At 32.7% G+C, this 216,808-nt stretch overlaps 4 protein-coding genes and 5 non-coding genes across 20 annotated transcripts; 3 read left to right on the top strand and 6 right to left on the bottom strand.

The window, feature by feature from the left end:
• Positions 1-1,372: 1,372 nt before the first annotated feature.
• LOC126755166 (uncharacterized) lies at positions 1,373-25,020 on the top strand. Of its 3 annotated transcripts, none has more exons than XM_050467548.1 (11): positions 1,373-1,827; positions 14,216-14,730; positions 16,392-17,750; positions 17,817-18,321; positions 19,518-20,254; positions 20,322-20,696; positions 20,771-20,886; positions 20,946-21,222; positions 21,279-21,427; positions 21,552-21,703; positions 23,502-25,020. In XM_050467548.1, the coding sequence occupies exons 2-11, from the start codon at positions 14,281-14,283 to the stop codon at positions 23,741-23,743; spliced, it is 4,362 nt and encodes a 1,453-aa protein (XP_050323505.1). In that variant the 5' UTR covers positions 1,373-1,827; positions 14,216-14,280; the 3' UTR covers positions 23,744-25,020. The 3 variants fall into 3 exon arrangements, with proteins under 3 accessions (XP_050323505.1, XP_050323506.1, XP_050323507.1); XM_050467549.1 differs by having other exon boundaries at positions 1,373-1,831; XM_050467550.1 differs by lacking the exon at positions 1,373-1,827 and adding an exon at positions 1,907-1,946.
• A 2,017-nt stretch (positions 25,021-27,037) lies between these two features.
• LOC126755291 (SHC-transforming protein 1) lies at positions 27,038-55,551 on the top strand. 2 transcript variants are annotated; one of them, XM_050467753.1, is made up of 7 exons: positions 27,038-27,893; positions 47,109-47,341; positions 48,307-48,377; positions 51,078-51,309; positions 51,449-51,600; positions 51,664-52,055; positions 52,136-55,551. In XM_050467753.1, the coding sequence occupies exons 2-7, from the start codon at positions 47,240-47,242 to the stop codon at positions 52,588-52,590; spliced, it is 1,404 nt and encodes a 467-aa protein (XP_050323710.1). In that variant the 5' UTR covers positions 27,038-27,893; positions 47,109-47,239; the 3' UTR covers positions 52,591-55,551. The 2 variants fall into 2 exon arrangements, with proteins under 2 accessions (XP_050323710.1, XP_050323711.1); XM_050467754.1 differs by having other exon boundaries at positions 27,038-27,897.
• A 4,736-nt stretch (positions 55,552-60,287) lies between these two features.
• On the bottom strand, positions 60,288-62,102 carry LOC126755526 (uncharacterized). The gene is made up of 2 exons (XM_050468162.1): positions 61,527-62,102; positions 60,288-61,021 (listed from the first exon to the last, which is right to left on the bottom strand). The coding sequence occupies exons 1-2, from the start codon at positions 62,056-62,058 to the stop codon at positions 60,339-60,341; spliced, it is 1,215 nt and encodes a 404-aa protein (XP_050324119.1). The 5' UTR covers positions 62,059-62,102; the 3' UTR covers positions 60,288-60,338.
• Positions 62,103-64,585: 2,483 nt separating this feature from the next.
• LOC126755135 (probable phospholipid-transporting ATPase IA) lies at positions 64,586-198,397 on the top strand. 9 transcript variants are annotated; one of them, XM_050467488.1, is made up of 16 exons: positions 81,921-82,075; positions 88,829-90,224; positions 157,614-157,734; positions 158,615-158,798; positions 158,879-159,039; positions 160,045-160,242; positions 160,330-160,607; positions 162,014-162,126; positions 162,301-162,522; positions 162,596-163,357; positions 163,422-163,619; positions 163,694-164,299; positions 164,450-164,703; positions 164,774-164,872; positions 184,034-184,065; positions 194,643-198,397. In XM_050467488.1, the coding sequence occupies exons 2-16, from the start codon at positions 89,312-89,314 to the stop codon at positions 194,738-194,740; spliced, it is 4,239 nt and encodes a 1,412-aa protein (XP_050323445.1). In that variant the 5' UTR covers positions 81,921-82,075; positions 88,829-89,311; the 3' UTR covers positions 194,741-198,397. The 9 variants fall into 9 exon arrangements, with proteins under 9 accessions (XP_050323448.1, XP_050323449.1, XP_050323442.1 ...); XM_050467486.1 differs by lacking the exon at positions 184,034-184,065 and adding an exon at positions 190,397-190,479 and having other exon boundaries at positions 81,922-82,075; XM_050467491.1 differs by lacking the exons at positions 81,921-82,075; positions 88,829-90,224; positions 184,034-184,065; positions 194,643-198,397 and adding exons at positions 64,586-65,327; positions 117,445-117,480; positions 172,217-173,546.
• Trnai-aau (transfer RNA isoleucine (anticodon AAU)) lies at positions 68,557-68,630 on the bottom strand. The gene has a single exon. It is a non-coding gene; the product is annotated as a tRNA-Ile (tRNA).
• Trnak-cuu (transfer RNA lysine (anticodon CUU)) lies at positions 69,072-69,144 on the bottom strand. The gene has a single exon. It is a non-coding gene; the product is annotated as a tRNA-Lys (tRNA).
• Trnak-cuu (transfer RNA lysine (anticodon CUU)) lies at positions 70,442-70,514 on the bottom strand. The gene has a single exon. It is a non-coding gene; the product is annotated as a tRNA-Lys (tRNA).
• On the bottom strand, positions 71,067-71,140 carry Trnan-guu (transfer RNA asparagine (anticodon GUU)). The gene has a single exon. It is a non-coding gene; the product is annotated as a tRNA-Asn (tRNA).
• On the bottom strand, positions 73,173-73,246 carry Trnai-aau (transfer RNA isoleucine (anticodon AAU)). Its single transcript has one exon. It is a non-coding gene; the product is annotated as a tRNA-Ile (tRNA).
• Positions 198,398-216,808: the final 18,411 nt, after the last annotated feature.

Raw genomic sequence — 216,808 nt, 5'->3', positions numbered from 1 at the left:
CAATAAGATCTAGGACTGTGAATTGTAGATTCTCAAGCACCAAGTCCTTTATTTTATTGACGTGTTTATCAACACTTGATGTTGATGGTCGTCCTGGACGTGGTTCGTCGTCAACGTCTTCTCGACTTCTTTTGAATAATTTGTACCAATCAAAAGTCAAAAACTTTCTCCCGACAAGCAATCATCACCGAAGGCCTGATCCATTATATTGAACGTTTCGGCACCAGAAATTCGATTCGGCACACAAAATTTAATAGAAATTCTTTGTTGAATATTTTCGTTCATCGTAAAAATCGCCGAATGCACTTTATGTACTTCAAAAAGACAAGCGTATACTAAACACTAAAGATTATTTTAGTGTCACATTTGGCACAAATCTCATTGACAGTCGTACCAACTTTACAAAAAAAAATTCCAGCGAATGGATTTTCGCGCGAAATTTAAATTAAAAAGTCTTACTATTTTTGCCCACGTATGTATGTATGTACACATTGTCACAGAGTTGTCTGAATTAATTTCACATGAACACGCTTGCTTTGTTGACTGGGTATATAATCAACATTGCTTGCACTGAACATACGCCTATTGTGACACTTTATTGGTGTGAGAAATTTCGCTACTTCCGCACTAATGCAATTCGTCAGTGGTGGTGTATACTTCCGCATAAGCAGTAGTAGTTGGTTTTGCTGCCTGTAATAACTTAAAAGCTTAGCAACTAAAGAACGCTGGATACATAAAAAGATAAAGTGCAACTGGAAAATTGCATGTAGATGCAATATTACTTTATTACATTGCAGTAAACAAGTGTTTAAACAGCGGTGAATGCGCTGCAGCATTGTTTAGTAGTGAAAATAAAAAACATTGCCTACTTTTTGGAGCTACTAAAATTTTTTTCTGAACTTGAATCGCTGCTACATCATATGTGTACTCATTCTAGCGCATATATATAAGTTGAGATTTGTACAGCTAGTGCACGCAGTCATGTACACGGCAACAGGCGCCGCGCTGGCGGTATGTATTTATTTCTTTTCTTCGCTTGTGTGGCCAACCAAACGCCATTCGTTCAGAAACAGTGTTGCATGTGAAAGAATTTGTTAACTATTTTTCGCAATGAAATTTTCTTTTATTTTTAAATGCTGTAAAGCGTAGCTTAAATACATTTGAAATAAAATTTGTATAAAATCTGCTGTTAAATAATTAATTTATGCGCAGAAAATTAATCAAAAAATACACGAACCATATTTACAACCCTGAACTTTTTTTATTTCTGCTTTCTGCACCGTTGGCATTTGATCAGGTGGCAGACGTCGACTGCGCTGTCACCAGCAGGCGTTCCAATTGGAACATACCGCAGACATTTGTGTTGACGCTTTCAGTTGTTTGCTTTTCGCCTTCGTTTCGTTCGCTTGAATTCGCTCGCCAGTGCGCGTCCGTATGTTATTATCGCAATTTACTTACATTTTAATATCATAATTGAACACGACAAAAAAAGCGGAATATATTAAAAATACGTGGTTTTAATGGTTTACTGTGGGTGAAGTTGCTGTTAAAGGTCGCAATCGGAAGTATAACTTCTTTGCCCCTCCCTATAAATGCGAACGCGTGTATGCATGTGCGAAAAATCAGGTTACGGGACTTCCTCCGCTTCCACTGAATTTGCGTTGCGTTGAATTTTTGTTGCTATATTTGTTTTATTGACGTTTATGTGCTCGTGCGATCGCTAAAAGTGCATTTACATATATTTTTTCAATCGTGGAGAAAGTGATAACGTCAGTGTAAAACCGAAAACATAAAGAAAATTCTGCTGAAATCCGCTTTAGCCATACAGTAAGTGAGTGTAAAAATATAACAGACAATCCATACTTAATTTTCGAATACAAGTTGGCACATTATAAAAATTTCTTGGAAAGTATGCCGAAAAAGCGCGCACATTAATTAAAAAATAAGTGAGCGACTTGCCTGATATATTGCTGAATATTTGTGAATATCGAAAAAGCAACAATTGGTTGCGTGTTTAATTGTGACAATGCATAAAGCAACGAAATGCAGATTTTAAGTTTTTTGCAATATGTATATAAATACATGAATACATGAATTGTTATATTACTATCATAATTATGTCACTGATAATGAAACTGGAGAGTGAGGTTTTTAAGTTCAGCGCTTATTTGTTGTTGTTTCGGATAAATTCCTGTACTCATGCATAGATTCTAAGCGAAGATTCAAAATTTTGAGTTAAGGCACTTACTGCATATGAATTATTCATAATAAAGTCGTTTCAATAGCATTATAATAATGCTTGGTGCTGCAAGAAAAGCAATTAAGAAACACACAAATTAGCAACGCCATTAATCGCCAACATTGTGGGTAAAGTTTACCCAGCTGCCATCAGATTTCATCTCGCTTGCAACGTCATCAATAGTGGGTTGTATACCCACTGTTTTCAATACGTTTTCAAACCAGCAATCTTCAAAGAGCCATCTGTAAATTGCATGATCAACGGTTTTTAGAGGTCTCTTTGTTTTTAGTGGCTATTATTTTGATTTTTTTGCTTTCCAGAGATCACTGAACGCTTCATTGCCTGTGTTTCCTTTGTTAATAACGTAGACAGTCAGTGCGCTGGCTATATTGTTGGTAGCCTAATGATTTGCGCAAGGTAAATGCATAAAAGCCTTTCTCTTTTGCGTGAAATTTCCCTTTAAGCGACAATAAAATAAACTTTAAATATAGCAGTGCGCTACAAAAATGTGTGCTTTCATATAAACGTGCATTATTTTCATTATTTTTTTGTAAGACTTGATTTTTGCCGCACGTGGAAAGCAGCAGAGTTTGAATTCGTTATAAAGTCGCGCAAATTCGTAAACCGGTATAACAGTGTTAATGATGTGCCAGATACGAAGCAGTGCCAAAGCATCAACAACTACTTGTTGCTTCACCGCTGCCAAGTTTGGTTATTTTTTGATGTTGGTGCTTGTTTGGCTTTGTTGTGTAATTTTTAATTAATTTTCACGGTTTTGTTGATAAATGTGTGAAATTTAGAAAGGGCCATTTTTCTTTCGGGTTTTAGTTTTAAGTGATTTAAGCTTGATTAAATTTATTATTTGAAGATTAAAAAAAACATATATTTACCGTATATTATGAGTTCCAACCGCGAGATTGTTGACTCATTTAACCCCTTCAACCATTATATCGAGTATAAAGTATGAATATTATTAACGCTGTTGGCATTTTTACAATTTTATTTATTTTTTTTATTTTTTGGAAAATAATACATATACTACTCACACGGTGTGAAAATATGTATGTATATTCAATTTCATATAATAAATTGTAATTATTTTTTTAAATTTTTATTTTTAACAAATTTAGTTAATAAATATATTGTTTTCTTATATTTTTTCTAAAGAAATGGATTTTTAATTCCATTGGGGGAATATTTTCTGGAAAAAAATATTTCTACATGCTAAGTCACTCTTAAAACTACTACTGTTAGTGTATAGTATTTATGATTTCTTGGAAGCAGCTCTTCACAATTTATTTTCATACCAAGTCTTCATTATTAATCAAATAAATGTTTACACATTGATCATACATACACACAGATATCCACTTTCATTTTTTCCATTAACTAACAGCATAAACCCAGACGACTGCATTCGTTGTTTGCTGACTTAAGCCCCAACATTCGAGTTCGTTATCGTGCAGCAAGTGAAAATAATTGCAGTCAAAGCAAAATTCACTTTTCCAAAGTTTCTAAAATTTATTTATCTTAGTTTTTTTTTCATTTTTGCTTTACTACAATTACCGTTACTGCGCTCGACTGCCTTTTTTTATGACGCACGGCTTCGTGTTGCACGTAAATAAATGCCCCTGCTGCTTTACGGCAATAATTTTTTAAAGGCAACACAAGGCTTCAGGTTGCATGTAAACAAATGCTGCATTGCATTTTAATGGGCGAATATTCATAATTATTTATTTTCTGAAATATACTTACATATGTACATATATTGTATTTTGAGTTTATTTCTCTAAGTGGTCTGCGTGAAATTTTTTTTGTAGTTGTCTGGTTAGTGAAAACTGAAAGTTCTTTAATGCATGGTAATAGAGAGCACAAATTGAGAATTAAATTTTTTTGAATTATTTTTTAAAAAAATGAATCTAAATACAATATTTAACTTACTTCTTTTCTAATCAATTAATCTTTATAAAAATTCTGATTTGTCTCTTAGATGTTCTTATTTGTCTGCTTTGTCCTTTTGTGACTTGGCTTCATTCGCTCATTCGTTTCAAATTGTGCTGATTGACGTGTCTTTACCATATTGTGGTTATAATAGATTTAAGTCACTTGATTAGATATAAATTGAAATTGATCATACTTCATTTGATTTGATTGGATTTCATCACAAAGAGATATCACATCACAGTCTATATGTCTGTATTTTTGTATTCTACGATTAATCTTAGCAGGAAATATGATTTAAAATCGTTAAATATGAGGAATAATAAGTGATATACTAAAATATATACATATGTATGTATGTATCATAATAATATTCACTGTAAAAATTTAAAATATTGAATTCAGCATTTGGCTTAATAGAATTCACATTCGCATAATAGTATACGATTTTTCTATCGACTTGTAATCGTTTATGTGCTTTTCATCTTCACATTTCGCTTTTGATCGATTGCATTTGGTTACGCTTCAGTTATTTATTTCATAAGCAAAATCAATTATAGCACAATATTCAATTTGTTGATGCTGCCAACAAAACTAGGTGCTTTATAAATACATACATATAGTATATTACATCCATACATATGTACATACAACTATGTGTAATAAAAGAATTGCTCTCATTTGCTCACCAGCCAATGAAACCTACTTACGATTTCTAATTGCCACTGGAACAAATGCGATCATTGTTGATTATTTTTGCGCCAGTTTGTTTTGTTTTCCCGTTTTCAAATTTCATTATTTTTCACCACTAACTAATTACTGCTTCGACAGTAATTGTTCTCTGGCTTTCATTCTTATTACGATCGCCGTTAATCGTGAGCAAAAGCCAGTAAGTGCCGACTGTGTAAACATAATACGTTTTGTTGTTGTTGTTTGACCCAGAAACTCTGGAATTTCATAGTCCGCACGAGTTCGTTCGGTTGATTGACTGATTTCCAACGACTGACTCACTAACGACAAATATAATTTGACTCATAACACGAGTCGTTAGTGTGTATTACCTTACTGATTTCTTGATTGGGTGGGCAGCTGGTTGATTTATGCATGAAAGCTTCATGTATTTATTGTTATTGTTTCCATGCGTATTTATTTTGGACTTTCAAATTTTATCAATTGACTTTTAATCTAGACTACATTCTTTGCTAATCTATGTACATAATGTACATATGTATGCAAATGAGTACATATAACGGGGTTTTCAATAGGGACGCTACAAAGGTAAACCTATAGGGACAACAAACGACACCATATTTTTCCCGCTCTTTTGACATTTCTTTTCAGTTAGGTTTGCCATTTCATCATGGAAAGATATACGATCCAACTACGAGTTGAAATTATTAAAATTTACTACCGAAATTCAGAGCGGTACCTTTAATTTATGGTCGTCATAATCGTCCTGTCAGATCAACAATTGATCGACTAGTGGAAAAATTTGAATCCACAGGCACAGTACAAAATATTCCCGTGCCAGTGAGACAAAGAAGTGCCCGTAGTGTTGAGAATATTGCTGCCGCTAGCGCATCAATTGAGAAAGACCCAAATCAGTCTCCCACAAGTCGTTCTTAAGCGTTGGGCATCTCTGTGACGTCGTTGTGCGAATTTTGCGAAAAAGATCTTAGTCTACATTCTTACAAGATCAAATTTACGCAAGAACTGAAGCCGCTTGACCACCAGAATTGTCGTATGTTCATGAATTGGACTGAACAACAACTTGAAAATGATCCGGAATTTCATCGAAAAATCATCTGCAGCGATGAGGCTCATTTCTGGCTAAATGGCTTCGTCAAGAAGTAAAATATACGCTATTGGTCAGGCTGCAATCCACACGTACTCCATGAGTTTTCTGCCCGAATTGAACGATATAGACTTGGACAATATGTGGTGCCATCAAGACAGCGCCACAAGCCACACAGCGAGTGTCATTTACTAAAATTATCTAAGGCTCATAAGGCTTATAAAAAATATCAAGTTTTTATTGTGTCGGCGACTGCTCAAATGCTTGTTATAATATTAAAAATATCACAAATGTGCGCATGGATTGTCGATCACTTTGGATTGATCGCAAATCAGAGCTAGGAAATGAAATGAGAATACAAATTAGTGACCCCCATTTGGAGCACGCGCTTGCCATAGATATGCGATTTTACACATTTTTCACACACATATACAGAAATCACGCTCACGTATTATAAAAGATAAATGCATGAATTATAAATAATGTAAACAAAATGAGAAAGGCGAAAGGCAAAGGCAATTTCAAAACGCAAATTGCATTCGGTTTGCGGTGTGTCTTTGTTGCCGCCATATTTATACGTGGAAATATTTCTTTGCATTTTCTCTTTTTTTTTTTGCTTTTGGCTTTAGTGTGAATATTGTGCAATTCACTCATTATTCGTTTGTATGCATTTTCACAATTTTGTTGTTGGTAAAATTCATGTTTCTTTGAATGCAATTAGCTTATGCTTTGCCAGCAGTTAATTGGATTTTATCTGCTGGGCTATGCACCTAAGGTTAAAAATAGACAATTATTTTGAGAAAACCTTCGACTATAAAAATTAAAAAAATAAAAATAATAATGAATGAAAAGACTGGAGTTGAACTAACATTCACTTTAATCAAATGGAAGTTAGTATTCTGACTTTTTGTCAAGGCAACAGACGCTTATTAACCGTTTAATACCAGGAAATTGTAGACTAACAAATTGTCCGCAATTCGCAGCACCTTTTGAGAAAGTAAACAAATAATTGAGCATCAAAACCGTTTGTAAACATTAGAAAAATACATACATACTATATACGTATGCTTGTGTATTTGCCCCACATACTTTTTCAATGATACAATGAAGCACATATCTGCTAAAAAATATATCTCTTGACCTTGAAAATAACGCGTTGCAAAAAATATGTAGGTATGTGTGTATGTATGTATATGTAGAGCAAAGAAAACAAACAACAACAAAAAAGTGAAAATGCAAAAGCGGCATTAATTAAAGCATGAGTTCATTCGCTGCATGAATAGAACAGCAAGGCAGACCTCAAAACTAAATATTTTCTCCTACCACTCTCAAGCATGGAAGTCGAAAGTATTCTTTTATTGAAAATAAACAAACTTTGAAGCATATATGCAATTAGAGAATGAAAAAATATACATACATATATTAATAAAATGTAATATACTTATATTAATAAAAGTGAATGGCATGCACTTATTATGTACACTCAAGATCAAATTTGACCCGGACAGACTTCATATAAACTGCGCGCGCAAACCGAAGCAACAATTTTTTTCTAGATTGGTACAACCTTTTTTTAAGTTCTTGTGAAGTTTGGTTTCCATAAGTCAATAAGTGCGTGTTTGGCTACTTTTTGTTTACGACGCCAAAAGTTTGGTGTTTTTTAAAATGACAAAAAAAAATAAAAACAATCAGTTTACTTAAATGTTTTTTGTTTCCAATGGAATCATTAACCTCTGTTAATAACATAAAAGTTAAACAAACAGTTCCTGAAAATCATCGTTTTAGCATCAGAGAGATAGCAGAGAATCCCAACATCTCTTATGGTTAGTTTTAACACATTTTGGTTAAAGTTTTGTGTATAAAGCGTGTCAATGCTAGTCTCAAAAGCCCTGAATCCTTTACAAAAGCGACGTCGAGTAGATGTCGAAAAAAGAGATGCTTGACAACCTAGCTGGTTCAACATACATATGTACATACATCAAAAGCAACTTTACTGGTATGACTACGAATCTGGCGAATAATACTACAAATATGAGCCCAAACCGAAAAATCCAAAACTCGCTGAAGACACTGCAGGCCTTCCCAGCTGAAGTTTATAACAATGTTATGGAAATTTGGAGTTAGCGTTGGCATGTGTGTATTGGTTAAGGAGCCTGTTTTGTAGATTAGTTTAGATTTTTTACTAAAACGCGTGACAATGTTGTTTTATTTTTGTCCATCCGAGTCAAATTTGATCGTTATGGCATAAACTAAAATAATCGAAGTAACAGATCAATTAAAAAGCCGGACTTGACACATAGATGGCGCTAATAGAATTACATCCCTATGATTTTTAGTCAGCCCTTATCTTCAAAAGGCGTGTGTAGAAATATGACAGCTGTTGGATCAGTAGTTTATGAATTATATTGAGTGAAGCAACTTTGTTATTGTGAAAAATTGGATAAAAAGGTATTTCGCGTGTTGATCAAATATTGCTTTCTGAAATGGAAAAATACAGTTGAAGCAAAAACTTGGCTTGATGAATAGTTTCCGAACACTGTCTCAGGAATCAAGGATTGGTATGCTAAGTTAGACGTGATGTATTTGGGTATGCGCATGGAATAATTTTTATTGACTACATTGAAACAGCCATTATTATAAAGCCTTATTAGACGGTTTGAAAGACGAAATCGTAGAAAAACGGCCACATTTGTAGAAAAAGAAAGTGCTGTTTCACCAAGAAAATGCACCGTGAGACAAGTCAGTGAAAACGATGGCAGAAATTCATGAATTGGGCTTCGAATTGCTGCCGCATTCACTATATTCTCCACATTCGGACCCCAGCGACTATTTTCTGTTCTCAAATCTCAAAAGAACGCTCGCTGGGAAGAAATTTTCGTCGAATGAAGAGGTGAGGATGGAGTCATGTGTAGAAGTTCACGCAAGTGCGGAAAGTTCTCTTATCGCCATTCACTTGGAGTGACCAGAAACGATTCTTTTACATATGGCTCAAGCAGCTCACGACTTCCGGTCTTTGACGAAGTATTCTCTGGGTAGCCTACGAACAGCCGTTTGGAGGCGAGCTAAAGTGAGAAGGCGAAACATCGCCTCCACAGCGTTCTGCGCTGGGTTTGGGACCCGCCACGTAAAAAACGGTACCAATGAAAGCTAAAGAAGAAGAGGTGTTCGCCGAAACTGAGGCCTATTTTGAAACAAGTTGTAGGATCGCTATGCTCAGTGTATCACCCTTAAAGGAACTATGTTGAATAAAAAAAAAGGAATTTTACCAAAAAAAATGTGGTTTACTATACCAGGCCGGGGACTTTCCTATTGACCTGTTAGCCGAACTTTCTAATATTTTAATTTATAGAAAAGTGTCGTATTTTCAATGAAAATCTGCGCCACATGTTTCAGCAGCTTCCGTGACCTTTCGCATGCAGAGCATTTTTTTAAAAGCTCCGATAACATTCACTTTGTAAGGGTGTGTTATCCAAAACTTGTTATCTGCCAGCGGCGATCTTGTGCATATACAATGTACTATCTTCATCCGCTTTGCCATTTATTTCCTCTCAACTGCATGCATTTTATTTGCATATATTTTCTTCTGTACGCCTTATTTGCGTTTGCTTCACTTCATTTTGCCCGATTCTCAAATAAGCGTGTATTTTTATGTGTGTATAAGGGTATATATAGCGTACTTTTGCTTTGTACGATCATGCTGCCACGATCATTGTGCCAATTTTTCGCTCTTCTGTTTTTCAAATTTTCCCTCCCATCTGTCTTTGCATTGTCATTCGGCCGCTTATTGCTTGCTACCGTTTGCGAATTTCGTGGGTTTCTATGTATGTATGTATGTACGTGTGTACGTGTGTATGTATGTGTGCAGGTACTTAAGCAATCGGATTTTATGGCAAACGCTTTTGCAAATTATTTGCAATCTCCTACATTCCATTTGCATTGGCGCATATTTACCAACCATATAAAGCGATAGCAGCGACAGCAAAAAAGAAAATAATAATTATAAATAAAAATAACAAAACAAAAATATTGCACTACCTTCATTTAATCGGGCACGTAACGCCTTCATGCGACTATCTTGTCGATTGTGCAAAGCAGAAAACGTGGAGTGGAGGAGGGGCGCGCAAGGTGCTGCGAATATTCACGCGTTCGGCACGATTTGCGTAAGCGCGACAAGTGCGGTTCATGGCTCTATAACACATCAGCTAATTATTTTATATTTACACCGTGCATAATTCCAACTTACACTTGTGCGGCCCAGCGCTCGTCGGCGTTTTTGGTCTCATTAACGTCACCTTAGCCACGTCATGCATTAGCGGTTTATTTGAAAAATTGAAATATAAATAAAAAAACGCATTAACGCACTTTCCATTGTGAGAATGACATGACTAAGCGCTGCGACTAAATAAGGGCCAAGCCCATTGCGCATATGTACTTACGCCCTGTTTCAGCAGCGTCAATAATTGGGCGGTGGCACTGCTGTTGTGGTTTTTGCTCATTTCACAAGAAATTTAATTATGAGTTTTGTTCTTTATACTATTTTTTCAGGCGCTGTCAGCGCAAAATTTCCTTTCCTATATGTATTCTCATCCTTCCAAACAGCCTTAGATTGCGAAAGTACCGCCTCTTGGCGCCAATTCCGTTACCGTAAATCCAGCTGTCGTGTGAATTGCTCATATCTTATCCGTATTGCTCCTGACCAGCGGTTGTTATGCCACTTTTCCGCCTTCAAATTCAAATCAATTTTATAATATTTTGTTTCTGTTTTTTTCTCTCATCCCTTTTCTTCGCATATTTGTAGCCATTAAGTGGCATTACTCGTTTTGCGAATTTGGCTATTTCTAATCGTCAAGGCTGTTGAAAAGTGACGTATGCTCGTACTATTATGGACATTTGTGCCTATGTATGTATGTACATATGTATATACTATTCACACACACACACACACTTATCAATGTGTAAACACTTTTTATAATCAATACCGCTTATCTCATGTGATTGGTGTAGGATTCACCTTACTCTTCACTCTATCTGGTATTCAATTATAATATATTTATATGAGCATAGTATAACTGTTTTCTTTGATTATATGCTTTTTACAATCTTTAATCACCTTTTAATCTAAACATTGCAACTGTATAATGCATTTCCGGACATTTAGACGGACATTGTTAAGCAGATAAAATTCATTCCAGCTTTGTGCATCCATATGTACGTTTGTATGTCTTTTTGTTTTGTAAGTAATTTTTTATTATTTATAAAGTGTGATTCCTTGCGAGGTTCCCAACTTTTTTAAAGAAAAAACACTTAAACTTCAAATTGCATGAGGAATGTTTATTATCATCCGAAAGAACATTCTTTCGTATTTATTTTTTGAAGATTATCTCTTTCAAATGTTGGCCGCAGCTACGTCTCAGATGGTCCATCCGTTGAGTCCAATTTTCGATGACTCGTTCGATTATTTCGACTGGTAACTGGCGAATGACATACTACAAACTCCTGAATCGAAGCGGCATTGTCCGCATAGACTTATACATATCTCCACAGGAAAAAGTCTAACGGTGTGATATAACACGATCTTGATGGCCAATCGATCGGCCCAAAACGTGAAATTTTCTGCTCACCGATGTGTTGTCTTAATAAGTCCATTGATTGATGCGATGTGTGGGAACTGGCGCCGTCTTGTTGAAACTAAATGTCGCCGAGCTCATGACCTTCAATTTCAGGCATCAAATAGTCGGTGATCATGACGCGATAACGGTCGCCACTGACGGTTACTTTCTCACCGGTATCATTTTTGAATTTCTCAAGGTTGCCCTTCGTGTCAAATGCGGATATTTTGCTTGTTTACATACCCATTGAGCCAAAAATAGGCCTCATCGCGGAACAGAATTTGACTCGAAAACTTCGGGTCTTCTTGGAACTTTTCAAGTGCCGATGGAGCGAAACGATGTGGCTTGGGAAGATCGAGCGGCCTCAACTCTTGCAAAAGCTGTATTTTGTAGGCTTTCAATTTAAGATCTTGACGTAAAATGCGTCTGCGAACGGCGCCGAATCGACTCTCCACGGTTACTGCTATATTTTCTTCACTGCCTGCTAGACGTAGTCTATTCGGTCGAGTATTATCCAATAATGAATGATGGGGTTCAATATGGGTGATTATGTGCACCATAAGTTGAGCGAAGCATTCTTTACAGACTGTGAATTTTCGTAATAAAGTTTAACGATAATTTACTTTCATAATCGTCGATTCATTTTGAAAAGTTTTGGATTTCTTGATCCGTAGCCGATCTCTAGCAAGACCTCCGAAAAACGGGATCTAGCCGTGAACCAGATTTTTCTGCTTAAAATTAATCGAATTCAAAAACCAAAAAAAAAAAAAATATTGTAGATGAATACATAATCGCGGCATCCCAAGAAAACTCGTTTTATGCGAAAAAATTACACTTCAGAGAGTGACTTGAAAAGTCAAAATTATTTTCAAAAACTTTATTCCTCCAATACAATAAAAAGTTTAAAAAATATGCTCACCTCCTAAACTATTTGCTTCTTATATTCGGAGATTATTATCACACATTCCATAAGGGTTTTATGACCTAGTATACCATATTGGAGCTTTTTATATACAACAACGGACCGGCGTTCTAAGTTGTCCAAGTGAAATCCCACTTAGGATCACCTCACGCATTCGATATACATATATGAAAATAATAATATCGATTTTATGACATTCACAAGTAATTATACCGACTTATGTAGGTCTAACTAACTATTAGTCTAATCTGCTTCAATTAAATTCCATTTTTCAATATTTTTTATGTAAAAAACACGTCGATATACTTTTTGTTTAATGAGGCGAGTTTGGAGTCATAATTCTACTATTTACCTTACCTACCTTATAGATACCCGAGCATGGCGTCCGTTTTTGTAGAATAGTCCCAAGACATCTTTCTCCTCTACATTTCCAAAAATAACTTGGAAATACCATAATTGCGTTTGCATGTGTATTGATTTTTAATTTAAAAGGTTAAAATAAGAAAATCGATACATACGCGTGGAGACAACCAAACCGTTACTAATTACATCGATTATTTGAGCATTGCATTTTTTTCTTTAAATTTATGACTGCAAACTAATCGAAATTGTCCGATTGTTAAAAGATAACACTTCTTGCATATACATATTATTGGATTGCAATGTGTCAGGTGGAACACAGCTTTTCCACATTGGTGGGGGTTCGAGGTCGACCTAAAGCCTCTGCTGTGCAGTGGGTCCGGCACACGGCCGCAGTGCGATTCCACACAGAACTGAATTTTCAATTTTGCCTTTAGATTTAAACCGCAACCACCACGAATCTCCCTAAAGGCCAAACCTAATAAGCAGATTGAAGCGAACACCAAGGGCTTACTGCTCTCTTTGGTACCAGATTGAAGTCTCCGGTCAGACCGTGTAGTTTTTGCTACTACCAGTTGAGCACCCATCAAACTGGTGACATTTGTCGCTTGAACTTAAAATTTCTTTTTATTGGTAGGAATCTCATTCAAAGTCTATAATATCAATGCAAACTGAGTATTATAGCACTAAGGATCACTTGGATCATGGAGTCGCCAAACCGAACTCTGATGGCTCCTTCTCTGTCCACATACCAGCGAGGAAGTTGTGAATAAGAAGAAACCATTGGTGGAGAGGGGTTGTGAGCTTCTTTACAGATGGGTTAAAGCTTGTGGGGAAGGTTTATGGCGGAGTTTACTGTCAGGAGCTCTCTATCAACTCCAACTTCAGACTTCCTCACTATTTCAGTGTTTTTCAAGCAGAGGTTGTTGCCATTGAGGTAGCGGTAATTTTACTGCTCCGGAGTGCAACTTTCCAAACACAACACACTAATGATGCCGCAGCCACCGTATTCCCCAGATCTGGCCCCCTGTGACTTTTTCTTGTTCCCTAAACTGAAGAGGCCCATGAAAGGACGACGGTACGCTTCTCTTGGCGAGATAAAGACGGCATCGAAGGAGGAGCTGAAGAATATTAAAAAAATGATCTTTTGAAGTGCTTCGAAGATTGGAAAAACCGTTGGCACAAGTGTATAATATCTCATGGGGATTACTTTGAAGGGGACAAAATAGATATTCATGAATAAATAAATAATTTTTGAAAAAAACACAAAATTCGCGATATTTTTTGAACACACCTTAAAAGCATGCTTTCGCATTCATTAAGAAAATATTATTTTTTATTCTTTTCAGCATATCTCGGCAGCGTCCACCAGCGATTTTGAACTTATTGTGACTGAAAAACAAGAAACTCCAATATGTCCGCAGCAGTCGCGTCGGCACCGACAACAGCAACAACGACAACAGCAACCAAATCTGTAAACAAGGCAACAACGTCAAAAACCAATAATAATAACAACAACAATAATAATAATAATACAATTAAAACAACAACAAAAGTTGCAAGTTCTAGCGGCGATACGACGAGCAAAGCAAACAAAAACGTTGCAGCAAACAAAAGCAACACAACAAACGCCAACAATGATGACAACAATAACAATGGCAAGCAACAACGCCTAAAATACATAGCGAATGTAGTGCGCGCCTTAGTGACATCACGCAAACCGCCGTGCAAACTACGCGAGGTACTCAACGAGTATCCAGAAATCGAAGGTGAACCATTGAATTTTCGCAAACTTGGCTATACATCAGCTAAAGATCTGCTGAAGGCGACAGGCGAATTTAGTTTTATGCAATATGGTGAAGAGGTGAGTGCGAGAAAACATAAAGTGCATAAATATACATACATACATATATGAGTGCGTATTCGGGTGTGGAAAACTTTTTTATTTGACAAGTTATCTTCACGAAATTTGACACGAATTGTTCTGCAAGGCAGTGGCACAATCTCCGAAGAAATTGTTCAGATCGGACTAGTTTAACGTATAGCTGTTATACAAATTGACTGAAAAAATGAAGTCCTTGTATGGAAAACTTTTTTATTTTACAAGTTATCTTCACGAAAATTGCCTAGAACAATTCTTCAAGGAAGTGGCACAAACTCCGAGGAAATTGTTCAGATCGATCTATTATAGCATATAGCTGTCATACAAACTGAACGCTCAAACTCAAATTCTTGTATGGAAAACTTGTGTATTTAGCAAGATAGCTTTACGAAATTTGACAAGGACTATTCTCCAAGGTAGTAGCACATTCTCCGAAGAAATTGTTCAGATCGGACTACTATAGCATATAGTTGCCATACAAATTGACTGATAAAAATGAAGTCCTTATATGGAAAACCTTTTTATATGACAAGTTATCTTCACGAAATTTGACACGAACTGTTCTCTAAGGAAGTGGCACATTCTCCGAAGAAATTGTTCAGATAGGACTACTATAGCATATAGTTGCCATACAAATTGACTGATAAAAATGAAGTCCTTGTATGGAAAACTTTTTTATTTTACAAGTTATCTTCACGAAATTTGACACGAACTGTTCTCTAAGAAAGTGGTACAAACTCCGAAGAAATTGTTCAGATCGAACCACTATAGCATATAGCTGTCATACAAACTGAAGGCTCAAACACAAGTTCTTGTATGTAAACTTTTTTATTTGTGATTTGTATTATAGCTTCGGTGCAGCCGAAATTAGTTTTTAGTTTTTATTTTTAATTTTTATTGCTTACCATTTAACTATGCACATGCTTTATCACCCTGTATTATGTGCATTGTTCTCATTCAAGTAGCCGAAATTTAGGACTCATTTGTCTCATTCACTTTTTTTGTATCGTGCTTGTCTGAATTTGGCCTCACACTTTGTGACAGTGCATGTCGAAGACGTAGCCAGTGTGTCTGCGTCGGTTTCTTCGAAAGTTTTCTAAAAATATACAGTTCTAGTGCAACGAACTTTAACCCCCAAAAAATACAGCAAACTTGTGAGTTTTTGCTTTTTAAATTGAAAATTGAAGGGCTTACAGGTCTAAAGCGGAACTATCATAAAAATATACAATTCACAGCCCATCTGCAAAACTATATGCTGCGCTTTCGATAAACAAAAGTGTTGAAAAGTGAGGCTAGAATAAAAAATATCACATGCAAATCAAAGCATCTGCGTGTGTGCATCAATACATGTGTATATACAAGTTTGTAAAGTTCAAAATCGTTGTAAATTATTCATTGAATTGAATCAAGAGCGCGTTATTACTTAACTTGTAGCAAATGTAGCGCTCTTTGCTCACCAGCATCTACTCTGGCGCTGCTCTCGATCACTTTCGATGATCACATTTGCGCAGCGCTCTGAGTAGTATCTCTGAGTTTCCACAAAAATAGTTTCACCTCACCCTTATATGTTCACTTATTCTAATTGCACACATGCTTATTTGTATCTGACGTGCTCACTTATGCTCTCTCCCTCATTGCCGCAGACATACATAGATGCCGTGCCTAGCCAGAAGTCGGCGCACATCTCGTCTATGGTGAGACAGCAAAAGTCTAGCAAATCGACACGCATCACAGCCGCACCACAAGTGAGACAACCGAAACGCTCCGATCAGAGTTGGAACAAGAGCAGCTATTCGTCAAACGTCTTCCAGCGTTTGCCGGCGACGGGTCAGCATCAGCAGCAGCAACAACAGCAGCGTTGGCGTAGTAATGTGAACACCAACGCAGCAGGGGCTGGTGATCGCAACAACAACAATAGTCAACAGCAAAACAATAACAATCGCACAAGCAGTGCGAGTGGGCAGCAACAACAACAACATAAAGATAAATCGCAACAACAAAAACCAACACAGCCACAAGCAAAGACACAGACGCAACAGCAAAAGGCAACAAAACCACCACAACAACAACAACAAGCACAGAAATCTCAACAGCAACAAGCGCCTTTGCAGCGTCAAAAGTCGCTCGGCGCAACGACGACGAGTAAGAGCGCAGGCGTTGGCGAGAAGAAAGATCTACGCGAAATGTTGAACGCAAAGGCCGCGCAACAGCAGCAATCGAATGGTGGTGGTGGTGGTGGGGCCGCCAACAATGGCAACAAGGCGGCTGGCGAGACTGATTTACGCGAACGTTTGAATGCCAAGCGCCAACAACAGCAACAACAGCAACAGCAGCAACAACAACAAAAACAGCAGCCAGCTGCTGAACAGCAAAAATCAACGCCGCGTCCCATTCTAGGGCAGAACAACAATTCGGCAATCGCAATTGCTTCGACATTGATATTGGCGCAGCGTGAGCAAAAAATGCAGGAGCAGCATCAGCAACAGCGCGCCCAGCTGTTGGCCGCGCAACACTTACGACAGCAGCAGCAGCAGCAGCAACAACAACAACAACAGCAGCTGATACAGCAAAATCTGCTGCAGCAACAACAATTGCAGAAGCAGGCACAGCAACAGCTGCAGGCTCAACAACAGCTGCAAGCGCAACAACAGCAAACGCAGACGCGTCAAGTAATGGCTGCCGGCGTTGCCAAACCGGGCGTTGGCATCGGTTCGGTGCAGGATCGCTTACGTATACGCATCAGTAATAATAATAATCAGAACGGTAACGGTTTTGGCGCGTCCACAAATGGCAGCAGCACACCTGAAACGTCACCGGCGCTATCCTCCACAGGTTCTGACAAACTGGTGACGGCGACGAACTCATTTGTCGCCTCGGCGGCTATGCAGCAGCTGCAGCTGCAACAGCAGCCACAATTCCATAAACAGCGCTACATCGTCAAACAGCAGCAGATGCAACAACAACAACAACAGCAGCAGCAGTTTGGCGAGGCCAACGGTCAGGTAAGTGTCAGCACACGCTTAAATACAATTACAACGTGGTCACGCTCACGCTCACTCTCTTTTCAGCACGTCATACCGCCACGCGTTTTCCAATTCAACCCCAAACTCGACCCGATCACATCGCTAACGCAATACTGTGTGGTGCGTCGTTATGCGCCGCCAGCATTCAGCGCTATACGCTCGAAATTTACACGTCTCTATCAGTGTCGTGTCAATGTGAATGGCACCATCTTCTCCACATACCCCAACGAATATTTACACGAGCATGTCGCTCAAATCTCATGCGCCCAAAAGGCTATTGAACAATTGAAGCTGCAAGAGTCGCGACGTCCGTTACCCCTATTCTCGGATGGCGATACCGATCTTATTGACAAACTCTACAATGAATTGCAACAACATCCACATGGTATATTCGCCAAAAACATACCGGAGATATTCGAGGAAGCGTACAAACAGTCATTGCCGGAACACTGGTGGACGTTGGTGCAGACGTCACCGAAATTCACCACCGAATCGGCGACCAATAATGCTGTGATTGTCTTTGCCAACGAGGAGGCGGATAAGGAAAAGGGTAAGAAATTAAGTGCATAGCAACTGTTTCGATACCAGAAAATATGGCTACATTTAAAAGAAAAAGTCGAGTTTGTGATTTCACTCACTTGACAGCTGTGTTCAAACTTGGCACTGTGCTAAATTGTTTGTAAAATTGTTATTTCGCGATTTGCCACGAAATTTGTAATATCTAGAAGGAAACGTCGGATACCCTATAAAGTATTTATGTAAGGAGAGTTGATTTAGCCAAACCGTCCGTATACATTCTAACTATACTCTCAGTATTTGAGTTATCGATCTGAAATATTGCACATGTCATTTTACCACCTAAGGTGGTGCTGTTCTATTATCGGATTCGATATCGGACCACTATATCACATAGCAGCCATACAAACTCAACGTTCGGAATCAAGTGCTTGTATGGAAAACTTTTTCATTTTGCGAGCTATCTTCACGAAATTCGGCATGCATTATTGTCTAAAGCAACGCTACAATCTACACATATATTGCTTAGATCGGAGCACTATAGCATATACCTGACATACAAACTGGCCGTTTAAAATGTAGTCTTTGTAGGAAAAACTTTTTTATTTAACGAGATTTTTACATGAAATTTGGCAAGGAGTATTGTTTGTGGCAATGTTACAATCTCCGAACAATTTGTTCAGATCGGATCACTATAGCATATAGCTGTCATACAAACTGAACGTTCGGAATCAAGTGCTTGTATGGAAAACTTTTCCATTTTACAAGCTATCTTCACGAAATTCGGCATGTATTAATATCTAAGGTAACGCTACAATCTCCGCATATATTGCTTAGATCGGATCATTATAGCATATATCTGCCATACAAACTGACCGTTTAAAATTAAATCTTTGTATGAAAAACTTTTGTATTTTATAAGAAATCTTCACGAAATTCTGCATGTATTATTGTCTAAAGCAACGCTACAATCTACGCATATATTGCTTAGATCGGATCACTATAGCATATAACTGCCATTTAAACTAACCGATCAAAATCGAGAGAAATGTCTTTTATACCCAATTATATTATTACAAATGTAGCTGTGTAGGGTATTATAGCTGCGGTGCAGCCGAAGTTACCGGTTTTCCTTTTTATCGTTCTTTTTTCGTATTTTTTTCGATTTTTTTTCTCACCACTAACCTAATTAAACACTTATTTACATATTTTTGTTATCTACTTATGTAGCTGGCAGCAGCGGTGCGATCATACAAATGGATGGCATTGCTCTACCGTGGAAACAAAAATATTGGCAGTTGTACATCACATATTGCGCCTCAACAATTGATGTGTGGGCACGCCTCTTCGGCAAGGAGTACAGCGAACGCTTTGATAGCGTTATGAGCGAAATCGATACGCATATGTCAACGCAAAAGACGCGTCCATTATCGCTGGCATGCAAAAATATCTATTTGGTGTGCATCAATGACTGCTGGCATCGTGTGCGCGTCGAAGAGCTGGACAAACCGAATGCAACGGCGCGTTGCTTCTTCATCGACTACGGCGATAGTGATTGGGTGGCTGTGAGTGAATTATATATATGTGAGGCACAATTCTTGCGTTTGCCCGCGCAAGCTGTGCCCTTGTCGCTGTTCGGTTTGGAGGATTTCGCTGGCAATCCGAATGCGCGACGGCACTTGGATGCGATGCTGTCAAGCAAATCAGTAGTGAGTGAGATTTTGACAAAGGAGAGCGACTTCTACAATACGGAATCGAGCGCTTGTGGTAAAATACAAGTGGTATTGTATGATACCTCAACCGAAGAGGATGTGAATCTGAATCCATTGCTGTTGAGCAAGATTTGTGATGATACACCGCCGCCGGAAATAAAACACAAAGGCGCCACCAATGTGCTGGTCTCACATATAAGCGATGAGGGTGATCTATATTTGCAGATACTCAACACTGACTTCAAATATGTACAGGTGTGTATTTAAGCAAACAGTTAACCGCTATCGTGTGCATATGCTTACATATTTGATTTGTTTTCAGAAACTAATTCAACAACTCATCGAATCGAAATTCAAACGCGATCAACACAAGATCACTGCTACCGATCTGAAACGTTCCAATCTCTTCTTAATATGTGACGACAGCAATGACGGCGAGACACAGTGGTATCGTGGCGCACTCGCCGACATGCCGAGCTATCGCGTCGAGGATGAAGAATTCGATATATTATATGTTGACTATGGCATAACACGTCGCACGCACATTTCGAACATTTTCCGTTTGGAGTCGCTGAGTACAGCGTTGAGCAAATTCCCAAGACAAGCGATACGCGCACGTCTGCACAACATACCGCCAATCAACAAGAGCATTGTTGGGCGCATGCGCGCATTACTGCCAGCCAATTGCGCCGCTTTTGTGAGTATAATTTCATTTTGCGATTTTTTCCCAAATTCCTTCGCACAAATTAAGTTGATTTTTGCATCATTTAGGTGAAAATGAATAAACCCGGCAAATTGCCATATGTCACCATCTATCGTCGTCATGAAAGCTCTGATATGCTGTGCAATATAAACGAGGATATACGCATGGAAGCCGAATTGGAATGGTGCGTATGCTAAAATGTTTTGCAAAAACTATTTAATACATTTTTCTGTTACATTTCAGTTCTACGGCTTCGAATGGCGAGGACGACGATGCGCCCATCAATGGCAAACACTTTGGTCTGGCTAAAAATGGCAGTGCTGGTAGCTTAAATTCGCCAACGACACAACAAACATTTGTGGAAATGACGCGTGGTCTAACACTCACTTCTTCAGTGCCAAATTCACCACAAAAAGTGGCTGAGCTGCCAAAACTACAAAATTACACTGCTATTCCAAGTGATCCAAATGATTTTCTGGAAGTGCGTGTCACTATGTCAGCGAATCCTTCCAATTTTACGGTGCGTTCGGTGGCTCAGAATTAGTGAAAAAATATTAATTTTTCAACTTGCTTTAGATTCAACCCTACAAAGACTATCCCCGCCTTCGTGATCTCATGAAGGAGCTGCAGGAGTACTGTGAAAATAATGATGAATTCATACCGGCTGATATGGTGGAAATAGGACAGGCCTATGCGGCCAAAAATCCGGATGGTTTCTATCATCGGTAAGCAACCATATTTCAGTTAGCGCGCAATTTGAAACAAATCACTGAAATTTTTCGAAAAAAAAATATATTTTGATGTGTGAGTTTGTCTTTAATACATTATTCTCTTTCCTTTACAATACAGTGTTGTTGTAGTGAATACCTATAATGGTGATATGATACACGTTTGTTTCTGTGATTTCGGTGATATCGCAATTTTGCGCAGCGACCAATTGAAAATATTACCGGCGAAGTACCGTCAATTACCGAAAATGTCGATACAAGCTAAATTGCATGGTGAGTTGGACATTTTTTAATTTTTACTAAATTGTTTTTAAATATTTTTTATTAACATTTCATTTTAAATATTTTTTTAACAATAATATAGTTTAATAATTTTTCTTTTCTTTTTATAATTATTTTTTTTAAATATTTTTTAAAATGTTTTTTGTTAACATTTCATTTTAAATATTTTTCACTTTTTTTTATTGAAACAATAATACTTTAATATTAAACATTTTTATTTAATTTTTTTTGTAATAATTATCGTTTTTATTATTATTTTTTCAATAATTAATTTTTAATAATTTCTTTCACAGCAATTAATTTTCAATGAGTTTTTTTTATATATTAATTCTAAATTTTCAATATTTTTTTTATATTATTTTAAAATATTTTTTTGGAACAATTAATCTTAATTATTTTTTTCAACAATTAATCCTTAATAATTTTTTTCAACTTTTTGTGTTTTTAGTTTTTCTTATAATAATATTCTATATTTTTTTTTATAATAATATTTTAATTTTTTTGTTGAACTTTTTGTTTTTTTTTAATAATTGTACTTTTTTAATTTTTTTTCCACAATTAATCTTCAATAATTTTTTTTTAATAATAACACTTTAAAATTTTTTTTAAATTTGAAATTTTTTTATATCTTTTTACAACAAAACATTTTTTTTCATATTTTTTAATTGTTTTTAATTTTTTTAATAATAATACTTTAATATTTTTTTAAATTTTGTTATATTTTTTTACAATAAAATATGCATAGTTTTTAAATTTTTTTATAATAATTCTTTAATTTTTTTTATTTTTTTATGTTTTCTAATAATTATACTTTTTTAATATTTTTCAACAATTAATCTTTAATAATTTTTTTAATAATAACACTTTTGTATTTTTTTAACTTTTTTTATAATAACACTTTAATATTTTTTTAATTTTTTTTATTTATATACTTCTTTTTAATTTTTTTCCCAACAATTAATATTCAATAAGTTTTTTTTTAATATTAATCCTTAATATTTAATAATTTTTAACAATTAATCTTCAATAATTTTTTCCAACAATTTTTTTAATATGTTTTTAAATTTTTATATATTTTTCAATAATTATAGCGTTTTTAATTTGTTTTCCAATTATTATTTTTTATTAATTTAATCTTTTTGAAATAATAATATGTTTTATTAAATTTTTTTTTCTTTATTTTATTTTTTTAATTATTAGTCTTTTTTTTAAGTATTTTTTAATATTTGTTATTTAATTTTTTTTTTTGTAATAGGTTTTTTTGAAATATTTTTTTAAATAATTTGTTTGTAATATTTTTAATAACTTTTTGTTTTAAATAACTTCTATTTTTTTAAATAATTTCTTTTTCTTTAAATATTTTTTTTTTAATTTTTTTAAATACTTCTTTTTAATAATTTTTTTTTACAAATTTTCTTCAATATTTTTTAATATTTTATTTTTTTAATACTTTTTTATTTTTTTTTAATATTTTGTTTTTTTAATACTTTTTTATTTTTTTTTATATTTTTATATTTTTATTTTTTTTATATTTTTATTTTTTTTAGTTTTTGTTTTATATTTTTAAAAAATTTTTTATAATGTTTTGTTTTTAATATTTTTTTTATTATTTTTTTTATTATTTTTTATTATTATTTTTTTTTTATTTTTTTTTTTATTATTTTTTTTTTATTTTTTTATTATTTTTTTTTTATTTTTAGTATTTTTTTATTAATATTTATTTTTAATTATTTTTTTAAATTATTTTTTTTTTTTAAATAATTTCTATTAAACCTGTTTTTTATCATAGGCATAACGGCCACGCATGGCGACTGGAGTCTGGAAGATTGTCTACGCTTCCGTCAGCTAACAGTCGGCCAAAAGTTCGTAGCATCCATAAAACGTATTACATATGATAAGTTGGGCGCACCTGACACACCAATACTCGACTTGGAATTGATTGATGTGACCACAGATGAAGACGTCTATATACATGAAATTTTGTTGCAGGAGCAACGTGCTATTGCCAACGACAAAGCAGCGTCTAACTAAACATGTCACTGGACACTCAAATCAACTCAAGAGAAAAACGAAAAGAGAGAGTTCATATTTCTTAAATATAACGTAGTTTTTAGTGTAGGTTAGTGCAGAGTTTCTTTTCTTTTGAAGGCAAGCGTTGAAGCAATTTATTTAGGCTTTTTGTACTATCATAAATGTTTGAAACATTTTCTCCAAATTATCTTATTATGCAAAAATTACGTTAATTTGTTACTAAAACGAAGTAGTGGCAGTCGTTAAAATGAAGGCAGGATACGTGATTAGTGGAAAAAATATTATTGGCGTTGCTAATAATTCAAACTAACGTATAATCATATGCATGATGCGCTTCGTTTCATGTGTCTTTATTTTTTGACCATTTTCCATTGCGTTGCAGCATTTCTTTTTCTTCTTTTAATCGTTAAATTTGATCACTTGAACTCATTTGAAAAAGCATCAAATTCACGTTTATATTCATTAGAGCGCAAGAATCACATTCCGTGCATTATTTTTCACTCACGATTCTCACAACGCGTTGACATTTTCGCAAAGCTTAGCGTTTTAGTCGTTTGCACTTCTCAAGCATTGTATGAAAGTTACTAACAGAATTATATATTTTGTTATTTTATAAATTGAATTGATATTATTACTAAACGACAGGTTAACTCTTCGGCATATATGCGTGATTTTTGTAAGCATATGAAGATGGATCACTTGGTAAAAATACTTATTATATAACATTATTATTTTCCTTTTTATTTTAAATGTTTAAAACGAAATGTAGTTATATAAGTTATTTATGCTATTTTGTGTAATATTCGTATTACTGCAAGTTGAAAAATGAAATGGTTAAAATGTGTAAAAAACGAGTAATTTATAAAAAAGTTTTTAACATTTTAGAAATGAGAGCGTAGTTGGCGCAAAAAAAAAGAGTTGTTTATACCAACTTCCCTTCCCCTACTATTGCCAAAATAATACTATGAAATTGCGATTTAGTAAATACTGTTAATTGATTTTTTATTGTTTCAAGCAGACGAAACAGAAAATTTATGACAAAAGCTACGATTTAGCTATAAACAGAGATAAGCAAATCTTGAACGAAAAATAAGCAAAACTTGATGTTGAAAAAAAATACGAAAAGCTAATAAAGTGAAATGGAAGTACCATTGAAAAAAAATCATAATTCCTAAAAATGTAAAAAAAAACATGAAATAACTTTATGCAAAAAGAAATATCCAAATAATTATACCATATATTAATTAGACTGTTAATTTCTCGTTGACAGCGGCGAAGTTGAACAAAATGTTTTATTTTTTATTATATTTTTTTCTTAAATGTTTATAATTTTTTTTTTAATTTTCGTTAAATATTTTTCATATTATTTTTTACATTTTTTTTTTTGATATTTTGTATATAAAAAATTTTGTTTAATTTTTAATATATTTTTTTTAATTATTAAAAATAATTTTTTTACTTTTAATATTTTTCTTATTTTTAGTTTTTTTTTTAATTTTTAAGTTTTTTTTTATTTTTTTTTATTTTTTTTATTAACTTTTTTTTTTTTGATAATTTTTTTTTATTCAAAAAGAAATATCCAAATAATTATACCATATATTAATTAGACTGTTAATTTCTCGTTGACAGCGGCGAAGTTGAACAAAATGTTTAGTTTTTATTATATTTTTTTCCAAATTTTTTTATTATAATTTTTTTTTTATTTAATATTATTGAATTTTCTATAATATTTTATTTTATATAAATTTTTGTTTAATTTTTAATATTTTTTTTATTTTTGTTTAGTATTTTGTAATTTTTTTATTTTACATTTTTATTCTGAAATAAATATCCAAATAATTATTATTTCTCGTTGACAACAGCGAAATTTAACAAAATATTTTATTTTTTATAACAATGTTTTTTATTAATTTTTTTTTAATAATTTTTTCTATGTAATTTTTTTTTATATTTTGTATTATATACATTTTCTTTCATATTTTTTATTTAGTATTCTATAATTTGTTATTATATTTTATATATTTTTTATTACCGTTTATTTTTTTTTTTAATTTTAGTTTTTAACTTTTTTATATTTTCTCATATATTTTGCTCGTCTATTATTTTATTCATTTTCTTTTATTTTTTTTTTATAATGTTTTTTTATACTTTTTATATTTCTTAAAATATTTTTCTTTATTTTTATTTGTATTACTTTTTTAAATTTTTTAACCTTTTTATTTGTCTTACTTTTTTTCTATTTTTTTTTTTTTTTTTGTATTTTTTTGTATTACTGTTTTTTGTTTTTTCTTTTACTTTTTTGTTTATCCTTTTTTTTTTTATTTCGCAGAAATGAATATTATGTTACAAAAATAAGATTGCACTGCAGTTATGCACACCTTCAAGCGCTATTATATTTAAACTTTCTGTTCAACTTCGCTCTCTCAATGCAAAACAAATATTTAAATATGCAAAATATCCACATATTTGCTTAGTGTATAAGCTACGAAATCAATATACTTACAACAACCAAATTATTAACAGCAAAACTATAGATATATAACCAGATTAACATACGTACATATGTATGTGCATATAAATATCTATGTACTCTGAAACACACACATACATACATACATATTCTATATATGCAATAAATTGGATCAATGTGTAAAATGCAAATTCAGAAATGGAAGCTGCGTTAGTCTTCTTACTACTTTTTCAAGCTAAAAATAATTTTTTAGGTAACTGCCGGATTCTTATTTTAGGTTTTTGCGGAAAATGTGAAAAAAGAAGTCGAAGACAGCTTCCCGCGAGATTACATTATGACTGTTAAATCACATCACATCGCGGTGCGAGCGTGGGTATGAAGATAAAAGCGATTGCACGCCTAAAAAAATGTACAGCAGATATTGGCTTCTAACTCATGCTGCCGTTATTAAATTTTCATAGCATCTTTTAGGCGCCAGGAACATCAAATGTAAGTATATTTTTATTAAATTTTTCTGATTAAATGTATGTAAGTATATTTTTTATTAAAAGCGCAGAAACATTAAAAAATAACGTGAATAATTTCGAGAATTGTTGGTGAATTCAAAAATAATCAAAATTTCTATATCTACCTATATGTATATTTTCTTCAAGCGCTTGGGATATAGTAAACTGCTTTAGCTGCCATTACATTACTCACTTCAACGAGTATGAACCACTAAATGAAGAGCTAACGAGTAACATTACTGAAATGCTAACCAATACTAGTACTCGCTGTTGTTGTGCAAGCGGTGATAACTGCTTTCGTATAATATAAATAAAACTAGATATAAATAAAAAAGTTAACGTGTTTCTGCTACCGAAATTATAGTAGCGTACAAAAACTGAAAAGTAACGATTGCAGTTACAACTCAACGTAATTTGTTAAATTCACAATGTTGTGCGTTTCAAATTTTGGTCGCTACTAAACAGATCAACCACTAAATGTACTCGTACTCGTCGGCATACCATCACTGACAGATGTTTAACGAGCAACCTGCCGTATGTTTTTGACTTTTCCTGTCAGTTGATTGAAGTAACGCGATAATAACACACCACTAAATTCTAGTAGTGCATTGCTTGTGAGGACATTTCTTTTTGTTGTAAAGCAATTTGTATTGAGACATAATATTTAAACGGCGTAAGACTAACACAAAAAAAAAATTACTAATTGGTTAAAATACTTGCGTTGTGTAGAGTAAATGTTACTAAATCAAAGTTGTACAAGTGTTTACCAATAATAACAATAACAAGCCAAACTAATTTGTTGTACGCGCAACACAGCGCTATTAGCCAGTACATACTTATAGGAAGCAGGTACCGACACACTCGTTCGCTTGTTATGGCGTCCAGTGGCAAATAATGGCAGCGAATTATTAAAAAATGTGATATTAATGTGCAAGAAATTGGCAAAAAAAGAAAGGATTGGGCTAAGTGCTTGTGAAAATTTAAAAAAATCGTGTATATGAAAAATTATTGCGACTTGTGTGTTGAGTTATTAATTTTTCGCTTTGCTTTGTGTAAGTGAATTGTGAAGGAATTTGGCGTCGCTGCCGATTGTGCGGATTCTTGTGGTAAAGCAGGCTTAGCAGGCAACAGATATTTGGAAAACACCAACACTGACCGCTGACCAATTGCAAGTGTAAGTAAGTTATGAAAGATATTTAATGCTTGTGCAAATAGAATTACAATTATTCGTTGGAATGTGGTTACTTCGAAGGTGTATATAAACAGCAAACCATTAGAAAGATAAATACAAATTTGCATGTAAGTACATACATACATATGTACATATATACATATATTTACATGTGTGTATTCATATGTATGTGTTGTGCGATATATAAAATGGCAATAGTTACTAATATTTCTGTGAATTTTGAACAAAAATACAGTGCTTACTAAATTTTTAAAGTAATTTACTAAGCCATAAATTTGTTTACCTTGATTTTGCACTCACATTTTATTTGTTGTACGTGTATTTACTTACATTCCGACAAATACATTACCTTCCTATAATTACAAGAGCAGCAAAAACAGCTCGCCCAGCAGCCGTAAACAACATTACTTTTGCTCAGATCATTTGTTATTGCTCAGTCTGCTGGCTCTCTGTGCGTTATTGCACTGTATAAATATAACAAAAACATGTATATACAACTACACATACTTATATACATACACATATCATAAAATGAGTATAACTTATTTGCATCTTCATTTGTACATATTTATATTTGTATTTTGCTATCTTTGCGTTCTTTCTGCTTTAATATTGTGCTCCATCATTATTTCGTGTGCTCAGCTCCAAGCTCAGTTAAAGTTTTTAAATATTTGTTTATAATAAAGGTACACAAATTATTCTTAATATTAGATTACAAAAAGTAATCTGAAGTGGAACTTTTATTAAATTATAAAATCAAAGCATCAAGAGCATGTCAAGCTGAGTCGATTTAGCCACCTCCGCCTGTTGGTACTCTGTATATACGCGAATTAGTTCATTAATTTTTGAGTTATCTAACTGAAATTAAGCACATGTTTTTCTATCGCTAAGATGCTGCTCATTTGCTGGAATCGCCGATATCGGACCACTATAGCATATAGCTACCATATGAACTGACCGTTCAAATTAAAGTTTTTGTATGGAAAACTTTTTTATTTAACAAGTTGTCTGTCCGAAATTTGGCACAGCTTATGTTCTAATGTAACGCTATTATCTCTGAATATTTTTTTTCAAATCGGACCACTATAGCATATAGCTGTCATACAAACTGGCCGATCAAATTAAAATTCTTGTATGGAAAACTTTTTTATTTAACAAGTTGTCTGTCCGAAATTTGGCACAGCTTATGTTCTCATGTAACGCTGTTATCTCCAAATAAATGATTCAAATCGGAACACTATAGCATATAGCTGCCATAAAACCGATTGATCAAATTAAAGTTCTTGTATGGAAAACTTTTTTTATTTAACAAGTTATTTACACAAAATTTGGCATAGTTGTTTCACCACGATAGTTCTACAATCTACGAACATTTTGTGCAAATCGGTTCACCATAACACATAGCTCCCATACAATTTGATTGTTAACATTTTTTCTTGTTTTTTGGCAGTGTGTAAAAAATAACAGTACATAACCTAACTTTAGTTTACCAGAAACATAATTTGAGTCCGTATACTAGATATCTGAAAGATAGTTAGAGTAGAAATTTGTGACTAACTGTGATAAATCCACAAGAGCGCCTGAAATAGATTAGTGTGTGTAAAAAGCTACTTAACCTCAAAATTTTTATATCATTATAAAATTGTTATAGAACTGCTATTGTTTTTTATTAATAGTATATATTAATAGAATCATTAATTCTATTAATATTTTTTTTACGTATTTTATTTTGTATTATTTATTAATTGAATTATTGTAATACCAACGTTTCTCTCACTCTCTCCCACCAAGATTAAACTTTTTAAAAGATTTCCTTGTATTAAATAATAAAAATTGAAAAAATTATACGAACTGCTGTGCGTGCTGGCATTTATCAAGAATCCGCAACAACAATTGACTTAATACAGATTCAATAAAGTCTTCAAAATAATTTGCTTACAAAAAACAACAATTCATCTTAATATTTATGGGATGTCTTGCAGATTCGCTCTTCGCAAAATATACAATTTATATTTCAAATTAAAGTTTTTGTATGGAAAACTTTTTTGTTTTACAAGTTATCTGCATGAAATTTGGCACAGTTTATTCTCTAAGGCAACGCTACAATCTCCTCCGTACAAATTTTTCAAATCGGACCACTATAGCATATTGCTGCCATACAAACTGATCAATAAAACTTCTAGAATGGAAATATTTTTTGTTTACAAGTTATCTGCATACCTTGTAATACCAACTCCAAATAAATTGTTCCAATCGGATAACTATAGCATTTAGCTGCCATACAAACTGACAGATCAAATTAAAATTCTTGTATGGAAAACTTTTTTGTTTTACAAGTTATCTGAATGATTACACATGTTTTTCCAAAAATCCAGAATATATTTTGTAAATCCTATTCATAATACATATGTGTGTATGTAGCTGCTAGAAATATAACTTTCTATGTCCTTTAATGCTATAAGAAATGCGCTTGTAAAAGATATTATAGCTTCTTTGTAGCCGAAGTTAACATTTTTTCTTGTTTTTTGGCAGTGTGTAAAAAATAACAGTACATAACCTTCTCTTTTGTTTACCAGAAAATATTTTATTTATATTATCTGGATGTTCATTTAGAAATTTGTGACTAACATCGACCACAAGAGCGCCTGAAATAGATTAGTGTGTGTAAAAAGCTACTTAACCTTAAAATTTTTATATCATTATACAATTGTTATAGAACTGCTATTGTTTTTTATTAATAGTATATATTAATAGAATCATTAATTCTATTAATATTTTTTTTTTAATTTTAATTTTATTTTCTATTATTTATTAATTGAATTATCGTAACACCAACGTTTCTCTCACTCTCTTACACCAAGATTTAACATTTTCAAAAATTTCCTTGTATTAAATAATAAAAATTGAAAAAATTATACGAACTGCTGTGAGTGCTGGCATTTATCAAGAATCCGCAACAACAATTGACTTAATACAGATTCAATAAACTCTTCAAAATAATTTGCTTACAAAAAACAACAATTCATCTTAATATTTATGGGATGTCTTGCAGATTCGCTCTTCGCAAAATATACAATTTATATTTCTTCTGTTCTTTTATAACTTTTAACATGCTGACTTTGGGCCGCAACATTTTATCACGATTTATTTATTTACGTACCCATACATACATACATAAGAACTTAGATACATACATCTCTGCATACCTTGTACATATAAAGTGATTTTCTACCGCTAACACAAGTATTTTTGTTGCTGTGCGCTGATTAACATGCAAGTTGAATATATTTATAATTCTACACACATACATACATACTATGTACATGTGTGTATAGGTAGATTTGTGTACGAAAACATACACTACATGAGACTACATACATATGTAGATATGTAAAATCTTCTCCTTTTGTTTTATAATATTTTATTTATATTTTTTTCTTGGATGTTCATTTAGAGTATCCGACTTCAGCTCTCGAACGGATATTGGCCATTGCGCGATAGTAATCGCCAAATAAACACATTTACATAAGTACATATATGCTATGATTGTTTGTTTATATGTATGTTTGTATATATGTATGTGTCTGATTCCATGTAAATTAATGTTTTTAAGCCAGATGTCAACGAACGCCGTGGCTTGTCGATTGACCGGCTCAACTTCGGCTTTTGCTTAGTGCAAACTTTCTAAGAATTCGCTTCGATTTCCTTTGGTGTTCAAAGCACTTTTTTGTTTTTATGTTGTCCGTCTTCAACTTAATTTGCATTGACAAATAGCTTTGCCACTTTTTTTTTTTTGCAAATTTTTGTGCGATTTCTCATTTCCGACGATTGCTATGAGTCGAATGTTAGCAATAAGCGCCTAAAAAAGTAAGAGTTATATAAGTTTTCTATTGAGCAACCAAATAAAGCATTAATTTTCAATATATTGTCGAAATTTTTGAATATTATCTAACTAGATGCATACATATGTACATATATTTCAACGTAATTCCAAGCTTCGAATTCTAAGGTATTGGCGAAAACAAAATATTGCGTCGAGTCTCAATTGAGTGGATCAGAGTACTCTAAATGCCACAGATATATGTATGTATGTATGTATATATGTACATATATGTATATATTCATTAGATCTTATGTATGTACTATGTCCGCATTTAAAGCATATTTAATTTCTATGTTTATTAATAATTTCCCGCCAAAAGAATTCTTAATGAATCGTTAATTGAATTAATTCAATAATAAATGCCCAGAAAATTGCCACTAATTGCTTTCAAATGCATTCGGCGCTGCCAATGCTCTCAACGATAGTAGTTGAGCGAGGCGTCAAAATTTAATTGAAGGCATTGGAAACCAAATAAATTGGATATTTATAGCAATACTATAAACAGGAAGCATTTTCAATTGCTTTCTCAACGCAACTAATAAATTCACCATTGATTAGAGAGATCAAAACCTCTAAGAAGAATTCTAGCTAACCTTAAAAATTAGGTTTATCAGTCTTCAGGCAGTTTCGGATAATAAGCTGATTGGTCAGATGTCAACAAACTGATTGGACCTTATCAGTGTGGCTTCAGGCCTGAAAAATCAACCCGAAAAAGGAGTTGCCTCTTTGCTACTATGCCTGCATTTGGTATCTCAAATACCAAAAGCTCTGTCAGGATCGGGAAGGACCTCTCAGTGACGTTCGATGCCAAACAAGGTTTCAGACAAGGCAACTCCCTACCATGTGACTTCTTCAATCTACTGCGCAAGAAAATCATTCTAGCTGTAGAGCTACTGGCGTACGCCGATGACATCGATATCAGTGGCCATAACAACTGCGTTGTTAGTTCTGATTTGCTCAGGTAGGACAAAGAAGCGAAGCAAATCGGTTTGGTAGTGAATGAGGATAAGACGAAATATATCCTGTCATCAAACAAGGAGTCGTTGCATTCGAGACTTGGCTCACTCGTCACTGTTAACAGTCATAAATTCGAAGTCGTATATAACTTCTTCTATCTTGGAACCAGCATTAACACCAACAACACATCAGCGTCGAAATCCAACGCACAATAACTCTTGCCAACAGGTGCTATTTCAGACTGAGTAGGCAATTGAGAAGTAAAGTCCTCTCTTGACGTAAAAAGACAAAACTCTACAAGTCAGTCGTCATCCCGTCCTGCTATGTGGTGCAGAGGCTTGGACGATAACAACAACTGATGAGTCGACGTTACGACTTTTCAAGAGAAAGGTGCTGCGGAAGATGTATGGTCCTCTGCGCATTAGCAACGGCAAATACCGCAGTCGCTGGTACGATGAGCTGTACGAGATATACGACTTCGTCATATCCAAAAAAACCCAAAACATATTTTCTAATTTAATAAAATTAAAATTTTGTAGAAAACAAACTCACTTCAAGTGCCCCAGGGTCTCTTGGAACATTTAGCTCTGCTCATAAAATATTCCGTTCCTCTGCGCAATTCGTCCGCTCCAAACGTCAAATGCCAAACGTCACTCACTCATTTAAGTAATTGCTACTGCGCGTGAGCTGCTGATTGATCGTCGGTGTGCGTACATTTTCAATATACAAACATATGCTTTGTTTGTATGTATGTATGTATATATTTATGCGCGAGTGATGGGCGGATGTGGTTCAGGGACGCTACAGCAACGCAAATCGATGACGATAATCAAACGACTGTTTACGTTTACCTTTACCATTCTAAAAAAGCTTTTCCGCTGCGCGCAGTTTCGTTGATAAATTTTTGTTTCTGTTTTTGTTGTTTGATCATTGTTCATAATATTAAAAAGTTTCGCACTTGCGTTGTGAACGCTAGTAATTTTGCAGAGTTTTTTGTTTTAGGTAACAAGTAGAAAAAGTTTAAATACATGGGGTTCAATTGCTATTAATATTGATGAAAAAAAATATTTTGAGTAAAATATACATACATATGTATATTATATACTAAAATATGTTTGTTTTTAAAGTTCTTTATTTTAATTTTTTATACATCTTTTTATTTTTTAATTTTTTTTATTAAGATAATTTAAATTTTAATAATTTTTTTCAATAATTATACTTTTTATTTTCAATTTTTATAGTTTTTTTCATTATAATTTTCATTTTATTTTTTTACATTTTTATTTTATTATTTTTTCCCTTTGTTTCAGTATTTTATTTTATAATATAGATTAAAATATGTTTGTTTTTAATTGTTTTTATAATTTAATACTTTTAAATTTTTAAATTTGTTTTTTTATTTGTTTTTTAATATTTATTTATAAAAATAATTTTATTTTTATAATTAATTTTTTAATATTTATATTTTTTTAAATTTTAATTTTTTAGATTTTAATTTTTATGTTTTTAAAATAATTATAATCTTTATTTTAATTTTTATTTTGATTTTTTCTTTTTTTTCTTTTTTTTTTTTTTTTTTTTTTTTTTTTTTTTTTTTTTTTTTTTTTTTTTTTTCTTTTTTTTTTTTTTTTTTTTTTTTCTTTTTGCTTTTGTATTTTTTCTATATATTCTGTATTTTTTTTATATTTTGTGCAACGATGTTTTTCTGCAATATTTTAAAAGTAGCGCACTTGCGTTGTAAAGAAAAGTGATTTTTTTAGATTTTTTGATTTAACTGATTTAATATTATATATTAAAATATTTTTTTTAATTAATTTTAAAATTTTTTAAATTTTTTTCAAATTATTTTTATATACATACATATGTACATACAATATTTTGTTGATTTTTTAGTTTTTTTATTTATAAAAGTTATTTGTTCTTTTTTCATATTTAATTTATTTTAATAATTATAATTTTTATATTTTTTATATTAATTTTTATTTTTATTTTTCGCTGTTTCTTTCTATTGTCGTATATTTTAAAATTTTTACATTTATTTTATATTTTTTGTCTATTTTTTAATATTTTGTTTATTTAAAAAAACATTATTTTTCATTAATTGTTTTTTAATAATCATATTTTTTTAGTGTCTATTTTCATTTTATTTTTTATATTTTTATTTATTTTTTTTTTAATTTTTGTATTATTTTATATTTTTTTATACATACATACATATGTATGTATGTAGTCGAATATTTTTTTAATTTTTGTTTATTTTTCATTTATTTTTTTTTTAATAACCATAATTTTTATTTTTTTTTAGTTCTTATTTTCATTTTATTTTTTATATTTTTATTTAATTTTTGGTTAACTTTTTTATATAGTCGCATATTTTTAAATGTTTTATATTTTTTTGTTTATTAATACAAATATATTAGATATTTTTAAGAATTATATTTTTTTCAATTTATATTTTCATTTAAGTTTTTAACTTTTTTTATTCTATTGATTTTTTTTTTTTGTCGCGTTTGTTTCTACGTACTATGTACATATATCTTCAAACCTTACACACCCCATACAAATTGCGCACTACTAACCTCACCACCCATAAAAAGTTAATTAATGCAACTACTTAAAGCTTGCTTATCCTCAATACAAAGTATTTTTCAGCATTGCAGCTGTCAATTTTGTTTCGTGTCATATTATTCCGTAATTCGTGCCAATATCCAAGTGGCATATATTTTCGCGACAAATTGACACTGATAAGCTCGCGCGTTCAATATGGTTGTTTTCAACATGCGAGACAGCTCTTCACTATAGCTATCTATCTATATATTATAGACATATGTACATAAATAAGTATATACACATGCACATATGTGTGTGTGTTTACGTAATTCTGCACACCAAAGCCCATGACTCAGTTCGCAGGAAGCACATATACATATGTATATGTTCAGAAAATCGTAAACTTTGATCACTTCCTTCCGCTGTTGAGGCTTCAATGGCGAGATGTGCCATAAGAATATTTGCAAAATAGTATTTTTCTATTTTATGTCCAATAATATTAGGTGGCTATCAAAAGTCATAAAAGATAATTTAATGATCGCATTTGAATGTGACGCTGTCAGCAACGGAAGCCAGCTATGCATTTTTGTAGTAATTTGCATATGTATGTGTGCGTGTATGTACAAGTATATGTAAATATAAAGTCGTTGGCGGTAAACAATCGCATATTCATTGATAATTTAAATTCTCTGTGCTCCTTTCAACACTATTTATTATCAATACCTTTTATGGATTGCATGAAAATGTGGCGCTTACGCTAGACAGATGTGTCTTCATATTGAGAAAGGTGTAATTTTCAACTCAGACAGAATTATAAACTATATTGACAGTCAACTCGCTTCCGTTTGTAATATACGATTATAAATCGATCTCATTTTTATACACTGAATATGCGCTATTAAGTGTGCCACGAGGCTTGCAACACCCAGAAGGAGACGTCGGAAAAACTAAAATTTGCGAGATATCGATTTGAAATTTTGCACATATCCTTTTTCTCACAAGAAGCTGCTCATTTGTTGGAATCACCTGTATCGGATCACTATAGCATATAGCTGCTATACAAAGAGATCGTTCAAAATCATGTTCTTGTATGGAAAACATTTTTATTTGACAAGATATCTGCATGAAACTCGACAAAGATTATTTTCTAAGGCAACGCTACAATCTCCAGGAAAAATGTTCAGATCGGACTACTATAGCATATAGCTGCCATACAAAGTGATCGTTCAAAATCAAGTTCTTGTATGGAAAACATTTTTATTTGACAAGATATCTGCATGAAACTCGACAAAGATTATTTTCTAAGGCAACGCTACAATCTCCAGGAAAATTGTTCAGATCGGACCACTATAGCATATAGCTGCCATATAAAGTGATCGTTCAAAATCAAGTTCTTGTATGGAAAACATTTTTATTTGACAAGATATCTGCATGAAACTCGACAAAGATTATTTTCTAAGGCAACGCTACAATCTCCAGGAAAATTGTTCAGATCGGACCACTATAGCTGCCATATAAAGTGATCTTTCCAAATGAAGTTAAATGTATTTTTATACCCTTTCAAATATAAGAAATGCACCTGTGAAGGGTATTATAGTTTCGGTGCGACCGTAGTTAACGTTTTTTTCTGTTAATTTTTACTAACTCATATTGAGACACGCCAAAATATAACAGAAACCCTCAACCTGCTAGGCAGTTAATTATATAAGGAAATTTTGCAAAAATTTGTTCCTATGGCTTACAACAACATTCCACACTCTTTTGCGATAATTTTTTATTGCATTTGTGTTTTGCACATTTTTACTCTCTTTTTTTCACGTCGCTGATAGCTTACTTTCCTATTATTTATTTGGTGTCATTAAACTGACAAGACCTCCAGTACAAACAGCACCAATACAATTAAACTTGCATGCTTATAGTATACTAACATTGTGCTGTTGGGTAAAATTTTCTGTCCAGTTTGGTAGAGAGTACGGGCTCTCATTGTATATAACAGAAGTTTCTAGGAGGAACCGGAGTTCTTTAAGTAGAGAACCGAGAGTAATGTCGATCGGTAATTCGTTTGTTGTTTTTGAAAGCTAAACCACGCAGTGAAATCAAACAGATTTTCTTTCGCTTGTTCATCGGGTTACAACTTGCACATCGATTTTAGATGAGCCATAAACAGCTCCTCTGGCTACTGCAGAGGATAACGGGACTAAAGTTCACGATCCCACATTGCCAAACTGCCTAGATCGCAAGGCAGTCCTCACTGGTATACGCCAGAGACCAAGAAATATGTAGTCGAAACCGTGGACTTCTTCGGACGAACTAGCTTGAAAGAAGGCGAAGACTCTTCTATGGCTGAAAATGTGATAGGCCTTGGTTTTCTTGGATCCATAAGGTGATAAAGACGATCAGTGATGCTTCTTTAATTTAATATAATATATGTAGTTATACAGCAACAAAGATATATGTATACATATATCATATATGCATAGCTTTCAACACGAGAGAGTAGACTCCAAACTACTCCAATCTTGATGTTTTTAAAATTGTTAATATGGTTCTGAAAACGTTCGGTGTTTCTGGGAGCCACCATGAAGCTAAAAAGTGCAACCTAAGCCCCTGTACAATACTGTCTTCAGTTAGCTGTAAGAGGTTTGGTTAGGTTAATTTGGGTGGTCAATGAACCACACGTAGAGCTTTGCGATACCAGATAGAGTTCAGTTACTAGCTCCATGAGTTGTAGTCATCCTTGCCAGCGCTTGACGCGAATTTTAACACTATCGATATCTCCTCCAGTGTATCATACCGTGGGAACCTTAGATACTTACTTCCGATCTACCGTTTTGCACATGACTTTTGCAGTTTTGCACCCAAGTAGCTCGTTCCGTCGGGTTTTGATTTTCTTTACCATGCTTCTGACCAGTTCATCGTATAGACATTGCATGGGTTTCCTAATGTTGGATCAATTTTTCGTGTGTTAGCCTTTTTGGCAATCTCGTCCACTATTTCATTGCCCGCGATGCCTTTGTGGCCTAGCACCCAGTAGATGTGAAGTTGCTTACTTCTGGCAACACTTTCTACACTTTTTTTTAACAAAATTAGCATTTTTTTATAAAAATGTCTACCAAAAGTACTGCTCTCAGTGTGGAGGCACCTTTTTACCGAGTGACTACCGGAAACGACGTCGTAATGGCCGAGTTTTGAATATTTTCGTTTGATATTTGCACAATATCTTTGTAGAATATGCATCTTTGGAATATTAAATGGTTTGAATGAAATATTAAATTTTTTATACGAAAAATAAAGACTGAAAATAGGTCGTTTTTTGCTCGAGGAAACCCCTATAACTCCTTAAAATAAAGCTATTTCTTCCCTGCAGCACACATTGTAGAGAGAGAAAGTGCCATGACAGCCTTCTTTTCGAAGGCGACCTTCATTTTCTCAACATTAATTGTCGCTGTGACAATACAATTGGTGCTCCTACGGACAACTGCCAGCTGGGTAGAAGCAAGCACACGCATACATACAAATGTGTGTGTAATTGGTGCTTCTAACTGCAATGTTCTTGGTATTGGCGTGATAAAGCGATTGTTTGTTGCTGCTTTGTCACCACTGATATATGATTTCGCATGACTCATACCCTCGACATATCATAATACAACATAGCGTATGTTGCTGGCAGTGAAGCGCCGCAAAAGTTCACAACATGAAGACGATACAAGTACAAGCCATGTATGCATTATGAGAAAGTGTGCAGCAGCATAAGATTGTCTTTGGGCGATGACCGCTGCCGGCTGGGTGTGTGAGAATATCAGCCCCGACACGCCGGCTATTTATGATATTAATAAATGACTGTCAGCTACAAGCAGTGCCTTGCGGTGTACTAAATGCCTCCTCCATCGTTTAGGTATGATATGCTATGTTTAGGCGAAATTGCGTGGGCGTTAAAGCGAGTGACTGAATGCTTTGGTTATGAAATAATATTATACTTGGAAAAAGATTATTGATTTTCTCTTTCCAAGTAATTTTTGTTGCTCACATGACATTTGCACCTCACTTTTTGTTGTTATATTTTTGCGGTGAATTTATTTATTGCCTAATTTATAATTTTTTATTGCCACAGAGTTATGCGAAAATTTAATTGTAAAGCAATTATTGGCCAATTCAATTGTTTTTGTGCTCAGTTTTAGAATGAAAATTGCAGTGGGAAGTAATTATAAGTTCATGACTGCTGAACTTCCTGAGGATTTATTTATATAATTTGCGACAGCATGATTAATATTAATATTTTTATCATATTGATAGTTTTTTTTTTGGTCTTTGGGTTTTGTTTTATAGAGTCAGCTATATTTCTTTCTATTTTTATCCCTTATAACTACATATCGTCACATTAAATGCAAAACAACGTATCAGCAACAGCTTCCGCCAATATAACCAATTTTATAGCTATATGATAACCAATATGTAACCATTTTATAACCTTATGGTAACCAATATATAACCATTTTATAACCTTATGGTAACCAATATATAACCACTTTATAACCAAAACTCAAATTTTGTTTCAATGTGAGTGGTTTCTATTATATCGTTTTCCTTCGCCTGTAAACTTATGAAAAGCGATGTTATGTTATTTTGCACTTTTGATGACGATATTTAACAACAGAAATATTTTTACTCATTGCCATGTTGGTCGAGGGAGAGAAAAAGTTCATATGATCTTTTAAATTTCATAATAATTTCAAAGGTTATCTCGAGTTGCTTAATGCTCTAGTGCTTTAATCCGTTTTATTCCGGTTCGGTCCGGTTAACAGCTCAGAAAAATATTTGAAATTAAACGAAATCAGTGTTTCATCACCATCCTCTCCGTGGTAGCAATTCATTGGATCGCATAACACAATAACGTGTGATCCAAGTAGAGTTACTTTTTTCAAATAGAAAATCGATAAAATAAAGCATTAGCTGCCAAACTGACAAAAGCGCTTGTTTTAATACATTTCACACATCAACTCTTCTCGGAGTAATAAACAGAAGAGGAGAGAGAATTAGTGAACACATATTTATTGTCTAATACTCGCCATCATACTTGCGAGGTAGATGTGGGTAGAAAGAAGACATTTGGAGTAGAGGGGCTGTGAGCTTCTTCACGGATGGTTCAAGGATTGAAAGTTGATGGAGGTCTCCGAAACTATCCATCAATACCAGCTTGAGACTTCCTGATTATTGTGGCATTTGTTCCCGTCATTAAAGTAACAGCTGATGCACTGATTTAGAGCGAACTTTCTTTGAGGAAGTGACTTTCCACTCCTATAGTAGTGCGGCAATACTAGCCTTGAACTCAATGGCTGAGTGATCGAGACAAGTTAACCCTGGACGGAATCGACTAACAAACCACGTCCAGGATTAAGCAATGCTCAATCAACAGTATTGGATTACTTCTCAATCCGACTTGTTTGGGTATCGCTCACAACGGAACCGCAAAGCTGATGAGTAAAAAAGGAAGGACAGCTCAGCCTCACTGTCGTTGGAGTAGGAATTAGTCGGAGCTGCGCTGGCCTCTTGCGGATCACTATTGGACAGCTGGGCCTGACGAAAGCTTGGTAAGCGCTGAGCAACTCTTATACCTTTGCGAATGGAAGACGCTTCTGGCGCAAAGTAAATCGCAAGAGCACCGGGAGTCCACAGCAAGGTTAAACTTTGTTGAATTGTTGGGGTTATAACGTTAAGCTTTCCTTAATTAAAAAGGTTATAACACGTAGGTGTCCACACGGTAATATTCAAAATCTTCCGAGATACCAGTTTTTATTGTTGTTGTTGGAGCGGTACAAAAAATTACTAAAGTAATTTGAAGGAATAGAAAAAACGATTCAGTTCTGCTTACGACCGAGAATCGTTCTGATCTTGTAGGACGAAATGGTAGAGACAACTTAATACTTTCTTTTTGATTGTACCGCATTTGTGAGGTCAAGTCTAAAGTGGCTAGAATCCCACACCGTTAGGCATCCGGCTGAGTGCCGAGAATAGAAATTAAGAGCCTCGGCTGACTTATGATGGGTTCAAAAGGATTTGTTGACATTTATTATTGAAGTCATATATCTGGCTTCACAAAGGACTGATCGGTCTAAGTGCGATCCTCTCTTACGATCAGCCATATAACTTATCCTCTCCTAATATAACATTGTATGTTAGATTTGACAGAATTATGACAATGTTAAACCAGTTGAGACATGAATCGATCGCCTTGAAAATTGTCATTTGCGGGTTTTGCACCCATTTTAATTAGCGCAACAGATTTTGCTTCTCACTTACATATTATACATATACTATATACTATATGTAACGAATTTAAGCGCGTCAGTTGTAATGAGTTTTGCAGAAACGTGATGAGAGAATCGTGCATTGACTCACAAAAGGCCGACAAGCCGATATTTTTAAAAAATTTTGCAGTTGGACTGCTATGCAAAGGCGATCGGATGAATAATGACTTTTTTATTTGCTTAATATGATTAAGCGCGACGTTCAATGTATCAAAAGGTATATACTTGTATGTACGTATGTACATATGTATGTATACATATGTATATGCATGCATTATAGAAAGTGCTGAGGGAAGCCCTTACCAATTCGTCATTTCAATTCCGATTAATTAGTGACACAATAGTGCGCAGTAAATTATTCCTTATGAGCTTAATGCGGTGACACCTGCTTAAAGTATTTATTTTTAACCTAAATTTACAGCATGAAAGTATTTCCGGTCAAGGTTAGCATTTCGAACATGTATTTATATGTATTGCGGACACAAAAAACTTCTTTGTATTGGAACTACCAACATTTTAATGGTATATCACCTGAGTGGTCACTCAATACTGGCTATTTTTATTTACAGAATATATTTTATACTTCCAAAATAACTTTGGTCGCGCATAAACTTTCGTAAGTCCAAATTTTCGTTGCTGATATTGTTTTTCTACGATCCACTGCCGCACTTATCAAATTGACCTCGTACTTTGGTACCAACAACACACCACTTAATTGAGGGCGATTACGCAGCGCTTCACACACAAAGAACGATGCATCATTCTATCGGCACTTTGTTGTTGCAATGGCATAAAAGTTGCTATAAAAAATAAAAATAGTAATAAATAGCACACATACTCTTATATGTAAATATGTATGTATGTATGTACATAAATATTGTATATATGTAAATGTAAATAGATGGCTGAGTGATGACACCGCATTGTGCCCCCACCCAAAAAAAATACAAAATTTTTATTATTGTTGTTGTTTTTTTTTGATCATATATGAGTGCTGCTCAATGAAATGACCGCGCCGCCGGCAAAAATGATAACAAAAACAATACTGTTGACTTCAATTAAAGTTGAAAATATGAAAATAAGGGAATAGTATGTATGTATGTATGTATGTATATATGTATGTGTAAGCGTGAGTATCATATGTTCCCAGTTTTATTTTTTGTTTTAAATTATTATTTTATGGCTACATACATATGTATGTACATATGTATGTATGTATGTGAACTGTTACTTGATTACTTTTAAGTTTAAGTTTGAGGCATATTGTATAGTAGTGGTTTATTTATAGTAGTTTCGTTTTCGTAGTACTAACAATTTTGTTCACTTTACAAAGCTTTTAACTACATATACGAGTTTACGATTTGGAAAAATATCCCTAAAGTAAATTTTTTGGGAAATTTAAAGTTTTGCAAGAATTCGTGTCTTATTTCTTAAACAGTTCAAAATTTAATGAAAAAATTATTTTTTTACATGGTATTTACATATGTAGGAAATTTTGTTCTCGTCTGCTTTCGTAATGCTAATAATTTTTTCACTTTACATAGCTTTTAACTCAACGAATTTTTGATTTGGAAAAATATCCCTAAGGGAAATTTTTTGGGAATTTAAAGTTTCACAAGAATTCGTGTTTTATTTCTTAAGCAGTTCAATATTTATGGAAAAAATATATTTTTTACGTGTTATTTTTGTGGGAAATTTTGTTCTCGTCTGTTTTCGCAGTAATAACAATTATTTTCACTTTACAAAGCTTTCAACTATATGATTTTTCAATTTGGAAAAATATCCCTAAGGTACATTTTTTGGGAAATTCAAAGTTTTACAACATATATAATTATTTTATCGTACACGTTTCAAATTATGAAGAAAACAGTATTTTACGTTTTTTTTTTTTATAGGAAAAACTTTGAATGCTCACCGACACCTTTGAAAATTAAGTAAAAAATACTACCTTACTGCATATCAACTCACATATACATATGTACATACATATACAATATATATATAAAGTCTTCAGGCCTTGCACTTCCGAATTGCTTTTACATGGATGAATATAAATGCACATACATACATACATATATACTATGCATTTACATATTTATATAGTATATTATATGTATATCCATATATCTTTTCAAGGAAATTCCAATGAGCACTAGCACAACTCACAGCATTTCAACACCACTGACTCGATGATGAGTAATTGCCGGCGGCACTGTGGAAAATTAAAAATTTAAATCCTCAACCTTAGGGCTGGTGCTGTAATTAACGCGAAAGTCCTGCATTTTTTCTTTACTTTTGCTTTTAAACGCTGTTTTTGCATTGTTTGTGCGCGCTGTCCAGAGTTGAGGGCGAGCATTCTCTGACGCCTAGTCAGCGCATTTAGCTATTGTACAGCTGGGGTCTTTTGTTGTCTACATTGCTTTCATTCATTTCTGTGTTTGTTTTTCCGGCCTACAAATGGAGGCACCATTCACCAACTTCATCCATTGTTGACCGCTTTTGTAATGCCAAATATATATACATACATACATACACATATAGTACATATAAGTATATTTGGTAATATGGTACTATATACTCGTCGTTTATTTATATTTAATTACTTAATTATGCAGTAATTAATGTTAAAATGGTTAGCCAACTCTGTTTGTTGTTTATCTTTCTAATCCTTTACCTTTGGCTGGATTTGGTTACATTTGTTGACGCACATCAACCTCCCGATTGTCTGTGCATGTTTGTTGTTTGCCAATGTCGGCTTGAGTTTCCAACTGACGGTCGGCTGGCCAACCATAACAACCATTATAGTAATCAGTTGCCCTCAGCCGTGCGCTGACAGCTCTCACTTTACATTACATTTGTCCACGCTCTTTAAACCCACCAAAACACACCCATTCGCTGGAACACACCAACTGTGGCAATAATTATAAATTAATTTATTATTCCGCGCGGATATTATTTTCCGAGTATTATACAGAATTAACTATCATTGATGCCATCTGAATTCTGCATTAGTAATTAGAATAATGGAAATTGTAGAAAAAATACTGGAAAATTCTAATGCTAATTCTAATGCGTATTTAAAGCGGAAAATTGTTGTCAATAAACATACGGTGCTTTATTTTTATATATTCAATATAAACACTTTTGGTGATCGCTTTCAGCTCCTTCTTATCTCTTCGATGGACTAAAAACGGGCTCAACGGGGCGCCAATTTCAGTTTGAGGAACAAGAAAAACTCACCTGAGCCAAATCTAGTAAACACGGTGATTGATCGATGGTATTCATTGCACTTTTGGCTTTCAATTCGGTCACAATCTTGGTTCGATGCGATGTTGTATTATCGACGTTTAAAATCCATGAATTGTTTTCCACAATTCGGGTCGTTTTCGACGGATGTTCTCAATCAAAAGCCTCAATACGGCTAAATAGAAGTACTTAATGACTATCTGTCCCTCCTGAACAAATTTATGATGCAACAAACCACAAATATCGAAAAAAACCATAAACATCACCTCGATTTTTGAGCGGCTTTGGCATGATTTTTTGGTTTCGGCTCGTTTTTTCCCTCCATTCCGATGTTTGTTGACTTTTTTGCATGCCAAACTCACAAGCTCATATCTCATCGGTAACTATAATGCTCTCCATGAATGTGAGATCGGAATTCGCTCGATCAAGCGTGTCCAAAGGGAACTGTTTACGGTACTCTTTTTGAAAAAAATTCGAGTCGAGCAAGAACGCGTTTCATAGCCAAAATATCCAGCAAAATCATTCGAACCGACACATGAGAGATGTCGAGCTCTCTTGCCATCTCTCTAACACTTGCCTGACGATTTTCAAACACCACATTCTTCACTTTTTTAATATTTTCATCAATTGAAGAGATCGACGGTCATTCAGAATGAAGCATGTCTTGAACGATCTCTCGACCGCTTTTAAAGGCATTGTACCACTCGTAGGCTGGTGTTTTTGATAAAATAACCTAGATGTATATAAATAAAGGCATTTAATATCTGTCTAGGTAGCCGTGAATATATGTATTATTTGTATATCTATTATAAAGAATTGCAGCTTCTTTTCTTATACGAGACTTTTTCATCGAAGTTTATACCTTAACGGTAGCAAAGCAGTAGCAAACTCTGGCGACTTCGCACCATATGAAGTGTAATAAGAACTTCATCTACTGTAAAATCCAAAGTTCGCTTTGGAAGTCGAAGTTTTTTTTAGTTTAGGAGAAGAGAGTAAATTTTTGTATGTTAGTATTGTCAAATTACCCAAAAGTTATATCCTTGGCCTTTATATCTTACATGTCAGACGCTGATGGACCTCATCAGCTTTTTTTCTTTATCATGTGCAAATTGCACGAATTAAGTTTAGGTTGGAAATAATTGAAAGGGGAAGGTCTTTCTGCAAAAATACGGTATATTCCGCAAAGAAGCTTCCATTTTCCAAATCCATAACTAGTGATTTAAGACATCTTACAACCTATGCTAATTAACATGAGTTGCCTGGACTCTGTTTTCAAAGGAGAATATAAAGGTCTGTTGAGCCAGAGCCCCATGAAACGGTAAGGTCAACGTTAGTTCCCAGAGCATCCCGGAATTGGAAAGACTCCGTTCGAATATAGCTGAATTAATCTGCTGACTGCAATTCATACAACGAGCAGAGTAGTCGCATAACACCTCGGATTAGGAGACAACAGTTTTTGGTCGTCGCAAACATGCAGCCTTTAGCAAACGGAACGGACCCGGATTTTTATCTGACCAAAGGCTATCAGCTTGGCAACATTGGTCGAAATTACTTCAGAAAATTCATCTTCATTAACTAATTGGACTCTTCTTTCAAAGGAGAATATAAAGGCCGGTCGCGCCAGAGCTCCGTGATACGGTACGGCCAGAGCAACACATTATTGCGAAGACTCCGTTCGAATAAAGTCGAATTAACCCCCTGGCTGTAAATCGTACAATGAGCAGAGTAGTTGCATAACACCTTGAATTAGGAGATGATAGTTTTTGGTCTTCGCCAGCATGCAGCCTTTAGCAACACGCATGAGGAGTACTATACACGTTCCCACGACAGTCGGATCTAAGTAGCCGTAACAGCTCCGAATTTTTATCCGACCAAAGGCTGTCAATTCGGCATCATTCCTCGCAATTACTTCAGAAAAATTTTCTGTCGCAACAATCACAACAGCAATGCTATACAGTACCACTCACCCCGGTGTGGAGCAACCGAAATGCAATGCGACTTAAGCCTCTCCACCACGTCATACTGTCTGTTATTCGCAGAGGTCTATTATATGTATCTGAACTGCTTTACGCACCGCATTGTTCTACCAACAAACTTTCAGCTTTCACCGTTAAGCCACAAAGAGTTCTTTGGAGCGTTTTTCGCTTCAGCATTGTGATAAAAGCAAATATGTATCAATATACATCCATCCATTTCTTTAATTAATTAATTAAATGTTAATTGGCAACGTTTTCACAGCTTTTTTTTCTCTTGCAGATTCCAGCGACGATTCGACTACAATAACGAAAAGCGAATGCGCAAAATAAATGTGAATTTCTGCCGTAAAATCAACTGAATATTATAAATTCACGAAGGAGGCGGAATTTTCCACTTTAAAGGACGGCAAAATGCCACGCAATGGCTGTGAGGCCAATGGAGGCGTTGCCAACGAAGGTTGCGCTTATCCCGATGAGCTGATCATGGAGCAGGGTGTCTCCTTCAATGTGCGGGTGAGTATCAAAGTACACGATGTGCGGCATTGTATATTTGAGCTGTTGGCATAGCGCGCCGCTGCGTCTTCCTGTCGCCATTGAGCCGAGCGCATAATCACAACAGCCAACGGCATCCTGTCGACAAGCAACCTTTGGTTGGTTTGGTTGGTTCTGTTTGGTAGCAGAACATGAATTGCAGCGCATTGCGGCATTTGCTTTATGCATTTCCTGCTTCCTCCTTGGCGACGCTGCGTGTACTATTATGCGAGCGTTTTGTATTGTTTACCCAGAGTTCAATGCACGTTGGTCGCCAGGCATATGCTGAAGGATGCTGTTGTTGGCGTACACTCGTACTTCTCGGCTACAAGCATACTTTTCATATTTTCAAGAGTCACTTCCTTCTTTCGCAGCACCGCATTTGCTGCCTTACTTCCGCTGCTTCCGTTGGCTGCTTAACTCACACGCTACTGGTTTACAGCTGTTCTGAAGCACTCCACTATGCTTTTTGTTTTTTTTCCCCTTTTTTTGCTATTGGCATCTACCAGCGCCACCAGCGCCAATGCCAATGTCGTCGTCGTTCATTTCCTACGCTCGCCGCTCTCTGCTGCCCTTTCTGTGCACATTCATTCAGCTTTGCGCTGAAGCACTTACCCACCTTTCTACACCGTCGTCGGTGGTTACTTTTTTCTTTTTATTTAATTTCGTTTTATGCGCGTAGTAAAATGTCTTTTGTTTTCCTTGCGTTGCATTTTGACGCGTACTTGTTGCCCACCTGCTTCTCAAGCTCCAATTCATTCCGACAGACATATGTTCTACAGCGCGTGAATGCGTTCGCTGCACCACCTCACTGCCTTGCCACCTGCTTGTATCTTCTTTTTCTGTTTGACTGACTCGGTAGTATTTGCAGTCGGCGTTCTAACCGCAATCCACCAGCAGAAGCACTCACTTTTTCACTATTTTCGTTTTCTTGTTTCTCCTTTCAGTACACCGGCTGCGTGGAGGTGAAAACTTCAATGAAATTGCTGAACTTCGAAACGAGAACCAAAGTTGCGCGGTGAGTACACACTTAGATACTTATTCCTATTTGGAAATATAGTATATGTAAATAGTAGCTCGACGGGCAGCCATACAAATTTGTGGTTAGCGTGGATCTTGTGTGTTTGCTTTAAAGTATAAGCGGGATTTAGTGGGTAAGGATTTGTATTTTATGGTCGCTGCACTTGACGACCTAAGCTAGTGTGGCGCTGGTGCAAGTTTCGCGGCAGGGAGGTAAGGTAAAACGATATGGCAAGGCGCATATTTCCGACGAAAGCGGATATTACATGAAAGAAAAGGGAAATTAAGTCGGATAAGAAGATTTTCCGACTACATTGAACTTGCCATAAGCTTGAATAGAGTCACAACGGTTATTTATACCAAAGTATAGTTATAAAAATAAAAAACAAGTAAGAAAGAGCTAAGTATAACCAAGCATTTCATGCTCTTGCAAGGATTAAAACCAGAGAAGTACCTTCAGGTGCATAAGGCCGTTAGTTATACGGAATCTAGGACCAGCTTTCACCCGACTTTATTCATTCTAAGCACCGTTATTAGAAAAACACAATTGTATTAAAATAACACACACATTTGCCGATATAACCGGTATAAAGTCAACTGGAAGATCGAAAATCTTTATATTAGGTATATGGAGGCGAGGCCTTTTTTAGATATCCTTGGCGGGTATAAGTCTCAATCAATTTTAGGACTACAAAGAACTAATCCGGGGTTTCCGAGGAGTCAAACACCGGATGGAGACCCGCTGGAGCTACCGAAAGTGACCGATCTAACTAAATCTTAGTAAATGTATAACTCATTGATTAGATTAAGAGTATCTATGGTACATAGCATAAAACTGAACTCGAGAATATGACGTCGATTTCTACCCATCTCTGCTGTACGGTGCTCGGTTTGCGTTCTTTGGGCAAAGTTCCCGTCGCTTCATTCTGTGAGCCATTTCATTTCTGGGAACCTGACTGCCTGCGAGTTTCGACATGAGGCTCTGATTGTTTCCTTTTCAGGAAACTTTCATATTCTTTCTCTGCTTTTGGCGTTTTATGTCTTCTTCGTCAACTAAGGTGCCCGCAGCCTGATCCTTGGCAAATCTGCGTTAATCTTGTGACCTTTAGAACTTTAAGACTGTATTTGATTCCAATCTTGCGTTAATTTTGGGACACTCTTTATAAAGACTACCTTCTGGTACCGCCATTCGTTCACTTGATTCAAGGATTTCTTCCTTTTTTATGCGGATTTTCCAGTGTACTTTTGTTGGTACTTAAGAATACTTTGGTGGTGGATGATCCCACATTTGTGTTTAGGGTACTTTGTTTGGTACCGCTGCGTTACATTCGGTCTGTAGACGAGGAGGATGTCTTGTTGTTGTAACGGCTGAAAACATTCCTGAAGTAATTTCGAGGAATGGCACCGAGATGACAATCCTTGGCCGATTAAAAATTCGAGTTCGTTTCGGTTATTTAGACCTGAATGTCATGGGAACGGAGTAGAGTATCTTCGTCGGACTCGGTTGTGGGGTCTACAGTCTTGTACTTTGACGTTATATGTACCTGTCAAAGCGTTGGTCATCAAGGTGTTTGTGTTTGTCCTCGTCGGACTTGGTGAGGGGAGTCTTGTACTCTGACGTTATCCCTGTCAATCATCATCATCTGGTCATCAAGGTGTATGTAATTGTTATTGTTTATGTTTTTGTATTTGTTAGTTGTGTTTATTGAAATTCTCACGAGTCATCCGGAAGGGGTTGGTCACTCGTCCGCAGAGCGTTGAGCAGGCATTTAATACCTACGACCTTGTCCGAGGGGATCTTTCGCGATCAGTTGCCGCACACTGACCATTCAGCCATCAGCACGGGAACTTAGACTTAGATCATCGAGATCATCCAACGTTAGAGCAACGTGCTGCATCGAAAGGGACGTACCATAGGAAGAGGGGTGACATATGAGTACGTTTAACTGGACGGTCAAAGAGGTAGTTCGAGTCATGCGGGGACTTGTTGCATGCTGGAAATATATTTGGTATTTCGGGGCCGATTCTGGATAAGTAGGAATTTAACCAGAACGAAGCTGCGCAAGGGTCACTCTAGGTTCTCGCCCAACTCGTGTTCGTCGTCTGCAATTGGTGGTGGTTGGACCCCAAGTACGCCACTCACTGAGAGGGAGTCGGGGACAGTGTTTATGGCTGCACTGTGAATGGAGGTCAGAGCATGTATGAAGTCAGTTGAATCCGAAGTCTGGTTGATGTATTATTTTATGTCGTCGACGTAGCTGAGGAAGGTCTTCTTTATACTCCTAGAAGGCGGTTCCGCTTCAAACAGATGACTGTTGGGATGGTTTGTACGAAAACACCCCCGCAGAAACTGCTTGGAGAGGAGTTCATTATGCTTCTTAACTGGGAGCATACAGGCCTCACTGTTTAGATGTTCGATAGGAGACATGAAGAGGCATCCGGTTATAGTCCGGAGTACAGTGTTCTGGTATGTCTGAAGCTTCCATAAGTATCTGGGAAAATTCGCTTCCCTTGTTTTATAGATCCCGTTTGGACAATGAATAGCTTCTCATATATTGAGTTCCTAGGATATCTTCATCAATAAAAAACAAAGCACCGCTCTAATTATTAGAATTTTTTAGGCCATCTTCACATTATTTTTAATAAAGCCTTAATAAACGAAAGAAATTCAAATAAATTTCCATTCCAAACAACACAGAGAATGCATCAATCGTGTCTGTGCAGCGGCTGGCCTCAAATCGGCCGGCAAGCGGCGTGTGGACAAGAAGATACTGCACTACATCTCGGATCGGCCGCACATGCAGAATGCCGGCACAAACGTCATCATCAACGTGTCAAGTCGTGCGCTGGATTTGGTGAACGCCGAGACGGGCCAACGCATAGCCAGTCACAATATGCCACACATATCCTTTGCATCCGGCGGCGATTCGGTAAGCAACCGTTCACATACCATACACTTATTTGCACTTAATTTGAATGCTTGCAACGAGCACATGCTGTGATGGGTATGCGTGCCGGCGCTGATTATTGCTTTTGTTGTTAGATACTATTTGTGTTTGCTATTCACAGGACACTTTGGACTTTCTGGCGTACATCGCCAAGAATGAGGACGAGTGGCGCGCCTGCTACGTGCTCGAGTGCATCGGCGGACAGAGCGAAGACTTAATATTGACAATCGGCAAAGCGTTCATGTTGCGCTTTAATGCAATCAAGCACTTGAAGTGAGTAGAAAGTAGATTTAAGCATAGCCTGTTCCATTTCATAAATTCTGGCATTACTCACAGAAGCCAAGCTGTTTTGAACCTCAACACGCCGGCGGAGAATATCAAGGACTACTACAATGACTTGCCGGACAAATTACCGCCGGACTTGCTGAGCGAGAACGATCTGCCGCCGGAATTACAAAAGCAATTGCTGCTGCAACATCAACAGCAGCAGCAACAACAGCAACTACAACAGCAGCAGCAACAACAAACACAATTACCTCAACACCAAGTGGGCCAGCTGAATTTGAAGAAACCACGCGATCGTCTCAGCAGCAATCTCATCGACCTAAATAGTCCACCGCCGGATCAGACCACGACCAAAATGAATCTCAGCAACTTCGACCCAATGGCCGATACAGAGGGCGCTTGTGCGCAACCGCAAGCACCCGTGCGTGACGTCTTCGATATGCGTGAGTAAACCACAACAAGTCCCCAACACACAAACCAAACTGAACACTAGACCACTAATGTATACTTCTTCTTCACATAGAACCCTTTTCGCTGTCCGCCGAAGTGCAGCGCTCACAACTCAACACCGAACTGTGGTTCCATGCGGGCATCAGTCGTCAAATTGCTGAGGGTATGCTCGAAAACGATGGTGATTTTCTCGTACGCGAGTCACAGGGTAAACATGGTCAATACGTGCTTACCGGTTTGGAGGTGAAAACACCCAAACATCTGTTGCTAATCGACCCGGAAGGCGTGGTGCGCACAAAGGATCGCATTTTCGACAGTATTAGCCATTTGATAAACTATCATTGGGCTAATGCTTTGCCGATCATTTCCGAAGATTCCGAATTGGTATTACGCAATCCCGTGTTACGGCAAACGGCCGTGCAGCAACAACAAGCACAAACAGCAATTGCAGCGCATCATCATCATCACACACAGCAACAACAACAACAGCCACATGCACACCATGCGCGTTCAGTTGTGAATTCTTGATGAACCCCCACGTGAGCCTGTAGAAAATGTTGAGATTCTTATTGATTAAGTACGAGTACATACATAGTAGTTAGTAAGTAGTTAGTTTTAAGTTGCACGCAACGTGGACAAAACGTGAAAAAGTGTCTGTATCAGAATGTATTTTGCATGTGTAGTGTTATGCGCATAGTTTTCGTAAATTTTGAAAATATTTTTTTTATGTTTTTACTAAATGCTTTCAGTTGTATTTTTGGTTGTTATTTTTATCATTTTACTTTTCATATATTAAACGCACATTTGTTGGTATTTTATTATAAAAAAAATAAATTCTATTTTTTCTTTCAATTTATTTATTTTTATTTATATAAACTTTTCATTGACTCGCTTAAGCCATGGTCGTTGCTATATGTGACCTGGTCTACGAAAAGGGAGCTAACGTGCGAAAACTAGTTTTCTGGGAAACAGCTGTTAAAAATAAACAACATAAACTCGTTATCTCATTTTTTATGTCATTTTTTGACACCTAAGCCCCCTTTCCGTAGACCAGGTCACATATATAGTTTTTGGGATATCGATCTGAAATTTTGCACACGTTCTTTTCTCTCTAATAAGCTGCTCATTTGCTGGAATTGTCGATATCGGATCACTATAGCATATAGCTGTCATACAAACTGAACGATCCGAATGAAGTTCTTGTATGGAAAACTTTTTTATTTTACAAGTTATCTGCACGAAATTTGTCATAAATTGTTTTCTAAGGCAGCGCTACCATCTCCGCGCAAATTTTTCAAATCGCACCATTATAGCATATAGCTGTCATATAAACTGACCGACCCAAATAAAGTTTTTGTATAGAAAACTTTTTTATTTGGCAAGATATCTTCACGTAATTTGGTATAGATTATTTTTTAAAACAAGGCTACAATCTCCGAACAAATTGTTCAGATCGGCTCACTATAGCATGTAGATGTCATACAAAATCAGAAAAAAATAATTTATGTACTCTTTATCTGTGAGGAAAGCACATGTGAAGGGTACTAAACCTTCGTTGCAGCCGAAGTTAAATTATTTTTCGTTTTTTTTATATGTTTCTAAACATATTTTTTTTTATATCTTTTTTAACATTTTTATTTTTTTTTTCTAAATTTTTTTTATTTTTTGTTTTTTTTTTTAATATATTCTTTTATTATATTTTTTGATTTGCTTTGACTAGCATTATTTTTTGATTAGCTATGCTGTATGTATGTACATATTTTTTTCTTCTAAAAACTGTATGTGTTTGTCATTTATTTTTGAAACGTATACATATCTACATATGTATGTAAATATTTTGTACACCATATTTGCTAGCTTTTTCGATTAATACATACATATCCCGCTTCAAAGCTCAAACAAACCGGAACTGACACAATCTTGAGCATAAAAATATATACTTAGTTATATACATATATAAGTACATACATGTATGTATTTATATATAGTATTTTTTAAGCTTAGCTGTACGTAGACTAACATGTGAGTATTAATACAAACATATTTACATAAAACTTTATATTCAAACATAATGCAAAGCACATTTTCCTTTTTATCAAAATGCATTGCGAAGGCTACAGGAATTCATAGTTTATAACTTCTATACATAGAGACCATAGTATATCACTACAACAGTCTTAATAACAATTTTATACAAAATAAATATATACATATTTATAGGAGTATGGTCATATATGTATGTACATACAAGTATGTATGTAAGTATGTATATTTATGAAGCATAGCATATTAAAGGAAATTTAAGGTTATGCCCATATCAAATGCTTAAGATAAAATAATTACATATATATAAAAATATTTATAATTATAAATATATGTATATAAATACGGATTTGCACACATTTAATAATAAAATTGTACATACTATTTTGGAATAAGAAAATTAAAGCAAAAAAAATAACAATAATTCTGCTGAAAAGCATAGTCATATACAAATTGTAGGTTATATACAAACATATAAACATTTGAGACGGCATATTACCCAAAAAAAATAAAAGTAAATAAAATTTCAATTATTTCAAAAAGCTCATTAGAGTTGCTCGATTTTTTTTTTTTTTTTTTTTATAAAATCGCGTATGTGGAAAAAGGCTTATTCTGACCAATTTTGCCTAAGAGCCCGCTCTAATGTACATAACATATGCATATGTGTATAGTATATCTGCCAATTAGATTATTTTTTTTAAATCATTGATGACAATTATCTATCAAACTCGCGCATTACATTTTTTTTAAATAATTTTGAAATTTTTTAAAAGCATTTTTTTTTTTTTTAAATTATGTATGCATACATATATTAAAAAATCAAGTTTTCAAAGCAATTCCGAGCATTATACCATACATAATTCATTTGTCAATTGAATAGTTGCGTCATCTTCTTATACATATGCGTTTTTTGTGGTTATATAACAATCTCTCCAAATTGCCTTTTTTACCCGCTAAATATGTTGATACCTCAAAAATGAATAGTTTTATGAATCTACTTTAAATACGGTTTTCTCAAAGTCTGATTAGCAGCCTTCTATCAGTTAGGTTCTGGTTAAAAAAAAAATTCCTTGCCCAAAGCAGGAGTCTTGATTGAGTTAACCAGAACTTAACTGTTAGCTGGCTGGTAATCAGACATTGAGAAAACGGCCCTAAGAAACTAAATTAAGCACATATTATGCAACTATATACACATATACACACATTTAATAAGCTTTGTAGTTGTATACATATGTACATAAGTATGTATGTACATATTATTATAATTATATATATTATATATTATAATTAAAATACTATACATTATATATAACACATATAAGTATGCCAGTAAATACAGAAATGCATACATATGTATGTACATAAAAATGTTTGTAGATTAAGAGGAAAGTAGAAAATAAAGAAATATTTTCAATTAAAGAATTAACCTCAAAAAATCGTACACGAGTTCATTGCTTTCTTAACTTAGCCTCAACATCTTAATAAAGAGAGGGGTGCGGACTTTCTTTACTGTTCAACGTTTGATATTATAATATAAAAAATTTCATAAACACAGCGAATTGTGCTTAAATTTTCAAAGAGCATTATTATTATTATTATTTTATTATCATTATTATTATTATATTTTTTTTATTATTATTTTTATTATCATTATTATTTTACAATTAATTTTTACCTATTTTAATTCAATTTTTTTCTGTCTTTAAGATTTATTTTTTATTAATTTAAAAAAAAAAAATTTATTTTATTTATTATACAACTTATTATTTATTTAGTGCAATTCAATTATTTTACCTTTATTTTTTAGATATATTTATTTTTATTTTTTTATTGTTGTTATTATTGTTTTTTTATTATATTTATTTTTTTAGTATTTTTATTTGCTTACTTTAATTCAATTATTATTTTTTATTTTTAAGATTTGGTTTTTTACTGTTATTTTAATTTTTTGATTATTATTATTTTTATTTATTATATTTAAAGATTTATGCTTTTTATTATTATTTCTTTATTTTTTTATTATATTTATTTTATAATTTATTATTTACTTATTTTATTACAATTATTTATTATATTTTTAAGATTTAGTTTTTTAAATTTTTTCATAATAATTTTTTTATATATTTTTTTATTATTTTATAATTTTTTATTTGCTTACTTTAACTATTTTTTTTTTGCTATTAAAGTTTCCTTTTTTATTCTTTTTTTTATTTTTTTCATAATTATTACTTTTACTTATAATATTTTTTATTTTATATTTGTATTTATTAACTTTTAAATAATAATAATATTATTATTTTTTAATATATTCATTTAATAATTTATGATTTACTTATTTTAAATCGATTATTTTTTTTATTTTTAAGATTTGTTTTTTAAAATTTTTATTTATTATTTTTTTATATATTTTGTTTTTTTATTATTATATTTAGTTTACAATTTTTTATTTGCTTACTTTAATTATTATTTTTAAGGTTTCGTTTGTTATTACTATTATTTTAATATTTTTATTTTTTCATTATTATTACTTCTTTTTATTATAATTTTTATTCGCTAATTTTTAAAGTATATTATTATTATAATTAATTTTTAATTTATTTAGTTTGTAATTTATTATTTACTTATGTTTATGTATTTCTCTTCTTGGTTCTTGAGAAAGCTATCAAAAAAGTTCATAACTCAAGTGTCGGTCCTTTGCAACATTTAAAAATTACCTGAAATCCATGCATCTAGACCAGAACACCCCCTTAAACCATTTTTACTTATTTACGAACTAGATAAATACAAAAAATATTATTATATAACGTGTATATAAGAGCCATTTTGAATTCAGTTATTCATGTCAGCAATGCTAATGGCAGTCACCGTTGCTAGGGACGCGCCGCGGCGTTATGCAGTTAAGCAGTGTGTCGTTAAAGCATATTCATTTCGCAGTATGTATGGTGAAAATTGTAGTATAGCGGAATATTAGTAAATAAATATGTATGTTTCTGTTCTGCACAATTTATTTTACAGTTGCAATAAATTTTCATATACTTTTTTTTTTTTTATAGCTATTTCGTTATTCGATTTATGTCGCGTACAAACCTCATCCACTATATGAGTATATTATTAGATTAGTTGGTGAGGACTTATTTTATAGATCGGTTTTTTCAATATCTGGTTAAACTAAGTTCTGCTTTAATAAACTCTTTATATAAAGAAGGAGTCTTGATTAAGTTAACCAGAACTTAACTGACAAATATGGCTGCTAACCAGACATTGAGAAAACTGCCATTAGTGTTTTTTTCAGCCCTTTATTCTGCTATAATTTCCTTAGGCTTAATAAGCTAAAAGGCACAGCATCTGAATAGTTTCACTGCATACTGCATTTTACACTATTTAGTAGTTTTCAGCAGAAAAATGTAGTTTTTCTACTACGTTTGAAATGCAAACCGGCACTAGTGGCCTTTGAAAAAAATCGAAGCAGGCTGGGGAAACAGTTTTTTTATACGTAAATTGAAAACTTTTGATTTTTTTATGAAATTTATATGCCATGGAAAAATGGTATATAAGGAGGCATGTTTGGAAAGCAAGTTCACTGCCACTTTGGTTCACGTTGAATCAACATCCTTTTTCTGTAGTGCTATTCTTTGCCATCCTTTCTTATTTTGGTGAGAATATATATATATGTATATACATATGTATGTATATTTTTTTTTCTAATACTAAATTCCTTTCCTAATTGCAAAATTTTTGTATTTTCCCCCAACGTTTTCAAAATGGCTCCGCTTAATCCCCAATCCTTTTCCCTTATTTTTATATTTGTGTTCGTACTGGGCAAAGCTGCCGTGAAACTTTTGAAATATTTCTAAATCCATCCTCAATCCCTTTAATTTTATTTCTCTTTTTGCTGTGGTTAACGCTTAAGTTTCTGTCGAAAATTATTACATATAACCCTTGTCATGTCGCCTTACGTTCTTCCTATTTTTATATGAAATGAAATATGTATGTATGTATGTGATTTTGTCACTGCTACTACGAAGTCACAGTCACAAGTAGCAGTGATCCTTAAAAGTCACAACATCGCCCATCACTAGTCCTTTATACTTTCTATTCAAATTTAAATTATACTTACATATCTACATATGTATGTATATATATACTACTGTGCCCAAAAAATAAGGTGACCTTGTATTTATTTTGAAAATTCTTTATTTATTCTTCCAAATCAATTTCATCCCCTTCAAAGTAATCCCCTCCCGATGCAATGCCCTTATGCCAACAGATTTTCCAATCTTCGAAACACTGGTTGTAGTCATGTATGTAGTACATCTAATATATAAAAATAAGTAGGGTTTTCCTTCCTGACGCTATAACTCCAGAACGCACGAACCAATTTCCACGGTTTTGCATTCGTTGGAAAGGTCTCGGGCTCCATGAGATTTATAGCAAAGAAAATTAAGAAAAAATTTCAAGTGAAAAGCGGGAAAATCTTTTTTTAAGTAGATGGCGCCGGTGCGTGACACATTGTTTGACAGCTACTCATTGTTCTCTGCTCAGTTAATTTCATTTAACAAACCGTTATTGTGTTCACTGTGAAATTGTGAAAAATATATGTATATATGTATATCTCTAAGCGCATAACTCAACAACGCCTGATCCAATTTTGCCAATTCTTTTTCTTCAAAATGTTCGTTGAGGTTCAAGGATGGTTTTTACGACAAGAAAAATTCGAATAATTGCCGGAAAACCCCTAAAAACAGCCCTTTTCTTTTTCCCATACAAACAAAATTTTTTTTTTATTTTTTAACGCTTCGGTTCAGTATTTACTTTGGATTCACTTTCATTTACTTAGAGAAGTTCAACTAAATAACACTTAATTTTTGTAATCGAAATGTATTCATTACTGTTGTGAAATGAAATATAATTTTTCCTTTTCAAATATAAAACAAAAAAAATCTTTATCTTTTAATCACCAAATGAAATGTTACATAAAACGAAGCAATTTGGGTTTTCTAGTATGTACATATGTACATACATATGTATATAAAAATGAAAGTATGTCTGTGTTGTTCCGGGTAGGCTCCGAAACGGCCGATTAAGTTTGGAAAAATTACACAGTTTTGCGGCTAAAATATTTGGAGACAATAATTGGTCCCGCAATATTATTAATCAAGTAATTAGTGAGTATTGAAATATAAATAAATATTGGTGCCTTATTTTGCTCAATATTTTATATCCACATTTGTGTAACCACGTTAAAAATAATTAAAATTATATAAATAAATTATAATTCACAAGAAATTTCTATAAAAGGCATTAGAAATGCGTAAAACTTTTGTGAAAAGAAACTTAACCTCACTTATTTTTTATACGATAGTATACTTTTAAGTTTCTGTCGTAAATTGTTACAAATACATAAATACACATAAATAAATCCTTTCCTTATCCAATCTTTTAAAGCGTTTCAAAATATTTAAATGCTTAAATGCTACATCCTTCTTCTTCACACTGTCCAAAAAGCTTCTTGGATACTTTCTCTCACTCAAAAATGTTTTTTTTTAACCTATTGTGTCTGCTATTGACTTTGGTGATACTTTTTTTTTTAAAGCCTAATGATTTAGGTTTGAGTTTAATGCTCAATCCTTATAAGAAATCCTTATACTACTTAATTTATTCTTCAAAATCTACATATGTCGTCCTGAGTTAAGTACAACGTTTTTTCCAATCCTCGAAACAGTTGTTAAAGTCAATTTTCGGAATAGCTTTCGAAGCGCTATTTTTCAAAAAAAATTTAGTGTTTTTTTATTTGGAACCAATTGTAATTTTTTCCTAGGCCCAATTGATCTAACAAAATGGTTTTCTCTGATCCTTCCCATTTTCCAACGTTGCCGGTAAGAACTCTGACTGTTAATATACGCTTCTCATGCAACAATTCCTTTACTTTATTGACGTGTTGATGATCAGTGGTTCGTCGTTCGCCGTCAAGGCGTTCTCGACGCTCTTTGAATAATTTGTACCAATCAAAGATGTTTGCTCGCATACTAGGCAAAGCTCCTCTCTAAGCTCGAAATATTTTTTTTTTTTAATTCATTGTTGCGTTAGTCAACTTTTAAGTTTCTATCGTAAATTATTACCATTATTTACAAATTATGTAGAACTTTTTGTTGAACTAAGTATATTCGAAAAACAAAATAATATCTTGTTTTCTAATTTATTTATTTAGTAATCGTTTCCATAGCTTTCAATATTTAAAAAGGACTATCCTTTTCTGTTATGGCGGGGACTTCCGTCACCACTTTCCTAAATTCTGGCACACTACAGCAGATAAGTCCACCATTTTTCAATGCATCCGAAAGCCAAGTGATCTCACCACATTTGCTCTCACAAATTGGCGCATGCGATGTGGCCGAGACAACTCTTTGCAACGACTTCGGATTTGCATCGTTGTACACACCAAAAGCCGTTGATTTATCTTCCTCCTTCACAACGATCCACAAGAGTTCTGGCACGGGGAATTTCCCATATTCTCCCGATTCTGGATGTAGGTAGAGCTTCATTTGTTCACCATTAGGGCCATTTAACACCTGCGTGCCATGACTGCCAACATAAATGTCCAGATCAGCTTTGCTGGTATTTCGATGTGCTAATATGTTCCGCTTGAGTTCGGTCCATGCATCAAGGTCATCATGTGCAACAAAATAATTCCAACTCAATTTCTTCACTGCTTGGAATTGCGCATTGCTTATGAAGAAATCGTCCACGAAGTTGGCTTTATGTAAGAAAGGAGCAGACTTCGTGTGTAATGTTTGACGTATACGCTCGTAGATTTCATCGAAATATAGACCACGGAAAAGTTGACTTTTATAACGTCCATCGGGATGGTGGAATTTTGTGAGAAAGTCTTTCGGTAGCCGTTGCAGGTATGGGTTATCTATATTTAAAACAAAATTGCATTTAAAAATATTTAAATTTAAGGAATAATACATTAGAGCGGGTTTATTTACAGGGAGTGAAAAAAACGGAAAAATCGCGTAGGCGGGTAATGTTCTATAGATCATTCTGAACAACTTTGCCTAAGAGACTATGGGCTTCGAGATAACGATCTTTAAGGCGAAGTTTCTTAGGGATCATAAAAAATTGTTCATCAGTGTTCAGTCAGATAATATCCGCATATGATTAAATAGGTATGTGGATTTTTATATTCTATTGATCTTTTAGCGAAATCGGTCAGATCGGAAAACTATATCATAAGTATATCTCCCATACATGACATTTATTCAGGGTTTTTAAACTTGACCTTAAAAACCGCTGGCTTGAAACCGGTTTGAGACCCATAGTCCTTTAGGCAAAGTTGCTCAGAATGATCCGTAGAACATTTTCAACGTTTCTTATTTTATAGAAAAAAATTGGCTCGCTCTATTTGTTTAAGTACATACCGCTCAGCTTGATATGCGCGAATATGGTACGTCCTTCGTTCTCATCATAACACGCCTCGCCGATTATATGTGTAAGATGATCGAATGGATTCACATATCCGTATGCAACCGGCGTCCAAGCCTGAGTATTGCAGTCATTTACCGTACTTAGCACCTCTTCGACGACACGCAAATCACAGGCAAAATAACTGACTGCTTTCGCGTCGTTTTCGATGTCAGCATCGCCACTCAATGATATCAACTTGCCGTCACTTTCACATTTTACACTTAACGTCTCTGCACGATGAAAATTTTTCAGGTAATTTGGTCCACATGAGAGCAAAACCTCTTCGCCGACAGGTAAGTGTACACTGGCCGTCTGTTGCTCCGCGTCCAATTGTGCTGGGTACAACTCGCCGTTGGATTTATAAATCAAAGGCCATTGTATGTAAAGGTGGTGCTTTGAAGCGATCGGTATAACGCACCCGTTCTGAGCTTCAGCTAAAGCTAGCGTTAGCGTTGCAAGCAAAATTCCGTATTTGACTAAACTCATCTCGAGCACAGAAGACTTTGACTGCGATGTTAAGTGCAACTTGTAATTATATGCAAGGGACACATTAAATTTACTACGAAGCATTGCCTTATCAGTTTTTGTGATACCCCTGATGCTCCTGTGTAGAATAATTTTGTATTCGTCTGCACTCTTTTGGTTATATTATCTTTTTTTTATTTTAAATAAATTATGACAAAAAAGGGCCCGGAAATTAAGTCGGGACTTCTCAGAATTGCGTTCCGATTTTACAATATAAAAATATCGCATAAATAATTGGTCTCAAATTTTGTATTTCTAACCAAATTTCGCATGCGGAATCGTTGCGAATGTTGGAAAAGGCTTATGAGATTACGACTGGTACTAAGCTTTCAAAGACGGTCGAGAGATCGTTGAAGACATGACTCGTTCTGGACGACTTTCGACCTGAAGGATGTGGTGCTTGAAAATCGTCAGCAAGCATAAGAGGGATGGCGAGAGAGCTCGATATCTCTCGCGAGGCCGTTCGAATGATTTTGGTGGACATCGTCCCGATAAAGCTGAATATTTTTCAAAAAGAGTACGATTGTGACCGAATTTAAAGCTAAAAACCCAAAGAATACCATCCATCAACCACTGTATTCACCAGGTTTGGCTCCGTGAGATTTTTTCTTGTTCCCCAAACTGAAATTGCTGCTCCGTGGAAACCGTTTTCAGTCGATCGAAGAGATAAAACAAAATTCGCTGAAGGAGCTGAAGACCATCCCAAAAAGTGTTTCGATGACTGGAGAAATCGTTGCCATAAGAGTATTACAGCTGATGGTGATTAGTTTGAAGGCGACAAAATAAATGTTTATGAATAATTAAATATTTTGCGTTTTATTTACAATTTCCGGGTACTTCTTTGTCACAATATATATTGACATTCAAACTGATAATATAAAGGTCATTAAAAATATAATTATGCATATACATAAGTATTGTATACGGAAATTCCAAGAGTTTGTTTACAATACTAAATTCCAGGAATGATTATAAGATAGACTGAAAGCGAAAGTAACCACAAAACAAATAGAAAAATACTAATAATCGACAAAATTTGTTTTAATTTGCTAAAAAAGATGAATTTGGCATAAGTACAACACATAAAAACAAAACAGCGTCTACCAATAGGGATGACGTGAGTTTGACAGCTTATGGTGGTCATGTTTATTTACGGATTTGTGTTAAATTTCGTCAGTGTATTCAGTAAGGTTTGCCAATCATCATGTCACGTTTCACTTTGGTTCGAGATTATTACAGAAATTCCCCTACTTCGATGGCCAATGTAATTTTTTTTTTCATCGAAAGATCATTTTCTCAGATGAAGTCCATTTCTGGCTTAATGACTTTGCCAACAAACAAAATTGTCGCTTTTGGGGTGAGTACAGAACCATAGGAAAGTCAAATTCTCTGTGGTTCATCCCCAATTCCATCCCCAAAATGGCAGTCAAGATCAGGCGATTTAACGCCTTTAGATTATTTTCTTTGGTGTATGTAAAATAAAAAAAATTCGAGGGCATTTTAGACGTAGCGGGTCCCAAACCTAGCTCACAACCCTGCGGAGGAATGGTTTACCTTATAACTTTGGTTCGCCTTCAAACGGATGTTCTTTGGCTACACAGAGGATACTTGGTCCAAGACCGAAAGTCCTGAGCTGCTTGAGCCAAATCGTTTCTGGTGGCGCTCAGAGAACTTTCCTCACTTGCGTGAACTTCTACACATTACTCCATCCTTCAAAAAAATGTTAAATCAGAGGTTTACGCCAATCAACCAGCCACTCTCGGGGTGCACGAGGACAAGCTTCAGCGCACTATAGCCGAAATTTCAAGCGAATTTCTTTACCGAGTCATTGAAAATTGGCGTAAAAGTGAGGAGATATGCAAACGGAGTAGGGTGGCGTCGCTCTTGTTCATAAACACTATATATTTGTATGTAAAAAAAACTTCTCACAAAACGCTTTTTCTTTGTATAAAAGTTCTGTAAGTCCCCATAAAACACTATCATCCTTCAAGAAGGCGCTCGCAAGCTAAGTTCATAGAAAGAAGATCACGTTTATTACATCGAAAATGGTCACAATAGACCTAAGGTCGCCGTGCAATCCTCATCGATTTATCTTTTCATCGAATATGTTGCTTTTTTAATTTTTCTCACAATTGTTGTTTTTAAAGTAACTGAGCACTGCTGAAACTTTCAAAATAACCGACGACAAGCGTGTCCTCTATGGTTTCTATGCGCTCATTATGCAAAAAACCGAATTTGCAAATGTTCAGCACTTGAACAGCTGATCTGCAGGTGTGGCCACCTTTTCACAAGCACGTTTTTCTTATCATCTGTGTGGTTTTCGTTTATATCAGTGCTCTCTCTCTCTCTCACGCTCTCATGCCCAATTGTAGATATGTAGCGTTCAGTTATCAATATTTCTATTGTTTTCCCTTTGCGCTGTTGTTTCTTTACTCTGCTCTTTATGCTCTATTGCACTTTTGCACTTTTGCTTTGGTCAGCTGAAAATAATTGCAGTTTGTTATTGTTCGGTGCATTAGATTTATTGTAACGGCACAATGTACGCAGCAATAATATTGAAATAATGTGGAAGATAATTGTGCTAAAATCTGTGCTTAATCGGCAATTAGAGTGTAATGAAAAGTAAATAGTTTTGTGCTTAAGTAATCAAGAAGATTACAGAGGGCTTTGTGCTCGCATCTTTATCAGCGATAAGATAATAGAGACAGTCATTTGTGGCAATGCGTAAATAGCGAAACTTATGACCAGCGCGTCACTTGTGGCTGCAGTAATAATAATAATAAATACATACAAACATATGCGTTAATTAATTTTGAAGCGCAAGTGTTTTTTCGGTGCGAGGTAATAATTCGGTATTTAAAGTAAAAAAGTAAAGTGTCAGTGTATATTAGTTTGTGCAACACGTTTGGAAAAATTTGTATCATCTCCGCCTTCGGTGCAACGTTCGCGTTCGCTTGTTGCTGGCGAAGCCCCAGTAGTGCGCGCTTTAGTACGCCCCTTCTTTGTGGCGTTCATTTTGTGTGATTGCTAAATGTTCGTACAATTTTATATCATATTTCTAAATAATTTATCTCAACTATTCGCTGACGGAGTTTAATATCAGTTCGTGGTTATGCCTTTTTCATCCATACGTTCGCGTCTCTCCTCCTATCGCCGGCAGAATGATGATGCGGAAGTTGCTGTTGTTGGGCAACATCGTCGGCGGGAGTATGAGGGCATCAGAGGCAGAGGTGAGTAAGATGTTTGGTATGCTGTTTAAGATTGTCTATACATACATATGAACATACATATATTTAAATTTTAATTCTCAATAAGTGCACTTAATTAGTAGTAGAATAATGGATTCGCTATAATACACAAGTACTTAAAGGGTTACATGGGTTTTCTCGGGTAAAAAACAAGTTTTTTTCAACGATTTTGTTCTCATAAAAATATGAAATATTTTAATAGAATTCTTTATTGTTACAAACATGCACTATTAACAAAGAAATTCTGAAATTTTTGTAAAAAAATATTTTATGGTAAACTCGGCCATTTCGACAGGATCATCTAAATCATTCATAACATTTACAGGATGATCTAAAGTGGAAAAGTACGTGTTTTAAAACCTTAGAATTTGGGCGAAGAACAAATAAAAACTGAAAATTGAATTTTTGGTAGACATTTTTACAAAAAAATTAAAATTAGTCTTTAACAAGTCTTTAAGAATTGTATTCATGAATTTCATGAATTTTACTCACTCCAATAGCGAAAATTTTGTTTGTTGACGAAACTATTAAGACAGAAAGGAGCCTTATTTTGTTTTGCGCGAAGAGCTCTTAGAGTATCCACTGGAGAACGTGTTAGGTTTGGTTAGGTTAGACGGCTGATCTAGAGAGATCGCACGTGACTGCTAAATCTAGTTCTTTGTGAAGCCATAAAAAAAGAACTCTTGTGTTCGAACTTATAAATTAGAAAACGCATACTACAACTAGGAAGATGCTAGCCTTAATGAGAGCAAAGATACCAATAGATCTCTTGTGATCGATCTTGGGTTAAAAGACTTTGCGACAGCGCTTATACCGATGGTTGCCCAACGTTGGCTTCTAGGGTGCCTTTTCTTGATAGTTCATTAGCTTTCCGTTGTGGTCTGGCACCCATAACCATTATCACAAAGACACTCGATCCTATTGATTAGGCACTTCTTGACCAACCCAGAACGCACTGTTCATGAGGTCAAGGCTAGTATCGCCGCTCTGCTATCTGAGTGGATGGTCACTTCTCTGAAGGAGGCTGCACTCCGGTGCACTAAGTCTACTGCTACCTTAATGGCTTCAACCCTGGCTTGAAGGGCACTGAAATAATCAGGAAGCCTGAAGCTGGAGTTGCTAGAAAGATCCTGACAGTAAAACCCTCTACCAATCTTCCCCCCAAGCTTTGACCCAACCGTAAAGGAGCTCACTGCTCCTCTCCTACAAGCGCTTCTTTCCATCCACAACTCCCTTGGCGGTATATGGGCAGAAAAGGAGTCGCCAGAGTTCGGCTTAGCGATTCCATGATCCAAGTGATCCGGTATGAAGTCAAAGTGTGTGAGGATTTCCGAGTGTTCAGGCACGGAGAACGTGAATTTTCCTAAAAATTTCGAACAATTTCCAAGCGTTGAACTAAAGTGAAACCTGACAGGATGAAATGTCAAAGCTTATTGAACACACTAACAAAATTTGGATCAAATCTGTAAAAAAATGGCCGCCAAGAGCTGTCAAAATAACGTCATCGATATTTAAAGATCTTTCAAGTTTACTTCCACTACTATTTCCATTAATTTTTGTAACTTTCTGTAAGCTTTTGAAACTCATTCTTCGTCGAAATATGTAATGTACCGCTATTAAGGGCGAACTCAAGCGTATGTGAGCGTAACTAGTGGACACATGAACGCGCACAGCGCCTATTTATATACTATATATATTTTTATTAACGCATTCAACGTAAGCCCACGCGTTAATGCGACGAATGACCTTATCAACGACCAAAAAGTCGCCAGTAAAGCTTGTACTAAAAGCAATAGCTATTAGCTAAATACAATTTAAGCAGTAATATGTCTTACACATAAGAACCATGACGCTCATAAAAGGTTTGAAGAGAGCAGGCATGCATACGCGCCTGAAACTATACCAACATTGCCATTAAAACATACACATGACTTATAAAAAAAATAATAAGCCAAAAACAGTGATTTGTGTTGGCACACCTCAGTGACAGTCGTCAAATGCAGACCTTGCTACATCTAGATTTAGTTTCCAGCTCTTATTTTGCTCACCTTGATACTTAGTACGCTTCGCCAATACAACTACCTACTAAAGACTTTACTTCTCGTGATTTCTGTGACCTGCATGTGACACTCCTTTGCTGTCGGTTTGCTGTGAATTTGTTATTTTTCAACGCCTAACGAACAGAAAGGCATGCGAAGAAAGCAGATAATCTGCCGGTCGGCTTAAAAAAAATAGCTGGGCGCTGTAAATCTAATCGAAAAAAATTGAAACTGCCTACATAAAATTTTATCTTTTTTGCGAGTATTTTTCATCTTCTCGGCGCTAAGTTCCTCATATGGATGGATATACTACATAGGCTCTTATATAACGTAACTTTATGTGCCTTTTCATATTTAATTACTTTCAGTCACGAAATGTTCAAGTGCAGAAGACAATTGTAGACGAAATTACTTTCGTGAAAATTAAAGTGAAACTACACACATTCTCATTAAATAGACACATAAAGGGTGATCCATTTCGAGAGATTTCGATCGATTTAAAGAAAAACACAGACGCAAATTTAATGAGGAATGTTCTCCCCGGCATAATTTCTGAAGAAATACGGACCGATGATTCCACCGAACCAGAAACTACACCAAACCGTTGTTTTTTTGGATGAAATGGCAGCTCTGAAATCTCTTCAAGTTGCTCTTCGTCCCAAATGCGTTTGTATACATACTAATTGAGCCAGAAATGGGCCTCATTGCTCAACTAAATTTGGCTCGAAAACGTCAGATCTTCTTGGAATAAGCACAAGCTGTTTTTTTTGTACGCTTTCAATTTAAGATCTCGACGTAAAATCCGCCAAGTCGTTTCATACGCCAGTCCGAATTGCTGCGAGCGGCGCCGAATCGACTCTCCACGGTCTTCGTGTACACTCTCAGCTATAACGTGTTCAGGCGTAAGTCTTTCCATGATGAAATGCCAAACAACACTGAAGGCTTTTGGAAAAAGTATCTCCACTTGGATCACCTGTTATATGTATATATATTCGCTTAATTACTAGCAAGTGGGATGATTGTCTCTAACCAAGTAAATTTCTCTCTATAGTGCACACCTAATTTGCTGCGAGTCCTGTCTTGTCGTCACTTAACCTTTATCACACACGAAGATCTCCACACTTCATGCATGCAAAATTTAAAATTAAAAGCAAAAACAAAAAAATTTAAGTTGGCCCATGAGGGGATCGAACCCGCGACCTTCGCGTTATTAGCACGACGCTCTAACCAACTGAGCTAATGGGCCAGTTATGCTTTGGTAGTCAAATGCTTCATATAAAACCGGAGAAAAAGAATTCAGTGATAGTTTTGAGAATAAATAATTCTAGGTACCGTTTACAACAATATTGAGTAGTACTGCAATTACTCATAAGTACGAATAGATTGTGCTTTATAAGCTCTCAAGCATCACTGATTTCATATTGTGGTATTATTATTATTTTTAATTAATTAACTATTATAAATTATTATTATTATTTAATTAATAATTATATATAATATATTCAATAACCTAAATTAATTTTTTCTACAAGCATAATTTCTTCAAAATAATTTAGCTAAAATATCAAAAAAATTTTATTAGAAGCTTAAATTATCTCTTACAAACTACAAAGCACTAATTTTTCCTAATTTCTTGATAAAATAATACTGCATACAATTTGAGAGAAAGCAGAAAAAAAATTAACTGCGCCCAACGTGGGGCTCGAACCCACGACCCTGAGATTAAGAGTCTCATGCTCTACCGACTGAGCTAGCCGGGCATGTCGACGTGGCGGTTAAATAACTGTTAAATGCAACAGTAAAACGTTAGCATTTAAGAAAAATATGTGTAAATATGTATGTATGTATACCCGCTTAGTTCTCACTTAGAATAAGCGAAGGATGAGAAGAAATACGAGTATAACAGAAATTTAAGTATGGCTCTAACCAAATGCATTTCTTAAAGTGGTTTCATCGGATTTGATTCGGGTTTGATAATGTCTTAAAAAACTTAGTGAACGAGTTTTCTTCCAAATAATGTTGGTTAACACAACGGGATGCTTCGATGAATTTTGCTAATATACATTCCTTCTAAAAATATTACTTTTTTGAATGTAAAGGTTCCCTACTTGTTTAAAGAAAAAAACACAGAAACTTCAAATTTATTGGAGAATATTTATTATCAACATTCTTTATTTATTTTTTAAAGATTATTTCTTTCAAATGTTGGCCACGGCTACGTTTCAGATCCATTGAGTCCAATTTTCGATGACTCGTTCGAGCATTTCGACTGGTAACTGGCGAATGACAAGCGTGATGTTTTGCTCCAAGGCCTGAATCGAAGCGGTATTGTCCGCATAGACTTTAGACTTTACATATCCCCACAATAAAAAGTCTAACAGTGTGATATCACACGATCTTGGTGCCCAAACGACTTGCCCAAAACGTGAAATTATCTACTCACCGAAGTGTTTTCTTATTAAATCCATAGATTGATGCCATGTGTGGGAAGTGGCAGCATCTTGTTGAAGGCAAATGTCGCCGAGATCACAAGCTTCAATTTCCGGCATCAAATAGTCGGTTATCATTACGCAATAACGGTCGCCATTGACGATTAGATTCTCACCGGCATCATTTTTGAAGAAGTATGGACCCCTGATTCCACCGGCCCACAAACCACACCAAACCGTCGTTTTTTCTGAATGAAATGACAGCTATTGAATATCTTCAGTTCCAAATGTGGCATGTTTATATACCCATTGAGTCAGAAATTGGCCTCATCGCTGAACAAAATTTGACTCAAAAGCGTCGACGATGTCGCTTGGTAAGGTCGCGCGGCTACAGATTTAAGATTGTGACGTAAGGGTTATTAAAAAAAGTATCCCTTTTACCTTCTATACAATTACTACTTGCTTCAATACTACATATTTTGTAAAAAGCAGCTCAAAAACTTTATTATTGGTTGGACGCATTTTGCAACTTTTTTGAGTTCACAAGTTCACTGCCAGTCGACTCGTCTGGTAATCTATCTTTCTGTTTTGGTATACATATAAATGAAAAAGAAGAAAAAAACAATTGCGCCCAACGTGGGGCTCGAACCCACGACCCTGAGATTAAGAGTCTCATGCTCTACCGACTGAGCTAGCCGGGCAGTTATGAAACTTGTGCAAAATAGCACACCTAAATGCATGCAAAAACTTTGAAAGAATGGAGACGCATAATATTCTCTTCAAGCAATGAGTTGCTATTCAACGCACGGATATCTGCTTTCAAAAGAATCACCACCACTTTGCATGAACTGTAATGATACCCTGACCATGCAACATTGGACTACGAATATTTAAGAAAACATCTACCTCCAATGCTATTAAAATTAATTTAAAGTTGAAATGTTCATATACATAAGTAAATTAATATGTATCCATGCAAAATGGAACGAAGGCCTAAGCAGCCAGTTCTTTTTTTCTAGTATGTCTGTAAATTTATTTACAGGTCATATTAAAATAAATAAATAGTTAATTCATGTGCTTTCTTTGTAACAAAATGAAGGAACGATTAATAAACATTGCTCAGTTTTTCAGTTCGTGGATGTATTATACATATATACATATGTATGTACATAGGTGTAGTACAACGAAAATTCTACTTCCTATGCATTTACTCTGCCTAAGAAGTATTTAAAAAATTCTCACAAAAATATATGCGCCCCCGGGTGGGCTCGAACCACCAACCTTTCGGTTAACAGCCGAACGCGCTAGCCAATTGCGCCACGGAGGCAGTTATCAATTTATTGTCCAAATTACATGTTCAATACTAGTTCTAAATGCGATGCTTTAAGAATCTTAGTAAACCATTAGTAGCAGATTAAGTTTTTAAGAGTCTTATACCATGTTCAGACCGACTATTAATCACTCGATTTCGGCTGTTGAGTGGTTTATCCCACTAATCTTATAAATTTATCAAGATTTCGCCATACAAAAAGACAGTTCAAAATCACTTCATCGGAGTGATTTGAAACTGATCCACGCTAAATCTCTCTGTGCGACTCTGATTTTGCGGCATCTACTTGGCAGCATTGGAAATCTATTACATTATCACAGCTGATTTAGACACTACAAAAAGGAAAAAAATGTAAACAAACTAATTTTTATTAGAGCAATGAATCTAATTTCTGCTGAAAATCGACTTCCCAAATGAAAAAATTCGTCCATGATTTCCCTTATATGGAAAATATTTAAAAGAATACGGCTTTTATTACAAAATACTATATGACAATGTTTTCTTTTGATAAATATTGAGCGATGTAAATTCTTGAATGGCAAAAACAGCTGTTTTTAATCGTTTCAACGGCAGTAAGAACACTGTTGGGTTATGAAATGCTTAAATGTAATCTAATCTTTTAAATTTTCGGTCTAAACATGGTATTAGTGAACCGTTAGTGACAGTTTAATTTTTAAAGACTGGTGTAAAATATGCTACAAATAATTCTTATAAAAATTCAAAATTCTCAAATATAAAAGGCAGCGATAACCAGCAAATTAATTTGATCGTTTTAAAGCTTTGATTCGCAAAATATTTTGTACTGAAGCTAGAATGTGTTTTTAGAAATTTGAAAAATAATATTAGAGGCTTCATAATGAGTTGGTAAAACTATGATACTCTTAAGACGTTATAGATAAAATTCATGCCTGATAAGTCTGTGGGAGGCTTGAAAATGATGTGGTAAAGCTATGAAAGTCTCAAAAGATTATAAATAACTATAGTTTTCATTTCTCAAAACGAAACTTAATAACTCCTGACTTTGCTAACTTTCATTTAAAAATTTATAGAATCTTCATGTTTCAAATATGTAGATGGAAATATAACCACGAAGTTCATATTTTTAAAAGCCAGGTCCTTTTCCTTCTGATCTCTCCCACGGAGTGGAGTTTTTCCTCTTCCTCTGTTTCCCCCGGTTGATTACTCTCAGAACTGGAGTGTTTTCATCCATACGGACGTAGCCGCGGTCTCTTAACATAATTCGCCGAAATATGTCAATGTCGTCGTATAAATCGTAAAGCTCATCCTTCCATCGAATGCGATATTATCCGTTGCCAATGCGGAAAGGACCATAAATCTTCCACAGAACCTTTCTCTCGAAAACTCGCAACGTCGACTCATCATATGTTCTCACCGTCAATGCCCCTGCACTATTTAGCAGGACGGGATTTCCCGTCTAAAGCCAACCTGATAAGGTCCAATCAGTATGTTGACGGTGGGCTTTAATCTTTCACACAGTACGCTCAATAAAACTTTATATGCGATGTTGAGGCTTATCCCACGGTTGTTGGCACAGTCAGGCAAGCTTTCGTCCGACCATATTCTACAAAGAAGCTGCTGCATGCCTCTTATCATTTCTTCACCATCGTACATCATATGTACATACATATAAAAACTATAATTCCGAAATGTATTGAATTTTGGCATCTTTTGCACAATTTTTAGAAGACTGTATAAAGTTTTTGACTCTATTTCACGAATATCTTACCTCAACATCCTGAATCTTTAGTTGTCTGTTCGCAGAACATAGATTTTTTACGCAGACCAACAAGAAAAAATTTAAAACTCAGCTCTGATTAAGGGAACAGACAATGTCGAGTCAATTGATAATGCGTTTAACGAAGCTAATGCTACTTAGAACGATTGTGGTGATTACTCCTATAGTAGAATTCATCCAGTTTTACACTTTTTGCTCAAAAATATCAAACTGTCAAAATACAGGCTTTAGAGCTGGTTTCGAATTTTCGAAAAAAAAAAAAAAAATTAAAATTGGCCCATGAGGGGATCGAACCCGCGACCTTCGCGTTATTAGCACGACGCTCTAACCAACTGAGCTAATGGGCCACATATTTACCAATGGACAAAGTGCCGTGTTAAGAGCAAACCAACTCTCTACTAGCGCTCTACTAACTAAATGTGGACATTAGATAATACCTCAGAGATAAAAGTAGAACAAAAGTTAATGAAGGTCTGATTGACTGCTTAACAGAGTAATAATCTTACGATGTTTAAGAGATAAGCATATTATAACGTTTCTTTTCAATGACTTTTGGACGCTGACAAATGAAAGCAATCGCATAAAATAGCAGCTCAACTTAAGCGTATAACAAATAACAGCAACAAAAATATACTACCTACTCATGCCAACAACAAGTTAAAAAATACCAAAGAGACAACGCAGAGCACTCATAAAAATAAACGATACCGCTATAAATTCTCAAAACATTGCTATTGGACAATGACGACCGCAACGCTCTTTTGGACCCAAGAGAATTGTATATATTGGATACACACGTGTGTGTAGAGAAAGAAATATGTAAAGCAGCGCTAATTAAAAAGTAAAATAAAATCACGAACGAACTGAGTCACAAAATGACATATATTTATATGAACGTATGTATGTATGTGGACAATAGCAACAGGAAAAAGTGTGCACACATGGTGAGTGAGAACACCAATAAAGCGAGCGCCTGACATAGAACAAGAAATAAAGAGCCCCACACACACTGGCCAACAATAAGAAATTGAAACAACAACAAACCTTTCCACAATGCCTTTTTGTGGGCAACCGACGCCGCCGCCGGCAAAGCGAACGAGTGCGCGCCAAATCGCATGTCAGACAAACAAGAGCACACGACTCACAGCCATGTGCTGGTAGTGCTGCTGCTGCCAGCTGCTCGCCTGGTATTTTCGCTTAAACATTTCTTGCTCTTTTTTGTCAGCCAGCGCCGACATGAAAGCGTAGCAGCCACCAAAGTAGCAGGAAACGGGAGTTTAAGGGATACTTTTTCGCTTTGGGCATGTCAATAGAGCACATTTGCATGCAGCTCTGTTGGCTCTGTTGGCTCTGCTGGAAATAGTACCATAAAAGAGTAGTGGCGCTGATTACGTGTGACCGTTTCGAAAATTAGTACGAAATATTTGGTGTAAAAGCACTCTTCCGGTCAACCCAGACCGCATGTTACATTTTTCACAAAGAGTCCTACAATTTCGCTGACTACTATTGTGCGCCGGCGAACCGAACCCTCTTTGAAAAAGTAGTTACTCGCGTTTTCAAACTCGCTTTTGTAGCAGCCTTTCATGAAGTGTAGAAAGTTGGCTTGAAGCTTCCCTTAAACAGCTGGCTCACTCACATACAACAACACCACAATTGCTGTGGAAAAATATTAAGTTTGCTGAAAGCACTCTTCTTTCATGTGCTTTAAATAGCAAATGCGCTTTTTTTTATTGCTTTCATACTTTTGTGGAAGAGCAGCAAACCCGAAGAAAGTGCTTTATTATTATTGTCGGGGTCAAGCGGGCAAATAAGAGATTCTGTGCTTGAAATAGCTGCTGCTGCTCTTAGGCATTTATAGATATTTAAGTAATACAATTGTTTTGTTTGTTATTGTTCATAAATTTTTGAGTACTTATTCATAAAAATCAGCCTAATTTTATTCCTAATTTTTAAAGTTTTAACAAATTTCCTCCATTCTATTGGAAAAATATTTTCTTTTCCAATTAAATTACTTAATTTTTTATTTTATGCATTTTGCTAAAAAAATTTTCGATGTGGAGTTCAAAATTGAATATTTTTAAGATCTTTTTCAAAACTGAAGAATTAAAACTTTTTTTTATAAAAAAGTATTTTTTTCTAAAAAGGTACTTTATTATTTTTTTATAAAAAATTACTTTTTCAACCCAAATAAATTTTGTTTATAAAAAATTGATTTTCAGTTTTCAAAAAAAAAATTATAAAATAATTTTTACAGCTAAAAAAAATTAATTTTTCTGTTTCACAAAATTTGTTTTTTTTTTATAAAATAATGAAGTCATTGTTAATAGTTGTTTTTACTCTTAATCATTATTTTATCTTAAAAAATAATTTCAAGGTATCTTTGGGATCGAGGGAGCGTAGAAATTGACTTGCAATAGGTCCTTCTTGAAAATCTTGCTTTGAAGTATTGTGAAAGTGTTAACGCGGTAAGAGAAAAATCCCAGGTAGAGGGGGCATTCTCGTAGAATGACGATCCCTATATGGTGCGAAGGCATTAATTTGGATTAAGACGAGACATAAAGTTAAATTCTATATTGTACATACATATGTACATATGTACATATGTATATATAATTGTAATCTTTTCAGACTATTATTACACTAGTTTACCGTTATAATGCGACTGTAATTACTTAAATTTCAAATATGTTGTAAATTAATTTTTTTATTAATTAAATTAAACTAAATTTTAAACTAATTAGTTTTTTTAATTAATTTTTATTTTTTAATTCAACTTTAATTATAAATTTATTTTTAATTAACTAGTTTAATAACCTTTTTTAATTTAATGAAGTAAAATTAATTTTAATTTTAATTTTACTTTTAATCTTTTTTTTTCTTAATTTTTTTTTTAATTTTTCTTATGTTTAAGGTTTCAATTTTTTAAAATTTTTTTCATAAATTAATTTTTTAAGATTAAAAAAAAATAATATCAACTTGAATTTATTACTACCAAATTTTTTAATATAATCAAATTAAATTTTTTTTTTTTTATTAATTAATTTAATTTTAAATTTAATTTAATTTGATTTAGTTTAATTTTAATTTTAGTTTTAATTTTTATTTAAATTAATTTTCAATTCGTCATTTTTTTCCATTTCTTACCAATTTTAGTATTTAATATATATATCATGGCCGAGATATTTCTACAATTCCGCTTTTAAGAGAAAATCTTTTCTAAGCACATTTTTCTATACTTTTTAACAGAAAAATTGTATTAAGTAGATAACATCTACTCATTGCCTACGCTTAAGAGCATTCGCCATGTTTCTTCGTGTCAAAATATTTGCTCTGTGTGTGTTTTACATACTTTAATTCCCTTAAGTAGCTGCCAGCACAAAGTACCGACTTAATTTGTTTTTATTATTATTGCCGGTGAAATCTCAATCGGATCTCTTTGATTTGCATGCAACTCTGCGTTTAATGCTTCATTTGCGGGTTGATTTGTTGATGGCTGAACCTCTTCGTTTCAAATGTACTATCTCTTAATTAACAACGCTCCTATTTTGTGCGCATTCACACAATTGAATGAAGTCTTTATTGACTTCTCTATTGCATGTAAACTCTTATTTTCAATTTCTATAAATTTTTGTCATATTTTTACTATAATTTCTATATGTCAAAAATAGTTCCGTTTATTTTATTGCTCTTAAAAATGACTGATTTCTTATCAAACATTTGCCAATCAGGTAGGGTTCTTTTGCTAAGAGCATTCACATCATCCCATTAAAATAGAAAACCGTTTGTAATGCTGAAAGTAAGAGTCCGTGACTGTTTTGATTGTTTGCGTGTTTTGCGTTCGCTTAACTTGCTGACAAACAAAATTTAAGCATTTTTACCAGGGCAACAGCAATTTTAATAAGAGTTTTATTGTGCCTCTTAGATGCAAATTTTAATGTTAGACTCGAATGCAGGTACACACGGTTACAAACATATTTTAGTATATTGTGTAACTTGATTCATAGACCCTAATAGGGTTGCACTAAATTTTTTATTTATTATTTAAACAATTTTCAACAATTTTTTTTTGCCTAAAAATAATTTTTTAATATTTGCTTTTAGTGTTTTTATTTTACATTATATATGTATGTATATATTTTTTTAATTTATTTAGTATTTTATTTTATTTTTTTAATATTTTTATAATGTTTAATATTTTTTTATATGTGCTTATATTATCCAGAATTAATTTCTGGACCTAGGGTTGCACTAAATTTTTGTTCTTCAAATTTTAATTTTTTTTTTTTTTTTAAAATTTTTTTTATTAAATTATTTTTTTTTTTTTAGTCAATTGTTTTTAGTGCTTTTGTTTTTTAAATATTTTTTTTATTTATTTGTATTTAGCATTTTGTTCTTTTTGAAATATTTTTATAATTTTTAATATTTTTTTTAAGTGCATTGTATATTTATATTGTTGCAACTTCATTTGCCAGAGCTCAGGGCTGCAGTAAATTTTTGATCATAATATTTTTTATTTATTATTAAAAAAATTTTCAAATATTTTTTGTATTGCCTTTAATGAAATTGTTCTTTATTTTTTAATTTTTTATTGTTTTAAATTTTTTTATTATAAATTTTTTGTTTTTTTTTTATTAAAATTTTTTGCATTTTTGGAATAAGAGTTTATTATCCTCTTAGATGCAATTATTTTTAAAAGTTAATATTTTTATCAAACATAGTTTTTTTTTGTTTTTTGTTGCAATTTTTCTAGACCTAGGGATGTACTAAATTTTCTTTTAATCTTTGTTTTTATATTTTGTTTATATTTTTAATTTTTTGAATTTATTTTTGGTTTTTATACTTTTGTAAATTTTTGTATTTTTTTATTTTAAAATTTTTTAGTAAGTTTTTTATTTAAATTTTTTTGTTTTTTTTTTTAATTTTTGAATATTTAATATTCTGTAATTTTTCTTTTAAGTTGTTACTTTTCTATTTAAGTTTTTTTGTTTTTGATTGCATATTTCCTAGAACTAGGCATGCACTAAATTTTCTTTTAATCTTTGTTCTTATGTTATATTTATATTTTTATTTTTTTTTAATTTAATTTCTGTTTTTATAATTTTTTTTTTTGTTATTTTAAATGTTTTCAGTAATTTTTTTAATTTAATTTTTTTTTTATTTTTCCATTTTTGAAATATTTTATATTTTGTAATTTTTTTAACTTAATATTTTTTTAATTTTAGTATTTTTTTAGTACGGTTTCAACATTATTTCTGTACGAAATCAATTCTCTAGTATAAATACAGCATATTTTTCTATTGGACATTTTTTTTATAAAATTTTCCATATTGGATTTTCTTTTTTAAAAAAGAATACAAAACCATTATTTTCAGTAAAATGTATTTATTTGTGTTATTTGTTTTTATCCAGAAATTATTCAAATTTCAAAAAATTTAATCAATTAAAAAAACTTAAGTAATTAAATTAAATTTTAAATTAATTAGTTTTATTTATTTAATAAAAATATTTTAATTTAAAATTTATTTAATTAATTAATATTTTTTATTTAATTTTTTTTTTAATTTAATTAAATAAAATTAATATTAAATAAAAATAAAATTATAATTAAATGTAAAAAATAGTTAATTAAATAAATTAATTAAATTAAAATTAAATAAAAAATAAATTATTAAATTAAAATTAAATTAAAAAAAATTAAAATTAAAATTAAATAAAAATATAGCCAAAGTCATTATTTAACTGCAAATTAATGCCGTTTCTAAATTTTTTCTTAAGTTAAAATTCAAAATATCATACCGTATAACAACCAAATATGTACACACCCTAATACGTAGTCTTCACTACCGAACCGCTGTGCAAAAAGGTTCATAGAAAAGCAAATAACCGTTCAATTATAATTTTTCATTTAATAGTGTTTGTGTGTGCTCACCGAATAAGTTGTTAACATTAATATTTGCCTATTTCACCAATTAATTATACGATTCTATATACAAATTAGGTAATTAGTGATTTTTTTAGCGTGTGTAACGCTCATCGTAATCAACAAGGTTAAATAACTTCTATATGTTAAACTTTTTTCAAGATACATAAGTACATATGTGAGAGCAATTGTGTTTTCCAACGTCGCCATAGCTTTTAGCGCTCGCTTCGTATGTGTGTGTGTTTTTATTATTGTTGTTATCTTAGCATATTCACATTCAAAGCTTTTCACCAGTCAATATGATTTGTTGTGGGTGTCTGTCTGGCTGACATTTTGACTTGTTCTCGTTTGAACTTTGACAAGGCCACATCCAAGCAGGCAATATCGGCAGGCGAGCAATGTACAAGCCCCTTAATGGGTTTCTGCCAAAGAAATGCCTTACATAGACAAGCTACATGGATGCGCTGCAAAGTTTGTACGTCAATACAGGGTGGTTGATGATTGTAATGCTTTTTTTTATCAAAAATACAACAAATATTTTAAATAAGATGTATGAAAGTTTGGAAAAGTAGAAAAAACCTTACTAGGAAGGTGCTTCAGTCTCAAAAACTGTGGAATGCGAACGGGTAGAAGTTCGGCTGGCTTCTCGTGTCAGTGTTAGTCAACTACCAGCAGCTGTGCAGTCGGAAGCTCCATCTGGTCCATGGTAAATTGGAAGTTCTTCACTCTCAGCAAACTCCATCCTTCAATGGTTGTTGGAGTTTCAACTGGACAATGTCTGATCGGGATCCAGCAGTCTGAAAGAAGTGGAGTTAGAATCATCTCAACATTTTCTTACTTTTACCAGATCAAGACATATTAATACCACCCTGTATATAACTGCCACCAACTACTCACCCACATGGCAACAACTTCGTGTCTACTTCATTTTTACCCGCACCGCGCTCAACTCTTTTCGCGCATCCGACTCGTTTGTTGTGTGGCGTGTCGCAGAGTACTTAACGTGCTGTTTTTCAATTTTTTAATTTTTGTGTAAAAAAATCTGGCTGAAGTGTGAAAAGGCAGTAGCGTTGGGTAAGAGATGTTAAGAAATTAAAAACGGTGCAGCAGTTAACACTTCTGGCACTCTCAACGCTCACATGGCAGGTTGGTCTTAGAAGCAGACGTTGGAAATTTTGGCGTTCGCAATTTGTTTTAAGTATGTGTTGCAAATGGCGTTGTTAACAAGCAGAACATTTAAGGCAAATGACGGAATCGAGTCTCCAGCTGTGCGTTCAAATTAAGAAAATAAAATAAAATTTGAGGAATGAATGTGAATGTGTAAATACATTTGGTTTCTTATTCATTTTTTATTTCAACTTTTTTTAACATTTTATTATTATTTTTTTTTTTTTTTTTTTTTTATTTTTTATATATATTTATATATACATATATTTTTTCTATTTTATATAAAATTTTTAAATTTATTTTTATTTTATTATTTATTTTATTGTAGTTATTTTTTTAAATATTTATGCTATTTTTTAATTTTATTTTTCTTTATTTATTTTTTATATTTAAAATTAACAAAAATTATTTTTGTGTATGGTTTTTTATATATTTTTTATTAATATTTTTTATATAATTGTGTGTATATTTTTTTATTTTAGTTATTATTAATTTTTTTAATGTACATACATAAGCATATATTTTTTTTTTATTAATTTATTTGTTCTTATATTCCATTTTTAAATTTTATTTATATTTAATTATTTCTTTTTTTTTAATTGTTTTTGTATATTTTTTTTATACATTTTTTATTTCATTTTGTTTTAATATTTTATTCATATTTTCTATATTATATGTTTTTATACTTTTTTATTTTATTTATTATAATTTTTATTTGTATATACATTACATATTATATATTTTTTTTTTTTAATTTTGTAATTTTTTAAATTTTATTTTATTTTGTTTATATATTAGTTTTATTTATTATAATTTTTTAAATAAATTAATTTTATTTTTTTTTTTCTATTTTTATATATATTTTATTTCATATTTTTTTAATATTTTTTTAATTATTATAGTTTAAAATTTATTTTTTATTTTTATATATACATAGATATAAGTTTTAGATCTTTTTAATGTGTGTATATTATCTTTATATAATTGTTTTTTTTAAATATTTTTTTTTGTTTTATTAAATTTTAAAATTTTATTTTTATTTAATTTTTTATATATATTTTTTACTTATTTTTTTATTTATTTCTTAGTTTTTTTGTATGGTTTTTTTTATATATTTTGTTTAAATATTTGTTTGTAATTTTTATTTTATCTATTCAAAGTATAATTTTTATGTATATATATTTTATAATTTAATTAATTTATTTTTTTTTAATTTTATTCCATTTTTAAATTTTAATTTTATGTTTTTTTTTTTAATTTTTTTAATTATCTTTTTTTATACATATATACTTTTTTATTGTTTTTTTTTTATATTTGCACTAAGAGTATCACAAGTGACAGTCCGAATTAAAATGCCACCAATAAGAGTTGATTATTTATATCTCTATTAAGCACACAACAGCACATATTCCAGCCATGAATTGCTAATCATATTTCATGCCACACGCGTAGCGCCTCTCATAGCAAGCATGAGTTGCTTCAAGCTTGCTCTGCCGTACGCATTTTAATAAGCGTAAATATTGCCAATGCACAGGAAAAACATAAAAGCGCTTTTGCCTTTTCGGTGACAACTCATCAGCCGAAAGTCAACGCCATGCTCTCCACAAAAAAATCAAAAAAAAAAAAGTCATATTAATAACAATAATATCAATACAAAAAAAGTAGCAAATACTGCGCGCCACCGTTCCGCGCGTACCGTTAGCCACGCTTTGCGTTTGGCAAATCCGTTCGAACTTCGCAGGCTCGAACGTCGGTTGCTTGCCTGGTTCGTTGTCGTCTGCAATCGGTGTGATTCCTTGCTGCGTTCAAGTACCATTAGCTGTTGCTTGCTTGTTTGGCGGTTTGTTTGGCTTTTGGTTCGCTTCAAATCCGCTGGCACCGGTCGTTGTGCTCGCTGGCGTTGCTAGTCTGCTTTCAGGCGCGTAACAGTTACTTTTCGGCTTTCGTGCGGTGCAGACGACTGTGTGAGAATGGCGCCAAAAATCAAACACTTTTCAAAAATCATGTAACGGTCGCTGTCAACGCATACTTTCGGAGATTTTATGTGAAAATTTGTTGTAACTGTAGTGGAAGTTTTTTATATAAAAATGTAATAATTGCGCGTGTTAAATTCATATTAAATTACACTAGCTGGCCACACATATAATTAAAATAAAGTGTTATTTCCGTTAAATGAATGTTTTGTGCTTAAAAAAAAAGAAATTAAAAATATTTTCTCCATTTTTTAGTATTGTACGCCGATCGCGTGCTTTAAAATTGTTTGCCTCCGCTTTGTTTTAAATTTAGCACCTCAGCTGCGCTCCGTGCCATATTTATGCCCGCCTTCCACGCTGCAACATTGGCTTACGTGTCGTATACATTACATTTTATTGCTCGGATTTTTGTGGTGCGGCGAGATTTTGTTTATGAATTCTTCTGAAGCGCATAACAATTTTGCGTTGTGTGCGAATTTGTACAAATCGTTGCCTCTTTTTTTCCAACTCCACAAAAATATTAAATATGCCGTTATAAGAATGTTATTGTTGTAGCTGCTGCTTTCTGTGGCAATTGTTGTTGTAAGTGTTCACACAGACTACCAAATTCAGTATTTCACCAGCTCTACTGCGCCCGTTGGCTTCAGGTGATTTGCTGCATGATTTATGTACTTTGTGGAGTTGTGTAAGGCTGTAAGAGAATTATAGCATACATTTAAGCGCCGCTGCTTTAAACTGTTTTAAAAATCATAAGGAGCTAAAGTACTTAAAATTGTTACCAAAAGTACAGGATATATATTTTTGAGTGGTTTTTTCGAAGTGATAATATCAGTAAATACTGTAGAGACCTTATAGGTAGAAATATGTATTATCCGCTTTATCCGCCATAATAGTTTAATCATTCGAATTATTGTTTTTGCTCAGCTTTATGAGACTTGTTTGAGTACGGAAATTTCTGGTATTTCCAATAAACCTTACAGACTTGTAAGTACACAAAAAGACCCTAGGTGTTTATTCTAAACTTTACCTTATCAAATAATATTTTTTTTTACAAAAGTTTAATTAATTTTTTTCTTTTTCTTTCAAAAAAATTGTGAACTTTATACATGGTTAATAGTTTTAAAGTACTTTTTAAAGCTCATATGTATTTATCCGTGTTATCCGCGCTTACCCGATGTTATTTATAACGCATTTTTAGCAGTCTAAGCAGTCAAAAAGTCTTATCCGAACTGTCAGAATTCAAATTTTTTTGTTTAAATGCATTACTAAGCTTGTTTTGAATGTTATTAAAGTTTAACTTATTTTCTTTAAAATAATTATGACCTACATTTATATCGCATATGTATTCATCCGTGTTATCCATGCTTACCCGATGTTATTTCTATCGCATTTTTAGCAGCCAAGGTAGTCAAAAGTCTTATCCGAACTATTAGAATTAAATTTTTTTGTTTAAATTCATTATCTAAGCTAAATTTTAATGTTAGTTAAGTTTAATTTATTTTCTTCAAAATAATTGTGTCCTACTCGATTACCCAATGTTTTTTCTAACGCATTTTTATCATTCAAAGAATTCAAAAGCCTTATCCGAACTGTTTGAATAAAATTTTTTTCTTTAAAAAAGCTGTGAGCCACTTAAGTGGTTTATAATTTTAAAACACTAGTTTTAAAGCTGTTCTATATTTATCGATGCCTATCAAATGTTATTTATATTGCACTTTTAACATTAAAAGTACTCAGAAGTCTTATCCGAAATGTTGCAATTCAATAAATTTTTGTTTAAAAGCATTCTTCCAGTTTAATTTGGAGATCTAAATATTTATCCGTGCTTATCCACTGTTGTCCATATCGTATTTTTAGCATTTAAAGTGCTCAGAAGTCTTATCTGAACTGTTGTAGTTAACAAAATTTTTGTTAAACGCATTATCCCAGCTTAACTTGCGTGTTATTGAATTTTATTTATATAAAAATCTATTAAGGTTTACTATTTTATGCAATTCATATTATCCGAGTGTTATTAAACGCATTGCAGTCTACATTAAACCTTTTTTCTAAGCGTACTTGCAAAATATAATTTGAAAATTTATTATCCGGATTATCCAGTATAGTTTTTTATAAGCTTACTTTCAAAACCACATGTGAAATTTGTTATGAGTGTTATCCAGTGCTGACAAAAGTGAAAAACTTAACAAAATCTAAAGTTTTTTTATCCAATCAACTCGGATAAACTGCTTTTGAGTTGTTGAAAGAATCCACCAAACTTTTCATCCAATGATAAAAATCTGACTAAAATGAAAAATTTTACAAAATCTACAATCTTATTTATCCAATCAATTCGGATAAACTGTTTTTGTGTTTTTACCAAATTTTTATCCAATGAACGCGGATAAACTGATAGTGCTTATTATTTGAAAAGTCTAGCTTTTGGAATATTTCAGTAATTTTTTCTATGAAACTTTTGCAATGTAAACATTATTTCCAATCACTTACCTATCCATTTGTCCACAAAAGTTCTACATTCCATTTCTTAACGCCAATATTTCACTTATCAAGAGAGCACGTTCTTTCCATGAAATCATGCGAACATTGCTTTCCTCTTCCAGTAGTTAGGCCTACTGCTTTTGTATATTTGAATGAACTGCAACAGTTTGTACTGCGTTCTTAATTCCATACATACTTAGATGACGCTTTCAAAATACTTTGCATACTTGGCGGCTGTCGCCCTAGCCCCATACAGCTTTGGCGTTTTCGTGTGGAATTCATTTGTACAACTTCAAAGTGGTGCCGTAGGGGGTGATGCATTAATTAACTGCACTGCGGTAAATGATAAATTTTAAAATAGCACTTCAGTGGCGAATAATAGCAGTTCATTTACCGCTGATGGCTAACATGCCCATACAAGCATGTGCGCCTAAATGTATGTTAAAAAATTCTTAAATTTGCGGTAGCATTGCGAAACACGCATTTTAATGCAAATTGGGTACTTGGTGGTGATACAATATGTGGGTAAAATGAAAAAAATTTGCATATTTATGAAAAAGGTTAATTGTGGTTCAACAAGTTTACCAGAAAAACCTGTAAGCATGAGTGTTACTTGCTCGTGTTCGAATATTTTGCAAATACTTTGCAGCTAAAAATTACACATTACACGCTTGAGTTAAATCACCATTAGGCCACAACCTTGCCTCACCTTCGAGTAGCTGCTTTGTGCGCGTTGACCTTTCACATTGCGTAATTTATCTACGCGTCGATTTAACACTCCGCTAAACGTGTTAATTGCCGAGCATTCGCCGTGTTTTCGTTGTTGTAAAATCCCTTTAAAGCAGCGCCCCTTCAACCTAAACCGCCTCATACCACTATCTCTGCTGAATACCAGCTCTGCCGCCTAAAAGTATGCACTATGACTAACTGCTGAGGTTCAAGTTGAGCTTTATGCTTTTCACTCGCTTTGCTCTATTCACTTCGTTGCTTTTGCGCATACAGCGACGACGACGACGACGACAAATTAATTAAAATTCATTTCAATTTCCTTTCAACGACTTTTTACTATGCTTACTACGTGAGTCCTTTTTGTGTGCTGCGCTAGTTGGGGGCAAAAGTTTCACGTACGCTGGCGCACTCACTCAATGTTGCGGCACTAACGGTACTATATATACATGCCCTCACATATGCAAATAGCAACGTGTTCAAATATATGTGACACATGTTTAGTTCCGCTATATGCCCCAGCTGAAATTCCCTTTCATGACCTCTCAATTGTCAGCTGTTTGAATTCTCATAATTTCGAACGCTCAGCGTGAATTTTATGTGCACTTCAAATGAATAAACTTTTTAAACATTTTACGAAGTACTTCAATACTCGTCTAACTGTTACAGAAATACATGTACATATATACATATACTATACATATGTATACATAATACACGCCTTGATGTTCTATTTTTGATTTGCCTAGGTATGGCGCTGGTTAATAGAAAGCCAAAGAACTTGAGAAAAATCTTACTCTCACTCGGTATTAACGCTTTTTGTTCAATGCAGTTCAAGGTTAGTCGACTACCGCGCCATAAAATAAAGTTAAATACTAAATTAATAATTCGTGTTGTCAGTGCATTGCTTGCGTAAAGGATACGAAATTTATTGATGGTGCAAGATTTATGACCACTATTTGTTGCTTCCTGTTGTCACTTATGTAAATACGAACACTATACAAAAGGCGGTATAATAAGACGGCATATACTAAAAATTATTTTTAATTTTGCAATAGGATTCATATTTTTAAAAATTGTGGCAAAGAAATTAGTGAAATGTTTATCCGAAGGATATTATAATAATTTTTGGTTGATATTTCTATCTCAAAAGTATAGGGACTTAAAAATTAATGGAAAAAGCTTTTATCCAACTTATCCGGAAACCTCGGATAAATTTGTTCTGCATTTTTTTAATGATTTCAAGAAACTAAAAATTTGAATATATAATTATGAATTTGGGTTTCTAAAATCAAAGCTAGGATAGGAATTTTTTTGTTAGCAAACGATTTATATTTAAAAAAAATGTGCCATATAAATTAGTAAAACGTTTATCCGAAGAAAATTCGAAAAAAAATTAGTTAATATTTCTATCCCTGAGTTGTTAGAGGTAGATGTTTTAAATTATTGGAAAAAATGTTTATCCGGATTGTCCAAATAACTCGGATATAATTCTTTCTGTAGTTTTTTAATATAATTTGAAAAAAGGAAAAATTTTAAATTTAAGATCTGGTTTCATGCAAAAAGTGTTTTTTCTGTTTATCCGAATAACTCGGATACAATTCTTTCTGTAATATTTTAAAAATAATTACAAAAAAGTAGAGATTTCGAAAGCAATGGAAAAGTGTTTATTGCTTTTATCCGAATATCCCATATAGAATTTTTCTGTAATATTTTAATAATAAACAATTAGTAAATTGAACTCAAATTGTAAAAGGAATATCCAGAAATAGTAAGTTATGAAGTAAATTTACATACATAAAGTATACGTGCATATGCCCTTACACATTGGCTGTTACTAAGACTACACTCGTATGTATTTTAGAAAAATTCGGAACATATTTTTATGTTCGGATAACAGCGGATAATACATATTTGAAATTTAGTATTATTATTTGTCATATATGATAGAAAAATTGTCCATTGTATTATCGCGAATAATTTCGGATAGTACTAAAAGACAATTTTTTGATAACCTTGGTAAAAGGTTAAAAATTTTTATTTTTTCAAACTTTAAATTGGCTTTATACATACATATGTATGTATGTATGTATATGGAATATACAAATGATATATTATAATCATGCGAATAACTATTTTTATATTCCCTTGCAAGATACCAACGTTTCTTGATGCACGGATAACATCGGATAATAAGTTTTCCATCATATATTCAAATTATTGATATTATTTCGAATTTCGGAGTGACGAATCAAAAATTTGTATGCACTCGCATAATGTTGGATAACATATAATTGAAATTTATTCATTTGTTTTCACTGTCGGATAACGTTGAAAAATATCTAAGTGAAATTTTATAATTTTTTGTAGTGTCACTCGCATTCTAATGTACGGATAAAGCAGGATAATAAGTTTTAAACATTTATTGAAATTAGTAATATTACTTTTCAAATGGCATAGATAAATAATATAATATATTTACGTGGATGATTCCGGATAATATATAATTGCAGTTTTTTCATTTGTTTCCACTGTCGAATAACACTAAATAATATCTAACTGGAATTTTTTCATTTGTTTACGCGCTAAAATCAGTTTTTTTTCACGGATAATACCGGATAATACGTTTTTATTTGTTTTTTATTTGCCTAGTATTATTTCGTCTGTATGATAGATAAGTGCTAAATTTTATGTACACGGACAATTTCGGCTAATAGTTATGGATAGTTTTTTCATTTGCGTTAGCCAGTAAATCATGTGGGAACGCGAAAGTCTTACTCAATACAATCGTTCAAGTATAAACGTGCTTACATATTTGTAGCAGAGTTATTGATTGGCCACTTGGAAGTACAATTGCTACTAACCTACATATTAGTATACTCATATACGTATTTATACATTCTCATTTCCAATACTGATTGAACTTTTGTATAAACGTATTGGAAAAAGTTAAATCAACTGTTGTAGAGCAAGGAATAAAAGGTTATAAGTGCTACACAAAGCAATTTCATTTCAGTTCATTCGTATCACATGTAAATAAAAATATGTAACTCGAAAGATACTATAATGAGAGTGAGCGCGCCATGGGGTCAAAGGGCAGCAAATTATATAAAGACGGCTTCGTATTTCTCTTATTTCGCTTATTCTGTTCGGCAGCGAGCCAAAAAACTATACTCCTTTTAAAGCAACTGACCTCAAGTCGACAAAGTGAACATTATGGAGAGGGATAAAGAGTGTGACGGCTCGCTGAGATTCTGCGAAAAGTGTGCGCAACTTGAGCTGACAAGTCACTGCACTCAATCGAACGTTGAAATTGTCGTTTGTCCAAATTTCGTCGATTAAGTGACAACAAGCCATAATAAAGCAGCCGTAGCAGCAGCAACAACAATAACACAACAAAAGTCGTCAGGCCCAAAAGTATGCTTCGACTTTCGTACTGCACTGTAGCAAAAGTTGCATATTTTTAGAACGCCTTGCCAGAGCTTCAAGCTTACACCCGCGCAGCGTTCTTCCAATATATTTGGTATATATGTACGATGATATATATGTATGAAACCTTAAGTATATATGTATGAAGCCTTAAATGGTAGTAGGAAATCGTAAATCGTGCAATGTTAGCCAAAAATATATGTGTGTATGTTAAACTGTTTTATGCTTTTTGGCAGTAGGATTTACGAGCCAACAACAACGCGACAAATGAAGTAAAGTGGAAAGTGCCGAGAACACACTGACAATGTGAAGAAAATTGCGCGCTGATTTTTATTGCCTAACTTGTGCCAGAAAATATATTAGTATAAAGATTAAAAAACAAAAACAAAAAAAAAACATTATATTTGACTTAAAATGTGCCTTCACTTGCTTTGCTGATATTAACACAAAACCATAAAAGTATTAAAGGATAAAAAATAAGTAAAAAATCGAGAAAAAGTTTGCGAAAAAACCACAAAAAGTGCCTTTATGAAGTAACAATGCGTAGTGAGAGTGAGTGAGATAGAAAGCGAAAAAATATTTCTCAAAAAGAAGTACGAAATATTTCCTAAAAAAACCAAGTTCGAAAATTATTTAAAACTGCAAAAAGGCAGCCAATCCAACCGTTAATTTAAATTGGAATCGTCACTGCTGAAATCCCGCTAGGCCCTCATTTCGACATGTCGCGCGAGGTTAGCTTCAGTCGTCAATCCTTGGAGCTACGCAGTCAGGAATCCTCATTACTACCCGCCATCAGCGCTAATGCCGGCGGTGATGTGAGTGTCAGCAACACAGACACATTGGCCACGGCGGCCAGCACCACCTCCGCCGCCTCGGCTGCAGCGTCAGCCAATAATAATGCCGGTTTGGGCGTCTCACAGCGTCGCCGCCAGCGCAAAGGCATCACACAGCGACAGGATTCATGGTTTCGGCATTCAATGCCACCAGCCTTGACGCGCGATTTCGAGTCCATCGAGAATTTGGCGCAGAACACCACAAATGGTTTGGACGAACAGTTGGCCGCCTCGCTATCGGGCCGTTTTGGCGCATCCACGTCAGCGTCTTTGGCCGCTTCGGCGGCGCACAGTGGCGGTAGCGGCAGTTTGACAGTGTGCGGCTTTGGCATCGGCGGTCTCGGTGGTTTCGCTGGCAGCGGACAGAGTGGTGGTGGCGGTGGTGCTGGTGGTGGTGGTGTGGGCGGCAATCGTTTCAGCGGCGGCATCAATCTCAATAGTGCCAATAGTAATTTGGGTTTCATCGATTCGGATGAATCGAACTTGCATACACCGATTACACCGCTCGCCTCGCATTCGGCGTCCATTTATGGTGGTTTGCAGCAGCAGGGCTCGGTGTCGGCTGCCTCGGTGGCGGGTACGCTGTCATCGTCGAATGCAATGGGTAATGGTGGTAGCGGTGGTGGTGGCGGTGGTGTGTGCCGTCGGCATAGATCGAAGCGACGTAAGGATTCGCGTGCGTCGGTGTTGTCAAAGCAAAGCGGTAACAGCGTGCGAAGTCGCGCCTCAGCGTTGGCCGCACGTGCTGGCCTACACATGACGGCGTCTTTCTTGCGCAAGAAACGAAAGGAATATGAAGGTGAGTGGGTTGTGAAAGTGGTTTGACTTCGAGGCTATAATATTTTTGGAAATCTGTCATCACTTTCTTGAACTTTTATCTTTTGTATTAAATAATTATTATTACTAAATAAAAATGAATTTTTGTACTCTTCAACCCAAACATCAAATTACAATTTCCAATAAACGGTAAATATTTAGAAAATCCCCTTTAACCCACTTTAAGCGCATAAAATATTGAAAACTAAGCGGAAACTTTTCATTGGCGCCAGTTTGGCTACAAAGTAGGAAGGAAAGACAAGAAAAGCAAAATAAGCACAAAACAAAATATTAAAAAATACAAAACGCCAACAATGGCGTCAAAATCATAAAATCTAGCTGGCCAGACCAAAAAGCTTGGCGGAAGCGCTGTTGAATGGGGCGGAAATGCATAATGACAAATAAAAAGAAAAGTTAAAAATTCATATAAACACAAAACTAACAGAGTCTAGAATAAACAAACAAACTTGAGGGAAAACGAAAATGGCTGAGGATTGAATGGAACTATAAGCGGTTGCCTGATGAAAGCGACTGGCACAAAATTCGTGAAAGCCATTTTTGTTTAAAGCCAAAAAATGGAAGAAAAAATATCTGATTTCGCCAAAGCGACAAAGATTAAGTTTAATATAAGAAAAATTTAACTTCGGCTCCACGGAAGCTATAATACCCTTCAAAGGTCCATTTTTTATAGTATAAATGAGTATAAGAGGAGCTTAAGCTTGATTTTGATCGGTCAGTTTATATGGCAGCTATATGCTATAGTGGTCCGATCTAAACAATTTCTTTGGAGCTTGTGGCTATGCATTAAAAAAGGTCTGTAATTTCGTGAAGAAACTCATCAAATAAAAAAGGATTATCTTGTCAAATAAAAATGTTTTCCATACAAGAACTTGATTTTGAACGATCGTTTTGTATAGCAGCTATATGCTATAGTGGTCCGATCTGAACGATTTCTTCAGAGATCGAAGCTTTGTATTGAATAATGATCTGTGCGAAATTTTGTGAAGATAGCTTGTCAAATAAAAAAGTATTCCGTACAAGAACTTGGTTTTGATCGGTCAGTTTGTATGGCAGCTATATGCTATAGTGGTCCGATCTGAACGAGTTCTTCATTGAAGCTTTGTATTGAATAATGATCTGTGTGGAATTTCATCAAGATATCTTTCCAAATAACAAAAGTATTCTATAAATATACACACAAATAAACGCCTAAATGTATGCTATAGATATAAAAAATTAGCTTATCGGCACACTAAAATGTAGTAAAAATGCTTGTAATTAAAAAAAAAAAGTTTTCGGCACCTACTCCACATACATTTATGCATAAATTTTTCCACAAAACTCCCTAAAATCAAGCCTTTTTTATGTTTTGCATATTTATAGGTGCCAGCACTTACCACACAACTTTCCCAAAATTTTACCATTAAACTCAAAGACCATTATTGTAGTAAGCGAAAGGGTTTTACACATCTTAATGCATCTTCAAACACTTGAGTCAAGTTGACGCATCCTCTATAGCACTGAAGGACTGTTGCTTCACCGCCTTTTTTTTCTTGTTCAACACACTTTTCTAGCATAGTTTTCAGCGCATATTTCCACTTTGTTTGCGCTTACGAGCAGCTAAAAGTGCCGCGTCGTAAAGTGTGACCGCGCTATGTGCAAAAAAAGCGTTGGCTGACAAATGGAGATATTTTTATATGCGCGACCACGCCGGACAGTGGCGCCAGAATGTATGCTGTGCAAAAGCAAAAAAACGCATCAGCTTGTTATGGCATACTTCTTACGTACTTGGAAAAGTGTTGGGAAAGAGCGAGCATGTTGAAGTTGCTGGTAATGGCAAAATATATGTTAAAAGTAAATTTTGTGGAATGTTTTATATAACAGGCATAAAAAGTAGTTTTGGTCGTCAAATTATTACCAGTAATTTTTTCAATATTTTCACGTTTGAGCGTGAATAGAATTTTTCTCTTAATTTAATAAAAAACAAACTTTTGACCTCTGCAGCAACGGGTTGCAAGAGTATAAAAATTGAGCTTTCGTAGTTGAAAAGCTGACGAAGTTTGATAATCGAAGTTTAAAGTTTTTTGATTTTGTTATCAAGCTTCAAAGTAATCAATTTTATTTTGTCTAATTCTTTAGAAACTTTTTAGCAATTGAAATTGCCTTAAGTATTTAAAAAATGAAAGCTTTCAAAACTGAAAAATTTGTGAAGTTCGGTAATCGAAGTTTCAAATATTAATATTATTTTAATTTTTATATTAATAAATTTATTTATTAACAAGTAAGGAAGGGCTAAGTTCGGGTGTCACCGAACATTTTATACTCTCGCATGATAAAGTGATAATCGAGATTTCATTATCCGCCATTTACATATTTTTCAAATACCGTATTTTTTTAAAGTTTTATTCCGCTATCATCATTGGTTCCTAATGTATATACTCGTATTATACAGAAAAGGCATCAGATGGAATTCAAAATAGCGTTATATTGGAAGAAGGCATGGTTGTGAACCGATTTCACCCATATTTCGTACATGTCATCAGGGTGTTAAGAAAATATTATATACCGAAAATCATTGAAATCGGTCGAGTAACTCCTGAGATATGGTTTTTGGTCCATAAGTGGGCGACGCCACGCCCATTTTCAATTTAAAAAAAAAACCTGGGTGCAGCATCCTTCTGCCATTTCTTCCGTAAAATTTAGTGTTTCTGACGTTTCTTGTTAGTCGGTAAACGCACTTTTAGTGATTTTCAACATAACCTTTGTATGGGAGGTGGGCGTGGTTATTATCCGATTTCTTCCATTTCTGAACTGCATATGGAAATGCCTGAAAAACGACTCTATAAGTTTGGTTGACATAGCTATAGTAGTTTCCGAGATATGTACAAAACACTTACGTCCAAATATGCCCCTCTCTAATGCGATCCCTTGTGCCAAATTTCACTTTAATATCTTTATTTATGGCTTAGTTATGACACTTTATTTTTCGGTTTCCGCCATTTTGTGGGCGTGGCAGTGGGCCGATTTTTCCCATCTTCGAAAACCTTTTATGGAAAAAATACGTTTTTCATCATGATATCTCAATTTTTACTCAAGTTACAGCTTGCACGGACGGACGGAATCACAGACGGACGGACGGACAGACAGACATCCTATATAACCCTATATCTGACTCTTTTAAACTTACAAACAACCGTTATTGAACAAAACTTTATACTAACTGAAATTCTTTTAAATATTTAAAAAAAAAGCTTTCGGAATCGAAAAGTTTGCGAAGTTCGATAACCGAAGATTCAAATAATAGAACTATTTTTATTTCAATATAATCAAATTTAATTTATTGAACAATGCATTGCTGATTGAAATTCTTTAAAAGTTTTAAAAACTTAAGTTTTTGATATTTATTTATAATTCAGAAAATTATTTTTTAGCTTTTTTAATGGGAAATCATTGGAAAAAAATACTTCATGCTTAAAATATTATTCCTTTTTCCTATAAATCTACATTCTGTAATAAAAGTTTCGAGAACGAGCTTTGGCTGAGCTTTTAAAGCTTCTCTAACTCAGAATAGAAAATCAGAAATTAGAAATTTACACACCACGTTTAATAATCGAAGTTTAGGAATTTTTAATAATATGCTTTAAAAGTTTAAAAAACTTATGTTTTCAAAATTTATTTTCAATTCAGAAAACTTTTTTTGAACTTTTTTTTATTGCAAACCATTGGAAAAAGACACTTTCTGCTTAAAATATGATTATATTTTCTTATAAATCTGCTTTCTGGTATAAATCGAGAACGAGCTTTGGCTGAGCTTTAAAGCTTCTCTAATTCAGACTAAAAAGTAGAAATGTCTTAAATTAATTTCATGATTTTTTTTTACTTTTCACACAATTCTTCCACACTTTTCCACTCTATTTCCTTAAAAAATGAATGACTTATTGTTTACATAACGCTGAAGTCATGTCCTCCGACATCAATACAAACACAAACGCAGCTTGCACAAGAAAAAAATAACGAGTAACTCATTAAAATGGTGATGACATGTAAATGGCATTTCGCACTGTTGCAACATGTTGCAAATAATGCATTAGCATATAAAAAACTCATTAGAGATTTGCAACAAAATTTAACGCGTCGACGGTAAGGGCCGCGGGAGTAAAGATAAACACACCAGGCATGTCCATGATGACACGGGAGAAATAGGTTAAAATACTCATTCGAATGCACTGCATTATTTGTAATGCGAAAGTGGGGAAAGAAATACAGAAAAAGACACGCGTTGAAGGAAAGTGCAGAAATGACGTAGAGTCTTTAGTATACAAAAACAATGTAACATGAGCCGGGGTTGAATTAATGTATTATCATCAGCTGTTGTGGTTTAGTAGATAACTTGCAGGCATGGAAATAATGCTGAGTAGTGATTCAAAATAGAAGAAAAATAAGAAAAGCAGCAATTTAGTTCTAATCTTTATAACTCTCTGGGCATCTGTAATAAGTACCAAATGTTTCTCTATTTTGAATTTAAAACCAGATTTTTCCAACCAAACCAGCTTTTCAAATATCAGTTATAACAGGTCAAAGGAAATGTCTCCGTGCTGATACATAGATGGCGCTACTAGAATTAAACCCGTATGATTTTCAGTTAGCCCTAACCTTCAGGCAGAGTCTGTTAAAATTCGCGTCAAGCGCAGGCATCCTTAAGAATGACTACTTCTTTTGGACTTAGTAACTGAACTCCATCTGGTATCGCAAAGGACAAAACTGGTCTGTGCGTGGCTTATTGGCCTATCAGATTAACCTAACCTAACCTCACCTAACCTTAAACTTGTTGCATGTATAAATTTGTCAGCTGTCGGATCATTAGTTTGTGAATTATATCATTTTGACTGAATCAACCATTATTCGGAAAGAAATGGGTAAAAAGGAAAAGAAATGCAGTTGAGGCAAAAACTTGGCTTGATGACTAGTTTCCAGACATTGCCCCAAGAAAATCAACCATCCAGGAGGGGTATGCTAGGTTTAGACGTGGTGAAATGAGCAACGAAGACGATAAACGCAGTAGACGCCCAAAAGAGGTTGTTATCGACGAAAACAACAAAAAGGACCACAAAATAATTTTGCACAGCCGTATAGCGAAGTTGTTTGAGATAACTCGAGACTCGAAAGATGTCTAAGGAACGTATTGGATGTATTGTGAACGAATATTTGGGTATGAAAAAGCTCTGTGCAAAGTGGGTGGCGTGCGAGCTCACTTTTGATAAAAAAAACGACGATTTGATAATTCGAAGCAGTGTATGGATATGTTCAAGCGCAATATACCCGAGTTTTTGCTTCGATATGTGGCAATGGATGAAATATGGCTCCATTATTTCACGCCAAAATCCAATCGAAAGTCATAAGAGTGGACTGTGTACGATGGATTCACTGCAAAGCGTGGAAAAACGCAACAATCGGCTGCCAAGTTTATTTGGTCTGTAGTTTGGGATGCGCAGAGAATAATCTTTATTGGATAGTTCGAAAAAGGAAAGACTATCAACAGCGACTATTACATAATGTTACTGGATCATCAGAAGGACGAAATCGCCGAAAAATGGCCGCATTTGAAGGAAAAGAAGGAACTGTTACACCAAAACAATGCACCGCGTGACAAGTCAATGAAAATGATGGCAAAAATCCATGAATTGAGCTTCGCATAGCTTTCGGTTCCAACATATTCTCCAGATCTGGCCTACCGCGACTGTTTCCCGTTCTCAAATCTCAAAAGAATGCTCGTTGAGAAGATATTTTCGTCGAATGAAGAGATGATCGCTGAAACTGAGACCTATTTTGAAACAAAATAAAAATCGTACTACAAAAATTGTATCGAAAAGTTGGATCAGTGTTTCAACCTTGAAGGGTACTGAGTTGAATAAAAAAAAACGAATTTTGCAAAAAAATTTTGTTTTACTATGGCAGGCCGTGGACTTTTTAATTGACCCGTCAGTCGCTCAGTTTTAGAGATATCGTTCTGAAATTTTACATCCGTTCTTTTCTCATCAAGGAGCTGCTCATTTGTTGGGACCGCTGATATCGGACCACTATAGCATATAGCTGCCATACAAATTGAACGATCGGAACAAAGTGCTTGTATGGAAAACTTCTTCATTTGATGAGATATCTTGATGAAATTTGTTGGAGGTTAGTGCCTAAGGTATGAGCGCAATCTCACAAAAAATTGTCCAGATTGAGTTACTATAGCATATAGCTGCCATACAAACTGTACGATCAAAGTGCTTGTAAGGAAGCATTTGTATTTGTGAGGGGTATTACAGCTACGGTTCAGCCGAAGTTTACATTATTTTTTGTTTTAGTCTAAGAACGTCATAATTCGAAAAACTCAAATATTTACTAAAAAGTTTCCCTAAGAGCACGCACAATTACTCTTGAGTACAGACCAAGACTTTCGGCCAGTGTCCTTGGATATACCAGAATTTATGCTAGAAAAAGCAGAAACCGTAGTCTAGTATCAATATGTTGAGTAATAAAACTAACAGTTACTATAACAACAATAAGCAAGGCTAAGGCATTCATAAAAACCACATGCCATTAAAAAAATTGTCTCATAAAAAGCTATTTGACTTTTAAAGTGTAATAAAAACCATATCTTAAACCGCATATCCTTTTGCTAACTCATTAAAAACCTAAAAGGGCACACACACACACAGATATAAGTTGAAAATTTTAATATATGACAATTGTGGTTGCAGCGTACATTTTAAGCAATAAGCGTAATTTCTCATGCCTCTCCTGCCGCTGCTGCCGCCACAACGGCTTCATGCTCGCTGATTTCTGTCTCATTTAAGCCTTGACATGTTGACAATTTGCAGTTGGTTGACAAGCACACACACTACTTTCATATATACGGAAATATATAGTATATATGTATGTGTATATACATATTTATATACACGTATGTACATATATAAATGCTGGATGTGGCATTGTTTGCTCTGTAATGAGCGACTCCTCGTGCGCTGGCTGCACTGGTGACCCCAGTTTTTAATAGTTTCCGTTTGTTTCCGGTAATGACAGCCTGCAAAGGGAGCGCGTCCTTGCTCGAGGGTGCTGTGTTTCGCATCTTTGTTGTATTAGTGTGTCGATATTGACTTATGTGCTGCAGCAGTTGACATGTCAGCGCTGCAATAAAAGCTCTAGAAAAAATTCATAAAAATAATGGTACCGTTAGAAAGTGCTGCGCACATAATTACGGGCTCTAGCATGACCTCGTTATGCTCCAGTCCAAAAAAATACATTTCCACTTAACATTTTTCGCTCAGTGCAGCCCGCTCGCCACACACTACACGCTCGCATACGCACACGTGCCGGATAAAATTGAAATTCCATGCGAAGCATTGATCCTTTTAAACTTTCATCAGCCTCCCAAAGGCATTTTGTCAACTGTGTGCTGCGATTGTTGTTGTTGTTGGCTCATATTGTTATGCTGCTCAACTTTCTTGCGGTGATAAAAGTTCTTGTTTTTGTTGTTTTCCCATGCTTCAACGCATGTTATTGCCATTGTTGTGCAGTGTTGTTGTTGTTGTAATATTTATCGACATTTTTGCTCACGCATAGATGCACGTGCAGCAGCAGCAGCAGCAGCAATTGTTGTGCCCTTTTGTTGTCCTTAATCGCATTTGTAAGCAGCACTTTGTGGCGGCGGCGGCGCAGCTGTTTGGAATGCCGCTGGTTAACCCTGAATTGTTGCATACTTCGAGGCGTGTATGCGTGAAATTTGATAAAGTGAAGACATATTTTGTTATAAGCAATTAAATTCAGTGTATGTTCGTACACTTACATGATCAGAATTTAGTACAGAGTATGACAGTCAAGAGGAGAACACCGGTGGTTCGAAATTTTTGAAAAGTGGGCATGGCTACGCTCTCACAAATATTTAATACAATGTGTATATTGCACAAAAACTACCAAAACAATATCAACTAGACTTAATGGCAATAATCTTACCAACATTCCTTGAACTATGGAAAGTGGTTGAAATCGCATAATAGCCACGCCCACTCTCCATATAAAGGTTAGGTTTAAGAAAACTAAAAAATAACTATCTGAGGATCAATGACAGCTCATAAAATTTTAGCATAAATATTATAAGCTAGGTCCACATCGGTATAAAAATTGAACAACGAACGTCGTACCATCCACTTTTGGTAGAATTTTCACACCCCAGTAACCTCAGTAACTCCTCGACCGATTTCAACCAAATTTGGTGCATAACATTATCTTGACAATCTAATCTTATAGCTTGAAAATGGGCGAAATCGGTCTAAAACCACGCCTTTTTAACGTATTAGCTAGTCGAAAAAGTCTTTTCGTATTTTGTCAATAGATGTCGTTGCAGACGTATATCTCCAGTGCTACCAATCATATTGTATCACACCATATGTATAGTATTGATGAGACTTTAAGCTTCATTTAACCAAAATTTAACAAAAAATTAAATTCGGGGAAGTTGAAAAAAAGTTACAGCTGTTCAAAAATGAGTGAAAATAATGAAGAAATTCGCTATATTTTGAAATTTTTGTATAAAAAAGGGAAGAATGCCGCGCAAGCCACCAATGAAATTTGTCAAGTTTACGTAGACGATGCTGTATCAGTTCGTGTAGCACAACTATGGTTCGCTCACCTTCGTTTTGGAAATTTCGATGTGAAAAATGCACCTCGCTCTGGTCGACCTATCGTTGAAAAAGTCGATGAAATTATGGAAAAGATTGACCAGGACCGTCACATAAGCAGCCATGACATCGCTAAGGAACTTAACATTCATCATCAAATGGTTTTGAACCATTTAAAAAAGGCTGACTACAAAAAGAAGCTCGACGTTTGGGTACCACACGAATTGTCTATGAAAAATTGAATGGACCGAATTAACATCTGCGATTCTCTGCTATAATGAAATATGTAAAATCGAACTATTTCTGAAGCGAATGGTAACAGGAGATGAAAAGTGGATCAAATACGACAATAATGTGCGAAAAAGATCATAGTCCAAGCGTGGTGAAGCTCAACAAAAGGTCGCATAGCCAGGACTTACGCCTCGAAAGGTTATGCTGAGTGTTTGGTGTGATTGGAAAGGAATCATCCATTATGAGCTGCTCCAACCTGGTCGAACGATTGATTGTACATTTTACTGCAAACAACTAATGAGATTGAAGCAAATGGCCAGACTGAAAGGGCTCTTCTATCAGAACAACGCTAGACCACAAACATCTTTGATGACTCGGCAAAAACTGTGAGAGCTTGGCTGAGAAGTTTTCGTGCATCACCATATAGCCCTGACCTGGAGTAATGCAGAACTCCCTTAATGGATTAAAGTTGGCTTCAAGCGAAACCTGTGAAAATTACTTGTCGCAGGTTTTCGCCGAGAAACCAGAAAAGTTTTACACTGATGGAATAATGTCTCGAGCGGAAAAATGGCAAAAAGTGGTCGACCAAAATGCTACATATTTGGTTCATTAAAGCTCATTATACCATAAATATAAAAAAATAATTTGAAGTTTGATTAGAAATACGAATAGACTTCTTCGACTACCCAATAAATAAATTCAGAAAATATTTCCAGAACTGTTTTCTCTATTTGAAAATATTTCCATGCCTGTTTTTTGTTCCTTAACCAGTATAAATTAACTTTGCCGCGAAGTTTGTAACATCCAGAAGGAAACGTCGGAGACCTTAAATGATCAGTGTGACGAGCTGAGTAGATTAAGCTGTGCCCGTCACTCCGTCCGTTGAGTTATCGCTCTGAAATTGTGCACACCTCCACTCATCCCTCAAGAAGCTATTCATTTATCGGAACCGTCGATATCGGACCACTATAATATATAGCTGTCATACAAAATGAACGATCGGACTCAAGTGCTTGAATGAAAAACTTTTTCATTTGAGTAGATTTCTTCACGAAATTTGGCATAGAGTATTATCCGAGCCGGCGCTATAATCTGTGAAGAATTTGTTTAGATAGAACTACTATTGGAGATAGTTGCCATACAAACTGAAATATCACAATCAAGTCCTTGTGTGGAAAACTTTTTTATTTGACAAGATATTCTCACGAAATTCGGCTTGAAGTATTATCTAAGACAGCGCTATAATCTCTGAAAAACTTGTTTAGATTGGACTACTATAGGAGATAGTTGCCATATAAAATGAACGATCGGAATGAAGTGCTTGTATGAAAAACTTTTTTATTTGACGAGATATCTTCACGAAATTTGGCAAGACTAATTGTCTAAGTCAATAATACAATCGCCGAAGAAATTGTTCAGATCGGACTACTCTACCATATAGCTGCCATACAAACAGATTGACAAAACTCAAGTCCTTGTATGAAAAAGTTTTGTATTTCACAAGATATCTTCACAAAATTCGGCATAGATTATTGCCCGATGTAGCGCTACAATCTCTGATTATATTGTTGAAATCGAACTACTATAACATATAGCTGCCATACAAACTTTTTTTATTTGACAAGATATCATATATTTTTTTATTGAAAAATATGTAGAAAATTTAATCTGAAAGTTTAAAGTTTTTAATTTAATTTTATATTAAAAATTCCGCACTAATTTTCAAAGTGCGCAATCCTATATAATTTTCTCAGCAATCATTTTACCTGTATCCAATAGCCGTAGATACTAATTAAAATCAACCTTGCGGCGCAGCGCAGTCATCAAAGTGTCATTAAGTCGCAGCTACTCCCAGCGGTAAGGAAAATAGATCACAACGCTATTGAGCCAAACTGATTAAATTCAAAGCAAATTACTAACGACTGGCGCTTAAGGGATTTAACGCAGTATAAAGTCTAGCTATGAGCACAGTATGAGTGTCACTGCTAATTTATTTAGAAAAAAGTGAAATTTAATTAAAAACATTGAAACATGACGCAAGCAAATATGCAGCTGATTGCTACCAGTCACTTCAAGTAAAATTAGCAAACAGTTGCTATGCTATTCTACTACTTTTATGCTAATTGAGGCATACTTTAAGGCGTAGGCGCCTTACAATACTTTCTCTAACCTGCGCTGGTTTGTGCAATCACTACCACCGATTACAGCCAATTTTACGGCACAATCGTTGGCATGCTGCCATCCGGCCGTGCGTGGCGATTTGCCTGCCGCAAACTCGAATATTATTGCGCGCGCCATTGCTATTGCCGCTGTTTTTCCTTCCTATTGTTTTTGGTATTGTTTTTGCAATTGTTTCGCTATCATTTTGTTATGTCTGACTGACTGCAAACAAATTAATTCAATTTCGTGTTTCGCCGCTACGCACGCAACGCAAGGCAGCCAGCTAACTGGGGGTTGCTGGCTGAAAGTTAGCGCTGCGCTGGTAGAGTTGCGCTGTCCGGAAATCAGTCATTCTGTCAGTCAGATAAGCGAAGCGCCAAATCAATGCTTTCAATCACGACAATTTGACGTTATCAGCATACGAAATGCCAAATCGCTGGATTTCAATTAATCAATACGGAATGGTATTACGTTTATTTGCAGTAAATATTATCTCTCTCTGTGCGTGTGTGTGTGTGTTTGGTTGATTGTAAACATTGCGCACTTTCAATTCGACTTTGATTGAGCGAAATTTAATTGCAAATAATAAAATTGATTTAATTATTGTTGCTAATTGCTTGCGCGCTGAGGCGGTGCGCTGTGGTTGCGTGGGTGGGGGCGTATACGCAACGCGTACTTCAAATACTACAACTTCATACATTCTAATGACTATTGTCAGCTTATATTTATGCTAATTTCATTAAAGTGCTCACTTGTATGTCGCTGTGATAATTGTGACTTCAGCTTACATAACGGCAAATAATATTTTGTTTATCCCGCACCAAATTCTTTCTTTTCATCTCTTGAATTTTAGCATTTTGCCAACGTTTGCCTTAAGCCTTTTGGAAGCAGTGTAGCGCACGTGCTTGGCCTACAAAATGTTATGAATTCTGTGGCCATTTTGCATTTGTAATTTAATTTTGCTAATTTGATGGGCAAATTGTCAACCAGCGTTGCTTTTGGAAAAGGAAAATGGCAATAGAAATTCAATTTGCCAATGAAAACTTATTTTACATGTGTATTCGGTTTGGCTCAGCTCGTTGAATGTATTTGGATATGATTCTCTTGTTGCAGTTATGTGTGAAAAATATGAATTTCGGCGTCGAAATGAAATTAAGATAGAGCTTTACGAGGACGTTGCGATAAGTACTGCGCCTCACTGCCACAGAGCGCCACTATTTATAATTCCCACGACATTCGGGTCTGAGTAACCGGACGGGCCCGGTTTTTATTCGGTCAAGGACTGTCCACTCGGCAGAATTCTCTGGCTGCAACAACAACAACATGATTGTCATTAGCGCATTCTCGTGGGCGGCTATTGTCGAATGTTCCGGCGAATCGGACACACATTTTTTTAGACTGCCTATGGGATCGGGTGTATCCGTGGATTTAAGAAAATTGGAAAGCCATATTCTTCGGTGCTTGAATTGTCTTTGAAAGATAAATCGGGAAGTAAAATTAAGGAACGCTTTGCTGTTGCAAACGGTGAATCTTCTATGTTGTTGCTTGCCTTCGAAACTCAGTCTAATGAGTTTCATCGATTTTTAGTGAGCCACCACCAGATTCCATCAAAAAAAGCTACCAAAAGAAGTAATGTGACAAACGTCCATAATCTCGTTGGAAGACTGCTTGCTAACTGGGGGAGTAAGAATCCGAAAAGACTGCGTATCCTGCTGTTCTTGCGTCTGCCCGATCTTTGTGAGCTGAACGGATGAGGATTTTGTACCGATAAAGGCAAGTCAATTCGGCAGCAGTCCTTAAAGATATTTGCGGAAAGCCATTTGCCGTTACAAAAAGTACCCTGCTTGAAATGTTGGGCATGAAAAAACACGCGGTGCCAAGGTTGCCACGAAAGCTTATTCCGGACAACAAGCGCGACCGCAGGACCACTTTGCAGCTGTGTTTGGCAAATTTTAAGAAGCTTCGTTACACTCGACGAAACATGGATCCATTTGTACAAATCAGAGATCAAGGCGCATTCGTAACTGTGGACTTCATGAAACGAATCGGGGATTTTAGGGTACCATAAGGTGTGATCTGTTGTTTTTTTAAGCGCAAAACGAAGGAGTTTCATATGAGATCGTTGATGAAGCGTGGAGCAAGGAACAATCTAAGCAGAGGACTTCGCCCGACAAACTTGTTCCAAAGAAATCGAAGACTATAGTATCGGTCGGAAAGGAGAATATAACTGTTTCAGGCATTCATAAGGTGTGATCTGTTCTTTTTTAAGCGCAAATCTGTGTTCTGACGAGAACTTTGACAAACCGTGGACCAAGAAACAATCAAAACGGAGGGCTTCGCCCGACAAACTTGCTCCAAAGAGGTCGAAAACTGTACTATCGATCAGAAATGTGAAGCATTTCAGGGACTCATAAGTTGTGACCTGGTGTTCTTTAAGCACAAATCGAAGGGGTTTGCTCTCACGAGATCTTCGATGAAACGTGGACAAAAGAACAATCGAAACAGAGGACTTTGCCCAACAAACTTGCTCCAAAGAAATCGAAGACTGTATTATCGGCTGGAAAGGTGAAAGGTTTCAGGTGTCTTTTAAGTGCAAACCGAAGGAGTCTCTAAGTATGGTCTTACGAGATCTTTGACGAAGCGTGGACCAAGGAACAATCGAAACAGAGGACTTCGCCCGACAAACTTACTCCAAAGAAGTTGAAGGCTGTACTATCGGTTGGAAAGGTGAATCTAACCGTAAGGTGTGATCTGGTATAATTTATAAGCAAATCGAAGGAGTTTCTATGCTCTTACGAGATCTTTGACGAAGCGGGACCAAGGAACATTCGAAAAAAAGGACTTTGCCCCACAAACTTGTTCTAAAGAAATCGAAGACTGTAGTATCGGTCGGAAAGGAGAATATAACTGTTTCAGGCATTCATAAGGTGTCATCTACGTCGAATTCTGGCCTACTTTGCAGGGGTCAAGTGTGTACTAAAAGCAGACTATATCTATCCGAGAATGGTAGTGGGAGATTCATCACGACCGAAGCCTGCGCTCGAGGCAATAACATTCTTGTAGTTAAGCGTAGTAAAAACAATTTAAAGAGGCCTTGGTTAATGCCTTATATTAGATGATAGCATTCTAAAGATTCAGTGAAGCTTCATAACCTAACACCTCCACCTATGCATGAGGCACACAATTTAATTTTCATGCCAAAGTAAATGCGCTCAAAGTTATGCCAATGAAAATAAATAAGCTCTATCTTGTTAACTCCACAAACTAAACTGATTATCTGGCGGCAAGAAAGAAGAAATATGCCGCTGAAATTGAAAGAGAATGCAATAAAAGCTGCCTCGCATCGCAATTTCCGCCACAATCTAATTGGCTAACAGGCTGACACACACACACACACCAATAACACATATGAAGAATGAGGCAAAGGTAGAGCAGCTGCCTGCTATGGAACTTTATTACCTTGAGTGGAAGCCTGCTGGTCTACGGTGTCTTGTGGTTGCGTCATAGCGCTGGCGGCGCTGCAACATAACTGTGTGTTTGTACGTATGGTCAATAAATTTGTTTTCACTACTTTTCACCTGCTGTCATGTGGCACTACTTTAGACTGCTAATGATGCTGATGTCAGACGTTGATGGCTCGTTGTGTGGATGATGTTTGGTTGAAAGGGCGTGACAATTTTCGGCTTGTGGCTAGTGGTGTAATGTAATGGTGGTAGAGAGTATGAATAAGGAGCACGTTTTAAAGCAGCTAAATGAAGTCATCATTCGTGGACGAAATGGGTACTTCGAATGTTGCCAAACATTTTTATTTCCCTTTCTGGCTAAATAATAGTTAATACTAGCTGTAAGGCTTGAAAGTGGTTCAACTAAGTTTGAAGGAAGTCAACAAGTGGGGAAACTATATTCCTTGAAATTTTTAAGTAAAAAAAAGAAATGATAAAGAAACACTATACATTGATTATTGGAGCTAAAAGAAAGCCTGCAGAAAAAAATTTAAAATTTTTGTGGATGGTTGCCACCTGCTTAAAATTTTTATTACAATCGTCAAACTAAAGAATATTAAAAACACAACTTAAAAAAAAAAGATTGGAAAAAGCCTGCAGTTAAAAAATTTTAGAGGAGAGTTGCCACCTATTTATAATTGTCAATTCAATAGTTTGGTTAAACAATTAAACAATATTAAAATTTTTTCCAATCCAACTATTAAAAAAGAGGTGGCCACACTAGATTTTTTTTTATTTTTTCTTCAATTTAATAAAATAAAATTTATTAAAAAGGTACTGATTTAGGAAATAATAAATATTTGATAAAACGGAATAACATAATATGGGTATAAAACAATGAGGGTTAGAAAAATGTTTGAGTAGAGTTGCCACCTGTTTATAATTTTTAATTAAATAAATTTGTTAAACAACTCAAAAACTATTAAAAATGTTTTCAATCCAACTATTAAAAGGAGGTTGCCACACTTCAATTTTTATTTTATATATTTTTTTTTTCAATTTAATAAAATTAATTTTATTAAAAATGTACAGATTTAGGAAATACTAAATATTTGATGAAACGGAATAACATAACATGGATATAAAACCATGAAGGTTGGGAAACGCCTGTAGTTGATAATTTTTGAGGGGTTTTGCCACTTATTTAGTTGGAGTTGAAAATATTTGAGGAGGGTTGCCACCTACTTAAAAATTTCAATTCAATGATTTTGCTGAACAACTAAAATAATATTAAAAATGTTTTCAATCAAACTATTGAAACAGAGGTTGCCACACTTTCATTTTTTATATTAATAAAAATGTTCAGATTTAGGAAAAACTAAATATTTGATAAAACGGAACCATAACATGGATATAAAACAATTAGGATTAGAAAAAGAAAAAATTATGAAGTGTGTTGCCACGTATTTAAAAATTTTCAATTAAATAGTTTCGTTAAAATAAAATAATGTTTACAAGCAAAGCAAAACTAAACAATATACAAATTTTTTCCAATCCACCTATATAAAGGTTGCCACCAATTTTTTTTTATTAAAATTTTTTTTTTTTTTTAATATACAGATTTAGTAAATAATAAATATTTGATAATGAAACACCAAAATATTGTTATCAAACTCGAACAAAAATTTTGCGAAGGGTTGCCATCTGTTTAAAACTTTCAATAGTAATGTAGATTAATTTTTGCAACCAGTTACAACTTATGTTATCTATTTATTTGTAATATAGGAGAATCCAATGACAAGGAGTGTGTCTTTGCTATAAGTATCAAAGATCCACAGCTATATTCACACAATTAAAGGTTGCCACCAACTTTTTTGTTTTTTAATTTTATAAAAAAAATTTTAACAAAAATATGCATTGTAATAAATCATAAAATTGTGCAGATTTAAGACAATAATATGGTTTGAAAATAATTTTAGGAGAGTTGCCATCCGTTTAAAACTTTCAAGACAGATTAATTTTTGCAACTACAATTAATCTAAGGAATATTTAAAAAAGTTTTTTGATGCACTATTTAAAAAAAAAATTAAAAAAAAAAAATGTTTTTCATACAAATAATTTGATAAAATAAATAAAATATTACCATATTGGCAAAAATAGAAATTTAGCAAACACTTTCGTCGCAAAAGGTTAACTGCCTTGAAAAAAAAAATTAGTTAATACTCAATAAACTTAATTTCAGTCTTTTCAATTTGTAATATTTAAATAAATCTTATTTCTCCATCAATAAAATGTGACAAGTGAAATCAATAAGTTCACATTATATCCGTCATAGTTCAAATACATGCCACCAAGTTAATACGCCGTTATTGATTTTTAATAGGAAAAAATAGCAACGGAAATTGTGTCAACGTCGCAAATGCAATATGCTCGCTTTCTCATCATTATTATTGAATTCATTACGACTTCCTTCACGTGCATTAGTCTTGTGGGCATTAGCACGCTGTCAGTACTTGCCCATATATCAATCTAACAAGGAAGCAGTCATTATTGGTTACCTTTAACTCCTTCCAACGTTTGCCTGCAACGCAGGCCTTTAAGCGATACTGCAAAGGAATTAGAATGAGAACCCTTGTGGGTGTCCAACATTTGCTTTGGCACGCTACATATTACCATCGCTTAGGGGGCCAACCACAGTTACAGTCTGCATTGTAATGACACTGCTACAAAATCATGAAATGCAATGAACATAACAATAACAGTAATGTTTATTACATACACACACACACAGATGCATATGTACTGATTTTCACTTTTATGCCACCGTTGCTTGCAGAAATAGTGCGTGGGGTGTGCATATAAAATAATTTCAGGTAGGCAATATTGTTATAGTACAAGATACTACAGTTGGTTGCAAAAGTTGTCATACGAACATTGACATTTTTTGGTTTTATCGAGTTATTATCATCGAAATATTTATAAAAAAAAAATAAAATAAATAAAAAAATTAAAAAAAATTGTTAAAAATAATTAAAAATTAAAAAAAATATTTAAAATAAAATAAAAAATTACTAAAATTTAAAATTTAAAAAATGTTAAAAATAAATTTTATGTAATTTAGAAAAAAAAATAATAAAAAACAACTTTCAATAAAAAATTCAAAAAACATCAAAATTTAATATTATAAAAATAAAAAATAAACTTTAAACCAAATTTTAATAAATATAAAAATATGTTTATACACAGCAAAAAAAAATAAGTCTAATTTACAAAAAAATAGAAAAGAAAGTTCTAAAAAATGTAATAAATAAAAAATAAAAAGAAAATGGAAAAAATAAATTTTATGTAATGTAAATAGAGAAAAAAAATTAAAAATACAAAACTGATAAATAAAAAAAAAAGTAAAATAAAATTTTAAAAAATATTTATTAAAAATATAAAATTTCAACAAATAAAAAATGTTTATACACAGCAAAAAAAAGAAGTATGTATAATTTACAAAAAAATAGAAAAAAAAAAATTAAAAATAAAAAAATAAAAAATTAAATGGGTAAAAATAAATATATTTCAAATATAAAAAAACAGAAAAAAATTAAAACTACTAAAAAATTCAAAATAAAAATTTGAAAAAAAAGTGAAAGAGGAAATATTTACAAAAAATATTTATTAAAAAATTTGTAAATGAGCTTTTAAACAAATTTCAAAAAATTAAAAAAATGTAAAAAATAAAGATTTTCACCTTTTCTTATTTAATTATTTTAATTACTCGAAACAGATATTCAATTCAAAAATAAAAAATTTAACATAAAAACATGAAAAAAATAAAGATAATAAAATAAAAAAGTTAAAATAAAGAAATGAAATGGGTAAAAATAAATATATTTCAAATATAAAAAACAGAAAAAAATTAAAACTACTAAAAAATTCAAAATAAAAATTTGAAAAAATAAGAAAAGAAATATTAAAAAAAAATATGAAAAAAATGGTAAACGAACAATTAAAAACAAATTTCAAAAAATTAAAAAAAATGTTAAAAATAAAGATGGTGACCTTTTCTTATTTAATTATTTTAATTACTCGAAACAGATATTCAATTCAAAAATAAAAAATTTTACATAAAAACATGAAAGAAAAAATAAAAATAAAGATAATAAAATAAAAAAGTTAAAATAAAAAAATTAAAGATAAGAAGTGAAAAAGTTAAAAATTAAAACAATTTTACAAAAATTGTAAAAACAAATTTTAACAATTTTTCAAAAAATATCAAAAATAATATATAAAAATATTCACCATTTTGCTAGTTAATTTGTTGTTTTAATTAGATGAAACAGATAACAATTCTCAAGTAATGCAAATATTATATGTAATATAGGAAGGTCTTATGATAAGGCATGTGGCTTTGCTAAAAGTATCAAAGTTCGAAACCTATATTCACAAAAATGTTTTATTATGAGTTTAAGTGCATAAGATGTGAACCAATAAAAGACTCGGGTACATCAACAATAAGATTGTCAGAGGTGGCTGTTTCGTAACTCTAAATGAAGGCATTATTTTCGTAACTGGGACCTATGAGAGAATAAAAGGAGAAATAAACGCAGGATTGACTTGGAAATTGGTATTTTATAAGATATTGACAGATATAGGAATATAATATTTTGTAAGTTGTAGTCACTCAATGACATTTTTATGACTATGAAATCTGTTCCAAATGATATTCATTTCTCTACAGACAATTTTAACAATTATTGCATACTTTCGTGATTAGCTGTATTATATATGTATTACGGTTGAATCGTTCGATGAAATTGCAAAACAAGATAATTGGGACTCATAAACTCACGTTAATAATAAAGTATAACCTTCTTTAAAAAATTACTTTTCATCAAGGATAATGCAAATTGTGGGCTCAAATCGTAATTTAGTACGAGGTCGCATAATGCTGGAAGATTTGTAAAAAGTTATAAACTTTGAACAATCAAAGGCGGTAACTTGAGCAATCTTCCAACTTTTCGATAGCAATTAGGGTTTTCTTGCAAAACAGACCTCAGTCTCGGACTTAAACGCTCCTTTCCGAATTCTTTACCAGTAACTAGGGGAAGCCGTACACTTTATAGGTCCCTTAGTGGAATATTCCGAATTTTTTCGCATTTCGATTGCATCTTTGATAATTTGGATGACTACAGCGCGGATCTCACTACAAGCGCCATCTTCTTCGCCCATATACTTACCTCCAAATATAAGTGAGTGGGGCGGAGTCGCTGGAGAAGTGGTGCAATCAGCTTTCTCACGGATGTAATGAAGCTCAAGGGGTAGTGGAGCTCTCAATCAATTCTTGTTTCAGATTGTTAGACCACTGTACTGTCTTTCAAGCAAAAGTGGCAGCTATTGCGGTAGCAGCAGATGTACTATATATCAACGAAGTGCGGCTTCTTTTAGGGAGGAGTGTATTTACTACGTTAGCAGAGCTGATATACAGGCCTTGAGCTCGGTGACAGTGAGCTCAAAGATAGTCAAATACTGCATGACCTCATTAGCAGTGGCATAAATGTACTTCCATATTAAACTTGTCTGGGTACCACAGCCACAGCGGAATCGTAAGACTGAAAAGCCGATGAGCTCGCTAGAAAAAGCACCCTTACTCACATCCCATTCTGTTGGGAACGGCCAGGTGTTCCCTGTCTGCGTTCTTTCGGACGTTAGATTTATGGGTCTTGCGCGAGCTTAGTAAGCGTTGGTCAGAAACGACTACTTGTGGTGTTGCGAAAGCCTTCTGGCCTATAGGGAAACGCATAAGGTCCATGGAACTACTAGCCTTAGCGAGATTCACATGGACGCAATGAAGGTGTCCTAACAGCACACTATCAAATTGGCACTCAAACGCTGAGGCTAAAGATTTTGGAGAATGCAACTTGTCAAGGAAGCTAAGGGGGAAACATCGAGACACTTTCGCCTTCACTGTCCAGCTTTCGTCAGCTGACGTTAGAATTATCTATGCCCCCATACTTTTGGCTTAAGTAGATATTAGCCGGCTCAATAGTCGTTTTGCAGATATACGACGGTCTTTTTGATCCATGCTTAGGGGTCCTGAGTGGAATTTTTCATGGTCTCATGAATATCACCTTACCTAACCATGTCAAAGATGAGCTCACAAGTTACTAAGTGATCCTTGACATCACTGACGGTTCCACATAGCCTTTTCTGTCTCTTAAGTAATCCCAGCCAATTTGATCAAATTGTAAACCCACCGAACTATTATGTCCAACCCCTGTGCTACATTACACCACCATGTAAAATATTTGACATCTGTTGACACAACGAAATGACCTGTACTACGACCATTACACAACACTCTAACAACAACAAAAACCTATTGACAACAACATATTCTCACATGTAGAAGCATGCAAACGAAATTGACAAAACAAACAGACGTGACCACCACAAAACAACCAACCGCAACACAGATGCACATATGTAGGACCACACTACACAGCCTCCAAAACTGTGAAATTGCTCATAGACAAACAACTGCCACATTGCTTAATTAGTAGTAGACATTCGTTGAGCCGATCGACATTACTTAGATGACCGCTACACCGTAGTGAGCTACAACAACTACTACGGTTGCATACATATATATATGTATGTGTGTGTGTTGAGGTCACATTGTGTGTGCCAGGGGGCATGTCCTCACCGTGTGCTTACAATATTGTCTGCTGGTGCAAATGCACTGCTGTGTACCCACATTTCATCAGTTGGTGGCTTTGACGTGTTACAAATTTGAATTTACGAGCAAATGCCTGTGTGTTAACGGTGCTTTGCCGCCGCCTTTATTAAAGTCCTTGTGGGGCAAATAGACCATCGATTTGCCGTTTTTCATGCGTTTAATGAATTTTTAATGAAAAAATGCAGCCGCTGTGCCTTTAATGATTTCATAGCAATACATGTGAGCTTGTGTGTGTGTGAGTGTGTGCTGCAGTTTGTATTGCTATTCTGTTACGTCTGAGTGCATTTCGTTGTAATGTCACGCCAGTGTACATTTTGCACATATTTTGTTCGAATTTTAGCGCATTCCACATCTACTTTTACTCCTGTTGAATTGCCAGTGTTGTGCTTCGTTTATTTATAGCTGAAGCATTCAAAATTCATGACAGCCTTATGTCACAGTGTTTACAGTTTTTTTGACCTTGTACACAGTGGTTATGATAAATCTGTTGTGAGTGACATGATGAGCTGCATAAACTTTGAATTTTTTCGATTGACATACATGTACATATCCACTTAATAGTCAAAAGAATGCTTTTTTTTATGATTTTTTTTTTTTGAAGAGTCACTTTATTTAATAAATAAATAAAAATAATGGCCATTAACGGAAATTAGTGTAGTTTAACTATCGATGATTAATTTTTAAGAATTTTCGATTCTCTTGATTCTGAAGCCGATTACCAGAGGAACCTCTGAAAAAGTTGTCTGTCGGTGACGGGGATTTTTCTGTTTAAAATTATCTCAAATCCAAAAATCAAAATATTTTATTACTATGGAAGAATCAGGTAATGATTTAAGGACCAGTCAAAATTTTTTTTTTTTCAATCGGTTTTTGGGAAAAAATTTACACTTTAGATTGACTTAAAGAGCACAATTATTATCAAAAATCGTATGCCTTCGATCATTATTTAACAAATATAAGAATAACATCGTGTAAAAATTTGAGTCAAGCCTGTTGTTAAAGTCACCAAGCATAGAAGACATCTTTGGTTACATTGTCCTTCTTTTCCTTTGGGGCGTGGACTCAAATCAGTGATATGTTGAAGAGCTTCGCTTTGGTGAGAATTGTGGCTAGACGTTCATCCACCGGGGTGAATGCCAGGCCTCGATGACGGGGTCTCTCGCTCACTACGAATCCCACCCCGAATTTGCGCTCCTTTATATGGCCACTGTAGTAAATGTCACAAGGACCTACTCGTCTTAGTCCTTGTCCCGTCTCTTGCACTTCTTAGACGGCGGTGATGTCAGTCTTTACTCTTACGAGGACATCAGCCGGCTGGGCAGTGGCACCTTTCCAATTAAGGGACCGAACATTCCATGTCCATCAAAAGAGGGGTCTCTCGTACAAGGCTGTTGTTTGCTTTTCATTGGGGATGTTTTTTTACGTGACGGGTCCCAAACCCTGTACACAATCGTGGGGAGAGATGGTTTGCCTTCTCACTTAAGCTCGCCTTCAAATGGATGTTTTTTGACCAGAGGATACTTGGTCTAAGACCGGAAGTCGTGAGCTGCTGGATTAATATGTAAAACATTCGTTTCTGCGTGAACTTCTAAGTTAAGTTAAGTTATATTATTAACCGAAATATTCGCTTTACAACCATTCATTGTATGGCGTTTAGGAGATTTTCAGACCAATATCACCTATGGTTATTTATCCTCATGATCTCCTCATAAATACTCCTCGGAAAATCCGGTCGAAAATCATTATATTGAATATATAAGTGCTAAGAGAAGCTAGAAACTGATTTCACAACCCTTTACATATTAGTCGGTTCCACATAACCCGAAGTGTTCCGAAATTTCAACTTGAATCCCTGATCTGATGGACCGCAGGGAATCGTCGGAGCCAATACAAAAGCTCTAAGAACCACTCCAATGGCTGCGCTTGAATGGTCACTCGACCTGCTACAAAGCTCGGTAGAGAAATCAGTTGCAAGGTTGCCGGCGTTAGATGAATTTCACGCAATAAGTTTCGGACATAGCTTGATAGGTAGTGGGGCGGTGGATAAAATAGACGACATACTCTCAAGCGTTTTCTGGAAGAGAGAGTTTCAATTCACGTTAAAAAGGGTGGATTGCGCTTTTAATACATACATATATACACTGATGGATCAAAACTGGCTGATGGAGTTGGCGCCGGGATGTATTGCGCGGCGCTAGATCTCAGTTGACCCTTCGAGCTGCCAGAATGCTGCAGTATCTTGCAAGCAGCATTCCTTGCGGCCAGATTCTGAGTTAACAACGCAGGAAACGTCATAAAGAATATCAATGTATGCGTCGATAGCCAAACGATTAATAAAGCAATAATCTCACATCGCATTGCGTCAGAGAATGTCCTTAGAAGCAGGAAGACAGTAGATAGTGTAGTTGCCGGAAAACGGCTGCATATGTATTGGGTTTCAGGCCACAAGAGCATTCCGGGAACGAAATAGCTGATAAGATTGCCGATGAGATTGCCAAAGGAGCCATCAGCTCGACCTGATCTCGTTCAATACCAGTTCAAGAGAGACACAAATCGTTAAAAATGATACACAACGAAATTTCCGAAAGCGCTGATAGACGAATCAGAGTGATATGGAAGGCATTACGGTCATGCAGAACCGCCAAGATCATATGCAAGGGTGCAGAAGGAGAAAACGCAAGCTTTATACTCACACGGTCTCGAAAAGACTGTAGAACGGTCATACCTTCACTTTTTTATATCATGCGATATTTGTATATTCTGTATATAAATTTGAAATGGCATGCTATGAGACAGCACACAGTCGTTTACAAAAGTAAATTACCAACGGAGAGTGTCTACTCAGAAGAGAGAATAGTTGTAAAAGCATATTTTAGCATTTAGTACTACAAGTTAGCGTGCTCACTCAGTCACTTAGCAAGTAGTACTCTGCATAAATAAATTAAATGAATCTCTCTGCGGCATACCGTGCTTCTATAGAATTATTTGAGTGCCTCTTTTTGAAGGTGCTGAGCGCGCAGATTGTTACAAATAATAAATAAAGAAGAAAATTGAAAAATATGCTAAAGAGTGGACAACACAAAAGCGCCAAAAACAACAAATCAACAAAACAAATTCAATTAAATCGCATGTGTGGGTCCAAATACATAAGTGGGTAAATGGTGGGATTGTGGAAGGTCGCTTTGTTGACGCAATTGAAGCAAATAAAGCAAACTAGTGACACACTGGGGATACACTGGCAGCTAAGGTTGAGCGCATAGTGGAGCGAATAGACAAAAAATTATGTCAATAAAAGGTAAAGTTGAGGAAGGAAGGGAATACAATATAAAGAATATATAGACCGCGTGCAGTTCCACATATTTGCTCACATATTCTTTTGATTTTTGAACCTTGAACAGGGTATATTATGTTTGCCACGAAATTTTGGAAGAAAGAAGCGACAGAGACCCCATAAAATATGTATGGAAATGGTTAGCGTGACGACCTGAGCCAGTTTAGCCATGACTGGCTATTTGTATAGAGGCAAATTAGTCCCATGGTTTTAGAGTTCTCGATCTGAAATTTCGCACACTTTCTTAACTTCCCAAAAGTGTGCTCATTTGTCGCTATCGGTACAATACGACCAATGTAGCATATACATATGTAGCTGCCTACAAACCTGCCGATCAAATTCATTCATTTGTGTGGAAAAGTATTTTATTTGACGAGATATCTTCACGAAATTTGGCACAGATTATTGTCCGAGGCAATGCTACAATCTTCACATATATTATGCAGATCGGAGCTTTATAGCATATAGCTGTCATACAAACTGAACGATCGGAATCAAGTGCTTGTATGGAAAACTTTTTCATTTGTCGAAATATCTTCACGAAATTTGGCAAGAATTATTGCCTAAGTCCATAATATAATTTCCAAAGAAATGGTTCGGATCGGACTACTATAGCATATAGACGCCATACAAACTAGCCGATCAAACTCAAGCCTTTGTATGGAATTTATTTTTACGTAACGAGATATCTTCACAAAATTTGGCAAGGGTTATTGTCTACGCCAATAATACAATCTCCGAAGAAATGGTTCAGATCGGGCTACTATAGCATATAGCCGCCATACAAACCAGGAGATCAAATTCAAGTCTTTATACATAACGAGATATCTTCACAAAATTTGGCAAGAGTTACTGTCTAAGCCAATAATACAATCTCCGAAGAAATGGTTCGGATCGGATCACTATAGCATATAGCTGCCATACAAATTGACCGATCAAAGCCATGATCTTATGTGGAAACTTTTTCATTTATGTAGGTTAATATAGCTTCTCTTCTTCTTGTTTCATTTATTACATTTCTTGCACTCCACTATGTACCCAGCCTAGGGTCAGTTGCCATGGCAGCGCGCTGGTTTACATTACCGCGCTATGCATTTCGTGAATGCTTTCGATTGTTTGCTTGGACCGAGCGTTGAATTAAAGCGATGCCGCGTACTTTTGCGCCGGACAAAAAAACTTTTTGATAAAAACCAAAAAAAAAAAACAAATTTCTGTACCCCTGGCTGTGTGTCGACAAAAAGCGCAACATTGCGGCATATCTATCTGCACACAGTGGGGATCAGTGACAGCTTAAATTGTTGATGGCTGCGAAAGCTTTTTATACCACCTCGTTGAGCGACGCTTTCCTGCTTGCCATTTACTCATATTTGTTTTAACACTTACACATATATTTACATACATATTTACACACACATACATGTACATACTTACACTCATACATGTACATATTTGACACTAACCCATCATTATTGGCGCACTGGAACCCACCAGCTTATTTACCCTTTGTTGGGTTTGTTGGTAATGCCATTTACGCCGTTGTGATTTCCCTGTAATCTCGCTGCAAGCACTACCCTCACGCTTCCCGACAAGCCATTTATGGCGTTTTTAATTTATTTTTTAATTATTTAACGACTTATAGCGCCGAAGTCTCCGTTTACATGTTTCAATGTCTGCTGTCGCCAGTTATTTTTAATTATTAGTAATGCCCCCTTGATCGGCGGCGTGTTTACAGTTTACACACATGCGTACTCATTACCCCTGAGCGCTGCTGGCTCTTCTCATATGCACTTATCTCATTAAGCGCGGCAATTTTTCGGGTTATCATGTGTCAATTTAACGCAATGCAGTCATGATGAGCAACAATGATGTATTACAACGCTGTTTTATTGACAATATACGGAGCATACAGTAAAACCCGCTTCAGTATCGAGCGTGCTTGACCACTTTTGGGCTTAGTACTCGCATTAAATAGATTTAAGTGGGCCCTTTTAAGTACACAATCCCCATAGCGGGACTTAAGCGAGCCCTTTTAAGTACACAATTCACATAGAAGGACTTAAGCCTTTTAAGTACACAATTCACATTGAAGGACTTAGGTGGGCCCTTCTAAGTACACAATCCACATATCCCGTACCTAGCAGAACTTAGCTCAAAAAGCTAAATACCTCAAAAGGGAATTTTTCGTGAGTTACTTAAGCGGGTTTTACTGTTTGTAACTATGTACATATGTAGCTGTAAGTGCACGAATACAAATTATATTTAATGCAAATTGCTTAATTAAAAAGCATTGTGGTTCAGCGATGTGAAAATTAAAGTGAGCTTTTATACTCGGCACTTTATGATTGAATGGCGATTTGTAATCGGCGATACTTTTGTAGTCACGTTCAACCATTTGCTGATATGCGGTTCAAAAAAGCTTAACTTAATCTCGTAGTGATTAAATTTTCGTTGTAATTGGTTTGCTGTAGGGCATTATCGGTAAATTGTTGTTGAGTCAGTCAAACTAAATTGATTCGAAGTTCTTGAAATTAAAATTACAGAGCTAAATTTAGTCTGAAATCATAATTTTGTTGTGTTTTATATAACACTTGAGTTTTCTGTCTAATTAATAATGCCTTATTTATTTCTTCTTCTTCTTTTTACAGGTAAGAGCCATAAAAATGCAGCTTCTGAATCGTGTGGTGGGTATATTTGACTTTATAAACATATATTATTATAAAAAAACATGAAAAAATTTAACTTCGGTGGCACCGAAGCTATAATACCCTTCACAAGTACAAAACATGACTTACAAAAATTTGATTTCGATCGGGCAATTTCTATGGCAGCTGTATCCTATAGTGCTCCGATCTGAACAATTTCTTAAGAGGTTACACTGTTGCCTTAGGCAATAACCCTTGCCAAATTTCGTAAAGACTCCTCGTCACATGAAAAACTTTCCAAACAAGCACTTTATTCAGATCGTTCAGTTTATATGGCATCTATAAGCTATAGTGCTCCAATATCGGCGGCTCCGACAAATGAGCAGTTTCTTGGCGCGAAAATGTCGTGTGCAATACAATTTCAGATCGAGATCTCAAAAACTGAGGGACTTTACAGCGTATATACAGACTGACTGACGGGCAAATAGACTAACAGACGAGCAGACAGACATCAAAGTCCGCTAAATCGACTCAGCTCGTCAAGCTGATCAGTTATATATTTAATTTATAGTTTAACAAATTTCGTGCCAAATTTAACAGGGTATAATATAAATATTCGAGTTGGTGTCAGGTCCGAACTATAAGATTTGTGCGTAAGGACCTCACAACGAAGCTCTTGGGACTTTAGCGAACTTCTAACTATATATGTACATATGTGGCCTGGCGTTGACCTGGTGCAACAAAATTTCTCTTCAATGTGCTGACCGATTCTGGACGATTGCTTCCTGCAGATGGTCTATTTGGTAACAATGCAAATCCGAACTAAGAATTTGGTTGTACTGGTTCAGCTCCTAGTAGATGATTTCTCCAGCCAATCCTATCAAACACACAGGAAATCCTTGCTGACTGTTAAACCCATCAAACACACAGCAAAGCGTTCTTGACTGTCAATCCTAGCCGTATTCGACCCTCACCGTTTTCACTTGTTAGAAATGGAGGGATTTCGTAGCGATTCAGCGGTGTTTCGTAGATGGGAACTCGGTGCATCATATTTAATTGTGCTACATTTGTGGTAACCATACTTTTTAGCTTGGAAACGCGGGCCATGCGGTTTTTTTGTAATAACTTGTTTGGCAACCATACAATCATACTTTCGAGCTTCTTTATTTAACCAGCCTTACTCAAATGTTTCCAAACGTTTTTTGAGTGATGTTAAGTTCTTGGACAGTTAAAGTAATGCTTACAGGAACTGAATCCAGTAAAGAGAAATTGCATGCGAATGAATCTATTTCTCGTTTTATTTTCTTTTTTTAATCAAAATCGAAGTGCTACTCAATAATTATCACCAATCAATCATTTGACGTCAAATTGGTTTAAATTGGTTTAAATTGGTTAAATATATCAGCATTTAACGAAATTTTTATGTTTCCCAGCTAAATAAAAAATATATTAAACTCTTGACACATTAACCTCAAAAAATATTATAATGCTTGATGTTTGTCTAAACTTAGCAAAGACAACAACCAATACTTAACAAAATTATCGCATGCTATAAAAAAGAAGCAATTTACACTAGCTAGTCACACACTAGTTTCTCACTCTCTCTTTCTCTCTCAGTACTCGTAGAAATTTAGTATGCGTCGTGAGCGAAAATCTAGCTACACTAGTGCTAAAGTCTAACTGCCGCCAGCGCGAGCGCCACGTGTAAACACTGAAAGCAATAAAAGAGAGCAAGCTTGTGAGCGCCCACTAAAGTTTTCGAAGAGATTGCTTACGGTTAACCAGCTAAAACACAATACAAAAATGTTTCTTTTTAAGCGCTTTCGATCCCCAAATAGCCGGTTTAGCGCCACAACGCGAGCGAGTGACTGGCTAGCGTGAGTTAGTTAGCTGCGTGCCGTGAACCTGTGGAGTGTTACTTGACGTTGCCGTGTGACTAATATAGAGGCGCGACGCGGTCTCACTAGTGAAACGAAAAAGCACGCGTGGCAAAGTGTCTTAAGCACATTTGCTGTGCTAAATTTAAAGTGTTTTCTGGTAAATAATACATACACATGTGTTTTGTTTACATTTTTGCAAAATAAAGTGCTTTGAAGTGATCTTGAAATGCGAGTAGTCAGCTGAGAGTACATAAAATATTCGACGGCAAACGGTGAAAAGTAAATGCCGAAATAGCCAGCGAGTGACAGTCGCTTAATTAATGCAAATTTCATTTTGCTAGCGCCAAATTGAGTACTCAATTGAGTTTTATTGGCGCATAGTGTTCAAAAGCAATAAATAAATTCGTTGATTAAATCGTGAAAATATGCAGAAGCCTGCCAAAGTGGGCGCTGGGTGCAGTGTAGTGAAGCGGTGTGTCGTAAAAATTATAACGAAATCTTACTAAATTACATGGTGTATGCGAGCCAGGTACTCGATAGCCGCCAAAGCTACCTGTCCGGTGATTCACAATTCGCGAAAAGTTGGCTTTAAAATTGCCACTTTAATTTGCGGTGTTTCGCGTGTGTGACTTTTGCAAATTCTCAGAAGCAGGTATCTCAAGCGTAAAACTTGAAAAGAAATAAGACACAGCAGTGATGAGCTACAGATGCCACAAAGGCTGCGCTGCAGCTGAGCACATAATGCCATTCTAACATCGAAGTAGCAGTTTATGGAAATTGAAAATAAGCAAATAAAAAGAAAATAAACAAATATGCTTTTGTTAGGCAAATTTAGCTTACGAACTGGCGTTAAAATGTGCCGAACAAGTGTCTTTGTGCTGTGGCTGACGTAGAGCGGCAGCGCACGATCACTGACTGCATGGCGTCGTGCATACGTCACGTCAGTCGACTTATAGTTGCTTACCTACATAAGTAACTGCTTTTGTTTGTTATGCTTTACTCGATTTACGACTTCTCATTTATTTATTTCTTACTCACCTTTTCGTCGCTGTCTTTCTTATAGTGCAACCGGCTTAAACCGGTCTTGTAACGTTTAGTAAATGTTTTTTCGACTTGATTACGTCACGTCGCGCTAGTTGACTGCAGTTATGTAGTAATTGTTTTGAAAGAAATATAAATATTTGCTGAAATATTGAAATATTCGTTTGAAAAAGCTGTCTCTCACCAGCACTTAGCAACAAAACGGTAGTTTGCTGTCTGTCGTTCATTGCCTTTCGGTGTTTCTTACCTTTCTCTACCGCTTTTTCTAACTACTTTTTTAGAAAACTAATTCGGCAATTATAGCAAACTATTAGCGTTATTTAAGCCGCAATTTCATGCAATCGTTATGCGTATTCGTTGAGTTTATTGAATAAAATCCAGTTCGTTGAACTTGTGGAACACTACTTAATAGCAAATGCTTTGTCCATTGAATTGTAAATATTCTTACTACTTTTACTTCTTTAGTTTAGGTACTCAAATTCTTAATAATTTAAGGTATTTGTTGTTGTAATTTTTATGACAGTATGTCAATTGAGTAAATCTATATCTGCAAATAGTATATCTCCGCTAATGAAGTTATCATTAATACTTAATTAGTTTGAGATATTCAAGTCTAAAGTTGCCAAGCACAGATACTCGATAGCGTATGCCACATTGTGACTATAAAAAATAAAAAAAAAAAAAAAATTATATAAGAAAAAAAAATATATATAAAAAAAAATCTCGAAAGACACGCTTCATTGCTCTCATCAATTGGAGTGCAAAAGCTAATAATATTGACATAGAAACTACTGACACAATAGAAATATAGAAACTCTCAATGACGAGCAATAATGTTTGAAATCAAGCAGTTAAAAAAATTGAAAAAATAGCTTCAAGTACCTAAAATGTGCACCAACGGTTTTTTTGAAGCCACCATTGATCGAAAAGTAGGTGCTTACCGTTATACGTATTTAATTATGTTGATAATAGCTCGCTGAAAAGAGAGACTGAGCGCTATATGCACTAGAGCGCCGGTGTATTCTTGAATGTGTAATATTCTATAAATGAGTGAGCGGAAACCGGTGTTCGGTATGCAAATTAAGTAGTCGTTAGTTGCCTTTTCGGGTTTCCAAGCGCGCTTACAGAATTTAAATTTTTAATTAAACGAAGTTTTGGATTGATTCAACATCGTAAACAAATATTTTTGATCAGAAATTCATAACTCAATGATGTTATAATTATGCAAATGCTGTTTACATTTAATTTTAAGCTGTTGAGTGAATATTTAAACTGTTCCCACTTGTTTCGAGTTAAAGACGCTTTGATTCACAGCAACAAACCATATGAAAACATGCTATTCAAACGATTATTTAGCTGTGAATCCATAAAAAACTTTCAAAAGTAAAAAATAAAGCCTTTATGTTGTCTCGAAAATAAGTGAACATTCGTAAGATTCAAGGTTTTATGCATACATACAATTGTATTTGTTTTTATGAATTCATAAATCTTTATAATTACATTTGTGTATTTTTATACATTTATTTTATCTACAATGTTTCAAATAACGCTTGAAAGCATAAAAATAAATTTAAAAACTGTTCTCATTTAAAAAAACTGTTCGCACATTTTGTAAAAAAAATTACATCCATTCCGAGCGTGTGTTGAAACACAAAAAAGTAAATTGTTAATCTGTTCTCAATGTTGGAAAACTGTTCCCACTGCTCATTTCATTTGTTTTTAATAGCTATTAGGAATTCAAACATTACCATAAATAAGAAATATGTAAGAAACCAATTTCTGAGCAAATTGACTGTGACATAAATAAGAAATAAGAAACCAATTTCTGAGCAAACTGACTGTTTTAATATTGACCTTAATTAAAGCACGAAACTAGTTTCAGAAAAATTAAAATTCGAAATTGAAACAAATATGTATTGGTCTCTCGTTTTTTGCAAAACAGTCCGCGCAACATACATTCGGTGTTTGAAGCACAAACAAGTAAATTGTAAATTTATTCCCAATGTTTTTGAACTGTTCTCACTGCTTATTCAGGAATTCAAACACTATCATTAATAACAAAGCTATTTTTTAGCAAAATGACTTTTAATGTAAAGTATGCAAACTAATTAAAAACTGTCCTCACAATTGCTCTTCTTAGAAAATTGACTGGTTTATTGTTGTTTAAAGCGTTTTGAAATTTTTTTTTATTGTAAAACAGTCTATGCTATCCGAATGTATGTTTGAAACACGAAAAAGTAAATTATAAATCTGTTCCCAATCTTTCAAAACTGTTCCCACTGTTTTTTATTTCATTTTTAATACCTGCAAGGAATTCACCATTATAATCATAAAACCAATTTCTTAGCAAATTAACTGCTTAAATGTTGAGTTTAATTATAGTATGCAAACTAATTTTAAAAAGTGTTCTCAATTTTGAAACGCGCTTATGTTTGTAACTCGAAAAACTAAATTTTAAATCTGTTCCCATTGTGTGAAAACTGTTCCCACTTGGTATTCAATGTATTTGTTCATAGCTATTCCAACACTATCAAAAACAAGTTATCAATTTCTTAGCTAGTTCAACGTTTTAACAACAAATTCTTGATTTTTAATAACTTAATTTCGTTAAACAGCTGCATAAAAACCATATCTAAATTGTTTTTGTAGAATCAGCGATTGTAAAATTATTTGGCGACATTGAACCGACTACACCAGCATAGCGCTAACATTTTATTGTGTTGCCACCAACGCGTTGTTTAAAAATTCTAAAATGTTTATTTTGTTTTTGTTTTCATTTCTGCTCTCATTTTAGTGAATAAGAGCGTGTATAAAATTTATTTGTAATTTATGCGCCCCAATGTTTTTATTTACTAAATCTATAGTTATTTCCCTCATAGTATTTATATACATATGTATGTATGTATGTATTCGACACTGTCTGGCATTTCTAGTTTTGTGACTTTCAAAAGCGAATTTCATTCGACAGTCGTTGTTGACGTCACATTTCGGCGAAAATCGTATTTTTTACTCTCGCAACAATGTTACTAGCACTGTATTGGCAATTTCCACATGTTGTTTGTAAGTCCTGCTAAAAGTCAATAAAGTGTTATATATACCAAAATAAAATCAGGGCGACGAGCAAGCAAATTTCGGAATTATCGTCTGTCCTTCAAATTACAGCCGTGGCTGTAATAAGATTTTTAATTATTTTGATGAAACTTGGTAACGTTTTTTCCATGTTTTTGAGTTCAGATTTTTTAAAATTTATTGCCTTTTTTTATGGCGGAAACCCCATAAAGTGTCATAACTAAACCATAAATAAAGATATTAAAGTGAAATTTGGCACAAAGGATCGCATTAGGGAGGGACATATTTGGAAGTAATTTTTTTGGAAAAGTGGGCGTGGCCCCGCCCCCTACTAAGTTTTTTGTACATATCTCGGAAACTATTATAGCTATGTCAGACCTACAGAGTCGTTATACAGTATCTGAAGAAATCGATAATAACCACGCTCCCATACAAAGGTTATTTCAAAATCATAAAAGTGCGTTAACTGTCTAACAAAAAACGTCAGAAACACTAAATTTTACGGAAGAAGTGGTCTTTTATTGAGATGTCGATCTGAAATTTTGCCATTCTCAGGAGCTTTTTCTAAATTCTATATAATTGCTTAACACCCTTGACATGTCGAAATATGGCAAATCGGTTCATTCTTCCAATATAAAGCTATTTTGAACCATTATATAATACGAGTATAAACATTAGGAACCAATGATGATAGCGGAATAAAACTTTACAAAAATACGGTATTTGAAAAATATGTAAATGACGGATAATGAAAATTATCACTTTACCATTGTATAAAATGTTCGGTGAAAACTTTTTTACTTGTTTCAAGTAATTTACTAGCACTGCGTTGGCAATTTCCACATGTGTGGCTGCGGAAAGTAATAAAGTGTTTACAATGTACATAAATAAAACGTGGGTCGCCTCGCAAGCAATTTCCGAAATTATCGTCGCCTTCAAATTACTGCGTGGCGGTAATAAGATTTTTAATTATTTTGGAAAATTAACTTTTTTAATGTTTTTGGCAGATTTTTTTAATTTTTATTGCCTTTTTTTATACCCTCAGTAGGTTATAATAACTTTGTCTCGAAGTTTGTAATACTTAGAAGAAAGCGGAGACCGACCTTATACAGTATCTGAGGAGCTCAGTCGTTTAGTCATGTATGTACGTCTGTCTATATATACACGAGCTGGTCTCTAATTGAGATGTCGATCTGAAATTTTGCACATTTCCTTTTCTCTCCAAAAAGTTGCTCATTTGTCGAAATTGTCGCTATCGAACCATTATATCGTATAGCTGCCATACAAATTGAACAATAAAAATCAACCATTGTATGGAAAACATTTTTATTTCAGAAGCTATCTTCACGAAATTTGGCAGGAGTTATTATCCAAGGGAAAGCTACAATCTCACAATAAATTGTTCAGATCGGTTCACTATAGCATATAGCTGCCATACAAACTGAGCAATTAAATTCATATTCTTATATGGAAAGCTTTGTCGTTTTACGAGATATCTTCACGAAATTTGACATGGATTATTTTCCTAGGCAACGCTACAATCTTGGAAGAAATTGTTCAGATCGGATCTATATAGCATATAGCTGCCATACAAACTGAGCGATCAAATTCATATTCTTATATGGAAAGCTTTGTCGTTTGATCAGATATCTTCACGAAATTTGGCAGGCATTATTGCCAAAGGCAATGCTACAATCTCCCAATAAATTGTTCAGATCGGTTCACTATAGCATATAGCTGCCATACAAACTGAGCGATCAAATTCATATTCTTATATGGAAAGCTTTGTTGTTTGATCAGATATCTTCACGAAATTTAGCATACATTTTTGTCCAAAGCAAGGCTACAATCTCCCAAGAAATTGTTCCGATCGAACAACTTTAGCTTATAGCTGTCATACAAACTCAACGTTCAAAATCAAGCTAAAGTTCTTTTTATACCTCAGTATGGTATTATATTTTTTATTTTTGTTTTTTTTTTTACTATCTCACGCTTTCGCTTATTGAAAAACAGCCAAATGTGTATTCGTCATCGTTTGTAAAAATTATCTATCGCACCGACTTATTTGTTATCACAACATTACACCTTTACTCATCTATTATATTTATCATTGACTGTAAACAAACAACAAATCTCAAGAATTTCCAAGTCATAAGCGCTTAATTAGCAAAGTCTCACATCGATCGTGCTCGCGCCCTATCGCTAGACGACTTATTTGCCCATGTACTGTCAATATTGGCAGCGTGTCGTGTAAATCGTGCACAATCTAAATAACAGCACTAAAATAGTCTGTTGTTGTCATCGATTGGCTTTTGTTGTTATTGTCAGCATTATCAGTTTCATTGCACTTGTTTTCTTGAAATTGTCTCGCGTAGTTGCTTTTGTGCCACTTGAATTTCGCCCTTTGGTTTTTGTCTGTGCTTTGGACGGGCGTTGCTTGATCGCTCATTCGGGCGCTGTGCAATTGTTCCCAACCAAAATCAAAAAACTGCTTTGGATCGCTGGCAAAATTCTCAGCCTCGCAGGCGGGCGTTGATTCCCATGTTGCCACATGCTGTGTTGCATGTGGTAGGGATATCAACGGCAGCGTCATGGTTGAATATTTTTGGTATTGTTGTTGTTGCTGTAGTGTTTTGTTGTTGTAGCAAAAAACATACATATATGCATGATGTGCTTTTTTTGGCGCTTCCCCAATGGAGCAAGCTGCATATTGTTTCACTTGCAGCATTGCTGTAAAACATTACAAATATATATATATATATATATATATATATATGTATATATATCTACACATATACATATATGTATATGCATGTATGTACAGGTTTTTCTTGTTTTTGGCTGCCATTGCATCTTTTGGCTGTATGTAAGTAGCAACATTTATTTTTTTATTGCTCTGCCTTTTACTATGTGTGCATACATACACATGTACATAATATTACAACAATAAAAATACATTGTGTCTGTTGCAGTCTGTGCGTCATTGTTTTATTATTGCATATTTATTTCACATTGTTTAATTGTTCCCATTGCATTTTGTTTGCTCATTATTATGTTGTTTCGCGCGCTCGTAAAAGCGGAATTTAACAATAATTGTTTAAGTGTCGGGGAAAAAGTTGTCATGTGCAAATATTATTTTGGTATTTATTATCCTAGGCCGTCTCGCTTTCTCGCCAAACTATAATTAACATATGCATGTGGCTATTTTTATTTATTTTATTTTTTGTTTATGTGAAACTATTTTATTTGAAGTATTTTAAGTCATGTGATTTTTGATTTATGATAAATTAAAAAAAAATATTAATAAAATAAAAATAACCCCTTGGGAATTTCATTTTCATTTTCATTTCTAGGTTTCCCACTTTTTCAAAGAAAAAACTCAAAAACTTCAAATTCAATGGAGAATGTCTATTATCATTCGAAAAAACATTCTTTCGTATTTATTTTTTGAAGATTGTCTCTTTCAAATGTTGACCACGGTTAAACCTCAGATGGTCCATCCGTTGAGTCCAACTTTCGATGACTCGTTCGAGCATGTCGACTGGTAACTGGCGAATGACAGGTGTGATGTTTTGCTCCAAGGCCTGATTCGAAGCGGGATTATCCGCATAGACTTTAGACTTTACAGATTCACAGAAGAAAAACTCCAACGGTGTGATATCACATGATCGTGATGCCCAATCGACCGGCTCAAAACGTGAAATTATCTGCTCACCGATGCGTTCGCTTAATAAGTCCATTGATTGTTGCGATGTGTCACACACAGTGGCATCGTCTTGTTGAAACCAAATGTCGCCGAGAGCGTGAGTTTCAATTTCAAACATCAAATAGTCGGTTATCATGGCGCGATAATGGTCGCCATTGACGATTACGTTCTCACCGGCATCATTTTTGAAGAAAGATAGGGCAAAGATTCCACTGGCACACTAATCACACCAAACTGTTGTTGTTTTTAGGTGAAATGGCAGCTCTTGAATCTCTTCAGGTTGCTTTTCGTTCCAAACGCAGCAATTTTGCTTGTTGACATAGCCATTGAGTCAGGAATGGGCCTCATCGCTGAACAAAATTTTACTCGAAAATCTCCTTGAACATTAATACACTTTCTCCAACGAACCACCAATCTGTGGTGTGGTGAGAATCCGGAAGGTCTGCAAAATACGCTTAAACAGCCGTTATGACCTCTTCATTTGATGAAAAACGCTGGTCATGCATACATTTTTTGAGTTGTGGAAACAAATGGAAGTCGCTGGGGGCGAAATATGGTGCATGCTCCAACAATTCGAACTTTGATTCATGGATTTTAGCCATTGTCAAAATGTCTATCTATATTTTATTGGTATTAAATACTTATGGCAATAAATATAATTAATGATGTACTTCTTAAAACCATAAAAATCTACTTTAAACACTCAGAAAATCGAAAATTAATTTTTTCAAATTTTTATTTCTTTTCGCCGAAATTTTTTTTATTAGTTTTCTGTCACACACAAAATTCACACACTGTTTATAGCCACAAATAATATATGAGACACAGTAAACGGCTTATATATAAATTATTGGCAACTCGTTAATGACGTCTTAAATTGCATTGGTCAATTGCCAATTGAACTAAATGAAAAAAGTTTGCACTCGCCTCACTGCGGCTCGTTAGCTTGCCCGATACTAATGCAAATAACCAACACAGGTATAAATCTACTTCGACGATTATTTGCCGCTTTTATTGCCATTTTCTTGCTACTCTTTCTACTGTATGTTGCTGTCCTTTTCTTGCGATTTGCAAATTGCATTTTGTGATTTATTTTGTTTTTGTATTGATTCGGCTTTTTGGCCTTTCCGCAGTATATCAAACGTTTCACCTTCAATTATAATGTCACACGATTGTGGCAAAGATTTACGTCATTGCCATGACAAAATTCTCAAGAAAGTGCTTTGCTAAATTTATATTCTAAAGCAAAATTAGCTTAGAGGCGCATAAACGGTGGCATGTACGCTATATATAAGTATATATTCTTGCATATATGTATATATTTCTGCATATTTCAATTTGCTTGCCTCTTGCTTCTTATATTGCACCACCCCAGGTAAAAATAACATAATTGGTAGAAACTTGAAATGGTGAGAAGGAAGGTGAAGGTGATTTTTTGATGCTCAATTTGATGAAAAGTTGATAAGCTGAAGATTGACAGTTCAAAGCTGACAGCTCACCAGTGATTTTCGTGTGACTCAGAGTAAATATGTATTTTTGTAAGCAGATATTCTAAGCTTACTGGATGCTAGTGTAGAGATTTTAGTAAAAAAAAAAACAAAATAAATATTTCGCCACCTAAAATGTAAAACAACGTATCATCAAAAAAAAAATTGAAAATCGTTGTCAGATATAATAACCAATGTAATAACCAATATATAACCATTTTATAACCACAACTCAAGTTATAATTATCAGTGTGATAACCAATATATAACCACTTTATAACCAAAACACAAATTTTATTTCATTATATCGTTTTTCCTTCGCCTGTAATCTGATGAAAAGTGATGTTATGTTATTTTGCATTTTAGGTGAAGATTTGTAGTCTTTATTTTGCCCAAAAAATTAAACACCAAGCTTGTTTGCTTAATGATATTGCCATTAATTGATTGCTGATAGTGTGAACTCCTACTTATTTGCATTAGCTTACCGTTAACGAAAACGAATTTGTCGATTAAAATGCCATTAGCAAGGCTAGAAACGAAATAAGTAGTAATACATATGTGCAGCGAACGCCAGGTAAACAGACGACGCGCTGATATTGTCTAATGTTGAACCAAAAAAATGTCAACACTTAAATTTTGACATTGAAAATTATTTAGACTTTTGACTGGTTTGGTTGAAAAGGGAGGCTCGTTAGCGCCAGACCGCAGCGGCCGCACTGAGGTCATCATTAGCCTCATTGTGCTTGCGGGTGGTAAAAACTTGATTCTTTTCCACCACAGCTGATTTTTACCAATAGAAAAAAAAAACAAAAATAGGAAAAATAATGAACTATAGATTATAATATAATATGCATAAAATTGGATCTAAAATACAATATTTTGTAATAATTCTTATCTGGCGCCACCCAGCGGTCTTCTTTACTTCTTCACTGAAATGCTGCGCCTTAACAAACTCAACTGCTACAAACTAGGCCAAATAATGAGACAAAAAATTTCTCACTACGGTTTGTTTGCTTATGATTTAGTCTCAACACTATGCTTTATTTAGCATGCTGAGTCATCAGTTACTTATCAATTAGCATACTGTTAAGTGTCCCCAATCGGTACAATGAGTACCTATGTTTACTAATTTCCGCATTTATTCCCAAATGCCTGTCTATTGCTTGTGAAAAACATGACAAATATTGTCATGATAGTAATATACCAAAAAAAGAACCTTCTTTGTTAATCAGCAAGCTTCCAAGGCTCAACGCTGGCATTATCATCAATCAAAATGGCATTACTTATTTATGTGGTTTTTAATGGTGAGCAAAAGCAATTAATCGATTTGTAAATCGATTATTCGTCGTAAACTGTACTTTTTTAAGACACTTTATGAATTATCTGACTGTGAAGACACTTTCAATCATCCTTGCTTTGATCTACAACTGCATTCAAAGCTGAATATGAAGAGCTGTTTGGCAGTGATACAATTTTTGCAGCAAAATGCCAGTCATTATGCTAATACAATCTAGTTTTAATATGACACTAATAAATGTAAATGCTCAAGCATTTTTAAAACTTAGCAAACAAGCATAAGGATTAGATTTATAGTACGAAATTAATTTGTTGCAGTCTTAAAGATAAAGCATACTTTGTTTCCAGCGATAAGACAAACGTAAAGTAAACGAAAAATGGAACAGAAAATATAAAGTTATAAAGTGCTTGATAAGAATAGTTTTTATTTTCATTATCGCAACAATAGTATGTTAAAAATTTTCAGAGCGAAGCTCTTCATTTCATTAATGAATATAGGATAACGTACTAAAATCAATTTTTTATAGATTTAATAATTATAACGGGAAGTGAAATACATATATATATATATATATATACAAAATATAATTCAAGTCTATTACACAAAGTTCAGTGCTTGAGCATACATTTTCAAGTCTACTCAAGCAAGTTCAGGTATACTCAAGCATGTTAAAGACTATTAAACAAAGTTTAGGCATACTCAAGCATGTTTAGCCTATTCAAGCATTTTGAAATTTATTATTCAAGCATTTTGAAATTTATTCAAGCATGCTCAAGCATATTCCCGCATGCTTTATTATATTAATTTTAACCTAACTTAAGGTCTTTTATATTATATCGCTTTAAAATATTTTCAATTTTCTATTTCAAATTTTAAAAGTTCAAGTATGCTCGAGCATATTTAAGCCTATTCAAGCATTTTGAAGTTTATTCAAGCATTCTCAAGCATATTCAAGCATGTTGGAACCAATGAAAGCCTATTCAAGCATGCTCAAGCATATCCAAGCATGTTCAAGGCAATACAAGCCTATTCAAGCCTGCTAAAGCATGCTTTGTCCTATACATTTTTACCTAAATTAAACTTTTTTGTATTGTAACGCTTTAAGAAACTTCAAATTTGGAAAATATTGCAGTCAATCATGTTAAGTTAATGTCATGTCAAGCTAACCTCAATTATTTTGAATTTAAAGTTGAAAGTGAGTTTATTATTAAACCACAAGATTAGTGGTTGGCATTATTATGCAAGTATAACTTCGAATTTGAAAAATTTTAGAGCAGGTTGAAGTCTATTCAAGCTAGTTCAAGCATACTCAAGCGTGTTTAAGCCTATTCCATCATGTTCAATCCTGTTTAATCGTATTCCAGCTTGTTCAAGCAGCATATTCAGGCCTGTTCAAGCATATTCAAGCATGTTCAAGCATATTCAAGCATGTTCAAGCCTCTTTAAGCATGTTTTATTATATAAATTTTGACCTAAATTGAGCTGTTTTTTACTATACGGCTTCAAAATCCCGTAAATTTGAAAAATATTAGAGTCAATCATGTGTATGCTAACGTCAAATAATTTGAATTTAAAATATAATAAGTGCAGCAACTTCGCATATTATTAATAACAAGATTGGAGCTTTGCATTATTATTCAAGTATAAAATTATAGTTAAAAAGTAATAATATCTAATATTTGTTAACCAAAACAGTTGTAAATATACATTTTATTTAGTTTTCAAGTTAGTACAAACAAATTTATATTCACATTCCGTACGATTTAGCATATTATATTACTACACAATTCAGAAGAAGTTTACACTAATCCCTTAAGCGCTTTTAATAACTTTTGCAAGCTCTCTAAACAAGCTTGAAATTTTGTAGTTCGAAATCCACTTGAGTAAAAGTACATAGCAATGTGTGTATGTATGTATGTATGTATATGCATATGAAAGTTGAAATTCCTTAAAATAACTTTTATGATATAATTTCTATGTCAATTTTAATTTTATTATTATTTTTTTGACATTTTCAAAGATTTTTTTTTTTAGTTTTTTCTCCACAACAAACATCTCTCTGAAGTGCCGTTAAATAAAATGTCATGTACTCGTATGAAAGTTGAGTGCCAGGGAAAAAAATATGCAGAAACGTGACCTGATTTAAGTGTGTGTAAAAGTTTTCTTTGTGCTTGTTGTTATTGTTACCATTACGTGTATTTTGTTTTTGTCGTTTTTTTTCCTCTGCAAAACTCTTTGTTTTGCTGCAGCAAATCTCAAAGCGGCAAAGTTTTGAGAAAGCTCATGGTTGCATAAAAATGAAGTTGAAAAGTTTTGAATGCAACAAAAACAACAATAAAATACAAGTATAGAGGAAATTTGTAGCAAGTGCATTAGAGTGAAATTAAAAGAGAAGCTGAATTTTAAGAGAGACTACAAAAAATATGCAAATATTATTGTTTCTGCTTTCCATTTATAAAAAAATTGGATTTTGAATTTGAATATACTAGGATTGAAAAATATATTTTTAATTTTTTTTTAATTTTCAGCCACACCTTTTTTATTTTTAGTTCAATTATTGCTTTTTATTTAGCACATGTAGGCCTTATATTTGCCATATGTATATATTTGTTGTTTTTACTGCCTCGTGCTGTCTGTGATTTTGCTAGACAGCCACTAAAAACGTAATCGCCGCCAATCAGCCATTCTTTCTTTTAGTTTTGTTTAAATTTTAAAATTCTGTGTCAAAAATAAAATTTTAAGTTGAATTCTGTTGTATTCTTTTTATATACGCTTGGCTATTATACTTAAAACGTATTAAATTTTATTTTGTTTATAAAATTCAAATTAATTTAATATCAAGCATGTTTAGGTAACGTAAAATGAAATATATAAAAATTAAGTATATAAATACTAGACAACAATCATGTTCAAGCCTCTGCAAGCATATTCAAATATGTTCAAGCATATCCAAGCCTGTTCAAGCATATCCAAGCTTGTTCAAGCATATTCAAGCTTCTTCAAGCATAAATGCGCTTATTATTTTGCGTTAAGGAAAGAAATTTTTTTACGCCGCTTTATAAAACTTCAAATTTGAAAAAAAAAAATTTTCAGTCAATCACTTAATTTTTTTTGCATTTAATCAAGTTAAAACATATTCAAGCATGACCAAGCATATTTAAGTATGTTTAATCATGTTCAAGCATGGATAGTTCATTAATTTAGACTTAAATGGAGTAATTTTTTGTTATGTCGCTTTATAAAACTTCAAATTTGAAAAATTTTTTAATTAATTATATAATTTTGTAAGCTTATTTAGGTATCTTCAAGCATAGTCAAATCTATTCAGATATCTTCCTTTCGGGCCTTTTGTAGCATATTTAGGTGTGTTCAAGCATGAATTTGTTCAATAGTTTAGGCTCAAGTTCAAATTCGAATTTTTTGGAATCAATCATTTCATTTTGTAAGCCTATTTAGGTATGTTCAAGCATTATCAAGCATCTTAAAGTATTTTCAACCATCTTTAAGCATATTCAATCCTATTCAATCCTATTCAAGCATGTTCAAGCATGTTCAAGCATATGCAAGCATGGATATTAGCATTTATTTCTACATAAATGAAGTAATTTGTTGTTATGCTGTTTGAAAAAGCTTCAAATTTGGAAAATTTTGTGTCACTCATTAAACTTTTTAAGTCTTTTTAAAAATATTTAAGCATGAATATCATTTTCAAACATCATCAAGCATTTTAAAGCATTTTCAAGCATATTTAACTGTTATCAAGCATGTTAAAACATATTCAAGCATAGTCAAGCATGAGTATGTTCATTTATTTAGACTTAAATGAAGTAATTTGTTGTTATGCTGTTATAAAAAACTTCAAATTTGAAAAGTATTAGCGTCAATCATTTCATTTTTTAAATTTTATTATAATATTTATTTTTAGTATCAAAGAAGTTTTTTTCCGACCTAATCCTGTTTTTACACGGTAGATTTGTTCCAGAAAAAATAGTAACAAAAACATGTTAGGGGTATTGTTAAATGTGTAAAGTATTTTTTTTTAAATATTTTTCTTATTAGCTTATATTATTTTATGCATTATTTATTCACACTCCCATTAATTATTGGCCTTTTGCCAGCTCGTGGCTGAGTCCTCGAATGCCTCATTTTTATTTCGTTTATTAAAAATAAATTTAAAATAATTTTTCTTTAATCTTTTTTTTATTTAATCTGCAAATATTTATGTATTTTGTGGCATTAAAAACTGCTACAATTTTCTTGTGAAAAGATAAAATTTGCTTCAATGATTTGGATGACTAAAATGTTGCGGTATATAAAAAAAAATTAAAAAAAGTTATAAAAATAAAAAAGTAATAAAAAATAAAAACAAATAATAAAAATAATTGAAATAAAAAAATTCGATGACTAAAAATATACACTTAGTGAGAAAAGTATGCATCATCAACGAGTTTAGTGTGTACTCTAAATATATGTATGTACATATGAGTCTTTAAAAAAAAGTTGAAAGCTGAAGTTAAAAATATTGATAATTATTTATGTGAGTTGTCAATTTTCGTAGAAAAATGAATACAATTTTATAAATTTGTAATAAAAATTAATTTTTTGTTCAGATTTGAATAAATTTTTTTTTTTTGACATTTAAATATTTAATTACTTTTATTTGTTTTATTAAAATTTTCATAATCATTATTTTGTTTACTTTTTAAATTTATTTTATATAACTTTTATATTAGTTTTTGAATAACGTTTTTATATTTTTTTATATTTTTTTTAATTTTTTTAATAATTCTTTTATTTTTTTCATATTTTTAAATTTTATTTTATTCTTATTATTTTTTTATATAATTTTTTTTTTTATTTTATTTTTTAATTTCTTTTATTGTTTTTTAAACTTTTTTAGTATTTTTTTAAATATTATTTTTTGAATTTTTTTTTACTTTTTATTTTTTCTCATTATTATTGCATTGACAATGCCATTTACTGACACTTAAACTTCAGTTTGCAAGTCATTTGTGGAATTTGAAATTTTGCGTTTTTATTGCGCCGTGCATTAATGGCTCAAGCAATTTACAGAAGCCAGATGCTAATTACGATATATGTGGACAAAACGAGTATTTAGCGACATTTGCTGGAATCATTTAAATTTTTTTGCAAATAAACGCATTTATTTGAGTAATGGCGGCGACTAAAAAAAACGCGAATGACAAATTAATGTAAATTGTCGATGATATCAGCTGATGATATCAGTTATGAAAAATAAGCTGTCATATAGCAATGTTGCATTTTAGGTGAATGAAAAACAAAATTAAATTTTTGTAACACCCTGTAATGCAGTTAAATATAATTTTTATGAATTTTTACAAAAAATATGATTTTATACAAAATATTAATTTTCTTTTAATAATAATTTTAAATATATAATATTTTTTTTTTAATTTTTGATACTAAAAATTGCCTCTAATTCATGCCTTAAAAAGTAAAATCATCAAAAAAATCATTAATTGCAAAATAAATTTCTTTTTAAGTATTCATTTTTAAAGTGCGTCCTTCACTTTCATTCATTTAAAAAAATAAAATGGCAAGCAAATTGACAGTAAATCGATTTGTGTCGCTTCCCTACAACGTTTTTACTTAAATCAACAACAATAAGTATGCTTGTGACTGTCAACATAGGCATTTGAGTACTTAACAACCACTTAAATGTTGTATTGACAAATTGTCATTGTAAAAATGGCTTGTTGGCATTTGTTTTAATGAAATCCCCTACCATTCTGTATTATATAAAAAAGTAAGCAAATGAGTGAAGAGTAGGAATGACTATGAGACTAGTATAAAAAAAGCACATTTTGCTTATATAAAAAATGATTTTTAATAAGTTATAAAAAAAACCGATAAACAAATTTAGCAAACACCAAGCTTATTATGTATAATTATAAAAGTTTTAATGAGCTGGTTTAATAGATTAAATTATAAATAAATAATATGAACAGGGTATATTAAGTTTGTCACGAGTCAGCGAGACGAGCTGAGTCCAACAGTTTTTGAGATATCGATCTGAAATTTTTAACAGAGTAATTTTTTCCAAAACAGTTGCTTACTAATCGAAATGGCCGATATCGGACTACTATAGCTTATAGCTGCCATACAAACTGAACGATCGGAATCAAGTGCTTATATGGAGAACTTTTTCATTTGGAGAGTTAAGTAAACGAAATTTAGCACGAATTATTTTCTAAAACCAAGGTGTAATCTCCGAAGAAATTGTTCAGATCGGACATATATAGCATATAGCTGCCATACAAACTAAATTATCAAATTCAAATTCTTGTAGGGAACTTTCTTATTTGACAAGCCATCTTCACAAAATTTGGTACAGATTACTGGCCAAGATAACGCTACAATATCTATAGAAATTGTTTAGGTCAAACCACTATAGCGTATAGCTGTCATACAAACTGAGTGATCAAATTTATGCTCTTATATGAAAAACTTTGTCGTTTGATGAGATATATTCCCAAAATTTTACATAGGTTATTGCCCAAGATAATGCTATATTCTACGATGAAATTATTCAGATCGGGCAACTTTAGCATATAGCTGCCATACAAACTGACCGATAAAAATCAAACCATTGTAAGAAAAAATTGCTTTTGGAGATAGTGCTATAATCTGGGAAGATATTTTTAAGATCGGAACACTATATCATATAGCTGCGATACAAACTGAACGATCAAATTCATATATTTATTTTATAAGAAAATGTATATTTTTTATTTATTTTATGAAACAAAAAATTATTTTTATAAATTTAAACAAATTTTAATTTTTCAGTATATTTCTTAGCAGTTAGTTAGTTTTTATTTATTGGAAAAAAAATTTCACTCCATTATTAAAATTTGTTCACACTGTGTTTCCACGCACTAATAATTAATTTTAATCAATCTCACGTTCAATAAATGCAATAAAGCATTATCAGCGCGCTAATCTAATAATAGTATAACTGAATATCGAAGGGGAACCGCATATAATGTATGTATATGTGGATAAATGTAAATCGAAGGGGTCGTATACATATGTATACATACATATGTACATACATATGTATGCACTTACATATATGGTGAAAATAAATAGCGCCGCCTTAAAGCTTTTGCAAAGCGCCGCATTGAAGCCGCATCCCAGGTAATTACGTCGCCTTTGTCAGCATAAACTGTAGCGCGGCGTTTATACGCGCAACGCAGCAACAACATTTTGTGCCGCGCTTGCGAGCTTAATGTGTTTTGCTGGTCGCCACCTTTTGGCTGCGCATTTATCGAGGTGTGTCTGCATTTGTTATTGTTGCTTTAGCTTACTTTAGTATTAGGTGCTGTTGTTGTTGTTATTGTTGCTTTAGCTTACTTTAGTATGAGGTGCTGCTGTTGTTATTATTGTTGCTTTAGCTTACTTTAGTATGAGGTGCTGTTGTTGTTGTTATTGTTGCGGGCATTTCCGTTGCCGCAATTGCAGTTGCCGCTGCCATTACTTATACGCCGTGTTGACCCGGCAATGCCACGCGCAAATCGTCAAATTGTCCTTCACCGTTATTATTGGCCAGCTACTCACTGCTGCATGTGCATAGGTAATGCCCACAAACACACACACACACATAGCTACACACACGTTTACTTGCATTCGCATGCCATGTACACCCCACGTGCTGACCGCTGGCTATTGTCAATGTTGGCGCAATTCGTCTGTGTTATTGATTTTTTCCGCTGGCTAATTTTCCACTCTTTTTTTGTTTCAAATATCTCATATCATTGGCTTTCATGCGGTCAATTCGTACAGTGTTTTCCGCACATTTGTGTGTGCTGTTATGTAATTACGTACATATGTGTATGTGTGGGTAAATTAATATTCTATATATGTGTGTATATGAGAGTATGTGTGTGTATGAGTATGGGTTAATTACTTGTGTGTGTGTGTTTTAGCCTTGTTTACATTTACTTAAGCAGCACGTGCCTTTTTTTGTTCTTCGCTAGTTTTTGCCCATTAGCGCCTTCATATACATGCTTACTTATAGCCCTAACTAATAAAATATAAATAAATTCCTGTATTTTATATATATTTTTGTGCGTTTCCGTGCGTTGCTCTTTCATTTTCGGCCTCAGAGTTCAATATTTCATTTCTTCTAATTAATTCTTCCCTCCTACAGCACTGACCTTTAGCTCGTTAGCTTATTCTAGTTTGATGCCTTTTGACAAAAGTTCAACGCGTGTCCACTATTGCCATTAGTCCCTTCTCACTGCTGTTAGTTAATGGCGTCTGCGTTTACTTTGCTTGTTATTTTTTTTTTTTTTACTTTCCTCGTTAATGTTCTTAAAGGAGTTGTTTTTTGTGGGCGACAGTTTTCTTAGTGCAACATGAAGACATTTGTGAAACCGGAGAAGTTTTTATTATACTCTAACAACGATTTGTAATCAGTTTATACCTTTTCAAACCGACAGTTATCGCTTATGACGACTTCGTTGTGTACGGCTGATTTCTACCGAAAATTTATATAAACTTGCGATTTTTCTTAGTGAAATATAGGATATTACTGACTTGTCAAGATCAAATTCTTATATGGAAAAATTTTCTATTTGACAAGATATCTTCACGAAATTCGGCACAGATTATTATATAAGCAAGCTGTACAATCACCGTTAAAATTTTTTCGATCGGAGCACTATAGCATATAGCTGCCATATAAACTGAACGATCGGAATCTAGTTCTTGTATGGAAAACTTTTCTATTTCACAAGTTGTCTTCACGAAATTTGGTATATGTAGCTGTACAGGGAAGCCCTACAATCTGCGAAAAAAATGGTTTCGATCGAAGCACTATAACATATAGCTGCCATACAAACTGACTGATTAAGATCAAATTCTTGTACGGAAAACTTTTTTATTTGATAAGCTGCTTTCACGAAATTTGGTACAAATTATTACTAAAAAAGGCTCTACAATCTCCGTTAAAATTGTTTCGAACGGAGCACTATAGCATATAGCTGCCATACAAATATCAAGTTAGGCTGGTTTTATTCCCTAAAAAATTAACTTGTGAACGGCATTATAACTTCGTTAACGTTTTATCTTGTTGTTTTATAAAAAGCGTGTGTATATTTTACAATAAAATATTTGCAACAACCACAATATCTAACGTATTTCATATGCTAGCTTATCAGCAATGCCAAAAGTCTCATAAAAAATCATGCTGCCATAAAAATCAAACCAACTTTTTATTGAGCATAGCGAAAAAATTTGTAATCATAAATACTTCAACAAATTGGAATGATAAGAAAAAAAAAACATTTCTTGTGTTTTTGTTAATTTTGTGGTTTCAAGTTCATTGGCATTATAATAAATTTTTATAGAAATTACTATCAAAAACCAGTTGTTGCTTTGTTTAAATATATGTAGACGCTTTTAGCAACGGTATTTAGTAAGTAACGAAGTTCTTTTGGATATATAAAATATTAAACGAATGCTGTTATATTAAAATTAAGGAAACCTTATACTCGCCTATAACCGCGTAAGCGTTGTTTATGCCAATAAAGAAGAAAAAACCTAACACGCATTTCTTTAAAACTTAATTTCTCTTAAATAATTAAATATGAAAAAGCATGTGATATACTTCGCCCAATAATTATCTTAAGGTTTCCATGTAATTGTATATTTAATTCATAGGAACTTCACAAAATTCCCATTAAATATTTAAATATTATTTTTGTTTGCTTAGTTCACATTTCTTTCAGATTTTCTCACATTTTTTGTCGTCAGATTTTAATTATACTTCATTAAGCGAAATGCATGCCTTTCTCATGAAAACAAAACAAAACAAACATGTAAGGGTGGCAAGGGCTACACTAGCGCAGTGTTAACATTAAATTTGTGCGTTATAAACTATAATTTTCGACTCCAAATTGGCCTGCGCTATACGAGTTTCATTTAGTTCCGTCAGCAGAGAATTGCAGTGTCTTCCCATCGGAAATCACAGCAATTCAAAAAGTCTTCTTGTTCTGACAAATACTGCGATCCCAACATGGAATATATTTATACAAGTATACCATATACAGATAGGCAGGCGGTTTTGAAATCACTAAGGGCGTAATGCCTTGATCTCTTGCTGAATCGAATATACTATTTCACGATACTCGTAAAATAATGGGTTCCAGGCCGTAGTGATATCCCTGTGAAGTTGATAAACGAGCCAGAACATTCGCTACACTACAATTATAATGGAAATTATTAGGAAAGAGGAAATTTATATACCTCTTGCTATAAGAATAACAACATTGCCTCGGACGTTACTGAAGAACTTCATCAGAACCCCGTTTAGTGCTGGTAGTATCACAATGGGCTTCCTAAAAACCTACTTAGCTGCGTCGTTAAACAGTCACTCTACCTACCTACCTACCTAGCTATCGTAGCTAAAATATTTGTAAAGAAAAACGGAACTGTATATGGACCATTTTCGGAAGAGACAACTCTCATGTCAGAGCGACAATATAAGCTATGTTTCTGCATTTAAATTTCCTAATGTAAAGTCTCTTACCTTATTTGTATGCAAAGTGACTTCTTGAAGGATAAGTGGTGCTTGTGGTCTGATTGCAGTGTCGACAAAGCGTATTAGAAGTTTCTGTACCAGTTTTGGTTCATACCGAATATGTAGCTTGTGGAATATTAATATTTTCGTTCAAATAATATTTGTGTATATTAATCTATTATATTGTTTTATAAACGAACTACCATTACTGGTGCTAGTTTCTTCAAAAATATACTATGTGTGTACAAATTCATATGATAAGCGTTTGAATTACCATATATTTCTGTATACATGTGTGTGGATATTTACTTTTAATCAAACTTAGGCAAATATATGCATATGTTATGCTTTAATTAAATTTCAATAACATTTGTAAATATGTAAATATTTATATACTATATACTAAGGCACATAGTACATATCTACATATGTACATTTTTGATAATGTTTGGTTTTCTTAAGAAAATATGAAAATACAGACAGATATTAAGAAACACTATTTCTGGCAAAGAGGGTAGAAAAATTAAACAATTGGAAAAAAATCTAGAACCTTTGTAATTTTTTAACATTTGATTTTAAAAAACCCTTATTTGGACGACGGGCCTTAATAATATCAAAAGCTACAACAGAATGGGTTTCAGAAGTGCTTTTTTCAACTCGTGCTTAAGGGACTTTTAAACCATCTTAGTTATATCCAGAGCTGTTAATAATCGATTAATAATCTTAATCATTAATAATTTGATTAAAGTATTTTCATAACTTGATTAACTGATTAAATTAAGATTAAATGCTATTTCCTTTTTAATTAATGATTGAAATTAAATTCAATCAAAATTTAATCATGATTAAAGGGAATTAATCAAAATTTTTAATCTAACTAAGTTTTTGATTAATTTTTTTTAATCAGTAAATAAATTTTTCAAACTAAATTAATTCCCTTTAATCATGATTAAATTTTGATTAAATTAATTTTCAATCATTAATTAATCAACGAATTGCGAAAAAAATTAATAATCGAATTAATTAAAAAAATATATTAATTCAATTGATTATTAATTTTAATCCCTTTTTAACAGCTCTGGTTATATCTTTGTGGGGAGTTGCTCACAGTTCCTGGTTAGCTAAAACTGTTGTGAAATATTTCAGTTGGTTGGCTGGTTGATGGTAGGTTGAAAAGAGGGGCGCAAGAGTGCCAGACCACATGCGGGGATCATTAGATCAATTGTGCTGCCGAGTAGTAACTAAATTAAGCCTTATCCAGCAACTCAGTAGATTTGGTGAAATATCTGGTTCTTTTCACCGCAGCTGTTTAATATCTCCTAGGTTGAAGCATTGGGAATATTGTAAGACAACTCGCCAAAGATTTTCATTCGTAAAGGCATGTGTCCAAGCTTCCCAAGATAGTCTGCATTCCGCGGAATTCACTTTTCCAAGTTTTTGAAGATGGAAACTTACAGGTGTGATGATTATTAAGTTTCCTTGTGCCCAGGAATAGAAGCCGTTTGGTCTATTCACCATCAACACTACCTCACAGTAACTTTATGGTATATATTGTGTTGCTAGTGTACCAGAACCTCTAGAATACATTGCTTCAAACAACCTTTGAAGGAGCTAAATGTCTCTGACAGCTTCCAGCTGCCCCTGAGTGTGCAAATTGTCTGCTTTTTCGTTTCCTTCTACATTTACTATATATGACTGGGTACCCAATTGATATTAAACGAGTTAGCTAATGAGAGTCTAGTTATTGCTTGCTTGCATAACCTACTGCACTGAGCCTAAGTATTCGCGTTTGGCTGTCCACCAGAAGGTTTATTGATTTGCTGATTCGAGCAGAAGCCGACCATTTCGACCTGAAAGACTGAATTGTAATCATTTGGCTTTTAACTAACTTCTGCGTATGGATTACTTCAGAAAAAGCCGCTCCTGTTCGTGTTTCACACTTTGTCTCCTCGTTGTGAGTAATCACAAAACCATAGGTCTATTCTTCTCTATTTGGGTATGAAAACGTTGTGTTTAATTCCTCATGAATCTCCTTTTCTCTGTCGCATTGTCAATTTAGCTCGAGTTCACTAACAAGGTCGATTATGAAACCATCTCCGTAGTCTAGCTTCAATGTCCTAGAATCATGAGCCGGCATCGTACTTTACTTGAATATGTATTTGCCTGATATTGAGGATACCTTCCAGCACCTTTGTTGAGGTAGTTTTCACTGCGCCCGTTATCTCCAGCAAGTAGGCCTGTGGCACCTGTTCCAGGGATTAGTGCGGCACTTTTTCGATAATACTATCCACCACACCACTTCGCAGTATGTTAGAGTGGGACGGATGATATTTGTGTTGAGCTAATAGACCATGTTTGTTCGTAAAGCCGACTTAGGAGCAATGGCTCTTCTGCAGGTGTTCCAGATTCGAAGGGATTTGGAAGTTCTGCTCTCAATGTGTTCCCGCCAGCTCAGTTTGTTTATCTAGCGTAACTATGAGATGTTTTTAAAGATCTTGGGGTCCATATTTCCACATACGGATCATATTACCTCACTAGCACCTAGCAATATATTGGACTTTATTATTATGCTGCGGCTAGGGCAGTTTTTGTGATTTAGGAGAGGGCACGATCTAAGGTCGTCTTTAGTATAATGTTTAGTTTAGTATCTCATTTTGAAGAGGTTTTGCGCAAAGGGAGGGGCTGGGGGCGTCCCAGGATTTCGAGGAATAAAATAGGTATGATCGGATAGCGGAGATTCCCCAGATTAAGAATATATATAGTTATAGCCGCACAATAGACCTAAGGTTACGGTGCAATCCTCGTCTATCTATCTTATCATAAGAGATATTTGATTGAGTTCGAGAGTCCAATAGTGCTTCCCCTTAAAGAGGAGAAATGTAATTGTGAAATATTTCAGTTACTTAAGTCATTTTTTTTATCTAACAAGTTTAATCCCTACATTACTCATTATTGCTGTAAAAAATAATTTCAAACATGTGGCAGCAACTCTATACATATTTGACTTACAAACTTCGAAAATAAAACCAAAAACAAAAAGAAAAAGAAAAAGTTTTACAAATGTTCTACAAAAAAAATAAACACGTTGACTTCCGCAAAAATAATTATGATTAATTTTTATTAAAGAATTACAAAAATTAAGAATAAATATTTATTAATTATAATACAACACAGTGTTCTGTTTTCAAAAAATGCCACACACTGACCAAAGCCAAAGAACTTTGTGAAACCGTGAATTATTATTTGTTATCCACAAAAGTGCAGCTCAACGCCACTAAACATAATAACAAAAAAAATAAAAATAAATAAAAGTGTTATTGTTGTGCAATAAAGACAATGGGAGATGATCCCGCAGGCAAACGCCCCACACAGCATGCGAGTGCTGCGAATGGCACGTCCGGCAACATAAATAACAGCGACAGCAGCAGAAACCCCAGCAGCATCAACGTGCCTCCAGACTCGACAACGGACGACGATCGGGCCACAACTAGTCGTAATGCACAGCAACATACAACGCACGATAGACGGCACGAGCACGATATCAATCCGAATCGCATTTATAGGCTCGGCAGTCGTGTCCTGTATCGGGCCAATTCTATGGCCACCACGGCAACACAGTTGCCTAAAACATGTCTGCAAAAGTCGAACACCTGGTGTCTAACACAGTGGTGTAAGCTGAAACGTGCGGTGAATAAGCGACGACGTGTCGCCGCTACACCCGAATCGCAGGTGATTTGTCAGCGTTGCCGCAAAGCGTGTTCACGGCTCGACGAGGTGTTGCGCGTGCAAGAAACTTTGGCGGAGACGAAAATGGAGCTGCCGGTTGGTGCGCCGGTGGAGCCGATGGATACGACGGATTTCGCGCCGACGAAAAAGCGACCGGCATTTCTGTGCTCCGCCTGCAAACACAGCAAGAACTGTCAAACTGAACGAAATGCGACATTCGTCTGTAAGTCTTAGCGTTAATTTTTATATTGATTTAAACAATATTCGTTGATAGTGAAAACTTTACATTTAAAAGCTTCGAGGATATGCCAGATTTGGCAGTTGATCTTGGTACAGACTCATCTAAATGTATTGAAGAGCTGAGTTATTGAAAAAATCCAACCTCTGCCAATAACCAATTGGTGACAACCTCGAAGCTCTTTGTCGATGTTTTGAGGTTATTTTTGTTAAATTTTGAGTAGTTCGTGGCATCACAAAGGACTGTCCTCCTTAGCGATACTATTCATTCTTTTTTTGAGCCTATACTATTTTAGACTGTTGATTTTGGTTCGATCTCATCTAAAAGTAGTGAAGAGCTGAGGTATTGAAAAACGTCCAACCTCCGTCTATAACCAATTAGTGACGACCTCGAAGCTTTTTGTCGATATTGCGAGGATATTTGTTACATTTTGAGTTCGTGGCATCACATAGGACTGGTGTTCCTGTCCATGTGGTTCTATTCCTCACTTCTTAAAGACCAGCCTGATTACTTTACCCAATCAGCCTGCATCCAATCTTTCAAAAAATATAAACAATTTAATATTCAAGCTTCTCTTTAACCTGTACTGAAGATATGCATTACTCCATCGATTTCTATTATTAAAATAATAGAAAAAGAGAGCAGTTTTCTAGTGTTAATACCAGCAAATACTACAGTTTCAAAACATTAGATTTCAGCGTTTCTTTTTTACATTCCATTTCGCAACTCTCTGTTGACAAAGCAAAGCGATTTAACTCAAAAGTAAACAAATTTTAAAGAGCGTAAATTTTTGAAAGCGCGCTCAGCTAGATAGATACTCTTATACAGCATATACACTCATTACTCAAACGACTCTCTGTTCTTCGAACAAAATAAAATTTCTTATAGCACGAAATTCTCTCTCTCCTCTGCCTTGTTGTTTCAAAAATGTGCTTGCGCTTGCTTAAGTGAGCTAATTGCATTGCTCTACTCTCTTCTATTATATATTTTTTGTTATTCTCTCTTTTCTTTTGATTTCTAGTGACTCTCATACGTGTTAGTGCTGACATTTCGCTCGCACACTACCGTTAGAAAGACATTCTTTTTGATTGTTGCTAAATTTCTTAATTCTTTATTTTGTTTTGCTCCCGTTCTTCGCGTCCATCTGCCAAAGCTAGCCAGTTTCTTGGCATAACTTGTATAAATCCAGTTCCCCTAATTACTACTAGGTTTTTTTCATTTATGTATCAGTTCTTTTTTTGCTTATGGTATATTGATTTAGATTTTCTAATTTACTGTTTTCGTTTTCTTTGCTTAATTTTTCTCTTTTGCTTGCGTGTTTCTATTCAACTTGGGGCTAATGAATCACATGCTTTATGCATGTGCATTTATTATTCTATTAATTTTATAACCTTTCCTATATGGTATATGGATTTAAGTATTCATTATTTACTGAGCCCTGTATCTTAGGTCCTCTTCATCGTTCATCATCGTTTGCCTACACAGCGTTCCAGCGATGTATTTGTTTTTTAAGAGCATATGTTGAGAATATATGTATTTTTAGCTTAAAACAGAAAATATGTATATAATTCTCGAAGAATTCCTCTGAGGCCTATGTTCAACATATAGAAGTTGCATTCTTTGAGATTTTTAATCGTCTGAACGAAAAGATAGACGATTCTCTAAAGCAGCTCATTCAAGGGTTGCTTGAAGTAATAGGCCGTGGAGGTACATCTCAGGTCTTTAAACACAAGCAACACAGTATTGGTTATAGGTAAGGGTTGTCGTGATGGTGTTCAGAAGAAAAAGCTTCTACTTTTAAGCAAGAGGGAATTTAGTAACACTGTAGGGGTCAATGAGGAGCACCTACCCCTAAAAGCCCACATTTAGAAAATTAGTAATTGGTACAGCATGTGGGGAGGATTGTGAGAGACCTGAACACTGCATTTTGAACCGTTTAAGACGGGATATCTTCCACGGCTCTCAAGACCCCAGCTCAAGAGATATTGGGTAGCTGGGGTGGAAAATAGTTCGGGTTTCTACCAAATTTTTGCTTACTACCCAGAAACACAATGGACCTATTGAAGGCCCAAATGCGACCGCACGCGGTTAGGGTATTCGTTCTGAACAAGCCAACCTAAAGGATTTGTCCGAAAAGTAATAGGACTGAGTGGATTTAAAAAAATGTATTGAACCAATCGTTACAATTCTTTAAAAACTTTTAAAATAGGCTTCTTCTGTGTCGATGCAGCGCTGCCAGCGCGTTTTCTAAGCATTGAAGGCGTCACGGAAGGCATTCTCCGGAATAGCCTTGAGAGCCGAGGTGCATGCTGCTTGGATCCCCTCTACCGATGTGTGCCACTCGGAAGATTGCCTCCTTGTCTCGGGATCATACTCAAAGATCCATGACTTATTACCCGTTATTCAAAAATTGGAGGTCGCTTTCACACATGTTCAAATTTCTTGGGCAATTGAACGAATACATAGTCGACGATCTGAGTTCAAAACTTTGCGCGCACGAGTCACATTGTCGGTGTTAGTCGAAGTCGCAGATCTCCCAGCACGGTCTTCATCAGCAACCTCTTCCCGGCCCTCCAAAAAGACCTGGTACCACCGAAACACCCTTGATCACATCGAACACCTCTGTCGCCGATTTACCGAGTTTCACACAGAATTTATTTGCGTATCTCTGCTCTAACGAACGCTGCATTTTCGGTTTTCACCACTCACAGAAACACGTCGCGCGAAAATGTTTGTCTTGACTCTCCAAGTTCTCGGAGACAGCTGACCAGCCGTTCGTTCGTTAGCTAAGAACGCCCTCTACCGAATCCAGTCGGTGCGCGCTTGCTCCGAAGTACAGTCGCGGCGGAAGAAAATCAGTCCTATTACCTTCCGGACAAATCCTGTATCAAAAGACCTTTAACAATTATGTCGGACTTAATTGCATGGGGATTTATGGATTTAGAGATAGATAGAGACATGTTGTTATTAAGTCTGAGCTATAGATGTTGTAGAAATGCTCGGAGCATGGGGATCGTTCTCAAACCAGCGTCCGTAGCTGAGTCAAGGCTTTTCTGAATTTGAAAAAAATTTACATATCTCTCAATCAACCTTTCGGAGGAGTTTCATAGCCCACTACATTTGTTGGATAACCTAGATGCTTGACCAACTTCCAAATGTCTCTTTCATGTTGTTATTGTATACAAGTTGTAGATACATATATCAAAGAGAATCAACATGTGGTTTTCAGCTAATATATTGAGTAATCAGAAAGGATAACCAAGAAAATTATTTGAGATCTTCAATCTTCAATAAAACTTGAAGTAATTTGCATTTGAGAAATAGCGAATGAAAAAATTAAGGTCGGAATATTGCTTGTGAGAATATTAAAGAGTACAAGCACATTTTGAATAGGAAATTTGCAAAACTTAAAAAAATAAAAAAAAATTGACGAACGGTGGAAGAATGTGTTTAAGAACAACACAATGAGCAATGCGCTGATTTAAGAAGGCATAGAATTCGCTTTTTTCAAAAATGCGAAAAAAAAATCTAAACGCCACATATGTAATTCCTTTTGAGTTCTATTACTGCCACACGTTGCATGCTACTTTCCCTGAGCGCCCATCAATAAAAGTCTGTTAGGTAAATTTGTACACAATAATTCATATTCACAGGATAAATATTACTATTTATTTACAACGAAGGAACAAATGGATGAGCGGCCATAAATAAATAAATAAAAATGCTGTTGACACATAAAAACCTCGCAACACAAACACACATACAATGTACAGCGAGTGTTTGATGATAGAAGATGCCTTTTCGCCTTCCTTGCGGCTCCCTGTGGAGAGAAAACACACAAACGCAGCTGAAGCGATAGGAACAGGACCGCAGCAGGCAGCAGGCACCAGGTGGCGAACGGAAAAGCAAACGAAAACACACACACATACACACGCACTAAATTATGCTTACCTAAATGAGTAAGAGCGTGATGTTGGTAAACAGTCAGAGTTGCATTTGTACACACACAAACAATTATAAATATTTATACATAATTTTACACAAAGGACATGCGAGCACTCGTGGTGCTGCCGCGCTTCTCATTGTTGTCGATGTTGTCTTGTTGGACGCGTAAATTCCGTAGTCAATACGTAATAGCCGCGCGCTGCCAACACACGGCAAATGAGCGTGGCGCAATTCGAATGTGCTGGGTTGGGTGGTGGCGAGAGCGAGCGCGCGCGGTTTTTGCGCAATAATAAGGATAACAACAAACACAGGGTGACTTTGTTGCTGCTTTTGTGCTTTTTTCGTGCCATACACGTTGTGTGTGTATAACAGTGAGTGCCACAGCAAGAGTTGGCTACGTTAAGCCACACAATTCGCCAGTTTTCATTTCGTTGCAGTACCTTTTCGGTGTGTGTCCTGTGCGGTGGCTGTGTCGGGCAGCAGCAGCAGCTGCATAATGTGAAATACTTGAAAATTATGCTGAAAATTTTGCAAAGAAAAAAGAAAACTGTAGTGATATGAAAGCATTGCGGCAGTTAACTGCTTAAATATATACATAATTAAGTGTTTCATTTGCAACACAAGCTGGCAAGGATAACGCCAAAGGAGCTGTATTAACTACGTAGAAAAGTGTTAAGCTTTTCGAGGTGTCAGCTTACAGGCTGCGACGCCAGGCCTCTAACAAACGCGTTGTCTGTCTGTGTGGTGATAAATCAATAGCAAGGCCAAGTATGTGACTTAGAAGCGATTATCCTTGCTGCTGAGCTGCCAAATTGGCAAGTGGCTGCAATGCTGCAGACGACGTAAATATTTGCAAAAATCTCAAGCAAAAAGTATGAAATGTGTCGAAATTTTCGCTGAAATTGCAGCTGTGTGAAATGAAATTTTAGTGTACATTTATTTGCCGTTTTGTGCGCCGGGGCGTAGCCACCTGCTGAGCGAGCGCCCGCTTACAAGCAGCATTACTACGCATCACATACAGCAGCGATATGTACATATGTACATATATGTGAAAGGCAATTGTTTTTGTGCGTTTTAGTGTAATATTCTATTTTAATTTCTTTTCACAATTCAAATAAAGTCGAAAATGTGCACAGCCGGCCGTTACTGAGGCGCGCAAGTGTTACGAAAATAGTCTGTGTGGCCTTCCACAACAGGATATGTGTGGCTAATTAGCGTTCTTCAGTGGCGCAGACTATTTTCCAAGTCGCCTTGCGGAGGTAGTTTGCTCTGTTGTGTGCGCTAAAAATAGTAAAATACATTAAAGTGTGGGAAGTGTGGAAAGTGGCAAAAAAAAATCCGCGTTGTGAGTCAAATATGTGTATTGAGTTGAGAGGGTGAAAGGATTTGAAATAAATAATGTAATAAAGTGAAAAACGGAAATAATAAGAAATAATAACGGAAATAAATAAATAAAAATAAAAAATTTAAAAATAGAAAAGAAAAAAAATAAAAGAAATTAAAAATAAAAATAAAAAATTAAAAAAAAAAAATTATAAAAATAAATATTAACCTAAATAAAAAAAATTAAAAAAAAAAATATTAAAAATTTGATATCGAAAATGCTACCCGTTTTATATACCCGAAACTAGAACTCCTAACCAATGCTACCCACTTAATAAACCTGAAACTAAAAATATTAGAGATTGAATGTGTTTGAAAAGCATTTTTTTTAAAATACTTATGATACCCCTTACTATGCTACACTTTAATATACCTGAAACTATAACCAAGAAATATTAGAGAGCCTAGTTATAAATTTTTTTGAATTTGATAAATACAAAATTTGGATATATAATACACTGTAACCCCTTTCCCACCAGTTTTTTACATACCTGAAACTAAATATGTGGTATTAGAGCGTCTAGTTATTAATTCAATCATTTTTTCTAAAATGTCATAATTCACTATTTCCCACTAATTTGGTGAAAAAAATGGCACGTTCCTTGGATATTTTGCGCAGTTAGTATGTAAAAATCGTAACTAAAAGTATCAGTTCAATGTATCACAGTAATGTTAATATACATAGTTGCTAGAAATACCGAATTCTACCTTTTCCCAGAACCTTCTTATGTCATCTTCTTCTTTTTTATTAGTGTTTAACCGCTTACTTCTTAATTTTCACTGTTTGGCACCAATTGGAGATTCCAAGCGTAGCCAGGTCCTTCTCAACTTGGTCTTTCCAACGGAGTGAATGTCTTCCTATTCCCCGGTTTCCCTCGGAAGGTACTGCGTCAAATACGAAAATGTAGTCATAAGCCATTTTCTAAATACCGATTTTATATTTTTTAATTAAAAAAATACTGGTTTTTTAAAATACTTTGAAAATATTAAAAACTGGTTTTGAAACCACTCTCTTCTCCTCGTTGGGAGCTGAACTGATTTCAATGAGAAGCTCTGATATAAAAATAACCGTCATTTTAATCAAGAATAAAAGTGATTTGAAAAATGTTTTCGTGATAAAGTTCTTTAAACGAATATAAAAATAATTTATAAATTTTTTGGTTTCAAGAAGAGAGCAACCCCAAGATCTACATTCATATAGACAATATTAATGGTAAATTCTAAGTTTATTAGCATCAATATGTACGTCGAGAATCTTATATGTAATAGCGATGTAATGAGTACACATATATTGGTTACTTATAATGATTATCTGTAATGATTACTTGTAGTGAATACTTATAATGATTACCTATCAGAGGAATCTAATGATTATTTTCGAAAAGGAGTGAATAAGTATTGATTACTTGTAATGATTATTATAAGGATCTAATGATTACTTTTGAAAAGGTGTGAATAAATAAAGATTAAGGAGTGAAAAAGTATGTATGTATAATAAAAATGCATAGAAATTTTACGGGAGAGTAATGGGGTTCTTAGTACCAATATGTGCGTCGAGTATCCAATAATAGCGATGTAATGATTACTAATATAATTACACATAATCATTACATATAATGATTACTTTTAATAGGGGTTAAAGATTATTTTCAAAAAGGAGTGATTAAGTAATGATTACTTGTAATGATCATTATAAGGATCTAATGATTATTTTCGAAAAGGAGTGACTAATTATATAAAAAAATGTATAGACATTTTACGGGAGAATAGTAGGCTCCTTAGTAGCAATATGTGCATCGAGTATCAAAAACAACTTTGTAATGATTACTAATAATGATTACACATAATCATTACATATAATGATTACTTTTAATAGGGGTTAAAGATTATTTTCAAGAAAGAGTGATTAAATAATTATTACTTGTAATGATTATTATACCGACCTAATGATTATTTTTTAAAAGCAGTGAGTAAATATAATAAAAACGTCAATATACTATATAAACCCAAAATATGTAAAGTAAAGAAAACTAAAAAGTTACCACCAAAAATCACGAAAAGAGTATTATTAACCATCCGTCCTGAATGAAAAGTCAAAGGTCATGCGCTACAATACCAACAAGGCTTTAGAGCGCAAAAGAGCAGAAAGCGAACGTATAACAGAAAGTAAAGAGAGTAAAAACTCGGAAATGGAAGGAGCAAGCAAGTGAAGAGACGAACGCGCATAAAAACAAAACACAGTGAAGCAACAATTGTGCGGAAAACCAGGAAGAAAAGTAAACGAATAAACTCAGAGCACAAATCGAAGCAGAGAAAACTGTGACAGCAGTAATAAAGAGATAAGGAAGTGAGAGCAAGGACTTTTGGCTGTTTGTAAAGCAAAACAATAAACAAAATAATTAGTATTTACTACAAAACAAGCTCTTACGCATACTATTTGTATACAGTGTATATATAGTGCGCGCGAATACATAATACAACACAAACGAGCACACAACTCGCCAGCATATTAATAACACCAGCACTCTTTCACACAACAACACCGCCGTCTATCACCCACAAGTGCGCGTTAAATCATTCAGCCTGGGTTTCGTTAAACGTAAAAGTTCCTCCGCGGAGAGTATCGCCTTTGCGTCGGTCGGTGAGTGCAACTACGGTGGGGCTGAAGGTGCTGCGACTGCTGGTCCCTCGACATCGGCGTCGTGCTACGGTACGGGCCGGCGGAAAAGTAGCGCCAGCGTTGCCGAGGAGGAGGCAACACGCCGTCAGAATCGTATACGCGAACGTGAGCGACAGGCGGAGGCGCGACGTCGTCGACGCGACACAATGTCCTTTCGCAATGTGTATCGTGCGCTGCGTATGCGTTTAAGCAGTAAGCGAATTCTAATCTTTTTAACACACTCTAGTCACATACAATGTATATTTTTTGTTGTAATTTTGAATGGAGTCCTTAGCGGTAGCCCAACTTGGGCTTTGTTGTTTGTATTTATTGTATCAAGTTTCGTGTCGGATTGTTTTGGTTTGATTTGGACTGAAGTTTTAGATTTTTGTGTCGGATTTGTCTGATTTATATTTTGTTTAAGTTTTGTTTCATATTTTGTGCACAATCTTCAGAGCTCATTATTGCAAAAGCGTCTTGGAAGAGGTTGAGATTGAAACAACTCAAAACTTCTTTCTCGTATGTTCCACCTTTGTCAGAACAAAGTTTAAACCATCGAGGTTCTCACTATTTAAGACATAAACATTGAAATCGCGGAAATAGTTTGGTAGGTTCTCTCCACTTTATCGAAAAATAATGTCAGCGTACTCTGGCCTTTTATCTAGCTTCAAAAAGCATCGTATTTAGTAGGCTTAGTGCGATCCCCCGGTCTTTTGGTGGATCAGCCAGCTAACATAACTTAACTATAGAGGCGATTGTGAGGATCCTACGAAAATATTCATCAGTTTCGATGAGTAGTTATAAGATCTACAGTTTCTAACTATTGTTATCACTTTTAACGGTGTTTTGAACAATCGTTAGTGCCTTAGAATTTAATTGAGGTCTATTATGCCCCTTCCTCTATCACCTATATTCACAAAGGCCCCGCACTCGAATGAATTCCATGAAATTACTGAGTGATATTGAGTTGATGTGTTCCCTATCTACATATAGGGATCCAAGGACCTTGAACCTGCGTCTACAGATTGCTGTGCGGTCTAGAATCAGGTGATCAAAAGCGGTAATGCTCTATCTATGCGCTATTGCTTTCCATATAAAGATGGTGTTTAAATATTTAGATATCCTTTACTTCAAACTCAATGAGTTGTGTCCTTAACTTACGTTCCGTTTCAATAAAGGAGTTGTTGGTTTGTCGAAAGTTAGAAAATTTTGTAGCATTGTTTGGATAATTCCATATTCTTCTCAAAACTATCTTGCTCCAAAAGGTATCTTTGCTGGAAGTTATAGTTCATAAGTGTGGCTGCTTGATGTCAGGCAGGTCAGGCTGAGACATCTCGTTTCAACTAATCAACCAGCCTTAGTTGCTGGATTTAAAGCTCATAGGGGTATAATTTATGTTCTTCTAATTCTTCAAAACGGAATTTGAAATATAAATCCTTTTATTTTAACCCTTTCGTAATGACGAGTTTGCGTTTTCCCCACACAGTTACCACAAATTGCATTTCCATTCGCTGAAGGTGATTTCCGTCCATCTGCGATAGCACAAATTTTAACAAGAAAGAGTAACAAATTGGTATAATAGTAAAAACGATATTTTTAAATCCTGCAAAAAAAATGTTAAAAGGTCATCATTGTAAGGAGAACAAACGAAGCATAACCGCCAACGCTGCAAGGCAAGCCTTTAATGGACTTCCTGCGAACAAACGCTACGAAGGACATGCGATGAATAACTAGAACTACAGCTAACTGTAATTTGTACTATTCTTAAACACGAAATGAATGGGCTATGACGATGATAAGCGCACAAAAGCGCATAGTGTTTTGTTGTTGTAAAGTTATTGCAACACAGAATGCTTAAAATGCACGCTGAGTGGGGGGGAGCAAGATAGCGAAATGTTGGATGCGCAGGCAGAGCACTCACTCAACGCTTGAGGTTATGTCAGACAGTTGGGAAATTTCGTGGTTTTGGATTTGTATGCTTAATGCATGATTTTTGGTTAGATATTTTACGTTAGTAATAAATTTAAGTTACTGATGATGGCCGAAAGAGTTCATTCAAGCCATATGACTATAAATTTATAAATAAATTGTTAATCCAGTGGCAAAGGCACACACTTTAAATGCTTCCTACTTCTTAAATGTACAGCTGGTTGCTGTGAAATCAGCATATAGTTAAGATAAACTTGTCGAAATGTGCGAGAAACTGAAATTTATTCTGTGTTAATCACATAACCTCAAAATTTCCACTTCATTACATTACGAGTTCATTGTAAATGTGAGTTTACATTGGCAAATCCATGAAAATATAAAACTGCTGTGGTTTGTTGTCTGTATAAATTTAGTTGAGATTTTAATAAACACATTCAGTTACATATGTACATATATAGATGCCTTGGTTGTATGTACATATGTACATATAATTTCCAATCATAAATCTTGTCGTGCAATAAAACACTTTGAAAAATATACAACTGCTGTGTATAAATTTTGTTTAGTTGGCATTGTGTGCTCATAATAAATATGTACATATGGCTAGTAAAAGTTCATAAATTTCGCATTTGTAGAGCTGACCGGATTTCGGCACAAAGCTTCTACCTGAAAGTCTGCCATGGCAATGATTTTATTCGAAAAAAATATATATACATGCATGTATGTATGTTTACCCGGTGAATTTAATTACAATTTCCGGTTGCTTTTTTGTCAGAATATATGTGCATTTGTTTGTTTTTTTTTAGTTTATTTTGGTTAGTCGAAAAAGTCTTTTCGTATTTTGTAAACAGATGTCCTTGCAGCCAAGTTTGATTAGAAATACGCAAAGACTTTTTCGACTACCCTATATTTTAAATAAATGTAGTCAGCCTTTTTAGAAATAGACTAGGTTCTTCTATATGTGATGCAAGATGAGCGAGAAACATCCGCATTTTATACCGATTTCGACCAGTACAACGATTGCGCTCTTGTGAAAAAAAGAAATATACTGTGTATAGTACTCAAGCGTTTGACAATTTGATTTTATTCAAAGATTTTTAGTGTAACAGTTAAATTGAAAAGCCCTCGGCCTACCATAGTCAAAAATTTTTTTGGCAAAATTCGCTTTTTTTAATTCCTTTAAGGATGCTATACTGATTACAGTGACCCGCCAACTTTTCGATACCATTTTAAACGCTTGCAACCTGTTGCTACAGGGTATAATAGTTTTGTTTTAGCACGATTGTTCTTTACTTTAAAATATACCTCAATTTCAACGATCACCTCTTCATTCGACGAAAATTTCTTCTCAGCGAACGTTCTTTTGAGATCTGAGAACGTGAAACAGTCGCTGTGAGCCAGATCTAGAGAATATGCTGGATGAGAAAGCTATGCGAAGTCCAATTCATGCATTTGTAGCCAACGTTTTCACAGACTTGTGATATGCCGCATTGTTTTGATGAAACAGCACTATCTTTTTCTTCAAATACCGCCGTTTTTCGGCGTTCACACACTTCAGACGGTCCAATAACGTTATAAGATAGTCGCTGTTGGGAGTCCTTTCTTTTTCGTGGTATCCAATAAAAATTATTCAATGCTTCTCCCATAATTCGAACGCCTTAACTTTGCCAGCCTACTGTTTTTTTTTGCATTTTTTCCACGCTTTGTGGCCAGTTTATTGTGTGCAGTCCACTCGGCTGACTGTTGACTGGACTCCAGAGTGAAGTGATGTAGCCATATTTCATCCACTGTCACATAACGACGCAAAAACTAGAGGTTTTTTCGCTTGAACATCTCCAAACACTGCTGCGACTCATCAACTCGTCGTTGCTTTTGGTCAAAAGTGAGCTCGCGCGGCACCCGTTTTGCACAGAGCTTTCTCATACTCAAAGATTCATTCAAAATATATCTGATACGTTTTTTAGATATCTTTAGAGTGGCAGCTATCTCGAACAACTTCACTGTCTGTTATTTTCTGAACTTTTTTGAAGTTTCCGTCGGTAACAACCTCTTTCGGACGTCCTTTGCGTGCATCGCCTTCGATGCTCATTTCAACACGTCTATGCTTAGCATACTAATCCTGAAAGGTTGATTTTCCTGTGGCAGTGTCTGGAAACTCGGTATCAAACCAAGTTTTTGCTTCAACTGTTTAAACTGATCTAAATTGTTTAAAAAATAACATTGATAACATTAGTTTCCAAACAACATCATTTTGGACAACCTTAACGATGTCTTATTTTCAAGACCTGATCCTTGATGGAACTCAACACAAATTAGATACTTTTGTGAGTTAATCGACGTCGAGGTAAAAAATTAAAAGGCGTTTTTGCGATTTTATTCCATTTTTTGGTAAAAAATATTTTAAGCTGTAAACAACACAAATGCAGTTTGCATGTGTGTCATCCTTTAGTGGTCAGTAGCGCCTAAATAGCTGACTCGTATTACGTAACCTGCCTAATTCAAGTAGCTGTAGATTTGCCAGTTAATTAGAGGCATAATTCGCCTACCTAGTGGTACTGGGAGCATCGCAATCGACCAAAAATGGTTTTACTGTGAAAACATGTCATTCTTTGGCGGCCATTAGTGCCTAGAAAGGTGACTTTAATAACGGAGTCTATCTAATTCAAGTAGCCGAAACTTCGTACTAGGAGCTTTTCAATCGACCGAAAACCATTCTTATTTAGGCTTAAATGAATATTTTAAGTTACTGTAAACAACACAAATAGCGTTTGTAGCTTTGCTGGAGGCGTGGCAATCGATACAAAACCGCTTTGCAATGCACGCGTGTCATCCTTTGGTGGTCCTTAGCACCTAAAAAGCTGGAAGCCGTTATTAATATCCTGAGCATGTATGAAATTAGAATTTTAAATTTTACAATAAAGTTGTGCGTTGTCAGATTGCAGCCCTAGTGTTGCCAAATCTCGAAATATAAAAGTTTTTAACTTCCAATTAAAGATAATGCTCGCAGAATGCCTGCTTGTCTTCTTTCTTGTTAGCTAAATATTTTTTTTTCAAATTTAGGATCATTTTGTTTAGTTGGACATTAATTTTCAAAGGAAATTTATACTCCAAATTCTTCTTAAAAATTTTATTAAAATATTTTTTTTATATTTTACGAATTTTTTTATGAAATCTATTATACCATAGTATCTACTTAATATGTTATAGTTATTTACTTTAACAAATATTCTTATTTTCCTTCGTAGACGATGAGGACCTCACTTCAACAGCGGCTGCGGCCGATGATACGGATAGACGAATAATATTTTTGAATCGACCGCAAATACAGAAGTTTTGCAACAATCACATATCAACTGCGAAATATAGGTGAGTTTGAAAAGTATTAGAAACTAGTATATACGTATGAGTAATTATATTTAGAAGTAGAATGGAAAATACTTTAAAAATTCAAAGTAATAAATTGTTAGCGAAAAAAAAAAAATAAAAATAAAAAAAATAATATTTGTAAAAAATAAAAAATTTAAAAAATAAATAAATAAATAAAAAAAAAATAAAAAATTAAAAAAAAAACAATTAAATAAAAAGAAATTTAAATAAAATTTAAAAAAAATCTAAAAGCAACATTGACAACTGGAAGACAACTAGAATCCCTTAATTTGAGCATAAGGTGAAACAACTGTCGAATAAAAAGAGTCTACTACTACTACTCTTTTTATACTGCTTGGCCACTTCCGAAGTGCTCTGAGTAATTATACAATGTTAATGATTGTTCAAAAGACGGAAGAATTCTAAAAATAAATAATTTTCGTAATTTTACAAGTTAGCTGGGAAAAAGTACGCTAATTAAATTGTAAAAATAGACCAAAAATAATAACTTACATAACCTGCGTTTGCGTTGATATGACGCACCTAACTGCTGGTTTTAAGTCCCGTTGTCGATGACCTCAGCAGCTACTTCCCATATTTTAAATAATTTATTAATAACTAGCAATGAACTTATGTGAACTCTTTGTGCATTTATTGATTTCCGAGTATTTGCTGCTACGCATTATTGGTGCGACATGGCGTATGAGTAACTAAGCAACTTTTTTTAGAGCGAAATCAAAGCAAAGCTATGGCTTTGAATTTATTATGTGAATAAATTATTAATAACATTTATCCATATTATAGTCAAATTCATATTTTAATTAATTAATTTTGTTTAATTTTTAATAACTTTTCTTCTCCTCCCTCTCTTTCTCTGCAGTTTTATAAGCTTTTTACCATCGTTCCTTTTTGAACAATTTAGACGATATTCAAATTGTTTTTTCCTATTAATTGCATTATTACAACAAATTCCTGATGTCTCACCGACGGGTCGCTACACAACACTGGTACCGTTAATATTTATTTTATCTGTGAGCGGTATCAAAGAGATCGTCGAAGACATTGTGAGTAAATTTGATAAAAAAAAATTTAAAGTACATATAACAATTATTTTGTGTTGTTGCTTTTGCCATTGCAAATGTAGAAACGTCATCGTGCGGATAATGAAATCAATCATCGTATGGTGGAGGTGTTACGCGATGGCGCTTGGACTTCGGTGCGATGGCGAGATTTGGGTGTTGGCGATATTGTAAAAATACCCAATAATATATTCTTTCCCGCTGATATATTGTTGTTGTCGTCGAGGTGAGTAATTTCTATTTATAAATTAGGGGTATTATGGAAGCAGTCTAAACTTTATATATGGGTTTACATGAACTAGTCGCTCAGTTTTTGAGATATCGATCTGAAATTTTGCACGAATTATAGTCTAAGGATTTCTTATAATCTTCGAACAAACTATTTTGATCGGACGAATATAGACTATAGCTGCCATACAAAGTGACCGTCCAAAATCAGTTACTTGTATGAACAACTTTTTTATTTGACGAGGTATCTTTACGAAATTTTGCACGAACTATTGTGTAAGGCATTTCTATAATCTTGGAGAAAATTATTTAGATCGGATCAACATAGACTATAGCTGCCATACAAAGTGACCGATTAAAATCAGTTACTTGTATGAACAACTCTTTTATTTGATGAGATATCTTCGTGAAATTTGACGAACTATTGTGTAAAGCATTTCTATAATCTTGGAGAAAATTATTTAGATCGGATCAACATAGACTATAGCTGCCATACAAAGTGACCGATTAAAATCAGTTACTTGTATAAACAACTTTTTTATTTGATGAGATATCTTCATGAAATTTGGCACGAATTATTGCCTAACTCGTTCCTATTGTCTTGGAGAAAATTATTCAGATCGGACCGATATTGACTATAGCTGGCATATAAACTGGCCGACCAAAATCAGGTACTTGTATGAACAACTTTTTTATTTGACGAGGTATCTTCCCAAAACTTTGCACGAATTATATTCTAAGGCGTTCATGTAAGCCTCGAAGAAATGGTTCGGATTGGACCACTATAAGATATAGCTGCCATACAAAGTAACCGACCAAAATCAGATAAAAAAATTGTCTAACCTTTTATGCTGTAAGAAATTCAATTGTGTAGGGTGTTGAGGCTTCGGTGGCATCGAAGTTAACGTTTTTTTTTGTTTTTAAACATTTCGGCTTCTCTTCCGACATCTCTCATTTTTTCCTTACCAATGTCTCATATTTTAATTTTTCTCTTTTATCACAGTGAACCGCAAGCGATGTGCTTCATCGAAACAGCAAATTTAGATGGTGAAACCAATCTAAAGATACGACAGGGTGTGCCAGCGACTGCGAAATGCCTGGAAACTAAGGATCTGCTGCAGCTGGACGGCACCGTGGAATGCGAGCTGCCAAATCGACATTTGTACGAATTCAATGGCGTACTCAAGGAGAATAATAAGCCGTAAGTTTTTACGAAATATACATAATATACATAAAGGCATAACTGTTTCTATCTCATTTTCTCTCTCTCTCTCTCTTCGCTCTGTAGCACCGTTGCTCTCGGTCCCGATCAGATATTGCAGCGCGGCGCCGTTTTACGCAACACCGCTTGGATATTCGGCGTTGTCGTCTACACCGGACACGACACGAAACTTATGAAAAACTCTACCTCAGCGCCATTAAAACGCTCAACCGTCGACACAGTCACGAATACACAGATATTGATGCTTTTTGTTATATTGGTCGTTTTATCGTTGACCAGTGCGATATTGAACTTTTTCTGGACGCGCGACTATGCGAAAATGTTTTGGTACTTGGGCATAAGTGGTGAGTATGAGAGAGAAAGTAAATATTAAGGAGTCTGGCTCGTTTAATGTGTTAAAAAATTTAATTTTCACAATTTTTTCTGGAAGTAAGGAATAAGTTATCGAATTTCTCTGAAATGAAATGTTATATAGACATATTGATACAAAATGGTAGCCACTGGTTCAATCTTTGAAAACACCGATCTCAAGAGCGCTTCGGTGGACGACGGTGATTCCAAGACCTTCTTATAATATTACTGCAAAGTTACATGAATAGTTATGCGGAGATCGGCGTGGTTCTTGGCTGCCCGCAGGGATCTACATATCTGCGGTTCATACTCGTATATTTGGAAACTCGTGATGTACTCTTTGCTTGGCAGCTCGAGTCCCTCCTTGTATGTATGCGGACGACCTTCTGTTGTTGTTTTAACGGGTACTTAGTCCCCATTAGGATGGTAAGGATTAGCTAAGTTGTCATCGACGTCATCCAACGGAAGTGTTTCGTCGGGGTTGGACTAAAGGGAGATGGATGTCGGATGAATGGGATTGGTGGGGCATGCAAAGAGGTTACCAGTGTCATGCGAAGAGTCATTGCACGCAGCACATATATTGGATATGTCGGGGTCCATTCTGGATAGGTAGGTGTTTCACGTGCTACAATATCCTGAACGAAGCTACGCAAGGGTCACTCTCGTTTCTCGCGGTAACTCGAGCAAAACGGTTAAGGGCAGGTTTTCCCCGATTCGTCCACCGACTGTCGGGCTGTATGGGGTCAACATTAGGTAAGAAGGAGTTTGAGTATCTTTGATTATTGAATTTCCGATGATGAGGTGGAGAGGGAACAAGAGTCTGCTACATGCTAGTCAAGACTAGGCGGCAATACGGTTGGGACAATTGCCCTAACGGTCGGGGGGTAACTTACTACGAGTACATCCGGGACGTAACACTTATTGAGAGTAACCCAGATTTCGGATTTTGTCTGGGTTTTCTACTTATTGGGCATGGGTGTCTGAATACATTTTTGCATCAGGAGCACCTGTCTGAAGGGTCAAGGTGTTTGTTTGGGTCGCGGTTAGATGATTGGATGCACGTTATTACAGAAGCCCGATGTAGTCGGACATTGGGAATCTCGTGGGTATGGGGATTAGCCGAACTGCCGCAGGATTAGATGTTAGCGGTGCGATCTGCACTAGACGGCAAAGCTGAACAGTTAGGGTCGCTTCTGTGTGAATGGAGTATGCGTGTAATGTGCGTTCAGACACTGGTTACCAGTCCAGAGCAGTATGGAAGCTCGACTGGTAGTAGTTTCGGCTATGAGGTCTGAACGGTGTCTCAATTCTGGTACCATGGGGAGAGGATCTCTTGAAGAACTTTGTAATTTAATTTATTTTTAAGAAAATCTAACTTAATATTTTTTTATAATTTCAGAGGACATCAAAAGTAAAAACGTTGGCTATAATTTGTTGACTTTCTTTATTCTCTACAATAATCTTATACCGATATCTTTACAAGTGACTTTGGAGTTAGTACGTTTTTTACAAGTAAGTGTCTGCACTTTAATATATAACTAAATATTTTTGTTAGGTTAGGTTAGATCCGATGACTAATCCTCAATATGGGGATCGCGCTTGGACTTCTATATATTTTTAAAGCCATAAAAAAAGAACTCTGTATTCGTTCTTAAAAGTTCAATTCTCTGCTCTGTCTCATTCAAGGCCATTTTCATAAACTTCGATATACACATGTACTATGCGGAGACCGATACGCCGGCCATGGCGCGCACTTCGAATCTCAACGAGGAACTGGGCATGGTGAAGTATATATTCTCCGACAAGACCGGCACACTAACGCGCAATGTGATGGTGTTCAAAAAGTGTTCGGTGGCGCGTTATATGTACGAACCAGCAAATTCACCGGAGGACTCGACGATTGTGCAGGCAAGTCTTTCAACTCTTTCAAATCTCCAGTAATTTTATTTTAATAAATTATAACTAAAATCGCCACACACAGAACTTACTCGGTAATCACAACACGGCGCCCATCATCAAAGAATTCCTCACACTGCTCGCCGTTTGTCACACGGTCATACCGGAAAAATTCGATGACGGCTCCATTATCTATCACGCCGCCAGTCCCGATGAGCGCGCCATCATCGAGGGTGCGCGCATGTTCGGCTACATCTTCGAATCGCGCACACCACACTATGTGGAGATCAATGCGCTCGGCACCATCGAACGCTACGAGATACTCAATGTGCTCGAATTCACTTCGACGCGCAAGCGCATGTCGGTCATAGTGCGTGCACCAACCGGTGAGATTAAACTGTATTGTAAAGGTGCCGATACGGTGATCTATGAGCGTCTCTCACCCGATGGTCAAATGTATCGTGATGCCACTTTGCATCATTTGGAAGAATTCGCTTCGGAGGGCTTACGTACCTTGTGCTGTGCCGTTTCGGTGATACCGGAGGATGTATATAACGAGTGGAAGGAGACGTATCACAAGGCGTCGACGGCGTTGCAGTATCGTGAGCGCAAAGTGGAGGATGCCTCCAATTTGATTGAGAACAATCTGATATTATTGGGTGCGACCGCAATTGAAGACAAATTGCAGGAGGGTGTGCCGGAGACGATAGCCTCACTGCTGGAGGCGGGCATTTATATTTGGGTGCTGACGGGCGATAAGCAGGAGACAGCCATCAATATTGGCTACTCGTGCAAACTCATTTCACACTCAATGGATATTATTATACTCAATGAGGGCAGTTTAGATGTAAGTTGGATGGCTGGAGTTGCTAAAAATTCTTGTCTATAAACATGCTTATGTTCCTTCACAGGCCACACGTGATATTATCCACCGCCATGTGGACGAGCTGAAGAGCACCGACATGAAGGAGTGCAATGTGGCGCTGGTAATTGATGGCCAGACATTGAAGTATGCTCTAAGCTGTGATCTGAAGCAGGAATTTTTGGAACTCTGCTTGGTGTGTCGTGTGGTGATCTGCTGTCGCGTCTCGCCAATGCAAAAGGCGGAGGTAAGTTGTCAAATATTCAACTAGATTTCCAAAAAAAGCATATTTTAAACCAAGTTCACACACCTCCCTTCCAGATCGTCGAATCTGTCACACAATCCACCGGCGCTGTGACACTCGCCATCGGTGATGGCGCCAACGATGTGGCCATGATACAGAAATCTCATGTCGGTGTTGGCATTTCGGGCGTTGAAGGGTTGCAGGCAGCTTGTGCTTCCGACTATTCGATCGCACAATTTCGTTACTTGAAACGTCTGTTGTTGGTGCATGGCGCCTGGAATTATAGTCGCATTACAAAACTGATTCTATACAGTTTCTACAAGAATGTCTGCTTGTATGTGATTGAGCTGTGGTTCGCCATCTACTCGGGTTGGTCGGGTCAAATTCTCTTCGAACGTTGGACGATCGGCTTATATAATGTTATGTTTACCGCTTTGCCGCCATTCGCATTGGGTCTCTTCGATAAAGTTTGCTCCGCCGAAACAATGCTGAAATATCCGCAATTGTATAAACCATCACAGGATGCGAAGCTCTTCAATGTCAAAGTGTTTTGGGTGTGGATATTCAATGCGCTTTCGCATTCGGTATCGCTCTTCTGGCTGCCGATGCTGATGACGACGATGTCCGTGTGGCCGGATGGCAAAACAAGTGATTACCTCTTCTTGGGCAATATTGTGTACACGGTATGTGTTGACATGCATTTGTTGTTGTCTTAAAGTTATTTTTTTCATAATTGTTTTTGTTCTTAATATTTTATATTTTTTAAAATAATTTTTCGTTCTAAGACTTACCTAGACTTTATCTATATTCCACGTTTTTTCTCTCTTTACCAGTATGTCGTTGTAACGGTTTGCTTAAAGGCCGGCCTTATCACCAACTCATGGACCTGGATGACACACGCCTCCATTTGGGGCTCAATTGCCATGTGGTTCGTATTCATGGTGATCTATAGCAACTTCTGGCCCACCATAATGCTGGCGCCCATCTTTTTGGGCATGGATCGTATGGTGTTTTCGACAGTCGTTTTCTGGCTGGGTCTCTTGCTCATACCCATAACGACGCTTTTGCCCGATATTCTATTCACAATGTAAGTTAGCTTGTTTATTGCATTTGTTGTTTTAATTTTCTAATAAATTTTTTAATTTTACTTGCAACAGCGTGCATAATACGGTATTCAAGTCACTCACGGAGGCCGTACGTGAGTCCGAGATACGGCGTTACGATCCGGAGAATGTGATACGAGAATCGAAAACATCGTAAGTAGCGCATAAAAATATATTTTTTTGAATTGAGTTATAAAATTGGTTGATATAAATCCCTTTCCTGGAAATGTAAATGTGTGGCTTGTGAACGTGCGAGGTTTTTGTTATTGTAAATACTATACATTTTTTGTTGTATTACAAAAAACCACACTGAAAAGTTCTTTGGATATTTATTATTTTTTAAAAATAATTTACTTACGTGAAAACTATTAATTACCAGCAGGGTTGCAATTAATGCATAAAAATTAATTGAATTAATTAATATTTGAATTTGAATTATATTATTTTATATTTTAATCCCACAAATCGGATTAATTTAAATTAATAATTAAAATAAAAATTAAAAATTTAAGTTAATTTAAATAAAATTTTTAATTTAATTATTAATTTAAAAATATTTTAATTTAAATACAATTTTTTTACATACAATTTTTTGAATTAATTTTTATTTAATTAATAATTATTTTAAAAATTTGAGTTAAGTTAAAAATTTTTTGTTAATTTTTTTTTAATTAATTAAAATAAAAATTAAAAATTTAAATTAATTTAAAAACAAAATTTTAATTAAATTTTAAAATTTTTATAATAATTTAATTTATAAATAATTTTTTTTAATTTTAGTTTTTTTTAATTAATTTAAATTAAATTTTTTATGTTATAGTTTTTTAATTAATTATTGAAATAAAAATTAAAAATTTAAATTAATTTAAACATAATTTTTTTGAATTTAATTTTTTTTATTTGGTTTAAATTAATTTTTTTGAATTATAATATTTTTAATTAATAATTACAATTAAAATTAAAAATGTAAATTGATTTATAAATAAAAGTTTAATAAATTTTTCTTTTTATTTTAATTATTACTTTTACAATTAATTTATATTTATTTATTTTAATTTAATTTTTAATTTATTTTAATTAATTTAAACTAAATTTTTTAAATGATAGTTTTTTTAATTAATAATTAAAGTAAAAATTAAAAATTTAAATTAATTTAAAAATAAAATTTCAGTAAATTTTTTTAATTTTTAATTTGATTATTCATTTAAATTAAAGTAATTTTTTTTAAATTAATAATTAATTTATAAATTATAAATAAAATTTTAATAAATTTTTTAATTTTTTTTAATTAATTTAAAAATATATTTTTTGAATTTTATTTTTTTAAATTAGCAATATTTTTTTCGACTGCTACTTTAATATTAATTTTTTTTTTCACCCACCCTAATATATATGTATAACGTCGATTTTTTTATTACTCCTCAACCCTAACCTCACTCACAAGCCACACTTTGCTTTCCCTCGGCATTTGCCGTTTCAGTAAACTGTCGTACAGTGTTTTTGCTTTTTGTTGGGTTTTCTCTGAAGCCTCACTAAAAAATTTAATTTTGAATTGTTATGTATACTAGTTGACACTATTATATTCTTTTAGAAAAAAAAAGTTAATCCCAATATTGAAATATTAATATTTGACTAAGTAGTCGCAAAAGTAGTGTCACCCTTTTTTATTACGCAAATATTTAAGCGTAAATAGCTTTGAAAAACACGCAAGTTTTTCAATACAGTTTTCAATTCGTTTTAAGCTAATTTTTTTGTTTCAAAAACAATTTCTGTAGGACTTAAAATATATAATTTAATAAAAATTTTCAATAATTTTCCACCTCACCCCGCATTTAGTTTGTATAAATGTTCATAGTAATAGTATTTTAAAATCTTGTATAGTGTTTATTTAATTTTCATGAACGTTCGTGTTTCGTTACAATTGTTTTGTGATGTATTTTGTACGTGGTAGTTTTTCCTATGAACAAAAAACGAAATCCCTAACGAAATTGTGTTTGTTGTATTTTTTGTGTATGACCCTTGCTTGTTGGTCTGGCAGTTTTGGTTTGAAATCGTTACTTGTCGTTTGTTTTATAAGCTGTTCTGAGATATTAGTATGTGTACATAGTATATTGTTCGAAATTACTGTTATTGCACTTTTCAGAAATCTTCGCATTTGCACTGTTTCACACGCTTATTTTTTAATTTATATTTTTTGCTTCAAAAAATTTTATTTTGCTTTTTTTTTTTTGAAGAATGTGGTGTAAAAATTTAAAATATTTTTATTGGGACGGATTTTTTGGGTAAAGGGTCAAGTGAAATGCAAAAAAATTTAAAAATAAATAAAACTTGTACAAATATCATACACAACACAAAAAATTATAACAAAATAAAAAAATAACCTAAAATGATATGAAGTAAATAAAAACGGAAAAATTGAGGGAATTTTTGAATTTAATACAGAAAACTATATAAATAGAGAATATTAATATTTAAAACTGAAACTAAAAACTATGAAAATAGAGAAAATTTAAATTACAAAAATGGAAAAACTGAATACTTAAAACAGAAACTGAAAACTTAATATTCAAAACAGAAACTAAAAACTACGAAAATAGAAAACCTTATATGTAAAACCGAAATGAATAACTAAATACTATAAAAGAAAAAGCTAATATTTAAAATTTAAACTAAGTAATATAAAAATAAAAAAAAACTGAATATTTAAAACAGAAACTGAAAATTAAACATTCAAAACAGAAACTAAAAACTATGAAAATAGAAAAACTTAATATGTAAAGCAGAATCCAAAAACTATAAAAAGGATAAGGTTATATTTAAAACTGAAACCAAAAACTACAAAAATAGAAAAACTGAATACTTAAAACAGAAACTGAAAAGTATAAAAATAGAGAAAGTTCATATTTAAAACAGAAACAGAAACTAAAAACTATAAAAAAAAGTGAATATGCAAAACTAAAACTGAAAACTGTATAATTTCAAATTAACGGCGTATTTTTTAAATATTTTTTAAGTAATATAATAATAATAGAAGTATTAATTTCACGCTTCTTAGAAATTTGAATACGATTCATTAATATATCAATATTATAATGTCAGCTAATCTCGATTTTAATGATTGCTAAAGCCAACACTTAACACATTTGGTGTTAGCGACTAAATCATGCTTAGAAATGTCATTAACGCACAATATTGCCTTAACAAACACACACACATGTCATATAAAAACACATAGATTTTACTGAAAATATTAATGTTTATATTACTAAGCTATTTCATGTAGTGAACATTTAACAAAAATCAAAAATTTTTTAAGAGACTTATTGGATATAAATGCTAGACGTAGACAATTTTGAGAATTATAGCAAAAACTAATTCGGCAGGAAATTTCGAAACGCCGCGCATAAACGTGATGTAAAAAAGCTGCGAAAAAGCTTTCGTAAGCTTTTTGGAGTTGGTTTAAGGCTTGTAGGGCGCTACGTTTGCTGGAAAACGCTAAGAGTCACACCGCAAATAATACGAGAAGCACGAATAAATGTCTAAAAATGTTACACAAATATTTTATTGTAATTTTAAGTATAAATAAACAGTTGTTGTTCGTAATTTTGGAATTGTTTGTAATAAGTACGACTGTAGAGCTTTTTAGTTTTTAAGAATGCATAATATTTATGACTAAAGGTTGATAAATGTAGATTTAGAATACAATAAATAGTTGGAGATGATTTTCAAAGGAATTTAAAAAAAAAATTTATTAAAAAATATTTTTATTAAAAAATCATTATTCAAAAAATAATTTTTATTAAAAAAAAATTTTGTTAAAATTTAAAATAGTTTTATTATTTTTTATTAAAAAAATTATTTTTATAAAAAAATATTTTTATTATAAAAAAATAAAAAAAAAATATATATTTAAAAAAAATGTTTTTACTATAAAAAATTATTTAAAAAATATATTTTTAATAAAAAAAGAATTATTTAAAAAATATATTTTTATTAAAAAAAAAAAAATATTTAAAAAAAGATTTATTTAAAACACTATTTTTATTATATTAAAATTTATTAAAAATATATTTATTTTATTAAAATTTATTAAAAATATATTTATTTTATTAAAATTTATTAAAAATATATATTTTTTATATAAAAACACAAATTTTTATCAAAAAATTTATTTAAAATTTATTAAAAAAAATACTTTTTAAACAAATTATCGTTCGCAAAATAGACTTACTGTTAAGATTATTATTACAATATAATTTAAAACTACTATTAAAATTGCATTAAAATTATTTATTTTACTATTAAAGAACTAGTTATCGAAGCATGTACTTTCCGAAACAAGTTCGTCTGGAATCGTTGCTACGTTTGCAAGTTCGTGTGTAATTCAAAGGCTCAACAAAAAAAATAAAGATAAACTAAACGAAATAACAGCACCTAACTAAGAAACAATAAGAAACAAAAAAGGATTAAGTAAAGAAATTGAAAAAACATTGTTTGCACTCTTGAACAGCCTTTGGCTTATTTTCTGTTCTTATTACTGCTCTTAAGCAAATTTTGTTTTCATTGCCTTTGTTACAGTTGAAAAATATGACTTACCAAATCAGTTTGTAAAATTTGCTATTCATTTAATTTTCATTTTATAATTTATTTAAGAAAAATGTATGATGTGCTTTAAAAAAAAATCTTAAGCTGTTGTTTATAAAAGAAAGAGAATGTGAAGTTTTGTCTAGATTTAGAAGACAGCGTTGTATTTTCGGATCTTGATTTTTATACCCTGAAAAGGGTATATTAGGTTTGCCACGATGTTTGTAATATCCACTAGAAACGTCGGAGACCCTATAAAGTGTGTATATCAATGATCAATTTTTCAGATTTCTTAAACTGCGCCTTAAAAACCGTTGTCTGGAAACCTCTTTTAAGCCCAAAGTTGGTCAGAATGAGCCGTAGAACATTTTCCTCATTTGCGATTTTATAGACCAAAGTCATACGAGTATCCGTCTATTTGTCTATATACGACATAGTCGCTCAGTTTTTTGATAACGACCTGAAATTTTGCTAGCGTCTTTACGCGCCAAAGAACTGCTCATTTGTCGGGATGGTCGATATCGCACCAATATAGTATATAGCTGCCATACAAACTGAACAATCGGAATAAAGTGTCTGTATGGGAAAATATTTCATTTGACGAGCTATCTTCACGAAATTTCTCATGGATTATTTTCTAAGTCAAAAGAGCAATTTCCGAAGAAATAGTTCAAATCGGATCAATATAGCTTATATCTGCTATATAAATTAAAGGCTTAAAAACTAGTGTATCGGTGGAATTCAGCATTAAATCTGTAGAAATATTAATTTATCAGGATTTAATGGGAAATAATAACAAAAAAAAAAATCGAAATTCCATAAGGAAACACCGTTAATTTAAATATATAATATATAATAAAATATATCATTTATGCACCTTTTTATTTATGTTAGTAAATGCTTGTCTTCAAAGTAGATTGGGTTTTAACAAATTTTTAGCTGATATTTACTCAATATAATAATAGTAATTTCGTATAATTTTTTATTGAAACTGTGCCCGAGAAACTTTATTGCAATAAAATGTAAAAAATTACTCACCTTTTATAGCTTTTTGAGGGGAAAATTAATTATTTTAATATTTATTTATGTTATAATAGTATTAATTTCATGTTATTTATTTTTTCCAACTATTTTTTTTTAACAGAACTATACTCTTTGAATGTTATTGCAATAGAAAGGAAAACAATTAAAAATATTAAATATATAATTTATTTATTAAAAAAATGTTACTATAGATATTAATCGCGATTTAGAGGCAAAATGCTATGATATACCTATAATATATAAACTATTTACTTATAATAATATTTATTTCATATAATTTATTTTTTTCGATATGATTTTGTAAGCAAACACTATATTTGCTAAAAAACTTTATTGCATAAAATGTAAAAAATTACATAAAATATTTTCCAAAATAAATTGCCTTTTAGAGGCAAAAATTAAAATTAGTTATTTCTAAAATTTTTCCTTAAAAATATTACAATAGCTATAACTCACCTTTTAGAGGGGAAACATAATTAATAATACTCTAACAATAACAATAAAATTATTTACCAATAATAATATTAATTTGATGTTATTAATTTTTTCCAACTATTTTTTTAATGACACATTTATCTATATAAGCTATTTACTAATAATAATAATAATTTCACATAATTTATTTTTTGTAAGCAAACTTTTTATTTATTCTGTAAACTTTTTTACATTAAACTGTAAGAAATTAACTGTAAAAATTAAATCAATTTATACAAAATTTTTTTTTTTTTAAATAATATCATAAAACAAAAAATATTTTTAATAATTAAAAAAAATAATTAAAAAACTATGTTGAAGTATTTAAAATTTTTTGATTTATTTTTAAGTATTAATAATAAAAGTAATATTATATAAATATTTTTTTTAATAACTTTTTTTAATGTAATTTTTAAAAAAATTTTTAAGAATATTTTTTTTTAATTATTTCAATATAATTTTTTAATTATTTTATATTTTTTAAGTTTTAAAAATGTTTTTTTTTTAATATTATTTTTAAAATATTTTGTTTGTATAAATTTAAAATTTTTTTTTTATAAAATTAATTGCAATAGCAATCACTTTTTAGCGTCAAAAATTAATTAATAATATTTTTAAGTTTTATTGTTGTAAAGATTTTTCTGAAAAACTGTGGGCGGCTTAGCAGTTCCAGAACAACTTACTTTGTAGCCTTTTTATTTTACCGAAAAATATATAAAAAATGCATTGTTTATATTTGATATTTTTATAATTAAATGAAAGAAAAATAGAACAAACACAATTTTGTTAAAAACTACTAACATTAGTGTTAAAGAAATATAGCAAAATATTCTATATATACATAAATGTACTTCACTATAACAATTGGTGTTAGTTGAAAAACCGTAGTCAATGTTTGTATGCATTAATTTCACGAAATAACTGTAAATATGATTTTTGTAAACTAAATTATGTAACTGAAAAAATACTATATACTATCTTGACATGTGCGCCTGTCTGACAAACTACTGCCTGCTCCCCTTTCAACTAGTGTAAATATAATATCCAGTTATTAGCTCACATAGCAGTATTATATAAGAAGTATATACATATGTATGTATATGAAAATTGTTGTAAATTTATTTGTCATTCACATTTTTCTTTTCTTTTATTTCCCCACTTTTGTGCGCTTCCCCCCCGCCACGCGTTTGTTTCTGTGTGTGTGTGTGTCCAACACGTTTTTTACGCAATGTTAACACGAAAAAAATAAATAAATTTAAATTTTGAATAAAAAAATCTTTGGCAAATCTTGTATAAATAACAACAACAAATGCCAAACAATAAATAATTAATAACAAAATAAAATCAATATAAAACGCCTGCAACGGCAAACCATTATATCACATAACGCCACAGCTTGGCGGTCACCGGCACCTCCTGGCGGCGCATAACCTCCGTCGAGGCGTTTCGGCGCCGTCCAAATCATGAAATAACACAAGCGCAACAACAACAACAAACTGCTGAACATTTACAGGTGCATAACTATCGAAATAAAAATGGCAGTGCCAACAACAAAGCGTCGACGAATCGCAGCTCCATAATTACAGTGGAAAACTTGGAAACGGACGATGAGCAGCAATGGAAGCGCGGCGATGCACCGCTTTCCGCAACGACGACAATGACAACATTACATATTTAAGGCGGCGAATACGAGTATCAGAAGGTTGTGGAAATAATGTGGAACAAGTGTAGCGGCGCAAGCCAACAGTGAAACCAACAACGAACCAAATATATTATAGTTATAGCTAGAAGAAGACCTAAAAAAATGTGTTGAAATATTTTTTTAATAATTTTTTATATTTTTTCTTTCTAAAATGTTAAAGCTATCAGCAGTTACTTACCAAATAGTCGAAAAAAGCAAAATGTTGCCAATATATGTATGTATATGCAAATGTTGTTAGCGTGTAATTTTTAATATTTGTGATTAGCTAAATGTATACCAAATAGTTGTAGGTAATTATACCCAAAACTTGTGCGTGAAAGTTGTGTAGCATTGTAAATGTACTTAAAAATAGTTTACTGTTTGATATTGCTAACAAAAAGTAATAAAATATAATAATAATGTATAAAAGCAAAAAAGAGCTGTAAGTCGATATGTTATACTGACTTTGATATTAAAAAAATATTGCTAAATAAAAATAAAAATTGTAAATCATTTTATTAATATTTTAAAATAAACTTTTTTTTATATACAACACAAACACATACATATGTACCTATAAAAAGCATACATTTATTTCGAAGTTGAAAACTAATGGCAGTCACTGTACGTTGATTTTGTAAACTGCGCTTAAAATAAAGCAAAATATAAAAAAGAAGCTTGAAAATCTTTTTTTATCTTATAATCAATTTATATAACATATTACATAATTATTACATTTCTTATACAACAACTACATTTTAAACGCAATCAAAATACAGTTGTCTGAACAAATCTGCTCTGATGCCGTCCTAACTCTAATAAACTAACGCAGATAATAAAAAAAAAAATATTAAATAAACACAAAATAAAATCAATAAAATAAACTTCGCTCATTTCCTTAATTAATTTTTTATGATTTTTTTTTTGTTTTTTTTTTAATTCAGATTTATTCAGACTCCTAAGAAAAGTCATAAATCGTGTAATTTTTATTTCTATTTATGGTATTCGATTTAAATAAATTATAAATTTAATATCTATTTTTGCTAATTCAAAAAAAAAAAAAAAATTGCTAACTAAAAATAAATATAATAAAATAATATAATAGACTAAAAAATTTTTTTAAATAAATGGAAATTCGAAATGCACATGGAAATTAATATTTTTTCTAAACCGAAAATGTCGTAAAAATATTGTTTTTTCTAATTCAGATTTCTGATAAATTTTTGTATTAAAATCGGTTATAATTTTTTTTATCGAAATTGGTTTTATTTTTGCAATTTTTATTTTCATTTATGGAATTATTTTTAATAAAATTTCAAATTTATTTTTTTATTTCATAAAAATTCGGAACAAATTTTTATAAGTTTTTTTTTTATCGAAATTGATTATATTTTTGCAATTTTTATTTTCATTTATGGAATTATTTTTAATAAAATTTCAAACTTTTATTTATTTCATAAAAATTCGCAAAAATTTTTTACAAATCAATATTCAACATAAGCTTTCAAACAAAAATTTTGTAAATTTAAATTGTTTTGTAAACATCGGATTTCTAATAAATTTTTATATTAAAATCGAATATAATTTTTTTATATTAAAATCGGTTAAAATTTTATTTTAATTATAAACCGCCTTGTTATTTTTTTGTTTATGGAATTATTTTTAATAAAATTTCAAATTTATTTTTTATTTAATGATAATTCGAAAACAATATTTACAAATCAATATTCAACATCAGTTTTCGAAGAATATTAAAAAAATGTTTTGTAAATATCCGATTTCTATTTAATTTCAACAACTAATAAACTTGAGTACTGAAATCGTTGATAAATCTTTTAAGAAAAAATTATAAATCCTCTTATAAAATAAATATGTTATTCCACTAGATAGCATGTTATAAGATTTATAAACTACTTTACTTTATTTGGTTTACAATTTTTATTTCTCCAAAGTTCATAGTTTTTTATTATTTCATTTCAAATATTATTATTTTATCTTTTTTTTTTAAATAATTTTAATACATTTTTTATTATTTATATAATTTTAAAATATTTTTTATTGATAGTTTTCTAAAATAAAATTTAGATTTTTTTCGTAAAGTTTTCTAATATTTTGTTATAAATTTTTCGAAAAAAACTTAATATTTTTTATTTTTTGTATAATTTTTATGTTTTTAAGAGATAAAATTTAAAATATTTTCTTAATTTATATAACTTTTCTTTCTTAATTTATTTTCCATCAACTAAAAATTGTTTTCATAAAATTTTAAAACTTATTTTATAAATATAAAAATTAAAATAATAGTTTTTTGAAATAAAATTAAATGGTTTTTAAATATTTGTCGTTTTTTCATTGAATTTAAAATTTTTTCATACAAATTTTAAAAACTTTTTTTCAAGTTTTTTTAAAATAAAGTTGTTTTATATACTGTTTTAAAACTTTTCGGAACGAAAATAAGATTTTTCTTCATATAAATTTTAAATATCTTATTTAAGTTTCTTTTAAAATAAGTTATTATTTAAAAAATTTTTTTTTTTTTAATTTTTAAATATTTTATTTTTAAGTTTTTTAGAAGTGAAAATTATTAGTTTTTAATTTTTTACATAATTTTTAAATGTTTTGGAAATAAAATATTAAAATATTTTCTATAATAAAATATAATATTTAAGATTATATAAATATTTTATTCTAAGTTTTTATATGCAAGTTCATATTAACGGGTAATTCTTTACATATAATTATTAAAAAGAATTGTCATGTTAAAATTTCCAAACCTCGAAAAAAATGTATGCCAATTTTGTTTGTATAAATAAAATTAAATATAAATATATATGATTATTTTTAAAGTTTGGATTTAACGTATATTTTCAAAAATATTTTTTAATATTATATTACATAAACAGAACTGTTCCAAATATTAGCAAAATACTGTTAAATACACAAATTCTCAAACACACGCCATATACATACATATATGTAGTTCAGTGTTTTTTTACAGAAATATTTCTCAATAAAAAAGCAATGAAAGCTGTATACAGTATAAAAAAATAATAAAAAATATAAAAAATAAAATGAAATTAAAATATTAAGAAAATAAAAAAATTAAGAAAATTAGGAGAAATTGTAATAAAAATTCTGTACTATCAACGAAATATCATTTTTAATATACATACATATACATATACTTACTTGTAGTTACAAAACCGTTCCACATGCAAATACATACATACTTACAAATAAATATTGCACACATATAAACACGTACATACAAGTTGATTATATACCAGTAATTACCAGCTAAACATAACTGTGATAGTTAAATATTATATTGTAGCAGGACTCATTACAAAAACAAATCTGAAAATTTTTATATGTTAGCAATACCAAAATATTTGGAATAAATCTAGAAATTGCCGTCATGGCAGATTTACTTGATTAAAAAAATAAATATACATATATAAATATGTATAATATGTCTAAATATCCAAATATTACAATTTTAATAAAAAGTGCTCAATTTTCCAATGATATATGTATGCATGTAATTTATAGAATAACGGTATACAAAATGTCTCCCAATCAAATCTGTTTTGACTATGTTAAGAATTTCTTTGGTTATAACCTCGAAAAATGCCTTTAGATATTATAAGAATAAATGAAAAATTCAAAAAACTTGAAAATATACTTACCTGTCTTCATTTTGTTCTTGAAAAAAAAAATGTATTCATAAATATTATAATATTTGTTATTAAAATTCGTTTTATAGTAATTATAGTTTTTTTTTAATCTTTTGTCTTTAAAAATTTTGTTTTCTTAACTTTCACAGAAGAATAAAAAGTTAAAATATGACGCATTTTTATAGCAATATTTTTAAGTAACTTAAGTTTGTCCAGACAACTTCGTTTATTCTGCGAAAACTTTTTAAGACTCGAAGTTATCTTTTGTTTAAAAAACAAAAAAAATTGAAGTTTTAAACAACAAAGTTTAAGTAACTGACTAGATTTGTTTCAGAAACTTAAATACCTACCTTTGCTTAAGTCGACTTAAACTGTAATAATATATGTATGTACATATATACATTTTTTTAATATTATTTATGTGTTAACAAATATTTTTATAAGCGCAGTTGCATACTGCCTCATAGCTGCGCGCAATCTGTAAAAAAATTATTAAACTTTACAAGTTATTAAATAATTAAATAAAATATATACATATATTCGTATATATGGTAGGGTGGGTAAAGAAAATCAAATTTTTTTTTTTCATATATATTTTTTTAATATTTTTTAGTATAGTTTAGTTTATATATTTTCATTTTTGTTATGTATTATTTAATTTTTTTATATATCTTTGAATTTTTTAAATCATTTTTTAAATTTTTTTTAAATTTTTTTATATATTTTTTAATTTTTATTATATTTTTTTAAATTTCATATATGTATATTTTTTAATATTTTTATATACATATTTGAAATTTTTTAATTTTTTATTTATTTTTTTATCTTTTAATTTTTTATATTTTTGAAAATTTTTTATATATATATTTTTTTTTTCTGGATTTTTTTGAATTTTTTTTTATATTTTTCTATATTTGTAATTTTTTTACATTTATATATGTATACATATATTTTATTTATTTTTTGTTTTTTTTTTCGTTCTTTAATTTTATTCATTCACGTTGGACGCTGAATATCTCGTAAACGCTTAAATTAAACGAAAAATTATCCAGACAATTTATGTAGAGCAGTCAATTTTCTACAAAACTTTGGGGTTTGCAATTAAAACTGTTGTTCTTTAATACTATATAAAGTTCCAAAAAAAAAAAAATGACCTTAAATCAAACTTAAGCCGTTAATAATTTGTCAGCGGTCACGCAAGCCCATTTTGAAGAGGATTCAATTTCCAACCAAAACTATTTTAACTGATAATAAGAAAAATTTAGAAAACGGCAAAGCGCTGTAACCAGAACGGCCCCGAATTTTTTATTCGGCCAAGGATTGTCAACTCGTTAGAACTCTGCCGTTGTTTGAGCAACAACAGTTACAATTAAGAGCTCTTTGGTGTCTAAGAATTTATTTATCAGAATACCAAGCGAAAAAATATTCGTTTTTTTAACCCACCCTAATATATGTATATACATAAATGTATTATTGACTAAATATTGAACAACTAACAAATGGGAATATACAATAAAGTCAGAAGGTTGTGCAGAAACGCAAATAGTGTAGATATGTCTATATAAATGTTAGGTGTTGAAACAAATAAAAATAAAAAAATTATTAAAAGTTTTTAATAAGAAAAATTAAAGCAAATTAATTATTAAATGTCTTATAAGAAAAAAAATATTAAATGTTAAAAAAAACAAAAAATTAAAAAAAATATTTAAAGTTTATAAGGAGAAAACAATTAAAAAAAATATATAAATTTTTTATTTTTATTTTTAATATTGTTTTATTTTTTTTTAAGAAAAATAATTATTTATTTTCTTATTAAGAAAAATATTTTTTTATTTTGTTTTGAAGAAAAGTAATCTTTTTATTTAAAAAAAAAATATTAAAAGTTTATAAGGAGAAAAAATTAAATTTTATTTTCTTTTAAAAAAATATATTTAAAAAATATATTATATAAATATATAAAAAAATATATTTTTCTTAAAAGAAAATAAAATTTAATTTTTTTCACCTTATAAACTTCGAACGTTTTTAATAAGAAAAATTAAAAAAAAAATTAATTATTAAATGTCTTACAAGAAAAAAGGTATTAAATGTTAAAAAAAAAAACAAAAAATATTAAAAGTTTAAACGGAAAAAAATTAAAAAAAATATAAATTTTTTAGTTTTATTTTTAATATTTTTTTTTATTTTTTGCTTTGAGGTATATAATTGCCTTAGTTAATTATGCATTATTCAATTTAAACCAGTGAAAAAATATGTACATCAAAATCAACAAAACATACATACTTAATGAAACTAAAAAATATATACAACTTACTCCAGTTACTCGCAACGAAAATGAATCCTTAAATGAAAAGCAAATATTTACGATAAATACTTATACATATGTATATACTATATATACATATACAAATATTTCTACATGTACTTCGTCTATCTGTGGCAAAATGGTAAAACAGCATATGTCGACTTACGTTAATGGCAACCATTCAGACTATCATGCTCAAAATTTGCGAGACTATACGCTGAATTATCTCTACAATAAGAATAAATTCTTTAATAAATAAATTATTAAAAAAAAATAAAAATATCTGAAGTACAGTAGTCGAAGTCGATTAAGAATCGATTCTTGACATTCGAAAAATCGATTATTTTACGAGAAAACTCGATTCTCGAGTAGAATCGGAATCGAGTTTACCATCCCTACTGGCAGCCATCGCGTGCACATATAATAACCTCCGCACAATAACCACCACCAAAAAAATGATTTTTTTTCCATGTAATTTATACGGGAAACAGAAAATTTGAAACAGGCACCTCTTAATATTAATATTAAGAGCTCATCTTTTGAGTGACTTTTTTCACATTTTTGAAGGTTTTTACCCTGTATTTCAGTTGAAAAAAAAGGTTGCCTCAGAATGACACACCCTAATATGTACACATAGCGATTTTTTGTCTTCGATATTTGTTTTTTCATCACATTTTCTTCGAACATTTTTAAAACAAATATACACACACATACATACATACATGCATATTGCATGAGCCATGCGAGCGGCCACTTGCATATTTACAATGCTTCTAATTAAAGGCAATCAATTCTAATCAAGTCTTCTCAGCTGTTGTCAGCTGCATATACACCTACATACATACATACATACATAGATTTATACATATGTATATTACTAACTGTAAGTGTTGCTCATAAAATATATACAAATATTGTGTGCACTCGGCAAAATATACAAAAATAGCTTCCTACATTTACAAAGTTGGTAATTTGTGTCATAGAGTTATGATAACATACATTAGATCTAGCTCTAAGTACGACTTATTTCACTTACTTACTACTATATACAAAGAAAAATTATATATTTTATACGAATCTATGCTTAAGCTGTCTCATGCAATCCATTTTGTACTAATGGTGAAGTGTTAGTCGAAGTAAGGGGGCACAATAGACCGAAGGTGCAAGCCTCCTCTATTTATCTTAGTCGAAGTAAGCTAATGAGTTTTTCTAGTTTCACGTTAAATGTACTTAAGTGAAAAAATGTACTTAAAAAGCATTAATGTACCTAAATGAGTTTTTTTATGAAAGATATACATACATATGTATGTGTTTACAGACAGACATATATTTATATAATGTATTTTTTTAATTAAAACTAAGTTCTTAATTATTGTATCGAAATGTGTACCTCACTACTTAATGAATTAACAATATTCTTATAAGCAGATGTATTTTATGTTTATATAATTACATATAAAAATAAATGTTAATGAATATTAATTTTCTAAAATAGTATTTAATATTGATTAAATGTTAATAAATTTGTTTCGCTATGGAATGTGTGAAAACAAATACATGTGTGTGTATTTTTATAGAAAGGATAAGGCAACAGAGAAAAAATTTGCATTCTGAAGTTTTTGAATAAAAAAATTAAAATTGATTATAAGAAATAAATTTAAAAAAAAATGTAAAAAATATATTTTAAATGAAAAAAGATATAAAAAATGTATAAAAAACAGTGTAAAAAATCATAAAAAAAAATAAAAAAAAAAATAAAAAAGTAAATTAAATAAAAATAAAAAAAAGTATAATTAAAAAATTTTAATGAAAATTAAAAATTAAAAAAAGAAACAAATATTGATGTTTATTAATGAAAAAATCAACATATATATAAAAAATAAAAATATAAAAAAATTAAAAAAAAATATATAATAATAGTTAGGTGTATACTTAAAAAAAAATATATTATATATAAAAAAGGAGAAATAATCAAAAATTAAGCATATAATAAAAGTATATAATAAATTATTTTCAAATAAAAATTTACAAAATCATTGAAAAATAAAAAAAAATAGTTGAACATAAAATTGTTGAAATTATGAAAATAAATGAAGAAACATCAAAAAAATCAGTAAAAAAAAAAAAAATTAAATTAAAATAAAAACAATTAAAGTATATAAATATTAATTTTAAATGAAAAAAAGCAAAATAACTGAAAATTAAACGAATAAAAAAAAAAAATAAATAAAAAGTTAAAATTCGCAAAAAAAATTATTTTTAAGTGCCAAACGATATAAAAAAATAGAAAAAGGAAGTAAACTTAAAAAAAATTAAATAAGTAAACAAAGAATAAATGTATATAATTAAATAATTTTAAATAAAAATGTACAGAATCAGTAAAAATTAAAAAAAAATTGAATAAATAAATAAAAATAACATAAAATACAATTTTAAATAAAAAATAAATCATTAAAAATAAAAAATTATTAAAAAATATAAAATCAGCAAACAAAATATAATATAATTTTAAATTATAAAAATTTGAAAAATGTATAAAATCAACGAAAGTACGGAAAAAATGGGTCTAATTTGCCGACACGAACATAAAAGAAAATATTCGAAAACGATTTCTACAAAAACAAACTTTAATCCAAAAAATGTTTCACCTATTTTTGGTGAGGGAGAAACTGAAATTTAACATGAAATAGTCAAAACTCGTGTCGACCGGTGTAATGCACGACCTTGCAATATAGCAAATCGAATAATATTTACTTATATAACGTTTTTTTCATATTTTTATGCAATTTTTACTTTAATGCTGCACTGTATACTTGTCTTGTTGTTAGAAAAGTAAAATGTCTGCAAATAATTTATGTCCGTTGAAAAAAAAATATTATGAATATTGTAAAAAATATTTTCATATCACTTTTTGACAAAAAATATTTCTTTTAATTTCGTTTACTTTTCACAACTCGCAACTTTGTTTTGTCGCACAGTGTAAGACACTGAATAAAGCGATTAGAACCAATCAAAATAAAAGCTCTTACTTATATTTGCATTTCTATTGTTTTATTTACTTTGTATAGCTTAGTACTACATTATAAATAGTTTTTGCTTGTCTTTATAGACGCATGTTTTTCGCTTAAATATTTCCCAATCTATGATACAAATTTTTGCTAAAATTTCTCAAACTATTTTATTAAATTTTAAACCAGTGTTTATTATATAAAAACATAATTTTAAGAACTGCTATAATTTTTATATTCGAAAATTGTTAAATTTTGTTTGTAAAGAAATTTAAAATTACCTACAGTAAACTTTTCTAAGAGAAATGCAACAACCCAATTTTTTTTATTGTTGTCTTGTAAATTTTTTTGTTTTAAAAATTTAAATTTTTTAAAATCATAAATATTTTATGAAACAAATATTTTATTAAAAATTATTTATATAAAAAGAATGTTTAAAAATTGAATGAAATGTTTTTAATTAAATAAACCATATAAAAAAAATAAAAAATTTTAAATAAAATATATTTAACAAAATTGAAATAAAAAATTTTTACGATAAAAAATATTTTATTTTATGTTTTTAATTTATTTTATTTACAATTTTTTTTAATTATTAATAAATTTATTATTAAATTTATTAAAAATATTTTTGATTTTTAAAATATTATTTTTTAATTTTTTATTTTTTTTAATTCTTTTTTAAATTTGTATTTTTTTTTTTTTTTTAATTTTTTTTTAATTTTTTATTTGTTTTTAATTTTTAATTTTTTTTTTTAATTTTTTATTTTTTAATTTTTTCACTGACAACGTATTAAAAAATAGTGTTTTAAGTCCAAGAAAATTGTATCTATATTATTTTCTTTGCTATTACTTAAATATTTTAAATTAAAATGACAACATTTTTTTATAAAAAATATATCATCTTTACACATATGTATTTTTAAATAATTTTATGCAAGCATGCTTTGCGTTAAAAAATATTAAGAAAGTTATATTTTTGAATGCTCTCGAAATGATTTGACAATTTTTGACGTTTTTAGCATGCTTTACATTTTTAATTTTTCTTGTTGTTGTTGCTACTGTTTATATTTAAGAACATGTATTTTTTGTTTTCAAATCTCCACCAACAAAAAAACAAATAACACTTAAATAACCAACACAAACAGAAAACCGTCGTTTTTTCAAAATTTTTTGTAAAAAAAATTAACACTAAACACTTGAGTATAAAATTTTGTATATTAAGGCAAAAATTTTAATTAAAATTTAAATGCAAAAAACAATAATTTAATTTTATAAACACCAAAATTTTAATTATAAAATTTTCTTATAAAAAAATTTTAATAATATTTCAATGCAGAAGAAGTATCTACTCTTAGTGCAAAATATAATGCAAAAATTTTTACTGAAATTAAAATTAAATTTTTTAATTAAAATTAAAAAAAAAACTTTAAATGCAAAGAAAAAAGTAATTTAATTTTATTAACAGTAAAAATCTAATTATCAAAATTTTTGTATAAAAAAATTCAATGCAATAATTTTAATTAAAATTAATTTTAGTACAAAATACAAATTAGAAAAGTTAACTAAAATAATTTTTTTTTTCAAAATATAATTCAAAAATCAAAAATCAGCCAAAAATTTAAATTAAATTATAATTTGGTACGAAATGCAAAACAAAAAATTTAATTAAAATTAATCTTATTATCCAATCTTTTATAAAAACTTAAAACATTTAATTAAAAAAAAATTCAAAAATTACCAAAAAAATTTTAATTAAAATGTTAATGAAAAAAAGTATTTTAATTTAATAAACAATAAAAATTTAATTATCAAAATTATTTTATAAAAATAATTAATGAAACAAATTTAATTAAAATTATCAAATTTTTTTATTAAAACTTTAAGTAAAAACTTTAATTTTCACAAAATCAAAAACAAGCGCAAACATTTTAGCTAAAATTGAATTCCATACCAAATATAAAACAGCAAATTTAATGAATTGAAATTAATTTTTAAAATTAAAAAGAAACTTTTTATCAAAATTGTTTAAAAACAATTTAATAAATAAATTGTAATTGTCAAAAATTCAAAAATTAAGGAAAAATTGTAATCTAATTTTAAATACAAAACAAAAAATTTTAAACAATAATTTCAATAATATTAAAAACAAAAATTTAATTTAATTTTAAGTACAAAACAAAAAATTTAAATAAAACTTAAATTAAATTTTTTATAAAAAGTATAGACAATTTTTGGCAAAAAAATTTTAACTGTCAAAAACCAAAAATTAATGCAAAAATTTTAATTAAAATTAAATTGCATACCAAATACAAAACAGAAAATTTAATTGGAAATACAATTGAAATTCATTTTTAAAATTAAAATAATTTTTTTGACCAAACAAATATGTAAAATATCATAATATACTCGCAATGCTCCTTTTTTAAGTCAGAAAATTTAAATTACCAAATTACAATTTGCAAACAACAGTACAATAACAAAAACAATACTGATAATTACATTAAAAATGATTTTCAACTATTTTGCGCATCATTGCAGCACAATGTATGCACTGGGATCAATAGTTCGGTGTAAGTAAATGACTCAAGTAAAGAAAGTAGCAAACTAGACACACAAATTTACAATTTTTAACACACACACTTCACCGCAACGGCGCTCATAACTCACAAATCACTCAATTACTTAAAAAAAAAATCAAAAACCGCCTTGAACGCACAAAAACCACACAAGAACACATTGCGCGCAGACAAATACGCGGAACAGCAGAAAGTCAAACAAAAATCATCAAAAATTTAACATTTGTCTATTGAGCCGCGCGAAAAATACGCAAATTGTTCAATTTTCAAATTAACCGCAAGTGGAACGCACCGCCGCGACGCAGAAAAAGCGAAAATCACCAACTCACTTGACGGCCTGACCATGATTAGAGTGGCGCACAAGGGCAAATGCACGCGCTGCTGATTGCCGGCGAGCGATTGAATGAGCGAGTGATTTGAATTTGAAAATGTCACTGGCGAAGTCAATTACGTGAAAGCGCAAACAAAACGCACCAACACAAGTGACAAGACAACCACACACACATACATGTACACTAGCTATGCACAAAGCAGCCAAGCAAGCTGCTTTTCCGTGTGTCTGTGTGCGTGTGTGCAGGACTCGTGCTGCCCTTTGCGGTGTTGAGATTGAAATCTGCATTTTCACATTCAAGCAATAATCGAGTGCACGGCAATCGCAGCAATTTATCGCACAGCCAATCACCGTGGACATAAATCAATACACACACGCACAACTATACATATACACATACAAATATATCCACATTCACAAGTGTGTTCACTGCTGACACAGAGGAATACCTCTCACCTTACATTTAGTCAACAATGAAATTTATCGGACCCACGCACACACGCATACACACGTACATTGTTAGACCTTCCACAACACACACATACATACATAGTAGAGTACAGTTGCATTACTTGCAATAAACAGTGTAATTTAAAAACAAATTAGCGCAGTTGGTTCTCGGGAGATTCAGTTTTCATACCTGCCTCGCGCTCTGTGTAGTTCAGAATGTAATTATAGTAATTTGAAGTTGTGCGTTGATAATCATTAGTCCATGAGGACTTTGTTTATGCGTTGCATTATACATATTAGCGTTACATTCTTCATATTTTAGTTTGTAGCAACATTTGATGAACATAAAGTAGAGTAGAATAGTGAATTTTCTTGGTGAAATAGTAATGCTAATGGAATAAGGAGTAATTAGACACGTAACATAATGATATTTGTATATGAAAAGCTATTCCAAAGGGATCATAATTACTTTGTATTTTGGGCTTACGTTGCCACTGATGGCGTAAGCATAAATACTTATATAAATTTATGTAAAATCTTCGTGCTAAAGTTACCGACGACCTATCTGTGAGCCTACGTTACGATATTCAACTCCAAAATAGAGACGAGAAAGAAATCATGTCACCTTTCACAGTTGCATCTTTTTACTTAAAAAGGTAAAAAAAATAAATACCCTTCACCGATGCATTTATCGTAGCTTGACAGGGTATATCCGATCTGAACAATTTTTTCGGAGATTGTGGCGCTTTCCTTGAGAGTAATTCATGTTAATTTTCATAAAAATATCTTGTCAAATAAAAAAATTTTCCATGCAAGAAATAAATTTTGATCGTTCAGTTTGTATGACAACTATAGGTTATAGTGGTCTAATCTCGGCAGTTCCGACAAATAAGCAGCTTCTTTGTGACAAAAAGGTTTGTGCATATTTTCAGATCAATATCTCATAAACTGATGGACTGGACGAACGAACAAAAGTAAATCGACTTAGCTCATTACGCTCTACTTTACTGGGTCGGGGGCAAATTTTAAGTACCCTCTTCAATTTATAAAAACAGAAAATCGCATCGTTGGCGATCACATTCTTTTCTGTGAACAATTTTTAAACTCTAAAATGGTTTCAATACCAGAAAGTTACTAGTAAAGGTGCATCACCCATTTTGACTTTTTTTCGTTATCTTACATTCCTCTCCCTTTGGTCCGACCCCGTCGAAACAGCACGTTTCTTGGGTCTAGCGTTGGATGACGTCGACGACAACTTAGCTAGTTCTTACCATCTTTACGGGGATTTGTTAGAACACCAACAACTTTTTTAGCTGCAGACAAATAATATTATATAAGCTCGACTAAGGCTATAATAAAGCTGTTATAATAAAATATCGTCATTATACAAGTCGAACCGAGAATTTTAACGTTTTATAAAGCTCTACGTAATCGTTCGAGGTATTTTTTCAAAATATCAACTTTTACTTTAATTTCAATAAAAAAAAATACTCTTAATATTTGCTAAAAATATAGTTTTTCTATGTTACCCATGGAGGAATGTTCTTTGGATTGATTGTTTGAGTCATTCTATCACACGGCTGTCTCGAAAAAAAATGAAAGTAGAGGGTATTTAACCTATATAATCGATAGCAGAAGGGTATTTCTACTTGACTCGAAAAAATTGAAAGTAGAGAGTATTTAACCAAAATATAACCGATAACTGTAGGATATTTAAATCTGGTATTTTTCCTTGGTGAAAATTTAACAGAAATGCTACCGAGTTGGCGAGTTCATTCCCTTATAAAAATCCGAGCTCACTTCGCTTACTTCAATCCGACTCTGATGGTATGGGTGCAACACTTTAAGGTTAGTTTCGTTTATTGTACAGATTGAACTTCACTTATATTATCATGAAGTTCCACGCCTGGTGATCGTGTCAAAGCAACTAATTTAGACACTTTCTGTTATCTTAAAATTCAATATGCCATAGTTTTCTACACAGACTTCTCCATTTACTATCGTTCTTTGGAATATTACCTGCGGAGGTTCATGTAAATATGAGCGCATTTATCAGTCATCGTGAGCCAGAGTCGTGTGTTTATTTTAGTAAATACTAAAATTAGTGAATAGTACATGCTTTTCTTGGAACTCGTGAGCAACTGTAGAGAATCGTGACGGCGCATATCCTATTTTTGTGAATGATCGTACAATTTTTTTGAACACTTATTTAAACAAAGATTTACGTCGTTTGGTGTCACCTACATATTTTGTAATATAAAAAATATGAAATTTTGAAATATGTATGTACTAAGCGAAGCCCTAAAACACTGTTGAAGATTTTTTTGTGAATATTTAATATCAACGTATTATATATATGTATATAACGTATTATATATTGGGGTTTTTCGTATTTCTAATCAAACCATCTAAGGTTTGGTTGGCGAACACTAAACTCAGCGAGTTTTCTTTATGTTTTCTACAATTTGAACAAATTAAAAAACATCATTAAAAAAATTAAGGAAAAAATTAAAAAAAAAATTAATTTTGAAGATCATAATTAAATAAAAAATAAAAAAAATTATAATTTTTAATTAATACAAATTTTATTTAATTATGTTTTTCAAAATTAATTGTTTTTTTCTCTAATGTTTTATTTTTTTTAATTAATAAAAATTAAATTAAAACAAAATTTTAAAATTAAAAAAAAATTTTAAAAATTAAAAAAAAAATTAAAAATTAAAAAAAAAAATTTCAATTGAAAAAGCTAAAACAAAATAAAAAAAATTAAATAAAATATATTATTTTCTCATATAAATTATTTTTAAGCATTTTGAGTGTAAAACTGATTTACTTCGTTTTTTTATTGTCCTCAATTTAAATTCGAACTGTGCACCTTTGTCCCAAACCATAAACAAAGAAAAATCACTTAATTCAATTCATAAAACTATTAAAAAATAGCCATAAATGTCAAGCATTTTCCGCTAATTATAATTTCCTTAAGAAATGCATGATTAAACTTAATTAGTCTAAAAAGATTATTAAAACAAATTAATTGCATGCCTAGCTGCTTAAAATAAAATATTTATAGTAACATTTCTACATAAACAATTCGTGAACCCATATTTGTACTTCTTGTTTCGACTGTCCCATAATTTATGTAAGATTTGGATTTTGTTTAGTCAAGTGGTGTATTGTTATTATAAAATGTGGAAAATAGCCTTAACAAATTCTTTTTTGTTTTTGTATTTGAAATAAATAGAAAAAAATCATTAGGAATTACTTTTTTATATTGTTTTTTGGGGGAAAAAAAAAATTTTAAAACTTAAAATTTCACAAAAAAAATTGAAATTTGAAAATTTTGAAAAAAATACAGTGTTTTTTAATTAAATAATTTTTAAATAATTAATGTTTTCCGAAAAGCAAAATTTAAAAATTTTGAAAAAAACAGTGTTTTTTTTATTAATGTTTTCCGAAAAGCAAAATAATAAAAATTTGAAAGTTCAGAAAAAAAGACCTTGGAAATTTTTAAAAAATTTAAATTTTTTTAATAAAAATTTGATAATGTAAAAAATTTAAAATTTTTTTAAAATAAAAATTGAATTAAAAGAAAATAAACATTTGAAACTTTGAAAAAAAAGTTTTTAAGTTTGTAAAATCTACTTTTTTTGTAAAATAAAAATTTGAAAGTAAAAAAATTAAAACTTTTAAAAGTCAAAATATTTTTTAAATTAAAATTTAATTAAAAGAAAATAAACATTTGAAACTCTAAAAAAAATTTAAGTTTTTAAAATCTACTTTTTTTGTATAATAAAAATTTGAAAGTAAAAAAAATTAAAATTTTTAGAAATCAAAATATTTTTGCAAAATCAAGATTTGAAAGTTGAAAAGAAATTGAAAATTTTTTTCGTGAAATAAAAATTTGGAAACAATCTATAATTAAAAAAAAAATTAAAAAGTAAACATTTTCGTATATAAAAATTTTGGAAACAAAACATTTAAGAATTGAATTTTTACGAAAAAATAAGTAAGGACTTTAATGTTAAAAAAAAAAATTGATGCTTTTTTTCGTAAAATAAAAATTTGGAAGTTATAAAAAATTGAAAAAATTTGAATTTTATGAAAAAGAAAGTATAAATTTTGAAAAAAAAATTGAAAAAATTTTAAAAATTAAAATATTTTCATAATTTAAATCGAAATTCGTTCAAAAATTGAAATGAAAATAAAAATATTAAAGTAAACAAGATTGACTATGTTTTGTTAAATAAAAATTTGAAGAAAGCTTTTTAAAAATTAAAATACATATTTTTCGTAAAAGAAAAAATTTAAAATTGAAAAGGAATTGAAAATCTTTTAAAAAATGCTATTGTATAATTTGAAAAATATAAAAAAATTAAATTTTTTTAACATTGTTAATTTTCAAAAATAATTAAAAACTTCCGTTACCATATTCAAATATTTTATAAAATTCCACTGCTCGTATCATATTCACTTAGACTCTGTTAGTTGACTCTTAAAATTGTAGTCATATATTTACACATTTAAAGTTTTACAAAAAGAAAACAAAACATTTTTTTTTGTAAATTAATTAATTAATTTTTTCTTAATTTTTAATAAAAAAAATTTAAAATTTAAAAATAAATATACGCATAATAAAAGTGGGAAAGTTCAAAAAAATTGAATAATTTTAAAAATTAAAATTTTACAAAAATTTTAAAATTTTTGTAATAAAAAATTATTTTTTTCTTAATTTTTAATAAAAAAAATTTAAAATTTAAAAATAAATATACGCATAATAAAAGTGGGAAAGTTCAAAAAAATTGAATAATTTTAAAAATTAAAATTTTACAAAAATTTTAAAATTTAATTTTTTTTTAAATTAAATATTTTTGCAAAGTAAAAAATTTAAATAAAAAAATGTGAAAAAATGTTAAAAGTTTAAATTTTACAAAAATTATAAAATTTGAAAAAAAATTTAAATTGGGTTTTAACATTTTTAATTTAAAATATTTTACAATAAATTAAAAACATCTTTTTTTCAAATATTTAAGAAAATTCAATTGCTAGTTTCATATTCAGTTAAATTCTGCTAGCTCACTCTTAAAATTATAGTCTTACATACATATATTTATACATGTATAACCGTTGTATGCTCTGCTAATTAGTATATTAAATTTTTAGTTAGAAAAAATAATAATTTAAATAATTTTAAAACAGTAAACAACCATTCCTTTCCTTGGCGTAGACACTCAAAGCAGTATTTTTTATTTCAAACAACTCCTTATCTTCCTCTACTGACAATTCAAAATTAAATTGGCGCGTTCCTTGAGCGAGAAAATCAACCAAAATCAATATGAATTAAAAAAAGCTCCTCTCTTACTAATAATCCTTGTTAATCGCATAAATGTTTGCCTTCGCCTATTTATTTACCTTCTTTTCTCATATAAACAACAACAATCAACCGCTCGCTTGAATTCACAACGCTGATTTGTTAAAAAAAATATATATTATCCAAAATGTTCGATAACTCAAAAACCAAAACCAAAAAAAATATACGAACAACAGACTCAGTGAAACAGCGAGGCTGCTGCGTAGCGTTTTTACGCGTCGTGCCAATACCAGAGTCGAAACGGAACTAGAACTGTCGCGTGAGTACAAATACACTAAAACCAATGAAAAAATTAACAGCATTTGTGGCAAATAATATAAAACAGTGTCTCTACGATGGGTTTCCCTTGTGGTTGAGGCAAGTTTGTGTGTTTCATGAAAGCCACAAGGTATGATTTCTAGATATATAGGTAGTTAGGTAGGTATATAACGGCAGCAGTAGGGATAGCTTTAATCAAAGCAATGAAATTGCTTCAAAATTGGAAAAATATAATGTTAATAAAATTATGAAAAATTTGCTAGAAGAGTGTGGACAGTGCAAGAAAAAGCAATATTTAATATGCTTGGTAAAAGACAACAACAAATGAAATGGAAAAATACAGAAAAATGCAATAAAAGTTCATTCAATTAAAGTATTGGTCAGTCAGCGTGATTCTACAAATTTTACTTCATCACCGGCAAACACTAACCAGTAAGCAAAAATGTGAGCACTCTCAGCTATACTTACGTTAGTTTAGGTAGGCTAATGAGCCATGCAGAGAACAGTGGTGGTTTTTTGCGATACCAGCTGGGTTTCAGCTGCGAGCCTGTAGGATGGCTGCGCTTGAGGCGAGTTTTCATAGATTTTGTGGCCTCGTTATCGTTACCTCTTCCAGTGTCTCATAGCGTAGTGCCCCCAAATCAGCAATACTTAACCTCTGTTAAAAAATGTTGAAAATACTTGAAATCCATGATAAAAGAAAGATCAAAGAAAGCTCCATGATAACAGAGAGTGCGAGTCACTCAGTTTTAAAAACGATTTCGAGAAGACTAAGTTGAGAATTTACTTTATTATGAAAATTGTTCTCGTAGAAAATATCAATTTGTAAATTCGCAGGGAGTTTAAGGGGTTACTTAGGTTTTCTCGTGTAAAAACAGTCTTTTTTCAGTGAAAATTTCGCAACTTTTTTATAATAATTGTAATCGAAAAAAATAGCCTAGGCGGTATTTCCGAAACTATTACTCAGTTCAAGCTGAAAATTTAGGAAAATTTTCTAGAGGTGTTGTAGAATTTGTGAAAATAATACAAAAATCGATTTTTTTGAAATCCGTTAACCCTTGTAATGCCTTAAATTATGCATTTTTCTTTACAAAATTTTATTTTATTTTTTCAAGAACTAATTTTTATTTGGGAGTGAAACCGTTAGTCAAATAGCCACTTTAACTACTTACCTAAAAGTTTCTAGTATCTTTTGAGAAATACAATATATTCCTGATGCAATTAATTTATAAAAAAACACTTAAAAATGCCAAAAATTATTTTTGTGTTATTATTGGAAATGATGAAAAAATTTGAAATTTTGGGCCTTCATACAACTTCCCTGTGCAGGTTTTCGGTTTTACTTCTGGGGATAAAGCTTTGTTCCTGAAACTTTGAGTGAAAGTTTTTTTCTGGATAAAACTTTGTTCCAAAAACTTTGAATGAAAGCTTTCTTATATATAAAGTTTTGCTACTAAACCTTTGAGTGAAAGTTTTCTTATGGATAAAGCTTTGTTCCTGAAACTTTGAGTGAAAGCTTTCTTATACATAAACATTTGCTACTAAAACTTTTAGTTAAAGCTTTGATAAATTAAATATTTTTATCTTTATAATATTTTATAATATAAAAAATACGAAATGGCTTAATGCTTCGTCGCAAGAGAAATTGTATCCACGACGGTGCTTTTGCGAAGTCTATGGAAACGGAAAAGAGCTGTTCTCGCCTCATGCAACACTTTAAAAAACAACAGTCATGAATCCCCAATAATAAAGCTAGTTTTGAGTTTATGAAAAACCAGCATTTAAAGTTAAAATCTTTAAGATAATGATACCAACTCCATACTCCGTAATAATGTTTTCTGGGTAGCTATTTGTTATGAAACTTCATTGTCGACACTGCAGGTGGCTTAATAGATTATAGCGCAAAGGGTTGTGTATGCTATTGAAAGATTGATGGCTCAATAATTACTTGACGGAATAGTTAAGTTGTTTTTTCATGTATCTACTAATATATATATTTATATTTTTTTTAATGCAATATTGCTTGTCATTAGTTCGTGCTGTTGCTAAGGTAAAAACAGCGCTGTGATATGTTGTCCCATTAGGTCCCCAACTATCGTTAATGTCGTTTTGGCTTGACTTTGAGCTTCCCCTAAATTTTGTGCAGCTGTGCACCTAAAGCGGTATACTTCTCCGTGTCCTATCAATATGCATTATGTATCTTATCAATTATGCATTTATAAATTCAAAAATCTATGATTAGAAGCCTGCGCCAAGTTCACGCCCACAATTAATGATGATGAAGAAGTTTTTTTTTATATTATTGTTGCTGACAAATAAATGCTTTATCCGAATACAAACGAATACAAATAATAAAATTTTGAAGGCTCAACGAAAGCTTTCAGTTAAAAGGTGTTACCGCAAATAACACTTGTGAGCTTTCACACGTTCAATAGCTCGGTTCTAAACATATGAAAGCGCTCCAAACTTGAGCTTTCAAGTTTTTTTTTGATTTTTAACTATTTATAGGAGTAAGTTGAAAATTCTGCTCAGTATTTTGTTTAAGATTTGGGTACTCTGAGGTAATACTACGAATTTTTCTACAGAACCCCTTGATAAATTCTTATTGAATGAAAGTAAGCTTAGCCCTTTGAACACTCACGTTTAACACAAATTGTATAATAGACATACATATGTAAACTAATAATATACACAAAATTCATATATGGAATTTATTGTAAACATAGCATTTTCATTAAAAAAGATTTACCATCAACCCTAATCATTCTCAGCGTCGAAAGCACAACACAACACACTCAATTATTGGGTATATACATATATTTTAAGAGTTATGGTATAGTACAGATTCCAAAGAAATTTTTTTTGATAGCTTTTTAGTAAAAATAGCGGTACTTATTTTGAATTTAAAAGTTCATATTAAAAAAATATGGAAGCTATACTTCACTAAAAGCTACGAGGAATAGCAATCCAGTAAAAGCTAAAAAGAGAGCTGAATTTGAAGCCAATTGTGGTCGAAATAAATAAAAGCTTTACAGAAAAAAGTTATGAATACAAAAAAGACTCGTTATTAAATAAAAATTTGTTAATTTAATAAATGGACATACTAAGAGAGGCCTGTAGATTAGTGAAAAATATTTTAATTATTAAATAAATTAAATATTTAGGAGAAACCAGAGAAGAAATGAATATAGTTCAAATAAAAGCATGAAGGATATATGAAAGCTTAGGAAAAGAAGCTTTCACGTAGTGAAATTGCTAAAAATATATTTTTCCAAACGATAAAGATAGAAAAGAAAGAAAAAATTAAATTTAGCTCAATTAAAAGATGGATGATATATGAAAGCTTGTAAAAAAAGCTTTCACCTGGGAAAATTGCTAAAGATTTTTAACACACGATAAATGTAGGAATGAAGAAGAATTAAATTTACATTATGAAAAGCTTGTATAATATGTGAAAGTTTACGAAAGAAAGCTTTCACTTAGTGAAAAAGCTAAAAATATATTTTTATCAAACGTTTTATATAGAAGAAAACAGTGAAGATATAAATTTAGCTCAATTAATAGTTTGCATAATTTGCGAAAGCTTACGAGAAGAAGCTTTCACTTAGTGAAATTGCTATAAATATATTTTTCGGAACGACAAAGACAGAAATGAGAGATAAATTAAATTTAGCTCAATTAAAAGATGGATAATATATGAAAGTTTACGAAAAAAGCTTTCACTTAGTAAAATTGCTAAAGATATATTTTTATCACATCATAAACATAGAAATAGAGGAGAAATAAATTTACCTCATGAAATGCTTGTATAATGTGTGAAAGTTTACAAAAAAAAAAGCTTTCACTTAATGAAAGCTTACTGTATGCAGTGGGTAGGTTAGCAATCAATAAGACTGTTTAAAAATATTTGAAGAGAAACATTTAATTTATATTAGAAGTTCTATTAAAACTATCTCATGAAATTAATCCAGTGATTTTTTCTCAATCATTAGAAAATTGTGACTTTACTAGATTTTGTTTCAAAGCTAAATTTCCAAAAAGACTGACATTTATAATAAGTTTGACGCATTTTAAATTTGAAATTTCTTTGGAATCTCTTGCAAATTTCAAATCTTTTCTGCAAACAATATTAATCACATTTCTTTTCTTCATGTTATAATATAGACGGTTACGCTTTCTCCCAAGAGGAAGGTGGTGCAGTGCCACAATCCGTCGTTATACGCGCGTACGACACGAACTTGCCGAAACCGGAGGGCAACTAAGCGCGTGAAGCTACACAAAAAACTGCTACTGGTTATGGAGAAGACTATAGCAAATGAGGAGGAAGTGTACGCTGGGTGAAGAAGATCATTACAGCGTGTAAATAAAGTGGATGGAACTGTGGAAGATCATTACAGAAGCCAAGCAAAGTGGATGAAAAAGTCACGCAGGGGATGCTGATGATTCCTTACTTGCAAAGATTTATGTGCGACCCAAACCAAGCACATTTTTTAATACGCCGAAATATTAGTAAAATTTCAAGCATACGAAAAATATCACACAAAATACTAGCTAGTATTTGAAAAAATAGCAAAAAAATTAAACTGTTGTGTATTAAAAAAAAGTTTGTTTTCAAATCCCCAACACAAATGGCCAAAAATAGTCAAAAAACAATCAGCACCTGTTTGACAGCTGACACAACTGTCAAAACTCTGTTTCAACGTCAGTCATAATATAAATATGTTTAAGCAGAAATTATGCGAAATATTCATGAAAACTAACTGTGAAAAGATAACATTGTATTGAAAACCAGAAGCTTAACAAAATCATACATTTTTAGCATACTAAGTTTAAATCTAGCATACATATTAAGAGCAAACTTTATTCTATTTATATAATATTAGCCTAAGCCAAAGAGGAAAGCGAGAATTCATGCATAATGAACAGCATGAATAGTATGAACATAATGATGAAGTGAAAGGTGGCAGCTTTCTTCTTCTTCTTCTTTATTGACGTAGAAGTGGAAGCATTATGCAGTCAAAATGTCATTTGTGGCATCAACATTTAAAGTGGCATTATAATTATAATTACTATTGTGTGCATTACTAAACCGATAACTGACATATGACTTTAATTATTAACCGTTATACTTAACTAGTTAATTGTTTTTCTTAATTTGTGTATAATAAATATGCTTGTAAAATAACAAAAATTATAAATAAGACAAATTGTATAAAATAAATTAATATTCACACAAATAAAAAAAGTAAAAAATTGTAAAATAAAAAATATTGTGGATGAAAGTTGAAAATAGTGAAAAATTCTACAATTGAGAAGGCACATAAAACAAAGGAAGTGGAAAATAACATAAGCATTTTAGCTTAATTAAAGCAACAGCAAATAACATGCAAATATTTGCTTTGGTGTTCCTAAAAATATTGTTTATATTTTTTATACCGTTAAAAAAATTTGACTTTTATTAATTTGAACTCAAAACAAAAGTTCAACATTTTTTTTAGAAATAATTCAAAGCCATAATTATTTCAACGAATATCAAAAGTGCAAAGTCATAAAAAACTATATTAAATTTTCTTCCACTAATTTTACAATACAAGCTACTTGAGTACAGAGCAGAAATGGATATTGAATTTAGAATTTTTGCACTTGACGGAATATGCGTCTTAATGTAGGCAACATTTTAGCATAAATTCAAAGAGTTTTCGTAATAACTCGAAAAACGGTTCTCAAAAATGGTTCCATCTGAAAAGTTATAAAAATATAAGTAATAAATATATTTCACAATACGGGCTTGCGTACAGAGTGGAAACGGTTATTGAGTTTTACGGATGATGCCCCTTAATATAGGCAATATTTTAGCAGGAAGTCATGTCACCCACAATCGCCACTCAGAACCTGTGAAAATATGTATACAGACAGTTTCGAAAATTCTACTAGGCGGCCAGCAGTGTCCAGTAAGCAGTAGCGAACGGGTTTTTCCGAAATATCTCGAGAAGCGTTTGCGTAATAATATTGGTGATAATTTCATAGCATAGAAGTGCTTCCACTCTTCAGCCACTTTTCTGTGTACAAAATTTTGACCTTTTTCTAACCGGTTTTTCAAAATAATTTATTTTTTTATTATAATTCGGTGAGCTCTTGGAGAATTTGTTGAAATTTATTGTTCTCCGGAAGCGGATATATTTTTTAGACAATTTTGTAGCATGTTGTATTGCTTGGACCATATTTCTGTATTAAAAATTCTGATCTGATTTTCAAAGTGATTAACTTCTTAGTGTCATTCGGTGGGTGCTTGGAGATTACGTTGAAAATTCTTGTCGCGGTCTTTTTATCATAATTTCATAGCTTGCCAGATCACTTGGACAATATTTCTGTGTACAAATTTTAGATCTTGTTCCATCCGGTTTCTCGAAATAATTTATTTTTTAATGTAATTCGGTGAGTTCTTGTTGATTTTGTTTAAATTTTTTGTACTCCGGAAGTGTATATGTATACATATGTTTTCGATAATTTCGTAGCTTGTTGTGTTACTTGTACCATTTTTCTGTGTTAGGAAATTTGATGTGGTCCCAGCCGTCTCCAAATAATTAAGTTTTGTGTCGTATTCGTTGGGTTCTTCGTGGAAATATTTTGGCTAGTATACAACATTTTTTGATAATTGCTTAGCCTCCACTAGCGCTGAGACATTAAACATTTTCGTCAGGTTTTCGTGTTGATTAAACATATTTTATTAGAAATGTGTAACAATTCTGCATTTTTGAATTTTTAATTAAAAAAAATTACTTTTGAGTTTAAAAATTTTGTAAAAATCATTTATAAAATAATTTTCATTGGATTACTTATGTAAAACTACTTATATACATACATATATATGTGCTTAGTACTACTAATATTATTAATATGGCATAAAATTAACACATTGGTACCTTATAATGAATTGAGTGCAGCTTAAAACAAGAAAAAAATAAAATTGAAGAAAAATTTAGTATAATTATAGGCAAACTTACAAATATGTATCCACAACATTTGAGTATCACATAACATTATACATAAATATTTGGAACATTTACACTACTTTAGCTACATTGGCACTATATTGAAAAATAATTATTATGAAATTAATGAAAAAAATTACGAATTAGTAACTTATATAAGTTTTGAGTGACAAAAACTATTTAATATTAAAGTAGTTTCGAAATAAATTCAAAAATCTAGATGTGAAGACAGCTTGGTCGCTTATTAAAACTATTAAAACTGTAAATAATAGCATAAGCAGACTTTATATTAATTAAATACTAAAGATTATGTGTAATTGCTTAGGTTTTTTTTTCAAATATTAATGTTGTGAGCTTTATATTTTTTTGAAAACTTTCTTAGACATAAAATGGTAAAAAAAAACCAAAAATTCATAAGCCTTAAAGAAATAAATGTTAAAAATTTATATTTTTCGTGCATAACTTTAATTCCATAATTTATGTGTTTCAATTACTTATCTCAAATATTAAACATTAAAAAAAATATTTTTTCCAATTATTTCATATAATTTTTTTAAACGGACTTACATTAAAAAAAGTATTTTCAAAAAAAAATATTTTTTCCAATTATTTCATATAATTTTTTTAAACGGACTTACATTAAAAAAAGTAATTTCAAAAAAAAATATTTTTTCCAATTATTTCATATAATTTTTTTAAACGGACTTACATTAAAAAAAAATTATGTCAAATTATTTACAATTTTTGTAAGACAGTTTTATATATTATACTTATATTTGTATACAATATTACGTGAAAATCAGTTTGAATGCCTAAAACAAAAAATAAAAAGCTATATACTTCGTGTGACCTTCACTAAACGTCCTGTAACTTGACTATCATTTTCCTAACAGCACCTTAAAGTAAATAAATAATTTATAAAAATTATCCAAACGTCACTTTATTGTTGTTATCTAATACTCATCACATTGTAAATACGGAAGTAAGCAGTCACGAACATCTTCATTAAAATTTAAGCAAAAAATCAAGTAAATCAATTTTTGTGGTGTGTTTACATTAATTCTTACATACATACATACAAACATGCATAATAGAAATAATTTAAATGAATTTCTATTCAAAAATAAAGTGTCACTTTATATGTATCATAATTAAATAAGCGTTTTATTCATAGACCGGGGTGGCTCATTTTTGAAAAGAGAAAAAGGTAAAAAAAAGCAAATAACAAACGCAAAAAAAACTATAAAAACAGAAAAATCATTGTAGGCTGAAACCCATTGAAAATGCAAGATAAAATAGCAAAAATGAAAGGAAAAATAAAAAGATTCGCATTTTTGTATCAATACCCATTTGCATAACCTAAAAATGTATATGAGAAACTCAGCTTTTCGGGCTTTTTCAGTCAATTTGTACAAACACTTTTTTTCTTTCAGGAATTTTGAGACTTGCCGTAAAGGCATTAGGCATTTTTAACACTTATAAATTCAACTATGCCCCTACCTTACCTCCTTGCGACTAAAGATCGCCCGTAAATTATTTTTCCTTTAATTTATGTTATTTTATCTTTCGCTAGTAATGGGTTTCAGCCTACGATGATTTTGTTTAATTTACTACCACTTACAAAAGCTTCGGCAGTAGTTTATTATGCGCGCTTTTGGGGAGGTAAGTAAGGTAAGTATTGGCTTTACACAAATATAAAATTATATATTTTAATGATTTACAAATTATTTTTCTTTTTGTAAACAATTTTTGTTTTATTATTTTGTAAATAATTTTTGCATTTATTTTGTTGCAAAAATATTTTTAGTGCAAAGTATTTAAAATCTTTTATTTATTGTTTAATTTATTAATTAAATTATTTATTTTATTTCAAATATTTTTTTCTTAAAAGTTTTTTTATTATAATTTTTTTGTACATTTTTGTTTTTTTTATAATTTTTATTCCAAAATATTTTTTGTAAATAATTTCAAATTTATTTTTTAATAATTTTTATTGCTTTACTTTTTGCATTTTTTTTTTATTTTAAACTACTTTTTTTGTAAATAATTTTTGTATTATTTTTTTGTAAATATTTGTGTTTTTATATATTTTTTAAAATTATTTTTTGTTAATAATATTTATTTTTTTATTTTTTTGAAAATATATTTTTGTTATATTCTTTTATTCCAAACTAGTTTTTGTAATTAGTTTTTTATTTCAAATTATGTTTTCTTAATAATTTTTGTAAATATTTCTTTTATAAATTTTTTGGTCCAATGCATTTTTTAAATTTCATTTTCATTTCAAATTATTTTTTCTTAATGATTTTATTATTTTTGTTTTATTTTGTAATTGCTTTATATATTTTTTTTCCAAATTAATTTTTGTAAATATTTTTTTTCAATTATTTTTCCTGATAAAATTTTCTTATAGCAAACTATTTTTTATTATTAATTTTTTTATTATTATTGTTTTGTAAATATTTGTTTCTTTATATTTCTTTTTATTTCGAACTATTTTTTCTTAATAACTTTTCTATTATTTTTTGTACATAATTGTGGTATGATTTGTTTTAATACTTTCGTTTTTTTAATACTTTTTTTTAATATTTTTTTTTTAATTTTTTTATTCCATTGTATTTTTTATACTTTTTTTATTTCAAACTATTTTTTTTAATCATTTTTTATTAATAATTAATAATTTCTTTTATATTTTTTTATTTCAAATTATGTTTTGTAAATATTTTTTTTATTTCAAATTTATTATTTTTTCTTACATTTTTATATATTTTTGGCAAAATTTTTTTTCAAATATTTGTGTTTTTTTTATAATTTTTTATTCCAAAGTTTTTGGAAATTCGGTTTGGAAGTATTTTTTTTATTTCAAATCATAATGTCTTAATTATTTATTATTATTATTTATTTTATAAATATTTTTTTTAATTCAAATTAATTTTTTTTAATTATTTTATTTTTATATTAATTTTTTTTTATTTTTTGTAAATATTTTTTTTAATTCAAATTATTTTTCTTAATAATTTTTTTTTATATTTTTTTTGTAATTAATTTTGTATTATTTTTTGTAAATATTTTTTTATTTCATACCATTTTTTTTAATAATTTTATTGTTATTCCTTTTTTGTAAACTTTTTTTTATTGCAAGTTACAAATGTATGTGCATATGTGTGTTTGCATTTTAATTTTTTCTTAATTTATTTTTTAGTAATTATTTTGAAATTTAAAGTAAACTTAATACAATTTTATCAAAATTTTCATTTATGAATAATTTCAGGCAATAAAATTTGAAATTTCAACAAATGCAAGAAATAGTGAAATAAAAAACAATTTTAGCAACTTTTTTGTTGACTCTTCGAAAGTTTTTTTTTTCAAATCTGCTACTTCTGTACGAAAAATATAAGTCCGTTATATTCTTTGTATATTACGAAAACATTGATTTTGTGGTTTATGTCTTCAATTTCTTCATGTCTGCCATCTGGCGGGAAATTCGCAAAAAACATTAGCAGAGCTCTCCACCTCGGCTAGATTTATAAGAATTATATCCAAATGTATTGTGTTAAGTTGGCTAAGTTACTCGAAATAGTCCCTCAGTTTATGAGATAATGAGTTGAAATTTGGCGCACCTTCTTTTCTCTGTAAGAAGCTGTTCATTTGTCGGAATAGTCGATATCGAACAGCTATAGCATATAGCATGTAGCTGTTATACAAAGTGAACGGAAAAGTCAAGTCCTAGAATGAAAAGCTTTTTTATTCGGCAACATATCAACAGAAAATTTGACACAAATTAACATCCAAGGTAATGCTACAATTACTGAAGAAATTGCTCAGATTGGATCACCAAAGCATATAGCAGCCATACAAACTGATTTATCCAACTCAAGTGCTTGTATGGAGAACTTTTTAATTCCTCAGGATATCATCACAAAATTTGGCAAAGATTATCAGCCAAAGCAACGCTACAATAACCGAACAAATAGCTCAGATCGGATCACTACCTACCATTTAAACTGACAGTTGAAAATCGAGATAAATATTTTTTTAAGTCCTTCAGTGCCTTATGAAATGCATCCTTCCTGTATTCAGCTAATCTTGACCACAAAAACATTACATCAGACTGGATTTTGCTGATCTCAAGGATTGCTTCCTTATCTTGCTTCTATTCTCCCAATTCGCTCGTTTTTCACCCTTACGTTATTTTGTGCAGAATATTTATAATTTTATGCTTCTTTCACTTCCAAGTTATGAAGTTGAATATTAGCCTGCTTACCATAATAACTGTTAATATTTTTGTTAACTTAAACAAAATATACAATAAATTTAAAGCACTACACATGCGAATGCGGCAGCTTGTGTTAATAAAAAATAAATAAATCGAGCGAGTCAAGCAGACAACATCAAACGATGAACCCACTCAGTGGGGTAAAAACAAATCCTGCAAGCACTCATAATAAATACGCTCGAATGTGAGTAAACACGCACACACACACACATACACAGAGGCACACATATTCCAATAAGAAATATCAAAAGCATAAAATCAAATCACAGCGTGTGTCCCGCTGCTGCCAAATCCAACTACATTACAATAAAAAACAATAATAATAAAAAAATGTGTGCATATATGGATAAATGTATATGTACGCATGTATATGTATGTATGTGTGTGTGCTTTTGTGTTTGTAGGTTTGCTTGTGTGTGTTATAACAGCAACAGATACACTTATTGCACTCAAAAGCGACATAAACGCCACAGAAGCATCAACAAGATTCAACTGCAGGGAAAATCCTAAATGGAAAACGGCGTTTACATACAACTACACAGACAGAATTTTACACACACACACTCAGCGAGTTGCATATTTTTCAGCAAATGCGTGATTTGGGAGTGCAAAGTGAACGCGCTGCCGGTGCTCAGCTCAGCCAGTGTGTTTAAGCAGATGCTGATCTTCAACTGGGAACATACAAAAATATATAACGAAATATATTTATATATATGTATAGGTATGTAACTGTATATGTATATTTCTGTACTTGCTCTAGCATAGCGGGTATGCAGCGTCTTGCACGTCAGTTGTGTTTAGTATAAGCGTCGTAGAAGTGACAGCGTCGGAACCAGCAGCAACAGCCTTCGTCTAATGTGATTCTTTCCGGTGTGTGGTGTACAAAATATAGTTGACGCTGTTGCGCTTTGATGCAAATGTGCATGCCTTTAGTGCAATGTGGGTGTATAGGATGGTCACCTGTTGGGCTAAAGCGTAAGGTTGCACAATTGGACTAGTTTTTATCGGACCAATTGCGGAACTAGTTGTTAAAAATTGTTGAGAAAATGTTTTTTTTTTTTTAAATAAACTAAAGTAGTATTTTTAAGTTCTTGCTCATTTGAACTAGTTTTTATCGGACCAGTTGGTGAACTAGTTGCTAAAATTGTTGAGAGAATGTTTTTTTTTTGATAAATAAACTATAGTGGGAGTTCATTTTACCTTCAAATGTAGAATGATATTGTTTTTAAGCTAATTTGACCGAAGTAAGTCATGAGAATTTAATATTTTTTTAATTTTTCTTTCGTTATAAATGCAAATATTTGCAAATAATACAAAAGTACTTGCTTAAGACTTGGTTATCCTTAAATATGCAAATCCAAATAATTTTTGAATGAATTCTAAACATAGACTATTCATATTTATGCGTCTATGTATTTCAAGTAATCAAATTTTCTTCCTCAGAAATTAAAATATATCAGACTGCCAGTATAAAAAATTATATTATATATTATTTTTTCCCTCATCCTGACTTTGACTATTATTTTTTGACATCTTATGTAAGGCTATTTATTATTTTTAAAAATTCTACAAATTATTAATTTTTGGCAGAACCTAACCTCAATCATACGAATTTACGCCTAAAAATCGTCTGGCGTCCGAACGTCTCAAATTAGTAAAAATTTTTAATCTGTCACCCTATCGCGATGATTTGGCTTTTTTTTGCAGTTTTGAGTTTGAATGAAGCTTTAAGCTAGATTATCTCTCATTAAAAAATAGCAGAAAGCATTTTTGTCAACACTTTAGGTGTTGATTGGTCCTTAACGAACTAGTTTGAAAGTAGTATATTTGTAATCAGAACGACAGCATTTGAAAGTTCCTTCAAAATAACTCAATGTTGGTAAATTTAGACAAAAATAAAATGAAGTACTAAGAAGAACTGTAGACTGGTCTTTAAGTAACTAGTTTGAAAGTAGTATAATTGTAATTAGGTCGATACAATTTTAAAGTCCCTCCCTTCAGTGTTGCCAATTTTAGAAAAACCTGTGAACTGCCAAGGAGAACTGCAGATTAATCCTTAAAGAACTAGTTTGAAAGTAGTATAATTGTAATTAGGTCGATAGAATTTCAAAATTCATTCAAAATAACTCGGTGTTGCTAAATTTAGATAAAACCACAGTGAGTAACTAAGGAGAATTGTAGACTGGTCTTTAAGTAACTAGTTTGAAAGTAGTATATTTGTAATTAGGTCGATATCATTTCAAAGCTTCTTTAATATTTCATTATTAAAAATTCTAATATTGAACGGTAGAAACAAAGTTTTTGTGCAAATTTGCTACTTTTCTCTTCACTTTGCGACTTTTTCGCCTTTAAATGAGACCAAACTTTTAAACAAAATTTTGAAAAATTATTTTTTTTAATATTTGGAAAATTAGTTTTTTTGTAATAGATAAAATTTTTGGAAAATTATTTTTTTTGTAATATTTAAAATTTATAAAATTTTTGGAAAATTGTTTTTTTTTTATTTCAAAAATTTACATAATATTTGAAATTCAAATATTGTAAAAAATCCTCAAATTAACGACCAAACCAAACCAAAAAAACTCTAAAAAATCCTATACCTCCGCATTTTGCTGCTGGGTTATAATCTATTCCTGCAATATTGTCAAGCATCGTTGATGTCGGCAGCAGCGCCAACAAGATTTCTAAATTTCTTCAACTACAATGTCATTTACAAAAATGATAATGAACAGCAGCATCATCACCAACACCATCATCATCATCAGCAGCATTGCCTTCGTCACCAAGCTGAAGACACTCGAAATCATGCAGATGAGCTGTAACATTAAAGGCAGCACTCTTGCGCTAAGGATGCGGCATTAGCGCACAGCATTGGGGAGCTCACTATACTTATATACATACATACATATGTATTTGTGTATGTGTGCATCTGCAGCGCTCCACTTTGCGACACGCACTTGTGGGCCGGACCCCCAAAAAAGCATTTAAAGGTGTTTGGTAATATTTATGCAGACGCTTCATATTTCGGATTTAAAATAAATTGCTTGACACCAAACGCGGCGACCTGATGTGCCCCACGCCAACGAAACCGAAAACTTTGTACTTTTGTATGTAAGCACATACAAACTTATGTACATAATTTGCCTCCTGGGCTGTGCGCTCCCGTTACTTAGAATACTTGGGAGCATGCTTGGTCTCCTTCCTTCACTTTCTGTTTTATGGTTATGTGTTTGTCTGCTGGAGATTCGAGATTTATTTATAGCCTGGGTGCCAAGTGTGAACTCAATAACTATTAATTTGATTATGTGCATAAAGCTATGTATATACATATATTTAATTTGAGTATATACTTACATATATGTACATATGTACATATGTAGATGTATATGAGTATTTGTAGGTATGCAAGTCATTTGAGGGCTGTAACTACTTGCAAGCCTCTTTTATAATTTACATATATTTTTTTGAAGCGGAATTTTATTGTATAAATAAATAAAAATAATATAAATTTATCGAATTTAATTTACTTTAATAATCGGCTATTAATTGAAAAAACTTGTATTCTCTTGATGCCATAGACGATCTCCAAGAAGACCTGCAGGAGTAAGGTGCCTGGTTTTTTGCTAAAAATTAACTCTAATCCATGAAAGTTTAGAACCACTAGAAGGACTTGTTAAAGTTTGCGTTTTGAGAAAATGACGGTTTCTCAATTTTTTTTTCTTTTTGTGAAAAAATTAACACTTCAGAATCAAGGTAAAAATCGAAATTTTTATTAATGATCTTATTCCTTCGATGATTACGTGATAAATCTATCTATGAAAGTCGTGTGAAAATATCAAGTCGATCGGAGAATATTCTGAAATATATGTACATACATAAGAGCGGGTCGCTGCGAAATGTTTTAGGAATTATTCTGAACAACGTTGCCTAAGAGATTATTGCTCTAAAACTGTTTTCGAGCTAGCAATTTTTAAGAAAATTAAAAAATCTGAACCGTCGGTTGTTTGGGAGTTACATATGTGATATAGTTGTTCGACAAAAGATCAATTTTAAATTTCGTTCCGATATCTCAAAAACTGACAAAATATTAAATTTCATTCGGATATCTCAAAAACTGAACAACAAATTTTTATGATCCTTCAAAATTTCACCTTAAAAACTGGCTTGAAAGCAGTTTTGGACTCATAGTCTCTTCGGCAAAGTTGTTTAGAATGATCTGTACAACATTTTCGCATAAGCGATTTTTCAGTTTTTTTGGCTACCTGTAAATCAACCCGCACTAATGTACAGACATAAGCAAAAATAGTAGAGTCGATTTTTTTAATATACTAGTAGATATAATCTCTTACCAAAAATATGTGTTATAATCAGACAGTCATATTTATGCATTAGGGTAGGTCAAACAAAATTTTTTTGTCCACTTCGTACTCTGAAGAATTGGAAATACTGCTGTAAATTTGTATTACAATTAGACTGCATATTTATAGATTAAGGTGGGTTTCCATTTTTTGGCTTGCTTTAAATCAACCCGCTCTAATGTACAGACATAAGCATAAAAAAGTAGAGTCGATTTTTGTTTAAATATACTAGTAGTAGTATAAGAGGTTATATTATAAAAAATATGTATTAAAATCAAACAATCATATACATATATGTATATACATTAGGGTGGGTTAAAAAAGAATTATGAGTTTTTTGCTTCGTACTCTGAAAAATTTGAAAACCCCTTAAAAAGAAGCGCTGTGGTAAATATGTATTACAATCAGATAGTTATACATATATGTATGTACATATATATATGCATTAGGGTGGGTAAAAAAAAAAAAATTTTCAACGTATTCTGAAAAACTGGTTGATAGACGCCTCTAAGAGAGGATATCTAAGTATAAACTCTTAATTATAATAGGAAGGTCTTTCGCCTAACGGTTTCCTATTTTTTTCTTATTATCAAATAGAAATTAGAAATTCATTTCCAACTACTTGAATGAATATTTCGGTTTATAAATGTTATAGGAAACTAAATGTTCTTCAAAAAAGGTCTACCATGATTTTTTCACAAGCCTAACTGTTTAAAAGATGTTACCGGCTAAAGTCTGATTGTTTTAAATTTTTTTCTTATGAATTTTATAATTTTATTTCAGTTATAATTAAGGGCTGATACTTGGAAAGCCTTCTTTTGAGAGTCTATTAATAAATTTTTCAGAGTACGAAACGAAAAATAAAATATTTGACTATTTTTTTGACCCATCCTAATATGCATGTTATGACCTCATACTTGAAGAGCCTTGTAGGAGGTGTCTATCAACCAATTTTACATACTTGGAGAGCTATCTTGGAGGTGTTCAGCGTACGAAGCGAAAAAAAAAACGAAAATTAAATGAACCACCCTAATATGCATATATATTCTGTGTAAATAGCACGTCACTGACCATGCGAATTTAGTTTATTTACTTAAAGCTTTAATTATAACATCAAGTGTCTTAAAGGCGCTGGTTAATACTAGATATAGATAAGCAACTATGTGGTCATTACACTGCCTGCTATTTGTACTGGTTTAAACCGTATCAGAAGTTCGTGAAAGTGACTTGAATGCAGGAAAACATTACCGGCATTCGCACAGCTATAAATTACGCTCTAGAGCTACGCATACTCGCATATACATATGTACATATGTATTTTTGTGTACACATATGTATGCGAGTATGCGTAGCTCTAGAGCCTCCCCATGCTTAATGGCACACTTTAATTAGTCGCCAAATGAATGAAACTGCCTTTAAATAATTAATTGAAATGTGCGAAATTTTTCGCAAAGTCAAAAATAACCAGCGAAACCCAGTTGATACCAACAGGCCACGAGCCATGAGGCACGAGTCAAGAAGCTGGCCGCACTTTTGCAGACTGACATGATAGTGCAATGAACTGAATCACGCAAAAAAAAAAATAAAAATTTGGTTACTATCACATATGTACATATGTATTTATGTAGGCGTAGAAGAACATTTTTCGTTGATCACTAAGAAACTTTCGTAATTACTCGTAGTGTGAGTATAGTAAAGTACTTGCTTGATGGCTGTCGGTGTTTTTACCTATATTCAGCGAGAAGAATATATGTATATCATACTGAAAAAGTATTACTGAGAGCAAAAAATAGTAAAACTTTGTTCATAATTTTAAAGTTATTAATTTATTCTTCGAAATCTATGTCATCCCCAAAGTTAAAGATATCGCCCTTGACCCCAATACACCTGTGAATACACCAGCGCCAACGTTTTTTCACGCTCGAAACAGTTGTTACAGTTAGTTTCCGGATTCGCCTTCAATGCGCGTAGCGATTCATTCAAACGGGGTCATTGGAGCGGTCCTTAGAGTTTGTTGAATAGCCGGAAGTCACGCAGATCTAAATCAGGCGAATACGGTGGCTGTGGGGTGATATTGTTTGAAAATTTAGCGAAAAACGCCCGAAGAATCATTGAAGTATGCGACGGTCCATCTTCATAGTGCACAAACCAAGAGTTGTCGCTTCTTAACTCCGGACTCATTTCACGAATAGCTTCGCGCATAACACTCAAATAGTATTCCTTGTTGACAGTTCGGCCGTGTGGAAGGAATTCGGAGTGCATCACATCTCGATAATTGAAGAAAACTGTCAACATAACCTTGATTTTTGAACTGCTTTGACTTGGTTTTTTCGGCTTCGGCTCACCTTTAATCGATTGATCGTCCGTTTTCGGGTCATGAGCATAGATCCAAGACGCATCGCCAGTAATAATGTATTTCATGATATCCTGGCAGTCGAAAAGCATTCTTTCACAGAATTTAACGAGACGCTGTTTTTCGAAAAAAGAGGGATTTTGGAACCAATCGTTCTTTCACTTTTCTTTGGGTCAAATGATATTTCAAAATGGTTTTTACTGATCTTTCCGATATTCCAACGAGACCAGTGTGATCGCTGATTGTAAATCGTTTATTCTCAAGCACCAATTCCTTTATTTTATTGACGTGTTGATCATCAGTTGATGTTGATGGCCGTCTTGGACGTGATTCGTCGTCAACGCCTTCTCGACCTTCTTTGAATAATTTGTATAAGTCAAAAGCATTTGCTGGCAACAAACGATTATCACCGAAGACTTTTTCTAACAATCTGAATCTGTCGGCACCAGAAATTTCAGTCTTCACACACAATTTATGGAACTTCTTTGTTGAATAATTTCGCTTCTCGTAAACATCGCCGAATGCACTTTATGTACTTCAGAAAGACAAGTGTATACTAAACACTAATGACTATTTTAATGTTACCTATGGCGTAGGTAGTTTTGTCGTAAAACAGGGTTTGTCCGGAAAGTTGTAGGATTGAGTCGATTTAAAAAACTTTATTGAACCAATCGTTACAATTCTTTAAAAACTTTCAAAATAGGCTCCTTCTGCGTCGAGGCAGCGCTGCCAGCGCGATTTCCAACCATTAAAGGCGTCACGGAAGGCATTCTCCGGAATAGCCTTGAAAGCCAAGATGCATGCTGCTTGGATCCCCTCTGCCGTCTCAAAATGCTTGTCTTTCATAGGACTTTTCAGGCAAGGAAAAGTCAGGGGGCCACATATGGGCTGTAGGGAGGCTGCGAAAGCGTTTTGATACTGGCCGTGGTTAGATAGCTGTACACAAGAAAGGCGGTGTGAGCCGGGGCGTTGTCGTGCTGCAACTTCCAATCGGTTGCGATGTCTTGTCGGACCTTACGAATGATCAAGAGCTCCGTCACAATGTCTTGAGCCACAGATTTTGTTAAATTTAACATCTGGGCAATTAGACGAGTTCTTAGTCGACAGTTTGAGTTCAAAACTTAGCGCACACATTGTCGGTGTTTGTCGAAGTCGCAGGTCTCCCAGCACGGTCTTCATCAGCGACCTCTTCCCGGCCCTCCAAAAAGGCCTGGTGCCACCGAAACACATCATTTCTTGCTAAAGCAACATCTGAGTAAACCTGCTTGATCATATCAAACGTCTCTGTCGCAGATTTACCGAGTTTCACACAGAATTTAATCGCGTACCTCCGCTATAAAGAACACGCTGCTTTTCGGGTTGCATCACTCACAGCAACACGTCGCGCGAAAATGTTTGTCCTGACTCTCCAGGTGCTCGTAGACAACTGACCAGCCGCTTGTTCGCTAGCTAGGAACGCCATGTACCGAATTCAGTCGGTACGCCCACGTTCCCAAGTACAGTGCGGAGGAAGAAAATCAGTCCTATTATAATATTATTTTCCGATTTCTTCCATTTTTGAACTGTATATGGAAATGCCTGATGGAAACGACTCTATAGAGTTTGGTTGACATAGCTATAGTAGTTTCCGAGATATGTACAAAAAACTTTGTAGGGGGCGGGGCCACGCCCACTTTTCCAAAAAAAATTACGTCCAAATAAACGGACGGACAGACGGACGGACGGACAGACAGACATCCGGATTTCAACAACTTACAACTAAGCGAAAAAACATCAAGATAAGGAAAAAATTTAAAAGGTCATAAAAAAAACTGACACATACGAACGCCAAACCCTTTGAGGGTTTTACTATACTGACCTAGTACCATCACCCTGACTTGGAATTTCTCACCCCCCCGACAATAATCCCAAAAATGTTCCACAGTGTTACTTTCCGGACAAACCTCCGCTTCCTCTTTCCGACCTCAAATCGCATGTATGTATGTATGTATGTAAATTATTTTTCCTTTCATTTTTGTTATTTCACCTTTCCTTCCCAATAGTTTCCAAATCACCATGAATATTTTTCATTCTTTATCATTTTCAACGGCTTCTCCACTAGTCTAATGGAAATTTTAGTGTCTTCGAAAAATTGTAATAAAACTGGAAGGAAGTAGCTGCTGATAAAAATAATCAGGAATTTCAACAAACGTATACCTCCTTAAGGTATTTCAATAAAATAGGTCATTTTGCTGCCGAGAAAACTGCGAGTCATTCGTAAGTAAGTACATAACCATTATCTTTGATTATTCTGCTGCTAAGTTTCTTGTTTTCAGTTTTGTATGCATTTGCCGCTTAATTGATTGACAGTGAATAAATGTGACTGCTAATTATAGCACAATAAAATTACATTTGAAATATTTCAGCGCACACATGCATGCCACATACACGTACATATGTATGGCTAAGTGTATCTAGATCTACACTTGACTTACTTACTTGCCGAGCGCTTAGTTATCGAGTGCAAAGAGCAATAAATTATCTTTGAGTGCAGGCAATAAAATCAAAACACTTTATAGAAATTTAAATTGAATTTGCCAGCGTAGCGAAGAACCAGCTACAGCGGAATGCGAAAAAACAAAGCCAGCAATAACAATAACAATAGCAATAACCACAACGAATAACAACAAACCGGCAAAGATTGTAGAAATAGCAAGACTTTGATAAAAGTGTAACGCAATTAGTTGCATATTGTAGCTGTTGTTGTTGTTATTGTTGTTGCTGTGCTTATTGCTGTCGACTGAAGATGTGCGCGATGACATGCACGCAATCTCGCACAGGCAGATAAAGATAGAACGGCAGCAGGCAACGCGTGACAAAGCCATTGCAAGTAGCTGCACACACACACACATATATGTATATAAACAAACACACACACAGCAGCACTGAAACACACTTAGGTATAAATAAATGATTGCAGCCGCTGAGTCAGTACATCAGGCAATCAGCCAGCCAGTCGGCAAGTCAATGAGGCAACTCCAAGTAATAACTGCCGCCGAGCGACAGACAGACAGGCGGGCGAGCAAACGCTGCCAGTCAGCAGGTAGATAACGATATCCACTGCTGATGAAAGGCTGCTAACTGCATGAGTTGTTGTCATGTTCGTTTTTGTTGCTGTTTTTCCATTGGCCTGTTGCAGCGGCATGCAGCATGCGATGCTTTGCGCCGCCGGCTAAAAATTGTTATCGAGCGAGTCACAAAAACAACAAAAATCAGCACTGGAAAGTGATAGCAACGACAGCGGCAACGAGAGCGGGAATGGCATTAGCAGCGATGCGCTACTTTGCTGGAAGGGGCGGTGGCATGTGGCCTGGCGGGTAGTGGGTCGAGGTCGCGCCACCGAACATAACAAACAAACAAGTCAAGTGAGCAAACCAAATTAGTTATTGATTTTATTTTTATTTGCTGCGTGCTGATAGAGTCGCGCTTGTTGTTGTTTTTGTTCTTTTTGTATTTATACATATTTCGCTTTGCTCGATTTTTCACTTTGTGCGCTGGGTAATGAAGTTATTGTTACTGATAGCGCTGCCATTAAGTGTCAATGCAACGTATTACAAAGGTGATTGCTGCGGTTTGTTGTTCCTGTTGTTGTGTGCGTTTTTTGTTTCATTGCGATAAGCGAGGAGCCCTGCAAGTGAGTAAATGACCTTGACGCATTATTTCTGGAATTTTATTTTTTTTTTTTTGAGGGACAAGTTGCAATTAGTGCCAGCAAATGAAGTTTTTATTGAGTAATATGCGGATGATTTACATACATATATGTAGATGTATATAGGCATGTGCCTGAATATGAGCACACTTGTGGGTAATACCTGCTATTAGGTTGTAAGGGGCTTATATTACAATATACAGGCAACAACGTGAACTCCGGTCACACCGAAGCTATATGTAATACCAAAGATTCCTGACAAGAACTTGATTTTGAGCGGTCAGTTTGTATGGCAGCTATAGGCTATAGCGATCCGATCTCAACGATTTCTTCGGATATTTTATTATTGTGTTAGGTAATAATTCATGCAAAATTTCGTGAAAGTGTCTTGTAAAATAAAAAAGTTTTCATCACAGGCACTTGATCCTGATTGTTTAGCGAACGGAAGGACGGTCAGGCGTAAATCGATACAGGTCTTAATGGTAATCATTTATAACGGGTGATACATGTAGAGGTACTTTTTTCCAATAGCCTCTTTTGCAAGAGGTGAAGCCACTTTGCCTTCGATCTCGACCTTCCCAAGCCACATCGTTTCGCTCTATGGGCTCTAGAAAAGTTCCAAGAAGGTCCAACGTTATCGCGCCGTGATAACCAACTATTTGTTGTCTGAAATTGAAGCTCGAGATCTCGGTGACATTTGATTTCAACAAGACGGCGAAATTATAGAAAATTAAATTTTCCATTCCCAATTGAGTTTGATATTTCGGTGTTTTTTTTTTTTTTTTAAGTAGGAAATATACATTTTGTAGGGCTCCGAAGCAAACTTCTGGGTGTTACAAACTTCGTGGCAAACTTAATATATCTTATTCGGGGTATAAAATGCTATAAAGGTATTACAAATCTACAATTTTCTGATCAAATTTGAACCGGACTGACAAAAAAAAATAAATTTTCACTTGTTTTAATACAAATCTTAATTATCGTCTTCAAAATAGGCTGCTGAGCCTATACTAGTATAATAAAAAAGTAAGTTGAATATGTTTATAATATGTAAATACTTTATTTAGCCTTTGAAATAAATTTCATCCCTTCAAAGTAATCTTCGTTCTATAAAACGCTTTATTGCCAACCCTTTTTCCAGTCCAGAAACAGTTGGTATAGTTTTTTTTCCAGTATAGCCTTTACGACCTTCTTTGAATAGTTTTCCGACATAGTATTTTTCTGGTATAGCCTTCAAGACCTTCTTCAATCCGGTTATTATCTCCTCAATCGTGTCAAAACGGCGTTCTCTAATCGATTTTTTGAGTTTGCTAAGTTTGCCAGAAGTCGCACGAAGCCAAATTAGACAAATACGGTGGGTGCAGAACGATACAGTATAGTTTTCGGTAAAAAAGTCGTGAAGTACCAATGTAGTATGACCTTAGCCAGTAAAGTAATTTTGTCACCAATCGAAGTTTGATGTGTTTGAGACACAAAACAATCCTCAACATGGTTTGGGCTGAGCCAAAATGATATTCCAACACTATCAGCGAGATCTCTACTTGTCAATCGACGGTTTTCAAGCTTGAAATCCTTAATTTTTTGGACGTGGACTCGGCAGAGGTTATGGTTGTCCAGAGCGTGATTCGTCTTTAAAGCATTCTCGGCACAAGTTAAATTCGTTGCATCACTTATAAACGTTTTTTGGCTTATTGTTCAACCTGCCAAGGCCTCTCGCAGCATCCTCAACATGTCCGTCTTTCCATAACCTTTTTATAAGCCTCGGAGCGTCATTCGCTAGATTATTGCACAGCTTAGACGTCATATTCGTAAATCCACATCTCGTCACTTGTTAAAATGCGTTTGATAAATATAGAGTCTTCAGCTACATTGTCAATCATCTCTTTAGCGACCTCTACTCAACGTTGTTTTTACAAAAAGATTAAGGTATTTTGGTACGACTCTAGCATTGACGGGCTTCATACCCAAAACTTGAACCAAAATGCCATGAGTCGATTGATGAGAGATATTTAGATGCTCCGCTATTTCTCTCGTGTCAACAAGAGGTTTTTCGAGTAATATTTTTTAACCTTTTTGTTGTTAAAACCCATTTGGTAAACATCTGTTCCTTTCGAGAATACGGTTCATACCATAACAGGGTTACCAAAAATAGGTTAGTTTTATTCTTGGGCGAAAAGCCGGTACTGTTATTTTGAACTGGAAACCACAAAGTGTCAGAGAGATGTTATAGCTTCAGATAGGCAAAACTTTGCATAATACTATTTTAAATGTTTTTCTTAAATAAACGTTAAAATTTTGAAGGAAAAACCGCACGAATATAGTGATAGAGCCAATAACCCAGCAATGATTGTAACGCCAGCAAAAAGCAATGATAAGAACGGTTCGAACTGGGGTCTCTTTTGAACAGCCGCTCCGTTGTGGTACTATGTTTGTAATACTTCTACAAAAACTTAAGAAAAGTTAGTAAAACAATATAATCGGAGCTGAAGGTTAATTTGAAAAGATATATCCTTTATTAACAATTAAATACGCATATGCCCAAATGAGCTTGTAAACTCACTGTAAGCTTCAAATTAAAGCCACATTTCTTATAATTAAATATCAGAAGATTAACTTCTATATTATGCAAAGCACCAAACCTCAATCTCGTAAAGAGAAAATTACTATTTTATCGAATTGGTGATGTATAGAAGACGAGCAACTATTATTCAAAACTCATTAGGTTGCGAAAAGTCACAGAAACAGAAACAGAAATGTAACTACAAATAGATAAACTCAGAAAGCTTTCTATTATTATGAGAAGCAGTTCTATTGATGATTCCCCCCATGACTGAAGTCACGTTGACAAAATTCTCTATTTTATCGAATTAATGATATATAGAATATATAACACGATCAATAAATATTCAGAACTCATTAGCATCGCGTGCGAAGAGAAACAGAAATATACATAACTGCAAATAGATTACCTAAAAAGTCTATCCATCATTATGAGAAGCAGTTCCATTGATTATTCCTCACATGACTGATAGAAGTTCTCGCTTGTTTAAAATATTTATTAGGAATACAGAATCTGAAGGAATGCTACCAAATCGCTCCTCTAAAAAATTTGTTGGATCTACAAAACCTCAAACAATTTTGAGAAATGCTACCGAGTTGACGAACTTTGGATGAATAAAAAACCGTTCCGTTTAGAGTCGATTTTTAAGGGAACAACTTCATACACGCATCTTCGATATGAGTGCTTCTAAATCCAGTATTGATCTCTGCATAATTAAACGCCGAATTATGGATATATACATATATTCCACTTACCAGAATTATGTGCAGACCAACCTCATATCGGTTATTAACAATCTATTTAAAGTTGATATTAATACGTATTAAATATATAAAAAATTGTCATATAGGAAGCAAAATATAAATCGTTATCAGCCACTACAGACATATTGGTCCTTAAGTACACTCAATACTGAAGCATTTTTACTATTGTGAATATATATTATATCCACTTGTGTAACTCACGTGTTTTTTTAAGTATCAACTACACGTTCATAATATTTTTCATAACAAAATTAATTGAAATTCATCAATTATACAAAATTATTCAAGTATTTAACATGGAAACTTAAATACTAAATGAGTGCGTTGCTTGTTGCCAGGCGAAAGGACGCGGACGCGGTAATTGAATGCTCTTAAAACTGATAGCATTATCAGAATGGAGTGCAACAGTAATTGCGACAACGATGCTGATGGTGTTGATGATTCCTGCAATGTTTGTCAACCAATACACCTACACACCAGCGCGGTAATTGCACACAACAACACAGTGGAAGTGGAGTGAACCATAAGAGACGTTACGTTGCTTTCTTAGTGGCAAACAGGGCGGATAATGATGGTGTTAGAAGCATTCGCGTGCTAACAAAGCGGGAGCAATAATATCGCAGACACAGACAGGCAAATGTAATGCTAAGGCATATTGGTTACTAACATCCTGCTGACTTGCAAAGCGTTAATAAGGCGAAAAGGAAAAGTAAGGAAGTCGAGAGAAAGCATTGATTGTTTCGATAAGATGCTTTTAGTTTCAAGAAGAAGCAGAAACTTAGTGCTATGCAAAATAGTTTCGAAATCTGTATGAAAGGTTTACTAATACCTAGATCAAGCTAGGGAGCAAGCATGGTGAGATTAGACAACAAGAGTATACCTTCTACTTGCCCTAAAATATTCATTATATCGTTCTTCCTTTTCGTTGTATGGCGCCAATTGGAGATGTCTAGAAGTATAGCCAGGTCTTGCTTTCCCCTCAGTCTTTCCAATATTCTCAGGCTGCAGGTTTTCATCCATTCTCGACATGACCCCTAACCAGGCAGCCGCCTCAATATTCACAGAACTATGTTTTCATATATGTTGTCGACATATCTCGTACAGCTCATCAATTCCATCGAACTGAGGTATTCGTCCATAAATCTTCGTACAGAACCTTTCTCTCCAAAACTCGTAAAGCCGACTCATCAGATGTTGCCTCTGCACCATATAGCAGGGCGGCTATAATGAGGGACTTATAGAGTTTGATCTCAGTTCGTCGAGAGAGGACTTTACTTCTCAATTGTATACTTTCTACTTGCACTACTATATCCAATATGTCGGTTGTCAATCTTCTGGT

This window comes from Bactrocera neohumeralis, chromosome 4 (assembly GCF_024586455.1).
Source record: "Bactrocera neohumeralis isolate Rockhampton chromosome 4, APGP_CSIRO_Bneo_wtdbg2-racon-allhic-juicebox.fasta_v2, whole genome shotgun sequence".
NCBI classification, from domain to species: domain Eukaryota; kingdom Metazoa; phylum Arthropoda; class Insecta; order Diptera; family Tephritidae; genus Bactrocera; species Bactrocera neohumeralis.
Note: the sequence above shows the minus strand (reverse complement) of the source record. Positions and strands in the feature narration are given on the sequence as shown.

Bases quoted from the DNA above. Each gene is read 5' to 3' on its own strand.
- LOC126755135 (XM_050467485.1), top strand. From the start codon at position 89,312: ATGTCGCGCGAGGTTAGCTTCAGTCGTCAATCCTTGGAGCTACGCAGT. The intron at 157,735-158,614 runs GTGAGTTTGAAA...CTTTCTCTGCAG, and splicing joins ATATCAACTGCGAAATATAG to TTTTATAAGCTTTTTACCAT. The intron at 158,799-158,878 runs GTGAGTAAATTT...TTGCAAATGTAG, and splicing joins AAGAGATCGTCGAAGACATT to AAACGTCATCGTGCGGATAA.
- LOC126755166 (XM_050467548.1), top strand. From the start codon at position 14,281: ATGTCCGCAGCAGTCGCGTCGGCACCGACAACAGCAACAACGACAACA. The intron at 18,322-19,517 runs GTAAGAAATTAA...CTACTTATGTAG, and splicing joins GGAGGCGGATAAGGAAAAGG to CTGGCAGCAGCGGTGCGATC. The intron at 20,697-20,770 runs GTGAGTATAATT...TGCATCATTTAG, and splicing joins CAGCCAATTGCGCCGCTTTT to GTGAAAATGAATAAACCCGG.
- LOC126755291 (XM_050467753.1), top strand. From the start codon at position 47,240: ATGCCACGCAATGGCTGTGAGGCCAATGGAGGCGTTGCCAACGAAGGT. The intron at 47,342-48,306 runs GTGAGTATCAAA...TTCTCCTTTCAG, and splicing joins GTGTCTCCTTCAATGTGCGG to TACACCGGCTGCGTGGAGGT. The intron at 52,056-52,135 runs GTGAGTAAACCA...TTCTTCACATAG, and splicing joins GCGTGACGTCTTCGATATGC to AACCCTTTTCGCTGTCCGCC.
- LOC126755526 (XM_050468162.1), bottom strand. From the start codon at position 62,058: ATGAGTTTAGTCAAATACGGAATTTTGCTTGCAACGCTAACGCTAGCT. The intron at 61,022-61,526 runs GTATGTACTTAA...TTTTAAATATAG, and splicing joins CGCGCATATCAAGCTGAGCG to ATAACCCATACCTGCAACGG.